This window comes from Diadema antillarum, unplaced genomic scaffold, assembly GCF_040938485.1.
Source record: "Diadema antillarum isolate AM-2024a unplaced genomic scaffold, OU_Dant_1.0 seq00000850_RagTag, whole genome shotgun sequence".
Taxonomy (NCBI): domain Eukaryota; kingdom Metazoa; phylum Echinodermata; class Echinoidea; order Diadematoida; family Diadematidae; genus Diadema; species Diadema antillarum.
The window spans coordinates 289,832-578,189 of NW_027271723.1; the positions used below are offsets into that span (position 1 = coordinate 289,832).

At 39.0% G+C, this 288,358-nt stretch overlaps 10 protein-coding genes and 1 long non-coding RNA gene across 13 annotated transcripts; 3 read left to right on the forward strand and 8 right to left on the reverse strand.

Moving 5' to 3' along the window:
* Positions 1–4,954: 4,954 nt before the first annotated feature.
* Positions 4,955–12,472, forward strand: LOC139740365 (selenoprotein F-like). The gene is made up of 6 exons (XM_071650959.1): positions 4,955–5,009; positions 6,359–6,481; positions 7,955–8,131; positions 8,676–8,739; positions 9,417–9,466; positions 10,528–12,472. Exons 2-6 carry the CDS (start codon positions 6,434–6,436, stop codon positions 10,651–10,653), a joined length of 465 nt encoding a protein of 154 aa, XP_071507060.1. The 5' UTR covers positions 4,955–5,009; positions 6,359–6,433; the 3' UTR covers positions 10,654–12,472.
* Positions 12,473–16,927: 4,455 nt separating this feature from the next.
* On the reverse strand, positions 16,928–25,467 carry LOC139740381 (4-trimethylaminobutyraldehyde dehydrogenase-like). The gene is made up of 9 exons (XM_071650974.1): positions 25,233–25,467; positions 24,652–24,797; positions 23,415–23,544; positions 21,385–21,591; positions 20,383–20,507; positions 20,095–20,235; positions 19,078–19,266; positions 17,905–18,134; positions 16,928–17,135 (listed from the first exon to the last, which is right to left on the reverse strand). The coding sequence occupies exons 1-9, from the start codon at positions 25,405–25,407 to the stop codon at positions 16,928–16,930; spliced, it is 1,551 nt and encodes a 516-aa protein (XP_071507075.1). The 5' UTR covers positions 25,408–25,467.
* Positions 25,468–29,275: 3,808 nt separating this feature from the next.
* Positions 29,276–37,790, forward strand: LOC139740383 (aqualysin-1-like). Its single transcript, XM_071650975.1, has 8 exons — positions 29,276–29,383; positions 29,684–29,806; positions 30,213–30,336; positions 30,732–30,841; positions 31,272–31,410; positions 31,972–32,156; positions 32,769–32,940; positions 37,684–37,790. Exons 1-8 carry the CDS (start codon positions 29,276–29,278, stop codon positions 37,788–37,790), a joined length of 1,068 nt encoding a protein of 355 aa, XP_071507076.1.
* A 1,588-nt stretch (positions 37,791–39,378) lies between these two features.
* On the reverse strand, positions 39,379–46,409 carry LOC139740384 (large ribosomal subunit protein eL28-like). 2 transcript variants are annotated; one of them, XM_071650977.1, is made up of 6 exons: positions 46,387–46,409; positions 43,256–43,344; positions 41,993–42,052; positions 41,453–41,519; positions 40,699–40,814; positions 39,379–39,589 (listed from the first exon to the last, which is right to left on the reverse strand). In XM_071650977.1, the coding sequence occupies exons 2-6, from the start codon at positions 43,337–43,339 to the stop codon at positions 39,497–39,499; spliced, it is 420 nt and encodes a 139-aa protein (XP_071507078.1). In that variant the 5' UTR covers positions 43,340–43,344; positions 46,387–46,409; the 3' UTR covers positions 39,379–39,496. The 2 variants fall into 2 exon arrangements, with proteins under 2 accessions (XP_071507078.1, XP_071507077.1); XM_071650976.1 differs by lacking the exon at positions 46,387–46,409 and having other exon boundaries at positions 43,256–43,363.
* A 7,613-nt stretch (positions 46,410–54,022) lies between these two features.
* Positions 54,023–98,857, forward strand: LOC139740366 (protein FAM78B-like). The gene is made up of 2 exons (XM_071650960.1): positions 54,023–54,513; positions 94,698–98,857. Exons 1-2 carry the CDS (start codon positions 54,251–54,253, stop codon positions 95,230–95,232), a joined length of 798 nt encoding a protein of 265 aa, XP_071507061.1. The 5' UTR covers positions 54,023–54,250; the 3' UTR covers positions 95,233–98,857.
* An 11,125-nt stretch (positions 98,858–109,982) lies between these two features.
* On the reverse strand, positions 109,983–167,216 carry LOC139740372 (uncharacterized). Its single transcript, XM_071650964.1, has 36 exons — positions 167,040–167,216; positions 166,252–166,384; positions 165,229–165,300; positions 164,036–164,184; positions 163,105–163,303; positions 160,135–160,263; positions 158,896–158,993; positions 158,208–158,305; positions 157,339–157,532; positions 155,585–155,728; positions 154,104–154,430; positions 153,754–153,882; positions 151,534–152,147; positions 151,206–151,355; positions 150,361–150,629; positions 148,748–148,915; positions 147,864–148,024; positions 147,065–147,259; positions 145,317–145,675; positions 144,225–144,394; positions 142,817–142,916; positions 141,923–142,162; positions 140,539–140,740; positions 139,578–139,712; positions 136,656–136,813; positions 132,239–133,409; positions 131,730–131,822; positions 131,141–131,248; positions 130,142–130,207; positions 129,151–129,249; positions 127,968–128,154; positions 125,265–125,305; positions 125,151–125,232; positions 120,038–120,134; positions 112,121–112,156; positions 109,983–111,274 (listed from the first exon to the last, which is right to left on the reverse strand). Exons 1-36 carry the CDS (start codon positions 167,076–167,078, stop codon positions 110,972–110,974), a joined length of 6,915 nt encoding a protein of 2,304 aa, XP_071507065.1. The 5' UTR covers positions 167,079–167,216; the 3' UTR covers positions 109,983–110,971.
* A 5,315-nt stretch (positions 167,217–172,531) lies between these two features.
* On the reverse strand, positions 172,532–177,909 carry LOC139740367 (uncharacterized). Of its 2 annotated transcripts, none has more exons than XR_011711558.1 (4): positions 177,646–177,909; positions 175,769–176,156; positions 174,136–174,273; positions 172,532–173,549 (listed from the first exon to the last, which is right to left on the reverse strand). It is a non-coding gene; the product is annotated as an uncharacterized lncRNA (long non-coding RNA). The 2 variants fall into 2 exon arrangements; XR_011711559.1 differs by having other exon boundaries at positions 177,597–177,909.
* A 12,809-nt stretch (positions 177,910–190,718) lies between these two features.
* On the reverse strand, positions 190,719–196,969 carry LOC139740385 (uncharacterized). The gene is made up of 2 exons (XM_071650979.1): positions 196,918–196,969; positions 190,719–193,618 (listed from the first exon to the last, which is right to left on the reverse strand). The coding sequence occupies exon 2, from the start codon at positions 193,559–193,561 to the stop codon at positions 192,092–192,094; it is 1,470 nt and encodes a 489-aa protein (XP_071507080.1). The 5' UTR covers positions 193,562–193,618; positions 196,918–196,969; the 3' UTR covers positions 190,719–192,091.
* LOC139740373 (uncharacterized) lies at positions 196,035–201,712 on the reverse strand. Its single transcript, XM_071650965.1, has 4 exons — positions 201,694–201,712; positions 199,523–201,218; positions 198,469–199,045; positions 196,035–196,175 (listed from the first exon to the last, which is right to left on the reverse strand). The coding sequence occupies exons 1-4, from the start codon at positions 201,710–201,712 to the stop codon at positions 196,035–196,037; spliced, it is 2,433 nt and encodes an 810-aa protein (XP_071507066.1).
* Positions 201,713–206,060: 4,348 nt separating this feature from the next.
* On the reverse strand, positions 206,061–223,165 carry LOC139740368 (protein SET-like). The gene is made up of 7 exons (XM_071650961.1): positions 223,060–223,165; positions 220,897–221,093; positions 215,549–215,671; positions 213,903–214,016; positions 212,085–212,255; positions 210,177–210,362; positions 206,061–209,023 (listed from the first exon to the last, which is right to left on the reverse strand). The coding sequence occupies exons 1-7, from the start codon at positions 223,130–223,132 to the stop codon at positions 208,931–208,933; spliced, it is 957 nt and encodes a 318-aa protein (XP_071507062.1). The 5' UTR covers positions 223,133–223,165; the 3' UTR covers positions 206,061–208,930.
* A 13,567-nt stretch (positions 223,166–236,732) lies between these two features.
* On the reverse strand, positions 236,733–279,704 carry LOC139740369 (uncharacterized). Its single transcript, XM_071650962.1, has 4 exons — positions 276,700–279,704; positions 254,952–255,180; positions 253,938–254,172; positions 236,733–239,104 (listed from the first exon to the last, which is right to left on the reverse strand). The coding sequence occupies exons 1-3, from the start codon at positions 279,301–279,303 to the stop codon at positions 253,979–253,981; spliced, it is 3,027 nt and encodes a 1,008-aa protein (XP_071507063.1). The 5' UTR covers positions 279,304–279,704; the 3' UTR covers positions 236,733–239,104; positions 253,938–253,978.
* Between the last annotated feature and the right edge of the window lie 8,654 nt (positions 279,705–288,358).

Genomic DNA, 288,358 nt, shown 5'->3' on the forward strand with positions numbered 1-288,358 from the left:
CAGACATTTAATGAATACTTGCTCTCCCAGGTCAGCCTAACCGGTTAGTACTGGAGTAGTCGAAAGAGAAGGCCAAAAACTCACGTTATCCGTGGATCCTTTGTGGCTTTGGTGGATCCGTGATATCTTCGAACCCTACATAAACGCGTACACGGACGATGTACGCGCGAGATCTTTTACCGCATCGCGCAGCATACACATGCAATCAGCAAAGCATATTGCCATCGTAAATGTAGCATGCATGCTGGCGCTACATATACATCGCGCGCATTGAACAGTTTACATATCGATATCAGTTTTCTCAGCGCATGCTCTGAATCCGTACGCGAGTTGTTCCGTTGCGCGCGCGCTCTTCGAACTTCATGCACTTTGCGATGCAATGGGTCATGCGTGTGTGAAGGTATGATTAATACTCGAAAAAATTTCGTTAATCCGGGAAAAAAAAAGGTTAGTTCGTTTATCCGAATATCAAATTGTGCTATTCCAAAGGTTCGTTAATCCAAAAATGAAATAAGGTTCGTAATTATTCCTAAGGTTCGCTACACCGAAAATGAAATAAGGTTCGTTATTCCAAATGTTTGTTAATCCGAAAATGAACAAAGGTTCGTTATCCCGAAGGTTTGTTCATCCGAAAATGAAATCACAGTCTTATTTCCAAAGGTTCATTAATATGAATATGCAGCAAGGTTCGTTAATCCGAAAAAAAAAAAGATATTAGCTTAGGTTGTTAATCTGTGGAAAAGAACAGCTCATCCTGATGATGATGTGGAAGAGGGGGGAGGGTGGCATACGGTTCCAGGAGAAAATAAGCCCCACTTCATCATTCATCGATTAAAAAAAAAAAAAAAAAAAATGTATGAAGTATGTTTTCCGCAATCCAAGTTGGAATCCAAGTAGCCGCCATTATTCCTGAAACTAGGCTCTCCATAACTTTCAACCATTAGTAACCCAAATACAAAATGTAAATGTCTAGGCCTAAATATATGTTTTGAACCATGAATAACTCAATAAGATACATATTAAGAGTTGTTGAAGCACGCCAGTATCGCAATCCAAGATGGCGTCCAAAATGGCCGCGCCATTTCCTTTTTTCCTCACAACTTTACAAGTAGCTATTTCACCTGCACACACTTTAAATGTCGAAATATACGTTTTGAGTCACAAGGAACCAAATACTTATTCAGAGATACTGAAACACACAATGTTAAGCGCTTTTACTAAAGGCACTCTCAGACTAATCGAAAATGGAGTCCAAAATGGCTTCCATTTCCTGTTTTTCTCAAAACCCTGCAACTAAGTAACCCCGGAATACGCACTTAAGTCTTTAAGTAAATATTTTGAGACATAAGGAACACTCCCCCCCCCCCCCCCCAAAAAAAAAAAAAAAAAAAAAAAAAAAACTTATTCAGAGATCACGAAACACGTAAGAGGCTGTGGATCCCGAATATACAATCATTATTGTCTAATGATATATTCAACCTGGGGGAGGGGGGCATTTTGTCCGACAAAGTTGTCGGACAAATTTGCTCCCAGCCAATCAGATGCAAGGATTTCAGCAGCTTGTAACAGTTTGTCAGAAAAATATCCGACCAACCTGCTTCATGAAATGCCCCCTGAAGGGTTATATGCACTTCATCGTTGAATTGCAATCATAAAAATGCAAAACGTCCCTCGCACAGCCCTTTTCCACGCGAGACTTTGCATAGTTTTGAGATTGACTAATTTCCGAATAATATGTCATTAAAAACTGTACACCACTTACAATATGCAAAAGTTCCCTCATATTTGAGGGTAATATATGCAATTCCTGACCCTTCACTCTAAAAATATCCGGGTCAGAACTGACCCGGAAAGGATCCGTTGGTGTCACACTCCATTCCGGGTAAAAAATGACTTGGAATTTGGTCATGAAGACCCGGAATGGGGTCACCCTGACCCAATTCATGACTCTAAAGGGGGTCATATCTGACCTCATTCCTGACCTTTTCCGGCTCAGTGTTGACCCGGATGTTTTTAGAGCGTTCCGCCGCTCAGTTCCACGAGATAACTTATTGTTATTATTGATTAACAATTTCAAAATATTCCATCAATGTGTAAGTGATGTTATCATTTTCATTTCAATTCAAATGTGAAAGCTCCCTCGTGTTGGAGGGTTTGGGGAAACTGAGACTTTATGAATTATATACTCTTTGAGGATGGACAATTTTCTCAATATAACACCAAGGGTGCACCAGGCCGTTTAAAGGCGACCATAAAAAATGCAAGAAATCCCTCCAGTGGAAAGGGGTTTCCCCTCCCACATCCTCCACCAGCACATTGCCTTGAATATAGTCTATATTCTAAATACCTACATTTTTTATGAAAACAAAAATCTCCCTCTTGTGGGAGGGTTAATCAACTCCTACACCTCCCCCGGTAATTTCCATAAATAAAGGACCTAATTGTATTTTCTTACTTTTATGATGAAAATAGATATCAAATATTTCGCCAAAAGAGTGGGTTAAATATCTGAATTTCAAGTTGGAAAATGCCAAAATTTCAACCCTGTGAAGGAGTATTCTCCTCCCACACTCCCCGACACTATCCTGAATATTTTTCCAACTTTTTTAAATAGAAAAGAAATATCGAATATTACACCAAAAGGGTGCACCAGATCTCTGAACTTCAAGTCGAAATTAAAAAATCTCCCTCGTGCGGGAAGGGCAACCCTATACCACCATGGAAAAAAAAATCGAATATTCTATTAACTAATAGGGCGCATCAGATGTCTGAATATCAAGTCTGAAAATAAAATGCAAAATCCCCCTAATGGGGGGGGGGGGGGATCCCCCTTCCACACCCTCCCGTTGCCCGTTTCCCTGAATACAGTATACTTCGTTATACTTTTCTTACTCTTGATGGAAACAATTCAATATCTTACCAACGTGTGCACTTACAAAATTATGTTTCATCTTCAAGTCTAAAAAAAAAAAAAAAAACCCAAAAAACTCCCTCGTATGGGAGGTGAGTAATTCCTCCTCCATGTGCCAATAAATATGAGTGCTATTCTCTGATTTCTATCTATCTAATCTACATGACATGAATAAATTCAATTACTATATATTTTTATAAGTGGAGCAAAAGGCTGCACCAGAGAAATTCATTGTCGTGTGATAAATTACACATTATTTTGTAGCACATAAGACATTGATTTTGAACATGTATGTAAAGATACCAAAAATAATTGTTTTTCCTTCCTCAGTGGTAATTGACAGTTAATTAAAAAGTTTGTGAATATTTTCCGGATGAAAAATCACATGTTAATCGTATATACTGTCAGGTATTTACAGAATTGTGAGATAAATTTGTCATTGCCGGCCATTTTGTTCGCTATATTTTGCATTTTAGGAAGAGCTTAAACTGTGTTCTCCATTCTTCAAAACATAATTTAGACGTTTAGGTTACCTGGTTGAAAGTTTATAAGAATTTCAGGAAATGGCGGCACTTTTGATGCCATCTTGGATTATGGTATTGTGCGCATCAACGTATTTTCATATGCATTGAATTCTTCATGTTTCAAAACAGTTATTCAAACACTTATAAGTAAATTTTGTATCGAAAATGCCTGGTTAAAATGTTATAAGAATCTCAGGAAATGGCAGTCACTTTGGACGCCATCTTGGATTACGGTATAGCTTGTGTGCATCATCATCTCTTTTAAGTTATGTATTTTATTGAGTTCTGCATCCTTAAAAACATAGTATATTTAGACATTTAAATTTTCTATTTGGGTTACCTGGTTGAAAAGTTATGCGAATTTCAGGCCCAATGGCGGCCATTTCGGACGCCATCTTGGATTGGTACTTGTGTGCATCAATATCTTTTATTTTGTTGAGTTCTTGAGTTATACGAATTTCAGGAATAATGGCGACCATTTTGGACGCCTTCTTGAATTGCGGAAAACGCTCATGGAGGATTTATGAGGACTTTTAGTATGTAAATTATTGAAGACATATTTCTGGACCTATCCTGGAAAAAAAGAACATCAGCTTGTTACCAGAAATGTCCATGTTTAAGCCTATACCCTAATGCTCTTGGACTATTTAAAAAGGGCCGATCGCGGGAAAGAATTTAGGGGGAATTAAGATGTTTGCCCCCTCCCACGTATCCCTATATAAGCGAGGAAGCTTACGTTTTAGCGATTTGCTGGGCAATTGTTTTTGTTGTTGTTTTGTTTTTAATGGCCTGTATCACTCAGAATTGAGTACATTGTATTTACGCCATCAGGTTCTTTTTTATTTCACTTTTTCTCTCTTTTTTCTTCTTCTTTTTTTTTTTTTTTTTGTCAAATTGATGTACGTGTTTCATCACTTTCCTCACAGAATTTAGTAAAAAAATTGCTGGCCTTTGTTTGGTCGGCTATTTGGTCCCCTGATTGTTTGCTGATAAGATACCTGGCAACAGCTGGTGCATAGGGTAAGATAGGCCTCTATACGTATTTTCGGCGGAATACATGCACAATGTATGTGGAAAATTATCCTTTTCTGTTTTTTTTTTTTTTCGGTTACCTTTTGAGCACGTACGCAAATGTGGTACATGCATGTAGTTTTCTGCACCGGAAATTTTACAATTTATAACTTTTTACTCGAGTACGTGTGAGGATTCCTCAAATTTTCACTGATGTGTTCTGGTAATATCGCTGCTTCCACTCAATCCACGATGTACTAACTTCAAGTTTCCTGTAATTCCCAACTGCAAAGAAGAAAAGAAAAGAAAAGAAAAGAAAAGTCGAGCTGGTACACACAGAGTAGATCCTGCTGCGAGCTGTTATGCACCTTCGGAAAGCTGACGTGGTGTTTGGAGTGTGCGTGCGTGTACTCAGTTGTGTGTGTGTACGTGTATGTATATGTGTACGTATGTGTACGGTGTGTGAATCGTGTGTGTATGTGATGTACATTGTGTGATATGTATGAACGTGGAAGAACGCTAATAAACCAAAACGGCGGGTACGTATGAAGACCTGAAAATTGGTAAGCTAACAAACATTAATTTCATTGTCATTATGATTATGATGTTTTAGATATGAAGGTGTGAAAGGGAAAGGATACTCTTAGATTTCTTACTAAATGGCAGTTCCTTATGGTGAGATCTGTAAATGGGAAACGCTTCAGGGACAGGGAAACGATCAATGCAATGGAATAATGCCATTGTAGTCCCACACCTATAATTACGTGTGGGGATTAACTCCAGCTCCAGTGGCAAAATGAGAAGGCCAGCCAGTGCATTCGTATTAATTAATGTGTTACAGTTAGGTAAATAACACGAATATAAACCATGGCATAATCGTGAATAGGCCCCACCGCAGGGCGCATGCATCCGAAGAGATATTCGGAAGAAATATAAAGAATATAGACCTAGGTCTAGATCTATTTCAACCCCAACTTTTTTTGTCTTCTTTTTTTTGTGTGTGTGTGTATCAATTCCCAAAGAGAATTAATTCCTTGTAACAGAGTTAGAATAATTTTACCTAATATTCTCAAGAATGTTAAATGAAAGATGATCTATACTTGTGAAATAACAAAGCAAAGACTGCTCTAAGTTTGATTTATTGGTTTTATGACTTTGTGCTTATGTTTTTCTTTGTTTTTAATGCGTGCAGTAATATAATGAGGAAATTGGCAGCCCCACAGACCTCGTTATTTAAACGGGGTTTCACTGTACATTGTAGTAGTAACCTAAACTCCACAGTCTATTCTATCTACCTGGAGTATTAATAGAAAGTGATGTACATGCCTGAGTGCATCAGTAGGAATTGTGCATGTAAGGCAACTACAACTATGGATTTTTTTTTTTTTTTAATCATGACCATCAATCAATCATTTACACATGACAATTAAAGTAGCAGGATGCATGGCGAGCCAAGTGTGCAGACGCTTGTTAAACTTAGTGTGCAAACTTGCTTTAAGTGCGTGATACCATGTTTACAGTCGCCATTGTCCGTGATCGCTGTGATGATTTGATATTGAATGTGTAGCAAGAGAAAATCACAGTTCTTGACCAATGACATCATAGAATTGTCTTCACCCATTCTATGGTAGAGACTGGAACAAAACTTTGCCCTTAATATCATGAATGACACAGCAACATACAGTACTTTGGCATGTTACACCATGGAAAATCTGCATCTTATATTGGGAATGTCAGTTCGCAAACAATAAATGAGCATTTAAATGATCAAGTGTGTGCAATATACACTGTATGTCTCATCTCAGTGGCAAATGAAACAGCTGTATGCTTGTTTGTTTGCTTGCTTTTAGTTACATCTTAGATATTTTTCTTAGACAGAAAAAAAATATCTTTATGATTTGTATTCCATTAGGTTAATTGAATTTGCTGTGTGACATCTTCATCAAGTGCACCTACAGCTGTAGGTGGCAAAGTATTCACCACCAACATGGTGGACCTGTGGTTGTTCCTGGCCCTCTTCCTCCTCATCTTCCAGGTCAGTTGACTAATCGTTGAAATATACCATTCCAAAGAAATTATAGTGATCAATCCAGAGTTAAAGGAAAAAAGTAGAGAAAATGAAATCTGCATTGAATTAAGCAGCACTGGAACATTGTGAAGTAATGCTGCATCACGAGCAGTTTTTATTGATTTGTCCTTTAGAATGCAGAGCTTTTTAAAAACCATGATCTCACAGAGATTATTGTGCAATTTTTGTCAGTTGTGATTAAAAGCGAGTAATGTTTAGATCTTCACATGCACAATATGTCTTTAATTCAAATTGTGAATGATCAAGTACAATGTATGTCACTTGTACAGAAATCACTGGTGATAAGGAAGGCATACAAATTGTACAATACAAAATGCATTCATGACATTAAAGGTCCTGTTTACCACGGGGAGCAGTGATTAAAAAATGTTCAAGATATCACATTTGATGCATATGTGTGGTCAGTTGTGTAACAAAACATCCTAACATATAAGAATTTTGCAATAAAACCTAAAATAAAAGGAGATATCATTCTTTTTCTCAATAAACTGTAACTGTAGACGGGTTAGTCTTGAAACATTTTTATTATAAACCATTGTCCACATTTTGTATATTTAACACTACAGTGCACTCCCGTTACAACGAACACGGTTATAACGAAATTTCGTTATAACGAAGTAAATCTTCTGGTCCCAAAATTATCACCATTAAAGTCTATGGTAGAAAATTCGCTTATAACAAACACGGTTATAGCGAAATTTCCGTTATAACGAAGTCTTTTCCGAGCGCCACCAACAAAGAAAAACAAAAGAAATGTGCTCCGTTATAACGAAATGCGAATTGCTTTCCAAAATACGTAGCGGAACAAGCATTTATAGCATCTCTGCATGGGTGAACACTTCACACCACTGTGTGTTTGCTCCTTGTGTCACGCACTGTTTCTAAGGGGAACTTGCGTTTATTATTGTAATACAGTTATCCCATCACATTTCGCATAGCTTTCCAGTGTATGATGAGTATTCAGTAAACATGCTATGATATATATACTTGGTTCCCTGTTTTCGTTATATGATTATATTGTATTTGTTCGGTTATAACGAAATTTCGTTATAACGAAAGAAAACTGCCGGTCCCGAGCATTTCGTTATAACGGGAGTGCACTGTACTTAAAATTGATTATACTAGGTCAAATTTTTGCATTGGTTGTTCCTATCCCTAAATCACATTTTAGAACCATTTTGAAGCACTAATGCTGGGTTTTTATTTCATCTGCAATGGTAAATTATGCCTTTAATAGTCAGATGAATATTGTCATTGCTGTCGATACAGGGTTGCTGATGAATGGTGATCTACATTCACAAGCTGTGCAAAAGAAAATCTCAGAAACTCCTAGTCTTCAAGAAAGTTTGTGTGTTGATAACTTGATTTTTTTTTCCACTGTTTTGTGTTTCTTTGCCCTCTTGTTGCTAATGGCAACAGATCTCGAGGACGACAGGGAGCCAGGGGCAACTGTCACCAGATTTCTGTCTCTCCAGGGGCTTTTCCTCCAACCTGCTGTGCAGCTCTTGTGACACCCTCAAGGATTTCAAGCTGGAGTGTCTGGTAGGGGAGTGCAAGGACTGCTGCCAGCAGGACACAGAAGACACAGCAGTGGTGGTATGCTTTACCCACACTCTTTTTTCACAACTTTTCCATTACAGAGATTGGAATGGTCATAATATGACCAAGTTGTTTTCTGTTTCTAGGTCCACATCAGTCACACCCTACAGTGGACTCCCTTTATATAAAAAGTCCTTGGGACAGGCAGTTTTTTTCCATTGTATCGCAGTATCATTATAAGCAAACATATAAACAATAAAAAACATAGAGCCGATGATGTTACGGCCTGAATTTTTATTTCGTTGAAAGCAGAATTTCGTTAGGTTATAATGGGAGTGCACTGTATCTGTGCTGACAATTGACAGTCTTTCATTAAGTGACACTGGTTTATAATTGGTCAAAACCTACCTGGTGAATGATTCATTAGATTTCAATACATGCATTGAAATGTTTTGCCTCTGCGTAATTCTTTTGTGGAATACAGTAATGGTGGGAAAATAACTGTCCACTATGCACTGCATAATGATGTCAGTGACATACACTTGTATGTCGTCCCATCTGTGTAATTTGTTGTCTATTCATTTCTCCCTGGTCACTGCAGTCCTTCAAGCATGCCCACTTGGAAGTATGTGGATGAAAATTGGGTCGGTTTCCACAAATTCAAGGTAAGAATGGAACCATATGATACAGCAAGTAACAGCAACTGACAGGCAGCCTTTGACCTTCTAATGTTGAGGGAGAAAATAGATTATTATGATATCTTATTTGTGAATTCATTTTTTATTTTATTTTTTTGGGTAGTTGTTCTATTCTATTTACCCATTACCTACTACATTATTGTACATGCTATAAGGATTAGAACCAACACTTGCTGTCAGGTGAAAGCTCGGTGGTGTAGTGGAGATGACACCTGTCCGGTGATCAGGAGGTCGTAGGTTAGAATCCTGCTCGAGTATGTACGCCATGATTTTTTATCATGGCTACTACTAAAACACTGATCAATTCAGTGGTTATTTATGTCGATGTAGGACAATTTGTCAATCAGTTGCATAACATGATCTTCGTTCTCCAGAAGCAATGAGAAATGAAGTTGTGCTTGTTCTTCATGAAATCACAAATAATGTAAGTGATGTATGAATGTATAAGTGTGTTCAATTACAAGCAAACTTGAGTATAAAAACCCATTCTGTCACCCAGTGTCGTTCACTACAAAGCCCCTTTATAGCTGCCTTTATTTCATGATTTTTTTTTTTAAATTAAGTTAGTGTAAGTGGATTGTTTTTCCTTTTCTTTGCACACAATCATTACTTACCTCCTTTTTTTCTCTCTTATTTTTTTGCAGCCTTTGTGAAGAGTGAGAGACCAAAGAAGTTTCCAAACCTCAAGATCAAGGTACGGTGACACACACAGAAATGTTGATCATTATTTTATCATTCAAATTTGGAAATGCTAGCATCAAACACACACTGATAGAGTAAGAAATGGAGTCATGAAGTAGTTGAACATTAGTGATGATTTCTCTCCTTTTCTCTTTTCTACCTTTGGAAATTACTCAATGCATACACTTAATTGAAATATATGTACATAAACTGGGTACATACATTGTATACACATGTACATGTGTTACTGCACAAGAATTCTGTAGGGAAAGATTTGGGCCATAGGGATAAAGGTGAAGTGAAAATGTTATAATGTCACTATTTTCCCCATATTTTTAATGTAGCTCAAATATTGTGAAAATTAGATATTACCAGTAATTACCCATTGTTATTATTTGAGGAAAGTTGTGGACAATGGGGTCAAAGGTTAGATAAAAATGCTGAAATTCTCGGATACTTGCACTTTGAAACAATTCACCCATCTAACTGAATCTTGGTTCAAGGAATATGTATCAACACTCAACACATGTGAGGTTGTGCCATCAAACTTTAAAACATGATATTTTAATTATTTGCCAATCTCGTGAAACTGTCATCTCATATTGTCATGATGTACTACAGAACTATTGGGAGAATAATGCGAGATGATGGAGGCATGCCAGCCACCATAGCAACATTTCATGTTTTATATGGGTGATCAAATGAGCATGACACTGCTGTGGGCAGTGCTCTACTGTAATTCTGTGCAGTCTGCAATACAGTGCACTCCTGTTATAATGAACACGGTTATCCATGTAACAAATTCCAGTTACAAAGAATTATAAATTCAGGCGGCAACATTATCCATTATATATACCTTTATCGTTTAATTGTTCGGTTATAATGGATAACGAAGGAAGACTGCCCGTCCTGAGGACTTCATTACAACAGGAGTCCCCTGTACAAATTGTTGTTGTTTTGTTTGTTTGTTTTTTGTTGTTGTTTTTTGTGTGTTTTCCCTATATGGTACTACATTCATCTTGTGAGATTGATTTAGAGTGTGAATCTCGATGTCCTTTTTTGCTTTCTTTGCAGTATGTGCGAGGTGCTGATCCCGTCCTGAAGTTCCTGGACGAGGACAAGAATGTGGTCGAGACTCTGAACATTGAAAAGTGGAACACCGACTCCGTTGAAGAATTCCTTCAGGAAAAACTTGCATAGATGGCTTCCGAGAAACACACTCGCAGAGATGTCGCGCTAGTACATTGCAGCTGGATTTTTTTTTAAAGAAGTGAGATGCAGTTCAGAAAATGAAATTCCATGTATGACTTGCTCCAAGCCCTCTTTTTATAAAAATATTTCATATCTGTTTCTGACCCATAATCAAGATGTTTCTGTCACAATTTCTGTGTGCAAGAAAATCAAGAAGCAGATTGTTGACTGATATGATGACGACTTTTTAAGTCCCTTACAAACAGCCCTATAGATTTTTATATATCAGCACATGGTTAACAAAAGCTGATGGTTAGACTGTCTTGAAGACCTTTTTTTTTTGTATCCAAAAAAGCAAAAAAAAAGCTGATTCCCTCTGTGCTAAAAAAGGGCAAAGATTATTTCTGGATGTCGTTTTCAGGTCGTGGATGTCCTTACTCATATGCAGTTCATACATGTACATTCCAAGTAGTATTGTCTTCCTCCATTTAGATTTTGGATAGAAAAAGCAATGTACCAGTGTGACATCTTTCATGTTGGAGGAATCTGTGCTCTCAGTAACTATCGTTTCTGCCAACTACTGTGTGGTCTATTAATTCTAAGATGAGCTTTTGTCAGTTGCACTCTTATTTTGTTCTAGCTAGAACTTCCCCAGAACTTCCCCAACGTGCGTGGGCTGCTGCACATTACAGAGAAAATATTGCAATATTCAGTAATCTTTGCATGAAAAAAAAGAAGATATTCTTCTTTTTTGAGTGTGAAGTGGAAAATAGACCTGGTGAGAGCCTCACAGAAACATTTTGTCCACACACATGCATGAGAAGCACGCGCACTCACACTTTTCAAATTGGTGATACATGTACGATAGTTACTGGCAGTAAGGTCAGGCTGTGCCACACTGGATGAAAACAGTGCAAGAAACCGGACGGTGTGCACTGTTGGATGAATTATGTGTGGTGCAGCTTGCTACATCCTACAACAATGCGAGTAATTTACTGAAGAGATAGTATTATTCCCATTTCACTATTTATTTTCAACTCTCTTTTTTTCCTTCTTCTTCTTCTTCACTGCACAAAAGAATATGATTTGTGACGCTAATTTGTAATTCATTCATTGTCATTAGCCATTTAAAGTTATCAGTGTAGAGTACCGGTATACTGTTTTATTATGAGCATTCCTCCAAAACAAACCCAGAATTAGTGCCTCTCATCTGAGTGCCATATCAAGTTAACATCATTCTTAATTTGCAAGTTACTTTTGTATTAGAATGCCACCAGATAATACTCATTTGACAATATTGTCCCTTTGGCACTAATTGTTTTTTGGCACCTTTTAAAAATCATACACGACTGTCAGAAATGTCACACAGTAAGTGAGCATAGTTATTAATACATGTACAATGTTTTTACAGACCGAGTGTCATGTTTTAGTCATAGTACATTTCTGAAATATAGATAATTTATGTCAAAATTCTTACAATGCACTTTGTTGAATTCTTCTTTTCCCCAACATTTAAAAAAAGAATCAAAATTCAAAAACACCTTCTTGACACACAGACGCAAACACACATGTAAACAGATGTTGTACACAAACTGTAAAGGTGCAATGTAAAGCAAGAACCACTGACCAGTAGATAACAAAGGTAATCGATGATTAAAAGTGATGTGGTCAAAAGATGCCATGCACATTGAGTGAGGGAGGCTGTTATTCTTATTTCTGATTTGTTGTGATTTTGTCCAGTAAGCAGCTCAGCATTGTTATTTTTGAAAACATAATGCAAATGTGTAATATGTATTAATTCCCTCAACACTGTTCATGTGATGTCAAGAGAAATTGAGAAGATAAAATACGTTTTAATGAATATTGTGCTTTTTGTCTGTTTAGTTATTTCTAGTCATGCCATTGTGTGTTCATGTGATATTACAAAGTGTGAAGATCACAATACACGATACCAATGTACGCTGCATTTTCTCAGTGTGCAGTGTATGTAAATGAAGTACATGTATGTTTGTGTTTATATTTCATGTCAAAAAGAAAATTTTTTGAAGATCTGAGGGCCGGCCAGGGTGATGACATCATCAATCCATCCTATTTGTATGCGTAATGGTGACCAGTATCAACATTATTGAGTAAATCTATACATTGAAATTCCATACTTTACCATGAAGAAAATTTTTGCTTACATGAAACTTGTGAATTTCGTGAGGAGCCAAGATTGCACACGAAAGCTTTGTACCGTATGTCCCCCCCCCCCCAAAAAAAAAAAAAAAAAAAAAAAAAAAATACAACGGGACCCTCTGCATTGGTAACTTTAGAAATACAGTGTAGTGAATCAATCCACATGCAATTTCAGGGTGTCAAACTATAACTTCTTACCCACATCTTACTGAAAACCCCATTCGATTTGCTTCAGTGTTCAAAGAGAAATGAGTAGTTTTGTAGAGGATGTCAGGAATCCCTTCCCTCTAGGTTCTATCTATTGTGTTCACACATTATGCAATTCCAAGAGCATCTAAGTACTAAATGTGGAAGAATCAGACACATGACATGCTTTACAAAGATCTATATTTCTCTGTGACTCCTTAACCAAACTGAATGGAGTTTTCAGCAAAATATGGCTAAGATGTTATATTTTGAGACCCTGAAGTAGCATTCAGACAGTTAAATCATACTGGAAGTTTTCAGTGCGAAAATCCGGCTGTAATTTTTTTTTTTTTGTGGACATACTGTATTTGCGCAATGCACTGAATGACAGTCTTGCCCCATGAAAAAGGCTGGCTGCTCCAATTTGCAAAAGTTTCATACTGCGTATGTTTCTGGCTTTACAGTACATGTATTTTGTGTCCAGGTCTATTTTTAAAAAAAGTCATCTTGAATATTGAATAATACTGTACATGTATTATGATTTGAAGTGGTGCTTCCCCTCCATTCCCCTAATACATGTACTGTACATTGTAAAGGTACATTCGAAGGAAGAAACACATTACAATGTAATGCATCAATATGATTTTCCGATGCTAGTCATTTATTGATCTTCAAGTATAAATATACACAGTATATAAACATAAGAACGAAGGAACACATTACAATGTACTGCATACAATGTATATAATTTTCCCATGCTTGTCAAATTATTGATCTTCAAGTATTTTGTCAAAAGTGAAATGGCTAAGGGGTAGGGTCTTCAATTTGGACATCCCTAAGCTCCAGGATTGATTCTTTTGTAGAAATCTTTAGAGCAAAGTACAATTTGCAGCAATAGTGAAAATATCTTCCCTTACAACATAACATCCAACACTCTGTTTCTCAGATGAAATCCTTTTCAGTAAAAATGCACCTGTGTACTTTCATTGCCCACATCACAACTGTTTTTCATACCTATTGCTAAAAAAAAACAACACATACAATGACGAAAACATGACCATAATAATATGTATGTAAAAATTATGACACTTTAATCTACATATACATCTTTTCACCATACTTCTCTCATTAGTTCCATTCATTCACATGTATAACATATGAAATACCCGGTATATAGATAACATTATTTGGACCTATAAGCTTGCTATAAAGGCTACCTCATACATTGCATGCTCTATTTCGCATCCTTTATCAATTTAAAAAAAAAAATCACACACTGGATCAAAGCTGGCTGAAATAGTTTGGTTTTGTGGCATCTTCAGCTGCAAGAAAATTAAAGTCATGTCATCACAATCACAGCCTCAATCAGCAATGTCACACAAACAGATCAAAACTTGCAAAATTGTTTGATTTTGCAGCATCCTCCGCTGCGTTCAAAGTGCAGCATAGAGATATATCATCACCAATCTTTGCACAATATCAGAATGGAAAACACTGAACCCTAGCAATACAATGATATCAAAAGTGTGTAATGGTGCATAAAATTATCACTTTGATACAAAATCTAATACAGATAATGTATCATACAATACAGCTAACATGAAATTCTACAGAGCAAGGCTATCATAATTATCTCGCATATATGACCTCCCAATTCTATGGCTACAAGTGGAAAGCCAACAAATTTTACAGTAGATGAAGGGCCATGGACAGTAACACAAACGTAAGGCAATTACACTGTGATTGAATCACAAATAATTATAATAATTACAAAATATAATTTCATACAGGCAACTGTCGTTGTAGCAAAGTCCTTGGGACCGGCAGGTTTTCTTTGGTTATATGGAAATTTCATTACAGCTGAACAAATAAAGTTTATAAGATATGTATAGTCATTCTGGGACCTGAATTTTTGTCATGAAATTTTGTTGTAACTATGTTTGTTATATAGGGAGTACAAAACTTCAATACTGTAAAAGTGGTAATTGTCATGGTGCTGAATTTTTCGTACATTTTGCGCAACCAGAACCTAGCACGAAAATAAATACACAAAAATGTTTGCTTGTCATATGTTCCAGTAGTTGAGGTCCAAACTTGTCTTAAACGGCCAAGCACGAAAAATTACTCATATGAAAATATCCATATTTACAGTAAACAGAGAGCCAGCAAATTTGAAAAAAGAAACAAGAGAATAATGTATAAGATTTTCTGAAATAAATTTTTCTTTCTAAAAAAAAAACACAGATGAAATGGTTCAAGAGCAAACTCTTGTCATCAAGCAATAGGTTCCATCATAATGGCTGCTTTTTCCTCTCTTACAGCTATGCTAATACCATATCACCAGGGGAATACTGTACGTGCTTATCTTTTCCGCGTACAGATACTTTCACAAATGAGGTCATCAACATTTTCGCGAGTTTTTTGCGAATTGACACCACGCCTATTGTAAGTGCACTATTACCCTATAGGGCATGGCGACATTTTCGCGTGTTGCTAAATTCGCGGTCCAACAGTGATTCACAAAATTTGCAAAAATAACAGCTTATACAGTACTATGGAGGGAAATCTTCTTTGTCATGATAGATAGTACTGCTTTTTGATTTTCTTTTTGTTTAATGTACACGTATATGTACATCTCTTTGTGGCTTACAATTTTCAATCAGAGCAAAAGAAACATTTCACTCACATTGATTGTGTACTGTTAACATAAAAACTAAATGAGCAATAACAATAATGATAATCATTATCATAAAATTATAACCATAAGGTATATTTGTATAGTGCAGGTGCTATTATGTATACTCTTCTGCACTGCAATAGATTTCTGTCTGCTTGATAGCTGTTTAAATTACACATGTATATATACCCAAAACAGCTTAAAAAAACAAATCCAAAATCGTTGAAATTTATATATTCATACAAAAATGTAAACTTTCACATAGAGATGTACGAAACAGGCTCAATAGACTCAAAGATAACTGATGATTCAAAGATAATAAGGAATGTTCAAAGCAGATTCACTGTGCATCTTCAAAAAATACACAAAGTTTTATGGCACTAAACTGTTTAATTCAAGAGAGTTGTGTGACATTTAGCGCACTTCATATTACACATACAAGATCTTGTGACCGGAGAATGAGTAATCAGCATGAACACACGAGCTGTATCCATATGCCGAGATCACTTTAGTGCCAGCAAAGAAGAATGAAAGAAAGGAAAAGGGGGGGGGCAGGAATTCTAGCATATAACTTATTGCTAAGACAGTATAGCAGGATATTCTATGTCTCAGTGAAAAACTGTTTTCATATGAGTACTAATATGTACAAATTTTATCAGTAAAAATTTCAACCACGCCCAAATAGGTGATAGATTAATGACGAGTCAGATGAACTGCTGCAATTCAAATGATTATAATCTTTTTCCAGTTTGTTACATTTCCATCAAATTTTCACTCACTTTCCCTTTTTTTTCTTCTTCTCTCTGTTGTTGTTGTTGTTTCATAATTCTTTGATTTAAAAATAACTTCCTCCCTGGGGAACACTTTCTTTCATTCTGGTCTTGAAAGAGCATTTGGTTTTATATTTCAGCAGCATTTGAAATTGAAAAGTTTGTCATTTCTATCAAAACTTCTACAGAGACATATGAAATGCAGTCATCAAACCTTAGCCCATCTTCCAGGCTTGAGCCCTCTTTTCCCCCATTGTGTATTGCATCATTGTTCAGGATATTCACTCTCAAACAGATCCTTCTTAGGCAAATTACAATGCATTAGGGACCTGGACACGACTGTCAGTATTGGAGACGATGACCTTTTTTGCAGACTCGCCCCTTTATCGAAAACCACAAGGCACAGCTGAGGGGAAAATTGGCAAGCAGTCTGGAGGCAAGGCTAATTTTAAGATTAGAAGTCACACATTCTTCACACAGGGCATTCAACATCGCCTAACTCAACATAGATAGTCTTCATCTGTGTGTAGTAGTCTACAGTTGCGAGTCCATTCTCTCTACCCAGCCCCGACTGCTTGTAACCACCAAAGGGCACGCCGGGGGCCAGGTTGTTGTAGTTGTTGATCCAGCAGTTGCCAGCTTGGAGTCTTGCTGCTACACGATGTGCTCTCTGGAGGTCTCTGCAAATCAGGTGGAAAACAAAAATTTGCATTGCACACAATGTCAATCACATATCAATCAGGGTATCAACACATAGGCAACTGCTGCTCTTTAGATTTCTCTGCAAATTAGGTGCAAAACAAAAACCTGTCTCGTATACGATGTCAATCATATTTAGTCACAACATCAGCACTCTTCAGCCTTTGGTATTGCAAAAATTGTTGCATCTCAAAGCAAAGCATCTCTATAATAGTTGTAGCAGTAACTACTTTCCTTTGATGAGAGGAGGTTTTCTCACTTATCTCTTCTTCTTTTTTTTAAATAACAAACTATGAAGGGACAAATTTCAGAGACTTTAGACATCAGGTATTATTTGCTAGACATTAACAGTAGTGAGAACAATGTAAGAAACTGGCATGCACAAACTATAACAGCTTCAGAGCACAGGAGACCTGATCTATGTCGACATCACTCAAACAAGTTCCCCGCTTAAAAGTAAATCCTGTAAAACCAGAAACGTTCGCGGCATGACACTTTTGAGAATAGGAGCAGATGACGTTTTTCCCGGCATGAAACTTTTGCAAATTGCCACTGGCATTCAATGCATTGTGTAGACAAACACTTTTGTGTGCATTTTACTTTCATGAATGTTGACTCCTTGCAAAATTCATGAAAGTTTCATGCAAGTGAAAAATTCTGGTTTTACAGTAGAAGATATTGTATGGCACACTGATTAGATGACATCTAGGTTATATGTGATCTGACATGAGTCAAAATTTTCCTTCCCACCTGGTGAACAGCCCACAAGCCAGTCCGAGCTTGGTGTCGTTGGCTCTCTCTATTGCCTCTTCCTCAGTGTCAAAGGTCAAGATGGTTGCCACGGGACCAAAGACTTCCTCCTGTGCAATCACCATGTCGTCGGTGACGTCATCCAAGATGGTGGGCGCAACGTAGAAACCACCAGCCAGGGCGGGGTCTTCCGGGACCGCACGCTCACCTCCACATAGGACTGTGGCTCCCTGAGGACAAAGAGAGAAAAGGAGACACCAGAAAACATGATGTGAGGGCATCATGTTGTCAAAAAATATAACAACAACAACCTGAAGTAGGAATTTCCCCCAAATGTGCTGCATATGCTACATACTTTGCAGCGTTAATTTGTATTTTTGTGAATTTCATGAGTCATCCCATGTTTGTAATATCAACAATTAGTGAAAAGTATTGCTTCCTCATGCCTGCTGTAACCTTACTGATTGTTCTGTTTTGTGCTTTTTAATCTGGGTAATTCCACAATAATTACACTCAAGACTGTTCCACGTAACAAAAACAGCCAACCTCATTATAAGAATGGCCCTGGATGAAGAAGTTCTCATGTGCCAGGCAAAATATGTGTATTGTTATAGATACATGTGCATTGTACTATCATTTCTGGGCACTTCATTGTTCCGCAGAGGAATATGTAAATAAAGAGTTCGACAAGATGACCGACATCGACCAAACACCTTAGTCCGCAGAAACACTGCCGAACTCCCGGACGTGCCCCCAATTTGCTACGGAGGTGTTAACTTGGCCTAACGAACCATCATAACCACCAAAAATACCCAGACTCTCAAACAAGGAGTTTGGTCGATGTCGGTCATCTTGTCGAACTCTTTATTTACATATCCCTCCGCGGAAAAATAAAGTGCCCAGAAATTGACAGTACAATGCACATGTATCTATAACAGTATACATTTAATTTGAAAATGCCTACACTTGTTCCCCATGTGAAAACATCTACATACAATAACTATTCCTACTCACAGGCACTCACACAAGCCACTACACACACACACACACACACACACACACACACATATACACATACACACTCACACTCTCACACACACACAAAAGCAAATGCATCACTTACACTATGATTTCAGCTATTACCTTTCAGTGAACTTTTCAGAGAATATTTACCTCCTTTATGGCTCCCTTAATGTACCCCATGATCTTCTCCTGGTGCTCCCTCGAGATGACGGCTCCGACTGTTGTGTCTTCCAGGAGAGGGTTGCCAAGCTTCATCCTCTTGGTTCGGTCCAAGAAGCGCTCTACGAAGGCATCCTTGATGCTGCGGTGGACAAACACCCTGGTCGCATTGCTGCATACCTATACAATGATGCATAGACAGTTAAAGTTTTCTGTTTGTGTATTTCTACAATTCACAAACCCTTCATAAATTAATGTCATGTACATTACTACTAGTATATGCAATGTCTTGTTAAAGCCATAAGTAAGGTGGGAAAAACAGATAAAGAGAAGCAGACATTCACTAAAAACGAAAGTGATGCAACAAAGTTCATTTCACTCTACTAATAACATGCAAGAATATGGTGCATAATAATCTAAGAGATGCTCTATGCAATCTTCCATCTTCCATAACCTCAGACTGAGTTTTTCTGTGTACCTTGAAAAATCTTGAAATGATTATTAGCATAGTACGGCAAACAATTTGCTGAATATCTTTTCTGATATATTAATCGACACAGACTATGAGTTGAGTAAACAACACAAAATGAGAAAACTTCTGCGGTGCAAGTTTGCATTCAAAGTGGATAAAAGATAAGAAACCAATGGAGTATTATGTTCAATGTGTTCTACAACTATGTGATTTTGATTAGATGATCGATATCATCCCCTCACAAGTACTCATTGTTGACCGTCTGCTCATGAAAATATACAAATACCCAACACACAAACTCAATCTGCTCATAAAATTGTACAAAGACTCAACACTCATACTCAACACAGGGATGATGGACAAGTTTGACTGAGCTACTCACATCCTGTTACATCAGCTTCTCTCAAATAGTATAGTAGTGGAGATAAGGAATAGAAGCTTTAAAGTAGAAACTGCTTGTACGGGCCAATTGAATAAAAATAAGCATTTTGTCATGGCCACTGGTTACCATGAACTATTTAGCCACTGATTCTTACCTCCCCCTGTGAGAGAAAGTTGGCCATCACAGCACCCTTGGCAGCATTGTCTAGGTCAGCATCACTGAAGATCAGAAGAGGAGACTTGCCCCCAAGTTCAAGGGTCAGGTGTTTGACATCATCGGCACAAGTCTTCATGATCTGAAAACACAACATAAAACCGAGTGGTTGGAGCTATTACAGCATGCACACTCCTCGACTGCAAAGGGATATCACAACAGGAAATGTCAACCATTATGCTCAGAGACCAATTTAAGAAATCTGAGAAGAATTAAAAAAATATCTCACCAACTTGCCGGTTGGTACACTGCCGGTAAATGAGACCTTGCTGACCCCAGGGTGAGAGGTCAAAAGGTGACCAGTTTCACCTTGGCCCTGGATAACATTGAAAACTCCTTTGGGCAAGCCACAATCTAAACAGAAAGAGAGAGTGAGAGAGAGTACTTCTAAAAATTTGCCTACCATTAAAGTACTTGGCTTTAAAAAATGATTATATATGAATAAATGAATGAATAAATGAATGAATGAATGAATGAATGAATGAATGAATGAATGAATAAATGAATGAATGAATGAATGAATGAATGAATGAATGAAAGAATGAATGAATGGAAGGAAAAATGAAGGAAAATGAATATGGATGATTAAATTGAAATGGATGATGACTGAATGGAGAAAGAATAGATAAATGAATGCATGAAAGAATAAATGAAGGAAGGAATGTACAAATAATGAAATGAATTCATCACTGAACTAGATTTAAGCACTCTGAGAGCGCAGGCCTCCACCAAGCAGCTCATTTCCACCACTGATCTTGTTCTTCCGTATAGATCAGTGATTTCTTCCCACATGTATGCATGCTGAAAATCGCCCAGTTTCCATCCCAATATAGAAATCTTTTGTTACGTCATCAATGCCAGCTGCGCGGCGCACCACGCCCTGGACCAGAAACTAGAGCACACTCTCAAGTGCGCATATGAAAACCTCAAAAATACGCAGTTTGAACTCCCAAGTTCACTGACCCTACCTGCAAAAATATCGAAAATCTGTCATAAAATCCATAAAAATTCCCGGATCACTACCAAAATTTGATAATCTGTTCCTTGTGTCATTCTCAGCCTTTCCTATAAGTTTCATCCAAAGCTGTTTACAACTTTTTGAGCTATTTTGCACACGGACAAACAAACAAACAAACAGTAACAAAAACATAACCTCCTCCCTTGGCAGAGGTAATGAATAGCTGGATAGACACATTAAGACTACATTTCAGGGCTGCATATGTAGACTGACCACTGTAGATCTCAGCAAGGAGCAGTGCTGTAGCTGGAGTGAACTGAGAAGGTTTGAAGACCATGGTGTTCCCACAGGCCAGGGCGGGGGCCGACTTCCAGCCCGCCATCTGGATGGGGTAGTTCCACGCCCCGATCCCCGCACACACTCCCAGGGGCTCCCGTCGCGTGTAGGCGTAGGATCCCCCGGGGCAGGATATGTGATGACCTATCACAGCACCGCAGGAAACGGGGCAGATAATGAAGGATTGGTTGCTCTCCAATAATTCAACACCAAATTAGTGCATATCATGTTGGTTACGTAAGTATTTTGATAATCTTTGACAGCCAGATAAACTCTACTTTGACACAAGGAAGCAAGGACAAAAGCACTTTCTCTTGCACATGAGCAAAATAAATGTGTTATTGAGACTAGCAACAGGGCAAGTACAGCTAATGCATCTAAAACAAGTTGTTAAGATTTATCCATAGTGCTTCAGATCTACTAGTTCTCCATAAATCCAACACCTTCAGTTTATTCACTTTTACTCTGTCCCACTTAAAGTTCTCTTCCACCTTTGATGTACATATCATTTTATTTGTAGGCATTACTAAAGCAGTTAATTATTAGACTGCGTGTGTCTACTCTGTATCTTAAAAGAAAACATGAATAGATAAATGCTAAATGACAATCAATGCTACAAACTCTTGACTCATACCAGCAACTCCCATTGTAACAAAGTCTTCGGGACCAGCAGTTTTCTTCAGTTACATCAAAATTTCCATTATAATTGTAGGGACATTTGCACCACAGACTTTAGTGACAATAGTTTTGGGATCTGAATTTCTACTTCGTTATAACAAAATTTTGTTTACTTGTACCAGGAGCACCCTGTATATCTCTTGGGTGGAAATTGTTTTTGCTCTAAACTCATCATTCCCTCATCTGATTTGCACAATGCATTATGACTCATTGATCATAATTTCGTAAAAACATGTGAAACCTTGCTTTTATATCCAAATTTGATGAAAATGCTACCATTTTTGTCTGTCTGATACAAAGAGATTTTCTCCAGTGACTGCTAGAGTGCGGACTCATCATACGCCCTGTGCTATTGCTTTGTGAGCACACGGGGAGCACTGGATGACGAGGCGGTAGGCTCACCCCTCGTACTAACACGCTAGCAAACGAGCAACCGAGGAGCAGCCAAATCAAGAAGTGTGTACCGGTACTCGCGTAAAAGTTCAGAAGTTCGCGTAATACGCCCTGTAGAAATGTTACTTAATCCACAAAGTCCGCCATTACTAAGTGGGTACAATGGCAGCCCCAGTGAAATCACTGACACCAATTGTAGAGTCCACCCTCTAGTGGTGGGGAGGAGAAAAATCTCTTTGGTCTGATATATCTGTATGTAATACCAAAAACTTGAACATGGGATGAAAGGAGGAACTTTAATGTCTACTCAACTGCTACAGTATACCATTATAGACATGATGGAAATTTCACTAATTCTCAATTTATCTCCCAAGGTTTAATTACTCCAGACCTGTTCTTGGTATATAACAAACACTGATACATTTTTGTGTGTCCTCCTCATGGAATGAGTTCTGTCTGTGCCCAAATATTTGAGAAAATATGAATTGGTGATATCTTTAACAAAACAAATGGAGATCTGCTCAACAACTCAAACACACAGAGTTGCCAAATTGTATCACTTTTAAACTTTTACAGATCATAAGTTTAAAGGGGGAGTTTGATTCCCCCCCCCCCCCCAGGTTTTCACCAACTTACTCCTCTGGTTTAATTCCGTTTTCATAGAAAGCAACATAATGTCAAGATGAATCTTCCCTGTAACCCATTGAGGACGAGTCCAGAGTATACTCTGGCAAGTGTCTATGGGAAATACATGTTGTAGCAAAATCAGTGCGTCCTCAATGGCTAATGTAGTAATCTTCAAAAGGACCTTTTCAGAGCATGAACTTCAACAAAATCAGACACATGCAGGTCTACCAGCAAAGGGGTCATGGAGATAGCTTCACATGGGGACTCACCAGTCAAAGATGGAGCTAATCCGGCGTAAAAATCGATGGCATCGATGGCTGAGTGAATATCGAATCTGGCCTCCCAGATGGCTTTACCATTGTTGGTCGACTCTAGCCTGGCAAAATCTTCTAGGTTATCCTGCAGTGCACAAGGAACACAAGGAAGACCAACAGGAAAAAAATAATCCAGCTGAAGCTATTAAAGGACAAGTCCACCTTCATATACATTAGGATTGAGAGAATGCAGCAATATTAGTAGAACACATTGATCAGTGAAAGTTTGAGGAAAATCGGACAATCTGTTCAAAAGTTATGAATATTTTAAGTATCTGCGCAGTCACTGCTGGATGAGAAGATTACTACAGTGTATGATTTTACATGCGTACAACTATATAAGGAAAATAAAAAGAGAATTTTACAAAACTTTACTTTTTGAATGAAGTGCACATTTCTTCGACTTGCTACCGACGTATGTTATGGGTAATATTATTCCCCCTGCCTTCTGAAAGAGAGAAGTCGAGTGTTCTTTTGTTATGCGAGAAAAATGGAAATTTCTTTAATTTTCTTTATTCTTTCTTTATATCATTGTACGCATGTGACATCACAAGCTTACTTAGTCATCCAGCCATGACTGAGCAGAAACTTCAAAAATTCATAACTTTTGAACGGATTGTCCGATTTTCCTCAAACTCTCACTGATGTGTTCTACTAATATTGCTGCATTCACTCAACCCACATGTCTATGAAGGTGAACTTGTCCTTTAAGTGGATGCACAGATCAAGTTTCAAAAATGATTCTTTCTTTCCTCCTCCTTCTTCCTCTTCTTCTTCTAGGGCTCATTTACAGTCACCCACTTTTCTGTTTATACTGGCATTTCAGACACATTCAGACACAAAGATGTATGCATATACATCAGTCAAAACTGATGAAGAAATATTCCAAGAGAATTCGATGTCATCCTATTGTAGCAGGGTCCCTTTGGGAATCACAGAGCCTCACATATAATGCAATCATATGTGTAATATTAGACTAGGATCAAATTGAGTACTCATAATAAAAAACTGAGTCTTTTCAATGTTCACTAAAATTTCAGTCCAAACTGATAATAGCCACCGTGACTGGCAATATGATTTGATATCTAGAGTATCGCGATATCCTGTGCCATTTTCACTACATAGCTACGTTTAACTTCATCATACTGTTACAGAGTCTCTACAGATCGATGGTTGAATTGCTTGGCCCTACCCTCATTTTCTGAGCAGCGCGCTGCATCGTCCGCGCTCTCTCAATGGCAGGAGTCTCCGACCACACCCCGAAGGCGTCTTGTGCCGCAGCCACTGCCCTGTCAACATCCTCCTTCCCTGAGCTGGGACTTTCACAGAGCAACCGACCTGTTGGAGTGGAAACAGACGTTAAGAAACCATCACAGATAACATACATGAATTAAAGGGAAATTCCATTCTCACATTGTGCTGCTTTTGTAAGAAAAAAGACAAATCAGATGGTATTTAATTTAGAGTCTAGAGAAAAAGAAACGTTTTTCTAAGAGAAATTATGTTTGATGTGTCCTCCTCAGCTATTGAAAACAAAGAAGTAACAATTAACGTTAACATTCATTTAATGCCATGGCATTTAGTGTTACACTTGAGAATGGCAAGAGGCAAATGATCATCAAAATTTAACGTGAAATAGTGGAGAGATGTGAGACATCAATCAAAAGTAAAAAAATACTTTTTGCAACGAATCAATAAAAATCGTAACAGAATCTGATTGATACGCCGAAAGAAATCTGATCACAGCGCTGAGCACTTCTGGCCCGAGAGTACCTGTTGATGGCTCCAGCACGCTGAAGTCCTGGCTGCGCTGATCGCCGGTGGGCCGTACCCTTTCGCCGCCGATAAAATTTAGCGGCTGATCCCAGAATGTGCTGGATAAACATCGCGACGTTTTGACGAAACGACTTTGCGTAAGCAAAAGTCGATGAGTAGTGTAAGGAAGCATTGTAAGTAGGGCCCAGATAATGATATATTGCACTAAATATGACGATCAAAGTAAGAAGAGCGCGTGGAAAGCCTGCGCGATTGTGTACCACATCCTCGCTGGATGAATTTTTAGGATATGGCTGCACCGCGTACGCACGCTGTGTAGTACATACGGTACATCGCTAGCTAGCTATGCATATGGTTACGTTCCCCACATGGATATGCATCGATGGGATCCGACGGCAGGCAGGCCAGTAACTTTTCGGTGATCGGCAGTCGGAGTTTGAGGGGGCGAAGGCTCCCTTTTGTACAAAGTCAAAGCAAAGGCCATCGTCGGGATGTTTACCTTTCCCCGTGTCGATCGTTCATTTACATCCGATACAGAGGTCAGACCTTCTTGTCCCATGATGGCACCCTCCACTTCGTTTCAAAGTTCATTTTCACCATCAGTGATTTTTTTATAGGAGCAAAAATATGCAGGGCTACAAGCATCCATTTTACCCCCTATACGAGGACATTAATTAATCCGAATGTGCCAATACTGAGAGTAACTAATACAGTATATCCTTTGACAAAGCGGCTGCCTAGAGCAATGACAACAGAACAATCAGAACTACAGTGTACCATGATATCATATTGTAGCGCCACTATCAAGAACACTGTCATTTCTCCTCACTTTTAGAACTCGTCACCTCCATCATTGAAATCGTTTTGCCCATTCTCTTCTCGTTTTTGGACTCGAGATCACATCTGCTCGTGGTTTGACCATGGTCTAATGATCTCTAGAGTGGGTTATGGGTGCGGTGGGAGATCAGTGGGTTTGACCAAGGAGGTATTAGCACAAGATTATTAGCACCTCCTTGGTTTGACCAAGGAGGTACTAGGCGAGCTAGTACCTCCTTGGTTTGACTCAAAGAATGCTTTTACGCCACGGTTCGACTGTTTCGAGACGATGCATGTTCGTCGTTTCACCACAAGTCACGCCTTGCGTTACCATAGCTACGCGAGAGGGACATTACTATTGACCAATCACTTTCTTTCTTGCGCTAAAACTCTCGAAGAAGTTTCCTTCGCCTTTTACAACTTCCCATTGAACATTCATGTGGACTCGGTCATTCATTCTCGTGCTATATTTACACACTTCTTGATAAACTTCGACACGAAAGCACGCAGTCCCGGACGCAGATCTATACTATATCAATTAACCGTCAATTATTCGCTGATTATCGCGAAGTATAGGGCCTACACATGTCATCTCGATCTCTCTCGTTCACTACAATCCCATCTTCAATGCCAGCTTCTCCACTCATTGAATCACAGCATGCCAATTTCATACACAGGAATTGTGCTGTGTTAGTTACTATACGTAAATGTGTCATCTCTGCCCTCGGGGAAGAACTTAGATCTGAGGACCACTTCTTTATCGCATGGACCCCATAAAAGCGCACTGGTCGCAGTCCCGAAGTGATATCGATATGATTATGTGAACATTGTGCACTTCTCGCCAAAACCTTATCCTCCCCATCCCTTCAATATTACAGGGGCGTCAATGGGAGGGGGGGGGGAAGCAGGTGGAGATGTTCCTCCAATAAACAAAGTTGGTGAGGAGAGCAAGCATTATATTGCCCCCCCCCCCCATTTCCAGAAATGAGCAAAAATATATATACATTGTACATGTATTGTGTTACAGGTATAGACTGCTAAAACATGAATGGCAAATTGAGCAAGCGTTGCATAGGCCGATAGCTAATAAAACTTATGAAATATTTAATAATTGTCCAAATATTCCATCGAAAGAGTGCACCAGATCGTGTTTAATAAAAAAAAAAAATCAATAGCTCCCTCATGTTGGAGGAACCCCCCTCTCTCGCTCCCTCGCATACGGTAATAATTCTTCAAGTTTTGTCCTCCCCCCATTATGCATCCAAAAAAATGATAGATGCCCCTTTTACAATATCAAAACCTTTATTTCACGTCTTGTTGTTGAGAAGCTATGCAGACAGGGATATATAAACTATAATGAACACAAGTGTTTACTTACCTTTTTTCTTTTTTCTTTTTAGATGTCCTTAAAACAGCTGTGAGCAAGCATTCATGTCAAGCGCGTCAGCTCGAGACCTGTCGCAGAGGCTCGACTGTCGCTGAATTAGTCTCGCGTGAAGACCTCTGCTCGCTGCTCTTGCAATTACTAACATAGAGAGGGCATTTGACAAAGGCTACGTTGGGGTGGAAGATGGTGCTTATCTCTATTATGATAATGTGTTCATCAAAATGTGACAGATCCAGGTCAAATGAGATAGTAAAACATCTGTAGATTGATCATGGTAGCCTTCATAATATCAGTAACCTATGAGTTTCGGCACTATTGATGCCGACCATACCGGTTTTCTTGACATGCAAATCTTATGCCTGCCTTGATCTATCTAGGCCAGTTTAATGGTTCATGATAATTCAGATACAGCTCTTCTGACAGACCAACTCAGTCGTACTGAGATGTATATTGGACCATCTCTGCAGAAAAGAACACAGTGTTCCATTAAGGTGTGTTCGCGATCCCATTGTTAAAACGGTCCCACTGTGTTTCATATTGTGTTTTTTTCTGCAGGAACAGTCTGACAGTCTGTATCATTACTAACTGTTTGCTGCTTGTATCATTGTGATTGTGAACATTTACATAGGCAAGCTCTCTACATGGTTATGGAAAAACAAAAGTAATATATAATTTCGAACACACACGTAAACCCCTCTCTTCACAATCTTGTATATCGTTATTCGCCTTTTATAGCAAAATACGACGAGAAATTCGAGAGGTGTTTCCATTGACAAATTATTCTTCTTTAGCCTATGATGGCAACTGGAAGGTATAACTCTTTATTGATTTTTTAGTGATCAGAAAATGACAACGTGCATATTTTGTGACTTACTGAAATCATAAAATTATGTACGATTCATGCCGAAACACGATCCACAGTTGAATGAAGCATAATGACCCTGCATGAATCTATATGTAATTCATCAAATTATGAGTAGTATTTACTGAATATGCACATATCATAATATCATCTTCTGCATGATATTGTGGGAGTTTAAACAGCTTGTCTTGTCATGTGATATGCGTGCAATACAAATTGAGTAAACAGCTTTATCTAAGGTTTAGTTGAACATTGATGCGTCGCATATTGTATCTCTCAAAGCGCATTAAATAATGAGTGTTGGACGAGCGCACAATTCCTACGACGCATTTTATAGATATTCCTGTGAAAAGGCGTCCAAATTATCTTATTACACTTATATTTTGCAAAATCGACCGGTGCTTTTCATAAACGGTGAGTCTTTGTGCAAACATTTTGGAAACTCTTCATACACTGATAGTGCAGTAGTCAGTTTTGCTCAATATTCATTCAAGGTTTCCTAAGTGGGCATCGCCACCAAACTCAATCTCCGTTCACTAAGAAGGCAAAACTCTTGTAGAAAAACGCTAAATAATCCATGAAGAAAGTGCCTATCATACTAACGAGTCTTCGGAATTGAGCACCTTGATTGGTTTTCGGATTAACGAACCTTCGGAATAACGAACCTTATTTCATTTTCGGATTAACGAACTTTCGGAATAACGAACCTTACATCATTTTTGGATTGACGAACCTTCGGAATTACTAACGTTCGGAATAAAGAACCTTACATCGTTTTCGGATTAACGAACTAGAAGAATAACGAACCTTCGGATTAAAGAACCTTATTTCATTTTGGATACAGGAACTTTCTGAGATACGAAACCCCTTCTCCCCCCCCCCCCTCCCCTATATGCATTTTCGGATCAACGAACCTTCGAAATAACGAACTGCAAACAGCACATAATTATTCTGTGACCTCTCTCGTATAGCAAGATGCGTGCTTTTCTCGCTCTCCTTCTCGTGGCTGCTGCCACAGCCGAGTTGGCTCCGCTACTCAAGCACTCGGAACCCATCCCGGGCAAGTACATCATCAAACTCAAGGTCAGTCTCATAGAGAGTCTCGTTATTGCTATACGTTCTGTATTAATGCATCATACATGTACCTTGATAACATATAACAAACATTCTCAAATTTTGTATGCACCCTTACCACTGGTTTCTGTTTCTGAAATGACAAGCAATGATTTGAAGGGAGCATGGTGTCCACCTCCTCCTTGTACAAAAACTTAAAAAGAAAATAACTATCATAGGCCCTTTCAGGGTAATTCATTGTTAAACTTTTTTTTTTCCATTTGCATCAATATTATGATTGTGTCTTTCATAAAATACATCCCACTTCAGGACGAGTACGATATCGACGAAATCGCTTCCGCTGTCAGTCTTACTGGTGGTCGTGTTGGAAACAAGTTCCGTCGCGTCCTGCGAGGATTCGCCGCGGATCTGTCCGACAGGGTTCTTGATGTCGTAAGTGTGAAAAGAGACTCGTAGAAAACCAAGCGCTGTATAAGACTTCTATTCATGTGTACGTGCCAGTTGTACAAACCTTTTCTTTCTTATGTTAATGCTGATAAGATTGTACTTTGTCGAATGAATTTATGTTTTGTTGTGTTTGATTCGCGAACTGCAATAAAAGAATTAACCAAGAACATGATGACCATCGGCAGTGGTTTCGGACCCCCTTTCTTCATGTCTCCTCCCATCCTTTCCCTCCCCGCCCCAATCCATGCACCCAACTTCCCCTAGATCCCTCCCCAACTCTCCTGGTCCCTCTATACGCTCTTCCGTCCACTCCCTCCAGAGTCCCTGGAGAAGCAATAATATAGGGCCTCAGTAGTGGTTCTCGACTTCTTGTTGCTGTACACCCTGACAGGTCCGCAGCCTTGAAGCCGTTGAATATGTGGAGCAGGAAGGCGTTTACAGCGCTCAGGTGACCTGGGGTCTGGATCGTATCGACCAGAGGGATCTACCCCTTGATAACTACTATGGACCGAGGGGTAGGCAAGATTTGAAAGGCATTCGTCTTCTGTGAGAAAATAGAGTTGAAGCGAAACGAAAATCAGACATGACATAGTTATGTTATCCATCAAACCAGAAGCGTATTAGGCAAGTATAGTTATGTGAGAGCGAAAAGTGTGAATGAAACGAAACTCAGACATATCCATTGACCAAAACATGAGGAAACCAAATAAACACACCATCCCGCAGGGCCTAACGATAGATTCCCCAAACAATTTTCAAATCTTGCATGATCAAAAACTTCATAATTTCCTGTAATAAAAAGGAATGAAATCTGATTGTGATGAGCAATGATGGCCTATCATAGGAGAGGATCTGCATTAGACATTAGAAAGTTTAGGCACGTGCTGATTTTTCAATGATCTCGTATAAGGTACCGGAAGTGGCTACACTGTCTGGGTGATCGACACCGGAGTTCGCGACACCCATGAAGAATTTTCAGGCCGTGCTCAGCAGGTGGTGAACTATGCTGGAGGTGAAAACGTAAGTCTTCATGTAAAACAACAACAACCCTGAAAGAGTATGAATGTTCATTCTACTTCTGCACTTCCTGGCCAGGTCAGTTTTGTATTGTTTCTATTGATGTTGAGCATCCGTAATCAATCCATAGTAATACATGTATTGGTCTTTGCATCATTAAGTGGCAAAGTCATTTTCTTTAACAAGTCCGTGTAATCCACATCAAATTTTGCAAGATAACAAGCTGTTGGCATTGGTGGATAGCAGTAAAGATACACTCCATACCACACATCTTTGAAACTGGTATCGAGATAACGTTTGGCGAATTTTCCTTTTGTATTCCAAAAAGGGTATATCATGACAAAGTTTGAATGAACACCGTAAACCAATGATTCTATAACTGTTTGCTACACCAATTCTTTTTTTTGCTACACCTTCACTCCTTTTCTTACAGGAAGACTGCAACGGCCACGGCACCCACTGTGCTGGTATCGTGGGATCGGACTCCTACGGGGTGGCTACGGAGGTTCAGATCAGGGGTGTCAAGACCCTCAACTGCTTTGGGAGCGGTAGCACTGGCGGCATTTTAAGCGGTATCATATCGGCTTTCAAATACCAATTTTCATCAGTTTTAAGTTGACTACAAATCAAACTCCGGATGTCCTAAAAAAACAAACAAAACCAAAACGAAATGAAAAGACACACACATACATCAGACGCGATATTATTAATTGTTATCAGGCCTTTGTCTGCTCATAAACCATAAACGAGATCATGTGCAAAACAACACATGCCAATTTTTGAAGGCTTCCGTGACAATAGAAAGTTGGGTGGTAGAAGGCCTAACGGTAACGGGATAAGAAAATACTTCCTGAGTGTATCCTTGAAGGCCTGCTCCCCGTAGAGGCGTATGATGAAATCTTTGAAGTCTTCCGTGGCGGTCGAGAGTATATAGGCCCCTTTTCAGGGTCACATATACCCAAGAAAGAATATGTGGTGCACCATTAAGCCTTCTACTACCCAACAGATGCCAATATAAAGAAAGAATAGAGTGTACGTGGCATCGGAGTCGGGCTAAAGTTCAGTCCGGCTCAAGTCCTCTGGAGTCCCCTGTCCTCGTATAAAATGTACATTTCTTCTTGGTTTAATTACAGGATGCGAGTACGTCATAGCCAATGCTGATGGTAACTCCATCGCGTCCATGTCTGTGGGTGGAGGAGCATCCACTTCTCTCGACGACGCTGTCTCGGCCATGATTGCAGCGGGTATCCCAACCGCCGTTTCAGCTGGCGGTAGCAATGCAGATGCGTGCAACTATTCTCCAGCTCGCGTCTCAGCGGTAAGGAGTCGTTAAAGTGTTCGAGAAGCGACCCACACACCATTACATGTATAAGTCAAAGTGGATTAGGGTCAGTTCGATCCAGCAGTTCAAGCACCCTAGTTCAACGGTGCTTCACACTATTCTAGCATATATAACGCATATTCAATTATTAGAACCGTTTCTGTCACAGATCAACATTATGAATGGCCCGCTAAGAATCTGTGATAGAGCTTGAAAGTGTTGGCCAAATTTCTATTTCTGTTACGTTGTCACACAATATTTTGAGCGGTTTAAACTGTACATTCTAAGATATGAAACATGAATAATATTTCATGAAATTGCAAATAAAGTTTAAGCTAGCCCAAGTTATTACAATTCCCGACCTCACGGAAAAGATTTGCGTAACATAAAGCGAGAAGAATGCCACTGATCCTTTCTACATGTATTTCGAAAACCTACCGAAACTAGCCGAACATGCCTGATATTTTGTGACGTCAGTGAATGAACTCAGCATGCATGTACCACGTCATGGGTTTATGGACAGTGTGTGCGAGGCTGTGGGGCTTTCGGTGTCCATCGGCACCGAAGCACACAAAGGGATAATGACATAAAACTATGTGTTGTGCACAGGCCATCACCGTTGGCGCCACAGACAGCTCCGATACTCGCTCATCCTCCTCCAACTACGGCTCCTGCCTCGACATCTTCGCCCCTGGTGTCAGCATCACTTCCACGTGGTACACCAGCGACACGGCCATCGCGACTTTGAGCGGAACCTCCATGGCATGTCCACACGTCGCAGGTACGAAGATACACTATCATTCGAGTTCTGTCATAATCAGTATGATCAATACCTGTGATGGACATCAATTTTCTTTATAATCAGTTCTCAGAATTCATTCAAATTACTTAACTTTGTTTAACCCGTTGAGGGTGAGTCCCTAGTATACTCGGGCAGGTGTCTATGGGAAATGTGTGTTACAGCAATATCAGCCCGTCCTCAACGGGTTAATGACCTTCCCATTGTGTCATATTTACCCATTATACAATCACATGTGACTTGTGAGAAATGTATCATATGGTGCAATCGTGTCATATTGGCAATACATTATCTAAAAGGTAACGTTACAATTCTATAACAGTTTTGTTCCTGAAATTGCACAAATAATACGAAGTTATAGAGGTATGCCTGCTTGAAAATGTATTAAATACAATGTACTAAAAAAGCACAAAAGCATGAAAATTCCAAGTGACCAGTTTTCCCAGACTCAAAATTTCCTACCATCAGGAGTGCATATTAAATGTATCATTTTTTTAAAAAAGATAATACTCATAATGAAGGCATATTATTACCATAGAAGCGCCTTGTCTTCTTTTATAATCATTGTTATTTCATATTACGCATACGAATTTACCTCACCAACGTTAAGTGTAGGAGGATTCCATTTACTTTTGTAGACATAAATTTAGCGAGACTATATGATGTAACATTTGTTCTATTGTATAACGTAAAAATGTATCAGTATCATTATTGTTATTATCAACGCACATGCACTGCACACCCCCACACATGCACACACTCACATTTACATTCACGCACAGACATTGCAACGTACTACACAAAATACATGGCCCCAGAACAACCATTCTCAACTTTGCACTCAAATCCTCATGACTCATAACAACGATCATCCTGACCAGGGTATCATATGTAATCACAGTAAATACTACACTATTTCGGATTTCAATAATATGTTCAAATCTTCCCTTGATTCCACTGCAAGTCATGTTAATAATTCCCGTAGTAATTCCACAAATAGGAATGATGACACTAATTATAACCCCATTAAAGATTTTAGCTTATTCCACTGGAATGCTAGAAGCTTAAACAAAAATTTTGATTCATTTGAATTACTTCTTCTTTCTTTACAAAATTTTCCCTTTTCCGCAATCGGTATAACTGAAACTTGGCTAGGGCACACGTCTCCAAATTTGTTTAGCCTTGATAGATATAAAATATTTCGCTCTGATCGTAAGAGAGGTAGAGGGGGAGGGGTAGCCCTATATATATATAACGAATTGCGAGTAAAAATAAGAACTGATATTGATATTGAAGGTTGTGAAAGCCTGTTTGTGGAAATCATTAATGATAAAATGAAAAATAAGATAATTGGTGTTATATACAGGCCACCAAATTATAAAACCGAAATGTTTTTAGAAAATTTTGATGAATGCCTCAACACGATTACACAAGAAAATAAGGAAATTTATATTATGGGCGACTATAATATTGACATGACGAAAATAGATACTTTAGCGGTAAAATTAAAAACTATTCTTTTTTCATATGCTTTCCATTCCCATATTGATAACCCAACAAGAATATCCCAAACATCTAAAACCTTGTTGGATAATATTTTTTCTAATAACTTTTCTGTAAATAAATTCATTAATGGTATTTTATATTATGATATATCTGATCATTTACCGATATTCATTATTCTTCGTTATTCTGAAAACGTCAAAAGTATTTCAAAACCCAGGCCGATAATGTACAGAAAAGAATCAGACGAGAATATTGAATTACTTAATCTTGATTTAGTGAAGGAAGAATGGCAAGAAGTGTATCTTCAAAATAACGCCGATAAAGCTTATGATATTTTCCTAGATAAACTTTTATATTATTATCGAAAAAACATTCCTTTAGTTAAGAAAAAAACACGCAGAAAGAACAAACATCCCTGGATTACAAAGGGAATCATCAATTCAATAAAAACCCGTAATAAATTGTATAAACTGGCGATTACTACCCACAATACAAAACATTTTACAGATTACAAAAAGTATAGAAATATACTCAGTAATTTGATTCGTATTTCTCGTAAAATGTATTATTCTGATAAGTTTGATAATCAAAAGGATAACGTAAATGGTTTATGGGAAACTATATATGAAATAACAGGTAAAAATAATAAGGAAACATCGTCCGTTTTTTATAATGACAACAAAGAACTCATAAACCCTGATGAAATATCTGATGCTTTTAACTCATACTTCGTAAATATTGGCCCCCAATTAGCTTCAAAAATAAAAAACAAACATGTTCATTCAAACTTTACTGAATTTCTTCCACCAAACTGCGACAAATCCTTTTTCTTTACCCCAACAGATGAGGAAGAAATACTGGAGATTGTTAACAGATTAAAGCCAAGTAGATCTAGTGGCCATGATGAAATAAGTGTTTATATACTGAAGAAAATCATCAAACAAATAACCACACCTTTATCTTACATTTTCAATCTTTCACTGTCTTCTGGAATATGCCCAAACTCATTAAAAATTGCGAAAGTAGTTCCAATTTTCAAAAGAAAAGACGACCCTTCTCTTTTAACAAATTATAGACCAATATCGTTATTACCTAGTATTTCTAAAATTCTGGAAAAAATTATTCATAAACGCCTGTACATTTTTCTTCATGTAAATGACCTACTTATACCTAATCAGTTTGGATTTAGAAAGGGCCATTCCACCGATTTAGCTATAATTCAATTGTTAGATAAGATTACTGAATCTTTTGCAAATAAAAAACATTTTATAGGAATTTTCATGGATTTATCAAAGGCTTTTGATACCATAGATCATGATATATTAATTTACAAATTAAAAAGATATGGTATTCGTGGTTTAGCACTTTCTTGGATTATTGATTATTTATCCAACAGAAAGCAATATGTATTATTTAAGTCATCTAAATCTCCGAATTTTAATATTGTATGTGGTGTTCCCCAGGGATCAATTCTTGGCCCCCTACTGTTCCTTGTATATATTAATGATATAATAAATACATCAAAAACTCTTAAATTTATACTTTTTGCGGATGATACTAATATTTTTTACTCCCATGAGAACCTTGAAACACTGTTTAATACTCTGAACACGGAAATAGACAAAGTCTCCCGATGGTTTATATGTAATAAATTATCCCTTAATGTCTCTAAAACAAATTTTATACGTTTCAAACCTACTGCTTCACAGAACATTAACAGCAGTTATAATATCAATATTGATGGATTATCTTTAACTGAAGTAAGATTTACTAAATTCTTAGGAATCACAATTGACTCGAGTTTAACTTGGAACGATCACATTCATAATATCCACACGTCTGTCTCAAGAACTGTAGGAATTTTATATCGACTGAAAAACTTCATTTCTCAAAATTCCCTGACTATTCTATACAATGCATTGATCTTACCACATATCACATACTGCAATATCGCTTGGGGAAACTGTGGCTCAACTAAAATTAATCCAATTTTTACTCTCCAAAAACGTGCTGTACGTTTGATTACCAATTCCCGTTACTTATCCCCATCCAATCCCCTATTTCGTCAACTAAAAACATTGAAAATTGAGGATCTTCACACCTTTCAAACTGCTGTTTTTATGTATAAATATACATTTAATTGTCTTCCAAAAATTTTTGATGGCTTCTTCACTCCAAATTTCACCGTTCATTCATATCCAACACGTCAGTCGTCCGATTACCATCTCGAAAACCCCAGAATCATTTTAGCTCAAAAATCATTAAAGCACAATGGACCAGATATTTGGAATTCTTTACCCCCTAATTTAAAACAACGTACGTCGTTGAACATTTTCAAACGAGAACTAAAAAACATCCTCATAATCCAGTATACTTCTGACACATAAATATTCATACCACCTGGTCAACAAACACCCTAAACAATGAGTTCACGGCCATAACTGAAGTAACATTCACCTCATCACACTGATACACAAAATAACACTCAACGTACAAACCAAGATTCATCCCAACACAATGCACACCGCACTGCACCGCACGCCCTTCGCACAATTACTTCCCACTCAGTGAGTGGCAAGATTTTCTTTATGTATCTCTTCGTTGAGCCCATTGCACAATTACCCCCCACTCAGTGAGTGGCAAGATTTTCTTTATGTATCTCTTTACCTGGGGCCATCATCCTCGTCAAGCTTAGCTTATGATGATGGTCCCCTGCATTTCATTTTTATCATTTCCTATTGCTTCCTTTCATATATGATATTCGTTCTTGAAAAAAAAAGAAAAAGAAAATGTATGTAAGATCCAAACGTTACGAATATTAGCTGTGTAAATGACTATGTAAGTATTTTGTTGATTTGTTGATTTGTATTGATTTTGAAATGCAGAAATAAAAACTGAACTGAACTGAACTGAACTGAACATAATACATGTATTCAAAACTTGTGTATGATCGAGTGTCTTTTTATGATTATATAAACGTCATTATAAAGAGCAGTCGAAGTTGTTCATTTTCGTCCAATTGAGCAAGCACAATCATTATGTTACAGTGTCTATATAAGGCATTGCAGCACAATTAAAACGAACTGTATTGTAAATCTACAGCACTGAGTCAATTGATGCAATCTAATACGTTTCATTATTATTCTGACTTGTCCCTCTCTCTTTCCACATCATGCTAAGGAAAACAAGATCTTGTTTCTTCTGTTGATTTGTTTACAGGTGCTATCGCCCTCTATGGCAAGAGTACTGAAGCCATGTTAGCCAATGCATCAAATGACAAGATCTCCGATGTTGGAGAATCTGTCAATAAACTGCTCTACGTTTAGAGTGACATTTTTTTTCCTCTGTCAGTGCAGAAGGGAAAAAGGGGAAAAATCATAAAAAGTAACATTGGTCCTCCCATAAACCACAGATATTAAGACATTGACAATTACTAGCGTGTGTAAGTTCAAGGCACATTTCGTTCAAAAGATTTAAAAAGATATCAAAGACCAAAGTTGACATAGGTTGGACGTGTACAACATGTATATACTTCTTTTGTCTTGTGTGATACAAGTGTGTTGATAGGTGTGTTGTCCGAGTGCATCATTATTGTATGTCAAGACAAGCTTGCTAATTGCAGTGTACAGCAGTTAAGTAAAACTGTTCAATGTTTTGACACTACCCAAGTGTTTTCTGCCTTATGCAACGATGGATATTACTGCACTGAAAACACTGTTTGTATTCCAGTTGATGGGAGTACTGTTACATTAGATGCAAACACAACAAAATGTGACAATTAGAATGTGACCATACCAACAGAGACACCACGGTTTCTCTGACACAATTTGTGAGACACAGGTAGTGAGACAAGGCTTATGTTCATCTGAAGCACAACAAAATCAGAAATGGAAGTCATGATTTATGTAATTTGATTTGAAGAAGTTTTGCCGCTAGAGTAGGCGTGATACATTAATAAACACACATTTCCCCGAGTATTGGTGGTTGATCGTGGAATTTTGACTCATCTGTTCCCTTCACTCCTTTTGACTACTACATTGTAGTATTATGTGTTGTAATATTGTTGTGTGGTGTGTATGTTTGACAATGCAAAAGTATAAATAAGTGTATTTGCCTTTGCACTGTCCTTGTGCAAAATCCCAGTGTGAATGCTTGCAAAGCACAAAGAGTAAAACACACATCATACACGAATTGCGAACAGACCCAAGTCAATTGATTTCACCATCGATTGAATAAATAAAGGAGAGTGGAGACATTCACTCACATTGAAGCATGTACACACACACACACACACTTGTTCATACACTTGGGTACACAGAACTTCTTTCTGTTCTGCCGAGTTTGCGCTGTCCTTTTTGCATCATAGAGTAGCAAATGGCCTTATTGGCAAATACATCGTAATATTTGATACACGTATATATAAACATTATGTAAGCAGACATATACGGTACATGTGAAGTTAGCAAAAAGTACCTGGTAATACATGCTACCATAATGTATATCATGGCTGAATTTGTCTCTTCTTATTCTGAAGGAGTGTGTATAAAATATACTGTAATAGGATTAAAATTTAATTGATCATTGCACTCCCAAATTTCACGTTTGCAATCAATTCCATGTCTTTCCACTGCCAACAGCACATTCATCAAAAGCTGAAGGGTAATCATGCTACTGTCAACTTGGTGTAAGCATCATTATTTTCTCCCTACCAAAGCCCCCCCCCCCCCCCCCCCCACCACACACACACACACACACACACACACACACGCCATAATCTACACATGACTTGATGCACATTGTCACTGCACTTCAAAGAGTAAATTCCTGGACCACCTTGATGCGATTATACAGATCTGAATTTCACAAGTTAAGCACAGGTAACAACAAATAAAACAAGAAAAATCTGTGGGAGGATTTGCATTTGCTGCATGTACAGACAGACAATCATTTATTGAGCATGGTGGATGAGCAACATGACGTCATGAGAGTTCACAAATCACGACCAGTCGCCCGAAAAGAGGGGAGACGGAGCTTATGTTCTCCTGTTCTTGGCGGAGCGCTTCTTCTGAACGGTCGTGACCGGCCTCTGACTCCTGATGATGGCACTGGCTCGGCGGAGAGCGGCCTGGAAGGAGAGAAGGATTACAATTCATGACACAAACAATTAATTCATCTCTTGTCACACATACAACAATTTGACAGTACTCTTATGATCTTTACGTATGGAGCTGGGTTATTTAGAAAATGTTTTGACTGTATTATCACAGAAAATATTCAACATTTGAAATGACTCCCGTCTCTTCTTTTGATAGTTCCTCACAGTCACTCAAGTACCATGGTCTTCAAACCATAGTTCAATTTACTAATTCAGATCTAAGTCCTAAGGTTCAGGGAATCATAAAGAATGTACAAACCTTTACTCAATTAACAGTCTTGATATGAATATCTCCCTTACAATATTGACTGGAATATAAATGTTTGGCCTCTGACTGTAACCTTCCTGTAATGACAAATTCTGATTAGTTTGTCTATGTATGCTCGCATAGGGCTCAGAATCATCTGCTGTTTTGTGGCATCACCAAGTTACAAAGGACCAAGATCTAAAAAAAGACGAACAAACATAATGCAAATGCAAAGAATGACACAAACCTAGGTCACGTGCCTTTGATTTTTTATTATTATGAGTATTTTTTTTCTTTTTAAAAGCACCAGTAGTTCTCAGTTTGACATTTCCATCCATGCAAGGATATCATTAAGGAGCATTATAATGAAAACTGCTTTTTGAGAAAAAATTGTAATCTGCACGCATTTCAGAAAAAGTGGTGTTTGCTCAGACACTTCTTTCCTTGATATAACATCATGTTATCATTGTTTTGTGACACAGTGATTCATTGTATGTCCCAATATAGCATTTTTGTTTAAAGAAATATGATAGGCATTTGTTTTGGTGAATATCATATATGACATAGAAAAATAAATATCCCAGGGGGAGAAAAAGAAAATTGACATCTTGGCCCTGTTACATAAAAAGATGTAATCAAACATCAGTCAGAAAGTCAAACATAAGTCAGGTATCAGCCAATCAGAATTGAGTACTGGGAGACTTACATGTATGTTTAATTTTCTGATTCATATTTGATCTCAAATTTTATGATACAGGGCCCTGCATGCATAGCACTGAAGTCAGGGGCAAGGATTTCATTCATTTGGCAGTGTAGATTAGCAAAGTCTCACCATCTTCAGGTCCTTGCGGTATCCCTTCTTCAGGGTACGGCGGATGGCGGTCAAGGTGCGGCGGGAGTCCTTCTTCATCTCCACGCGATTGTACATCTTGGCGGGCTTGTTCATTGCTGTCAAATGGCAAACATGGGGCATGTATTAAAAATGTAAATCATGTTTAAATTCTAACCAAAACACCCCCCAACATATAAAACATAACTCCTCCAGTAATATGCTTCACTAATACTCCCCTTGCTTTCAAGATGTCAAGAACTCTCTGTCAATAAAAAGAGAAGACATCATATCTGGATAGCTCCCTACTGTATCACATTGTTTCATTTACCTTGCCTGATTTACTAAAACAATATTAATGAAGATGAAACTTTAAAAGCAAACAAACAAACAAACAAACAAACAGCATAACACGTTCTTGCTAATTACATTAGTTTCAAGAGTGCCAAGAGCTTCATTAAACTCTGCTCAGAGGCTTTCTTATGCATCACCTTCAGTAGGTATTACTGGGAGCACATTTACAGTTTTAATAAAAAATAGTCATATACACATAAAACACATAAAACGATTATGCTAATACATTGACATTTTTTTTTTTAAATTGACAACTTAGGAAATTATTAATGCAGTCAATCAGTATCTCTCCTAGACATTCAATTCAAACAGCACACATGCAGAATGGCTTTCAATTGTCACCTCTTATTCAACAATACATATGACGTATAAGTTCTGATGATGAGTGCTTTGATCCACTCACCTCCCTTGATCCGCTTGGTGACAAGAACAACACCCTTGCCATCAGCAGCAGCCTCAACGCCGACAGTCTATGCAGGATATTGAAATAAGATATTAGACAATCCATGGTACACAGCATTGCTATGATGTACAAAGCAGACATGTTACAGGCTTAAAGTCCTCGAGACCAGCAGTTTCCTTTCGTTACATTAAAATGTTGTTATAGCCGAACAAATCAATCATATTACAGATATGTAAATATTAATTTTGGTACCTGAATGTTCATTTCATTGTAGCAAAATTTTGTGATAACAGGTATTGACAAATATATATCTAGGCAGATCACAATGCCCCCTTTTTCAAACATAAGTAGAGCCACTATGCAAATTGATGTAGAATAATCAAATCACGTACATAATGAAATGATTGTATTGTGAACACATAAGCTCAATGACACATCCTGAATAAAACAACACCATAATTATACTTCATAAAAAAGTAAACAAAAATAACTGAACTTGTTCATAAAATCCAGAAAAAAAAAAATGATAAATTCACAAACCTTCTTGTGAATGAGACCATTGTACTTGAAGGAGTTCCTGTTCTTCAAGTTGTTTGGCTCCTGTTGACAAAGACAAGATGCATAAAGCATGACATGAATGGGATTTACGATAAAAAGAGAAACTTATCCTTTCCCCTCGCCTGTGATGTTCACTTGCTGTGTCCTACAAGGAGGTCATTTCTTGTTACCGGAAGGGTACAGAAGTGACAGTCTCTGGAAGAACTTACAAACATTCACAAGCCAGCCTGATCTCAGATACAGCAAGTTGCTCACTATTAAACCTATGAATGAAATTCAGTGGTAGCTGTCGACAAAGACAAGCAACACACATAATGTAAAAGATCAAAGATAAGATACAGCAGCCAGATCCCTTGCTTGTAACATGCTCTGATCACTTGCAGCATCTCACGGCAAGTCATTTTCTTGTCACTTGAAGAGAGAGAGCTAAAAAACATTCTCCAGTCATGAAACATTTTGTTTCCTAGCATATACACTTCCATCTCTCATACATCACACATTTTCAATATCAAACTAATCAAATAAAAGTCAGCCAATTGAAAATGAAAAGCTCTAAATATCATACAACTCACAAACTATTCTGTCCATAACTATGATATTGTGTAAATGCAAAATGAACTTTAAGTTTAAATACATAAGGTAACTAATTATCTTCTTGTAATAAACATAGTCTACTTTATGAGACAAAGCACTACCTATTCACAATCTAATGGTTCATAATTCTAATCCATTGGGATTCATAAATAAGCATTGTGTATTAACATCAGCATAAGCAATACTCCAAATAAATGGTGTAAATTAACACATTTTTCATTTCAGTTCAAACATTTCCTTAAAACTTATGCAGAATCAATTGTAGACAGCAAAAAGATCACGTAAGTCAAGTTAAGATCAATATGAGTCACAATAATAACACATAGTGAAACATCATAGATCACTCAGGAACAATTGCTTAACACCCACAAGATTGGGAAAACTTAAGGTTCTAATTCACAAATCTAGTTCATATTTAGCCCGTGGATTACTCACATTTTGTCTGTGCGTAAAAGTGTGTGACAGATCACGTATTAAATATTAACTGATATCCAGTAATGAAAATGCGCTGATACATGCATGTGAAAGGTACACACACCTTGTGCTGTTTTGTCACTAATCCATGGCCTAAACCTATACCATGGAGATTAATTTAATCAACTACTGTAATGTGAATTCAGACCCAAAAAGTAAAACGTGTGATGTACTCACCGTGCTGAGCACAACACCGCCACCCTTCCTCAGGAAGCAGGAGTTGTCACGAAGAATCAGCCACTGGAGATCAGCAGATGCCATCCTGTCTGAGATAGAATGATACATAGCACAAACTTGAATTTACTTGCATATATGAATATACAACGGACTCTCACTCTGGTAACAAACCTCTTTGGGGTAGAACCAGTGAAATGTGCAAGTTGTACTAAAACAAGACATTTAGCAGTAAATCACAGAGTAACTTTTGGGGATGAAACTTACAGTGCCTGGTGTGATGGGGGGTTGGGTTTCCGGACACTTAAGTTCGCGCGTGAAAATTTACCTATTCTACATAGAATATGCACCCTTCTTTACCTCAAAGACTTGATATAGACTCCTCATATATGGTAGGTGTCCAACCTACCGACCGGGTCCATAACGACCGGCCGCGCATTATAATGGCATTGCGCGTACAGAAAGAAAATGTACGCATGGGACTACGCGCAACGGTGTTCGATTCTTCACTGGGCTACGCTACCGAGTAAAATGTGGCGAAAACAACTAAGTATTCCCTCTAAATTACCGAAATTTAGCAAAATCGAGTAAGGTTTATCGTGTAACTACATATACTAGGCCTACCTTTGCTGACTCGTTGTTAGATGTAGAGTATCCTTCCGTAATAAATTTGACGATTTTGACCGCAAAATTGTCACCGCAGCTTGTACGATCGTGCACACACGTTACACATATACATGACATAAACATTTTGTCGCCCGCTACGACCGTACGAGTTGATGCAGAAACGAGAAATGAATGTGAAACAACAAACCGACTCATCTAATTTATTTCAATTACGATGAAAAGTTTCCTAATGAAAATCAAGTCAAATTCATCAAACAGTCCTTCAAAAGTAATATCGAAGGATTCAAAATATATTCAAATATTATTGGGGAAAAAATGACAGCTAGAAGAAAACAGCGGCCTGTCGAAAAAACGCATTTAAGTGCCCTTTATTCGCATTGTCAGGGTGGTCGGTTGAAATGAGCAGGGCAACTGAGTGCGGAAAAAATGACACCCCACGCGTTCGAAGCCGCCATCTAAGAGCGCGTACCTCAGATCGCATTTTCAGTGCGCGCTTGTGAATCCGGAGTATTTTCTCCACACGTGAGTAAAATTTCAGTCAAATTGTGAGATTCTTCACGTTTCTATTGATAGAAAAACGTTAGGTGTCCGGTATTATGAACACCCAACCATACTAGAAAACATACTCTGAAAACGGCGTGAGAATTAACCTGCTAAATCGTTGGATTTTCCCCTTCAAAGTGACCCCATGTACAAATGTATCAAAGAGAGTTGTGCACGCCTTGATTTTGTACGGGAAATACATGGGGACCGGGAGCGAAGGTGCACACGGTGTTTACATTCTCGCCGTACGATCGACGCTAATGAACATTTGATCGAACTGGCCTAATGACATATGTGTTTATAAATGACTCGTAACATCTTGTGAGACTTTCACTGCGTTATTTTCATTCCAGACGCACTTACACGCACTTAAAATACGCGTCCGGTCCCACAACCTGTCCGGACACACAACGCTTGGTCATACCTGGTACGTTGTTATAATGAGATTCCAATCCCCATGCGTTTGTACAGTGCACTCCCATCATAATGGCTAAAACTTGGTTAAAATGAAATTTTAGCTCCAAAAGGAATTAGCTATATCTTTATATAATTCATACGTTTGGCTATGAAAAAAAGCAAAAACACAAAACAAAAAAAATCTGCCGCTCCCACAGACTTTGTTATGGACAGTCGGACAGTCCCTGAGTCACCTATTTTACTGGAGAAAACACAAGTTTTTGAGCAAGACCCTGCACACATAATTTTACAACTTTACATGCACCATTCTACACTTCCTCTTTTTGCCAAGCTTTTGGAATAAATGACTCCTCATAGTAACACCATCCAAGCCCACACACTGGTAATCACATTAAGACTGGGTACACAGCTGTGGATACATAGTGAAAATAAGCTTGGTGCAGACAGTATATTGTATAAATGACTGGCTGCTAATTTGTAAGGCACACATAATGCAGCAGCAGAGTTGAATTAGATTAACAAAAATATATAGAATAGTCCACCAAGCACTTGCTCAGTATTTTTACAGGCAACTGAATTGTTCCTTCATTTTTTATGTTACAATGAGACATAATTCTGTACCCAAACAATGCGCACATGCCCATGCTATCACACAAGTCTTTTGCAAGTCAAAGTTTTTAACATTGCATTAATTGCTAGTCGTATGTTATGGCATGATGGCAGTCTAATCTACTTCATCACACCAGTATAGCAGTAAGCGCTCGCTAGCTACGAGTACAAACATTCATTAATACCCCAGTCAGAATATCCAACCACAAACATGGCACTCGTCTCCCCAAAATCCGATCCGTATCCCCCCCCCCCCCAAAAAAAAAAAAAAATGTCAAGGTCTGGTGGCGATTGCATTGATACATCTGCATTCTGAATTAGATGGCAAAACATTGCACACGAAAACAGGGAATTTAGACCTTCCCAACCCAGTGCAAAAGTACAGGCACCAGTTGGTATTTCTGCTATTTACCAAATGGCACAATTCTCGACACAACTTGTGCATCGTTTTCATTACAACGCAACAACCCGTTTTTGGCTAAAATCACTGGATTATAATCAGGACAGCGGCCATAAGCCTACGGCCATTGATAGGCACCACACGAACACCACCACACACATTACACACGCAGGAGGTTGCGCGAAGCAGGGAGGTGGAAGAGAGAGATCTCTTCCACCTCCCAGCGCGAAGTGAGCAATCCCATGGCAATGCAATGTAATACTGTAGGCTCCGTGGCCGTGAGAAGTGATAAGTGTACCAGTACAGCATGCATTGCATTGCCACCATTCACGCAGTGTCGTGGATACGATGTGTCAATGGTCATCTCATTGGGCTCAAAATCACATTGTTGGGTCATTTTGCGTTTGTTTCAAAACTGTAATCAAGACACACAAACTCTATACTTATTTCAACGTATCGAATAACAAGTTCATTACAGGACTCATTGGTTTTATCCCCCAAATTACAGATTTTCTCGCAAATGAATTGTCACATGTACCTTCCTTCTGTACGTGGGACTGGGGAAAAGACCGATTGGCAGTGTGCGTAATAATATCTTAGTGAAGCTCGGCTTACTAAATGTCAGGTTATGAGTATAAACCAATACAGTGTTTTAAAAAAAGGAATATCCTATAATTGATATCAAATCATGTTGATTTGAATACTGAATGTTTCACGTCTTTAACCAAACTACTGAGTAAATGGATTAAATGGAGAACTATATTTGAAGCGTAGTAATATAGGCCGGTGCACCACATTCAACTGCAATCAGCAAAAGCTGGCGCTGTTCAATCTGTGCAAAACAGGCTCTGTTTCATAAAGCTGTTCGTAAAGTTACGAACAACTTTACGAGCGGCTGGTGATCAGTTCTGGGGGTGTTTCATCAACGTTTGTCAGCGCTGACAACTTGAATCACCATAGTAACAGTCAGTGACCAGAGCATCTCAGCCAATCAAAACCAAGGATTTTGCTGAAATTGTCAGCGCTGACAAACGTTGATGAAACACCCCCCCCCCCCCCCCCCCCCGATGTGCTATACTTATCAGAATTTCCATAATTTAGCACAAGAACTGGGGGGCATTTCATCAACGAGTTCGTCGGAGTTTTCACCGACAAATTTGCTATCAGCCAATCAGACGCAAGGATTTCATTAGCTTTTAGCAGTTGTCAGTGTAAATCCTTGCGTCTGATTGGCTGATAGCAAATTTGTCGGTGAAAACCTCCGACGAACTCGTTGATGAAACGCCCCCCTGATCACCAGTCACTCGTAAGTCGTTCGTAACTTTACGAGCAGCTTTATGAAACACCCCCCCCCCCCAATTTTGCGCAGAGAAGTCTCCGTATTATTTTGTTTGTAAATGCGAAGGCAATACTCCAATGACTTTCAATATAAGCCGTTTTAATTTTGATAAAGTGCATACACCTGTACCAGTAAAATTCAGAGAGAGAGAGAGAGCAGGAGAGATGCAAAGAGAGCCCTATCCCCGGGCGCGTTTTTTTTTAAGACGGCACAGATTGGGGCATGGCGCGTGTTAAACCTATGGGAAAAACGTTGGGTTAGGGTTTTTGGTTATGGTTAAGGTTAGGGTTAGGGTTAGGGTTGGGGTTAGGGTTAGGGTTAGGGTTAGGGTTAGGGTTTGATGGTTAGGGTTAGGATTAGGATTAGGGTTAGGTTTAGGGATAGGGTCCCCGATAGATTTTTAGTTTCCCCAATCTGTGCCGTCTAAAAAAAACACGCTCCCCGGGCCCTATGTGGAAAATAATATTGCTCTACCGTTGTGCTGGCTGCGCACGCCGAAAATAAACTGCATGTACAAACGTGTAATTTCAAGGGTTTTGCAGATATTCAAGGCCTTCTGAAATGACCGCATGTACAGAAGTGTTTTTCATGGCGTTATGTCAGTACATTTAGCAGTTCGTTGACCCTTCCTGTATTTGTTGATAACTACGTCATATAAAAACATTGTCGCGTGTGAGCGCACAATGCGCGTCGTTTATAATGACGTCACCTAGCAATGCGCGAGCAATTAAAATCATGTGTGTATGTTGACAAGGCTTGACATACTTAGTAGCTCTTTGATAAGTACTTTTGTTGGAAACCAAATGAATCTGTTGAAAGTTGGTGTTACGATGCAGACGAAAACTGGAAGGGGGAGGAGAAAGAAGTATTTTTATCGAAAGAACTGAAACAAAGAAAAAAGGCAAAGATGACGAGCAGAAAAGAACCCTTTTCTCGTTTTCTGAAGCGCAAGAAAACTTCGAAAAGTCACAAAGGTATGTTTATTTTCTACATAACGCAACGAAAGGATTAACGTAAGATATGACTTTTAGTTGATATCACCAATTTGTTTGTCACCTCTCTCATTATTTAGATCTATCCATTAGATCTAGATCTGAATTAGATCCATTATGCATTACGTCTGTCTATCGACCGTACAGAATTCTTTGCTCCATCTCTGCAAAAACGATTTTTATACTGTCAAAAAATTATACCAGCATACTGAGACTTATATTTGATTTAAAAAAAAAAACACTTCTAAATGCGATTTGTAGCAGTCAATAATGATGCTTCTCCTTGTAGAAAAGAAAAATGGTTCACATACCGGTACTATACTTCAGACGCCTCTCGATTTTTTGTATGCTACTGTTAGAATTCGAAATGGCCGATTTCAGTTACACATGATGCGGAACGCTGGATTAAAAAAAAAAAAAAAAAAAAAAAAAAAAAAAAACCAAATCTTTTTTTAGAACATGCGCAGATTTCGATATTCATCTCATTGTAGTAAATTGCAATTCATTGATTCATTAGCAGTTGTGCCGCTGCTACTATCATTGAATGCCACGAGATACGATACACCACGCAGCCACATACAGACCCTCCTTCAGCATTCCAGGCAGGGACGGATCCAGGAATTCCCTTTTTATTTCTTTTGTTTTAACCAAAAATAAAGGGGGCGCACCCCGTGCGCCCCCTCTGGATCCGCCACTGCAACGTTTTTAATTACTAGCTGAAATTGCTTCTCTTTCGATTGCCAAGTAGAACTACATGCATTATTTTTTCCGCACAGTGCATATTGAAAATTGTTTCACTTTCGCTATCTCCCAGCACCTATTGCAATGTATCGCTATACTGTAAGTTTTCAATTAAAACAAGTTCTCTTTACAAATTTACATGTCGTTGGTTTATCTGTCACTGAAGAAAGAGAGATTTACGTTTATATATTATTTCATTATGGAGAAATGAAATAAATTTGAACTTGAACTTGAGCTTGAGGTCGCTAATTGTGAGCAATGATGTGGAAAATCTATATTTCTCTGTTATACCCGATAAAATCACTACCAAATTCTTTACAGAATTGTGTGTTCACCTACAACTCTCCGAACTCTTGTAACTGTTTTAATTTTTGTTTTGCTTTAGATGGGAGACTGTGTGAATTGTCTATAGAATTGTCCCTGCGTATTATGTACAATATTTTGTCTGGTTGCTGTAAAGGAAGAAAAGAAACCGAGACTTGTTTGATATGTGCCGAAGCTCCTCTTTAACAGATGGTTTTGTATAGGCCAGCAAATTGATTGATTTGATTGATTTGATTGATTCTCGATTACAAAGAAGTTCAGTTGATCCTTTTCAGTGCAAAAGTGTCTACCTCGAAACGATTTTCTGTGTGATTCGCTAAGCTTGTCATAGTACATGCATGCATGTCATTTGTTATATAGCAGTTGTGAAATGGTTGAAAGGAAAGCATAAACTGAAGCTTAAAATCTAACTCATTGTTTCAGTTCATTAAACCTTTTCAAACGGAGCGCAGTAACTAAATTTTACTTGAAGGAAAATGAGCTTGCTGTAATCTTCATTGTGGTGGCAAATTTTTGAACGTTTACTATTTTTCCTCCTCACAAAGAGCAAAAAAATCGTGCAAGGCTATTCTTTATGAATGTTTTATTATAAAAAATTATACGATTATAATAATGGAAATAATAATAATAATAATCATCATCATCATCATCATAATCATAGGGTATGATAGAAAATATGAAGTAACAGTAAATAACGATGATAATAACAATGCGATAATGATTACTATATTTCAAAAATTATCATTCTTCAAAATTATCGTTCTTGTTATCACAACTTCAATAACCTTCATTAGTTTCTTTAGAGTTGCTTTTATATTGCATAGTTACAATATAATCATTATCATTACCGTAACTTTCGATGATTCCTTGAATTCATATAGTATTTCATTGAAATCGATACCAAACAAAACAACTAAAGACTTTATTCCCGCGCTTACTTGATGCCTCGGTGGAGACAGGAGAAAAAAACAATCCTTCTCGGCTCAGAATGTCATGTCGCCATCTAGCGACTGACATGATCAAAGGTAAAAACGCTCTCGATCGTCCCGAGATCAATCTGTACTAAATTTTTTTTACCCATGATGATGACGCTAACCATTGACTATTTAATAGGTGTAATAGTGATAGTGATAGTGACGGTGATAGTAATAGCAATAGTAATGGTATACAGCTGTAGTTATAGTAATAGCAGTAGTAGTAATACTAATAACAGTAATAGCAATAGCAATATAGTAATAGTAAGACTGATATTGATAGTAATAGTAATAATAATAATAATGCTACTACTACTAATAATAATGATAATAACAATGTCACAGAAATTGTAATGATAGTATATGATTAATAAACAATGATAAAACAATGATTATCTTGGTCACAATAACTATCAGGTGTGAGGTGTATTGATGGTGTTTTCATTATCGTTATTGCATTTACTATATGTTAACTATTGTCATTTTGTCATCGTTTCATTTGAAATCAGATCGCTATGATTATCTTACATTGTTCTCATCATAGTTTATATCGTCATCACTGAAATCATTACCATCATGAAGCTATGGATTACTAGTTTGTTTGTAGTATAGTTGTTGTTTTTTGTGTGTGTTACCATTTGTTATCACGATTTTCATGTTGTGATCTTCGTTTTTTCATCGTTCCACGCAATCGCATTGAATTTGAAGTGATTAAACTGTGTGATTGATATAAGTGTCTCTAGGGGTATGGAAGTCGCCTTTCATCCCGACGAGTCGGTCCTTCTCTCAGTGCGCTCCACCCCATCAATATGGAGAGAGTTCTCAGGAAATCCCTTGGCCGGGCATTCCACTCGATTCATTTCCATGTCTTCACTTTCCTCACGTGGCACACCAGCGTGTTTCAGTTCGATGATTACGTCATGTGGATAGAAAATGTGTGCCTCCATCTGCGATTTTTTGCTGATATCTCACGTCTACAACCACTCTCGCACACACGTAGATAAATGATTGATAAAATAAAATAAATTAATAAATAAAATGAAATGAAATAAATAAATAAATAAATAAATAAATAACAGATAAATAAACAAATAAGAAATACATGTAATTAATAACGAAATAAACAAACATGAAAATTATGAATGACTGAATGATTGAATTGACAAATATATAAATTACTTGCTCAATGATAGAATAATAGATAACTTGATATATACGATACAAAATATACTAATATCAGCCAAGGTATGGAGCTGAATACAGTCATTCTTGATTAGTGACCTTTGAACTCAGGATATTTCTGTAAACTAAACATCCGCGTGAGCAATTGTCACGTTGTGTTATCGTTACGCATTTCTTGTCTGCTACACATTGTCATGCATGTTTGCATTTGTGAAAACCTCTCCCCACTGTCCTCGGAAGTACGAAAACAATCTACGTATAGGCACAATATATTTGTTCGATGATGAATAGAGCGTGAAGTATACTTCTTTGATTACATGGCTTGTAGCAGACGCATGAACGACTTCGCAAGACAGTGCGTGCAATATTGAAGACATGAGCGAAAAATAGTGATTGCGTATCTGGCTGTAAGCGAGGGAGGGGTACTATAGGTTTGGGGCAAGGGGGATGTTTCAAAACTGGAGTTTGAGCAGTTCGAAAGACAAAGATGCCCGTACTTTCAGTAAATAATGATTTAAGAATAGGGGAATCTAGCGACATGTCATGCCCTTATAAGCCATCATCCCATCCCAGCAACAAATTCATGGCGTTGCTCTCGGGGTTGTCATAGAAACGGATAACTCTAGTACATTGTATAAAGAAAGGTCGTGCTGTGAGAGGAGGGGTCCCTCTATTCAGAGCGGTGGAAACTTGGTCCGCGTCATCCGATCCAGGGACTGGTATGCAGACAGAAGTTTCGAGTGTGTGGAGAACTCTCCCCGAACACACCAACACAAAAATAAATTCGATTCTGATTAATTCTGACAGATTCGACGCTGGTTTGGGCTGACGTGACTGCTTCGATCTCCTCGCAAATTACTTTTTATTCAGTCCTTCAAATTATGCAGCACGATGATTTTTACTTCTATATACACATACCTATATTTTATTGTTGTTGTCTGAAGTTTCGAGAGAGGTAGTAAGAACCTCCCACCCCCCCTCCCACACCCACTCCCACCCCAATGATTCAATAAATCACATGTGATGTTCGCTGTTTCGGGTGGGCGGCTGAAATAATCTGTCATCATACAGTTTGTCACCAACTGTCTGTCTTCCCGATACCTGGTCAGTTGTGATAGCGACGATTCCTGTCACGCATGAGTGAGCTCGGAGGGGGGAGATCTTCTACAGCAAATCGCTTTGTCGTTGTCGTAGGTGTGTTAACACATCTCCACCTGAACCACGCTGTCTGCATTGTATTCTCATACATGCCTCCGCCCCCGTACGGATGAACGATTCCATTGATACATTTCAACGACTGTATAGGCACGCTCTCCATTACCTGCCGCTTCACCCACGACACAGCTGGTATTGTGCTCTGTAGACCAACAGCTCACATGCCAACAGTCTGTATTTACCAGATGAGACAGCTTTCGCTCTGGTTACGGAAGGTATAACCTCCGATCCCGTGTGTACGTCGCCACTCTGCTTTATACCACTGGTATATCCTACGAGGTGGCGCGTATCTCCGTACATCTTCCGCTCGCTGCCGGAATTCCATCGAAACTCGATCGCCCGTACGGCTGTGGCTGTGGTAGAAACATGCTGGTAGTGTCATCCCGTTTGTAGTGTTGGTCTTACGAGCGACAAGCTGTTTTTATCCTCCATTGTCGGTTGCTTACATTCTGGACCGTGTGACAATCTGCACCGAATGTGGCCCAAATTCTACAAATGACGAAATCTGGAGGCCTTGGTATTTCTGCTTTGGCTAGCATCACGTGTAGTACAGTTTGCCTGAAACTTTTCGTCGGTGTCCGGAGCCATCGGTTGCTACACAAACACACACGCCGAGCCGTGGTGTCTGTCAGCTGGGCGTAGTTGGAGTGGTAGTAACCCGGTATATTTCGTGTGTCAAAATATCACAGCCTGGCCCAGCTATGTTCTTTGTACACAGCTGCCTAGAATTGGTTGGTTCTGCCAGCTCAGTGCTTCAGCAAGTCCACCTGATTACTGCTTCCTCAGTCGAAATCAGCTCACAGAGCTAGCCAGGCACTATGTACCAAGTGGAAATGAAGCGAGCGGAAGTCTCTCATAGTCAGTCTATCGGTGGGGCCGTGATACTCATAGCTGGGGCAGACTTGCTTATCGCGTTGTGCAGTAAGTCAGCCTCTCTCGCAGCAGCCGAGTCGCGTTGCGAGCGCCCAGCAGCGACAAACTTTGATACACAAGCCGGGCAAGTTGTTGGCCAAGTTGTAAAAGTACGCCCAAACTTAGTGCTGTGGGATATATTCGCGCTCAGAAGTGGTAGGGACACATTTTTAACAGCTTGTTTACTCCAAAGTCTTTCTTTGTCCCCGGATAATCACATAAAACTCCTCTGGATTCATATTTTGCTACTTTGTTTCGTTTGGATCTGTTCAACTTCTTCTTCATCTTTAAGGGAGAGAGAGTGGGGAGTTTGCGCCCAGCCAGTCACGAACACAAGGACCTGGTGCCCCTCGCAGTCGAAGCCCCATCTCCACTCCGTCTTCGAGCAGATCAACTGGGATCGAAGACGACGCCAACTACCAGCAGTACTTTGGACACCACCGACAACCGGCAACCTACGCCCAGGACTTCCACAGGCAATATTCACGGGGCGGACGAAGTCATTACCCGTCCCCGACCAGCAACAACCCGGCACTAGATCGCGACTCTTCCTCTCCCAAAGTTTTAGCAGGAGGTGGCCCGACCACAGCCTCCGGAGCACCTTGCGGATACCCGTTGTCGTCCCCAACAACCTCACGACGGAGCCGACCAGCACCGACCACCTTTCCCGCGACTCCCTCCCGACCTCACTACCTCCACCTCCCCGACACACCGACCAGCCCCATGGGGTGTATATTATCCAAACGGAATAAGAACCACGGCCTCGAAGGCGATATCAAAGTCACTGACCTCCATGCCCGCATCGATCCCCAGCCGACCACGCTCATAGAGACTTCGCCCACGGTGCTGAAATACCAGACGCCTCACTTTCGGGCGTCAGCAAAAGTTCGCTTTCCTCCAGTTAGCTCCAGTGACACGTGGGAGGTGGGATGGGTACAGGGCTGCAGCAATATGGATTTCTTTATTACCTATGGAGACCTAGGAGTGTAAGTATTGCATAACACTTACCCCATTCTATTTGTATCAATGTATGCATGTGTGATGATGAGGATATTCTATAGTAGTAGTAGTAGTGGAAGAAGTGATGATGATAATAATAACAATAATAAAAATCAGTAAGATTTTTTCATTTTTATTGTTATTACCGTTATTATAATTGTCACTCTCATTATAATTGTCGATATTATTGATTATTATAATTTTTATTATTGTTTTTATTGTACACTGCCTCTGTGTGTGTGTGTGTGTGTGTGTGTGTGTGTTATGCAGGGAAACATAACATGCATATCCTGGAAAGTATTGAACTTTAAACCTCCGTCACAATAATGTATATTAGCTATTTAAAGGTGCATATTTTTAACACATCTCCTCCTCTTTGAGGTATTAAACGCCAAAGTTGACCGAATGAAAACCTCCAAAATCACAAGTTCCGTGCAGGAACGGAGACAGGAATTGTGATTATAGTATACCAGAATACAGTGTATGTTTGGCAAATTGAAACTAGGATTTGAAGTGTCAAAAAGCCAAGATGTCTTAAAACCTTGATTTCAAGTTGAAGACGTTAAGAGAAGAAGGTAACTACAACCTAAAGGTAAAGCTTCTGCTAAACTTTCTGTTCAAACACGGAATACGATATATTTGCGAGGCATGCCAAACATATCTTCCGAGAATTCAACCCTTCTTCTAACTAAGGGGACGCCAAAGAAAAAAAAAGTACCAAAAATCTCATTTCTTTCAAATATCCTCATAAAGCGTTTCTTCTTCCAATGAAGATCTTACGTATAATGTGAGACTGAATTGTTCCTCGTTTATATACCGACACATGAAAAGTCTGAATCCTCCAATATCAATCCAATGTTTGGCAATTGAGAGTGTTTGGCTGTGATATGAGAGGTTAAACAGGAAATACAACGAGTTGATTTTCAGGAAAGGTGTCATTTTCAGTTTGCGCGTCCCCCCCCCCCCCCCCCCCGCTCTCTGAGGGTATAGTATAAAGCGCAGCGTGTTGTATTTAAATGTATACAGTCCATGCGAAAAGACTCTTTCATTCATTTCTTTGTGCAAAGCGGAGTGACGTATACAGCAGAGAGAGGGAGAGAGAAGGAGAGAGGAAAAGAAAGTATTAACATGGCAGCCGGCCTATGCAGAGCACGGGATGTGCCGAATTTCCTCCCGAATTTACCCGACACAGTTTAGAGGATATGAATATCACTGGCAGGTCACTCGAGAAAATGTGACCTTTATACATTCACTTCCGGTGTTGGATGATGTGTGAAGATTTGACTCTGTGATTAGGAGTTGATTTCACGAGATTAGCCGGTGAACGGTGTGTATCGGTATGCATGTCATGCACTGAAAACTGCGCCAACTCATGTAGAACACCTCGTGCAATGAAGTGATAACAGTTCATTGGACATAATACTTTTTGCTAGCGAAATAATTTGCATTAAATTCATTCAGATGTCACATTTTTTTTCCTGTACTAGTCTTTAAACAACTAACGTTATCTTTTCCAGAGATTTAGCTTACTATGGCCATTTCTTGCTTGTCCGAGCTAGAAATGTATACGATAGAAAGTAATTCTTGTATACTTCGATGTTATTGACCGCGGTATTAAAGGGGATACACTATACAGACTGTTTAATATCAGGTACCGCTGCTGTACCGTGAAAATGTACCGTAAGTTTGGATGTTGGCCGCGCTTTTCTTCTTTGAATTCCAGAAATCGGCGATGAAGAACACTCGTAATGTTTTGTGCCTCTTGATTTTGGAGGGCAAATCAAGTATTCCAGCGCGCTTGTCTTTATTGCCTCGCCATGCCAATATAATATTTCGAGACCCCCGTGAGTGCCAGTCAATATTGCACATGGTACACTGTATGTTCTCAATATATGTCACCTTGACTATTAAATGTCAGCTGTAGACATCTTGTCAAAGCTAAGACTATGCCATGTCTTGCTATACATTTCCTACATAACGGAGAGGGGGGAAAGCGTTGTGAGTCATCGCAAGGAGAGTGTGTATTGGATAGTGTTAACACTGAAATGGAGAACCCGGAAAAGAAGTGAAAAGTTTCGTGCATTGAAAAGAAAATAAAACAACACGAAACCAAGCCATATTTGTCATGGTTGTGTCAACAGGTTCCGTCCTCATGATAACACGCAATTATTGAAGGCACCGTGAATTGACAAATCGCTATCTTAGGCGTTTAAAGTAAATCAGTCATGCTATATACAGTGGAATCATTTCTGTAGACCACGTGTAGGGTTCGAGCTCTGCTGTGAAATCTTTGCCCAGCATCAAAGCACTAAATTTCACAACGCTCCGCTTAGTGCAGATGTAAGGGCATTTTTATTGTTTGATGCTTATGTATAGCAGAATTGTGCTGCAGGCAATGATTTCTTTTCAGTGAAGTTGGCGCACGGCAAGTATATGGCAAGGTGCATTATAGCTGCTGTCGTCTGAATACTGGAATTTGTCAGGAAGTGTTATCAAAAGTTGCATTGATTACTAGTAATATACATATCTATGTGTACATACATGTATTTATATATCTTTATATTCATATAAATATACTTATTTTATGTTTATATATTTATATATTTACTATTTTCATACACATTCTCAATGTTTGTATGTTGAGTTCTATTCTATCACATGGAGTAATTTGAAAAAAGGGATACTATTTGGATGTGTTATAATACCCAGCTGAATTCTATAATAAAGGCGCTGATATACCTTATTGCAAAGATCCTTGAGAACAAGGGAGCTGTAGAATCTTCATGGCTCTTGTGAACGCCGAGTACTTGTATCAAGTTATGGGATACTCAGTACCTTGAGTTACCAATACTTGACGGGGTCAGAAAGGACGTACATTTAGTAGAATTCGGTGTGTGTCTGCTGTTTAAGTATCGCTTTCCACTCATCGATAAATCAGTGGTACAATGTCCACGAAAGGTCATTGCACTTATAACACTGAGGATCCAACACATATTACCTTTACTGCACGGTTTTGCTCATGGACTCGAAGTTACAGCAAATTTATGTATTGTGGGTAATTCGTACTCTCTGTAAAACAGAAATAAAGGCTAGGTGGGGAGATGTGGTTTTAGTTTTGAGCTATAATCCATGATTCATTCAGAATGAGCCTTGTATGTCACACGTCATAATTATGTTTGTATACCGCATTTGGCAGACATCAACTCAGCTTACACTATATCGACGCCTTTAGAGTCTGACCTTAGAAGTTATAAGTCTGCTGTACTATCATGATGGCACCAAAGATCATAGTGCAAGAACAGTTACTTTGTTCTCCACCAAATTTCAAGGAGAGTCGGTATTAGCATACAATTCATGTCAGTGATCACTGAAGACCAGTAAACGCGTCCTTCATATTTTCGTCAACAAATAACGGAGTATTCCCGTAAATATCATTTCAGATCTGCAGGTCTAACTCCTGAATAAATAGGCTACATGCTAATATAAATTAACGTCCTGAGAAACATCCCTAATCAAGCATCAAATCGGGGAAATTTCATTCAAAAAACAGAAAGAACAAATATTACCAGCTTGATAATCGCTAAGTAGCTGTTCTTCATGAGGGCAGTATTATTGGGGGGGGGGGGACCTTTCCTCATTTAAGAGGGTTGGACACGTCTCTTTCAAATTCTTGTGGAATTTGTTTCGGCGTATAATAAATTCAGAAACCAAGTGCAGTCTCTGAAGCTGTGAAATTTTTTTCTTCTCTCGAGGATCTCTGAGCAGAGTCTAGGAAAAAAACAGCAGCAACAAAAACGAACTAACAAATAAAACAAAACAAAATGCAAACTTCAGGACTGAACTTCTGAAGTAATCACGGATATACACGAATAGACATTGAATTACTAGCTTTTTGTATTTGATAGAAACTTTCGGTTTTCAAATCTGAATACGTGTGTCTCTGGAGAAGATCTGCACTGAACCCATTTAAAGCGAAATAATGATCTATATAATATTGAACCCTCTCGCGTACCGTCATTAAGGTTTCATATTATTTCAAGTCACACTATGGGCCCTATATTAAAATGCGCCCTGCGACTTCCGATCGAGATTTTATGTATAGTCACCGTGGTTGTCTGAAGTCAGACCAAACACAGAGCCTCAGCCACGTAACAAAAGAGTTAAAATCAACAAGACCCGTGAGGCCGAAGGTTGGTTTGTTGTGGCGTTTACTATAATCATCAAGGTCATGGTTGGCTGTTTGCTCAAGCACTCTGAAAGATATAGAGGCAAATATTACTCTTTTTTCATATTGTCGAAAATCGACACGTTCTGCTTCGCACCAAAAATTTCAGACAAACAGAATGCAATATACGCTCGCTGCAGTAAAATCGTATGCATGTAGAAATGTGTTGCTGGTTGACTTTACTTGCCATCACATTAGTTATGTAAAGGTCACACGCGCATTAATCATCAATGTTATGTGATATATTTTCTTGTGGCTACTAGTATACAACAACCCAATGTGTGTCTACATTTAGATGTACATTTTACACGCAAAATGCGAGCGCTCGCACTTTATTGCCTTACACTGCCTCACACTGCCTCGTTGACTGGTCATGGATTGTGGAAAAGACCAAAATATTTTGCAAACGGTTCCCCTTTTTGATTCACTGCACGCCGTTGTTGCCATCGGCTTCGATTGAATTGTGTATATGAGATTAAAACCTAAAATGACATTAAAGATGACCCGAATATCACTCATTAGATATAGGGAGTCCCATCATACAGTCGTATATCCGTTTTGATAGCTGTCATTAAAATATTAATGATTTGGCTATATTATTTTAATTAATGTCTTTGCAAATAATTATGTGCATTTCCTTTTGCATGCTGTTTATATTGTCGAAATGCTCGACTGGTATATTACACGACCTCCAAGCAGTAATAAGAGCCCTGTGTTCCTATTATGACTGTCAATACGCGAAATGATGATCCGATTTAGAGATTTAGAAGCATGAAGGGTAAACCCCGCCATGTTGTTGTTGTTGTTGTTGTTGTTGTTGTTGTTGTTGTTGTTTTTTTTTTTTTTGGGGGGGGGGGGGTGGGTGGGGCTGTTCACACCGCGTATACGTTCCAGCATAATCTGTCCCTGCGTGTACTACTGCCAACAGTGATTTAGTTACAAGTAGTAGTAACCCGTGTGGATATCATAATTCAGTAGAAATGACGTCGACAGGGTAGACTAGGCGATGATGCATGAGGTGATGAGTATTGACCTTAGATATTTAAAGGACAAGTCCACCTTCATAGACATATGGGTTGAGTGAATGCAACAATACTAGCAGAACACATCACTGAGAGTTTGAGGAAAATCGGACAATCCGTTCAAAAGTTATGAATTTTTGAAGTTTCTGCTCAGTCACGGCTAGATGAGGAGACTACTATAGCTTGTGATTTCCCATGTGTACAACGATATAGAGAAAGTATAAAGAAAAATCAACATGAATTATTTTCACTTTTTCTCGCATAACAAAAGAACACTTGACTTCTCTCTTTCAGAAGGCAGGGGGAATGATATTGCCCTTACATACATCAGTAACAAGTTGAAGAAATTTGCTCTTTGTTTCAAAAAGTAAAGTTTTGTGAAATTCTCTTTTTATTTTTCCTATATCGTTGTACGCATGTGACATCATACACTGTAGTAGTCTTCTCATTCCGCAGTGATTGCGCAGATACTTTAAAAATTCATAACTTTTGAACGGATTGTTTGATTTTCCTCACGCTCTCACTGATGTGTACTTATATTGCTACATTCACTCAACCCACATGTCTATGAAGGTGGACTTGTCCTTTAATCATGACCAGTGCAGACCAGAATATTTCTGTCTGCACATAATAGAAGGGAATTGTTCTCTCAACATCAACTATCTGGAAGGAAAAGACAAAATACAAAACCCCAAAACGAATATTAATAGCGAAGAAACACAAAACCTCATAGTAAAACGAAGACACGCGATCGTGTATGTATCCGTGTTGGTATTGTATGTAGTCCAAGTCCAGTTATAATTTCATCGAACTGTTGCCAAGTGGTATGGCCATATTATGGATTGAATGTCCAGATCTGTATTTTTAATGAAGTTTCATGATATACACGTAGCTACTTGCATTATACGTCGTACTCGAGAACTCTCCGCTCATCGCCACGTAACTGTAGAAGTATATACCTCCACCCCGTCCCCACCCTCAAAAAGAGAACGCCAACAAACAACAATAAAGCAATGAGCGGAAGTAAGAACGAAAATTTAAAAGTCACGCAAACAATGACATGGCCCGATTTTAAATGAATAGGACAGTCGTGCGATCTATATACATTGCAGATAAGTTACTAGAATAGTAACATACTCTGTATCTATACCCAGCAACCACATTCGCACGATAAGAAAGAAAATTAAGAATGAACAACATGACGTGATATGGTCGATAAATGGTATCAAGCACTGTCTGTGTTCCATTGCACGTAATGTTTTGCCAGTTATACCTGCTCATGGTACAGGAGAAGATATAGTGTTGAATGATATAGGCCTAATGTATAATACAATTTTCAAAAGTGTACGTCATGGTTGCTTTGACAACACTTCACCTTGTTCGTATAATACAATAAATTTCCACCTGTTCGAGTAATTTTGTGACCCTCCGGAGAACATTTTCCTCTTCCGAGAAAGTCCATTAACATTCATTTGAAATTCAGCGGAAAAAAGCCCTCTAAAAACAAACAAACCCGCCATTGATAAATTTAGCATAACAATGGGGCACAGAAAAGGTTATGACTTATTAAATAGACTATCATTATGCAGAAGTGAGTGTTTGATAATCGGTTACGTTCCACCAGGCAGGTGAGCCTCCCTGGTTCCACCATGGCCATGATCGCTGCGAGTTGGTTGTCTTTGCCAACTTCCTGTGACTTCGCGCTGAAATACAACGCAAAACAACAGATTACTAGTTATGGTCATAAGGCTTCGATGCCTTGACAAAGGCCCAGCTTTTCTCCTTTGTGTATATCTTGAGTGCAACCACGTGCGTGATGTGTGTGTGTGTGTGTGTGTGTGTGTGTGTTTACAGATCTAGAAAGAAATCCAAATTTACTGACGATTGGTGATTATTGAAGGCAAAGGAGAAGTTCTCAAGTGACGTCACAGTCTCAAAACCTGAATAATAATAATAATAATAATAAATAGTGATAATGATAATGATAATAAAGTACAGTGGCTTCTCGCAGAGATGGCTGTTGGACTCAGTGTCAATGACGCATGCTGCCATGACATCCTTATCCTACAAATAAACCAAGCTTAAAGATATTTGTTCTTTAATTTCATCGTTCTGTTACTTTTCGTCTCAGGTTTTGCTCACTATAGGAACCTATACCTTGAGCTATGCGTCCTCGCCTTAATATAGGGAGGGTAAAAGGTTAGTGTTCATCGCAGACATCCCAAAAGAAATCCTTACATATTGTCCCACTTTATTCCCGAGAGCTCTGCAAACAAGGGAAAACACATCTATACAGTGATTCGATACAAGCTCAGTCAGTGATCACACTCTGATAGTTCGGACTTTCTCGGGATATTGTTGCCGTGCCCAGAAATGACTCGACAAAATCACACTACGTGACTTGTTTCTATAGTGGTTTGTGTTTATTGTAAGTGTCGAATGAAGATCTGCTATACAGCAAAAGGGTAAGTTGGTATACCTGGATGTGTTGCAGAAAGTCCAACGGAAATCCCACTCACGACTTGGCCACTTTTCCTCTTACATTCGAAAAGTCCACGACTTGCGTGTCAATAAATAAGCTCACGAGTGTAAGATTACGGTTTTCCCTCGTCGTATTTTTTTTAATTCCAGAAATGATAATCGCGTGCAGAATTACAAAGCGAAATCATCATCACACACGATTGTTATCGTTTCGTGTTTATCGTCTGTTTCCTTTTCGGTGTTGCCTGTTAAAACAACAACAAAGTAGAGGATTTAAAGGTACTGTTTACCATTGGAAGCAGTGATTTCAAATTGTTTCGAGATATCACATTTTGATGCATATGTGAAGGTCAAGTGTATGACACAACATCCTACAATATACAAATTTTGCAATAAAGCCTCAAGAATAAGGAGATATCATTATTTTTCTCAATAAACCATAACTGTAGACGGTTTAGTCTAGAAATATTTTTATTATAACCATTGTTAACATTTTTGCATATTTAACTATACTTAATGTTGATTATACACTGCAAAAAGTCCGGTGTTAAATAGTGAACACCGAGCTGGTATTAAATTTTCGGTGCTCATTTATGGTGTTAAATTAACACCTCCGGGTGTCTTTTCCAAATTTTCCAACTGTTCTTTGAAGAGTTTCTTAGTAACTGCACTTCTTGTTGATTTTTAATTTAAACAAGACGATCAAGAATTTTACATTAAAATACTAGATTTTTGAAAAAATGTGAAATTAAATTTACACCAAAGTAACACCAGCTGGTGTGGTCTCTTATTGAAGCTGGACGGGTGTTAGACCATTGATATTAACACCAACAAATATCAAATCAACACCGTGTGGTGTCATTTTTGAATTAACACCAGTACAGTGTCAAAATAACACCAGGTACAGTGTCAAATTAACACCACGAAGTGTCAGGTGAACACTTTTCAACACCATCACAGTGCATTTTTAACACCTGTGGGTGTGGTCCTTTATTGAAGTTTGATCGGTGTTAGATTTAACACCCGTGGTGTTAAATATAACACCGATGTTTTTACAGTGTGCTGATTAACTTTTTTTACACAGGTTGTTTCTAGCCCTAACTCACATTTCAGAACTATTTTGAAGCACCAAAGCTGGGATTTTTGTTTCATCTGCAAATGGTAAACAATGCCTTTAATAATTTTCGCGCTGATATTCCTCACATAAAGATACTGTGTTCTGTGTTTAGTCTGGTTTTGCATGCTAAATGTGGATTTATTATGCGTGACTCGATAATTCAAATAGATAAAGCTCTGAGGTTTCCATCACTTCTCCCTGGCGTTATAGCACTCTCAAATCCACAAATTCTTTCCCTTTATTTTTGATTGAGACTCTTCGTTTTCTTAGGACGTGTAATGACGCAGAATATTGCACAGAAGATTTTAAGTGCAAATATAAAGTCATGATGATGAGGTATAACACATCACCGATCCGCTAGGTTTGCATGGTGATTTTATAATAGTTATGTGATAAAGGTCATAACTCTTGTGCATTATACTAAGTATATAGTTGGACTCTTCCTGTCATATGTGTGTGTGTGTGTGTGTGTGTGTGCGTGTGTGTGCGTGTGCGTGTGCGTGTGTGTGTGTGGGGGGGGGGTGAGGGATGTGATATGTGTGTGTATAGTGTAATGTGACAAACCAAATCGAAATTGACATTTTGTAATGGAGTATATCCGTCTGCTCAAGGAAACCACAAATGAGCCTGCACAACTACAATATTCAAACTTAATTATTAGACTCACTATTCGTTTTCATCACGTATGAACACTGTGATGAGCAACGTTTGGCTCTTTTGTTTTTTGCACTACATGTGAAGTCACGTATTAGAGTTTGAATAAGAGAAGTGTTCATGTTGGCGGGAAATTTACTTTGGAAGTATAAGCATGATCATGCGTCATTGGATGACCCTCGCAATCCATTTTATTCATTTTCATTTCAATTTGATTTCAACGCGGTGATAAAAAGGAATTTGTTGTTGTTGTTATTTTAAAGGAAGAAAGAAGAGATATCAGCGCGAAAATCATTAAAGGCATTGTTTACCATTTGCAGATGAAACAAAAACCCCAGCTTTAGTGCTTCAAAATAGTTCTGAAAGAGAAGAAAGAAGAGAAAAGAAGGAATTTGCTCTGCCAGTGACTGTTTGATTATTCTGCAAGTCCGTGTCGATAATATGACAGTAGAAACACGGCGCAATAGATTCAAAGTGGACAAAATGGAAAAGGAAATCACACGGAGAAAATAAAGGTGTCACGGAACAATTTTAGAGAATACAACCATACGGACAAAAGACAGAAAACAACATTGGTTCTCATCGTTCAGCATTATAAGCTTTCTGGCCTTGATAATTGTTGTACATGCATGTGTGATTAATGTGGGACTATACAACAGTGTACCGTTGTTTTAATTTAATGAACCATGAATTATTGAAACCCGTATGAAGTTATTCCACTCTTTACTTCCTCTGAATTGTAAAGTTTTTGCGTTTGGAGTTAGTTTAGAATTGATGCATAGCTCAAATTTCAACACGGTACGTCCAAAGTTGCTTGGAAATAACTGACGGGAGACTTGGGGGAAATTCCACGAGTGCATTGTCTCGAATATCAGTGAACTTTTCACATTTCTTACACGTCGAAAGGGCAAAGTCTTAGAATTCGCGAATACGCTGTCTTTGTGAAATTGATGGGTATCAGTAGCATGTAACTGTTGTGATAGTTTGATAATGTCGATCTTGGTAGCTATTATAGAAAAAATCCCGACATGAAGTGACGCAAAAAAGGTGCTCTGACAAAAGATACACGTGTGGGAAAAACTGATTCATTAAAAGTGGATGTACACGATGAATAACGATAAAGAGCTATACCATTCTACACGTTCAATACCAAATACTTTGCTGTTTGATTGAGAAAAAACCCTGCTTAATGAGTAAATGTAAAAACTAGCGAATCTGTACAAACATTAATTTTGATTAAACGATACCATTAGGCCCCTATATAACTGTGTATCCATAGGTAGACTTAGGCATGCATTCAAGGCCATGGACCACTGTGTCCCAGTGCGTTTGTGTACGTGTTTCGATATCGTTAGAAAGTGTTTTTGAAAGTTCGATAATTAGACATTTTGAGTGCAAATCCAGCAAGAGATGACAGCAAACGTCGTTAAAATGATGCGAAGACAGAAGTTACGTTCAGACGGTAGGCCCTAACCTCGAGGTTAGGAAACCTCGAGGTTTAGCTCTTGCCCCCTAACTACGACGTGTGTCCACACGACGAATCGTAACCTCGAGGTTACGAAACTTCGAGGTTAAGCTTCTGCCCCCCGTTTTTTAGCGTCGGAGAAGAATATAGAATACAGTAGCGAGTTCGACATGTTCAGTTTCAGAGATCAAGCGCATGGGAAGAAAAGATGATGTTGTTGTGTCGTGCGTCATAGGTTTTTCATGTGTAGTGTATTTGTGGTGTACGTTTGGGAGGTTGACCCGGAAGCAGAGGGAAATTGTGGGGGGGGGGGGGGGGCTGGAGTTTACGGCGAGGTCACTCTTAACTTCGAGTTCGTTGTTTTTTGTGTCCACACGGTGCTAACTAAGTGGGGACCCCCCGCGGCTCGTGGTTAGAGCGCTAACCATAAGATTTCTCGTGGCTCGAAACATCGAGCAAACCTCGAGGTTTGCTAACTACGAGTGCGTCTTCACGGTCCCTAACTACAAGCTCTAACCTCGAAGTTTCCTAACTTCGAGGTTAAGGGCTCCCGTCTGAACGTAACTATTGAAAATCTGCATTGCTTGGACTTCTGTTCTGTTCTGTACAAACTGTATATAGGCCTAGGCCAGATTTCCCTCTGTGTAAAGTGAAAAAGCAGGCCTTCTCTAGCTCCGTGCCTCAGTCTTACGCCATAGGAGCAGTGTTTAGTCAGGGAGGTGGTTTAGTAAAGCAGTGTATAGTTCCTACAGTAAATCATTGGCAAGGGATGACTGTGTACACGCCTTTGTGATCCAGTCTCTAGTCACTTATCGTTTTAGCAGGTTCCGCTGTCTAGTCCACCTCTCTTTTCTATCTCCCTTCCCCCTTTCTCTCTCTCTCTCTCGCTTTCCTTTTTTTCTATTTTCCTCTCCTTATATCTTTGTCTTGCTTCCTGATTAGCAGAACGTCTGTTGGCGAACGTAGTGCTGTTGATGAGTCAGCCAACGGCCTCACATCTTTCCCCAGTATCCGTGCACCCCTTATTATCCCGAACTAATTGGAAAGGGGGGGGGGGGGGCAGCACATACCCCCTCAATGTAGCACCTGTTAATGTTCACTTCGGGCTAAAATTAATTTGAATGTTAGTGCATGCCGAGGTGGAGGTATTTAGATGCAAATGCTCACACTGGTTTCGTGAATGAATCCGGGTATTAGTTTACAGTATGTAATTGTAATCATACAGACATTAATATTACACGCCATTTCCACTCAGAAAAAGAGTGCTCAAAGCGCACGAGGAGGATTTTGACCAAACATGACAAAGATCGATAAAATGAAAGTGGCATTAATGATAACAAGAACGGTGACGACGATGGTAAAGTAGTGATAGAATAGTATGATAGTTACAATGTTGATAATAGGCATAATAATGATGATAATGATGATGATGATGATAATAATAATAATAATGATAATGATAATAATAAAATAATAATAATAATAATGATAATAATAGTAATGATAATAATAATAATGACAATAATGAAAATAATAATAATAATGATAATAATAATAATAATAAAATGACCTAAGAATGATAGTTATGATGATCATCGTCATCATAATCATAGTCATGATAATGTGATCATGATTAACAGTAATAATAACCTCCCTTGGCGGAGGTAATATTTGATAAGAATGAAGAAGGATTATGGATATCATAACCGTACCATGCAGACAATGTAATAGAATGATAGCGAACAGACAATATAGATAATAATGTTAACGACATGTACCGGTATACACTTGTGGTTGACATAGATCAGCAGAAAACATCGATAATATAATGATGACATTTATTTTGCTGTGAACTTGTAAAGTGCAGTGCAAACGCTTATCATTGCTAAAAACAAGATTAGCACTTCAGGAGGTTACAGTGCAGATTTAATCATACGTCATCGGGTATTATACAGATTGGATAGAAGCAAACCAACTTCCATGTATTTCGTTATTCATGTAATTACAGTTAGTATTACAACGTCAAGTTTAGGGTGTAATTGCTCTACTTGACACGTGGGATACTAGCATAGAATTCAACATGAAGGACCGTGCAGCCAAAATTGCCGCAAGTATAAGGTGCACGGGTATATGACGATCTAAGACGGTCAGACCTTCATGCCTGATGTTCTATGAACATAATGATTATGATTCTCCCCATACTATTGGAAATCGTGTGTCCAAGTGGCGAAGAGTGTGCAAAGGCCTCAAGTGATTACGTAATAACACCCCTCTCCCCTCTCTCTCCTCCCCGAAGCGTGCATGGGTGTGAGGGAGAATTCTTATAAGAGAAATCAGACCTACAAAAACAAGTGAACCGAAGCAGACGAACTGAAGTGCATGGGCAGACGATGTGAAGTGGGCATTATGTCTTAGTCTGTAAACTATAATAACATAAAGTGACTTGTGTTCTCTGAATTATTGTATGGCCGGAAGTACTACCTATACAATTATGATTATTATGATGAAACCAAATAGAGCAAGGGCATGGCATAAAATGCCACGTACGATGTAAATTGTAAACGACTGTTAACTAGCGTCTCCAACCCACGCTGCAATCTGCTGTTATGATGACTATCTTTTTGTATTCCACAATCTTCTCTTCTCATATATCAATTCGAAAGCACTTAATTGTGTCTGCAGTGTAGGCTGTAGATAATCTTCATGTACTAATTTTGCGCTTCTAAAAAGAGTCATCCGTGAAGTGTAGCTCGTACATCGCCGCGTTACTTTACAACGTCTGGTGCGCGCGTCTGGTGAGCGTGCCCCTTTAAACGGGTCGTCCTGTTCGCCTGTGAACACCATTTACGCGATTTCCTGTTGTCATGGCACTGCCTTGATTTTCTGACTTGTAGAACAGATGACTCGCTCACAACGCATATCCTTTCGCCGGAGTGTCACAACAAAGTTGGCGGCTTTTTTATCTTTACACGCAGCGAAACGTAACCTTTATTTTTTGTACACCATACGTTGGAATGTTGTCGAAAAAACAACAGCAAACAAACAACAAACCCAGAAATGCTGAGTGATATAATAATGGCTTTTATATTTATTGTTTTGCTCTCGATTACATTCATTCCTTTCTCAGATATTTGTTCAAAGTGCAATTTATGCACTGTTGAATTAACATTCATGCCTATATAGGGGCCTGTTTAAATTTTGTCGTTTTCATGTGTAATAATGGAGTTGATCCAAGCCAACAATATATCATTATCCTCTTCGAATTTGAATCACCCGATCGGGGGGGGGGGGGGCGCTCTTGAGGCAGTCATTCTGTTGATTTTTGTTCATTAATGTTTGAATGAATTTACAAATGAAACGTACGCATGGTATATTGTCTTGATGACAAATTTGATTATGGTGTGCAGTTTGTAAATGATTAGCGTGTTCATCAGCGTCAGTGATCAAGTGTGTCACTGCTATGGGGCTAAATGGTTATGACTGAAAACATATCAGTTTCATTTCGCGAAACATATATATATATATATATATATTTTTGCTGTTGTTGTTGGATAGGATGGTGGTGGGGTGTTGGCTCGAAAAGAAACTATCATATATAGTAACTCGTTCCTAGTAGGGCTTGACTATCAGGAAAACATAATGTTTCATATTTCAAAACCGGAAAATTGAATTTTAGCCATTTTTTTTTGTGTGTACACGATCAATGGTAAAACGTGAGTCGCAGACATCATCAGCTCACTGATTTACATATTCATGTAAACTATTCAAGAACTATATTGTACACTTTCATTACACTCTTACTCTCATCCGATTTTGATCAAATTTTCATTTTCGTGCTTCTCTTATTTTACTCCTTCTTTTCAGACCCACTTTTAACCTCTTGAATTTCCCTTTAAGTCAAGTGCGATATGTTAAAGGTGAATTTCTCCCTAAAATATGGATTCATTGAATGGAGGAGTAGTTGTACGCACCAATGAAGTCCGAGGAAAATTGGACAAATCCCTCCCAAAGTGATTGATTTTTTAAAGCTTTATCTAAATCTATCAGCCGTCATCTCTTGATAAGGAGACTATACAACTTGTGATGTCACAGTACGCCTAGGACGTTGCTATCTGTAAAGAGAATTTCACATATTTGCTATTTTCCCGCATAATGAACGTACCTCTTTCAGAAGACAGCTGGATAATAGTACACTGTATACCATTAATACAAGATGAAGAACTATATCCTTTCGTTAAAGAGAAAATACACTTACATTTTGTGTAATTCTCTTTATAGTTCTTCTTTAAAAGAAGGTTTTAGATAGCGGGCATCGAAGAAAGGAGAGAAGTTAAGGGGTGCAGGCCCAAGAGGCTAAGTTTGAGAATCATGCTTGCGGATACGAGCGGTGCTCGTCCAAGTAATAACGTTCACTGTATTAAATACTGTGAATGTTTTGTGCTTAAATGGGAATTTTACTCCAATCCATTTGTAAGCTTCTTTGAATGTAGTATATGAAATATAGAACCAAACAACCATTAAGTATACAGCTGGGTCGAGAGGGACATGGTGGGTAAAAACATCTTGTCCGAGGACGTAAAGCACCGGGCAGGAATCGAACTCGAGTCCTCGGATGTGGGAGTCGGGGGTCTTATCCACTAAGCCACAGCGCCCCCACTTTTGCCATTGATGAATGCTGTGAAAGAGATCATTTTCAAAGTTTCACAACCTGGCTGAATATGATGTGGAATTTGTTTCTATCCTGCATAATAATACAATGACCTCTGATATTACCTAGCTATTGTTTGATTTTTACTCGTTTTATGAGACAAAGTAGAGCGCGTCGAGGAGTTTTCTTTTGAGGTATAGGGTTGTGACGTGAGAGATGTCTGCTACCAGTTGAGAGCAGCATTGTGTGCTGGCACTGGGAGGGACGCTTTCGAGACATAAGTGATCATTTGCGTTCATTGTGCCTCTTCGTAAACTCAATTCAAGGGTACTTAAAATATAATGATAGTCATCATCCGATACTTCTCTCAGTGATTCATCGGGACATCGTTTTCACAATGATAGTTGAGAATAATGATAATGATAAAAAAGAAACAACAATAGCCATATTTTAATTCCGATCACAACTTTGGTATACATTGTATTTCCAAAGTCTCGTGGCATCGAATTTGGTTCTGTTTTCATTCTGTATAATCCGTTTATGCGCGTTTAGATTTGTCCGGAATAAATATGATGTGTCAATTCCCCGTATCGTCAAACATGTCTTGTAATGATCTGCCTTAAGTTTATTTAGAACTGAAGGAAGGAAATGCAGAGAATCTATCTCTCTTTGCGCTCGTTTCCTGCATAATCTGCGCGTCGTTTTACGATATCGAAACCTGTGTGTATGCCTCATCCCAATATCGGCATCCATCCCAAGAAATCAGATATGTTCACGAAGTGTCGTGTTCACCTTAAATTACGTACGAGGATATTCTTGATTTCAAATCGGCGAGCTTTTGACAACATTATGTACTTCAATAATTGCTTTGAATAGTTGGGTTATTCGTTGAGTGCTTAAGAAATTGTTTAAAATCACCACCAAGGATAAAAAGGAGATAGTTGTCACGCAATCAGACGACACTCGAGTTAACAGGTTAAGTGTAAGGTTGTCAAGGATGTCGTCTGCAAGGAATCATTGTTTTTTTTATTCAAGTGCAATTCAACACTTTGTTCAAGTTGGCTTCAATAAGGCACGGTGTGAAATCGGACGAACCGAATGGTAGAGGCGACACTAAAAATGGGATAAAATAAGACAGCTGCATTATGTGCAATGTAAGAGTTTGCTATGTTTTCACCCGTCAAGAAAATTAGTCGTACTCAATGATTATTCTAAACAGAAGAGGCAATAAATCAATGACATCACAAGACTCTCATTAAACTGCACACGAATCTTTTTATCTTTTTTTTTTTTTGGTGGGGGTGGGGGGGGGGGGGGGTGGGGGGAGCGGTTGGAACATCAACATGAAAATAATGAGACTAAGGTGGAAAATATAATGATGCATATAGTGTATGGTACAAATATATGGTATAAATTTTGTAATATATGATATCTCATGTGTAATATATGCTATATATGGAATTATTTATGACATAAATAAAATATTATGATATAATATGATAAATAATTGAAAACATATTCGTTGCATCGGCCAGTAGACAGTTTGATGGTATTATTTATGCATATTATTATTTGTTTCAGAAACGTTGCCCGTAGGCAATGTTCGAGCGTGATGGAGCGTCACCTGAGGTTGCCTCGCAACCAATTCATACAGAATCGATTCCGCCTATAACTTGTTAATCCATGCAGTATATGTGGGCTGCTTGCATAATTATGTATACAACGTATTCGAATTGAACATAATTATTTATGCCGTTAAAACTCAAAATGGTTCCCAGCATCGGAAAGTTTCATCAAGGCTTGCCCGAAATGGCAGCAACCCATGCATGTAAAGTAGATTCCAAGCGTGCTAGATATACATTGCATGTGTACCATTGTATTCCTCCAACCAGAAAGCTTCTTCAAGACTTGCCCGAAATAGCAGCAACCATACCGTAATGCATGCAAACTCGATTCCAAGCGCACAAAAGGAATGTGTATAGCAGGGAAAGTTGGATGGAGTATTAAAACTCGCTGCTTGAATCAATCAAGAGAAACAATTCATAGATTTGAAGACTGTATAGAGTAGATTGTCCTGTTTGTTCCTTTTCTTTTCTCTCATGGAGAATGAAAACGCCTGAGCGATCGAGAGAGGGGTAATGCCCATTCCCTCCTCTTTGTTTAAAGCAGACGACTGATTGGCAAAATCTGGTCAATCCTGAGCGGAATGTATCACTCTTTGCTTCACTATGTCTGCGATGCTATGATCCCTCGGATGTTGTGAGCAATGTAGGCCTACCAGTCAAGCTCATTATGCAAATGAGGCATCCCATTCAATATCGTGGGCATGAATCATAATTCTGTCCGATTTGTGTGCGGATGAGTAATGACAAGAAATTTAATGGTGTAGATAAGTCATTTGTCATTGCGTGTTCGTGCGTGCGCGCATTTTCAGTGTTTATACTATTTTATAGGGAGTATTTTTGCACCAGATTATATGCCGTGATTTCCTTTTAGTTCTTTACCGGTTTCCCCCTTATCGTAGAAGTAGATGCGAAACATACATGGTCAGATGGATTCCAGAAATGTAAATACATGTATTCTACAAACTGCTTTGTTTAGACGTGATGTGGATATTCCTATCGGTGAACGATCTTCAAGAGCCTCGCATGACGTTATTGTCAGTTCGATGGTTCGTGCGTAGCGGTGTGAACACACCTATTATCTGCGTGTACATGCTCACTCCACGACAGCACGTTTAGGCCGCTGCGATATTTACTTCCACCATAATTTAGCATTGACGTGCACTCATTATTATGTCCCATCTGACACCTTGATGTGTAGAGTTTGCATGTGTTCAAGCATGGTTCGTAAAAGTTGGTTGAGTGGCGAAATTGCACATAGTACATATCTGTCAGCCTATGATGATGCTATGCTGATAGTACCAGCATGAATGGCTCATCAGATATGTTTATCTTTAGTAACAACCGACTGACGTTACATGACAACGAATCAGCAGATGTAGACCAGAATACTTAGTGAAGGGAGAAGATTAACGTGTAACCTTTTCCGAGTTGATTGATTGTCCATGAACTTATAGGCCTACAGAAATTCTTAAGTGAAACGGTGGATCTGACCTTAGATTATCATGCATTTGTCTGAAAATCAAAATAAACTTCGGAACTGTATTGTCATATCAACATCGGCCGCCGTATGATATTCCCACGGTACTAGGTCGTTTCGTACTTCTTTAAGCGTCATGTTGTCTTTAGTGATGTGTTGCGCATGCGCAGTATCAACAAACTAATTGATGAATGATTAATATGTGGATACATTTTACAGTCACAAAATTGACACCCGGCTGTTCGTAGTTGTAAGATGATAGATTCATATACTTTTAACTTCGATTTAAGTAGTTTGTTTTGTTTTATTTTTGTTGGGGGAGTACGTTGGCACAAATATGTATTTTTATCAATGAGAAACTTAGTTTTGACCATGTGGTGTAGAGTATTCCCATGTATTGTCTATTACGCTCTTACTCGTGTGCGGTTTTAGTGTATATAATGAAGCCCCCGAAAAAGAGATTTGTTACACATGCAAAGTTTCGTCTCCAGTCTCCTTATCGTAACGATATCATCGATACCGTATATTTATCGTATAACGTATCAAAATAAATGATTTGAGAAAAAAAATGTAACGATACATGGCGTCCATGAAAATAGAGAAAAAATGTTGTAGAGGACTGACTAATATGGTTTTTGTTCTGCAGGCGCGGGCGTCAATATAAAGGCATCGTGTTGCATGTTTAATGTGCGCTTTATAATCAGGTCGATGTTTGCTGGGATCGAAGAGCGCAGTGGACCCCCATACAGTGTAGCTGACTTGTTGGACAGGAAACCACTAGTTTTCAGCACTACTATTTATAGCAAGCTCCTACGTGAGTCGATTCTAAACCGGATAGCTGACTGCCGTAGAGTTCGACATGTGTGTCTCATATACAAGGCGCACACTCTCGACCCTCTTTAGGTGGGTAATAGCTAAGCTTTTGGTACTATACTAGTATCTTTCCCCTTTGAAATCGCATGCCCTTTGAGTGACAAAAATAGTTGTACTCAGTGCCCTATGATGAGAAATGTTCTTTCTCAATCTTGTAATATTATATTATACAGCAGTAAAAATAACGATCAGGATGAGGATGTTATGATGATGATATAAATAATCATGCAGAGCTGCCAAAACACGAATGCACAAACAAGTATACATTATGTATTTATGTAATATAGATAGTCGATATAATATTTTAATCTTTATTGTCCATTTGGAAATTCTTTTTGGTGCAAGACTTACTCATACATACGTGAAACGTAAAACAAAAATGTTATCACAACCAGAAGACATTTCCTCATAAATAAAATTTTAATGTGAGTACAACAATAAGCATCTACACGCACACATAGATGGTTATCTTTTATTTTGTCCTTAAAATCTTTGTTTATCATACGTAAAATATTTAAAGTTCTATATTTTCTATATATGTTATTGGTTCTAACTGAGTGAGATTCGCCTATTATCTAGACTTTGTGGAGATTGCCCTTTCAACATTCATTCGAGGCGTTGATATTATCAATCATTTTGGCATTTGGAACGAGTGAATACGCATGAAAAAGATGATTTTGCAACTTTCACACTTATAAATGAAACTACGACTTTCTGTTTTCTCTTTATCCTGCCTATTACATTATTTTTTTTCACCAGTCTTTCACTTCCGGCATTTGTCTTTCCATTCATTATCCGAAGTTATATCCGTCTTTCTTGAAAACGGGAAATTGTTCATACCGTCAATTTGCATTCCTTTCTGGAGACTGATTAAGTAAAAGGATTTAAGGATGATAGTAACAATAAAAGTGGCAAAGAATAAACAAACAAACAAACACATTAATAATTAGATACATAAGTAAAAAAGGAATAAGTAAATCAATGAACACACCATTGTGTCTTTTCTTTGTTTTATCAGCGCAACGTTTGTCTCTTCAAATATTTTAGAATTTGATTTTTTTTTTTTTTTGGGGGGGGGGGAGGGGTGGTGGTGAAAAACTCTTGTTTTAGTGCGCTTTGAAACTCCCTCGAACTGCTTGGATGCTGCTTGCAAAGGAAGTGTGTATTCACCCTGCAGTAATGTCTAGGATTTCAGTGTCTGCATGACGTTTCTCCGAATGGTTGAATCCTCGGCATATTATGCCTGATGGAGCAGACTGCAGCATTTAAACTACAAACATCCTCGTTGCATTTTATAGTCTCTTTCAAGACGTTATCTGATGTGACAGTACCAGTGTGTCTGCGTATGATTGCAAGTCAGTCTTCTTCTTCAAGACTTTGCTATCTTTATCGTAGAAGAGAAATTGTGGTGTAAGTGTAACACTATCCATCCCGATGATTGCCTTTTAGTCTTCTTGGTCTATCTGTCTCCTCGAAGACTGTGTTTACTAGAAGGAGAACTGCTTTGAGCGTAACATTACCATCCTCTCTGATTGCCCCTTAGTCTCCTTCAAGACTCTTTTTTTTTCCTACGGGAAGAGAAACTGCGTTGACTGTAACATTACCTGTCTCTCTGATTGCTTTTAGTCTCCTTCAAGACTTGGGTAATTAGAAGGCTATTGCGCTGAATGTCAGATTACTCCGTCTGTGTGATTGCCCTGTAGTCTCCCTGAGATTCATGTTACTTTAAAGGGATGGTACAGTTTCGGTTGAGATGGGGCTACAGGTTTCCAACGTTTTTTATGATTATTTTCTTTTTAGATAATGAGAAACCTGTTATGAAATATGAAAGAGCATATAATTCTGAAATGAATTCAGTTTGTGTGATAAAAATTAATTTTGAAATGGCAGAGATATCCAAAAACAAAGCAATCCTAATAAAAGGTGGGTCCCATGCTTATATTAGGATTGCTTTGTGTCACTTTGTTTTTGGATATCCTAGCCATTCCAAAACCAATTTTCATCATGAACCTGCATTTCTTTTATAGAATTGTGTGCTCTTTACCATTTCATAAGGCGTTTTCTAAGTATCTTGCAAAAAATGTAGTGGCTGAATCCTCACCTCAACAAATAGCATATCATCCCTTTAAGATGAGATTATTATATCTCATGCATGTTGAATATGGATAATTATAATAGTAACTTCCTACGTGTAAAAGGAGTTTACACAGAGAGAGAGAGAGAGGGGGGGGGGAGATTCCACGTGTCTATGAACCAACTGTTTCAGAGCCTCAGATATAAATCAGGGTTGTTGGAAATGCATGGTTCGGTTTATTGCATCAGCCACTAATGAATAAATATTTTAGCTAATTCCCCTGATGAAACGTTGTGAATGCCAAAGATCGTCTCCTTTGATAAAAGGTCGAAATGTTGAAGCCGAATTCTCTTTTAGTTTTAACTTCTGTTCCCGGAAAGTTGATCGGCAGTAGGGATTTACTACAGATAATACATTAATCATGATTAATATGGAGAAATGTTCCACGGACTGTAATAGTTGTGTTTTTAACTTCCTGCAAGAAGCGAACTTCAAATTTGCAGTCAATTCATCAACCACTTCAAGATGATTTCGCCGGCGAGCATCTATTTGAAATGGGCAGATTATAGTCATTCGAGCTCTTAAGCAGCTCACGTTGCATGGAATTAATGTTTGATGACATTAGAGTTAGTGACAATATCATCTGTACGAGGTATCATTTGCTACGAGATACATGTATTTGTAATTCAGCCATACAACATTGTGTGCTTGACTGAAACAGCCAGTTTCGTTCCATGACAAACCCTCCCCCCCCCCCCGCGCAACACATAATGCAGTTAATTTGTCATGTCCTTATGGACATTCCCTCCCATTCTTCTGTGGACATTATACTCCTTGGAGTAATGCGGCCGATAATGAAGACAAGGCATCGTAATGATATCACGTACAAAGTACTTACATTTCATGTCGACATGGACTGAGATGCAGTAGTTGGATTTGTTTTCGAAGATGGCTTCTGTAGATATTGCGGATATTGTGCTGGAAAAAAAGAGAAGACGAAGGAGAAAGAGGAGGAGGAGGAGGAAGAGGAAGGAAGGAAGAAAGAGAAGAAGAAGCAGAAGAAGAAGAGACGATAATCGTTCGATTCCATGCAGGCAATTGCTTTTTGCTTGACTTGGGGACTTCACGAATTATAATTGCCTTATTTAAACAAGGACACACACACATGCACACAGACAGACAGGCATGCAGACATACATACACACAAACAGACAGACAGACAGACAGACACACACACACACACACACACACAACTCCGGAACATATCCGTGATACTCTCTTCTTTGAATAATTCTAGTCTTACAAAGCACTGAAAAAAATTAAACCCCAAACGCAGTTCTTAATTATTTCTTCTTCTTCTTCTTCTTCTTCTTCTTCTTCTTCTTCTTCTTCTTCTTCTTCTTCTTCGTCTTCTTCTTCTTCGGTACGTGTAAAACTGCTATCTGCTGACGCAATATGTTTCATTTGTAATATCCGGATGTCTGTATTTTCTATAACAAACCGGGTTTCCTTGTATGGAAAATAGTACCAGTAGTTTTGAAGCAATGACAAGAACACACAGTGATGCTGATCATTATACAACAATCCATGCTGGCAGCAATTAGTTTAGCAATTTATCCCTTGCTATTGCACATTAAAACGCGATAGTGGTCAGCCTGAATGTCAGCACTAGATTGGTATAGCCAGTGAACGAAATTAAGATTACCCATAATCCCTGTGAAAATATATTACAGAGAGGGAGATAATATGAAAGAAAGGGAGAGAAGTGGAGGGGGGGGGGTAGAGAGGTAGAGGGAGAGCGCAACTTTAACTCTGACTTTAAAGTGTAGCGTCAGTGAAAGGACTATTACATGTGGTGAAAGTTGTAAAGTGAAATCTGACAAAAAGTGGAGACATTGTCTATATCTTGTTTATATTTCTAGTTGTTTCTTTAATATATAAAGTAGTGATAGAAGGAACATAATCTCGTGAGTTATTGTGAGATTGTGATGCCATCCCCTCACAAGTAGCTTTGCCCACAGGCCTGCTCATGAATTTTCATTGGATTTTCTTCTTCTTTTGCTGAATAGATTAATACGGAAGAAATCAGATAACGTCTTCAAAGAGTGATGGAGGTATAATAATGATCCAAAAACGGTAACCTTTAAGATGGGAGGAAGTAATGGGGTGAGGATATTGCTGCTAGATTATTGAATAGTTATTATTCATGATGATGATGCGCTGTGAATATACTTTGACATGTAGTTCATGATGTGACCTTTAATACACATATGATTATGCACATTTGGCACCTAATGTAACGAGACCTTGACGTATTAATTGTATGTTATAATAAAACCCTCCGTATCGTAATGTTCTTAGAATACTAGTATACAATTATACAATTATGTGCAGACGGGAAGTGACGGAATTGTACGTGGAAAACCAAGTAGCCTACCGGTACTTGCTTGTTAACCAACAGTATGTAATACATGTATAACCCTGTTGTAGTAGTGAATGGAATGAAAAGTGGTCTTGAACATTCCTCTCTGTGCTTAGTCTTTGAATAAGGCGTCTGCCCGATGGGTTAATGTTGTTTGTTTGTCTCGTCCCATGGTACCGCTTTGGCCGGAAATCTAATGCTGCGATATGTAGTCAGTTAATGACAGGTCATTTCATGATCTTTTCTTAAAAGAACTACGAGATTATGTTGGCTAGTCCGTCGGGGCGCGATGACGTCACAATGTGTGGTTGTCATGGCACCTTTTACCCGTTTGTGTACCCCCGAGTCGATTCGAGGTGCTGACCTATTCTTGGCTCATCAACGTGATTATCGTTCAGGGCCTCTGTATTGTGCGTGTCAATGTGTGATTGTACAGCCTGTATTTGTGTTGTCTGCTCGGAAGTATGTGTGTGGGGGTTAATAATACATAATGTATGTTGTGTGTGTGTGTGTGTGTGTGTGTGTGTGTAATCATGTACTGAGCTTGACCGCTAAGTGTATGGCAACACTGACCGATGCATTCACCACATACTCTCTCTCCCTCTCTCACACACACACACACACACACACACACACATAATTGCAGACCGACACCAACTTCCCCTGTTGTATATGCAATAGTATAGCTCCAATGTTATTCAACCTTATCATCTCCCATACCCCCTCCCTCATCCACAACGGCGCCATTCTATACTGTATAAGACGTTCATGTCTTCCTTAGATCATCTTGCTGCATGAAAGATTATGTCTTCTGGCGATAAGCGCGCAGTGTTGTGGATAATGATCGAAACTTCTAAAAACTTCTTAAGAACATCTCTGTTATACTAGTACTCGGCGTAATGCTTTATACGTTGTCGAAATCTGCAAAAATCGTCATTGATCGTTTCCTTTGTTTTGTTTTGTTTGTTTGTTTGTTTGTTTGTTTGTTTTGGCCATTAGCGTGACAGATGCTCCCTGCTAGCACGCACTGCTTGCCCATGCACACTGCTTGCCACGCGCAAGCAAAGCTTACTGCGGGGCCTGTTTGATTTAATTCGACACTTGGGCCTGATCGCGCAAGAAAGAAATACTAGTTTATAGTGTATATCAAGTCCTGTGTGAACCCCTTTGCTCTCTTCTTTGCCTTTAAGGCATCCACGCCACTCATATGAAAACCTCCTCTTGTCATTCATGTCCGGTTTCCTCTGACCGGAAACCTGGACATTACAGGGTACAACTGCCCAACAAATTCGATTGTGACGTCAGCTTGTGTAGTGGGACATGCAATATTAGAGCTTCACGGTGTTTTGAAGATACCAATACCGTACATTTCTACAGGGTAAAAACGAGTGCTCTTGGGAGCCACTTGCACATACAGTACATCGTTATTGCATAACGGTTCAAAGGCTTTATGAAGCTGCCATTTTCCGCTGTGTGTCCACACCGCAGTCTGGTGCAGTGTCTGGCTTGAGTAGATTAGGCGGGAAATGGTGCGCAGACGACTGTTACGAAGCCGTAATGTCATTAAGGAGTCAAAAGTGATGACACATCGACGTACATGAATTTAGCGTCACATCTTCGGATACGTCAGAAAGCCTCCACCAGCATCAATTGCAGCATCTTCATCTCGTAAATCCCTAAAATTTTAGCGCGCGCTCTCTCTCTCATCACTCGCTCCCTCTTCCTTCTCTCCTTCTTTCTCCATCTTCGTCTCTTTCTTTCTTATTTTAGTTCATTCTCCCCGTGAAGAACCTAAGTGATGACACATTGATGCACATTAATTCTCGCCTCATTTGCTTTTGGATGCATTTAATCACATCTTGCATTCGTCTCTTCGTGCGTGCACGGTACATAAATCCTCACTTTATCGTATCATGTAATTTATCACACCAATGATTGTACATTGAATTGTCGCCATCAAGCCCTTGTGGCCTTAATCCCGATTTGTAATCCAGTGAATTAAATCAACTGACCAGCGAGAGTGGTACCAGTTTTATGGCAGTCATAGTGTGATCGAGCTGGAGAATGGAAATTGAAATATTGGGGTAGGACGCGCGTTAAATTGGAGTGACGCACTACCAAACGAGGAGGACCTCGCTTTTAATTACATTTGCAGCACCACCCTCGGCTTCGTCATTGTTCTTAGATTACTTCATGGAGATTTATCACGATTGCTCTACCTCTCTTCGAACGTACAGTAGGCTGTAGAAACAGCCACTGCATGCAGTGGACCTCGGACAAAGAGCTGTTCGCTTCGTACCTATAAGAAGTCTTGAATAAGACTATTTATACCCTCTCATATCGGTTCGTGCAACCCCCTTTACATCGCCCCAAAAGTCTTGAATGAGGCTATTTGTATACCCTCTCATGTCGGTTTGTGCAACCCCCTTTTACATCGCCCCAGACTGTCTGGACGCTGTAGGGAATTATGTGGCGAGCGGACTTGGAAATGTTACTGAGGGGATTCGTTATAAGCAGGATTAATGACTGATAAAAATGATGTAGCTTAGAAATGTTTCCACAGCTTGGACGCCAGAACTATCCGTGAGGAAAAAAAAAATTCCCCCTTTTCCAGTCCCTCGACCCCTCATCCGTCTGTCTGAACCCGATATATTCTTGTTCCTTCTCGGCTAACTCCAGCGTGTTGACAGAAAGATTCCTTTTAATGGCACAAACAGCCGATTCCAGCGCCTTGATAAGTGATCGCGGCCCGACCCCTTTCTGACCCTGCGTGCTAGGCGGTAATGTAACTCATGTTCTCGATCCTATAATTTCACTTAACCGTCGTAATGAGTCGCCGCTGAACCAAGTCACGAAAAAAATCCCCTATACTGTGATCTTCATTCCTTATACGATATATGAGTGTTCGCCTTCAAGATTGTACGATCATCATGTTTGATGTGGGAACTTTCGTGAGATACCATTACAGACCTATCATTGTCTGCTGACCAAACCATAGATGTATGGTGTTTTACTACAGTGCCATTCGAGTTTCTCGGTCCTTTCTATCGTTAGTATAGGAGTACCGTACTGCAATTAGCAGAAGTACTAGTAGTAGTGGTGATATTTGCAGTTACTACTAGTAGTTGTATGAGCAAGGAGCTACTTGATATGAGTAGGTCATCACAAAGCCGATTTACTTGTCATTAACGTTTGGGATCATAAATCATCCTCGTTGTTGAAGCGTTATAGTGTACAAGCAGAACTTGATGTATAGTTCAGACCCTGACAGCATGCTGCATGGTGTTCGATTTCTTGCTCGCCGTTTTGTTTGAAATGCTACGTCGTAGGAGCATGAAGGGGGTCCATTTCCAACACCATGCTCGTTAATCATGTTCAAGTGGATTCATTTCCGATTCCTGTATAGTCAACCGATAGTCGGAAGGTGCGCTTCCGCTAGCTCGTCCATCGCACGTGGTCCATGACGGTAGAACTTCGGTCATAGATCAGAGTGCCACCTTCCCGTATTGATTGATATTCATCCTTGCACTCCACTCGTATGTGTGTGTATGTGTTTTAATCATCTGTTATTCATTATGCGAAGTTAGATTCCGTCGGGGAAGCGTCATTCTTAATTGCATACACCCTATCTTCCCTCTCTTTCCTGTTGTTTCTTTGTCTCTTACTTTTCCACATCCGCCTCTTTTTTCTCTTTTTCTTCCTTTCTTCTTCCTTCCTTTTTTTTCTCACTTTTCTTCTCCTTCTTGTCCTCTTTATATCATTCCTTGATCGTCCTTTCAAAGTATCTTTTCGAAAAAAAAAGCCCATTATTAACAGGTATCCTTTAAAGGTCTATATTGATGATGTGATACATCCGAGGATGGTAATGTCCATGTGCATGCTCTGTGACGTCACTGAGATGTGATTTGCGAAATAATGTTATGCCGGGGAATAGTGTTTGGGAAAGAGCGCCGACAGTACCGGTAATATCTTTCCAACCCAGCACGTGCACCAGACACCGTATATGCAAGGAGGTGGTATATGCGAGAGTAATAAAAGATTATCACACCCTATGGATGATGCGTGTGTGGATATGTTGTCGGTTAAAGGACCCGAAAATGCATGCGGGACCATGGTAGTTTTGGTGTGTGTGTGTGTGTGTGTGTGTGTGTGTGTGTGTGTGTTTGGTGATCATGTGTGTAAAGTGTACTTGTATTATTTGATGGTTTGCTTAAATTGATGGGCTAATGTTAAAATTGAGTGGGGGGGGGGGGGGATGGAGGGGATGGGTGCAGTAAGGGAGCACTTTAAAGGTCCCGCGTGGAATCGATGATTCTGCGAAGGAAGTACTCACTATCGGCGAGCAGCTAGTAGGCCTACCTCCTTGATATAGTATCATTATGCCACATGGGAAGTATAATATTCTTCAAACCATCTAATTTGCATAATATTATGCAATTATTACGTGTATCACTGCTTTCGTTGAAATGTTAAGTCATTGAAATTCCATGAATTTATGTCCGATTTCTATTTCGAGAACTGTGCATTTTAATGACAGTTTTTCTGTCTTTTATATTTGATTTTTGTTATACGTATCAAAATCAACTTGTTTGGGGCATGGACTTACTAGGTCCATGTTTGGGGTCTTTTTCGTTCAAATCGAGTGTGATGCACTCAGTGTTTCATTTTTCTTTGATAATTTACAAAGCTGTGTAACCCATTCAATATGATCGGTACTGCCGTCTGAAAGCTCGATCACTCACTGTGTAGTCAGTTTATATGTACTCGAGTTTCAAGGTGTCCTATCATGTATGTGTTCCTGTTTCTATTTAGTTCCTCTATACCGTTCAGAAGAGAAGAGAATAACAAAACATCATATCGCCCCGAGGCCTTTGAATTTATGACACGGCCGGTAACTGTAGAAAGTATTTGTCTATCTGACCCTGGGCACCCAGAAATCGATCTCTCCCTTTGAAAGTTACTCGTTTTCACGTTCTGTCGTCGCCCAAGCGTATTGTGATCTGTATTGAATGATTTGAAGTCGTCTTTACAGCTGCCACCCTCCTTTTGGCAAGGTACCTCGACGGAAGATGACACTGGTGTTGCAATATCATGCATCAATACTCAAATTATATACCTCCAGAAGTGAAATGTGTCCGTATATTCCTTCATGCACCCATTTAAAGTGATTTTACTCAGAGAACTTTTGCGCGATTCGCCACAAGCTTGAAGGCAGGATGTCCAAATTTGATATAAACATACATCATGACTGTGGGTTTGATGTTTTCTTCTCATGTCGTCATAAATTACAATCCAATTATTTCATTTCCAAGAACAGTCTTCTAGATCACTGATTTAGTGAGGAAGGCTGCTGCAGCTTACGACATGCATCTGTCAAGTATCTCTTCGTCTTTTGATGTCATCTAAAGGTCAGCGAGCATGACTTCTTTAGAAAAGAAAAACAAATCATATATACCTGATTTTAAAAAAATGTATATTTACGGAGCCCTGATAGCTTTGAGAGATTAGTATGTGTTTCGCAACGTACTTACTGAGATGAAATTTATCGAGTCGTGAAAATCGCCGATGCAGAACTCCGTAAGATACGGCGGCAGGTGTTGTCTGAGGCATGCTGTATTAGCGGACGGCGTCAACGCTGTCCGCGTGGGGGCGCTCGTAAGAGTCTCCACTAAATCAGGAATAAGAGCCACGCAAACGCTCTCTAATATGACTCTATGCTTTTCCTTTCTTTTCTTGTCCTTTTTTTTTTGTCGGTGGTGAAGCAACTTGCGAGTAGATGATTAGTTTTTCACCCTAGACGTGGATGTTGATGGAGTGGGAGGATATTCTGAGCGATTCGCACTACAGCTCTGCGAGCTGGGTGAGACGTTGACACCATTTCCCATTTAGCTCCAGAGGAAAAAAAAAGTAATTTGCATAAGTTGAAAATGAATACAGAAAGGCGGATTTTCCGTAGGCGGTGGTGAGCAGTGTAAATGTCATTCTACCTTTCGGGCGACGAACTATTTTGGCCGTTGGTCCCAAGTGTCATGGCATCCATGTATGACCATCAAGTGAGCCATGCTATCACTGTATGTAGTGAGAAACAGAGACCCCGTTCATTAAACCTGTCCACTATCTGCATTCACCTATCGAGCATGTATCACATTCAGCTGGGGGGGGGGGGGGGGGGGGGGGGGGGGTTGAGCCAAGTGAGGTTAACGAATCATTGGAAACATAAGAAAAGGTCACTCATGATTATAATTGTGGTATTCTATGCGTCACTGCCTTTTCTTTCAGCCATTTAGATCACTTCAGAACAGTAGCCATGTCTAGCATTCTGTCAGGGAAGTAGGCTTGCGCCGTCAGGTGCGTTAATATGCCTGAGCTGCGACACAGTTGATTAATAGTCGTAATTACGCTGTTTGCTCAGTCTAAGTCAAGCCTTTGAAGTATACTTTTGATAGCAAACTCTGTACTTAAAAACCATGTACAAAATCAGCTCGCACAAGCCTTGCACGACATAGCAATAATTTACACATTATGAGAAATGGATATATCTATGTAGTATTAAAGTGTATACGCAATAGAATCAGGTATTTGTTGTAGGTTTATTGACAGGGTCTCTTTAGAAGAAACACACCCATGACCTTTGGTACATGAGTAAACCGTCATTTTGGGAGCGCGCGTTTACTAATGGAAGACAAGCGTGGGTGAGTTTATTTAATGAAGATAATGCAACAATACGTCTACTGACACTATTATCATGAATCAACAGGAAGGGCAATAGTTGCTGAGCCTACATCAGTTTCAAAGTTTAGCTCAATATCAAATAAGATACTGAATGACATTCGAAATGCCTTGTGGAACATGACGGGCCTAATGCTAGCCTAATCATGCTATTTTCAAAAGCGTAAATCATACAATCTCAATACTTTACCCCGGTTTTATCGTTTCTTGCAAAACTGAACACAAGCAATACGTGGTCAGTAGCTCGTGTAGTTTCTAGGTGTTGGTAACTCTGAACATTATCTGAACAGATTCAGACAAGTTCATTCGCCATATATTCTCCTCTTGCAGTCATTTTTACCTCACTGATACTCTACTAATGGGCACATCACATTTCGTTGCACTGCGTTATCATGACTATTGTATAGTACAGCCTCGAAGAAAATGTCATCTATAAGAGCATGTTGTAACGGGGTAACCAAGCGCGATGCATCAATAACAGCAAACCTTTTGTAGGCCCATGCAGCAATCGGTGCGAAACTTTATTACGCATGGCAGGTGTTATCTAGTGCCGTCAGGTCATTTCCGTACCGCCCTTCAATTTATTTATTCATGTCTTCTCTACAAGAACCTTGTCTCATTCGATAGCTCTAGCTTTCTGTGAAGCTTGGTCTCTCTTTCTGTGTTTTCTCCTCTCTTCTTCTCTCCATCTCCCTTCGTCCATCCCTTGTAAATAATAAAATTTGTAGTCGAATATATAAGTTGATTTATAATGTCGTAAGTTATTCGGTCAATCAATCGGCCAATAAATGAATGAATGAATGAATGAATCAATCAATCATTCAATCAATCAATCAATCAATCAATCATTCAATCAATCAATCAATCAAACAACCAGCCAATCAATCAATCAATCAATCAATCAATCAATCAATCAATCAATCAATCAATCAACCAATCAATCAATCAATCAATCAATCAATCAATCAATCAATCAATCAACCAATCAATCAATCAATTAATCAATCAATCAGTTCACATGATACTTCTCTGTCAATATGATATATTTTCCATTTGGTATGTATCTATTCTTCCTATCCATCCATCTATCTATCTAATTGTCTCTCTATTATCGCGCTATCTCTTTCTACCTTTATATCTACCTGTCCATTCGTCTACTTTTCTTTCAGTTCATTTATCAATCTATCCATCTCCGAAACTTTCTTTCCTGTCTTCCAACCTTTTCTTGCTGCCAAACTATTTTCACCTTTATCAATTCATTCATTGGTCTGTTATTGAGTTCCCAGCATTCTTTGCCATAACCTATCCGTGCATTCATGACTATGTGTTTATGTAAAATCTTTATTTTCATTTTACTTATTGTCTTCATCTACTAGTATTCTTACAATCGATGTAACATTCAAACGTTTTCTAAACCCTTTTCCAGCATAAAAAGAAATCCATCGGGGGCGCTGCCATTAAACGGCATTTTATTGAGGTCTCCTCCGAAGCGACTCAAATGCCAACCGAGCCCTCTTATAGTTAATAGACTCCGGTTTGTGATTTCATGTTGGCGTGATTGATGCTCAATTCCGTTAAATGCTTTGCTCAAATGCAGTACATTAATTTTGTCTACTGTTCTTCAGGCTCCCCAGCGCTTCTGTTGGAATGACCAGCGAGGTATAATATTAGTGCCTCCTTGGAATGACTAAAGCGCTACAAATTGAACTTTTCGAATTCTCAGTTTTTGGCCTTGATTTACATTAAGCAATAAAACTATTGTGATGGATGTAATGTTATATAAGTTGGTACGCTACACGGATGTACACAACGGATATCAACATGAAACTCATTCTCTCTCTATGTCCGGCGACCATTTACCGGGGATTTAAGTTTCACTATACTGGTTTGGACATTAAAAAAAAAAAGCTATTTCGCTGAATCTGCAAGCGTTTTGCAGATGATTATTTTTTTTTAAAGGGGTTAGTAGACTTAACATTTTCCACAAGCTTGATGGAAGGATGATGTAGTTCATTCTACGAATAATAAGCAACGCACTTACGCCAAAAAATGATATAATGCAGGTTTTGTATGAGTGAGCTCACCCACATTCACCTGCATAAATTATCATACCCATCGGGAAAAAAAAAGAATCATTTCACTTGTGACTGCTTATTGGAGAAATTCTACCGTTTAGGAACATATTGGTCCTTTATGAATTATACATGGTCAACGGTATTGCAAAATGGCACTTGTAGTCTTCGCTCTTTACGCATGTCACATTTATCCCAGAAATCTCGTTGTTTATTTTAATGCATGAGTGAATGCATTGATAAGATAACCCAATTAAGTCGAAAATTGTAATGTGCGTACATGAAATTTTGTTAGTGCGGGGTTCAAGCAGTTTGTTCCTACTCCAGACACACGCGATAACGAACAAACAACAACAACACCAAATAAAACAACTATAGCAACATTAACAACAGCAGTAACAACAAAAACAACAACAAACGACGTGTGTAGGACAACAGCCCTTTCGCCTCTGTATTATGAAATCAAAAGCTCAGTTTCTTTCATGCATCAGCTCCGTTGATAACATTTTTTTTACCACTATACAGACGAGGTTTCAACGTCTTTGATAGTCTATAGACGATTAGTGTTGTTGGGCTCTCCTTGGATCTCTTCATGTATTGTGTAAGACGAAGCACTCTTTGTGACATAATTCAAAATGGTAGAAGTGAGGATTTGGAAAGACGATTGCCTGTGTGTTCGAACAATAGCCCAGTGTACACTGTATTTTCTGTTCTTTTCGCGAGGGTTTAATTTTCGCGAATTTCTCAAATCACAGTAAACTTATATCGCGAATTTAACAACACGCGAATATGTTGTCAGGCGCTGTGTAGGGTAACAATGAATGTATAGATGCAGCGTCGGTGTCAATTCGCAAAAACAACATCTCGCGATAATGTTTGTGAACTAATTCGTGAAAATATCTGTACGCGAAAATAACAGCCTACAGACTATACAGAAGGTCATGAGAAGATTAGGCCGTCGAATGCAAAAGGCAGAGCGGTTGGAAGGAAGAGTCCGATGTAGAATAATTATGTGTACAACGGTAGTATCATGAATGGATGGAATAAGAATTGGTTTGTGAACTGTGGAGAGATATTGTCATAGCCGTCTCAAGGATAAGGGAGCAGAGAATAAACAAGACTGCGTATAGTGTCATTATTGCGCTGACCTTAGAGATTGAAACGACAGGTATGAACTGTTTCCAGGCACAGTTATGTTTAACATGACAGCAAGCTTCTATATTAAACTACCTTGTATAGGTAGTAATCTCCAATATGCACGGTAGCTATGTACCGGTACTTAGTGTATTGACGCCTGTTGTGGAGAGTTCAGAGTAAGAAGGATTTAGAGGATTCCGACTTCAGAGCACTGTAACTTATGGCTGCCATAACTGATAAGAGGGGGCTTCCAACGAAGAATATAATTTTAAGCACTTTCAGTGGGTTATGCAATGAGCCAGGTCCGTGTGTTGCTATACGTCAGTGCATAAATTATCCTTTTTTAGACACACTTGAATCGGGGAAGGAACATTGAAAGCATCAACTGTCTGAGTACTAACTCTGAGTAGAAATAAGCAGAATAAGTCAAGTGGTTTTTATTTATAGGACGACATTTCGATATTCACAATATCTCCGACTAATCACTTTCGAAAACTTGAAATGATCTTCTGCACATTTTGTCGTTATTTTGTTTGTCTGAAAGTGGTTGGGTTGGGAACATGGTGCTCGAAACCGGTGAAAAACCTTCCGGTAGTTGACTTGGTTGCCATCCATTCTTGGAATAAGACGACGGCTCTCTCTTATTTTTGCTTTCCTGTCGGGGCACTCAAATTTCAGATTTAAAGATTTCAATGGCCCAAACGGTCTACATGTGATTGTACCAGACAAAAAAAAAAAAAGTCGTCGAGCCCTGATGTATTCGTGGGCTTCTTCAGACGGTGAACCAACAGCTGACTTATAGTTTTGATATTTGCTATACCAAACGCTGGTAGCAATATTCAGTAATTCTGAAGTATATTTTAAGATAGTCAGGCAGATAGTCATTGGTACTTTCTGCTGCTCGTGCCCGAAGACTTGACCAGTCGATCCTCTGCTTGCTCCACCGACCTCTTGCAATGATACAGCTGGATGGCCTTCAACGTATAGGCTACATATTAACTGCCGCTGAACCAGATAGTTTCTATTTTATGATGATGATGATGAATAATAATAATAATAATAATAATAATAATAATAATAATAATAATAATAATAATAATAATAATGATAATAATGATAATAATAATAATAATAATAATAATAATAATAATAATAATAATATGATAGTAATAGGCCCTTATTATCATTATTATTATTACTACTACTACTACTGCTACTATTAGTACTACTACTATAATCATATCATCATTATTATCATAACTGCTACTAGTACTACTACTTCCTCTACTTCTGTATACTACTATTATCATTCCATGGCGCATTGCTTGCGGACGAATATGGACCAAAACTCCTTGATATGTGAAACGTTGAGTGGAAAACGAAATGGATGAGACAATGCAGATCCTGCATGCGTCTGTAGCAGCCATTGAGTTTTGAGTGCCTGGCGTCTCCGTTGCTATCGAATAAAAGTGGAGGAATATTAAGAGCCTACACTTTCGAGGTCTTTGGATGTCACCTTTGGAAGACTCTACATGCTTATCATTGCTACAATAAGGGTACAGTTTACCATTGGGAGCAGTGATTTAAAATATGTTAGAGATATCATATTGGATGGATGCATATTTATGTGTAGGCCAGTTGTATCATAAAACATCCTACCATACACACATTTCGTAGTAAAGCCTAAAACATAAAGAGTTATATGTAATACTATTTTCCCAATTAAACCATAGACTGTAGACGGTTGAGTCTGGAAACATTCTAACTATTGCTCACACTTTGTATATTATTTAACAATACTTAGCATTGATTGCACTGATTCAAATTGTTCCATTGGTTGTTTCTATCCCTAACTCACTTTCTACAACTATTTTGTAGCACTAGAGGTGGGTTTTTGTTTTCATCTGCAAATAGTAAATTGTGCCTTTAAGGAGACACTATGGATTATAGGCAATATTGACGGAGACAATAATCTGTGTCTGCTTAACGTTTTGAAGAATGGTAAAGCCCATTCAATCCATGCTTTACTTATTTTCCATACATTCCCTCCCATAAGCTGGACCCAGACTTATTATACTGTATTAGTATTTTACTTAGAGAGACACTAACATGCTTATTATTGCTACAAAGTTGTGTCTTCTTTACGTTTGCAATTTACATGTAGTCCATTCAATTCATGCTTATTATACTGCTGACAATGCTTAATACACATTTTCCATACACTATTGTCATTATCTATCTATCTATCTATCTATCTATCTATCTATCTATCTATCTATCTCTATCTATCTATCTATCTATCTATCTATCTATCTGTCTGTCTATCTATCTATCTATCTATCTATCTATCTATCTATCTATGGATATAAGTGGATTTAGATATAGATATTGGCATACGACATGAAGTAATTATACTCGCTGAGTTGTTGTTTCGATATATGAATAGCCCGTAATAGCGTATATACCTGTGCTGCAGTATAGAATAGTTCTTATATATGGTGTTGAACCTATCAAGTATACAGAGATATGATAATTTCTAGTATCTTTAAAACACGGCACCCCTCAAAACTGTCATGAGAAATATTCTTTTATCCCTGCCTTTTTAATCAGTGTAAAGTATAGATATGATATTGAAATGTTTGCGGAAGGACTGTTCTTTAATTATTGTTGGTCATTTATTTTCTGTTCTTGGTATATTTGCGTACATCTGTTGGATGTGCCCTATTTGAACTGAGCCCAAATATGCACTTCCTTTTTCGTCCGTGTTTCGCTTTTCAACTTCCTGCCCCGTTCCCAGTCACAGATTCGTTGCCATGGCAACGGTTCATGATAAAGTAATTTTCGTGCCGTGACTAAGCCCCGCAGAAGAACAAAGAAGCCGTGCCAAGGCACATTTTCTGAGCCGAGAATCGCAAACGAGCGGTTTCCGTAATTCATGGTAGCCTGAAACAAACAGTCATACATAGCCACTGGCAACATGGTGATAATTGTTTAAGAAGAAGTAGAACAATCATAATTATAATGATAAGGTTAATAATAATAAACTATTATTATTATTATTATTATTATTATTATTATTATTATTATTAACAATAATAATAATAAACAGAGTAGACCTACGCGTTTCTCTCGCAGCTCAAAAAAAAAAAAAAAAAAAAAAAAAACATCATCACGGTTTTTGCAAGGACCTTAGCAGCAGTCGTACCCCCTCCCTCCCTCCCTTGCTTCCCCCTCCGATTCCGTTGTCGGTGGTTTCTCGTACGAATTATTTATTTGTAATCAGAATGGGGCAGAGTTATGGTGACATTATGCAGTTGTGTTGATGCGAATTCGATTGGAAAAATCAATTGCAATACGATAAGACAAACGCCCGCTCCTCGCACGCGTTGCTTGCTGGTTGCAGTCGATTTAGCCTGGCGATTCAGACCCTATAGTTTCTTGGCTGAGAGGCAGTCGGCTATCCCCAGATTTAATTAGGTTATGCCTGACCCCGCGGTTATTATAAAAAAGGACTGGCGGGATCGCGACGTGCTGATAGAATTCAATTTACCAAAGGCCAGCCAGTAATCACCACCTTTCCCTCCGCTGCCCTCGAGAGAGAGATACCCCGTTCACACCCAGCATTTAATTAAGAGTATAACGTCTGTTATCTCAATGCCTTCTCCAGTGAAGTGTTGTGAAAGAGGCCTCCAAAAACGCCTCTGCACAGTAGAGACTGCGTGTATTCCATACAAGTGCCAAAGTACTCGTTCCCAAATAGATCTCGTCTTGACGATGTGCTGTGTAGCAGTCACTTTTTCCTTTGAAATGAAGATTATCATTTTTTTTTGGTGGTCTGCATGCAGCGTCGTCAACATAGATACGCAGCATTTTGTAATGTAACGTCTGTTCGTAAATACCTGAAGTTGCGAGTTTATAATTTGAAGCTGTAAGTTGCGACGATCGCGTTTTCACTTTGTCTGTAGTTTTGTCATTTCTGTGAAGCTTTAAATTAGTCTGCCCTACTTTGGCAAAAGGAAGCAAGTGACAAAAGTGACATTTCTCGTAAAAGAGCAAAATGTGTCTGTCATTTACACTGACGTCAATGGACTATCATGATGTCCTATCTAACATATCTCTCAGTAGGACGAGTGTTTCTGCATGAAATTTGGCCTGGAAGAAGAGCTCATTATGTGAATTATGAAAACATCAATAACTCAAATTCGGATGGTATGTCACTTGCTTTCTTTTGCCAAAGTAGGGCAGTAGTTTCCTCACTCTTTTTGTGGTCTCCTTCTCCAGATAGTGGTTTTGTTAATAATTAATAACATGGTTTTATTAATAATTTCTACAGGATTTTATCTTCTGCAGGTAGAACCAATATCCTGGTTTCGCATTTATGTGAAGACGATGCTAGTCATTGAACCAACCGGACGGCATGTATATAATATTATAAGCATTCATTTTGTCGGGCGCGGCACAGTGTTGAACCGTGGAGCTACATCGTTTCGTTGTAGCTCTATGGTTAAACCAGGAAGATGGGAAGAGATCTCTTCCAACCCCCCTGGTTGAACGCACAGCAAACCATCCAAAATGCGAGCAGTCACTGACCTCAAGCAACCTGCTACTTAAGACATGAAACTCATGTCCACATACATCCTTCTATCGGAGGTCGTGCTTTCTGTACACAATGGGTCATGTCTAAATGCAATGTATAAAGTTTGCATTTAACGCTGACTGCGAAACAGTATTTCTTGGTTTTGATAATAAGAACCACTTCCTATTTACAAAAAAAAAAAACACAACAACCCCAAAACCAATAACAAGACTTGAACTGCGAAATGAATTGACTGTTATTGTATTACAGCAATTACGTTAATAGGATATTCTTTGCCATCATGAATAGATGTATTTGATATACACTGTATCTCTCTCAACCATTCTGCGCGACCCACACCCACATCTACACCCACAAACACACAGTCATAATGAATATACAATAGTATTGTGCCTGTATGTGTGTGTGTGTGTGTGTGTGTGTGTGTGTGTGTGTGTGTGTGTGTGTGTGTATCTGAATGTACAAGCCCAAGCTTCATCAAGGTGGCATGTATAGTAACTATATACTTGGCATCAAACTAATATCACATGACGTTAAGATTTCTTTTTTAAAGAAATGTAAAAGGCCCCGTGATCATGTGATATATTTTGCTATAATGTATACGTGCGAACGAAAATCTGCCTATTGCTATTTGTGTTAAAAAAAACAAACAAACACACACAGACACACACAAAAAACAAAAAACAAAAAAAACACACGAATCTTGAATGAATGTAATTGTAGGACCTACTCGATTTTAAGTGCATTTTTGTTATTCCTTACCTGTGAGTGTGTTTTTTAAATAAAAATGTCGAGCACCAAAATTTTGTGAATAGTAAAAAAAAAAAAAAAAAAAAACACTTTTTTTTTTCCCGTAATATCGCACCAATGCAAGCTGTCTGGTCGACATGCAACCTGTCTGGACGTGCGTAAATCGATGCATCGCCAGAAATCGTGCAGTCCATATAACACCTCCAAGAGGCTGTACTCACTACACTATTATTACATGGCGTTGTGAAATTGGCATCGCTCATGCTGTCGCCTAGCAACGCCGAGATGCTGGAGAAAATAATGCAACGTAATGATTATGATTGCACAAGAAAAACAACAACAAACATGAGTGATTTCTTCACACATTAAATACCACTCATGGATCTTCTTTGTAATTAGGTCTTTTTCTTCACAGAAACTAAAAATAACAACAACGAAAGAAAGGACAAGAAGAGACAAAAGATGCATTTGTGTCTGTGAATCATGCATTAGCGATTTTAATTTGTGTATGTATGTGTGTGTGTGATCCCCACACTCCTTTATTATGTACGTAGATTGAGCATTTCATTAAGATAATTAGTTTCGCAAGTATAGTCTCTGCATCTGATTCCTTCTATAGCTGGGGGCAAACTGGTTTGTTAGTTAATTTGTTTGTTTGTTTGTTTCTGTCCGGATTGATCATTTAGCTGTTTTCATGATGAAGTATGTGTTTTCTGATTTGTAATTAATTTTATAGACAACAAGAAACGAGGATGTCATTGCTTTCAACGAGTTTGTGTTTATTTTCTCTTCTCCCTATCCAGATCGAGTTGGGAGATTCCCGCACTGAAGAGCAGCCAGCAGCGATTCGTTAGTGACTCTGATGGTAAACACTACCCCTGGTACGGGTGCACCACGGAAGTAGGTGTGATCGTAGGGCCAACAAACTGCTATACCGTCTGCCATCTGCGCATGAACGATAACTTTCACCCGTCGATCACGTGGGATATCCCGGTTCGGAACAGCCACGAGGTTAAGCTGACCAAACTCGCTCGCGACCAGAGTTTCACCGTCTGGCTCATCGCCAGCAACAAGACGACGGGCCAAAAGTTCGTGCTCCGCACGATAAAGTGGCGGATGCAGATCAACATCGCAGTCGACGGCCGACAGCCGCTGGGTCGGCGCGCGCACCTCATGGACCCCATCATCCAGGAGCAACCTCAGCTCCTGGAGCCGAACCAGAACGAGCTGCCACCTCCCGAAGCCCTGCGCGCACCAAACGCGAACAATGCGCAGACGTTAATATGGAGGCCGATGACTGGGCGCGAGGTTGTGATTGTGCCTCCTGTAAGCCAGTAACCAGGATAATATTGCAGAACAAAGTTGATACTGAAACGTCAACAGGTTGAAAAAAAGAAGTGTTATTTCACTGCTCGAAATATTTTTTGAAATGGGCAGAAAGCAATAATTAGGATACGTAAACCATCTGCAGCCTGGCCATTGCCTCGACTTTCATCAAATCCAACAGACCAAACGTTCCATCCAGTTTAAAAATGTTTCGATACTTTTTGGAAGCTCCATGCATGCAGAGACAGTACTTCACGTGAAAAGACAAACATCAAAATTACTTCGGACGCCCTCAACCTTCCAGTGGTTATGTGCAATCTAGCTTTCCAAGATATTTCACCCATTGTCTTTATTATGTTTGTTTCCATTTCTGAATGGTGTAAAAAAGAAAACAGTCAACTCGTATAATGTCGCATTTTCGTGAATTATCAGTGAAGTCGGTGCAAAGTAGGCGCCGGTGACCCGCATTTTCCTCAACTCTAGTGGATGATTCAACCTGAAGTGCCTTTCAAGCTATTTTTTTTAAAGGAACATTTTCTTCATGAATGTGTAAAAAAAAACAATAAAAAAATAGCATAATTGTCTTCAGACTGGCCTTATTTGGCCCCCATTGATTATGCAACTCGTGTACGTCACCGCCCATGTTGGACAAGTGCTCAGAATTGTAATGTCTTCCGGGTTCACATGGTATATTTGTCTGTTGAGAGAGAGAAGAGAGAGATGGAGAGAGAGAGAGAGAGTGTGTGTGTGTGTCTGTGTGTGTGTGTCTGTGTGTGTTGTGAGAGAGAGAGAGAGATAGATAGATAAATAGATAGATAGATATAGCGAGAGAAAGATAAAGTGGAGAGAGATAGAGCGATAGAAAAGGAAAGAAAGAACGACAAGAAAATTAAAGTGCCTTGCTATGTTATTTTTATGAAAATAATAATTCAGCGCGTACATAAATTGCGCGCTCCGTAACTTCTTCTCTTTGTTTTGTGTGTGTATAAACTGATATTAAAGCAACCGTTAACTCTGAAATGACGGGTTGAAGTGACAGAACCAAACTATACTGGTTGCTAATCAAATTTTGAAGTGTCGGAAAAAGTATTAAATTCAGCAGTATGTCACTGTCACTATTCTAATTGCCTCTACTAATCTTGCTCCGAAATTGTTACTTTTGACGCTACACGGAGGTGCGTCTACTTTGACACAAAATACAGAACGACTGATTGTCGCCACAATTGCATTCCAAGATTTACACCTCGTTTCCAAACTCAGTGGATTATGAAAATGCCCATGCAAGGTGATTTTTGTTTTTCTGCTCATGCGCAACTGTAAGTATTGATTCGTTGTAAAAATGCTGCGTGGTCTCTAAAATTGGTTCTCTTTCGCCAAGTTTTAATGTTTGTAGGATTGTGTACATGGGATGCTGCTGCTTAATAAAAATGGCGTGGTTTGGGGACTTGGACGTGTGATATTGAACATAAAATAAAAGTCTATGACGGAAGTATATTTAAATGCCAGAACAGGTCTTTCTATATAGACTTGTAATAGACACCGACAGTATACCAGTGGAATTGTGGCTGTGTGCGTGTTTTCAGCTGTTGGCCCATGAACATCATGTAAGATAGCCATTGTTGCGCTATATCATCAGGTGCGGATGAACGAATGGAAACGATTTAGACGATGATTTTCTGGTGGGACTTCTGCGGGGACCTCTGCCAACGCAAGACGTGAAGAATTCCAGTCTGTCTTCGCACAACATTGTAGTCTTGCTGCAACTGAATTTAAGAACTTCTCACTTTCAACTCGCCATGGCATTTTTTAAACCAAAGTCTGATAAGTCTGGGCACAAGGAACAGGCAACCCGTGGTGTTTGCTAGTCTGTGTTTTATCGGCACAATCAAAAGCGTCATACCGTTTCCCATGGTCAGTGGTATCATGCATAGTGCCAGCATTTTGAATGTTTTTGCAAAACAGCAACAAACAAACAAACAAACAAACAAACAAACACAACACATATTAAATGTTGTGATCTGACGTTTAGCTGCATGTGAAGGGACCGTCGTATTCTACTCAAATTTTCAAAAATGTGATGGATCAGGAAACGATGGCATAATCCATAAAGAGACAAGAGTCGTATGAATTAGAACTGCAGACGCGAATAGCCTTCATATATGGACACTCGTATGAAATGCGGTCTCTTTACAGCGGTCTTATTTTTTGGCCAAAATATTATGGATTGTTTTCTCGACGTTTCCAGGTTAAATCTGTATTGAAATTATGGTGCTGAATACTATTGATTTTATAATGAGAATAAGTCTGAGTGATATTTTATCATGTTTTTGTACGGAGTGTGTTCTATCTATGCAAACCATCCCAAGACAAGATGAATTTATGCAACATTTCCATGAACTAAATTTCAATAACATTGTATTACGTTGTGTCTTCCAGCTGATTTAGCCTTGTTAATAGAGTACCTTCTCCTTTATACCTTTATTTTCACTTACTATTATCGCTGTCAACACACCGGTCACTGAGTTCAGGACCAGATATGACCCGGATGTAAATGAAACGACTCGTAACGATGGGATATTGCTTGACCCCGGTGTAAGATCATAACCGTCATGAACTTTTTTTTTTTTCGAAATCATAACCCAAAACGATTTTAGAAATATGTTTAGGTCTTGCATAGGTAGACGAATGGAAGTCATCATCGATTCACTGGTAAATATAATTTATGTTAACTTTGCGAATTTAAACGACAAAGACCTTTGTATTTGATGATGGTATATCGCTGACAGGATTGTATGTGCGGGTTGTGTCAGTTTTCCATCGACATGTAAAAATGTCCAATAACTTAAGCATCTCTTCATAGTCTTCTCAATAGAACAAGAAACCCTCCTAATTTGGAACTCTTGCTCATTGAGATGCAATGCAATCCCCAGGGGAATGCCTTTCACGAGTATAATTCTCCCTGATTGCCCTTTGAAAACTCTGATGTTCATGTGGGCCTATTGGCAGGCCATCTTTTAGCGTTTTATACAGCAATGATGATTTCACCGTGAGCTCCAAGGTATTACTGTATGTGGTTATCTAAGTGACGTCATTATCGACTGATGAATATTCAACATCTGTCTGTGACTACGTTTGTGATGTCACGTGACGCATACCAGGTATAGGCATGGCGTGTAAATGCGAGTGCGATGATTGTGATAACAGAATGCTTCCGAACCTGATGGAGTACGATGAGCATTGCTTGATTGTAAGCTCAAATGCGTCAAGATTTGCCATGAGATGTTCGGGAATATTTTCCGAATTTCCTATGTCACGAATTCATAATCTTATTATGACGAAAGGCTGAAGATATGTCTGTGTGAAAGTCTGCATGTTTGTCGCCGATATTCCTCTCGGTTGACGCGTGGTGAGGTGGAACCTTGCCACTACTTGTATTGATATACAGCTGTCATTCCAACATTTGCGTCAGCCATTAATGGTAATATTGTATAATAATTGTAGTTGAAATGCCTTACTTATTTGTGCATTGTTTGTGCCACATGGAACCTCATAATCACTGGCAAGAAATTCATTTGTCTCGACCCAGTCTGTCTAATTAATGTTGCGCAATGGTAGTTCGGAATCTTTCCGACTTAGTCTTCAGGGGAATTGTGTGGAAGAATGCATTCTTGTTTAGTAGGGTAACGCTTGGTTTTGTGCATACACGTGACCTTTTTTTGAAGAAGGTCAGAAAAGTTAATCGTGTTTGCGACTAAACTATATAATAACAGCGAAGTAAAATATTCCGGAGTGGCTCGTAAACATTGTTTCAGTGTATAAGAGCAGTAAACTTTTTGATATTTGAATAATGGTTCGCATAAATTTTATGCGTATGGTTTCGGTCATTTTGATCCGTCGCCACGTACTTGCAATGTTAACACTTGACCCATTTCTGCCTATATAGACGCCGCTGTTTGTTTGTCTGTCTGTGTGTGTGTGTGTGTGTGTGTGTGTGTGTGTAGGTATGTGCGTGCTTCGATGAGATGAACATCGTATATTCTGTTTTCGTCGCTTCCAGGAAACAGACATTCGGACCGGTTATTTGGATTTGTGTCTAAGGAAGCAAGCCAGACCTCAAACAACACACTGATTTATTAGTGAATATCTACTTGACGCGAAGGACATGTCCCACTTTTTGAAAGAAATCGAGACCTTACTGTTTCATTCGTATTATAGGTCTATTAGTAAAAATTCATTGAGTGGGAGACAAAACCTCCAGTATATGACACTTGAGATTATGCTGACGGGCAAGTAGCAGACAATAATTCAGTGACTGTGCATTCAAAAGTTTCAAGTCCTGTCTGGTTTTCATTCCATAAGTGTGTACACACCAAGTATGCGTATGATGTGAATTTTCCAAATAGTCATGAAATGCAGTACATTCTATTCTCCATGATAATGGTGAATTTTGTACTGCCCACGCACGCAACACGCATACACACACACACACACACACACACACGCACATTTCCCCACTTTATTTTGTCGCTCCTTTCCATTCCTGACCAACTAAACGTTTACATAACAACCAAGGATAAGCCTGACTCATTTGAATGACACTCTGGGTGGATTTTGTTCTTAGTCTCAAAGCTACACAAATTTTTACATCCCCCAATTGCAAGCACAATCATTTTGTCAAAGGACATCAGAAAGTACGAAATTCTAGCTTCTGCGACGAATCCTATATGCTTTTTCTTTTCACGCCAAAATAATCCGCTACGCTCCCAGCCGAAGTTGACAAAAGCATATAGAAACTTATAAGTGCTGTTGTGTCGAAATAATGACATTAGAAAATGATTTCTGATTGATTCGTTGACTCTTCTGAAGGGAATTCTTGATGTGTAGACGCAAGTCTTGTTTCGTGAGTAGTGGATGAAGGGGGGGGGGGGAGAAAAATTTGTTGAAATTATGATAATGATCATGATTTTTGTTCAAAGCATGGAACTCGCCAACATTTTCCGACATTCCGTTTTGCATTTTGCTTTGGTAGATGGTAATGATTGTTTGCAAGTAAGCAGATCTTGAATGGACATAGGTATTTTTACTGTGAGATGTGTTATTTGATTAAACTTAAAAAAAAAAATATTTCATCATTCTATGCTCGTCGAACACCTTAAGCGCTTTGCGGTATACGCAGTGTTTCTGATATTTTTCAATGAAATTGTAATGCACAATGTCTCATTTTTCTTTCAGAGGCAAAATGGTGTACATTTACTGAAAGTTTGCTGAGACTTTTTCCCCCCTTTGAATGATAACTCTTTTTTTATGAATGTTCATACATTTGTGAATGATGTATTATAATTATTGTACAGTAGAAAAATCACTAGATATAGAAACCACCGTGCAATAAAATAACTTGGTGAACCCTAAATCTGTCTCTCCGTCGGTGTTGTAGTTTGTATGGCGTGCTATATAGGTGTATACAATGTATAGTGACGTTTGACGATTATTTTCTGAACACTTCTTTACTCTTTCTTCTGGCCTTTTTATTTACAATTTAAGATAAGAGACCACTACCATGACTACAAGGCATTCTTCAATCGGTGTTCTGTAAATGTTATTGTATAGCGGCCAGTAATCTCACATAGGGAGTGCCCATTTCGTATCGTATAACCAACAAATATACTGAACGATTCTTAAAGGACAAGTTCACCTTCATAGACATGTGGGTTGAGTGAATGCAGCAATATTAGTAGAACACATCAGTGAGAGTTTGAGCAAAATCGGACAATCCGTTCAAAAGTTATGAATATTTGAAGTTTCTGTTCAGTCACGGCTGGATGAAAAGACTACTATAGCTTGTGATGTCACATGAGTACAACGATATAAAGAAAGAATAAAGAAAATTCAACATATTTCCATTTTTCTCGCATAACAAAAGAACACTCGACTTCTCTCTTTCAGAAGGCAGGGGGAATAATATTACCCTTAACATACGTCAGTAGCAAGTCGAAGAAATGTGCACTTTATTCAAAAAGTAAAATTTTGTGAAATTCGCTTTTTATTTTCATTATATAGTTGTACGCATGTGACATCATACACTGTAGTAGTCTTCTCCTCCAGAAGTGACTGCGCAGATACTTCAAATATTCGTAGCTTTTGAACGGATTCCCCTATTTTCCTCAAACTTTCACTGATGTGTTCTACTAATATTGCTGCATTCTCTCAATCCTTATGTATATGAAGGTGGACTTGTCCTTTAAGGGTCTCGGTTAAACACGTCTTTACCAGTACACGTGTAGACAGAAAAGAAAGACAATACAGAATATAACAGAAAATGTTCAGAGCTATTTTCCGAAGGTGACGGTTCATTGTTCCTATAGGTCCAATATTCCGAGGGTTCGTTTATCCTATAATGGAATAAGGTTTGTTATTCCGAAGGTTTATTGATCAAAAAATGAAATAAAGTTCGGCATTCCGAAGGTTCGATAATCCGAAAATGAAATAAGGTTCGTTATTCCAAAGGCTCAATCATCCCAAAATGAAAAAAAGGGGGGTTCGTTGTTCCGAAGGTTTGTTAATCCGAAAACGAAATGAGGTTCGTATATCCAAAGGTTCGTACTTTTTACACACCTTTTTCTCATTTTCGGATTAGCAAACCTTACTTCATTTTCGGATTATAACGAACCTATACGGAACAACGAACCTTCGGAATAACGACACAAAATGATATTCGGATTAACAAACCCTATTTCATTTTCGGATTAACGAACATCCAGGTACAGTATGAGGAATTCGTGTGTTTTGGAATGACAAAGCATACGTCATTTTGGGGTTAACGAACCTTCGGGGAATAACGAACATTATCTTTTTCACCGCGTAATCTGCGAACGCGCGACATCGATTGTCTCTCAAACCGAAGAGATTCGAAGGGACAACTACAGCGCCTTTTGAGACGAAACGCCTATTGAATGCAGACGGCTCGTGGGAAAAATTTCATATTGAAAAGATAGGAAGAACCCCGTTTGCGTCCAGTTGGCTACTCTATGCTCATACATGTACAGGGGAAGGTCTGAATCAAACCAGAAGGTGCAAAATCAACAAAAAGAAAGAGAGAGCGCATGACATGTAAGAAGAATAATCTACTCGGATACACCCACCAGTACATTGTATTCACATTAATCACTCAAAACAAAAGAGTTAGCACACTACTTGATCATGCACAAAGTTGCAGGTAGTTGTATAAAATGTAGGGTCCCGTAAAGCACACATTATGCCGCTTTATCAGTTACTATATGCAAAACCGTTGTCGATAATGGATGTCTTAGACTATTTTTCACTGTTTGCAATAATCCTTTCCTGTCGGTTCTTCACTTGTGATTCGTCGTCACCAGCATTATTCATTGGAGAATTTAATGGCATCGTTGCAACAAAATGAGAACATTATTATAGGCTGTAGATCATTTGCCCAAATACTGAAATTGGGCCACCGTCCCGCAGGTTTTATTTATATCTACACGTGTCACGAGTAAAGCTGACGCCCATATTATTGTGTTTTCTTCACCTTTTAACTTGGCACGAGTTCATATTTTAGTCACGATCATTTATTGTGCTACTATACCACTATTGATAGCGTGCTATGGAAGCTTTATAAATACACGTACATAATACGTCATGTAAGCCTATATATATATATATATATATATATATATATATATATATATATATATATATATATATATATGTATGTGTGTGTGTGTGTGTGTGTGTGTGTGTGTGTGTGTGTGTGTGTGTCTGTGTCTGTGTCTGTGTCTGTGTCTGTGTCTGTGTGTGTCTGTGTATGTGTGAAAGTACGCTCTAAAACTGAAATGCCAAATCAACATTTTAAACATTGTCACTCCTTCAACCTTGTAAATGCTAGATTTAACACTCAAAATATTAGATTTACCATTTCTGAAATGGTAGTTCAACGTTGAGTGCTAAATCTCACAAAAAGTTGGAAGCGTTACAACATTCAAAATGTTGATTTACCATTTCTGAAATAGTAGTTCAACATTTTGAGTGTTATATCTAACATTTAACAAAATTTTGGAGGCGTTACAACATTCAAAATGTTGATTTACCATTTCATTCTCAGAGGAGATATAACTTTCGGTTTTGGTCAAAATGACCTCGCACAGTATAATCGTAAAGATGTTACGAAATCAGATCAAAATTGTAAACGTATAAACGAATCAAAGTAATACCTTATGTTGCATCTAATCGTATGATATGCATTTCTATCTTAGATATAGAATATTTTTTCTTGCTTGTCAGCCGACCTTTTTTTTTTTTCCTTTTCTTATCTGGAAGTGCCACCAAAAATGGGGCAGCAAATATGTCCTCCCCCCCCCCCCCGCCCCCATCATCAGAAACGAATTGGAAGTCCCTATTCCCAAAAAGACGGCCCCCTCACTTTGAAAAACGAAGCGCCGCCCATGCATTGTACATGAATTGTATATTGTGGTCTAATCAAGGAGCTGCAACTAGTGTTCAAAGAAACATACATTTATAACCATGCGATAATGTTATGTCCACTTGTACAATATAGTCCAGGGAATACAGTCGAGCGCAGGTTTGTGCTATACAGGGACACTGATCTGCGACGGACTTCGGTTACAACCCCCCCCCCCCCCCCATGATTACGTCAACTATTTGCCGTCAACATAGCACATGTAGCTTAAAAGTGTTGATCATGACTACAAAATGAGATTTTGATTTTGTTTTGATTTTCAGTAGGCCTCTATACTTCCGATTAAGGTTGCCCGCATGTTTCACCAGTCATTTCCGATACATCAGATTTCAACACGGAAAAACAAAACAACATCAAGAATATACTCACACTATATAAAATCTTTGTTTCGCCACGTAAAATGTGAAATCGAGTTGAGATTGGAACTATTAACACCGCGGAAAAGAAAGAGAGGAAGAGAGAGAGAGAGAGAGAGAGAGAGAGAGAGAGAGAGAATATGGATCATGTCGCAACTGTTTTGTTTGTGTCTTTGAGAGTGTTATGCAAATTGTGTTATTGCTCATCGTCGTGTCTTACGAATAAGTGTCTTTGAATTGTTTGCTAAACTACAATAGTTCTAGATAGGGAGTTTTGCCAGCAACGGGGTGACATGCATGTATTCCGTTAGCAACGGATACGTGTGTAGAAGAAGCGAACGAAAAAACAAGAAAATACGCTGCAATTTTTATTGTCTTTTGGTGTACGAGTTTTGCTTTTCGTTTCTGATACATGTATATTAATTATGTTGTATTTCATCCGCACAGACCTGCGGAAGAACAGTCTCCGGACTGAAGTATGTGCCGTGCTGAAATGAATACACGAATGAAAAGAAATGAAATTGAAAGATGAATAGTACGAAGGAAATGGGTTTCTCCTTTCCACCTCTGGGTCTAGTAGTAGTAGTAATAGTAGTAGTAGCAGTAGTAGTAGTAGTAGTAGTAGTAGTAGTAGTAGTAGTAGTAGTAGTAGTAATAGTAGTAGTAGTAGTAGTAGTAGTAGTAGCAGTAGTAGTAGTAGTAGTAGTAGTAATAGTAGTAGTAGTAGTAGTAGTAGTAGTAGTAGTAGTAGTAGCAGTAGTAGTAGTAGTAGTAGCAATAGTAGTAGTAGTAGTAGTAGTAGTAGTAGTAGTAGTAGTAGTAGTAGTAGTAGTAGTAGTAGTAGTGTAGGAAGAAGAGGAGGCCACGTAGTAGTGGTAGTAATATTCATTTTCGGCACAGAACAACGAAAAGCGGATTGATTTCCCATGTTCAGTTTTGTCAACATGACAATGCTGGTCCCTCATGGGATCCCTGTGCAGAGAATATAAGAACAAAGTAAAGGTAAGTAGTGGAACAAAATACACCTCAAAAGAAAACAAACAACAAAGTTAAAATAAACGAACAAAGAAATCACAATATATGACCGCTTCTTTTCCCTCGAAATTGAAATTGTTCACACATGTGTCCGGAGATCTTAATGTGACCGGTCATATTGTTTTGACAACACACAGAAACAATGGTTTGGTGTCGATTATAGCGAAACGGATATTGCGTATGTAGCGGTAGCGACTCGAACCGGGCGATTGATACGATAGAAGCGACTATAAGTATGACGTCATAAAGGCACACCACCACAATGATATCCTCATTCGTTAATAAATCCAATTATTTCTCGTTTGAGGGGGTTGCATGGGGTGCTACTACCAGTCATCGCGGTTTACCTGTTCTTTTCCATTTACCAAAGTGTAGCCTCACGATGCATTGTCCATGTGTTTGTAAATCCGTGTTATTGAAGCCAGCCCAAGTTTCCGCACGTGACCTTCCAAGAGTGTTAATTCGTGTTATTTTGAGACTGACTTCATAAAAACATAATATACCATGAAACGATATTGGATAAATTAGATTTTTTTTTTCCTAAATTTCTCAGAAACTTACAACTCTGTTAATAAGAATTTGATTTGATGTACAAAGCATACAGACAATTCTGCTGTATATAGGTTGATTTGCTATTGTCGCGTCGGCTTACTAGCATTCATTTATCAGTTAATTTATGCTGAAGAGGGATTAGAAGCAAGAGACACATATGCACTACACAAAACAAAACACACACACACATGTATATATATATATATATATATATATATATATATATATATATATATATATATACACACACACACACACATATATATATATATAATGTATATATATATATATATATCTACATACATACATAAACACATACACGCTTACATAATAATATTATTATATTTCCTTCTACAACACACAACTAAAGAAAGAGTCTACACAACTGTACACTGCTTGATTATTATGATTTAGGACATGTTATAACCATTTATGACACTATATAATGCGGAAGATTGCAATTTGTAAGTAAATACACATACAGTACCTCTTACACCTTGTACAGAAATGCATCTAAAAAGGCAGCAATACTGGACCAACTTTCAAAGTTTTCTCACTCATTTGGCAAATGTTCCTGTTCATGTAATAAGGCAAATTACAATTTGAAATAATTTCATATGCAACATTTCTCACTGCTCCAAAAACATGAACCTTCAAAACGGTCGAAATCATCACATCAGGTAGAATTCAAACAGAGTGTGCAAACAAGTACATTTCCGACAAAAAATTGCTCAAAATAAAACATAGAAAGTAGGAACATCCAGTACAAATCACCACTTTTTGCCATTATAGTTCGTGAGAGAAGTTTGTTCGCTGTGCCCTGCCATAATTTTCATTTGAAATGCTCATGATCATCATGCAACTCTTTGTCTAAGTGTGAGCGTCCAACTTCGCTTTGGCAAAGAAGTCATTGGACATTGGAAAATGTCATTATTACACATCATGCAGCTCATTCAGAGTAAGTCAGCCCAAGGCAACTTGAACAGACTGAATGTGGTCTCGCAGACCCGAGAAGGCGAACAAGATACTTGGCCAATTTGCCTTTAACAAACAGTGGGCAGAGTTGAAGCTTCTTAAATGCAGAAAATTTTGGCATCGTGTTCTGAATCAAGCAATGAAATAAAGAAAACTCAATTCTATCATTTTTTTTTCTTCAAAATATTCCTCTACCTTGATTGTTACTTCTAAACCCACTGTCCTGAAATCTACTTCGCAATCTCTAAGCAAGAGCTGTCGACATATACACATCAAAAATCTTGGAACGTTCTAAAAAGGTATCAGGGAAATACTCTAGTGCCTCATGCACCTCAACAAGTGATAACAATTTCCGAAACAGGAAAGCTTCTACATCATGTTCTTCTCAGAATAAGACACGAGAGTCAATTCTTAAGGGAGCCTTCCTCTTACAGAACAAGAGCTACTCGGCAGCTCTTGACTAGTTAGCCGTAAAGAGAGCAAGATGTGTCTGACAAACTCTATACAGAGTACATACAATGAGGACCTGATTATAAGAAGGACCTAAAATCCATGACGAAAACCTTGTTGTGAGAGGTTACTCATTACATCAAGGTACATAGACAAGAAAACACAGACAGTTGGGATCTGCAAAATCACACCTGTTATGAGTGGGTTTTGTTATATCTGACTTCCTTATACGGAGGTTCAACTGTATAACCAAGAGTAACAGTGGAGTCTTGTTAAAACAGACACTGGTATAGCAAACTCTGCGTATATCAAAGTAACACTTCTTACCCCAAGTTCAAATTTTCTTGTTATCTTTAATACTTTTTTTTTTTAAAGCCTGATACATTGTACAAATGACCACTTTTGATGAACAAAAGTGGTTTGACTACTGGAGTTTGTTATAAGGAGAGTCTACAGCACAAGCAATCACAGCTAAATGAACTTCATTTGATTACATACAAAATGTGAATAGTATAGAGAGTTGAAGCTGTAAAGTCTGTGCACCCCTTTTGTAACCCTGACAATGAGATTCCTTTCATAAGCTGGTATATATTGAAGACGTAGGTAATTAAGACCTTTCCTCAGAAAAATAAAAAAACTGGACACTTCTGTATCATGGAGGGAAAATACTGTAGAATTCCAGTGAATCTTTGTGGACCCCCTCCCACCTGGGATCCCCTCCCCCAGAAAGGTATTCTCTGTACAAATGAGAGCAGATTCTCCAGGGAAATGGGGATAGATTCCCATTTCTCTTAAAAACAAACCAACAAACCAACAAAACAAAACAAAACAAAACGCTGAGGTGTAATACCATCAGATTTCCTACACATTGAAGGAAGACATTATTCTTCAACCACGCAAAATTTTATGATGCTTACAAAAGGGGTACACGACCTCTAAAACTCCAAAGAACTCTTTTCTTGGGTCTAGTTTTAATGAAATGTTTCTCGCTCTGCTTGTGTGAATAAACTCTATTCATGAAAGTAAACATGGCGCAGAGTCTCCAACCATAAAGTCAAACACATGACCTTAAGTTGAATGTTTGTTTTTTGTTTTTTCTCATGGGGGATCAATAGTAAATTAATGTTTGGCATTTCACAAGACCTTACTTTTTCGACCACCCCTGTTTCAAATTCATTACATCGTAAAGCCCTTTGAGGCATGTAACACCGACTACAAAAAGCATTGTTTGTCTATTCAAAGAAGTGTTTCTCATCGAGGACAAACCATAGAAGTTCCGTCCATATAGGACAGGTCCAACAGACACTAACATGTACAGCTCCTTCCGTGGTGAATATATTATGATTATTTTCCTTCATCCTGTGGACAATACATGTACAGGCAAGATTCTGAAGAGGGGTCTTTCTGCGTTTCATGTGCGTGTGCATGCGTGTGCGTCTGAATGTTTCTAAATGTGCATGCACATTTACCCGAACATTCTTCTACATTTTTATTGCTTTGGAAAATGAATTGATGAGTCTATAAGCTAAGAATATCGACCGACATAGAGGCTGCATTGTAAATCAATTTATCTAGACTCTTAATGAGCCATTCAGATATTATTTACATACTTGTGATAACGTGTAAACACCAAATTTCTCATATATCTCATGACATATCGCGATGTATCGAAAGTTGAGTATTAATCTATCGGGTTACATCTCAAGCACTCAAAGCCCTGGTTGGTAAGTTTCATGAGGTTTTCAATTTGCGTCCGACATAGGAAGAGATGATGTAGCCTCCTTGCAAGACCTTTTCTTACAATACTTTATGAAAATCCAGCACAGCACTAAACATACCTGAAGTTCAACATAGCACTTCTAACTGTCTATTAAGTGGAATTTTCACACTGTGTTCAAGGTGGTTTTTGGATACCCACTGTGTGTTTTGAGAGCTGACTGACACAGAAACCCCAAAGCGTTGTCAAAGTCCCTAGCATGGAAAGGGTTGATGGTTAAAGTAACAGCAGAACAACAGAATGGTAGTGCTTTTACCACAATCAGATCCCCCCAAATATAAACAAATAAACAAACATAAATAATGATAAAAACCCCCCAAAGTCTTACTTAGACTGTTACAATTTCTGATATGTTGTGTAAAACACTGAAGCACACACACACACACTCAAATACCATGTGTACTGGAGGAGGTATAGCCGTCATCATCTAAACAGGCTTCTATAAAGATTACCGAAGTGATGATGTCACAGTCTTTGGTTATAGCTTGGGTCGGAACCATGTGAGCCGATGAACACTTGGACTAGCAGAGGTTGCTTAGAACCAGTTTCCATGGCAATGAATGGCTAAAACACCACACTTTGGTACTCAAGTGACCCATACATAAATCTTCACTAAAAACTTTTTTTTTTGACAGTCTTTTAATGACCTACCGATGATTTTCTAGGGAATAGGGTTGCTATTTTTGCCGTTGCTGTTTTTTTTTAATGATCTCTCTATACCATTCTGACGGTCTGATTTCACTTAGTTGAAGTCGAAATGAACATGGCATGAAATCAAATGTTTAAATAGTCTAAACAAGCACATCACATGATGATATCGATATTCTTCTCTCCCGATATTGTCGTGCACGTACCGAAACCTGTCGGCAGAAGATATGGTGTTAGTGTGCACTACCAGGCCATTTCCTCTTAGATGATTCTGCTCTTAAACACTTGTGTTGAAACTCTTCTTAAATTTTATACACAGAAGCAAATTTGTTCTCATTCAAATGAATTAAATTCTTGCATCAAGTTGTTTTTATTGCAAGTGAATGACAATTTGCTCCACATTGAAGTAACTAAGGACCAAATTAATCAGCTTTGAACACTGATTAATTTGGTGCTTGTCTATGTTCATGTGGGGCAATTTGTCAACCAGTTGCAATAAAAACAACCTGATGTAAGAATTTCATTCATTTGAATAAATACTCAGTAACCACAGCACGCTATACGGATGCGAACCAGCACTGGTTGTGGCGGTGGTCTAGTGGATCTAACAACAGTCCAGTGATGTCGTTGGTTCAAATCCGCCCCGCATTTGTGTGCCCATGATTTTTTATCATCGCTACTACTAAAACACTGATTAATTTGGTGTTTATTTACATTGATGTGGGGCAATTTGTCAATCAAATGCACATTTGTGACCCGCTGCAACAAAAGGATCCGAAAGTCGGGGGAGGACAATTTTCTGAAAATGACATGACATTATTACCTTACTCTTCCAATTTAATGTCATATATAACATGACTCATAAAAGTACTCAGTTTCGGAGATATCGATGCTTTTATTAGCGCATGTCGAGTGGTTTAGGATATCAGCGTTTCGAGTAAACCGCCTTCAAAGTTTTCCTTCCGACGCTATCATGATCAAGGGGAAGCAAGACAGTTTTCACCACTTGACAATGGAAGGTACACTCCTAGCAACCTCCGCGATGTTCATTCAAGCTTAGCGCCAGCAGTCTATGCACGACCAATCAGTAACCAGGATGCCACGCACTGACCAATGAGATCACGATCCCTTGTTGCTAGGGGCAGAGTCTAGCTGTGGTGCTAAATCCATATCTTCGGACACGTATCTGTTCTGTTGAAAGTCGGAAAATCATGGCCCAGAAAAACATTATTTTCTTGCCTTTCCTTTGATCATTTAGCTTCGAAATTTCAGCAGATGATAGAAGATACACCAGACTACAAAATTATGTTAAAAACAGAAATCCGAACGTTTTGACGGATTTTGATGATCTGACTTCAATCTCGATTTTCTCAGCTCACCCGTCAGCGACTTTAGGATCCTTTTGTTGTAGCAGGTCACATTTGTTCCTAGTTTTAGCAGATGACATTTGTATACAAAATACAATATTCATAATACGAAACCTTGGTTACATTGATAGCGATCATACAAGAATGATACAACTTCTTGTTCTGTAAATGGCCAGTCATAAACTGCCTCACGCAGCAGTGACAGGGTGCTGGTGCGGTTGGCTTTACTAGACTGATGTCCAGTCACTAAAAATAAATTCATCTCATGTAAACCAGACTCTGAGGCACAGTAATCATTGACAACGGTTAAAGCTATCCTCTGAGAAATGGAAAAAGAGCTGGTCGCCTGGCGCAGTCTTGCCTGGTTGCCCAACAAAGCTACGATACAGCTCCCTTTGTTGTCCTGAGTGTTAAAAAAAAAAAGAACAGAACAGAAACAGCAATAAAGTCAAAAGCAATTCTTATTCTATGCTGGTTGAGAAGACAATAATTGGTTGTTGTTTTCGTTGTTTCTTTATCCTATTATGGAGTAATTTCATGGGATGTAAATTCATTGCATGAAAAAAACAAACAAACAAACAAACAAACAAAACTTGGGTGCATGTGAAAAAGAAATCCATGTTTTTCTCTTCACCATCAAAGGAGGATTCAACATCTTTTGGAAAGAGCACAATATGCATTATATATTCCTGCCTGTTAACTTTATCACAAGTACTGCAACTGCGCACGCGATTATCTTCTAAAGATTCCGGTGAATCTGCAAGCATTACTACTTCCCTTGCCTATAGATAAAGTAACTAACTGCCATCCTTTCTAAAGTTCTTTTTTTTTTAGTAAACCAAAAACAGTAAACCAAAAACAGTGAAACAAAGACAGCTTTGCTCAGTGCTGTTTTAACAGGCATATGGTCACTGTAATACGGGCTATGCCCAGACATATGAAAGACTAGTCATCATGGTGAGAGTAATAAGTGACAAACCTGGCATTTACCAATCAGCAAGCATTATTACTATCATTATCATTATTATTATTATTATTATTATTATTATTATCATCATCATTATCATTATTATCATTATCATTATCATTATCATTATCATTATCATTATCATTATCATTATCATTATCATTATCATTATCATTATTATTATTATTATTATTATTATTATTATTATTATTATTATCACTACTATCATCTTGCTTGCTGTCATGGCAACTGGGCCCTGAAAGTGTTGACGGAGTTACTTACTAGCGATACTGAGTGAAGGAAGATCCACTTGGAAACCTGTACCATGATGAAAAAGAAGAAATGTGAAAATAAAATATCAATGATATGATAAAAACAGTCATGGAAAGACCAGTTTAATAATGTCAGACAGTTTCACATAATCCAGCAGTGGTTGAGCTACAATGACATATTCTACTTGAGTACTTAGTATATTTCAAGTACAGTACTGCATTTATTAATTGCCAGGACTGGGGTAATAATATATTCTCCCCAGTACTAAAATTTAATAGATATTAGAAAGAAGACACACTGCAAAATATGACCCCCTGACTAATCAATATATTTGCTTGCAAGTTTGAACAATTTTCTTCTGTGAGTTTTATAATCCGGTGGACAATTTTTGACTGGACACTTTCATACCTCGTTGCCAAATATGGATATTAATTGTTGGGATCACAGGAATAGTGCTGATATCACAAGGAATCTTTAGAATGAACGATTCTTTGTTGAATGCAGGGATGTCAGGAGGTACTAATGAGATAATTTCGAACTTTAGGAAATAACAGTTTGGGGAAATATTCATGAACTGTGAATGAGGGGTCACTCTCAAACAAATGTGCTATCCATCAGCATCCCAACCTCAGAAAGGGACCCTAAATGGCATTTTATGGTGAACCAAATTTACACCCCTATAAATGGCATCGCATCGGTCTGTAAAACAAAAATGGCATAACCAGGTGTGTCACATACCCTAAATGGCAATTGGCATAAAGGCACAGGGGCTATAACATAGAACAACTCATACATGCCACCTAGTAGCCATGTATCAAAGAAGGGACTGTGTTTAATGACAAGAACTCCCTTCCGAATCCGCCATGAGCCCATTTCGTACACCTCCTTTCCCACAATGCACGGCAGCTGCGGGTTGCCAGATACACATGCACACATGCACGCACACACATATACTTAAACAGACACAGAACCCCCCACATACACACATACGCATATATACATACAAACAGACAGCCTTCCATGACTGGTTACTACTGCACTGAGTTGCACGGTCAGAAGGGAAACAAATAATTAACAGATTAAAGGCCATTTCGAGGTTTGGGAATCCACGCCGGAGAATTGGTGCCAACTTTTAATGTATCATTCACTTCAAGGCCGACAAACTGTGAGACATTATAACATCTGTCAATGGCAAGTCTATGAATTACAGGAGCCATAAATGAAATTCATGACTTTCGAATGTGGGATACATTTCACACATGGAAAATAAAGGATTCGTCACAACAGTCAAACCTGCCACAGCGGACACCTATCTATACCAACCATCTGTCTGTGACGGCAACATTTTTTTTTCTATTTCCCTTAGGTGGCTGCTATACATAGATCTGACTGTATTATGCTCTCACACCAATACCTACAAATGAAAACATGAAGTGTATTGTGTGGGAGGCATTATTTTTCTTTCCAAAGTGAGCCTATCCATTTTTCCGTGCTCAAGTAGTCTGCATTCTTTAGAAAATCACTGATATTTACTGCAGCATGGCTGACCAAATTAATTTTTCAAACTGTTTCTCATAAAAGCAATTGCCGTTCCCCAAAGTTGCTCACTATGACCTAGCGTTGGCACACAGTACTGCTCATCTCAAAGTATGGCAAAGAAAGTGGGCACAGCCACGGAATCGAACAGTGCTTCTAAACTGCGTGTGATTCAATCATACCTTAAACTGGCCCTATGCACTTGAAGAATGCTAATGGAAGATTTGATTCATGCTTGGCATGGAGACACATGGCACGCTGCAAAACGAGTGAACCCTTTAGCGGCCCAACCACATACCCTGCCCCTCTCAAAAATAACTACATCACCCCTGGCTGCCTTCATGGGAAAGGGGGGGGGGGGTGGGTGAGATGGGGTAATGTGTCTTGGTGATGGCCTGTGTGGGTGCGAAATATAATTTGTGTCTTTGCCCAGTTCATTAATCATCGCTGCATCATCCCTGCCTGCAAGTTAATCCATGTAAATGCATGATCAACTAGAAAAGCACTCAGAAAGCGCAGACCTCCACCAAGCAGCTCATTTCCCTCCCCCCCCCTTGTGATTTCCAACTGCATACTGAAAATCAATCTTCCTCAAGAGTCAACATCATACAATATAGTACTACAGAGTGGTGGCAATGCTAAGCTATCTGGCTATTTATTGTGGGGTTTTATACACATATGCTGAAACTGTCCTATATCCCGATTACAAGAAAAAGAAAAAAATCCTCCAACAAAAAAAAAAAAACACCAAAAAAATGCCTGGATCCAGATGATGATCAGGATCGCTCCCCAAATTTAATCATGCACAGTATTCCCTGTGTCATTATCAACTTTTCCTGAAAAATTTAATCAAAATCTGTTCCTGGCTTTTTTAGGTTTTTTTTTTCCTTGCAAACAAACAAACAAACAAACAAACAAACAAAAAGACAGACAAACACACAAACCAATGCCCGCAAAAAACAGTGACCTCCTTGGGCGGAGGTAATAAATTCCAGTAATGGTGCAGAATATGCTGCCTCCTTTCAAAGAGTAGAAGCAGAGCTTGCAGGAAACCTCCATGCACCTAATCAGGGATCAAACGAATCCCAACACGCGAGAGGCTTGCCCATGAGACACTGCAAGGAATGGGCGTGACCCACAATTCCTTAATAGCTGTTTGATTGGCAGCTGTCACAGGTGAAGCAGATATATTGGTCAGTCCAGCATGTTGGGTCAAGAAACTGCATCATGTCCATGTAAGTGAGATATCTCCTTCATTTCACAATGAAGATCATTTTACATGTGTTTTAAGTTTCACAGTGTCACTATGAACTGTGATTTCTGCTATAGTGATACATGTTTAAAACAGCATTCTTACATGAATTTGCTGCACCACAAATTACTGTATAGGCTGTTATTTTCACGAGGGTTTAATTTTCACGAATTTCGCAAATCACTGCTGGACCGCGAATTTAACAACACACAAAAATGTCGCCCTGCGCTATAGGCTACCAGAGCACTTCCAAACCTCGGTGTTAATTCGCGAAAGCAACATCTCGCGAAAATGTCTGTGACCTGCTCTTTCGCGAAAATATCTGTGCGTGAAAATAACAGCTTATACCGTAACTTTCTTACCTTTGTTTACTACATGGACATCACATTTATATAGCAGGGCTGCACATTAACCCATTTTTGTCTACTGGTCCAACCTGTCTGTCAGACCAGTAGGTACCCAGTTTTTCCATTTTTTTTTTACTGGTCCATTCTTGAAAAAGGTTATTCGCCTGACAGTGATTTTCATCAGACCTGGACCATCGGACCAGTGCCAATGTGCAGCGTTGCATATAGATTGGTGATAAATTCTCTCCAGTATGAAATACCCATGATGCTCGAGCAGTAAAACTTTGTGGGATACTGTTACTTTCTAAAGTCATTACCGGCAGATATTTGCTTGGTTTTAATGAGGCTGGATTTGGAGTTCTAGAATGTCAGCAAAGTGTACCCAGCCCCTTGGACTGAGCCATATATCTGCAACCAGTTGACCACAAAATTATTGCCTGAAACTATCTCCTAGCTGATTTGACAGTAAAATGAGAATGCAACGAAACTAACAATTCCTGGCTGACAAGTAATGCATCACACATCTCGGCCTAGAGTACACCATGGAGCATCCCACTTCCTATTCAACTGCTAAAAATGCAGTACAGTGCACTCCAGTTATAGCAACCACAATTGTAACTAAATTTTGTAACAATCAATTAAAAATTCAGGTCCCACAATTACTATCTACAGAATATCTTGATAGACTTCATTTGTTCAGCCATAACAAAATTTCGATATATAAAGACAGAAAACTGCCTGTCTTGAGGAATCACCTGGTACACATGGTAAACACGTCTTTCAAAGCTCGCACGTCAAAATTTGGGATGTTTTCAAAGAGCATTCAGAAAGACATTTGTGTGCCAACGTGCATTTAAAAGTAGAGTAGATGCACACATCCTCAAATCAAGAGGCGTTTACACATTCTTCTGTCAGGATATGAATAATATGAAGAGTTCCTTCATGTAAAAATGATTACATACAACAAATTTCTGATCTTTCATCTGATTGTAACGCAGCTTCTACTTGATTCTCTTGGTCTGGTTTGACTCAAACGTCGACATGAATGCACTTTACCATTGCTTTGATGTAAATTCTTTCAACAAATCTATGATTGCTTTTCTTTCAAATGACCAATGGCTACATCATTGTAGAGGCATGACTTCTGCACACAAAAAAGTGACAGAAACTTAGAATTTACCTGCAAATCCAATAGGACACACCGCTTGACAATCATTCACAAAATGAAATACAAGCTACATGCGATGGGAATGGAATCGCAAGAAACACTTTCATTGTACTGTGGCATTTGGCGATTTGGGCAGGTTTGTGCTTTTGAGCAGAATATGCGAAGTTGGCACACTGTCGACTGAGTTGAATGTGCGAACATGGCACATAAAGAGTAAAAGAGTGCTTGGTGTATGACTAGAAATCATGGAAGATATGAGGTGAAACAAAATATGTCCTCACCACTGCGCACAGTCCTGAACATAGACCAAAGCAAGAGATTAGCTTTTTTCTGTCACAAAGATATGACATAGAAACTTGCAATAGAGCTAATTACATTTTGAAACAACTTTTGATTGTAACACTTCAACACAAGAAAGGCAATAAGAGGAAAGAAGCAATTGCCTACTCTCAAAGACATTAGCAATTAATATTTGACTTAAAGTCTCATCATCACCCCCCCCCCCCCCCCCCCCAACTGTCACTCAACGGAAACGGTATGGTGCCAGAAAGTTGCGATATCGTGATACATGTGGTTATCTTGCACATGATTAGTGACAGGTTCTGGCCATACATGTTACGTATTGCACAAAATCTCCCTAAATTGACACCTACTTTTTTATTTCAACCAAATTTTTAGACGTGATCCATACATCCAATTAAAAAACAAAAAACAAAAAACAGAGGGCATAGTTTCATGAAAGCCTAAAGTGTCAGCTACAACACATCAAAAGCTGGGAGAAACTGTCAAAAGCTATGCTGAGCCATTGCTCCAGGAACTATAAAGTCATATTAATTGATCTTTAATACCTCCTGCACCCTTAGGGGGCAGAGGCATCGCATTAAGGAAACAAAAGAGTTCAAAGAGAAGGCTTTCCATCAAAGAAATTTTCCAGAAAGATATATATATATTGAAAACACATGTGGTCCATGTTGTCCTCAGCAAAGCACCTAACATGTTGTTCTATGGTCATCTGATACTAGCTGGCTTAGTCACATGACTTGGACATCACTTGCTTGTGATACTACCGATAATCATTTGTATTGCACGTGAAGAGTCCCCAAACATCACATTTCTCACACATAAACATGCTGGCCATAATTTACATTTGTAACAAAGGTAGTTTGAATCAAGTCCATGATTAAAATTTAGTCATAGACTACCACACGTGCAAAAATAGGCATATGCTGCTCATGCGCATGTTTATCACTGGATGTCTAAATTGGTGTACATTGTTTGTTGTGCATTTTTGCGCAGTTGCAATTTGTGTAATCCATGGGCTACATGTGAATTACCTCAGTGAATTCTGGCCATTCTGCCTGTTCAGATCTCCTACAATGCCACAGTGAGTTCCACAATGCAAGAATAACACGCTTTGGTTTTATTCATAATGAGACAAGATATAATAATGTCATATGTATCACAAGATACATTCTACATGAAAGTGGCAGGCATTAAGATCACATGGCTATGAAAACAGATTTTTCTTTTTAATTTTTATCCGATACTGAGACCCAAGAGCCGCCTCCACCCACATAGCATCACAAGCATCACAGACAGAAATTAACATCATGCCACCTTGAATGAGGATGCATAATCACATTAAATGCAAAGTCTATAAAAAAATTGACCTTTGCTTATAAAAAAGGAAAAGAACAGAGAACAAGTTTGTTTCAATATATCCGGGGAATGTCTTTCGTACTTCATAACATATTCAGCCCGTTCGAATACACATTCCCATGTTTTGCCTCCATACTGTGGAAAATTTGCACTTCAGTCTCAACACACTCTTCGATACTGATGGATCACGAAAAAAAAAAAAATTAGCTGGAGGGAGGGGGGGGGGGTGGGGCTGGAAAGGAGAGACTTCTTCATTCGAGGACAAAGAAATGTGAAGTGAATGACAGACATAACGCAGTGTGCCAGGTGCATGAAGAAGCGGGGTGACTAATGCAGTCGATTCTAGCGCACAGAACGAGCCTCAACCACACCGATCCAACAATAGAAGTCCAGTCATCCATGTTACGTTAGAAGATCAGTTGTGACGCGTCTCGGTTTAAGGTAGAAATCCTTCTTCGCTGAAGAATTGCGCCCTACAGATGGGAGTGGCTCGATGTGACTGGACAAGAACATGTGTCTCACAGGTTCAGCTCAAAAGTTCCCTTGTGTGCATACCAGAACACTTAATTCTAGGCTAATTGTGGTATTCATTAACCCATTGAAGACGGACTGATTTTCCTCTATTATACACATTTCCCATTTACCCCAGCCTGAGGATACTCGGGACTAGTCCTCAATGGGATGAAATGATGGGGATATCCATCAGCACAATGGGGCACAAAAGACACTTTGGAACAGAAATAACAATAAAGAAATAATAATCACCAATTTTTCAAGCTCCATAGACTGGGCATCACTAAGACATGAATTTGGATATTTTACATGGCATCCACAGGGCAACTAAATGCTGAAACTCTAACAATAATGGGGCTGACAGGTTATACATCTCCTCCGAAGGAGCCGGAAATGAGGGTAAAGTGACTTGCTCTGGAGCACCACTGCTGTGTTGGTTAGGGGACTTGAATCAGGGACCTCGATATTGAGAGTCTGCAGTCTTGTCCACTGAGCCACATGAAATACTCTATCAGAGAAGCCCGCTGGAATACTAGCGTACCCTAAAGTCACTGCGAGACATGTTGTGTGGGGTATAGTCTCTAGTGTTTCAGATGATCTCCAATCCCATCCCAAGCTTGTTGGAATACACCCTGTAATCACTATTCACATGTTGTGTGGGGTATATCATAGTATCTTTTCCACACCCTACGTACTCCCATCCCACCCCAAGTTTGTGTAAATATACCCTGCAATCACTGCAAGATATGTAGTTTGGGTATACATAGTCTCTGTTCAAGCTCACACTCCCATCCCACCCAAGCTTGTTGGAATATGCCCTACAATCACTTTAAACGGATGGTACATTTCGGTTGTGATGGGGTTTCAGGTTCCCAGTGTTTTGCGATGATGACATTTTAAGATGAGAAACCTCTTATGAAGTATGAAAGAGCATATAATTCTATGAAGAATTCAAAGCTTATTTGTGGAAAATTAGTTTTGAATTGGCTGAGATATTCAAAACAAAACAATCCTAACAAAAGGTGGGACCCACCTTTGATTAGGAGCACTTTGTTTTACTTTGTTTTGGATATCTCTGCCATTTCAGCATGGATTTTCATCAAATAAACTTTGAATTCCTCTGGAATTGTATGCTTGTTAAAATTTAATAAAGTTGTTGAGTATCTCAAGAAAAGTTAAAAGCTGAATCCTCACCTCAGCCACTACTATACTATCCCTTTAAGACATGGAGTGTTGGGTGTAGATATTCTCTGTTCCGGACACCATTCCCATCCCACCCTACCCCCTACGCCAACAGGGTGGTGTCGGACCAAGCACTGATCCCACCAAAGGGAGGGGGTGAGGAGGAGGGGGGGGGGGGGGGGGGTGAGTAGGGGAATATGGGGGGGGGGGGGAGGAGGGGGAACCCCATCCAGTGAGAATGAGTCAAAGATAGATCATTAAGTACTCACCCAGAGCCTGATGAGCCACTGCCACCAAAGGCATTGCCGCTGCCGGACCCAAATCCACTGCCGCCGGTACCACCGCCAAAACCACCAAAACCACCGCCTGCACTCCGGGAAGGGTGCCAATTAAGGTAATGAAGAGAGAGAGAGAGAGTATATTCCATGAATACAAGTCTTTGCTACAATGTACATTGGCAAAGAGCCTTTTCATACAAAGTACATATGCACATACTCAGATACAGGAGAATGTAACAACATTCAAAGATGGAAAAGACAAAGTAATATACAGACATACATACATAAAAAAACACACACTAAGATCATATCATACAAGTCATATACACACAAGATAGACAGATAGATAGATAGTGAAGTCATTCCACAGTACAGAAAAGATAAATAGAGATAGATAGGTAGGTAGCTATGCACAGTTCACCGACAGATTGATAGACAATAAACACACAAACAGATTGAGAGACTAAATGTAACCAGCTACAACAAAAGGATCTGAAAGTCGGGGAAGGGCAATTTTCTAAAAATGGCATGACATTGTTCACTTACTCTTCTTCTTTAATTTCATATGTAGCACAACTCATATAAGTACTTGGTTGAGGAGATATCGATGACTTCATTAGCGCATGTCAAGTGGTTGTAGAGATCAGAGTTTCGAAAAAAAAACGCCTTCAAAGTTTTCGTTTCGACGCTATCATGATCAAGGGGACGCGAGACAGTTTTACTGTCCACGCACGACCAATCAGTAATCAGGATGCCACGTATTGACCAATAAGATCATTCCCTCGTTGCTAGGGGCGGGGTCTAGCTGCGGCGCTAAATCCAAATCTTTGGCATGATTCTGTTACGTTGAAGTAGGAAAATCATGGCCCAGAAAAACGCTGATTTCTTGCCTTTCCTTTGATCATTGAGCTTCAAAATTTCGGCAGATGATAGACAAAACATTAGACTACAAAACAATGCCCAATTTTGATAATGTGACTTCAACCTCGATTTTCTTGGCTCAACCGCTGCGACTTTAGGATCCTTTTGTTGTAGCGGGTCACAAATACCTTAAGTATTTGCTGTTACATGTGTCAAGGTCTCTTTTCTCATGAATTATACAGGATGTTTGATATCAACGACAATGGCAACATTCTAAAGTTTCATCACTAAATATAAATCCAATGTGTGCGGGCATTGCCATACAACCAGAATCTATCATCATTGCAACAACAACAAAAGGTGTATGGTGCAATGTCTTCACAATATGTGATGACAGTTTCACATTACTGGCAAAATATTGAAATGACAGGTTTGTCAGAAATATCTTGAATGTTCACTTTCCTTGAACTAGGTTTGCTATAATTGCCTAGGAGTGCAGGTACATGTATTTGGGGAATTGAGGATTTTTACTTGACTTCTGACCGACCCTTTTATAAGTTTATGCATTGAGCAATTTTCAAGGTATGAAGAAAGAGTGTAATTACAGTATAAAATATTTTTTTTTTTGCATTTAAATCTGGCCTTTGACCCTTGACCTTTGACCTTCTGGCTGGAAATTCCCCAGAAAATCTCCATTAGGTAATACATGTATATATCAAGTTTTAAAAATAATAATGCAAGCATTGCATATATACTAGTATATGAGGGAAATAGTAAAATTTTGAGGAGTTGACCTTAACCTTTGACCCCTTGACTATTGACCCATGACCCCTACATTCCCTAAATAATCCATGCCATGCAGTCAGTATATGCATATGTACCAAGTTCCATGAAGATACATTGAACCATTTGCAAGAAAGTAAAATTGTAACATTTTCACCTTACCTTTGACCTTTTGACCTTTGACCTTATGACATGAAACTCTCTCTGGAGAATCTTTTTGCAGTAGTAAATGTCTACACTAAGTTTGAAGAAAATACCTTCGGACATTGCATGGATATGGGGGAAATAGCAACATTTTTAGCATTTAACCATGACCTTTGCAAACTATGGGCTTCTTTATATTCATGTATATTTATGGGCCAAATAGGACAAAGTTACGGGAGCAAATTTTGCCAAATCTCAATAACTCATCAGTTCTGCATACCTTGCAACATGCTCAAATCCATGAAAAATAAATCTTTCAGCATGAGAGAATTTGAAATTGAAATTAACTGTTAACCATACAATCAAAATTACTTTAGGACCAGCCCTTCCTTGCTTCTTATTCTCTTGCTCTCCTCCCCACCCCCCCCCCACCCTTTCTTTGAGACTTTCTTGTTTTCTGCTTGACATTAAAAGGCATAATTGGTATCTTTTCCAGCAAATGTTTGCTGACATGGCTGACATGGCGAAAGGAAAAGTATGGAGTTCTTATAGCATTGAGTGCAAACCCCTTGGAGAGTAGAATGTTAATGACATTATTTCCTCATGTGACTGGTGTTGGGTGGTCATGACCAATGTCGCTAATCACTGAAAACACAAGAATCTTTAAAACTTCCTTTTTATTTCTGATTTGCAGGAAACTTTACCAACTTGTCTGATTTAATCATTGTTTTCTTATCTTCTATAATCAAACTCAACTTGCACATGGAGTGGATTCGCACTTTTGAATCATCTAAATTCTGAGTGAAAACACTGCGCACAAGTTTGTGGTGGATTGTAATGACACATGCAGTACCATATCTATGCTTGAAACATGTTCTGTCATAAATTCTGGGGGAAAAATGACAAAAATGTAGGTCGAAAAACAAAGAAATACATTAAAGAAAATCATAAAACAACACAATACATAAGAAATTCATTTTGATTCTATTTTTTTTTTCAAGTGCACAGAACAGCCAAAAAAGCCCGGTCTGGTTTGGGTTAATGAAGTGTTCAGCATTAAAAATCTGAGCTGCATGACTGCACATGCCTATCATGCTTTTGATTTTGTGTAATGTAATGCTGTGGAAAATTAGGGTTATCAATAGATTTAAAATGCTTACAAACATGACTATCTGGGACTCAGACAACAGTTTTTCAATAGACCATTAAGTCTACAGTGTAGTAGCCTGACACTTGTTCATAGAGCCCCTGTTAGTATCATATATTATATATGATATATAATATATATTATTACCTATACAAGGGAGTTTTGCGAGGCAATTCCGGTTGTTATTTTGCAGGGTTAAAGGTCAGGAGTTGTTATTTTGCAGGGTTAAAGGTCAGCAGTCAATATGCTTTTCGCCACGTCGCTGCGTAACAGTAACAGTATGAGCAAACAGTGCAATCTTCCGGTTTGGGGAGGTGAGAAGAGAAAGAGTGGAATCTCTCTCCCCACCTCCCTTCTTTAAACTTAAACATTCCGATCGACCACGAAAAGAAAACATTCCAGGACGTCCAGGGTGTCAGTTACACGCACCGCAGAAGAACGCTGATAAATCAACTCATGCAAGGTCGACCACTTACAGCTGCAGCACTAGGCAATGACTAGTCCATTTGTGATCAGTAATTGCACAGTGACCATCAGTTTTACAACTCTCAAACTTTAAACAGAGAAGTAAAAATAAAGTGTAAGAACGTTCGGAAGTTTGAAGTTTGCCTGTTACAACTACATGTATCTTTGAAGTTGGAGTTGAATGATATACATTGATGAACAATTTTGCAATTATTCAACATGTTGATGGTCTACAGGTAGTCAAATGTGGCTTGATCTGTATCATAAGTGTGTATAGCCGTATTTACATATTTTCTTAATTTACCTAGGGGGATAGGTAATAATTATGATATTGACTGGCCTTTCTTTCGGGAGGTACCAGATAAATATTACCCGCACTGAAAACATATTGCCCTCGTCTTCGACTCGGGCAATATGCTTTCAGTTTGGGCAATATTTTCTGGTACCTCCCTCAGGGCCAGTCAATATTATATAAATATATAATATATAATATATAATATATAATATATAATGTATAATATATAATATATAATGTATAATGTATAATATATAATATATAACATATAATGTAAATTGTATAATGTATAATATATAATATATAATATAAAATATATATAATATATGGAATAAATCTGAACAGTTTAGTATGTTACACAGGCATGCCGGCCTCGTAAACAGCACTGCAGTAACCTAAGGGCAGGAAAGGTACAATTTTCCTGGAAAAAAATAGTATTTCCACCTTTCCAGCAATATACATATGTAGCAATACATTTTGGGGTGAACTGTATTTTCCATAAAACCTGCAGTATTTTTGACCACCCCCCCCCCCCCAAAAAAAAAAAAATAATAATAATAAGAGTAAGAAATGTTCGCATCTCTGGCTACAGTACTTTGGCATGCATTTGAACATTAAAATACAGCTCAGTGATTACAAATTTCTGTAACTGGGCTGCCACAATGTTGAACAGTGTCTTTAACATCAATTTGCCATCAAAACTTTCTGTTCTAAAGGGTTGTGGTCTTGACATTTCCTGCTTGATTTTGTAATGGTTTCTCGCTCGAGTGCCCTCCTCAAAACAGCCACATGATGGAAATAACTGATGATATTAATTTTTGCAAGCACATGCAAAATGGCAGCTGGCAAAAAAAAAAAAAAAAAAATGCTTTTAGCAATAGATGGGCTATGATGCGAGTGTCCATTTATGCCATCATGAAGCCTGGACACTGATGGTCAATCACATCCACTTGTGAACAGACAACCATCATAAAACACACGCACATATGCACACATACGCATCTATGGTGGAAACTGAGAACCTGTTTTACCCGTAAGGAATTTTACCACATAACCGAGGACCTGTTTTGTAAGTAGGACTCTTGTCAACCAAGGACTCATTCGTATATTACCATCCAACCGAGGACTTAATTACAATAATGCTAATTGAGGACCCACAAACATGTAACCCTACATATGCAAAAGCATGCAAAAGCAGACCGTTTGGAATGGTCTGCGTACCAAGGACGTCCTCTGTTCTCTATGTGTCCTTGGTTTAAATGTAAAGTTTGTGTGTGTGTCCTCCTTTTCCATCATGGGTAAATGTGCACACACACACACACACATACACACACACACACACACACACACACATTATACACACACACACATGCAGACATAAATACACATCTTAGGACGACTGGACTCACCTGAAGAGCTGGCTCCTCCAAAGCTGCCAAATACCGAGCCCTGCTGGCCAAACCCGGACCCCGACGCGGACCCCGCCCCGGACCCGGGCCCCGCCCCCGCCCCTGAGCCCGAACCCGCCAGGTTGCCGAAGGTCGGTGCGTTCTGGCTGGCAAAACTGGTGTGCAAAGCAAAGGGGGATGAAAGGGGAAAATTGCAGTAAGCCTTTACCGCCAACACAGGCAGTTTCTACAACAGTCATTCAAAAGATGGCAAATGACCTTTTTATGCCAAATTTTTAAGAAAAAAAATGAAGATTGAAATTTCAAACAATTTTTCTTTCTCAGGTTGATTGATTGTGCAGCAAAAAAGAAAAGAAAAAGGGTATATCAATAGTTGCTTTTCTAAAATTCAAATGGTCATACTGGTCATCATACATGTGTGACTTGGCTTAAAATTTCACTGTGCCAAACATTCTGTCATATATGCAGTCATTCCCTTTCTTCTGAACTCATCCCTCTTGGCGTACTTCCATGTTGAGTTTCAATAATCAAAACTTCATCAATACAAAACCATCAAGACAATAGTATGCTCCCATTAGCAGTCAACACGAAAGAGAAATATAATCCATTCATCACATGTGTAGACATACAACAACAACATAAAAAGTGTTTCGTTTGCATTTTTAAAACTTCCAGGTTCCTCGTAATAGCATCAGTGCCATGCAAAACCCTAGGCAGGACATGGCGACAGTCAGACATGTGAAGATGGAAATTCCCCTGAAGTTTTTCGTTTACAATCTACTTGAAGGGCGAAAGTTGGACCCCACTAAGTCACCAGGCACTCGTTGGCACTTACGGAGACTTCCTTCTCCCTTATGCTCATTCTATGAATGAGAAGAGAGAATTTTTCTTCAAAGGAAGAAACTCTGGTGAGGTAAAATGAGAGCATGAGCTGATTTTTGTTTATGTCTCATAAGTAGGGGTGTTACTTGACATATCAAATTACAGCCAGACCTGCAGGATCTTGTTTTGACACTGCTTGAAAAGGTTTCAGGCAGTCCAATATAAGAGGTGATCCTGTGGTCGGATCATTACAAAGACATCGACAACTCTGCACAGACTGTACCTCTGTACCTCGTATTACCTCCGCCAAGGGAGGAGGTGATGTTTTCGTTACCGTTGGTTTGTTTGTTTGTTTGTTTATTTGTTTGTTTGTTTATTTGTTTGTTTGTTAGTTAGTTAGTTAGTTAGTGAGTTAGTTTGTCCGTGTGAAAAATAACTCAAAAAGTAGTAACGGATTTGGATGAAACTTGCAGGAAAGGTTTAGATTGATACAAGTAACAGATTATTAAATTTTGGTAGTGATCCGAGAATTTTTGGGAAATTTATGAAGGATTTTTGATATTTTGGCAGGTAGGGTCAATAAACTTGGGAGTTCAGGCTGTGCGTATTTGAGACTTGCATGCGTGCACTAAAGTACGTGCTCTAGTTTCTTCTAGGGCAAGGCATGCTGTGCAGCTGAGGGTTTATGACGTAACAAAGGCTTCTATATTGGGAAATCGGGTGACTTTCAGCACACAATGCTATAAGTATGTATGGGTGGAAATCACTGATATCTCTATGGAAGAACAAGATCAAATGAGCTGCATGCTTGGCGGAGGTCTGCGCTCTCTCAGAGTGCTTCTCTAGTTTGACGCTAGTTAATGCATGGGCTCCTGCAATGCTGGGATAATAAAGACAATGATAATGGCACTGCCCTTGTGTGGGAGAGTAGTGCTGCAAGTGCAATTACACATTACGTTCAAGTTGGTTTTAACCCTAATCAGGCCCGGCTTTTTGGCTATGCTATCTTTTTTTCTTTTCTTTTTAAGTACATTGTTAGGAATGCTACAAAGAATATCTACATTAAAAATTAGGATTCTAGGAACTTTATTTTCTGATTTGGAGCAAAATGTATGACTGACGTATATATCAGCATTAGTAGTATATGAAGTACATATAATGAAAACGGCAATTTCTTTCTTTTTTCTCTTTTTTTTTAGCTTCGTAGACTGCGTCACAGGTAATGCATGTGCCAATATCCATGGTGATTGATCTCAGGGGACATTGTTTCAACCCTCCCCACAATTCACTCACAATGAAGCGTAAGCTCTCGTGCTCTTTTTTCACTGAGTCCTAGTTCAGTTCTATCACATAGCCAGTCGACATTGTTATGAAAGAGATTGTGGTGATAGGTGGACAGTTATCGATAGTTTCACCGATCCATGATTTCCGACTCTACCATGTCTCTAAAAAGCATGAGATTTCAAGATATCAGACAAATGAGGACTGCTACAATAAGACACCAATGAGGAAGTGGGGGCGAGAAAATTGAACTCTATGTACATGGGAAACAGGTACACCATGGGCTAATTCCATCAGATCTTGCCACATCTTGTGTTTCAATAGCACCAACATAAACACACACACACACATTAATATTTTTAGGACGGTGAGTTGGCTTTGTCGGCAGCACGTCTGCCTCCGACCCAAGCGACACAGGTTCGAACCCGAGTCTGGACTAAGCAATGTTGTGTGTAAGCAAGAGGCAAAACACTCTGTCCCTCGGATAGGACATGAAATGGAGGTCCTGCGTGTGAGAGTCACATCTCATGCAGGTAAAAGATCTTGCTTCACTCATTCATCGCAAAGAGCAGGGTGTGTAACCCGGTGAAGTGGTCCCGCCTCACATCCAACTGGACCCCATGGAAAACCAGCTTAGCATAGCTGAATATGGGCTATCCAGCCATCTTCTCAGATGGAAAATGAACAAACAAATGAACAAACAAACAAACAAACCTCCCAAAACCAGATGATGCTGCCCCACTAGAGCTGGCACCAAAGATGGAAGAGGAGCTGGAACTGGGGCTCTGGGGACTCCCAAAGGCTGTCTGTCCTAGTGGGTTGGAAAAGGTTGCCCCGCTCCCAAAGCTCAGACCCCCACTCTGACCTGGCGATCCAAAGCCTAGTCCTCCACTTCCAAATCCTTCAAAGTTAAAACAAATAAACAAATAAATAAATAAATAAATAAATGAATAAATGCACCAAAAATAACATCGATTTTAAAGGGATGGTACAGTATAGGTGGAGATGGGAATTGGGCTTTTTAACTTTTTGCGAGATACCAAAAAAAATACTAATAAAATAGTACAGAGCATACCGTTTTAAGAGGAATTCAAATTCTATTTGATGAAAATCGGGTTTGGAATGACTGAAACATCCAAAAACAAAGTAAAACAAAGCGATCGTAATAAAGTGTGGGTCCCACACTTTATTAGAATCGCTCTTTTTTGGATATCTCAGCCAGTTCAAAACCAATTTTCATAAAATAAACGTTGAATTCCTCATAGACTTACATGCTCTTTCATATTTCATAAGAGGCTTCTCATTATCTCACCAAAAAATGTCAGAAACCTGAAATTAGGTCTCAACCAAAACTATATGATCCCTTTAATATTGCATCTATGAAAAGTTATACTGTAAAAGTGGATATTTTCTCGCGATAATTTTTTTTTTTTTTTTGCGCTTGGCTGGGTAAGATGAGTTTCGTCTGTTTTTAATTTTGCGAAATCAAGACATCTTCTTCTGAAACATGTGACAAGCAAAAATATTTGTGAGCTTTTAATTTTGCGCTAGTTTCTGTTTGCGTGAAATGCGCGGAAATTTCAACACCGCAAAAATTCCACTTTTACAGTGCTTAAATATGCAAATTTTGGCAACGAATATGTCATAAGGTAGATTATTGCCAACTGATGTACCAATACATAGAAAGCTTATTTCATCTGAAATCTATACAAACAGTATATTGAAGAGAATGTTGTGGGTTTTGCAATTACACTTGCGTTGAAAAGATATCCAGGTGCAACATGATGAATGCATTTACACATAAGAATGAGATTCATTTTTTTTTTTCCATCTGCTCTGTAGAAGTTCCATTGCTGATTGAAAGAGAATACCATACTGCATTCAGGGTAGCACATACCTTGAGGGGCCTGTCCAAAACTGCTGGGCTGGCCAAATCCTCCAAATCCAGCTCTGCCCACACCACTACTTGTTGTGAAGCCAGGGCTACTGCCAAACCCTGTCAAACAAAACAGATGAAGAGCAATGACAACATTCATTTAACCCTTTTTGTGATACAGACTTTGGACAGTGTGTGCAACACTTACGTTTTTTTTTTTTTTTGTGCCAATAAGCACTCAAGGTACACAAAAGGTTAACATCATGAAACTCCACCTCCATTCTGTATGCAGAGTGCAACAACTTCATCATGGGTTTAATGCTGCTGGAAAAACAAAAAAGAGTGTATCTGGGGACATAATTTGCCATCACAAAGTTACACCAAAATTACATGTTAACATCACATGAATACTCATTAACCTTTCAAAAATTTTGCTCTCGATTTTGCTGTGTCCTGTCTTTTGCAAAGCCATGATACATGAGAGTAACTGGGTTCACCATCATAGAAATTACAAAGAGGATACATACAAGTTTGGAACCTGAACAAATACAGCTAGATAATTATCCCCATATGACAACCACCCACAGAGTTTGGGGGGATCCCAAATCATTCTGACATTTTGTTTCTTGACTTTTATTTTTTGTTGTTGTTAGATTGGCAGATGCAGTAAATGTCAAACCAGCTCAGTTCTTTTCTTGAGACACCAACTCTGACATCCGCACCAGAGATTGTGCATCCAACCTTTACTCATCATGTGATTGTGATGTTAGTAATTATAACAGCTACGGCAGCAAAGACAGATAATCCCAGAGTAGAAAGAAAAAATCAATGAAAAGAATAACCACAGGTGATCATCATCATTACATGATAACAGCAACAAAATTCAGAAAGCTATAACCAGTTAGAAAAAAAAAATGAGGTTGTCGGTTTTCATATAGAGTCCAGTGAATGCATCTTGGTGAAGGGAAGCATTATTGACAGCTAGGAAACAGTAAGATGGGACTCTTTATACCTGCAGCAGCCGAAGATGTGGGACTTCCAAAGGGCTTTGGTGTTGACGATCCAAAGATGCTACCCTCTGATGAAACAACAGAATAGCAGACAAGCGGGTGAATTTATGGGAGAGCAAAATGAAGGACACGTCAAATGCACCATACAATAAAGACATGCAAGAGATCGTAAAAGGGTAATATCACACGTTACTTGATTAGAACACTTGTAGAATTACAAAAAAGGACATAGAATAAAAATCATGTGCAATTCCATGCATCGCGGGGCAAAATTCTGACAGAATGATAACCTTGAAGACAAAGCGGTTACTATGAAGTCATTTGAGAAACAATGATCGCAAGCTCAGTTAGTATGGTTGCCAGTTCGACAACTTTACCCACACATCATTGCACATGTCAACAACAATGGCATAAGATTCGTAGGGGCACCGGCAATATGAAAACAGTACCATGACATCAAAAAAATATTGTATTCATGTATCACATCTAAAAAGAATTTAAGGGTCGCGAGGTGACTCAAGGCGGTAGCCTGCCTGCCTCGCAACCAAATGGCTTGGGTTCAATGCCCCAGTGAGTCTCACTGAGCAAAGATGATGTATGCTATCATGTTGTCATGTCTAGTAACTTTAATAGGTAAAACACTCTGACCCTCAGATAGGACATAAAATGGAGGTCCCATTTGCGAGCAAGTCACAGCTCATGCATATGTACAAGATTCCGATTCATTCATTCATTCATTCATTCATTCTTTGCAAAGAGCAGGGTGCATTTCTGCCCCCCAAAATACACACTGTACATATCAATGGTCCATGTGGAACACCAGCAGCACTATAAGAGTGCAACTGAACATGGGTTATCCAGCCATCTTGTCTTGTCCAGATAAAAATTTGATTTTAATCGATTATAAGTTTTCTTACCACACAGGCTGCCACAGGCTTACCATAGAAATCAACTATATAATCAATTATAACCCTTCATAAAGCAGGGCCCTCATAACTTACCTGTGGTTGCAGGCGAGCCGAACCCCGATGATGAAGACGTAGCGACACTGAACGGATTGGTCTTCGCTGCTTCTGGGTTAGGTTTGCCACCGAGGCCACTGAAGAAACCTACCAGATACAGAAAAGAAGGGAAGCAGAATCTATTACAGGTGGGAGCTGAAGTCAAGGCTAGTTTACAAATAGTTGAGTATGTTGGCAGGTAGTAATTGTTGGTCTCCATGTCTTTAAAACCAATGGAAAGCATACAAAAAGTTGAAGACATTTATAGGCCTGACTCTACACAAAGACATTTATGACATGTACAATTTAATGCACAGATATTCTTATCTAGAAGTCTCCAACATCCTTAACTACAATACAACATGGGTGTCGTGCATGCCAAATTTTGTCACGATTGCGCCACTGATGGCAGAGATCTCGGGTGGGGGGTGGGGGTGGGGGGGGGGAAATCAGCCAATCAGCGAGCCTTTCATATTTCTCTGTAAGAACATGAACTGTTATTTCATTTATTAGGGAGACTCCTGTATATTCAGAGAGACTTGGCAGCTCTTCACTGAAAGGACAGCACAAGAGGTTAACCAGTACCTACCCCCACTTCCCCCGGTGCCTCCAAACAGTCCTCCTGATGACGACGATGCAGCTGGGCCAGCTGATTTCGCTAGCTGACCAAACGAGGGTGTACCTAGAAATGCAGGATTTGAAATAAAGACAAAGAATGAGCATTACACCACTCATACAATACAGAGTATTGATGGTTTGATTAATGCCTCTACGCCCTGTCTATTATGATATGGCCACAAAGTGAGAAAAATAATAATGTTTAAAAGCAACAAAACTTTTGATATGAATTGAAATTACAGGTTTACATTTTTTTCTAAATGTGTTGCGGTCATGTGGAGCCAAACTGATATCACGATGCAGAGTCTGACACACTCTATGAAATTGTGAGCTTTTAGCAATCTTAATGTCACCTACGGAAAATCGATTAGCTGCTTGTTTGGTAGGAAATCGTTATTCTGTGTGGCAAACAAATGTTTTTCCTTTCAAGATGCTATATAACTCTAACCACTAATACTGACTTGTTTGTGCAGTACTCACTCGACTGGGCAGCACCAAAGACAGGCACGGTGCTGCTGGATGATGATGGTGCAGCTGAGGAGGAGGAGGAGGAGCCAAACCCGGCCCCGAATAGAGTCCCTCCCGCCCCCTCACCACCAGGCCCAAGGGTGGATGCACCCCCAAACGTGAATCCCCCACCCTTCTGGGTCCCTTGGCCAAAGAGACCTCCACTTGATGATGATGATGATGACACAGGTGTGGCTGCCTTCTGTCCGAAAATCCCCGAGGACTGACCGAAAGAAGCGCTGGGGGCACTGGACGTCGAGGTGGTGGTAGCCGTTGTCGCTTGTCCAAAGACGCCAAAGATAGAGGATGTTGCTGTGGTTGTTGGAGCAGAGGTTACTGCACTGGATGTTGAGGTGGTCGTAGCTGTTGTCGCTTGTCCAAAGCTGCCAAAGACAGAGGTTGTTCCCGTGGTTGTTGGTGGAGCAGTGGTTGCGGCACTGGATGTTGATGTGGTGGTAGCTGTTGCTGTTTGTCCAAAGATACCAAAGACGGGTTTTGTTGCCGCGGTTGCGGATTGGGCAGATGTTGCAGCGGTAGAGGAAGAAGCCTGAGTTCCAAACAAACTACCCGAAGATGCCAGCTTCGCAAACGAGAAACCACCTGACAAAGTAGATGATGGTTGGGTGGACTGGCCAGAAGTTGGCACAGAGGGCTCTGTCTTGGCTGCCTCCTTTGGAGTGCTATCCTTCGAAGATGACAACGCCCCCGACGAGGTTGCGCCCCCAAACGAGAGGGGAGCTGCAGCTGTCGGAGCACCGCCGGGGGCAACTCCAAACAAGGTGCGTGCCGCTGATCCGGCAGTAGTCAAAGTAGACGACGATGAAGAGGAGGAAGAAGACGAAGAAGAAGACGCGTCTTTCGGGAGAGTGATCCCACTCGATGCACCCTTTGCGGATTGCTGTGGCAGGCCGTTCCCGTCCCTGGAGGCGGAGGGCTCCCCCTTCCCAACAACAGACGGAGGCTTGTCCAGCATGGCCCCAAGCAGGCCGGGCGCTGCGGGGGGAGTCTTGACACCCAGACCTGCCTCATCTACTGCAGCGACTGGTTTGGTGACCACCGCTGTTGCGGCGGCTGGTTTGGCAGCAGCTTGGGGTATCCCAGTACCACTCTCATCTCTCCCTACTGCACTAGACGATGCTTGCTCCTGAAGACGAGAGAAAGACAACAAACATGACAACATGCGATGATGAACTTTGATTCTGGCCTCGACAACTTCAACACATCCAGTCAATATACTATAAAACCAGAAATTTTTAAGTGCATGAAAATTTTGCAAAGGAGCTAAGATTCGTAGAAGTAAAATGCAAGCATATGAGTATTTGTCTACACAATGCATTGAATGCTGGCCAGTGGCAATTCGCAAAAATCTAATGTCGCCCAAAAGGCCATCACCTTCAATTGACAAAAGTTTTATGCCACGAATGTTTCTGGTTTTACAATACTTCCTTGCCCATGCCTATGCAGGTATACCCTATTCTTGGGTCATACCAGTCCTACACTTCGGCCAATCATAAATCTAAATAGAACGTCACTCTGGCTACTTGTATGCCTCCGCCATATCTTATTATTCTCCCAACAGGTCTACAGCATACATACTTATTGCCAATGTGAGACAACATCCTCACACAAGTGACAAATAATCATTATCTCGTAATTTATACACCAATTTTCAAGTCAAATCTTTGAGCTTTCAAAATATGGAAAACGGGTATAATTGTAGCATTTTTACTTGACTTTTGACCCCATGGCCATAAATTTTCCGACATAATCACTGTGTGCTAATGCATAATTGCAAAAAATTGTAAATACAATGTTGAATTACACTGATACGAGTATACAGGCTGTAAATTCACTCATTCAATAATTTCTCGGGTATGGAGAAAAATATTGTAATTTCAGCATGAAATAGTGTACTTTTAGCATTTTAACCTGACCTTTGATCCTTGACCTTTGACCTCATGACCTAGAACTTCCCATGAGAATTATTGTTAGGCAATACATGTACATGTATCAAGTTTCATGAAGATACTTTGAGTCATTTCGGAGATATGAACAAAAAAAGGAAAATGTGAACATTTTCACTTGACCTTTGACCCCATGGCTGCAAACTTTCTCTTGAAAGAATCTTTATCTGCTTATACCAACATACACTAAGTTTCATGAAAATACCTTCAGGCATTGGAAAGATATGGGGGAAATAGTAAAATTTTTAGAATATATTGGATGACCTTGACATTTGATCTTTGACCTTAGGTGCATGGGCCCAAAAGTTGATAGGCCCAGCTTCGTCAACTCAAACATACATACTCCTAGTATTATTATGATAACTCAAGCAGTGCTTAAGTTACGCTTTCGACAAAATGGATTACGGATGAAAAGACAGATGGACGGGAGGACGGATGGATGGATGGACAGACAACCTGAAAACATAATGCTTCCCTTGACACTTCATGGCGGAGGCATAAAAAAAACAACTCTGATCTGATCTTTGCATTACATTGCAAAGATGAGGAACACTTAATCAAGAAAAAAACAACTAAAATCTGTAAAATGCATCAAACCTTCACTTTTTTGTGTGTGTAAATGATTCCTGCACAAACAGCAATAAGGCACATCACTGGTTTATGCATTGATACTATTCACTTTAGTCCACAATGCCCTTACAGGTTCATGTTCAGTGATAAACAACAGTGAAAAAAAAAAGAAAACTCTACAGATTGTATGTACTGTACACTAAAATAGATTATAAGAAGCATTGCACCTCAGGGCTGATGTCGCTTTTAATCTGACGTTAGTTCAGTTGCTTTGAGGAGTGAATAGAGGTTACAATTAAGGTGAATTATGACATCCCACTGACACTAGCAAAGCTGAATTGAAGACTGAAGTTAACCATCCAAATGCTCAGCACATGTGGGGGACATAAATGAGTGATGTATACATAAACAAGATTCTCAAACTCTCCACCATCACTTGAACTCGCAGAGGACTGTCAAAATGGTAGATTCAGGGGGAAATACAACACAGTTCTTCAGGCAAAGAATGCCCTTGATATAAAGGCTAATGTATGATGCATGAATGCATAATTTCATACTTCATATGAGCCAAGCTTGCCTATAGTATTGATGAATTTCATTGTCTTCAGTCACATTCTTGTGGTGGAAACATACAGTGGTTATAATTTATGACAACTAGAAAAGCACTCGGAGAGCGCACACCTCCACCAAGCCTGCAACTCATTTCCACCCATACACATACATGCATGCAATTTTCTAATAGAGAAGCCTTTTGTTTACATCATCAGCTTTGTGCGCCCAAGCAGAGCATGCGATTCAGTGCGCTTATGTAAACCTCCAGTACACGCAGCTTGACCTTCCAAGTTTGTTGACCTTACATGCCAAAAGCTAAAAATCCTTCAAAAATCCATAAAAATTCCTGGATCAGTACCAAAATTTAATCATCTGTTACTTGCGGTCATTGACTTTTCTTGCATGTTTTATTCAAATCCGTTTGCAACTTTCTGAGTTATTTTGCAAACAGACAAACCAATGCCGATGATCACTTAACCTCCTCCTTCCTTGGCGGAGGTAATCATGATAACTAATATTATGAAGTGCAAATACACCCAACTTTCCATATGATTATGGTAAGAAAACATACAAAAGATTGCTTTTACATTAATGCACACAAATTAGAGCTCACTACATGATTAACATAATCATAATTTTCATAATTTTTTCGACCTTTTACTCCACTGTCTGTCACTGCAACGTACATATACATCATATACATATATATATATATATACACATATAATACATATGAAGCCTTCTGTATGTAATGACAAAAGCTAATAGGGAAACAAAGGGGAGAGAAAGCAAGAGAGAGAGAGAGAGAGAAAGACAAAGAGAAAAGGAAATAAGAAAGCGGCCTAAAATGCCATTCTGCTGGGCCTGAAGCAAGCAAAATTCACAATATGCCTTCCATTGGCATGATGCAGCAAAGCCCAATATAGTCAGACATGGTGAGATTGTAAACACTGTGGGGGGGGGGGGGGGGGGGGGGAAAGACTCTTCTAGTCTGCTAATTATGAGAAATTCTATCCCTAACAGCACCCAAGAGAAGCCATCTGCACTCGCGGGGAAGAAGCTAAAATCTGTGTTTATGCACAGTGACTGATACAGTCTGTGCACAAGGATATGTCCCAATATGACATATATATATACATACACATTATGGACACAACATATGCATCCATATGAGAGAGAGTATTAGCTAACAGAAGAGTGACAAAGCAGCAGGCTGTTTCCTTGATGACATAGAAATAAAATGGATGAGGATATTTACCAACGGCACACAGCACATTTGCATAAATCACGTCTGGACTGCTCACCTTTGTGGCTGAGGAGGAGGAGGAGGAGGAGGAGGTTGGCGCGGCAACAGTCACTGTCTGCGGAGCTGTCGTCGTGGCCACGGTAGACCTGGCAGGGGGTGCTAGATGAGGCTTGGAGGAAACCGTGGTGCTAGCAGTGGAAGTTGCTGATGCATTTGCTGAAAACATGCAAGATCACAGGAATGAGAAGCACACTTTGATAGGCTGAGGACTTTAAATGCTTATAAAAGAGAAGAAAAAAAAACACAGACAACTAAGATCTGGCATTCTTCTCCATACTATCATATGACAAACAAGAACAAAATTCTCCTTAGCATTGCTTCTTGCCAAAAATCATCATTTTCACAGAAGATAGGAAAAGCCATACTTGACAATTGCTAAAGTCTGAGTGGCACATCCTGTGTCAGGGGGAAGCAGCAAAGTTTGGAAGGATATTTTTTTTTTTTGTTCCGCCGTATAACGGTGCGCTCCCAACATAAAGAACATTGTTATTATGAAATTTCATTACAAGAAATCATAAATTCAGGCCCCAAAATTATTTTCCGTATGTCTTTATACATTTCATTTGTTCCGCTGTAACAAAATGTTGATATAAGGAAAGAAAACTGCCAGTCTCGATGACTTGTCATAACGGGAATTACATGCACTTCACTTCAGGAGTCGTCACCACCTTCCTTTCAAATCTATAGGGAAATTGGATCCTGATACTATGCTGCTTTGTATGAAACAAAAACAAAGAAATTAGAGTAGTATATATCAGCAATTCTTTGTTTTCTTTTTTTTTTTGGGGGGGGGGGAAGGGGGAAATGGACACAATATATTTTCTCAAATATTTGGGCACAGGCAGAACTTATCTGCTGAGGAAGACAAGCAAAATCATATTATCTCTTATCATATTCCAAGAAGAGGTATGAAGAAAATTTTTCTTGGGAGAAAAATGTAAAAATTGGTGAATTTTTGCACACAAACAAATTGGAGAGCTGGTCAACATCTAGATCACACAAACCTACCTCTTTGTCTTACTCTCTAAGCACTGATCATAACTTCTTTTGTGTGCAATATCTTTGCTCCAAAATTCAAACGGATCAACTTCTCTAATTTTTCTGTTTTCACATCAAGCAACATCATATCAGGATGGAATTCCCCTTTAAAACTGGATATAATCTGCTCCTCAAAAATCCAGCGTTACTCCGAAAAAGAAATAGAGACTGAGAGACGGGAAAAAATGCAGCCTTGGACAGGTCACATGTGAGACATCCAACCTGAACAAGCAGAGCAATGTATGCACGTATGAATTAACATCTTAAACATCTCAAGAGAAGCTCGCTGCTTGGTTGACTACTCATCGCATCAGATTTCAGATTTAGGATTTTTGGATTTCATACTGTAAAACCAGAAATATTTGCGGCACGAAATTTTTCCCAAATTTGAGCTGATGGCCCTTTTATTTTTGCAATATGAAATTTTCGCGAATTGCCACTGGCATTCAATAAAGAATAGTGTAGACAAGAACTTTTGTGTGCACTTTTAATTTCGCAAATCTTGACTACTTTGCGACATTCATGAAAATTTCATGCACACTAAGATCTCTGGTTTTACAGTATTTCATACTTTTGCTAGTGAGAGTGCAAATGCCATTGGGCAGTTTCAGATACTGTAAAAGGAGGAATGTTCGCATGCATTTTAATTTCGTGAGAGCCAAAATTCGCAAAATTAAAATGCACATGAAAGTTCTTGTGTAAACTACATACGCATTGAATGTTAGAGGCAACTCCAAAATTTTTTTGAAAATTTCATGCCGCGAAAATATAATGTTTTACAGTAGTGTGTTTAGACATCACTAATTATGTACATCTTTCCTACAAGCTCTTCATGGAGCTCACAGTTTTTTTTAGTTTTGCAGTTTCATGCCTTTGGCTCAGGCCATGCCTTTGAACATCAGAATCACAGTTTAAAAAAGGGTGAATGGTCTTTATATTTGTGAAATTAAACACTCAGCACTATACTTAACTTGGCTTTGCCACATCTCTTGCCTTGAGCAAAATCTTGGACCATCACACTCATGACCACTCACTATAAGTGAATATTGATGTTGAGAACCAGCAAAGGGTTAACAAATTGATGATGCTGTTTTCTGGTATCTGGTGATGTAGAGCACACAGGATGAGGAACATGGACAACCTACCCCCCCCCCCCCCCCTCTACAATTGTGACCCGCTATAACAAAAGGATCCTCAAGTCGCTGACGGCCAATCTGAGAAAATCGAGTTTGAAGTCACATCATCAAATTTGGTCAAAACAATCCGATTTTTGTTTTTGGCATAATTTTGGAGTGTAATGTTTTACCCATCATCTGCCGAAATTTCGAAGCTAAATGATGAAAGGAAAGGCAAGAAATTAGCATTTTTCTGGGCCATGATTTTCCGACTTTCAATGTAAGAGAAACGTGTCCGAAGATTTGGATTTAGCGCCGCAGCTAGACTCTGCCCCTAGCAACGAGGGAGTGATCTTATTGGTCAGTGCGTGGCATCCTGATTGCCGATTGGTCATGCGTAGACCGCTGGCACTAAGCTTGACTGAACATGGTGGAGGTCGCTAGGAGCGTGCCTTCTATTGTCAAGCGGTGAAAACTGTCTCGCCTCCCCATGGCCATGATAGCGTCGGAAGGACAACTTTGAAGGCGTTTTTCTCGAAACTCTGATTTCCTCAACCACTTGACATGCGCTGATAAAATCATCGATATCTCGGCAACCGACTACTTTTATGAGTCACGCTATATATGAAATTAAAGTAGAAGAGGACAGGAATAACATCATGCCATTTTCAGAAAATTGTCCTCCCCCGACTTTCGGATCCTTTTGTTGTAGCGGGTCACAATTTACTATCTCCAATCTCTCCCCTCTCTCTCATACACTCGCTCACCTCCAAAGAAGTAGCCCCCTGGTGCATTGGCAGCTGCAGCACCTGCGGCGGCGGGCTTGGCTGAGTTTCCGCTGAAATCAAAGACTGGGGGAGGATTCTGGGATCCACTGGCAGAAGGTTGGTCAACCTTGTTACCTACTTGGGTATGACAGGAGAGCATTTAATCATACCAATAGTGGGGACTGCCACTGTAAAAGTGGAAATCTTAATGCGATTGATACATAGCGCTCCAGCAGATAAGACAAATTTTGCTACTTTTAAATGCCACTGACTATCAACACGCTACATATAACAGTTTTGATACTTGTGGACAAAACTTTAGGGCATAACGTATTCCCACAATTTGGTTTTTGCACCAATGCCACAGACTGCAAGATGTGCAAGAATTTTGATGCTGCAAATTGTTTTTTGTTTTATTGTACTAAGATTGTTACCGCTCCCACCACTGGGCATGCTAACAATACAAGAGCAATTCTCAGTGGCAGCTAAATCATACTCAGCAACTTCACAAAAGTGAATGAAACACTCGGGCACTGCTTGAAGAGACAAGCCAGTAAGTCTTGTGAGTCTACCAAATGATGCATTAAAAGAAGTGACACAGGCTTTATATATATCATCATATCACCAAACAAACCTACTCACTCACAGACATTATTTTCTTTTTTTTAATACAGCACTTACTGTCAACAATGATTTTTATCATAGTTTCATATCTACACAACATCCAAGACTGCTAGCCTGTAGGACCATGCACCTTCAATTTTTCAACCTCGAAATATTGTCAAAGAGTGCCTTTAATGAAACTTGATAGTTCCATTTTGCAATTACATGGCTGTTTTATGTTGGATGGCAGCAAAAGGCCTGTGCCTGTACACATCACCTACTGGGCAGCTTTCTGTATGCAATCCCACACCCGCTACTCCTGAGTTGTCAGAATGGAAAGTGACCTTTGACCCATTACCTGATGCAGAAGCAGAAGCTGCTGCAGCCGCAGAGGCTAGAGCTGAGCTGAAGGCAAAGCCAACCGGTTGACTGGCCGGGGCGGAGACGGAAGGCACCGTGGTACGAGAGCCGAAGGAAAAGCTTCCAGGCGTTGCCATGGCAGCAGAGTTTGTCGGCATGCTGGGAGGCTTGGTTGAGAAAGAGAATCCAAGAGGCTTCTCCTGGATTGAGAATTTAACAAAATCTTTCTTTCGGAGACTGTTACTCTGTTTATACAGGGCATTTAGAGTGCTCCAGGAGTATTCCTGAATTCTTCTGAACTCTGTATGAACAGACAATCGAGCCCTGGAGTGCCCTAAAGTTTTGCCCCTCTTGAGGCTAGACTCAGGAGTGCCCTTGAAGCACTCTAAACCGTTACCAATGTTTACAGCACTCTGGAAGTGGTATGCAGCGCGAGCTGTACATACAGTTTACATGTTAGGAGTTGCCGCGCACCCAAAGGTCACTAAGACATTTATGCCCCTCTCAGCCAAGTCGCATGTGGTCTTGGTGAGTGATGATTCTGTGCATGAACAGATTTAGAGGGGCATATTAAAGCTGAAGCGCTTCCAGAGTGCTCCTGGTCCCAGCTGTGTGTATAAATGGGGTATCTACCTTTGTCAGAGCACAGAAAAAACTCTAATAGACTCCCGCTCTCAATCAAGCATGTATCATCAATTAACAACTTCAAAAATTTTCTGAAAACTCATCTGTTCCACAAAAGTTTTCCAAAGCCATGTTTGTGGTAACACTTCTTTGGTAGAGCAAGCTGGCTTTCAAGATGCCTCCTGTTTGTTGTGATTTAGTTTAAGTCATTTCCAGTTCTTTTTTTTCTTCACTTCCATTGCATTGCCAGATTTTCAGTGCAGATAAAATTTATGCCATAATCAGCTTCTCTATCTAACTATTACTAATCACAAAGCATATCGTCGCTGGGGCGATAAGACCTCGTATCTACAAAATGTCAAATGTTCAGGAGAGCCAAAAAACATGGCGGCCAAAGCACTGTGGCGAATGGGATAGCCTTTCCTTTGACATGCCGTGGTGGCTTCATTTTTGGAGTAAGACAGTTGGGATTTGGACAGGACATCACTTAACCCATTATTTGACCATTAATTAAAAAAAAACTCATTTTTACCAAAATTGCAGATACAAGGTCTTATCACCCCAGTGACGATATCATACTTGACGTATTTACTATATATCTACAGAAACTGTGTGATATAAATTCACTGAGCAATATCAATTCACAATCATTATTATCAATTTATATGGCATTTGTATTGGATGAGAAAGAGGCAGGAGTGAAACACGTGAACAAGAAGAACATCATAAGGCAGGGGACCCCTCCACTCATCAAGTACCTTGGTTGCGTCACTGGGAGTAGACGAGGCGCCTGCAGGAGGCTGGGAGGCCTTACTGGAGGTGGACGGGCCAGCAACGCTACTGCTGCTGCTGCTGCTACTGATTGGCTTGGCAGGCAAAGATGCGGTTGTCATGGCAACAGATGGTGCTGCGGACGAGGCTGTGGCTGAAGCAGCAGGTGGAGATTGGGGCTGTGCCTTTCGGTTGGTAGGAGATGTTGGCAGTGAATCACCAGATGCCTGCATGAATACAAAATTCATAAGTCTGAAGTTATCAGAGAACCATAAAGCTTCTTTTTTTTTGGGGGGGGGGGGGGCATGCCTATTATTAAAAGCATATGACATGCAAATTGTTCAATATCTAACTAATACTTTATTTGTAACCAAGACATTATGGATACATTTGTCTCAGACTTTACACTACATCCTGTCCACAACAGAGCTCAAATATGTCACTAAAAAGTTGGTAGCAAGTCAAGAGAATGTGTACTTTTCATTGAAAATCAAATTTTGAGGAATTAGCTTTATATTTTTTTTTTAATATCGTTTTCCATACATGACATCCCAAACTAGTAGTCTTTTCCTCCAGCGATGGCTACACTCAAACTTTAAAAATTCGTAACTTTTTAATGGATTGTCTGTTTATTTCCAAACTGTCACTCAGGTGTTCTACTACTACTGCTGCATTCATCTATCCACACTAAATAAACTAAAGTAGTATGTGTGCAAAAATAAATTCATTCAGCTAGGAAGCAGCTGTACAGCAAAAATGCTTTCATGTTATTTACAGCAGGGTGATGGAGATAAAAGCCTAATCGTAGCTGAAAATGAAGCCTATAGAATCCAAGACGAAGAATGAACCAAGTGGGATGTGTTTTCTCTAAATAAACTCACACTGGCCACCGTCCCTGGCTGAGGGGGCTTGACTCCACTGGCCCGAGCCATCTCCGCTATCACCTGGGTGACCACTTTGGCTGTGCCGGCATCCACCGTACTGAGAACACAAAGAACATCGGCATCAGTTCACGACATACTGCTTGTTAGGTGACACCCTTAACCCTATTTTAACTGGGCTATTTGAGACCAAGTTTTTAGTGGGGGGGTCAATTTGACCCCCCCCCCCCCCCTTCAGATCTCGGCCGCCGATCGCGCGATCGCCGCAAAATTCTGCCTGAACATAGAGCCGGATGTCAACTACAAGATTACATGGTCATACAAAAGAAAAATTTTGATTTTCTATTTTTAGTAAATTAATTATGCAAATTTACGCATGAAATCATATTTTCACCTATAACTCCATTAAAAAGACTGAATGATTGCTAAATTTTTGTGTAAGAGTTCCTCAAGACACATTGAACAATTTTCTTGTGAAAAAAATAGCACAATCAAAATCAGTTTCTTTTGTTTTTTATTGTTTTGTTAATTTCTTATGTATTTCATTGTTTTTTTGACCTTTTGTTTTCTATTGTTTTTAGGCCAAAATTTGTTGCAGGCACTTTTTAAAGCTTATCTACATTAAAAGTGATTAATTTCAATGGTTAAAAGTTGAAATAATCTAATTTATATCAATTTCACCAAAAAACACAATATGCATTGGATTTGCAAACGATATCATGAATTTCAGCTGTTTTCGGGTTGACATGCATACGCAAAACATTACCTAACTTCAGAACGGTGTACCCGGATATCGCAAATCTGGTCTCGAAATATGCGGGAGACTTCAAAGAAAACAGTCATGAAACGACGCGGCAAAATCTTTGAACGTTGCGGAATCGCGGCGCGAAATGTCGAGGGGGGTCAAATTGACCCCCCCCCCCCAGTTAGAATAGGGTTAATGGCTCTTAACTACAATAAATAGCCTGACAAGATATTGTGAAGGAGTGAATGAAGATATATTCAAAAGTGTCAATGCTACAGAGGAAGTTCAGCTCACACAGATGCCCCATTCAGACATGGGAGTTATGAATTTTTGCATCACGATGTGAAAATTGATTTCATTTGCCACCATCCACACACTGTGAAAAAAAAAAAAGAAAACATGGCTGAAAGAAAGTGGTGATCGTTCTGTCAACAACTTATAAGTGCCCCATTATCCTGGGTTGCAAATCTTCATTAAATATCCATTTTGGAGATGGATAAAAAAAATAATAAAATAAGTATACTCTCTTGAAGGGCAATTTAGAGTTTGAAGTTGACATGGTACTGTGGCTATTACATCACATGTAAAGAGAGAGTGATAATGAATGAAAGTTTTGTGTGTCTGGGTATGAAAGGTGCACATTCACTGTCCAGCGTTACCCACCTCGCAACAGGTGCAAAAGTAACCGGTGGAGGCATGGTCTCCTTCATGGTGTCCAGGTTCTTCACGTTGACTACCGGCGGACTGGGCTTCTCCACCGGTGTGTTCCCCGCCTTGATGGCGTTGGCCCGGCTCAGGGCTGCCACACCCGCCTGCTGTCCAGGGGAGGTAGCCTGCAACCAATGTCACGATCAATTGTTCATTTCACTGCATGCACGATACTTTCATCATTTATCATCCACCCTCAAGTATGCGCACCTATAAACATGGAATAATATTCTCGCTATTTGGTAAGCATTTTTTTTTTACGACTGCTATACATGATGTCATTTGTGAGGAAATTTAATTACACAGAATTGTATACCACTTTGTTCAAGTCTATCGACTAGAAATGATATCTAACTTCAGGAAGGGAAATTATTCCCTGATGTAATTATCAAGGTCTACTCATTACAGTGCAGTGCATACCATGTTAAATTAGGCTTTAATGAATAAAAGTAAAACAAGATGAACAGAATTGTACGGGTTCCACAAAACTTAAGACCAAAATACAAAAAAGCTGTAGAAGTATACAGTCTTTAATGTTTTCACAAAGCAGTGATTGTAGCTGCAACGACATACTAAAATTGTCAGGTGTTAATGTCATCATTAATGTCATCATTAAGCCCTCAATTGAACAAAACACAAATCTTCACTAATATTTTGAACATCAAATTCATTAATGTAAAGTTACTAAACATGCAAAATGCTTATTAATGCTTTTCAGACTGCTATGTCTGTGTGCATTACTTAAAATTTACTTCTTTTGTTTCTTACACTCTCACTTTCTTCCATAACTTCTTGTGAATATCGGATATACTTTTCATGTTACTATTAATGTGCATATGTTTGACTATATTTGATTCATTGTGCCTTTGTTTGTAAATACTCGGTTTGTGTAAATGTTCATGGCCTTGCTGAAAACCAGTTAACAGCTGAAGCAAGCTTTTTTTTTATTTACTCACGATAGAACACAAACAAATTATGCTCATAATATCCAAAGTTACCACAAAATTGCTTCAAGAAAAAGAAGAAAAACAGAAAAACAAGTCTGACCTTTGTGCTTGGTGCTGTCATTCCCCAGGCCACTGTGCCGGACCCTGTGTGGGTGAAGCTTGACGTCTTAGGGGGCACTGCAGGCCCTTGGGAAACTAGGGGTCTACTCTCAACACCTGTATCACCACTACCGCCGCCAGCACCGACACCTGCTGTCCCTAAAGCCCCCTGGGGCGCTGCTGGCACGCTGGTGAACCCCCTTGCCTGGGGCAGAGGGGTGGAGGTCTGCTTGGGCCTCACCACTGGGCCTTGTGGGCTCCTGTCGGTAGGGTGCGATGACGAGGACTGTGGGGCGGCGCTGGAAGACGGCTTGGGCTGATGCGGGGGCGGAACCACGGGGACTGTCTGGGTACGAGCAGCTGTGAGGATGAGATGACGAAGGATAGAGTGACCACCCCGTTCCACTTCGATGCATATGAGCATCCTATCATATAAATTTGTGAAGTTATTTCCAATATAGTCCCTCCGATGCATATCTCTGCTGGCAAATCGATTCTCATTTATGAGTAATTCAGGACATGGGGCAATTTTCAGAGCAAAAATAATGCTATGAGATGAAGTGAATACACTGCAAAATGGGCTTTGTGGAAGTTTTTAAAGTTATTTCCGATATAGTCCCTCCAATGCATATCTCTGCTGGCAAATCTATCCTCATTTATGAGTAATGCAGGACATGGGGCAATTTTCAGAGCGAAAATAATGCTATGAGATGAAGTGAATACACTGCGAAATGGGCTTTGTGGAAGTTTTTTAAGTGTATCACTCTACAATCGAAGCTTTATTCACTTCATGCTACATTGCTCCCATGACAGTACAGTTCGTACACTGAAGTTGTATTAAGTCTAGTTCAGCAGTGTTGTCTGTAATCATCATGCCATCCCTTCTAATAAGAGGCAAAACACTCTCTCCCTGGATAGGACATTACTGTAAAAGTGGTTTCTTTCGCGTACAGATACTTTAGCGGTTTCCGTCGGTGCCGACTTTTTTGTGTGTGTTTAAATTCGCGGTCGGCAAAATCTTTAAATTCACAGTCGGCAAAACTGTTTTATTTTGCACATAAAAACCCTAACTATTATCCAATTATTCTTTTATTTATCAAATAGAAATTGAAATTAAATGCACGCTTACCTGAAATCCAGTCGCTCGAGTACTTTATAACATGCTTGTACCTACATTACGCGGTATTGCTGTGTGTGTTGACTATCAATACACTCAATGCGCGGAATCTTCGTGTGTGCATGTGCGCAATAGCGTTGTAACAAGCGGCGAGTTCAAAACATTTTCGCGTGATGTTAAATTCGCGGATCAACCTCAAAACGCGAAAATAAAACCACCGCGAAAGAAACCACTTTTACAGTAAATGGAGGTCCCGTGTGTGAGTTAGTGATGAGCAGGGTGCTATCCCAGTGCAGTGGTCAACCTATCCCTCCACACAAAAATAAAGTTTGCAAGAATCTTCAAGACTGAAGAAGGCAGGCTGAACCAGACAAAGAAGTGGAAGAAAGCAGCTGGGGTTCATATGGGTGAATAGAAATCTGCACCTAAAAGCTCAAGAGCCCAGGTAAGAACAGAGCACGCTGTTGTCAGGGATGATATTGAGATTTGTTGAAAAAATTGGAAATCAAAATTTTCAAGTGATTTTGATACATGAAAAAAAGCAAAATGTGTATAGAAAAAAAATCTGAAATCAGATTTAAATCTATAGAATATCATGCCTGTGTTGTAAAAGTCGTAAAGGTCTTGCTTACCTTGAGCTGGAGGGACAGGAGCGGAGTCCCTGAGGTCAGTGCGGGGGGCGTGATGCAATGGATGCCTCCCCGCATCAGCTGGGCCGACGTCGTACGGAGGACTCTCACTAGAGGGGAAGCGGAGTCTCTCACGCGGCAGTGAAAAATCTGTGATGTCCGTCAGATCGGCAATGCTGGAGGAGCTCACAAGAGCCGCTGAAACCGAAAATCATTATCATTTCTTCTTTAACCAGTTTCATACTTGTGACTCTGTACTGAAAAAAAAAACAACAACTTCTACACATTTAAAAAGATTACATTTTTTTTTACATTGCCATGAGCAAGAGACTACAAAACTACATAGGCAACCAGTTCTACATACTTCCCATAAGAAAAAAAAAATACATTTCTGCACATTGTTTCGAGCTAAAGGCTATATAACTACACAGGCATCCAATGAGGTCTAGAACAGCTCTTGCAACCCATTCATACAGCCGCCTCTTGACATGAATTAATCTTTTGAGGCATACTCATGCCATGCATCTTTATGAAATGAAACGCAGATTTGGGGGGGGGGGGAAATCCATGAGTATTGTTCAAAGTGAGGAAAACATACAAATTTCATACTGTAAACTGGGGCAGGTGTCAATCTATGGAAGATGTATGTTATAGCAAAAATCAGCTCGTCCTTAACTCGTTGAGGACGAGTCCCAAGTATACTCGGGCAATTGTCTGTGGAAAACGCGTGTTGTGGTAGAATCAGCCCGTCCTTAATGGGTTAATTGGTTTAAAATAAAACAAAGACCCACAAGAGTCCTACCTCTGGGGGCTGATCTGATTGGGGTGGACTGCCTCTGAGACAGGATGTCACGAAGAATGGCTTGCTTCTTGGCCGAGATAGGCGTGCCTCCGGGCTTGGGCGGAGACTGAACTTTGACCTCAGCTAACCGAGAAGCCAGGGCTTCTGGGTCACTTCCCATTCTGAGATGACCACAAAAAAAAAAGGGGGGAGGTTGATATGTTCACTGTTAGGTCCCATATTTCTGATGCAATACAAGTTATGTCTTCATGTGATGTCAAAACCTTCAGCAAATGCAGAAATATTAGTAGGAAACAGTTGTGAAGTTACAGGCAAATTAGACAATCCATTCAAAAGTTGGGAATTTTTGTTTTTAAGTTTTGTTTAAATCTACGTGTTGTCATACCTGGGTATTACACGCAAGTACAATAATTTTGTGATGTCATAGTACATTTGTATATACATTTCTGCATACATTGATTCCACATGCATATTTTCAAGAAAATTGACCTTTAATTTTCGACATATCACTGCTTTCCTATATTCAGTTTTACCTAAAGCCAAACAAATAGGGCACTCCTAATACAGTTTTGAATTCAAAATGCCATTTCGCATTGCATTCAAATGAATCATACTGACTACCACTTTCCTGGATTCACTATTCCAAGTAATTGATAACGATGCAGATAGCATGTGCTGAAGCTTTTATTTTAATAAGGGGTGGGAGAGACATTACTTTCTATACGTTCATCAAAAATGATACAATCAGAAACGGATTGCAACACTGGCGTGAAATAACTCTTCCCCTGAACAACATTACAAAAAGAGCATATCAAGCATGTCAAATGAGTGAGTTCCCTCAGGTCGACCTTAACACAAATGACATCACAGGTGGAAGGACTCACTTGATTTTAGGGGAGGGCAGGGCACTGAACGAGGAGGGGATGTCGTAGCGGCGAGCTTTGGTCAGCTGCTTTCTCAGATCGATCAGCTTGTTGCGCTGCGTGGACAAAATGTTGACGTGGTTCCCCACTGTCTGGTAGATGGCATCCATTGTTGGGGTGACAATTTTTCTGCACAAAAACGACAACGCCATAAACACACGTTTAATCGTAAATGTTTAAAGGACAAGTTCACCTTCATAAACATAAGGATTGAGAGAATGCAACAATATTAGTAGAACACATCAGTGAAAGTTTGAGGAAAATCGGACAATCGATGCAAAAGTTATGAATTTTTAAAATTTTTGTGTTGAAACCGCTGGATGAGGAGACTACTACAGCTTGTGAGTCATATGCGTACAACGGTATAAAGAAAATGTAAAGAAAATTCAACATATTTTCACTTTTTTCGCATAATAAAAGAGCACTTGACTTGACTCTTTCTAAAGGCAGGGGGAATAATATTATCCATAACATTTGTCGGTAACGAGTCGGGGGAATGTGTACTTTTTGCAAAAGATGAAATTTTGTGAAATTCTCTTTATATTTTCCTTATATTGTTGTACGCATGTGACATCTAAGTTATTCACACACTGCAGTAGTCTTCTCATCCAGCGGTTACTGCACAAAAACTTCAAAAATTCATAACTTTTGAACAGATTGTCCAATTTTCCTCAAACTTTCAATGATGTGTTGTACTAATATTGCTACATTCTCTCAATCCTTATGTTAATGAAGGTGAACTTGTCCTTTAAGAATAGCATACAATCGCAGACTCATTTTCCCTCTGGACTACAGGCTTTATGTTTCCCCATTACTGTAAAACAAAATATTTTAGCGGCATGAAATTTTCGCAAATTGGAGCCGATAAGAGTTTTTCACAGGAAGAAATTTTTGCGAGTTGCCTCTAACATTCAATGCATACACTGTAGACAAGAATTTTCGTGTGCACTTTAATTTCGCAAATCTTGGTTCTTGCAAAATTTGCGAAATTAAAATGCACGCTTACATTCCTCGTTTTACAGTATATGTCTCCGAAATTTTTACAATGCAACGCTTATCAAGATATTCTCTTCATTATAATCACCCTTTAGTCTAACCATGTCAAGAAACAGTAAATTATTGTATCACAAATAGAATTCTTTCAAAAGGAGTAAAAGAGTGAAAAAAAAAATCAAACTGCACCTCATCTATGACTGTTTCTGAAATATCACATTTCATACGGCAACGTGTTAATGTCAAATTTAATGACGAGAAGAGTGTACCGGAGAAACAAGAATTATGATGCTCTCCTTAAATCATACTGACATACTGTCATTAAAACTCACATAGGTCTTCAATTGCTGAGCAAGTGGACTTATGAGAAAGACACAGAAAACATGGAATATGTGTAGAAGTTTCAAACATGACAACTATTGGGAAAATAATCACACTCAAGTATTTTTGGAAACATTAAAAGTTCGTTCACAAACTAATACTCTCATCCACAAACTTATAAATAGACAGAGTACACTGAAAGTGACTGGGCATGTGAGCTTTAATCTTTTTCAGTACAATTCGATGGGATGGTTTAAAACCTTGACCGACGAGCCCCTAGTCCCTGGCTGATGTTGTCCCACTCCATGTCCAGGCGAGCGTTGGCGTCCCTGCTCCCTTTCTCCAGATTGTGGTAGAGGGAGCGGATTTCCTGGAGCTGCCTAGCTGTCTGGGGGTCCAGTCCCCGGGACCGCAGCAGCTGCAGGTAGCGGGGGTCCCGGCTCCTCTGCCTGCGGATGCGGCTCTCCTCCAGGAGGGCGAAGGCGTTGAGGAGCTTGGCCTTCAGTCCGTGGACGTCCTCGTTCTGGGACTGAGCACGGAGAGGGGATTAGAGGTATGGGGCGGGGGAAAGGAAGAGTGGGGAGGGAGACGGAAGGGGAGGGGGTGGGGTTGGGAAAGGAGAAGAGCTGTCACATTCAAAACCTCAGAGTGGACTTGTGGTGGCACAGAGGCTTCCTTAAGAATATTCCACAACATGTTCAACTTGACTTTAGTGAAAAGAGTAAACTCAGTCACAAAAAATAGCAGAATTGCGCTAGAAAATCAGACATGAATTAAGAAAGTTATGGAGTTCTAAAACATCATGTTTTCATAAGTCCAGATGGAATGGCAGACCGACCAGCTGACCAACCAACCGACCAACTAACAGACCAGCCACACAGTTCCTATAACCTCATACACATTTGTGTGGGTGGAGGTATAAAGATGTCCCCTCCACCCCCCCCCCCCCCCAGAAAAAAAAAAAAAAATAAATAAATAAATAAAGCCAAGGTAACAGATTACCAGCTCAATTTCCATCACTTTTGAATTCTCAGCTTATAAAGGTAAATTACTTTTTTTTTTCTTTCTTTGACACCGGGAATACAATGAGAAGTTAATTTCTCACCTTAGTACAATCCAGCACTTCTACTTTGAATTCAGCAAGGTCGTCGACCCCTTTGCAGATGTTTGCACGGTCACTGGTTGATCCTACCATGTGGCTGCCAGTAGAAGCCCTTGCTTTCAGCTCTGTAAGTTCCTTAATGAAGAGCTCAATCTATTGACAAAACAAACACAGAAATATACAAAAGAATTACCTGAAGCTCCTATTGAAGAGCTCCTATTGGAGTTACCATCTTCGTTGGGTTAGGGATCCATTTTAATATTGGCGCACTGGAACATACAAACAGTAGAGGAAGCTCTAGGCTTGCGTCACACAAGACAATCAGACTCACCTCTTCGCGGATGTTTGAGATCAGGGCAGCATCAACTGGCTTGGCACTTGCTATGGGGGTAGAAGCTGCGGAGATGCCCTTGGAGCTGATCCCAGCTCTAGTGGCAGTGGGTGTTTGCTGGCTGGCAGGGCTCGCTGCGGGAGACTGTGGTGCTACCTGATGTACCAAGGGTTCACTTGCTGCCTTGGCTGCAGGGTAAGAGGGTGGGGCAGGCTGTGCCGGAGGTGCCAATTTCTGGAGTGGTGCTGCAGCAGCGGCTGGTGCCACTGCATTGGGAGGGCCCTGGGCTGACAGCCGGGAGAAACTCGGCATGGCAGTGGCCATGGGGGCCATAGCATTAGGTGGCCCCGATGGTACGACTGATGGGGCACCGGGGGCCACCGCGTTAGGGGGACCTTTGAAGGCGGCACTCTGCTGTACCAGGGCTGCCACGCCGGGTGGCTGGGTAGCTTTGGCAGCGGGAGGAGGCTGGGCTGGAGTGACCTGCTTGGCTCCCTGGGGCATGGCTGGTGGCTGAGATACAGTTGTGGTGACCGTTGCACTGGCCACTGGCTTGGACAGTGCTATAAATGCATTGCCTGGAGGGGCTGCTGAAGAGCCAGCAGCTGAGGCACCTGTTGGATATGTCAATTTGCAAGTCAAATACCACATATTCCAAAAAAAAATTACAGTGGGAACCTCCGCAATGATAACTTTAAAACTAGTGAATTAATCCAAACACAACTTCAGGGTTTGAAACTATATTTTATTACCCACATCTTACAGAAAACCCCATCCGATTTGCTTCAGTGGTCAAAGAGAAATGAGGATTTTTGTAGAGTTTTAATATGTCAGGAATCCCTTCCCTCCAAGTTCTGCCCATTGTGTTCACACATTAATATGCAGTTTCAAGAGCAAGCAATTGCTATATTTGGAAGAATCAGACCCATGACATGCAGCAAAATGATCCACGTTTCTCTGTGACCGCTTAGTCAAATTTAATGGGGTTTTCTGCAAAATATAGGTAAATTGTTACAATTTTAGACCCTGAAATAGCATTTGGACAGTTTAATCATATTGGAAGATATCAGTGCGAAAATCTGATTGTAATTTGTAGGGGGACATACATACTGTAGAACTGTATTTTAAAACTCCTATTGTGTAGAATGCAACAAACTCATACACCATGGCTTGCCAATACTCACACATCAAATTTAGGAACGTTCTGAGGAGAAATCACAGAGATACTCACACCTCACATGTCTCTCAAAGGAGGAATATCATTTCACAACCAGGAATGCATTAACATTACTTTGTTAGGTAATGGAAAAGGTAAATGGCAAGTTCTCAAGAACCCCATGCAGGATACCGAGACTTGGCAGCACTGGAAAAATTATCAATAGTCTCTCGTGTCATAATCCCACCACTTCTTAGAAATAGTGGTATTAAGTTCATAAATAACATTAATTGGTAGCATTTTAAGATATTTAAGATATTTTTATAAATATTATGGGAAGACGTAAGTGCATATAATATACACAATAACTTCAAAATGACATAGAATTAACGTAGGAATTATCTTAGAAAAGGTAAAATGTTAGAAACACACCACCAACCACTCATTGTCATCTGCAACACCACTGACACTATCTGGTAAGACACACTAAATCAAAGTTCAAGAGACGCTCATAAAAGCAGTGTCAAGAAAAAGGGAAAAGTATCAATGCCTCAAACTTAATTTGAATGCAGATAGACAATTTCTTGCTATGTTTACCTAATTAAATTGAACAGTTGATGTGCATACGTGTATGCTTGTTCATGCGTTCCGAATTATGGGGCTCTGACACTATGGAAAATGACAGAAATATAAATGCGATGAGGTTTCAACCCTATGTTTAAAACTGCTGATCACAAATCATGCAAATGACCAACTTTGCGGCAAACGAAGACAATACTTCTTTACGAACACTTTGCCACTGTATCAAACACTTGCAAAGCAGGGCTTGTCATTAGTGGTGGCCCAATGGCCCCGGGCCACTAAAAGTCGGCATAGGGCCACCAAATCTATCTTTTGGTGGCCAATCTTGTAACTAAGATTAAAAATGGATTGTTACTTTTGCTTTTGTTTCGGGCCACTACATATCTTTTCAGGCCACTAAAATTCCAGATTTAAAGATTTTAGTGGCCCAAGCAGGCCAACAGACACAAAAATTAGTGTCGAGCCTTGCAAAATGTTCTTACCTTTGAAGCTGAAACCGGCAGAGGTTTGGCCTATCTGGGGCGTGGCTGCAGGACCAGATAACCCTCCTTTGAAGCCACTCACTTGGGCGGGGCCACTCTGGGCTGACGTGAAGCTAAAGCCACCTGATCCTGCAGATGAAAATGGAGAAACTTGAGAGGTTTGCTGTGTTTAGGGGAGTCTTGTGGTTTCACTAAACATTCTCCTGGAAAATCCTCTGGATTGAGGAACGTCCACAAGACAAACTGAACAGCAGTTACACAATAATTGCATGGTATGTAATTCAATCATTTTTCAAACACATAAGAACAATAAAATGCAATTTACAATTAAGAAAGCACTCTTTGCCTACCAAATGTTGATGACTGGTTGCTTCCAAATGACGGCGTTGACGATGCCGATGCCGATGGGACCACTGCAGAAGATGGCGGCATGAATTGGAATGCCTGGGACTGGCCCGCAGCCATGGATGGGGACCCAAATTGAAAGGCCTGGGTTGCAGCTTGGGACCCAAAGGAGAACGGTCCTGCTGCACCACCAGAGGAGCCGAAAGCGACAGGGGGCGCAGCTGAAGGGGGCTGGGTAGTGTTTGGGGGCCTCCCCACCGCCTGGGTGGGCCCAGCGGCTACCTGCTGAGTGGGGATCACCTTTGGCTGAGAAGTTGTAGCTGGGCCTGCTCCTATCAAATATCAAATATCGTAGATTAATGGGGGAAAAACATGGTTTGTTGGAAACCGGAAGCTATTAGTTTAATAAAAAGTCACTGAAAGTATCACATTTATGCTCCTAAATTCAAAGAGATGTCAACAACCAGTGCAACTGCATTTTAACAGCATGGTACACTTTTGTTGAACAAATGGAAAATCTTGCATTTATATACAAAACTAATAATTGTCAACTGCATTATCATATACAACCCTCACCTGAGAATATGAAGTTGAAAAGACCATAGATTTTGTCATGACCCTTTCTTTTATATCTTTCCTCTTTGAGAGGACTGAATAGTGTAATCTAATCCACACTCTCATCCCATATTGGGGGAAAAAACAACAACAAAAACACACACACATATCCGATCAACTCTTTTAAACAGCATGGAATCAATTGAAATGCATAATCCACACATATATTCCAAGAGTGAGGGTGGTATTCTGAAATCCTTCTTAGGAAGAAATTTCTTCCTAAGTCAGGATTTTTTCTAAGTGCTATTCTGAAAATCTTCCTACGTTTCTTCCTAAGTATCTTCTTAAGTTTTTTCCTAAACTTAGGGAGAGACTTAGGAAGATATGCAAGTGAGGATGAGATATGCAAATTTCTGACTTAGGAAGAAGTTGGTATTCTACAATGCACTTAGAAAAGAATTTTAGGAAGATGTTGAGGAAAGCCCCATCCTTGTCCTAAGTACGTTGTTAAGATACAGCAAGCTGCAAAACATTGTGACAGACGCTCGTCATTCACTGCGTGCAACATGTACTTTTACGCGCGAAATGGGCATGAGAAAGGGTACATGCCGCACTCACATGTATTCAACCCTACATCATAATAATATGCAATTGTCATTGGTTGGTGCCTTACGATACGGCATTTTGTATTGGCAAAAGAAAGGACGTGGGCAAGTTCCTAGGAAGAAATTTCAGAATACCAATTCTGTCTTTCCTAGACACTTCCTAAGTCTCTGACTTAGGAAGAAACTTAGGAAGATTTTCAGAATACCACCCCAGGTGATTTTAATGGCAATATCATCAACAATGCTCTCACATGTTGCAGAAGGGGGAAAAATGTGTGTGGTCTTCCTTACTGAAAACACAACAACAAACAAACCGACCCTCTCACCTGTCACAACTGGTCCTGTTGGAAATGGTTGCAGCGGCTTAGTGTTGCCCTCCTTGTCCTCTAAGTTGACCACATAGAAAGGGCACAGGAGACCCTCGGTGGACAATACCATTACAATGGGTGCGGGTGGCAGAGTGTGAGTCTCTGAGAGGGACAAACATTTGGTTTAATTCATCGGACCATCATCTAATCTGGGCTTCATCTCGGCATATATCCGAATCCAATTGTGCAATACTCAGAAATAAGAACATGATGGCACAACTTTGAATGCCACACACTGTGCACATGGTGTTGAGTTTACCATATTACAACTACACAAAGTGCTGCAATAAATTTTCAAATTTTCTCCCTCTGTCAACCAGACTACATGATGGTTAAAATCTGGGTAGCCATATCTCTTTTTATTTTGCGAGTCACAGCTCATGCATGTAAACTCATGGTACCCATATCTCTTTTTATTTTGCGTCATTTCACTTATAATACCCTATAATGTAAAGATCTATTTTTGCTCATCGATAATCTGAAGCCACTAATATGGATGCTATGGCCTGGAACAGTAAGTACATGCCATAGATTTGCACACCAAACACACATGCCTGAACAAACTTAAAGGGTAATGTACATCTTGTATACCTGCATTCAAACCATTACCATAGGACTGACATACAAGCCCTGAAGGATGGGGTATTGCTAAAGAATACTACTGTGCAAGCTGTTACTTTCGTGAGGGTTTAATTTTGGCAAATTCTGCAAATCACAGTTGCATCGGGAATTTAACAACATGCGAAAATGTCACCATGCACTAGGGTAATATTGCATTTAAGACAGCATTGGTGTCAATTCGCGGAACAATATCTGTTAAAAGTGTCTGTGACATCATTTGCAAAAACATCTGTACACGAAAATAACAGCTTAAACAGTATGCACACGCAAAAAAATGTAGACAGAATGGAATCAAGAGGCATCTGAGCTCTTGATTTCAGCAGAATCTTTGTCAGTGGCAAAATGATATACACAGAAAGGGAACATACGCTTGTATGGACTCATGACACAACATTTGCTCCTATGGCAATTGCTCCAGTCTTATTTTCTCTAAGGACATTAGGGTTAGGGTTAGGGTCGTGATAGGGTTTTAGATTTAGTTTGATGTGAGAATTAGGATTAGGGTTGGGGTTATGTTCGTGGGTAGAATTCATGTTTGGCTTTAGCACGCAGATATTTCATGGGAGCAAATCATCACAGGAACAAATGTCAAGGAACCCATATGGGCCAATCACTGTCACTCTCACTATTCTGTGTCCCAGGCCGATCCTAGTAGGTGCATGTTGTGTAGTTGTGTGTCTGTGGTGCATGTAAGTGCATATTTGCTTTCTGTATTCGTCATTTTGCCTCCGCTGAAGATTCTGCTTGGATTGATATCTAAATCCCCTTTTGACTCAATCTTACTCCATTGGCTTGCTTGTATTGGATAAGCAGTTTTCGGCGGCTTTTTTTTTCTGCCAAAAGTGTAGACAGGTGTAGGGCAAGTGTAGACACGTGTAGGGTTAGTGTAGATCAGTGTAGGGTAAGTGTAGACATGTGTAGGGTTAGTGTAGATCAGTGTAGGGTAAGTGTAGACAAGTGTAGAATAAGTGTAGATAAGTGAAGGGTTAGTGCAGATCAGTGTAGGTTAAGTGTAGACAAGTGTACGGTTAGTGTAGATCAGTGTAGGGTAAGTGTAGGCAAGTGTAGGGTTAACGTAGTGGGCAACTCACGGATGGTGACATTGACTTGCGAGGTGTAGTCCACTGCCATTCCCATGGGCATGGTGTCTTCGTGGTCACAGAGGGGCATCTCCACTCGGGCGTCGTCGTGTAGCGTCCAGATTTCCCACAATTCCTTGTTCTCCTGCTGCCGTCCCAGCACAACGCCCTCGATGGAGTTACTGGAGCATGCTATTGTAAAGGCCCTGCAGAGGAATCAAGAGTCAAGTCTGTTTAACCCATTGAAGACCAGCTGATTTTGCTACAACGTACATTTCCCATAGACACTTACCCGAATATACTTGGAACTCGTCCTCAACAGATTAAATGGAAATTCCAGATCGATTGAAAATTTGTATGAAAAGAAAGAGTACAATCTTATGAGCATAACAGTGAAATTTTATCAAATCGGGGAAAAAAATTACAGGGGTTATGAAATTGTACAATTTCGCTAATATTTTGCAAAACAGCTATTTTTTTTTTCTGCTATAAAAGTGTAAAACATCATGTTATTCCTGGCTGAATAAATTTAAAATGATGATCAGTCACACACATTAGGATTTGAGACTGGGGCACAACTGCATATTGAACAAAAAAAAGAAGAAGAAGAAAAGTCCAAGATTTTGTGTAATCAATTAATCACTCCACCACAAACAAAGATATACATGTATCAGTAGAGCTAAACAAGGACACATTAGCAGAGCTACTTGCTGCCCTCTCTGCCTCTAAAAAATATGTAACAATGAAATGATGTAGATATATAACATAATTTTCAAACATGATCTTCCAATGCTAGCAGTCAGGTGACACAATCTGAGTCACATGACACAATTTGATTTACATGACGCATGGAATGGACTACAATGGGACACCAGTCTTACCATTTATCCATGTAGTGCATGTAATAGTAGGCAGCCCTCTCCTCACAGCTCCCAAAACATATGTCCTCAAAGTTGACGTAAGTGACCGGTCTCTCTTTCTGCAAGGGATGAACACAACATCACTTCCTGGAGGTGACTGCAAGGCAGCTGCAGGCATGTGAGGGGTCTTCAAAGACCCCTCACAAAACATAGCATCGCCTGAAGAATGGAACTTTTGTTTATAACTGAAGTCTAGAATGACAATATCTGATTTGTTTGTTTTTATGTGCTTGATAATGTTCACGATGTAGTGGTTTTTTTTAAGAGTTGTGGCCCAAAATGTACTAGTAGTCAGATCAGTATCTCATTTTTCATGATTATGCTGGACATGGTGTGGAAAGTAGCACTGATCTCTGAGGTGTGTTGGGCAAAGTATGAATTTGATGGCAATACAATGGCAAAACAGGTCATACGGACACAACTTATGTTTAAATCTCTCCATCCTATCACAGAAAATATGCAAAGTATATCGCTCAAAGACAATAATATGGTAACTACTATTCTCCAGCAAAAAGAAATGAAATATTTGTACACGAGGAGTTCACCTTAAAAATTTGTGACAGTGTCAATACAACCCCACTTCATCCCAAAACTTTACTATCCCAAACTCCTCTTCTCTCCTCATGGCCCACATCTAGTTATGACTTACCGGTGCGTGCACCACAGCAACATTCGGCTGCAGTGACTCCTCTGCGTCGATGTAAGCCACAATGAACATGTATGTTGAGAGCCACTGGATGTCCACAACTAGAGAGATAAAAAGTCAGAGTTTTAGTTTCATTGGTACGCCCACGCTGGAGTGTCTAGCACATCAGCATAAATTAGTGCTACAGCTTTCAAATGCTTGCAAATAGTCGAAAGAAATAGGGTAAGCAATATCAGCTCCTTTTTATTCGAGTACTCTTCATCATTTTAGGAAAAACATATAATGCCTCCAGAACCTCTTAGAATGAAGGCACAAATATATCACTACCGAGCCCTATCAATACAGATTTCAACAGAAAGCCTAGCCAGGGCAAACTTAAAATCAGAGTCTTCTGTTAGCTAATGCTGCTAAAAACATTACAGTGAATGAAATAAGATCAATAGAACAAGGTTGATGAGAGGGACAGATTACAAAAGAAAAGTTGGGAGGGGGAGCACATAAAAGAATGTAGAATGTAACAAGTCATACAATATATCAAAAGAATCTGCCCAAGGTCAGGATTTAATCTGAGTTCTTTTTTTTTTTTATTACTCTGTCCAAATCCAACTTTTCAGACTTTCTGCCATTCAAATGCACTGAAACGTTCACAGTTCAAATCACTTCAGAGTTCTTTTCATAAGTGTCAGATTTTTTTCAGACATTTGTCTACAAGTACTTTCACACCCCTACCATTTCCAGATAGCACACACAACAAGTTGGAGAGCTACTAAAAATTTGTAAAGACTTGTCACCAGGATGTCACAAACATAAATTCTCTTCAAGGGATCTTATAGTTCTGTTTGAGACCCAACTTCAGGTTTTACATTATTTGGTGAGATAATGAGAAGCCCCTAATGAAATGTGAAAGAGCATGTAATTCCACGAGGAATTCAACATTTATTTCATGAGAATTGATTTTGAAATGGCTGAGATATCAAAAACAGAGTGATCCTAATAAAAGGTTGGTCCCACCTTTTTTTAAACAATTGCTTTCTTTTAATTTGTTTTTGAATGTCTCAGCCAATTCAAGACCGATTTTCATCAGATAAACTCTTAGAATGGTGATGTTCAGTATTATTTCATAACTGGTTTCTTGGTATCTCGCAAAAAGTTAAAAGCCCAATCCTGATCTCCAGCAATATGATACCATCCCTTTAATTGACATAATGGTGAAAAAACAAAAACAAACTGCAGGACACAAACCTTTAACCGCTTCTTGAGTGAAGTCCGGTGCTTTGATTGCTTTTTTCAGTTCCATGGCATGGTTAAACTGCTTCAGCTCTCCCTGGGCAGTTCCCACCACAACCTGTTTACCCTTGGGACTCCAACACACTGCCAAGACAGGAAAAAAAAAAGGTGTTAATCCAGTGAACAACTGAGGTAATCACGTAGTTTCAAGCTTCATGAATATGTGGCGGAAGAATGGTAACCAATCAAATGATTGGAAAGCTTCAAGTGATCTGAGTTTCTATGCAACATCATGTGCCGATAATTAAGCTTGATTTTGTGTGTCAACATGTCACTTGTATGACTACAAGTTCATGTGAGTAAAGCACAGAGTACAAAATAACTGCATGCTTTCATTTTTTTATCAGGTGTAAGTAACACAGATAATAAAGAAATGGACAAAAAATAAACACTGCAAAATATCTCATGTTAACAGCATTGTTTAGAGCTTAAATCAATGAGGCAATGACAAATATTGCCAACACAGCTGTCATTACACTCAACAAATGACAGATCAGGCAAAATTTGGGACCCTTGAGTAACAACTGGTTTTCTCACTCCAGCCATCCAAAGAAAATTTGCTGATTTTCACAAGAGACAACATTATGTCTCTCCATATTCCAGAATAATGATTACAGATATGTTTTCTACATTATCAACATGCGGAGGGTCTGGGTAAATATTTGTTTACTACCGGTAAGTTCATTTACTAAACAAAGAAACAGACATAGAGATAGTATCTGGTATGCAAAAAACATACACTTGCTTCAAGAAAACATACCCTGGTACATACAATGTAATTTGCCACACTTCAAAACTCATATAATCTGTAGCACTGAAAAAAAAGACAGAGAGAAGGGCAGAACGAGAGTATGAGCATAGCTTGGTAATTCCACACACACACACAAAACCAGCAACCAACCAACCAACCAAACAAACAAACAAACATACACATCGCACAAAGGTGCGTCATGGAAACCGATCATCTGCTGATATTTCATTGTCTTTCATTCAGGAAATATTGAAACTAATTAGGATTTCATTAAAATCAAGTGGTTCATCAAAGTTTGTGTGTCCCTTTTGGAAACCTGAAAACTAGATTCCTGTCATAAGCTGGTATGTTGTAGAGGCAGGCAATTCAAATCTTTCCTCAGAATGATAAAACTGCAAACTTCTTTATGATGGAGGGAGAAACAATATTATAAATTTCAAGTGAACTTATTTGGACTCAGAAAAAATTCCAACTGTTATTCTTGGTACAAGAGGGGAGCGTATTCTCACATGACATGGCGTTAATTTTTCATTTTCTTTTTTAAAAACTCTCGAGGTGTATAACCTTAACCCTAACCAGGCCGGGCTTTTTTGGGTGTTCTGTGGCCGGGGAGGGGTTGATTCAACCCTCCCCCTCGAGATCTCGGCCGTCGATCGCGCAATCGCCATGAAATTTGGCACGTGCATTACTTGTGGCGTAATCTACCAAGCTATACAAAAAGAAATGGAAATTTTCGTCATAATAATTAATTATGCTAATATATGCATGAAATCATACATTTTGCTCTAAATCAGAAATTAAAGCTCGTAGAATCCTAATTCTTGGTGAAAACATTCTTTGTAGCATTCCTAACAATGTACTTGAAAAAAAAATTTGGTATCAAAATCAATTTCTTATGTATTTTATTGTTTTATGAATTTCTTATGTATTTCCCTGTTTTTTCGACCTTTTGTTTTATCATTTTTTTTCCGCAAAATTTATGACAGAACCTATATCAAGCATAATTATGCTAAAATTAATTAGTTTCAGCCTATAAAAGTGAAAATAATCATATCTTTATGAATAAGAAGAGAAAACTCAATTTGCATAGACTTTACACACAAAATCACGTTTTTGAGCCATTATCGGTCTGACAGGCATGTATAAAAAATTATGCAGCGTCGTAACGGTATGCACAATTTTCGCGAAAAGGGTGTCAAAAGATGCGCGAGACTTGAAAGTAAAAAGTCAGCGAACGGCGCGGTCAAAAAATTTCGCGCAGCGGAGTAGTCGCGAAAAATGCCGAGGGGGTTGATTCAACCCCCCCCCCCCCCCCCGGCCTTTTTAGGGTTAAGGTTTCATACATGATGTTGGGAGACATTAATACAATATGGACTGGCCTTGAGGGGGATACGACATTTATTGCCTGAACTGTGAGGGCGATCAATGTCGCATCCCCAGAAAGTAGAAAGTCCATATCATTATTATTACCCATTTCAGGCATCTTGAGCAGTAAAACAAATTACAATATAAACTTTTTACAACTTCCCAATTCACGGTAACAATAATCCCACTCGGCGCCAGCTCAAGCAGTACATCGCACTGCGCGCTACATCCCTGTAAACAGCTCAGATACGCGGCACGCGTATAACAGCCAACTTACACAGGCGCAGGGATCGTCCTCTATTCTTATGTGTTAACCTATGGGAATTTGCCCTCTGTCACGAAACTCGGGTATGCGGCGCACATAGAAACAGCCAGCTCACACAGTAACAGCGATCGTCCTTTGGTTTTCCGCGTTAACCTATGGAATTTGCCCTTTGTCGCGAATCCACTTTGCAAGAAACTGTCAGCAGCAGCAAATTTTCCTCACTGGGAACTCAAGTGCCCGGATGCTATATTCCCCTCTTTTTAACACGCAAATCCCATAGGCATTTGCCAAAGCAGGGAATATGATAAATTCACCCCTCTTCTCCCTGCTGGTGCGTAATCCCGGGCGTAATAAGAGGGGAATACAATTTCATAGAACCACAGTTCAGATGCCTGATACAGGTAATAATATCTTCTTACCATGCCAGATTTTGTATGATATTTGCAAAAGGGACATACAACCTTTAAGGGTCCTGCATTATCACCACAATATGAAAAGATGACAAAGATTGAAAGAGATATTGTTTACAGTGCTCCAAACGTACGTGCAGTGGCTGCAACATCGGCTGGAAGTCTTGCCACAGCTTTCAGGGCATTCCCGGAGAAGTCCCACAATGTAACATTGCCATCGGACAGACATGTGACCACCAGGCGCTCAAAGGCCGGGTTCCACAGGAGGTCAACCAGCTGGACGTCGGGGCTGGAGCAGACAACCACTGACGCCAACGGCGTCGGGTTGACACCCTAGACAGACATCGAAAGTGAAAAGCAATAGAAATGGTGCTGTCTAGACAAGAACACATAAAACAACATATACCTACAATAGAATCTAGAAGAGTTTGTGCACTATTTACCAAGAGGTTTTGCACAAACACTCAGTATGCATGAATCTAGGGTGACTGCTTGTGGTACATTGCACACGACACACAACACCTGTGGATTTGAACATTGAGTGCAGCCCATTGTTAGTGAACTATGAATTTTGTTATCAGTGATCACATTAGCACTGTGTGAGCACAACTCTCAGTTAGGAGCTAATTTGCCCATCCTTCATGATAGCATGACCGTGTGAACATGGCTAATCATAAACCTCATCATCATTATTTGATCAACATCACAACCTTCATCATTATCATCATAATCACTACATAACATGAGCTATCACACCTACAGTTTGTACATCAACCAGTCATTTTCCATCTACATTGACCTACATACTAAATAAAATGGCCTGGATCTACAGCTGTGGCATTACTGAATTTGGTTCTTTCCCTTAGCTTTTGGCAACAAGCATCTCAAAATTTATGCACAGCATGAGATAATATAAACCGACTTACATCTTTGCTCCTCATTCACGCCAACAGATGAGAGATCTCACTTTATAAATTCAGAAAAGATACCAATAATTATAATCAGTGAACTAAACTCAGTTAATGACATGTTCGTTACCATTCTTCTGGCCACTGAGGGACATACCTTCTTTGTGACTGTCCTGACATCGTATAAATTGAGGTTGATCTGGTTGTCATGGTGATAGCAGACGGAGAGTATCAACTCCTGGCTGTTGAGGGCAATGTGAAGGGGTCTGCAGCCTAGACTAATGCTGGTGAAGTTGTAGTCACTCACTACATTGCACAAGGAGAGTTAAAGGTATTGTTTACCATTGAGAGTGCTCAGTGATTTTGAAAAAGATTGAGTTACCACATTTGATGCATATGTGTAGGTCAGCTGTATCACAAAACATCCTACCATGTAAAAATTTTGCAATAAAGCCAAAAAATTAAGGAGATATCACTATTTTTCTCAATAAATCATAACTGTAGATAGTTATTCTAGAAACAATTTAATCAAAACTATTTTTCACATTTTTAATATTTAGCATTTAACATTTTTACATTGGTTGTTTCTATCCCTAACTCACATTTTAGAACCATTTTGAAGCACTAAAATGGGTTTTTGTTTCGTCTGCAAATGGTGAATAACGCTACTACCAATACACATAATTTGAAACACAAACAAATTACACTTGCATCTGGTGCAGCCAATAAACAGACAAAATGAACTTCCTGTGAGCACAATGTAAACTCAAAAGAGGAAGAAGAATGAACAGTTGGAATGCTGTTAACATTAAAACCTGAAGTTATCATTATTTTAAATGGGGTTTTAGCACAGTCAAGAAGGCCTGGCCTGATCAGGGCGACATAGCAACAATGCTGCATAAGATGCAAACTTGGCCACACTGAAACAGGATCATAATTTTAGTTCATGTAATTTCTTCCCTCTAAAAAATATACATGTTCATTTCATTTCTTTTAATGGTTTTTCTTTTTTCTTTTCTTTTCTTTTCTTTTCTTTTCTTTTGTTTCTTTGTTAATGTTTATCTCATTCATTTTTTTTTGCTTTTTCAGACAATACAATCATTCCAAGATTTTAACATTTTATTCATGAGGGAAATACCATTATACGTAGTGTGAGACCAAGGGCCAAATGTTGCCACAATGACAAAATCATTTTAGCAACCCTAGCCATGATGGCCATACAGCTAACTACAATCCACTGAATAAAGACTGCAGGCAGCAATCTCTGAAACAATTTTTCCAGCTGTGTTGCTCTTTCTAAGTCACTCATTTGACCTCTCTGCTTAGTAGTAATCCATCATGCACACTCACCAACCGCACCAGTAGTGTCTTTGTTGGCTTCATTCAGTCTCCCGAGTTCAGAAGTCTGCAATATCTTCACTCCTGTAGGAATTTAAGAGGTGTACCAAAGAGTCACTAAACAGCACATTGTGATGTAATTGCTATTACTTCCTACGTGATAGCAAACTCACAAGATTTTGTTTAATGTTGGAGGACAGAGTTGTTACTACCGCTTAAAATAGTCAGTCACTTCCAGTTGCAAACTTGAGGTAAATTTTTTGCCATTTTACATTTTAATGATCGACTCACACTGTGACACATTAGCGGTTTGGTTTTAACATGTCATAATGACTGACTGTTGTAGCTGTATCTCGGACACTCCCGATGTCTGCTGAATTTCTGATTCTAATTGGTATTACTGTCAACGTCATTACAATAAATGCAGGTCTGACGCACAGAAACAAAAACAACTGAAAGAAATAGATGGCTTGGGCAAGATGCCAAAAGGTTTAAAAGAAAGTTATCTTCGATATTGGTCATTAAGAATTTGCTCAGGGAAGTTTGGGGACTGCCCTGGAATGCTGAGAATTATGTATAACGGTAGTCATTAGAGGAATGGTTAGTTCAAGGAGAAAAAAATTGATTCACCACTGGCTCAAAACAACTTTGAGTTTGGCTGACATTTTTACTTCTCTGGTCTTAATCCAATACTTCAGGTAATGTCACAATTGCTGCTTCTTCCTATACCACTCTCTAAAATGTAATACCTCCATGATGACAATCATTATCACTACAATTCTCATCATTACCACCGTCATGATAACACAGAAATTATCAAAACCCTGATTAACCTTCTATCATGACAATATTAAACACAATACAAGCACATTACTTTTATCGCAAATATTTTCATGTCTTGAATTGGTCTCTCATCTGTATTCTTTGTTTTGATAATGCTTTTACTGTGGTCAATAAAATTCAAAATCAATCAAACTTATGACAGCTATCATTGTTTAACACCGACACGAGTAAACCCTCACACCAATTCATTACCTGTGTCTGAACCGACGAAAGAGTAGCCATACTTGTTTGAGACTGCTACCAAGTGTAGTCGCTCAGGAGGAGTAAGCGACTCCGGCACCTGGTCAAAGATTTTCAGGCGACACAGCTGCTGGAAACGAAGAGACTGGAAAGCCAAACAGTCTGATGATGAATATTAACCCGCTGAAGACTAGTCTCAAGTATACTTGGGCATGTGTCAATTAAAATCAGCTACTTCGTAGTTCTCAATGGCTTAAGGTGGATTTTGTCTTTCAAAATATAAAATAATATGTCCACTTATGAAATACACATACAACATTTACTTTGATCCAAATTGAACTGAATATCTAATATGAAAACTATCTGCACTGGTCAAGTCAAAATACTTTTTAAAATCTGCATCTATATTTCAGCGTAAAACTCACCTTGATAGTGTTCGTAATGTTCATTACGATAATGCAAACTAACTTTGCATCATCTGGGTCCCATTTCACAAAAGATGAGTTAGGATAGCAACTCTTGCTAGGATAGCTACTTCTTATAGCAACATCCAATCAGGAAGCTGAATTCTTCTCATTACCGTGACACTTGCCATTTCAGCAAGAGATGCTATTGCTATCATAGCAACTTTTCTATAAAATAGGGTCTAGCTTTCCTCAAAACAATATCACTGATTTGGGTATTCTCCACTGTTTCACACACATCCCCAAGTACAGTTTTCATGAAATATTTTGCATGCCTGATGACATAGTTTTTTGGGGGAAATGGAAGATGCTACACTTGTTTGAATGAATACTTACAGCCACTTCTCTTTCAGGTGGTCCAGCTTCATCTCCCATCTTTCCTTCTGCCAGAAAGCTTCAAACCTTCTGAACTAGACTGGACCTTGAATCAAATGTAGACCATGGGCTTGATCCAGGCCTATTTGGCAACAAGAAAATATGTCATGTTTACATACAAAGAAAAAGTAATGAATAAAGTATACAATGATAAACTTCATGACCACATGCCTACACTGTACAAAAAAGTGACTCAACGCTCTTCATAGATATGGTATTCAAAAATAACACAGTACATGGTCATAGCCAGGTGCAGCACTAGTCTAAAGCCAGAGATCACAATATGATTGTTCAATAGTTGCTTAGAAACTTTGGTAGCTTTCCAATATTTAACCCATTCCTTACAGGAACCTGGTATACACGGCTCCTGTGGTGTCAACTCGGGTTCCCAAAATGTAGACACGAGTGTCTACATTCGAGGCCTAAAATTCATGTTTGTTTGTGTTGATGCTGACCAGAAAAATGACTTTGATCACAAGACTGTTTCCTCTATCAATATCTGTTCTGTCTTTTTTCCAACATATTATTGTGCTTGTCTTGCTATAAAATTTGTATGAAGACATACATAGCAATCAAGATTTTGACTTGACTGGATATGTGCGCCCGTTTAGTGTCAGGTATATGAATTAGACATTCATTTAGCATAGATGCCAGTCTATTAATAATAATAATAATAATAATAATAATAATAATAATAATAATAATAATAATAATAATAATAATAATAATAATAATAATAATAATAATAATAATAATAATGATAATAATAATAATGATAATAATAATAATAATAATAATAATGATAATAATAATAATAATAATGATAATAATACAGGGTACTTATAATGCGCCAATTCCACATAACTAACGTGCTCAAGGCGCAGGAGAAAAATGAGTCATGAAGTACAAACATCATTACACAAACATGCACATGAAAATGAATGAAACAATAATGATGATGAAAAAAAAAATCATAATACCAAGGTACACAATTCTACTGGAAAGCAGTTATGAAAAAATGAGTCTTAAAGGGACTGGGGATGAGTGTTCGGTTGTGCAAAACATGCGAAAGAGAAGGTGCTTTGGGTATAAAATGAAAGGTAGATATGTAACTTAACATGTGTGAAAATATCTTGGAAATCGGAATCTTCTCAAATGTTTTAAAAAGCGAAAAACAAAACATACTTTTCTGGAAAAAGACCCTTCGATACGATGGCGATACGTATTTGAATTGCGGAATACTGCTTGTTGACTGCGAACATCAAGCCAACTTACAGCGAAATCAAGCCAACATGCCGAGTGAGCTGCGGAACTACTAGTAGTTATACGTAGAGCAATTGTGGCTAGCTCTACGGCTGGCTGTGCTATGGGCGCGGCGAGCGCTGGCCGCACTTCACTTGCCATAACTCGCATCATCATACACAGTGACCAGTGCTAGTGCTTCTAAGCTCGAGCTGCTGTACGATCTTGCGTGTTTTCATTTGATGAGAGCGCTAACCTAAAATCAAAGGACTCCTCCTTTTCAGATTCACATGTCCTTCTTCCAAGATATTATGAGAGCTAGTTCTATCGTCAGAAGACTCGGTAGGCTACGTATCCTAAAAGCCATCAAACTCCATTTATTACAAGATTCTTCGTTGAGAAGTACCGAAAGCGGGATAGGTGAATGCGGTAAAGTAATACGTAGCCCGACCAGACGCCGGGCGGGCCTATATGTACAGCGACTGGGCTGTGCGTGTACGTACATAGAAACTTTTCCGGGTAAGGACGGACACAGCCGGCCCAGCGCTAGGTCGGTACCATGTACGCAGTAACTGCCGTGCTTCGCACGGCGTCTGGTCGGGCTACGTAGAAAAAAAAAAAAATCAACGAAATCTCAATTTTCAATAATTTACAATTCATGTAATTATTACATGAAACACAAACGGGTTGTGTTATTACATGTACATGCAATTCAATGCAATCTTCATGGCAAACCCATTTTTTTTTTCTTCAAAGATTTGAAACACAAGTACCGAGTAGGCCAGAGAATTCGAAGTATCCGGTACAATGTTATATCTAAACTTGCATTGGAACTAACTAATAGTTCATTTTTATTACCAGTACAACTTGTCATGTATTTGTAATTTCATGTGACTTTAATAGTTGTAACATTTATTTGTGGATGATTTTCTTCACAATTGACACATGCACATACTAGGTTAGAAAGTTGGTCATTGGTATGGCTTAGGCCTTACCTATTTTCTGTATAAATAGGGTTAATTGGAATTATTTCACAGATACACACAAAAATGTTGGGAATCAGATCATTTTCAGTCTTCTAGACTGAATAATGTGACACCTGTAATAGTCTAATAACCAATCCAACAATTTCTGAGGCTATCTTATACATTTTCTTATTTATCGTATGTACAATGCAACCATGCATGATGCAATGTCTTGTTCACCTATACAAGGAGAAAATCAAGACACAAGGAATAATCTGTTCAAGTCAATTATTTCCACATAGGTCAACAACATTCACTCAGTTTTATCTAGAACCCTGATTGGGTTTTTATCATCAGAACACATTTTTTTCTCATTGGTAAATTGACGCTTAACAATTAGGCCTGTATACACAGGTAATATCTTGTTGTGATATTTCAGTGAATTTAAATCTAACACATTACTTATGTAGGGCTAGGGTTCACTTAGCTCTCTAGCACTCATCACACTAAAAGCAAACTAGGGCAGCACACATGTGTTACTTGGAAGGAGTCCCCTGGCTAACTAACTTGTAGCCAGTTTATTCTTCACATAATTTGGCATGGGTTTACATGTAAATGTGGGTTGTTACATAAATATGCATACACAAAATCAACATAACAAAACATGCAAATAAAGAAACAAAGGTTAAAACTAAATATTCATAATAATATGTAAATGATGTGCAGGCTTGGGTGATTTAGGCATGATTTCAGTATTACAGGGAACAATGGGTGAGAAGTGAAAGAGTGGAAAATGTCATGTGATATGTGGTGTGTCTGTGATACAATTGTAGGTGGGGTGTGTGGATGCATGTGGATGTGAATACCGGTACTACTGTATGTGTGGGTTGACGTATTTATGTGTAGAGGGGTGGTACCTGTAATAAAAGAAGGGGGGATACACTTATAATAAAAGGTTCAAAATAAATCCCTACACTTACGTTATACTACCATGCATAAATACAAATTTCATGTGCACATATAAATTGCATGTGTACATGGGACCTACATTAGAAGTTGTGTGTACCAGGGTACACTGACCTTACATTTTCTTTTATCTTTGCATGTATATTTGCATTTGGTGTTGCATCATGAGCACAGGTTCTAATTGCAAATGTGCTACATGTATTTAGAAACTGCTCTCACAGTAATGTGATGTGATATACAATGTAGAGATAACAAATGTGTGCTGGCTACTTGCATGTAGGCCTATATCTTTTAAATATAAAATGTCATAATAGAAATAATTGTAAAGCAAAGATTGCCAATTGACACAGGTAAGGTAATCATTTGCAGAAAAAAAAAAGAAAAAAGAAACTGCGCAGCATTCTGTCATTAGTCAATTTGGGCATCTACACATTATACTCCTATCATATTGAACAATTATGATAATAATACTATAACATGTAAATTAAAAGAACCTTACAAATGCAACCACTTTCAAATAACTTGTACATTTGCAGGGAAAAAATATTGAAGTGAAAGTCCAAGAATCAATGTCACAGGGTTAATGACTTCAAGTACAAAGAACACTATACTATTTCAGTGTGGAGACCTTCTACATATTGCATTGTCAAAACACAATTGGTTTAGGGTTTGAGCATATACAATTATATCAGAACATCATGTAGGGACCTACCAAAATGTATATTACAATGTATTTTTATATCTATGTGAATGAAAACTGAACATCTTGTTTGAAGCACTTCCAACACATTTGTTTATCAAAATTCATACTTTTTTTTTTTGGCCACAAAATATAGATGCAATGAATATTACAAGGGCACAAACTCCATTTACCACAAAAATATTGTCCTCATAATAATGTGATTTGATAGAGTTATCACAAAATTTTGTGCTGAAAAAGTGTCTTCCAAAATGCTGATGGACAATGCTACTGTGTAGGACCTGCTGTGCCACTTGAATGTAACACATGGCATGATATCAGTGATCACATAAATGATGAGGATAATAATCATTATGAAGATGATGATAGTAATAAAAAATTAGCAACAACAACAATAGTAGTAGTAGTAATAATAATAATAGTTAGAGCAATAATGAAATGTGTGAAAGGCCCTTCAGTGATGTACACTGTTGTGCATGACAGCCCTGCTTAAGTTCACTTTAAAACACTGATGCAATATTTTATCGTAACGGAGTAATTGTAGTTTTTCACCTCTGAAACACCTGGGAAACACAGGGGGAAAAAAGACCAAATGAAAAACAAGAGACCCGCGGGTCACGCGCTCACCTGAGTATCGCAATTTCACCTTCCATGCATTCTTGCACACTCTTACCTGAGAACATTGGAAACTTTAGGTCTGCATATGGATCCCTCTCCCCCCCCCCCCCCCCCCTCAACTCGGGGGGGGGGGGGTAGGGGGGGGGAGGGGGCAGGCAGTCCTGGATCTGAATCTGCAATTAACAAACTTGGAACTAAAGTCATCAATGTTCAAACTCATGGTATTAACTTTGCTTTATCATTTCTGGTTCTAGAGCAGAAGATTTTAAATATTCCTCAATGTGGGGGGGGGGGGGGGGGGTGGGCCCCCTAGGGGGCCCCCAAGAGGGACATGGTGCCCATTTGAAGGAATTGAGATTCTATCCCCCTAGGGATGCTACCTGCTAAGTTTGGTCAAAATTCATCTTGAGGTTTTCAAGAAGAAGATGAACATGTACAATTCAGGCTCCATTACAAGTGTTGGACTTCTCCCCAGCCCTCTCCTGGGTCCTAAGGGCGTGGGGGGGGGGGGGGGGGGGGGGGGGGGGAATGAATCCGCCAACCCCATGAAAAAAACTTGAAACTACAGTCATCAATGTACTAACTCATAGTTTCATCTAAGCCCTATCATTTCTGGTTCTAGAGAAGATTTTTAAAGGTTCCTTAATTTTAGGGGGTTTGGCCCCCTAGGGACCCCCAGGTGGGCAATGGTGCCCATTTGAACAAATTGAGATCCTATCCCCCTAGGGATGCTACCTACCAAGTTTGGTGAAAATCAGATATGGCGATCTCAAAGTGAAGATGAAAATGTACAATTTAGGCCCCATTACGACTCCTCCCCACCCCCCTCCCCTGGGTCCCAAGGGGGGCACCCCTGATTCCCCCATGAACAAACTTGAAACTACAGTCATCAATGTACTTACTCATAGTATCAATTAAGCCCTATCACTTCTAGAGAAGAAGATTTTTAAAGATTCCTTAATTTTAGGGTGTTTGGGCCCCCCTGGGGCCCCCCAGGTGGGCCATGGTGCCCATTTGAACAAATTGAGATCCTATCCCCCTAGGGATGCTACCTGCCAAGTTTGGTGAAAATCGGTCATGGGGTTCTCGAGAAGAAGATGAAAATGTAAAAAGTTTACGCACGACGGACGCCGGACGAAGAGCGATCGCAATAGCTCACTTGAGCCTTCGGCTCAGGTGAGCTAAAAAAGGACAAAACACTTTGTGCCTGGATATTGCAGCCCTTTCAGTTTCCAGTAACAGTTTAACGCACATGCAGTTTAGGAGTTTACAGGATTTATTTTCCCTACTTGCTACATGGGGCAAGAACAAATTTTCCAGGCAATCAATTCACTGTTTCATTCTGATTCACACATTTGAGTACTAACATGTTTGTTGTTACCTCACAGGAAAGACAGAAATAGAGAGTTCAGAGATATAAATGTAGTGTCATATCAGTTATCACTGCCATCACATGAATGTAGTCTATGATTGGAATTGATGTTATTCATGTTCAATGTGCATTTATCAGAATCCCCAACAATCCTGGTACAAAGGTGCAGCTTTTTCATTACTAACATGTCTTTTGCTATAATACACAATGAAGGCATAAATTGACAGTAGGCCTACAGGAAGAACTGGTGTCAGAGCTATTATCATTGCCATCACTTGGATGCACTCAACATAATTATGATATTGAAGTCATCCAAGTTCAGTTTTCAAACATTTGCCAGCCACAAAGAAGAACATGAGAGGGGATGTCACTGGCTTCATGGAGCTAAGTAGTTGGGAGGGCTGGTTCTGATTGATGAGAGGGGATGTCACTGGATTCACTGAGCTTGGTGGCAGAGAGGGCTGGTTTCCACTGGCGAGATGGATGTCACAGGTCTCACCGAGCTGCGTAGCCTAGAAGAGGCAGTCTTATTTGGCGAGAGGGGGTGTCACTGGCTTCAACAACCTGGATATCTGTGATGGCACTTGGATGTGATGCTAGCTGTTCCACTGCAATAGAGGCCAACAAGCACATTCTATTGATCTCTCATCTAATGACTGAATGTTGGTAATAAAGTAACTACTACACATTTACAATGAAAAATTATTTTACTACTCATATAGACTCAATTAACTATTCAGTAATACACATAGTAAATATTCTCTTTAAAGACTATCATTCAAGCAATGACAAGTTTAGTACTGATGAAAGCAATTATGTTATATGCTGAAAGTCCAATGAAAATAGCTCATTTTATTTATGATATTTACATAAAAATTCCCTAATATGCATGCCAAAGGGACGTCTTCATCATCTACTGTAAAAGTGGAAATTTCTTGCGGTGTTGGTTGAAATTTTCACGCATTTCGCGTAAGCCGAAACTAGCGCGAAAATAAAAGCATGCAAATATTTTTGCTCGCCATTTGTTCAAGTAGTTGATGTCTTGATTCCGCGGAACTATAAACATGCGAAGCTCTTCTTACCCCGCCGACCGCAAAAAATTAGTCGCGCTAAAATATCCACTTTTACAGTAACCTGTTATCTCCTTACATCTGCCCAGGCTCTGATAAAATCAATATCTGTCAGCACTCTCACCAGGTTTTGATCCACTTCAATTTGACCCAAGTCCTTTCCTCAGAGTAGCATTTTCCTCCACAACTAATTGGAGAAGGCAACGGCATTCATGAACTTGTCCTTTTTCCATTTCACAGGGGCATCTGGACTGGAGTTCATCTGTATATCAGACACAATGAAAGGCATTAACACGGACTTACAATTAGGATAGTCCCGTTAGTTCTTTACCAATCTGTAAATTTAGTCACAGAACTTGCTATCCCATGTATTTCAGTGTAGAGTCTACCAGGTAGCTTTATCTTGTAGTGCTCACATACATGCAACAGAGAAAACTCCATGAAATATGTTAGAAATAGACTGTCTACTGTAGAACTTAAATAGCAAAAAGGAAAATAAGACCTACAGAGACCCTAGCCAAAGTTTTGATGAGTTGACACTGCACATGACGTCGGGATGACCTCAGCCTCTCATTGTGCATCTGGGTAATTCTGTGAAGTTGGGGCACGAAGTGTGACATTTTAGCATAACTCAATACTAATTATGCTATACATGTATTGTTTATAGGCTTTGCAGTTGTATTGAGACCATACATTTTCCTGGAAATTTTGTGCCATTCCGACTCAATTTTGATGAAATTATTAAAACGATATGTAATGGTGTCCTGTAGCATCGTGATAGTAAACATTTGGTCCTAAAAGACAAATTAAGGCAATTAGCTTGACCCAAATTTGATATAATATGCATAATTACTAGATTAGTCAGATAGCTAAATATCTTAACTCTCCTTTCCACAGTTTTACACAAAAAAGGACACCGCATAGCATCGTGATACATTTTGTAATTTTCTTTTAAAATTGAAACTGTGTACAGGAAATTTGAGATATTTAGCTATCTTATTCATACCTTGTAAATATGCATATTGCATCAAATTTTGGTCAAGCTCATTGCCATAATTTGTCTCTTTGGACCAAATTTTAAAATATCACGATGCTACGTGGACACGTCACGATGCTCCAGGACACAGTGTTACATATTGTTTAATAACTTCATTAAAATTGAGTCTGAATGGCACAAAATTTCCAGGAAAATGTGTGGCCTCAATGCAAATGTAAAGCCTACAAACAATAAATGTATAGCATAATTGATATTGAGTTATGCTGACATGTATTTTGTCAATATCACGATGCTACATACATGGACACTGCCCCAACTTCATGGAATTACCCATCTACAAAGTAGGCCCTATTTATTTATATGTTGTGTATACAACCTCATATCGGGCCTATGATGTCTTTCAATCCAGCCACATGCAAGGGATTTGGGGGTCTGTATAATTCCACATACAATCATATAGTAGGCCTATATGTGGCTGCAACGTACAAACTATGTAACTTGTAACCCTAAAAGTAATGATCAAGACAACCATAATCTTATTAACCACTACCACAGTTTTGGGTTTAAAAAAAAAATGTTATAAGTTAAATTACAGCAAGAATAAGAACAGCATCGTTTGAGAACACAGAGTTATCTATTCAATTTATTGATGTTTTGTGTACTAAATATCAACATTAACTTTCATTTGCAGGTTCAAAACAGTTGTTGGATCTAGGTGTATTAAAATAGTACCAGGTAATTAAAGTTAGTTTGTACAAACCTTTTGTACCAACGGAAGGGCTGGTCTCAATGGGCAAGAGGGGATGTCACTGGCTTCATCAAGCTGGGAGGGCTGGTCTCGACTGATGAGAGGGGACATCACTGGCTTCACCAAGCCGGGTATACGCTAGCTGGTCGAAACTGACGAGAGGGAATGTCACTGGCTTCATCAAGCTGGTTAGCTAGGAGGGCTGGTCTCAATTGATGAGAGGGGATGTCACTGGCTTCACCGAGCTGGGTAGCTGGTCAAAACTGACGAGAGGGAATTTCACTGGCTTCATCAAGCTGGGTAGCTGGGAGGGCTGGTCTCAACTGACCAGAGGGGCTGTCACTGGCTTCACTGAGCTGCCTAGTCAGGATGGTCCTTGAATGCGATGCTGGCTGTTGCTCTACAAAAGATACCCACAATAATATCTGACAGACCTTTCTCAACAATTAGCACCTACTGTGCTACAAAGCATACACCATTAACCACTACACTATAGAGACTGAGTGAACTGCGCTACAATGCATATACGCCATTAGCCACTTATGTATGTACGCACAATAGATACACTTCAATCAACATTTTTGCAATGCCATGTGTACCGGAGACAATAACAAGGTACTGGTACCAATACCAAACATGTGAATTCACGTTTTTGGTCCGATCATAGCTGTGATGACAACATATACACAGTTGAGTCTCCACAAAGTATTTTGTAAAAACCGAGAGTTACCAGATTCGCTGACACTTTCATTCATTCAGTGTCGTTTCGTAAAATTGGATTTCTCGCCTATCGCCAATTTGTAACAAACGTCAGTTCTGATGAGTGTCGTAACTTTCTTATTTCGACATTTTGAGACCCATAATTTGACATGAAGGTAGAATAGGGCAACATAATCCAGAATACGGTAAAATAGGAATTCGCGTATTTACATGCAAAACACAAATAGCGTGCCATTTCTTACTGTGAACAGCGATTTATGTGTAATAGAGAAGCACATTTCAAAAAGGAGAAATGTTGAGCCAAATTTGGGATGTCATTCATAGGCAAAACAATTTCCATGTTAACTTATGGTAACTATACACAGCCCAGTTGCTGTACGTAGGTACATAGCGACAGGATTCGCACAGCGTAACGTACTTACAGCGTCTACCACTCCTAGTCCGAGGCCCTTTTTCTCTGCCATTATAGCTGTAGCCCGACCACACGCTGTAAGTACACTGTGCGAATCCTGTCGCTACGTACGTACAGCGACTGGGCTGTGTATACAAGTGTAGTTACCATAACTGGAAATTTTTTTGCCTATGAATGACATCCCAAATTTGGCTCAACATTTCTCCTTTTTGAAATGTGCTTCTCTATTAATTACACATAAATCGCTGATCACATTAAGAAATGGCACACTAATAAAGTGTTTTGCATGTAGATAATACGCGAATTCCTATTTTACCATATACTGGATTATGTTGCCCTATTCTACTTTCATGTCATTAAATTATGGGTCTCAAAATACATAGGTCTAAGATACCTACCATACCTCAATCGCATTCTGAATACACCTTTTTGTGAATCTGCATGTAGCCTTTCTCCACATATGTGAGTATTAAAAATCTCAGGCAAACTCTGATAGGCCTACAAGTATATCTTTTAGTTTAACTAGTTAATAGAAAAATGTTAGGGTGTGGCATAGGACACCTAACAAAATTACTAATCTAGGCCTACTATCAGTATTACTAAATAGTAGGCCAATAGTGTGTGTAGATCCTCTAAGTGACATCTCTATCAATTAATGTTACACTAACAACACTAAACACTGTAACAGTTGTTATAGGTCCTACTCACACTGAACTAGTATGACTATGAGGTCTTCCGAGTTTCACAAATTTATTACCGATCCAGCCGAAGTGAAATGACATCTCTGTCGTTCAGCCCCTTATCTTCTAGTGTCTTGAGGGGAATTGGGACTCTACATTTTATTTTTCTGTCACCATCTCCATACTCTGTCACTGGTTTTCATGGTCTTCCTCTTCTTGGAGACAGATCTCTCGCTCTCCACCTGCGGCTCCATTGTTTCGAATAGTGTGGATGGTATTTATACGCAGCCAGCAGATCAGAGTTCAAGCGGACCCGTGCCAGCTACAAGCTGCCGGGCGGATCCCGGGAAATGCACCGATTAAACGCTCGCTAGCCAGTGAACAGGCACCCGGGTTTCGCCTCGCAATAGGGGCGATATCTTGGGCTTGCTTTTCGCCGAGGAGAAGGCAATACATTAACGCTGTGCCAAAATCGGACAAAAGAGGGAGGCAAAAACAACACTTGAACGGAGAGCCTCTAAGCCGACCCCCCGTGATTTTGACAAGCGTTACATGTAACGCTCTTCAAAAAATCATAGATATCTTCATAATGCCGTATTTTTCATCGATTCTTTTTCATTGCTTAGTCCTTTCATAGACATTGGTCCTTGTTTTTGCCTGTTTCACTTCATGAAATAGCACTTTTGCATTTTGGGTTCCAACACTCATCCCCAGTCCCTTTAAGGGCAACTTTAAAGGAGTCAACATTCGAAATCTAATGGATAGCTTGAGGCAACTGATTCCACAGGTTAGGTCCAGTACACAGTGTATGTGCAAATGACCAATCCCCCCTCGATTTCTTCGTTTTTGGAACAACACGCAATCTACAATCGGATGATCTTAAACATCTGGGAGGATTATAGAATGTCAGCGAATTAACATTGTACTCTGGGGCAGATCCATGTATGCAATGAAAACAAACAATAATAATGCGAGATTCAACAGGTAACCAATGCAATGAGGACAAAACAGGGGTAATGTGAGTATATATCTTCTGGTAAGGGTAACAGTGCGAGCTGCCAAATTTTGCAATTTTTGTAACCATGAAAGTCGAGATTGTGGTACATGTAGCTGAAACGGGAGTGCATTACCAAAGTCAAGTCTGGACGATATAAGAGCATGAACTATTTTTTTCTGTGGCTGAACGAGTTAAATACTTGCGAATAATGCCTAAATTGCGTAACTGATACCTCACAGATTTACAGACAGCAGAGATCTGAACAGACAGCAGAGATCTGAACAGACATGGATATTATTGCTGGTGAAATAGGGCACTTTTAAAGGTGCCTGAATTTTTTTTTTTCCTTCTCAATGTACATGAATAGCATGCTATTCACTCAGGGCACTCCCACAATGGAGACAGCAGAGTGCCCCAGGGTTAGGACAATGATACTAGCATCAGCAGACCTAACTGCGAAACACAGCCCGAACGCCGATACCCATATCCTCATCAATACACCCCCCGAAACAGCTACAAAACCGTTGAATATCTCCAGTTATCCTGTAGGACTACATTATAACACAACTTTTACGTTTCACTCACATGAAATTGATTGCTCGGACTTATGGTGTAATAATCAAAAGCAAGCCATCGCACCATGTCCATGAGGCAAAATCAATTTATTTGAATTTCTAACGGCAAGCCCGACAATTGCTGCACCAATTCAAAATAACGCTATCAATGGCTTTGCCTGACATGACCAGATGTGCTCTGCAAGGAGCACGGCGTGTGGATTGAAAGTGTCCCATCAAATTGTACCACCGCACCACAGTCAACTGATTGCATGACCTTTTAAAAGTGCAGCAATAATCCTTCATGGGCCAGGTCATTTTAGCCGTTTCTATGTGGTTACCATGCTGAGAAAAGTGATGTAAACATTTGTGATAGTGACAAGTATGCAGATGAAGCAATAGGGAATCTAATTCTTTGTTTTCGATAAGTTATGCTTGTACAGTAACCAAACGTTAGCTAAATTGTCATTACTCATTGATTGTGAAGACACTAGACCAATGTCAGTATCGGAATAACACCAATAAATATGTTTATGTAGGTCTGAGTTATTAGACATAAGGTAATAAATTCAAAATCCAATGCCATCGTAGTGAGTAGGCAGGTGTTTTGACCGTGAGTGGTCCTACAACATAACAGCCCTGTCGCGACTTGCTGTGCAGCAGTGACAGGGCTGTTCGTTATCATTCATGGGGGGTAGTTATCATTCTTCTTCTTCTTCTGCTTTGATACTGTCCAACACCTTTACAGCAGGGGCCAACTGGACAGGTGGTGCGGTGGTGTTTATAGTGCAGAGAGAGAAGCTTAGAAGTTAGAAACTAGTTGCTTTGCTCTTGGATGTTGCTGTTTTAAAGGAGTCCTTGTTTGTGATGCCGGTGACTGTCGGTGGGAATGCGTTCCAATCTGTGATAGTTTTTGGAATGAATGAGTACTTAAATAAATAACAGTTTTTGTTTGTAGCGACTGGGATATGGTTCTAAGTGTAGAACAACTACCGGCAACTAAGTTGTAGACGATGACTTCTGGGCCCCATTTCATAAAAGATGTACGGTACCGGTATATTGTTAGGATAGTAACTCTTACTGGAATGGCAACTTCCACTAGCAACTGTCAATCAGGAAGCTGGATTCTTGTCATTACCATGACAATTGCCATTCCAGTATGAGTTGCTATCATATCAACTTTTTATGAAATGGGGTCCTGGAGAACACTTCGGACCAGATGCAGGGCTTTTCGAACTGGGAATCGTGGGATGGATAGGTGACCCGGCAAGCGCTTCACGGAATGGGGTGATGCATCCTGCGTCGGTGTTGCAGCGGTTCCCAGCCCAGCTCACGCTTCATTAGTTACAGTTACACTACTGTATCGCTTTGCTCTGCTCTGTTTTGCACAGCATTGAATTTAAATTGACTGTTAGGAGAACCATCAAAGTAAAAACTGTTAAGGTTAGTGTTACGAGGCTCCCCCAAACAAATTGTTCGCATGTTCTGTCTAACCGTTACAAAAGATCATGGTATGAACTTTATATAAATTTAGATCTACAAAAGAAAGGATTTCATTTCAGTTCATGACACAGAAATAGGGATCAGTAACGTTAGACCTCTCCTCACCCTCACTCGGGATCAGGTCAACTAACACGCACGTCATTAATCAGTAGGGTCTAACGTTAAATAAAAAATGCTAAAAATAGGGTCTACTCTAACGAACATTAACGACAACGTTAGTTGTTTATGATTTATAACTATTGTTACTCATGTAACGTTACTCGGTCGTTATCAGTTCGGGAAACCCACTCACAAGGGGGGCCCCTCCTTATAAGTAACCCGTCCCCCTTATAAGTAACCCCGTCCCCCTTATAAGTAACCCCCGGGGCACCCCTTATAAGGAGTCTCCACGCTTTTTTGCAATGCAACGCGAAAATGAAAGGACTGCGGCAATTCGCTTGATTATGTCCATAAAGCTTCACAAGTTTCCTAGTTACTCACGAAATTTGAGCAAAATCGGTTTGAGGCATCATATCTAAAATCATGGATTTAAATGCGATGTCAAACGACCCATGCGAATGCTGAAATGCGAGCGATTACTGGCGTGAGTGTCGCCAGGCGCGGCGGCGCGGCAATGCTTGAGTGCAGACGTGGCGACTGAGTACGAGTTAGCGATTACTGGCGTGAGTGTCGCCAGGCGCGGCGGCGCGGCAATGCTTGAGTGCAGACGTGGCGACTGAGTACGAGTTCGTACTCAGTCGCCACGTCTGCACTCAAGCATTGCCGCGCCGCCGCGCCTGGCGACACTCACGCCAGTAATCGCTCGCATTTCAGCATTCGCATGGGTCGTTTGACATCGCATTTAAATCCATGATTTTAGATATGATGCCTCAAACCGATTTTGCTCAAATTTCGTGAGTAACTAGGAAACTTGTGAAGCTTTATGGACATAATCAAGCGAATTGCCGCAGTCCTTTCATTTTCGCGTTGCATTGCAAAAAAGCGTGGAGACTCCTTATAAGGGGTGCCCCGGGGGTTACTTATAAGGGGGACGGGGTTACTTATAAGGGGGACGGGTTACTTATAAGGAGGGGCCCCCCTTGTGAGTGGGTTTCCCGAACTGTTATAGACATATGATAGATGGGGGCATTTCATGAAGCATTTTGGTCGGATATTTTTCTGACAAACTGTTACAAGCCACTGAAATCCTTGCATCTGATTGGCCGAGAGCAAATCTGTCCGACAACTTTGTCAGATAAAATAAGAATAATAAGATCACATTCACAGACAACTTTGTTTCATTTTGCTGGATATCTTAATCTAACGATGTTAGACCCTCGCCTATGTAAATAAATTTTAACATCCGATCCGATGAACATTTTTATTTATACTTACCTGACTGACTCTGGATCTCGTTATCTGCAATACTGTTAAACAGGTGAACTGTTTTCTCGTGCCTCCAAAGGCACAGCTTTGGGCACACTGCACTGGCCACTGAAAGTGATGGAAACATGGGACCGAAACGTCGGATGTACGTGAAGGTTTAGCCAGTCTGATCGAGTACAATGCAGCCTCATGCGGAAAGTGCAAGGCCCACGATTACGAGCAACCTACAAATTATGTACATGAGTGTGTACATTTGTACCTGCCGCACGGCCAAATGTGCGCGCAAAGATCGAGAGCTAGCTCATGAGCTAGCTGGCGGCAAACGGCAAGCTATGGTGCATGCTGTAGCGCACGCGCGTGGTACACATTTTGTGCTAATATTGAGGACGGTTTTGATAAATGCGCGCTGGCGAGATAAATAAAGGGCGGGGGAAGTCCCCGTTTGCACTGCACAAGGTATACTGCATGCTTCATTCGTATCCAAAAGAAGTTTTATTATTATTGTATAATTCTCTAATTTTGCTTTATTTGAATTATTGTATACAAATCTGGGCAAACTGTAGTGAACAAAATATGTCAAGGCTTTTAAAATTACAAAAGAAAGCAATCAGAATTGTATCTCATGGCGATTACCGTGCTCATACAATGCCAATATTTGATCGTTTGAAAATTCTTAATATTTATGATATGTATCAAAGTGCAATATTTATGTTTTCATGTTCTCATAATATGCTTCCAGGGCCCTGTTGCATAAAACCCTTACCGCTGGACTTACCGCTCCTTTCTAGCGGTAAGAGTCTTCAAATTAGCGGTAAATTTTATAATCCTTGATGCTGATTGGCTGTGATGCCTAATTTTGACGGTAGTTACCATTGAAATTCAACGGTATATATCCAACGGGCCCCTGGAGTATTAACTAATTACTTTAAGCTCAATAGCCAGGTGCATACATGTATAACAAGAAACTTTTTTAATTATCACTTGCCATTTGTAAGATTAAGCTCTTATCAAAAGTCAATATTTTGTAATGGACCGAAAATATGGAATGAGTTACCAGAGGAAATAAAGTCAAGTCAGACTTTTACGATTTTTAAAACCCATCTTAAGCAGTACTTGAGTGACAGACAATCTTTAGAATAAATGTATCATAGAAAATATCTTTAATAAGACTATACATACACTTTTTGTTTAATGTGTTTGTGTCTGTTTTTTTTTGTGCTGCTGTTTGTAACTTTGTAATTTATATATTCGTTTGGTACATATTAAAGGACTTGGCTTCATATAAGGCACCGCCTTCCTGTCAAGTTCCTACTGCTTCATGATTTCTTTGTTGACGTTTATATCTTGTATCCGTTGCAGTCATATCAGTTACTTTATACAAATTTGACGACATGAATTTGAATGTAATGTATTTGTACTTATATGTAGTGTATTTTCTCTGTTTGTTTGTATGGTTTTTATGGAGTATTGAATAAATAAATCCAAATCCAATTCATACATCTTGACTCGTATCAAAGATCCTTGGATCTTTGCTCATACAAGTATACCAGTGTATAGTAGTTGTGCCTTCAGTTAAACAACAGTACCCCGAAGGTACATTTTGCTACCTGCATGATTTGGAAATTATCCTTTTCTTTCCCTCGTCAATTCTCGTACCTTCCTATTTTGTGGGAACAAAAGTATATTGTTTGATTTCTCCCAGAAAGTAGGCCTATACAGTTGGCATTCTGATCAATGCGATTAAAGACCATGATGTATTACTGCATAATTGTGTGTAGTTGATATTCATTGCTAACATGTAATAATTAAAATCTCGGTCATCACACAGTAGCATACATTTGTGAACATCTAATGTGTAGGTGTCTTAACCCTTCTCACTCACAAAGAAAGACACACACACACACAAACACTCCCACATAAACAGTCCAACACACAAACACACACAATCCATTTCACACACTCAGATCGTCATCTCTTCATGGCATTCTGGGCACTGTTTCGTGGAAGTTGTCGGCCCCGACAAGTTAGGTAAAATCCTTGGTTTTCACTGGCCGAAAAGACCTGGTCACACTGACCGTTACTATGGTAATTGTCAAAGACTGGACAACCTGTTGGGGCTGACAACTTTCATGAAATGGTGTCATGCAGTTCTGTAAAACATGTCTTTCACAATGGCATAGGGGTATAACAAGCAGCTGTTCAAAGAAGACCAGGGTACTGTTTCATGAAAGTTGTCAGCACTGACAATAACGATAGTAACAGTCGGTGACCACAGCATCTCAGCCAATCAAAATCAAGGATTTTGCTGAAATTGTCAGAGACTGACAACTTGTCAGAGCTGACTAAATTGATGAAACACCACCAGATTACACTCCCTCAGAGATCTAATCGTAGATGCAAGATATGTCACTGCTATGGCGACTGGTATGCCTCCGCCATAATGCATGATTCTCCTAATAGGTCCAGATAGTACATGTGGACAATGTGTGATTACATTTTCACAAAATTAGCAAAATATTAAAACGACAAGTTTGTCATAAATGTGTTAAATATTCACCTTCTTTGACCTAGGTTTAATTGGATGAATAGGAGAGCCTGTATTTGGGAGTTAAGGACTTTAACTTGACTTTGACCCATTCATATGTTTATGCATTGAGTTATTTTCAAGTGCGGAAAAAAAGTGCAATTTCTGTATTGAATATTAAATTGTTACCATTTTCATCTGGCCTTTGACCCTAAAATTCATGAAATAATCACTGTCAGGCAGAACATGCATAAATATGCAGAACGTTCAAGACAACTTGAGCCACTTCCGAGATATGGAGGAAGAGCGTAGTTCAGCACTTTCACTTGATCTTTGACCTTTTGACCTTTGAGGCAAAAACAAAAGAAAAAAAAACTTTCCAAAGAATCTCTATTAGGTTATGCATGCATACACCAAGTGTAAAAAAAATTAATAATCTTGCCAGCATTGCATAAACAGGACGGAAATAGTAAAATTTTGAAGTGTTTCCCTTGACCTTTGACCCCTGACCTTTGACCCCATGAACCCTAAATCTTCTAGATAATCACTGCCAGTCAGTACATGTATATATACTATGTTCCATGAAGATACCTTGAACAATTTCCAAGGTACAGAGAAAAAAGGTGAAGTTTTAATATTTCTACTTGACCTTTTGACCTTTGATCTCATGACCCAAACTTTCACAAGAGAATCTTAATTGGGTAATACATGTATACAGTAAGTTTCAAGAAAATATCTTCAGGCACTGCATAGATATGGTGGAAATAGTGAAATTTTATGTATTTGACCTTGACCTTTTGACCTTTGACCTTGAGCATGTGCACCCAAAAGTTGACAGGCACAACTTCACCCCCTAATACACATACATGCCAAGTTTCATTAGGATACCTCAAAAGGTTTTGATAGTTACCTTGTCCACAAAATTCATTACGGACGGACGGAAGAACGGACGGACGGACGGACGGACGGACGGACGGAGGACGGACAACCCGAAAACATAATGCCTCCGGCACCACTTCGTGGCGGAGGCATAAAAAACAAAACAAAACAAACTAGAAATGTCGCTATGGCGACTGGTATGCCTCCGCCATAATGTATGGTTCTCCTAATACGTCTATAGTACAATGCCTTGACAATGTGTGATGACAGTTTCACATGATTAGCAAAATATCAAAATGACGGGTTTGTCACCAATGTGCTGCATGTTCACTGTACTTGAACTAGGTTGAATTGGATAAATGGCTATATTGTTTAAGAGTGCAGGTATTTGGGGATTTGAGAATTTTTACTTGACTTTTGACCCTTTTATAAGTTTAAAGAAGAAGTGAAAGTTAGCGCTTTCACTTGACCTTTGACCTTTTGGCAAGAAACTTTCAAGAGAATCTCTATTGGGTAATACATGCAGCACACTAAGTTTCAAGAAAAATCCTGCAGGCATCGCATAGATAAGAGGGAAATAGTGAAATTTTGAGGAGTTGACCCTGACCTTTGACCCATGACCCCTAAATTCCCTAGATAATCACTGCCAGTCAGTACATGCATATGTACTAAGTTCCATGAAGATACCTTGAACCATTTGTGAGATATGGAGAAAAAAGTGAAATTGTAACATTTTAACTTGACCTTTGACCTCAAGACCTGATACTCTCTTTGGAGAATCTTTATTTGGTAGTTAATATATACCCTACCTTTCAAGAAAATATCTTTATGCATTGCATAGATATGGGGGAAATAGTGAAATTTTGAGCATTTGACCTTGACCTTTTGACCTTTTAGCATGTATGCCCTAAATTTGATAGGCTCAACTTTGCCCACTCATACATAATATACATGCCAAGTTTCATTACGATACCTCTAACAGTTTTTTGGATGCGCTGTCCACAAAATCGATTACGGACAAACGGACGGACAACCCGAAAACATAATGCCTCCGACAACACTTCGTGGCGGAGGCATAAAAACACATTTGTGCTTTCTTAATTCTAGACATTAGGACATCATGTTCTATGGAAGACTTTGCCCAGACTTAAATACTATTTTTTTTTCCTGAAAACAGAACTGGAGGGAGGGAGTGGAATAGTTCCATTAGCATCACCACAACATGACCGAGGCAATTTTTTTTTTTTTTTTTTTTTTTTACCTTTAGCGGAATTCTCCCCAAATTTTGTGGATTGGTTGAATGCAGCAAAGAAGTCAAATACATCACCAAAGTTTGAGGAAAATCGCATAAGCTGTTCAAAAATCAGAGTCACTTTCCCTGAATCTTCTATACAAGCATTAACTAACACACTCTTCCCACAACCTCCCACCTGGTAGGCTCTCAAGAATGTGAAGAAATCGACCATACATTAAGAAACAGCTGAACTTTATTTGGTGATTTTTATCCAAAATTCAATGCTTACATTATCAAACATTGCCAATTTTTTACATTGTTTCAGCAACACTGATCCTTTGTGAAAACCGCTCTCCAAAACTGTAAATACTACATGTACAACATATTCATGAGTGCAATACACAAAATGGACAGGCAATGAACAGCAACATTAGTACAGCAGTGTACATGAATATGTGTAGTGAATTATACAAATTAATTCACATTTAGGATAAATATATTTCAGTTTAAAATCTAAAAAAGGAACATGCAGAATGATCTGCAATAGCTTCAGCTTAAAAAACAAAACCCAACAAACCTTAGTGCTCAAATAAAACCATCTTGCACTGCACAGTGGGATTATCTTTACCCACTTTCATATCTAAAGTTGCAGGTCACCATAAAATCTTCATTTATGTCATATCAAATTATAATTTTCAATTAGAATGTGCCACTTTAACTTTATGTATATAAGTGCACGGCTAACATTTTTCAACATACATGTACAAAATGAACTTACATATGTATTCATTTAATAAGGCATTAATTTATGGAATGAATGCTCTTTCGCCATCTCATATCGCATATGAATTCCCAATGTACAAAGAAGGACCGTTCCATATGCAGTCACCACTGTTAAATAGGGATACGGTAAATAGGAACTTTGCTCGCACAAGACAAACATGTAGCCACGTTAAGTCAACTTTTTGTACTCAACGTAATATACATGTGGGAATGATTGCTGAAGGATGTATTACTCCAGAGTTGTTCCAACTAAGCAGAGGATACTGTACATAGGCAACTGTTTAGGTAGCACCAAAATTGATGAAAATAATTGGAAACTGCATGCCAACATAATTGGTGGATAACGTTTCCCGAAGTTCCATGTAGATTCCCCTAAAGTATCTACGAGTAAGTGCATGTCACAGTATAGCATTGTCACATAGGCCTATTATGAGGCATCACAAAAACATTACATGTAAGTCATTGCTCAAAGAGATGGGTCAAGATATGAAAGGTACAGTGTAACTTTAATTGGCTATTGTACACACTAGTCAACTCCCAAGAAGCCCATCCTGACAGGACGGTGGAAAACCCACTAACTTGACTAACTAGCTCTTTTTCCAGGAGGCATACCCATTGTCACCTTTGTCAACCGAAGGCTGGCGAAACTTTTGCCAAGGACCCTGTTTCGAAACTTGATAAGGCTTCCAGCCAGCTTGATCGACCTTGTTTGACTTCTGCGTGTTCACGGGAATTATATCATGTATGGCTATGAACGTAACTTGGGTCTTTTCATTTCCATCGACTCAGCCGATTATTTGGCATACACTTTGTATGTGCTGTTGACGTATGCAGAGTCAACTGTATAATTTAGATGTTATGTTATCATAGAATCATATCAGTCTTAATCTTACATTTTAGCATCCATCTGAATATACTTGCAACCTGCTTCATGCATTCACTACAATCTTACGTTGAGTGAAAAAATGTGTCACAAACACGAGTATGTCAGTGTGTACTGGGAACAAAGGCCATCTACATGGAATTTATCTCCCTTGGGTAAACATTTAAAGGGAAATTCCATCCTGATACTATGCTGATTTGTATTCAGTATGCAAACCAAAAATTCCCCAATTTTGATTATTCCCCAGAGAATAAATTTTCTTTGAGACCAGTTCTTAGCATATCTTAGCCCATTGAAGACTACTTCCGAGTATACTCAGGCAGGCGTCTTTGGGGAATGCGTGTTCTAGCAAAATCAGCCTGTCCTCCACGGGTTAAGGTCTATTGTAATTCATTTTGGCATGTCCTCAGCTTGGGTAAGTTATATCTGTGCCCAAATATTTCAGAAAAATTAACATAAGTGAAAAACTAACATATTGTGCTGAACAGGGCCTCATGGAAGACAACCTATATACTGGCAAAGGGTCTTATTGCATACAACAACAAAATAACTAAATAAGGAGAAACACAAATATGTATATCAAGTGAACAAACAAACAAATTTCCCAAATGTGGAAAATATATTATGGAGATTAGTTGGCATTAATCAACCATCATGTATACATTAATTTACTGTAAAAGTGGAAATTTTCGCAGTGTTGAAATTTTGGCACATTTCGCGCAACCAGAAACTAACACGAAAATAAAAGCACATGGAATATTTTTGCTAGCCATATGTTCCAGTAGTTGATGTCTTGATTCCTCGGAATTAAAAACATGTGAAACTGATCTCACCTAGCTGAGCGCAAGAGAATTGTTGCGCGAAAATATCCACTTTTACAGTACGGTACCTTGATATCAACAACATTACAACATCAGTACCTACATGTACATACACTGTGAACTTGTGCTGGTTTATGATTTGTTTCATCAAAAGTATTGTATTCGGCCCATGATCTGCACACTATGCAAAGTTAGGCAATCATATAAAGTGACATGTGCGTTTGCAGTGCATAACTATACTAGAGCTTTGATATGCATATATCACATATCAGCATAGTTACTTCAATGAAACTTTGACTACTATACTTGCAATGAAGGAGAGAAACACTTTTTGTTTATCAGTTGACCAACTGCTTCTCCATGTACAATATTAAAAAAAATTATGGTAAATGAAAACCAATATATTTATATGATATTGGATGGCCTTGAGATTAATACAAGGAAATATTGGACGAGCTATGCACAAATATTGGACGAGTCGAAGACGAGTCCAATATTTTGCTTAGCGAGTCCAATATTTCCTTGTATTAATCGAAAATAGGACATTCAATATCATCATTATTATCCTACAGAGGATTTTAGCAAAGAATGTTTTCACTTAGGCCTACCCTTTCTGTCTCCGACTCCGAGTGCTGTTCCTACTGTGTAGTGATCCTGACATGGGGTATGGTACATGTACCGGTACACTCTTCAGTGCAAGTTAATCCACTTCAGTCTCTGATAAAACAGTGATCTATTATCCAAGGTAGCCGTCATGTTACTGTTAGACCGATATCTAGCTAATTTAGACCAGAATTAGATGTATTTGTATCCGAGATCTGAGAAACAATTCACGTCACATCTACCGTAGATCGTGAAAGATCGAATTACTACTACCACAACTAGTCCTACTGTGCTGTATATAACGTACTTGTACACACGTACACGTACGTAAATGTACAGTAACTGTAATATGCATATCGCGCATGCAAATGCAAGCGCAGCGGCGCCGGCCGGCCGGCTACATTATATCGCGCGCGGGCTATCTAGCAGTGCAGTAACGCTGAGCATGCAGAGCTGCAGATCAATCGTCGCCTTGCGCCTGCATGCACAAAAAAAAATGCAACTTGTTTTCATCAAACCTAAATTTAACTTCCTGTTATGAAAGTGATATTATGAAAAATTGTGTAAAAAACAATTTCAACTAATTGATATATGAAATTTGTTTGTATAAACACAGAATTTTAGAAGAAACGATATTCTAGTTAATTCATGATTGACCAATCACAGACGTTTTTACTTCATATTTCAGGTCATCTCGTATATATCTCAACCAATCACGGTGCAGTTTATAAAAAACTTTGGGGAATCCCCTCTTGCCCTCCAATATTTTAAATATTGGTCGCCTCGGCCAAAATTATTGGTCGAGTACAACAAACCTTCTATGTGGGTCGGAGGTTATGAGGTGCGTCAACAAAATAACACTTGTATTTGGGCTCTAAAAATCCTCTGTATGGATAATAATGTTAAATCAACGAAGATCTAGTTTGTCCATGTCACAATGGTACCAATAGCAAAAAAGTTAAAAGTCAAAGCTGATGTGTATTAACATCTAAGACTGCTTCATTCTTAATTCACAACATGCTCAAGGTAACTTGACAGATATATTGGAGAAAATTTGACATATAAAGTAAAAGCAGACAAAGAAAGTGGTGAAAGTTTCATCCTAATCCAACATTAAGTCAGAAAGGTACCGTATGTTATATCACAGTTTTGCAGGTTTTTTAAAGAAAAAAACAAGAGCTTTGGTGAGGTGACAATGAATAACGCATACTGTATTAAGTCTCTCGCTGGCTTGTGCACAAAATACTATGAAAATCATATTTTGTTCCATACTGACCAGTGAAGTACATAATAATCCATTCCCAAACGAACAATAATATTGTAACAAAACAAGCCTTGGGGCAAAGGATAGAATTTTTAAACTCTGTTACAAAGTTCTTTTTTCGTCTTTCCTGTATATCATTGTGAGCCTTGTTACGCTACAGTATGACATCATCTCACCTACTTTGCGTAGATGATGTTACTATTTGTCACTGTTTCGTGAAAACAAACAAAACTAAAAGTTTGCATAACTCTCTGAAAATACGCTTGAATTTTTGATGACACAAATACAACTTTCTTTGTTTACATTTTCTTCATTCAGTAAAGCGATTGAGACAGTTGCACATAACAAGTACCTATTTACATAAGATAAAGGCTTGGCCTTATGAAATATAAACATATAAATACACCTGTACCACTGACATTAAAAACAGTTTAAGCAGACTTCCTTTCAGGACAAATTTGCCAGCAAATGTGACTGCTTCAAATTCTATGTTTTATGATACTATTAATAATTACATGACAAATTTGCAGTACTGAATACAAACTTAATTACCTGTAGACATTCCATGGCATGACTGGCTTAAAATACATCACAAAAGTAGCAAAGGCAAAACTTCTTTGGTCAAAAAGGAAAAAAGAAAAAACAACATAACACTTCATGATAGAAATGCAAGACTACTGCAATAAAAGTCATGACATACATTATGTACATGTGTACATATTGATACACTTCACGATGGGAAAGGGCAATGATCACAAACTTGATATTGATACCAGTACCAGTACCATTAAACTGAACTTCTTGTCACTAACATATGAGTTAATAACTTCGTGCAAGGTTTTTGCTTCTCAATACATATCAACTGGGTGGGTTAAATGGCATGCAAAATGGGCAAATAATGAAACCTTGTGAGAGAAAGGTGGTATCACATAAAACAAAGTTACATCGATTAGTAATGTCATTATGATGTAAACATACATATCTGAAAGATGTATTTTGATTTTGGACATACTGGTGCAAACATATTTCATAAAATGAATTTCAAACTTTGACTGACAGCAAGGAAAAATATGGAAACTTAGCAATGTAGGCTGAATCTGATGTGGAAAAAGATCAGCTATAAACTTCCAAGATAGAACCGATTCTAACTCTGCAAAGTGGACAGATTCTTTGCTGTCTCGCATGACTGCTGACGATGGTCTCTGCACAGTTCCGACAGGCACAGAGATGTCGGCAGGGGAGGAACAGGGTGTCCTTAGCGGTATCCTGGCAGACGACGCACAGTTGTCGATCCTGCTCCTCGTTCAATCTGTGCTTGAGGTCGCTCATCAGGCGTTCGATGGAATCCCCTTTCTCCATATCGCCTACCGGGCTGGATGCTCGCCGACGGAGAGAGTAACCCCTGCGCCCGTTCCTGCTAGGTCCAGGTCCATCACCGTCCCCACCCTCGGCACCTCGAACGTTATTTGGGACATTCTCATTGATGCCAGGATAGCCCTCCCCACCAGCCTGCCTTGCCTCTCCTGCTTGTTGCCGCTGGTTCTGGGCATCCTGATCGGGACCTCGCAATTCTTCCCCTGGGTTGGCAGCTTGCTGCGAGCCAGACTGCACTAGGTTTGTGACCAGCCGGGCCAGATCTCGGATGGAATTCTGGATGTTCCTCTCGTGTTGGACGTTGAGGTAGACTGTGACTAACGCCAGGAAGGTGAAACACAGTCCCAGTGCAATCAAAGCATACCAATTCTTGAACACAAACACCTCCATGACAGAATATGTTGACAGTATGTCATCACAGACAAGGTTAACATTCTGCACAAATCCTCTAAATAGCCTCAAGGGGAATGTCACAATCTGATCCACAGTGTCCAGAATGTCATACCAAGCTCTGGTAACATGTTCACTAATCAAGTGTATTAAGAACAAAATCTCTTGAACTACATACTCTGAGAATTCAGCACACTGATAGAACAATTTCTTTCCTATCATTATTGGATAGTTGATACCAGCAATGGTATACTCAGTGGCTGTGTTAAGAAAATTCAGGAGATAATCTTCCAGGCTGGCTTTACTCCTGTACAGGGTCTCTGTAGTGTTCGTCAGCATGTCAACACTGAGAGAAATGACGTGATCGACAAGTGAATTCATGAATTTTCCAATCTGGGACATGCCCACCAATGCAGAGTCCACTGCGTGTGACCAGAAATTTGTGATGGATGTGAGAATGGCACAACCAAATGCAATGGAAGATTCATAGACAGTCAGCAAGCACAGCATCGTACTGGTTACACATGCTTCAACTGCACTGCATGCCGCACTCCAGGTGATATTTGCCAAGTAACGGCTGAGACTAACAGTTCTTGAGGGCAACTGCCCAAGAAACCAGACCGCTTCTATTGTGAGGTGGCCTGCAGCCACCATGCCATCGGTCATCAAGCTCCATAACTGGATGCACCCTCTGAACACTGCAGTTACAAGTCTGTAGTTGAACTCAAGGATGTAGACGACACCACAGATGAGGCGCGTGCACAGCCAGAGCACAGCATCGATATACGACAGGAGAACCGTGAAAGAATTGGCCATCATGTATGCAATCTAAGGACTTTGTTGTCTCAGCTCTCAGGCAGTCTTGAGCATTTCCATCTGTTGAAAAAAAAAACATGAGAAAATCGGTAAGCTGCAGGTACATCACTCGAACCAGCTGAAAATCAATATGGAATATGTGTGAAGGCAGGCCTTCTACATTAATCAAAAAGAGAAACTGATGTGTTACCCAAAAATAATGCTTTTATATACAAATCATAATTACTTTTACAGCAAATTCAGATATCAAGTGGTGATTGATTATTTTGTCAACATCATGACGCAGTTACCCCACATGCGCACTTGTAAGTCAACTACGCATTGACCAGCTGTCGATGGATACGTTCACAGCCCAATGCAAAACTACTGTAAAACGAGGAATTTTCGCGTGCATTTTAATTTCGCGAATTTTCGCGTGCATTTTAATTTCGCGAGCGCCAAAATTCGCGAAATTAAAATGCACGCGAAAGCTTTTGTCTACACTACATACATTGAATGCCAGTAGCAATTCGCAAAAATTTCATGCCACGAAAAAGGCTGTCGGCTCCAATTCGCGAAAATTTCATGCCGCCAATATATCATGTTTTACAGTATACACAGCCCTCAACTCGCTGAAAAGGTTCATCTGATTGGAAAATCAACTGGATGAGCGTTCGTTTTATCACAATCAATGGAAATTACCTTTACTTGATAAGACTTTCGCCTGCTGGCTCTGCAGGCTTCTTCAGATCGAGCGTTGTGAGAAGGACTTCCCACGAGCCGACGTAGCTGGCGCACGCCGATCTGAGAGACAATACTCACTTTCCTCAATATACGATCCCGTTCTCTCAGATCGGCGTGCGCCAGCTACACGTACGTCAGCTCGTGGGAAGTCCTTCTCACAACGCTCAAACTGAAGAAGCCTGCAGAGCCAGCAGGCGAAAGTCTGATCAGGTAAAGGTAATTTCCATTGATTGTGATAAAATGAACACAAGGTACACAAGTGTCCGTGCCGGCGCACTGAGACACCATGCTTCGCACAGCATCTGGTCCGGCTAATGAATGCATTCCTCTTTTACACAAAGAAGTTGAACATCGCCCAAGTCAATGTGAATGTGTTTCCTCAGCTCAGATCTAGTCAAGATCGACCAAGAAGGAGTTGACTGTATTTCACTGAAAAGAGTAGACTAGAGTAAAACACCCCGTTTGCGGCAGGCTTTGTACAGGGTGCCCATTTGAAATTTCATCAATGAATAAAACAGCCCCTGCCGCAAATAGGTAAAGCCTAATCAGGTGTCACTTCCCATAACAGTAACACTTGTGAGTAACTCCTGAGTCCTGCTTGTGTTCTAAAGTGGGACAAAGCACACACGATGTTCATTAGCTGTTTTATTGATGAATGAAAGTGCCCCTGCCAGAAATAGGCAATCTGCCGCAAACTGGGTTGATTACTCTATTACATCATCTAGATCTCCTTCTAGTCAAGCAAAAATTAGTGGTGTTGTTTTTCATTTTTTATATTCTGGTAGTGGTGATGTGTACTGATAGACCTACACTACAGACGAGTAACCTACTGACTTAAAATGATAGACTCAGGAAAGAATGACAATTTACACTTCCAGTACTGCTGAAGGCTTAGAAAGAGTGCAGAAAGCAGCTGCTCGCTTTGTCACCTGCGACTACAAAAGATCCACCTCAGCTTCAGGGCTTATCTCCAATCTGGGAAGGGATCAACTGCACATAGGCCTACGTCGTCTCCATGCACAGAGCACCATGTTCATAGATCATCAGCTGGTCAACATCCATCTTCCTCATTTCATAACCCAAGCTCCATACATCAGCAGAAGAGATCATACTCAAGCTCACCGTCCCCAAGCAACAATCTACAAATTATCTTTTTATCCCCGAACCACTCACATCTGGAACCAGTTGCCAACCATGGCAGCTTACTGCCTCAACAGTAACCCCGGCATGGGGCACTGTTAACCAATAGTATGGTAAAGGGTACCACCTATTTGGTAGGGTACCTTGACATCGACACCCTGCGTATCATGGCTGTTTGCGTATAGAACGAAAAGGTACGCATGGGATTAAGTGCCAATAGCTAAGAAAACAATAGAAACGAAGAAACGAAAATCAAACTCATAAACAAACTAACAAGCCAAACTAAACACGTTTCAATTACACATCCACTCAGTAACGACGCATGACTGTGAAATTCACGTGTATTAGGGCCTACCTATGGAGGGAGGGGGTGCCAATCGTGAGATACCCTACACTGTAGCTTTTAAGCCACTGGCCACGCAAAGAATATGGATCGCATGCACTAAAATGGCGTTATTTTACAATGGAGATTCAGAATTCACAGGACGTTCACCATATTTAAAACTGCAGTATTTATGGCATATTTGAGGTAAAAATTAGGTGAATTTTTTTGAATACTTTTGGAATAAACAAGCTAAAGTTTACAGATCTAGGGTGACGATAGGTGGTACCCTCAATCATACGTGTTGGGGCCGGTCGCTGGTGCGGTTATACCCCAACAGTACCGGGCAGTAGTGTTACGTGTAGCTGCCTTCCAGGAGGATAGGATGCCCTTCCTGTCATCAGAGCCGGAGAGCTCGAGGAGGGCTGAAACCTACTGGGTTCCATGTTGCTGTAAATCTTACAGAATTTTTAGTGTGCACAGTTATCACTATTTTTATTGTAAATATGCTATAGAGCAGGCCTTACTATAAAATGTTGACTGCACCATCACCTACTGTCACAGCAAATCCCAAACCACCATCCCACTAACATAGTTACATACTTATTACTGTTAGTGTAACAGACCAGTGTCTAGTCGTACTACAGTAAAATTTAATTTACTACACTGTCACTAGCACTGCAAGCTCACAGCCCCAGTTTAGTTCGGAAAGAGCTGCTTCAGGGATTATCTCATCAAGTGTCAAGGTCTATGCTCTAATTTTATACTCTAAAGTGCAGTGTTTTCTTGCCAGTTGTACTTTGTAGATTCTGCCTTCTACAACCTAGTAAATATTTAGGAATAATAGTCAGTCCCATTTCCCCTTCCCGTTCAATATAAAAAGGCACAACATCACGACATGAATAAAAACACCTTTTATCTGGAGACATGGTTCGCCATATCAAAAGCCGTAGTACGTAGGGCCTAATGTTAGATCTACCCCAATGATATATTAATATTATTATTAAATTAAAACATGGTTTTGAACTTCTGTATTTATGGGCATGTCAGAACATGAAGCCTTCCAAACCAACTCACTCTGCACTGACCACTGCCTGCCATGGCCATCATGGCATTCGTAGTCTAAATTCATCAAAAGGTCTAGAGATCCAATAATCGAATAGTAAATACTTACAAATGTTATATACCGTAGTGTGTTCAGCATGGAAGGCAGATCATCTATTAGACGCTTTGAATTTGCTGGTAAAGAGTGAGGATCCACTGACGCACATAAGCTAGCACTGAGCTGTAGCAGTTGCCTCTCTCGTGTAGCTAGCTCGCTTTAGCTCCGATTTACAGCTCAACAGGTCAGACAAGGCGAAGAAGGATTGGGTGATCGCAGGGGAAGTGGTTTGTCCAGGGCCGCTGTAACGTGTGTACCATCATACCCGTCCTCATGAATGAGTTATATAGCCAAAGATTTATAGCGCGTTCGACAGAGCGTGCGCGTGCGATATAAACGTACTGACTGCATGATACGTACGCTCAAACCGTCTATTCAATGTGCGTGCGTGACTGTCTGATGCAATGATAAATTCGTACAGTAGATCACAGATCTTTGATGAAATAAAAACAAAAACGGAAAGGGATTCCTATTAAAATGTATCTAAACACAATAAAAGTGAACATAAGAGTGGGGATCACAAAAGTATAAAGATACAAAGGAATCTGAATTTAGATATATAATTATGCTCCATGATGCAACTAAAGCATTCAAAGATGCATCATTTCTTTCCTGTTTTACACATACAAATTTAGGGTATTTTCTTATAATAATTTTCAAAATAACTTGACACTGGCTTGCGTTTCCCCACCTAATATAATGCTACTAATTACAGAGGCTGGGGAAAATATGCAAACACTTGTTACAGCATATTTCTTCATCAAATAATCTATATAGGCCTAACCTTCACAAGATCTGAATTACTGTACTGTACGTTGATGTAGGGCAATTTGTCAATCTGTTGCAAGTGACATAAGTATTCCAACCTGGTTGGCTTAGACTGGTCAAAAATGGTGTTCTTTTTACTGAAAAAAAAAGAATGATGACCTACATCAAAACACTAGTTGAAACAATACCTTCTCAGAAATTTTCCCTAAATTTCTTTTATTAACAGCAGACTTTGGGGTAATATGCATAAAGTGTACATATGTATATATATATATGTATATATATATATATATATATATATATATATATACATATATACACACACGCTTGGTGATTGTATCCTACTATGAAAAGTGCTCGATATCCTTAAAGGAAGAGCTTTAGACAGAAGTAATGAAACAAGTTCACACGGTTGACTGCAGGTTCATCCGTATAAAATAAGATGAACCTGCATCTGGATCTGGATGTGTACAGTGCAGGACCGTTGTGGTATAGTGCACCGGAGAGAGAGAGGGCTGATGAAGATTACTGGTACTGAAGAAACTGGTCCCCGACTGCAGTCTTGAAGATTGCTACTGTTTGGGAAGTTGCTATGGTGTCTGGGAGATGATTCCAGTCCACCGTTGTCTTAACAAAAAAAGAGTTCTTATACTGATCTGTATTTGAACTTTCAACAACAAAACACTTACTATGATTTGTGACTTGCCTTTCTACTAGGTTGTCTGCCTCAAACCCAGTAAATTTCTTTGCTTTGATTTGTCTATTTGGTCGTATAGGTCTGAGAAAATCATTTACAGGGAGGGCTGGTACCAACCCCCCGACCACTTTGAAGTAGGAAGATAGCCTTGCACATCTCCGCCTCGATGCTAATGTGTGAAGGTCAAGATTGGTCAGCATCTGCGTCATACTTCCCGGGTCTCTCGACTGGTAGTCTCCAGTGATGAAACGGGCTCCTCTTCGTTGGATTTTTTCGAGGGAGTCTATGTCCTTCATGAAGTATGGATCCCATACTATGGCGCCGTATTCCATGATGGATCCGACGAGTGCTGTGTAAGCTGTTCTCTTGCAGTTCTTTGGACAGAACCCCAGATTACGCCTCAGAAGTGCAAGTACTGCATTTGCTTTGCGAGCTGTCTTGGCAACATGTGGGCTCCAACTCAGCTTCTCATTTAGAGTAACTCCGAGGTAAGGGTGTTCAGATACCTGCTTTAGGATCTGATCCTGTAGCCTGTAAAAGTGGGTGGACTTTGAGTTGATGCTCAGTATCTTACATTTACTGGTGTTGAATGTCATGCCCCATGTTTCAGCCCACTTCCCCAGGTTGATGAGGTCGTTTTGGAGTATCTGGTGATCTCTTTGCGATCCGATCTCCCTATATAGTAGGCAGTCATCAGCAAATAAGCGTACTTGTGATTTGACGCAGGATGGAAGGTCATTTACGTGACAGAGAAAAAGCAATGGGCCGAGGACTGTGCCTTGTGGGACGCCAGATGTAACAGGCACTGCCGCAGACTGGTGTCCATCCACTACTACAGACATTTCCCTGGTAGTGAGGAATGTTTGCAGCCAACTATGTAGGGGGCCTTTGATCCCATATTCAGTAAGTTTGTGTAGTAGCTTGTTGTGTGGGACTGTATCGAAGGCCTTCGAAAAATCAAGTATGGCAACATCTACTTGCTTCCTTTTGTTGTAGGCTGTCATAAAATCATGGACAGTAGTTAACAGTTGAGTTTCGGTAGAGTGACCTGATCTGAACCCATGATTTAGAGATGTTAAGATATTGTGTGTCTCCAAATGGTCCATCATATGCTTGCAAATGATGTGCTCGAGGAGTTTGCAGATTACTGACGTGAGTGAGACTGGTCTGTAGTTTTCTGCCAAGTGTATGTCTCCATTTTTGTAGACAGGTGTGATATTTGCCTTTACCCAGTCAGGGGGTAAGGTGCCTTTTAATACAGACAGTTGGAATATCTCGGTCAATCCCGGAGCTAAGTCTTTGGAGCATTCTTTTAGGATGATGTTTGGGATGTTATCTGGGCCGACTGCTTTAGAGATGTTGATACCAGCTAAAAGCTTTTCAACTCCTTCCACAGTAACAGTTAGAGGTTCGATTTGGTGTTTGCAACTCTTGGTAGTGGGTAGGTCACTACTTGCTTTCTTGAAGACTGACTCAAACTGCTTCACAAGAATCTGGGCTTTATCCTTGCTGTCATGTAGGAGTTTCCCATCTTTTTTGAGTGGTGGAAGTCCTGTCCTGTCTTGCCGCTTGGCTTTGACGTATCTCCAGAAGGGCTTGGAGTTGTTGTTGTCAAGCCCTGTGATAATGGAAGTGTTGACATATTCCTCTTCTGCTATGCGAAATGCTCTCTTGCATTTCCGTTGGAAGTCTTTGAATTTGCCCCAGTCGTTGCTTCTCTTTGCCTGCTTATACAGTCGGGCCTTTCGACGTACCATACGTTTCAGTTTGTGGTTGAACCAAGGGAGGGACTTTCTCCTCTTTGTTGTTCTTGAGGGGACACTTTCATCAATGATGTGAGAGAGTGAAGTTTTGAAGGTGGTCCATAATGAGCATATATCATCCCCCTGTTTCTTTCTTTCTAGTATGATGGTGGAGAGGTGAGAAGCTTCAGAATGAATTTTCTTCCAGTCTGCTTTGGAGAAGACATAGAGACGTCTGGCATTTTGTGTGGTGAGTTGAGGTAAGATACAGAAGTCGGTCACCACCATCGCATGATCACTGATTCCAGGGATACTTGTGGAAGTTTTCACCAAAGATGGATTATTGGTGAGGACCAGGTCCAAAATGTTCTCTAACCTGGTGGGCTGATCATGGATTTGTGTCAGTCCATAGTCAGTGGCGATGTCAATGAGAGCTTGTTGTACCTCCCTATCCGGTGCTCCTTTCCTCACTGTCAGATGCTCCCAGTCTATGTCGGGGCAGTTGAAATCCCCCGCTAGCACTATATGCTTCTCCTTGGGCTGGGACAGCAATTTTTGCAGTGAATCTCCTAATTTGCGGATGCTGTCCAAGTGTCTATGTGGCATGTAGAAGGATGCAATGTAGAGGTCCCTGCTCCCTTGAATCTTGGCTTTGGTCCAAACTACTTCGCATTCCGTCGTAAGTGACGGCTGGCTTTCAGATGTCATGTCCTTTCTAACACCAACGAAGACCCCACCACCGGTGGTCTCTCTGTCGTTTCGATAAAAGGCATGCGTTGGTGGAAAAACTTCGCTTGATTTGATGGCATTGTGTTCGGGATCCTTGCCAGGCTTGATTCCAGACAACCATGACTCCGTACCACATATGATATCTGGTTTCACATATTCAATTGCTGCTTTAAACTGTGAGTGGTTTCCTTTCACACTACAGCAGTTCACTGTGAGGAGTCGGAGATTGGTCTTATTTCTTGGTCTTGTGGTATGAAGGCTGCACGAGTTACTGGATGATCTGCTACCAGATGATGATGTTGTAGAGGAGTTATCAATACTGGTGGCTGCTTGATCTTGCATCCGAGGACTGCTGGTGTAAGTGGGGCTGAAGGGATCTTGTGATGAAAAAGAGTCCACAGATGTGAAGGACAATGGGTAGAACGTGTTTGAGGTTTGCAGTTCGAAACTGTTGAAGGTAAAACTGTCCACACTAAGGCAGTTGCACTTGTAGCAGTGCCAAACTACACTGTCACGTCCAAGGTGTGATATATCCCTGCTGCTGATTTCTTCACAAGAAAGGTGATACCAAAGGCTACAGTTAGTGCAACAAACAGCATTTTGTGACCAAGTGACTGGTTTACTGCAGTATCCGCAGGGGTAAATAGCGCTACCAAGTGGCCCAGGATTCATCTGGATATCCCCTGCCAGTAAGATAAGTAGTACATAGATAGAAAGATGCTTCTTAGAACGTGGCATGCGGGCTGGTCTAGTTGATGTGGCCTGGATATTACTGCATGGAGACCTGGTAGGTTTACAGTTAAAACATTCCTGTAGAGTCTTGATTGTAGATCTATGTAACTTCCAGCTTACCATGGTAATGGCTGCACATGATGGCGAATGTGATGTATCATGCGATGGTGAAGAGATGGTGTATCCTATGCAGAAGACAAGCATCCATACTGCAACTAGAGCCGGTTGTGTGTGTGGCAATGTGGTCGCCATCTTGAATTCGGTGAGTGGTCGGGGGGAGGCAAAAAGCCCTTTAAAAACTAGCAAGTCATGATTACAAATTTACTATCAGAGAAGAAAAATATATAATAATACTTATGACTGCAGAAATATCAAAAATACAAATCAAAATCAGAAGATTAAGACGGATAGTTACTGCACTGGATCAGAGCTCCCAGAAATCACGTCCGTCTGCCGCGGGTGCGCCCTCTCTCTCCATATATCTCTGCATATATATTTATATTTAGAGAGAGAGGGACAGAGTCTGTATATATGACTCTACATCTAAGTTTTGTTTTGTTTTGTTTTGTTTTGTTTTGTTCTGTTTTTTGTTTTGTTTTGTTTTGTTTTGCTATGACAATTAACCTGGCATACAAAAACACAGTTTGGTGCCGGTAACTTTTTTTTTTTTTCACATTCCCTACATGGCTGAAATTTGGAAAGGATCTTTGGTAAGACTCTTAGCACAAAGAGGGTCTCTAACCAAGGAGGTTCAAGAGATCGAGCCACAACAGTCTTATTCCCTTTGATTTCATGTTTGCTGTCGCCACTCAAAAGTATTTGAAGTAGGGCCTATGTGACAAATTAAAACTGCACCACAGATATGAAGACACATGATTCATGTCTCACTGCACAATGACCAGTCGCTCTCTAAGGAAGATACATCCTTATGAAGGTAATTACTTTTCACCATCCCTTCTCACAAAAGATAAGTGGTACCCGGTACACACTTGAACAGGCAAGGAGAGGTGCAAATAAAAAGTGCGCAAAGATTGATGAAATTAAATTTGTTAAAAATGCTTGACTTTTCATGACTTGACACTGTAATCTGACATAAATGTAGAAAGAGCTATTTGTGTCCGTGCGTCACAGAACCAACAAAGAGTCATATGCATTGATTTTATGTCAGGATTCAGATAAGTGAAATGGGTCAACCTAGCCAATTTTGAGTTTTTCTTATTTTCTGAAAGAGCAAATCTTCTTCTATATTATGCCAACCATGTATGGAATCATAAAACGCATAGGAAATTGTGTTTTTAACAGGATCTCTTGAACACTTTTTTTCTTGCACAGTAGTGTGATTAGGTGGGTCTTAAAGAACCTCCTTTTACGTCTTACAAAATCCTGTACACACTCTTTACTTTCAACTCTACTAACTTTAGAAAGGATGATACTACTGCCTTGAAAGGTGGTATTAACCATGGACAGAATGTGTTGATAAAGCATGCTCAATTTCAGCTTAGTCCAAGAATCCCTTCATTGTTGTTGCTCCAGTGGTTTACATCCTGTTTTTTGTCCCTTTCATCACAGCAGCTAGCACAGCTTGGTAAAGATTAAGCTTTTGAATAGACCCTGTACTTCAGAGCCTCTTTCCTCAGTTTCCAGAGTGTGTGCTTTCTTTCAAATAGTCGGATAGGTTAGGAGAGTCCATTTAAACTGAGTGATACATAATTTTTTAGATTAAAGTCTGCTCTTTAAAATGTACTCTTGCCTATAAGTCCCTATCTGGCGACGTTTTGTCGGTTTTGGCTTGAAGTGGGTATATACAACAAAAATATCTGGTTCTCATAAATAACACATTTTTCAAACTTGCCCATCCTATCCTGTTGTGTAGCATAATTTTTGTCATTTATATTACACAATTCTCTACATGTTTGAAAGTGTTGGGTCTCTTCAGGCATAGCACACAAACGTGAACATGGGGATGGCACTGATCTTTGCAGGGTTGGTCACCTGTGCATTATTGTATTTGATGTCTCAGACTGGGAAATAGCTGAAGGAAAAAGACAGACAGACAGACAGACAGACAGACAGACAGACAGACTGACACACCCACACACAAATAATCACTCTTAATGACAAGGTTCCAATGATTTTGTCAGTAGGGACAAACCACTTGTCTTTGACCATCACTCTCACGCAGCATATTAAAGGACAAGTTCACCTTCATAGACATGTGGATTGAATGAAAGCAGCAATATTAATAGAACACATCAGCACGAATTTGAGGAAAATCGGACAATCCGTTTAAAAGTCATGAATTTTTAAAGTTTCTGCTCAGTCACTGCTGGATGAGAAGACCACTACAGCTTGCAATGTCACATGTGTACAACGATATACAGAAAATATGAAGAAAATTCAACATACAGTATTTTCACTTTTCTTGCATAATAAAAGAACACTTGACTTCCCTCTTTCAGAAGGCAAGGGAGAGTAACATTCCCCTGAACATACGTCAGTGATGAGTCGAGGAAATGTGCATTTTTTTCAGAGTAAAATTTTGAGAAATTCTCTTTATATTTTCTTTGTAGCGTTGTACGCATGTGGCATCATACACTGTAGTAGTCTTCTCATCCAGGAGTGACTGTGCAGGTACTTTAAAAATTCATGACTTTTGAACTGATTGTCCAATTTCCCCAAAACTTTCACTAATGTGTTCCACTAATACCGCTGCATTCACTCAATCCACATGTACATGAATGAGGACTTGTCCTTTAATGGGGGTGGGGTGGGACATGAATTTTGCTTTGTATCCAATGTGTACTCACAATCACAAGTTGGGGGCTTACTGCTTAATGTATCCAACTGCAATGAAATGTTTGTTTAAGGGTCAATCTAAGATGTATGCAATAAAAGATGCATCAGACATAATAGCATACCAAATGTTCCACAGACGAATATATATCACTTGTAATTCTCACTATCCCATATAATTTGAAGATTTTCTTAGCAACTGTTGTGTTGGGAAAAGACATATCAACTGTTAATTTTGAAAATGCATTTCTGTTGTGAAGTGACTATGATCTTTATTCATGATAAAAAAAAAGGGGTTAAAAAAAAAGATCTAGATGTGATTACCACACATACGCTCTACCCGGTGTCTGCTGCACTGTAACAATGCATTACCAGCAGTGCACAAGTGAACCCAAGAAGTGTGACCCTACTTGACCCCCGAATGCTGCACGCGGGTGCATTAGATTTGCATGTAGCATACTGACCCAACCGCTTGCAACTGAATGTTTTCATTTATATGCGATAGGGAGAATAACATGGATAGACAGACAGACAAACAGATTAACAGGTAAACAGATTAATACAGACACACAGGCAAGCATGTAGACTGAAATTACAGACACTCCATATCACAACGCACACTCACCAGATTCATTTCCACATACACATGTACAAGGTGCGTCAGAAAAATTCCAGGACTTGTGCCATAAAAGATTTATTTCACACCCAAACTTTAGAATAAGAGGTTTCACCTTCAAAGTAATTTATCTGGAGTATTTAACTGTGATCTTAGCTCTCAGCAGCAATCAGATTTTCTTCTACAAAGTTTTATATACACATCCTCCGTTTCAGGTCAGAGCAACGAACAAACTTGAAGTTTCTGGTATGGTTGGGGGAAACTCTTTCAGAAGCGCTAAGATTGCTGAGCAACAGCGAGTGTACGGAGATGAGACGTTGTCATGCACACATGTTTTTGAGTGGTGCAAGAGGTTTAAAGAAGGACAAGAGGATGTGGAAGATTGCTTCAGCAATCTCAGCCCTTCTGACAGAGATTTTCCCCAACTGTACCAGAAACTTCAAGTTTGACTGTTGCTCCAGGGTTCATACTCTTTCTCATGAATTAAATTCCATGACTTTCCATGACCATTTTAGCCAGAATTCCATGACCTTTCCATGACTTTTACACAATTCTTTTTTTAACACATTAAACTGAAAATTTGATCTCATCAAAGCGAAGCAAAGGGAATACATACACATCTCACACAAACAACAGATAAACTTCCATAATTTTTGCAATTCCATGACTTTCCATGACCTTTTGATGAAAATATCAGTTTTTCATGACTTTCAAGGCCTGGAAAAGAACTAGGCCAAATTCCATGACTTTCCAGGTTTTCCATGACCCGTGTGAACCCTGTTATGTGCTCATTGCTGAACAACCTGAAACAGAGGATGCGTATTACGTAGACAAAAATCTGATAGCTGCAGACAGCTTAGATTACAGTTACATACTTTAGATAATTTACTTTGAAGGTGAAACCTCTTAGTTTAAAATTTGGGTTTGAAATTAATTTTCTGTGACGGCAGTCATGAAACTTTTCTGACACACCTCGTACTTGTGAAATTGAAACACACACACACACACACCCACACCCATGAATAACCAGTGACTACAACAAACTGGATTTTCATACACTTTGGGTTTTTTTGTTGGATGGAATTCTAAGTGAAATTTAATTTGAAACAAGAATGTGAGTGTTGGGGAAAAATGGAACCAGTTAACTTTTTGTTTTCCCTTAAAAATAAGTGCAAATACTACAAGGACCAAATATTAACCAACATACACAAACTGTTTTAGCAGAATTCTGTACATGACCTGTGTTCTTGCACCACGAAAGCTTCTCTCATTTTCACTTAGTAACCTTTGCTTTATGTGACAGCTGCTTCTCTGAACAAAGTGAACACAGATAGGGATCGAAAATTTGTACACGGGAACTTGTAGAGTTCTTCCAAGAGCAAACGCCAGAAATTCACAGACAAATCATCATGTCCCATTTTCAATGGTGGCGCACGGACACGGCACAGCGACGACAGTGCAATCATGTTAATTGTGATATTTACAATAAACGTTAGTATCTACTAAGAACTCAAGATGCGACGCAAATATGCATTTTTTCTTCCTTACAAAATTTTTTTGTTGCTGTATCTAGCAAATCATTTCACAATATTCATCAAATCCAATTCATTATTTTGAGCTTCCTTTAATCAAAAGGCTTGATCCTGCCAACGGACGTGAAATTTCAAGAATGATAAAGACAATATGAATGTGGATAAAAGGTGTCATTGACATATGCGTATGATGTGAAGCCTAGTCTCAGGTTAATGTGGATGCAATCAAAAAGAGGTGAAGGGATTTTGTTGTCACTGAGCCAGCGATTACGGAAAGCATACCTTGGAGAAAACATCCTAGCTTTGGTCAGTAAATAACCAATTTCGCAAGTCTTCCAAATTGCATCACGAGTAACGATCAGAATCCAACCTTTTTTTTATAGATGTGTCTGTACAGGTCAGTCAACTCTCAAAAGAAAAAAAAAAAGGGTCGGTAATGTACAATTGTTACACTGAATACTAACAGAAGCATAAAACAGAATCACACAGCGATGCCCACGATTAGACTGTAACAGTTAAAACGTAGTAAGACTAAATTTTTTGCTTTTTTTTAAAGTGGTCCACTTAATGTATTCATAGAAACGGCTATTCACTGCATCATTCCGTACCCATTACATTGAATTTGATTTACAGGATTCCATCAACAATCTGGATCTTATGGGAAATACACAGGTAGCAATATATAATAATAAAAATGAGCAACACAAATGAAAGTACAAAACTATATCATTCTTAGAGACTATCTGAAAGCTGGCATGACTAAAGTACACTAAAGCGTACTTAGAGAAACATCCATTATGAGAAATGCAAGATTTGTACATATTTGTTGTCTCTTTGTACAAAAAGCTGAAAATTATACCAAGCTACTTGAAGAAAAATGCATCTGATTCCATTGATGACATGAATATGCCTTCTCTATCAACTTCAAAGGTCGCAATGCTAAAATATGACCTTTTCCAATATCGGCACATACCATTCAAGGATTATCCCCATTTTGAAAAGCAAGCGCCACTTTCAATGAAGCCAAATGCTCAATTGTGGTCTGCAAACAAAGTATGAACAGTGAAACTGATGAATGTTGTAGTTTTGTTTTTTCGCGTTTTCTCAATCAAGGTCAATGCTCTCTTGCTACAATGCACACAGTTTATCATCCTACGGCTACATACATACACAGAATTGGTTTGAATATCTTGCCTCAATTCTGTAAAAATGTGATGGCACTTCCAAATTTCATTCATGTACATCTGTTTAACTAGATTGGGTAATGCAATATCACTGGAGGCCACAACTTGTCTCGTTTCAAATTGTCTAGCATCCTTCCAATCTCTGTTTTTTAGGCGGTTTAACCCCTTTTTCTACCAAAAGAACAAAAAAAAAAAGAAAAAAAAGGAATAAATGTAATGCACAAATAAAATTTAATAAATCGCTGTCGAGATTAACAATATTTAGTCTACACAGACAATTACGACTTACCTACAAAAGTGATCTATACAATCCAACATGCAGTACTTCATCAACTTAAATATCACAAATTTGTATAGAGCAACAACACAGCTGCTGGCTCTTGTGTACACCATGCTGTCTGGTCATTCTTCTCGTTTATGATACAAAAAGAGACAAATTTGATGCGAGAGCAGCCCTGCACATGGGGCAAAAAATGCACATCAAGTACAATTTTCTTCATTTAAAAAAAAAAAAGGAAAAAAGAGGGACTTCACAAATGCACAAAATATTCAACAACACTTTCATGTTTTCAAATCCTTAATTCAAATTCACAATGAATTATATGAAACAAGAAAATCAAATAGTTTCCTCAGCTTGCACTGAAGGTTGAAGAACTGCTGGATATCTTTGGAACAAATTTACAACAAAAGGGTTGAGGTCAATATCGATAGTCTTATGAAATATTCAGCGATTCCAGTAAATTCCATCCCATTCCAGGCAAGTCTACAGCTTTTTAGCTCGCATGGACGATTCAACTTTCAAACTTTGATGATGAATGACTGTTGTGATCTGGGAAACCGACAGTTACAACCATCCAATGGAACAAGCTGATGCGACTCCTTGCGCGTGCAAAGTATCTGCGTATTGGGGAACGGCTACAAAAGGAAAACTTCTACGGGGGCTGACCAGGACTTGTTAACGAGGTAATTTTTGTGTCTTAGTTTCCTGGCTTACAATCCCGACAAAGGACAAGAATGACCACATAAAACTCACAGAAGGTCCAGACCTTTAGAATTGTTTTTTTTTTTTTTTGCTATTGTAATCTTTACAATTATATAAAAATGAAATGAAGACCCCAGAGAAGGAAAAAAAAGAAGAAAAAAGAATGGAAACAGTCAGAAAAATTTTATACAATACAGCTTCTGTTGAGACATCAACCATACGATGACAAATAGCTACAAACACAGGCTGCCTAGGCCCCCTCCTCCTCTCCTCCGTCATCATCATCCCCTTCCACCTCCTCCACCCCTTCGCCTTCGATGTCCTCATCATCATCGTCATCGTCCTACAAACAAAAGAAAGCGCATCGCATATTAACACGGGGTTCTGCACACTACACAAAGAAAATGACAGCACACACAGTGAAGAGCTTCTTGACCCCTAACTTTTAAACCCCCTAGACTTTCTTCCTCTGAATTGCAGTGGCTACAGCTTTCATGATTATCTTTCATTACTTTTGCACATACTTTGATGAAGCATTTCTTTGAGACTTGACATGTGGTTCAAGTGTCAGACTGCCACAAACATTATGTCCATCAAAACATGCATGTCACACATTATCTTGCATAATGCTATGGCAAAGCAATGCTTATCCCCATTGCCAATAACTATTCATGCTTTAATTCACATATACAAATTCATGTATTTTACTGAACATACCACATTTTCACAAGTATATTTTGCAAATTGTGAACCACACATGAAATGGGGGGGGGGGGGATTACATGTATTCCTTTTCAGCAAAAAAGTTGCCCACAGCACATTTGGGTTATGGGAGGCAGCAATTTAGTATATAACAGGCCCTTACATTCTCAAAAATAAGAAACAACTCAAAATATAATGAGATAACATTGGTATTGAGATTTTATTACACAGTTCACATCTATTGAACATTTCACGCAAACAAACAAGTTGTTCCACGAAATATTAGCTATCAAACATCTAAAGAATCTGGAACAAGTACTAGTGTCAACCCCTATTTACAGTTCAAAGGGTTCTGTAAGCTCTATTTTACTTACTACATGTATGTACTACAGTGCCCTCCCGTTATAACGAACAAGGTTATAACGAAATTTCGGTTACCACAAAGTCAAAATTCAGACTGCAACATTATCCGCTCTATGGTTTTTAATTGTTTACGAGTTCGGTTACAACGAAATTTCGATATAACGAAAGAAAACTGCCGGTCCCAACGACTTCTTTATGACTGGAGTCCACTGCATATTACATTTATCACCTCAATGTTTTGTAAGTGTGACTGATGTGTGAATACCCTTTGAAACTGACGATAAAATGGTGCACTACAAATATCAATGCTGAGTTATTCACAGTAACTATGAAGAGTTTAAATGCAAAATCCAATATATCCACTTCTATTATCTTAAATTTTCCACAATTAGCAAAAAAGAAGGAAAAAAAAATCAACTAAAGACATTCACCTCCTCATCATCATCTTCTCCTTCGATGTCCTCCTCGTCGAGTCCACTTCCATCCAAGTCCTCCTCCCCCTCTAGGTCGTCTTCATCGAGGTCCTCATCATCCTCCCCGTCGTCATACTCATCAAGGGCCTCGAGGTCACCGCTGCCCATGATGTCACTCGTGCCTTCATCTTCTGCAGGCGGGACCTACGCCAATTAATTTCGCAACTGATTCAGTAACTGTGGCTTAATCAAACTCATGTAATCTTCTTTGCACTAAAATGTACTATGTGTGATGACCTGAAGTGTTAACATTAAGAGCACTTTATGTGTCACTTCTTAAGTTTCTTTTTTTTTCTCCATCTGATTTCATATACATTGATATGACACCCCATAACGTTTTTGAAAAACATCTCAACACTCCTGTAAAAACATACAAAAGGGGAGAGGTTATATTTGTTTAAAGAATATCAAATATACCAGCTCCCGGATAAACATGACAAGCTACACATAATAAGCTAGTTCAGAGTTAGCTTATGGGCTCATTGGTCCGAATGACCTTTCTTTTATTTTTCAGTCGGTTAGGGGTATTTCACTCCTTTTTGAGCGTAAGCTAATGCATAATGCGCAAGCTTTAAGTAACAAGTATTATGGAATTCATTGAACCTGTCCACACAAAGAATGAACTTGCCTAGACCAGATGACCAGAATGATCCATCAAGTAACACTTGGGAAAGCTTCCATTTCATTATTTTGCACTGAATGTATTAACAATCTCTTTCTATTGATATTGCCAAATACCACTTTTGGTATCAGTTGGATTTGCTGGCAAGCAGCATTTAGAAGAATTACATGAATAATCATTACATCACAGATGCTTACCCCAGTGAGTTTAAAAACCAACATGCTTGTTGCTACAAATGACCTTTCTCCTGCTCATGCGCAAAGCGGAACTGCGCACTGGCTTTTTAGAAATGAGTATGTCATAGTTTGAGGATTCAAAAAAGTAGACAGGACATACAAACTGGTTTATGTTCACTGCAAACAGAGAAACAATGGAGAATGCCTAACCATATTTTGGGTTTTACAGGACAAGTCTGCACAAATACATCTTCAAATTTCAGTAGAGGATTGTACTTGATAATATTTCCATTTGAAAACAAATTCAAATAGAATGATTTTCATATTCAGATTTTGTCTTCTCAGATCCCCTTTCTCTTGAGTGTCCCAACTTTATGCAAAGCTGATGGCAGGAGGGGGGGGGGGGGTGTCCATTTGTGATGGACAGAAAGTAGCAGAGAGCAATGTCTGACTGAAAACTGACAAGTCAGCATGGAAAACCATAACACAATGTTAAATAACTGATAATCGCACGACAGCATTAAGTCTCATTTCCAAAGGTAATTTGGAGGTCAGAGTGGTGATTGTAGGGTTACCTCAATTTTTGTCGAGTCTTGGGGTTACCATAACTTGCAAAATTAGCATGCTGATGCCTAGAGGATTCATTTCTTTCTTTCCTTTTTCTCTCATGTCTTAAAAAGACAACACTGGCACTAAAGAATCACTGTATAGTGACCACTTCACCGTACAGCCCTTGACATTTCAGAATGATTTCAGACTGTACTCTGAATTAAATTGTGAGGTCATGGTGTCAATACATTATTTCAATGTCTTATCAAACATCACACCTCAGATTTATCTAAACTATATTCTGTCAAGCGATTTTGAACAATCACTGCAAGAACTTGGCTACAGTCAACCAGTTAGGAACACATTTGTCCTGTCATGTTAATTGCAATAGTTATCGCCGCTTACCACAAAAGTTGAATATGAAATTGTATACAAGTGACAAACAAAAGGAATACAGGCAGACTCTGCCGGCAATGCCATTACACAGAATAAACACAAATCATCTACATTCTTCCATACCAGGAAATATTGTAAGGGGTTGGGCCAGATGTCATCCTTGAGGACCTCTCCGAGTTCATCCGCTCCCGCTTCCGACTGCTCCGTGAACCAGCAGAAGAAGCTCTCGTTGTCGGCGTGCGCCCTCTTGCGCCCGTCCTTGAGGTTGCCCGACAAATTCCTCTTGGTCAGATCCTATAACATGGGTGGTGGAGATTAATCAGACTCTTTGTTTCTTGCCACAGTATGGTAGAATTAAAGAATGGTAGAGAATACAATACAAGGGAATACAATGCACCTCACAATGGTACAGTAGAATATATCTTATTATGCAGAACTACAAATGAAAAGATGCTATAAATATTGAGCGCTGACTAAACGAATCACACAATTATAAAAATGTTTTTCACCTTCCCTATATTCAATCATATGAGCAATAGTTCTTCAATATCCTGTTTAGAAACAGTCGTGACACTACAGGAAACAGCAAACAAAAAACAACATTGCATTCTTGTAACATCACAATAACATTAAAGGACAAGTTCACCTTCATAAACATAAGGATTGAGAGAATGCAACAATATTAGTAGAACACATCAGTGCAAGTTTGAGGAAAATTGGACAATCGATGCAAAAGTTATGAATTTTTAAATTTTTTGTGTTGGAACCGCTGGATGAGGAGACTACTACAGCTTGTGAGTCATATGCGTACAACAGTATAAAGAAAATGTAAAGAAAATTCAACATATTTTCACTTTTTTCGCATAATAAAAGAGCACTTGACTTGCCTCTTTCTAAAGGCAGGCGGAATAATATTACCCATAACATTTGTCGGTAACAAGTCGGACGAATGTGTACTTTTTTCAAAACATGAAATTTTGTGAAATTCTCTTTATATTTTCCTTATATTGTTGTACGCATGTGACATCTAAGTTATTCACACACTGCAGTAGTCTTCTCATCCAGCAGTTACTGCACAAAAACTTCAAAAATTCATAACTTTTGAACGGATTGTCCGATTTTCCTCAAACTTTCAATGATGTGTTCTACCAATATTGTTGCATTCTGTCAATCCTTATGTATATGAAGGTGGACTTGTCCTTTAATCTGTTTCATATTAAAAAAAATGTCATGAGACTAAAAATAATCAATGTCCCATCATATTGACTTGTGCAACCCACTATACATGCAGATGAAAATGGGGAGTACAAGTATGTGAGGTTTCTTTCTTATATAGCTATGTACATACATGTAAGCCAAGGAAGCACTGCTGCGAATACTGTGAGCAGAACCTCCCTTTAGAAAGCACTCATACACAACACCTGCAACCCTCCAAGTACTTGATTAGAAGCCAAGTTACAAGGCCACATATAAACTAAAAATACATCCACTGTTCATAGGTATCATGTCTAAGTAATGTTTGCCCACAGCTGCCAGGCTGCAAGAGAAAACATATGGAAAGGCTCATCATTGTCAGTATCCCTCAATCCGAAGGGTTGTCAATGTGAAAAGACACTTGAAAGTACAAGGACTGATTCTTGTCACTGGAGATAGCACTCCTCATTTCTGAAATTCTGTTTTGATCCACCCCCCCCCCCCAAGCCATGCCATGTAATGGAGATAAGAAATTAATTTGTGGTGCAGCAAATCCATGAAAGATTTCTGATTTAAACATGCATCACTAAAGCAGGGGGCAAAGTTCAAAATGACACAGCAATACTTAAACCCCAACTGACATGATCTTCACTGTGAAATTGAAAAGTTGGTGTCTCCGTTTCGTGGACATCATGCAATTTGTTGATCCAACCCTATGGACTGACCCATAGATGAAGTCACACTTACCTTGTTGGGTTTCCACCTGATGGACGTTGCATTTGATTTGGGGTCCCCTGTCTCGTTTAAGTGGAACTCTTTGCTTATTACATCATTCTCGAAGTATGGGTTTGGCCTGAAGTACTGCAAAAGACAAAATTTAAACAAAGAACTACTCAGAAAACACAGAGTAAGCACGTAAATGACAAGAACAATGTATCAACATTTTCCCTTTAAAAAGCAGAATTACTATATTCACCAATGACATTTGGCTGGGCAGATAAAGTGATGACAATGTAGCAGAATAAAAAAGAAGGAAAATGGCAGTGGTGTTCCACCACAATCTGCAGTTAAAAATGAAAATACATAATTCAGTGGTACTAAGTTGTCATGTACTTATGAACTGAAAGATGCTACCATATATACAAATGATTAAGAAATTGCATCAGCAAGTTGGAATTACGGTGTATGGCTAAAGAATGACAGTTTATCTGAATTAGAGTGACCTTTTACATTTACACTGGACCTTATACCATCTATATTCATTGAAATGATTTTTACTGCTATCCTCCAAACATTATTCACTACTTCACATTCCACAATAAAATTACAGCTGAAAATTGCAAGTTTCAGCCGAAGCACATTGACTTTTCATCTTTGACCAGGAAGCAATTATGCCAAAAATACAATCAGTGCATCTTTACCCCACTTAGCATACCTGGACCAGCCCTCAAGAAAATCCATTTAGTGTTTGGTTTTGCAGTTTTCTTTGAATTCAACAAGATGTGGGATGGACAGATAGACAATCCCCAAAACATCATCCCTTGGCACATTTCAGGCCAGATGCATAAAAACTAGAAAAGCACTCAGAGAGCGCGGACCTCCACCGAGCAGCTCATATCCACCCACACACACATGGTGAAAATCACCCCATTTCCCTATGATAAAGAAGTCTTTCTAGTGTCTCATACCTCATTAGCCTCCTGCTGCGCCTCGAGCGCGCGCTCATTGCACGCATGCACACCTCAAATACGCGCAGCTTGAACTCCCTCGTTTGTTGGCCCTATTTGCCAATGACAATCCTTCAAAAAAAAATTGGTCCGGATCACTACCAAATTAAAACACCTATCCCTTATTATGATCAACTCTTCCTGTATGTATCATCCAAATCCCTTCACAATTTTCAGACTTATTTTTTTTTGCAAAAACACAAACAGACAGACAAACCAACGCTGGCATTAACATATTACCTCCTTGGCGGAGGAAATAAGAAAAGTTATAATAACAACCAGAGCATTTGATCTATAGATGGAGCTGTGCGACTATAGCGCTCACCTGAGCATGGCATTTTCACCTTTTTGACATTATTAGACATTACTAACTTTATAACTTATAATACATATTATACCGCAGGACAATGTGCCCTTTAGAATGTCATCCCTTTTCCTTACAATTCTTGAGTCACAAAATAAAATAGCCAAACAGAACTTGCATGTGCCTATTACATCTGCATATGACACATTAGTACCAAATAGACTTGTCCCAGTTTCACAACAAATATTTGTCATATCAAAGAATACAATACAGGTCTTTCTGGTGCATGCACACACAAATGAATACCTTTCTTTTATAAAGATGAACAAAAATGATATGAACAAAGTGAATTGAGTACTTACAAAGTTAATTCTGTAACCTGATTTGATGTCGTCAAACTCTTTAACCTCAACTTTGGTGAGGTACTGTAGTGCTTCTTCATCTTCTTCGTCTAAGAGCATTGATAATTGAGGGTGATGTGTGAACTGGGATGAACAAGAGTGGAGTCAAGGAATAGCTGCTTCCGGACAAGCATAACAAGCGTAATTCTGGACAAGCATAATTCACAAGTATGAGGGCAAATGTATCATCAGGATTAATCATCTGTGTGGTCAGAAATAAAGTGCAAATAAACAACAACAATAAACAACAACGAACAAAAAACAAACAAAAAAAGAAAAATATTTTGCACATCTGTGGAGATCATTTGCAGGTCTGGACCCCATTCAAAAGTCACTTCGCGGGTACGCGGTTTCGAAGTTACGCAACATTATGTAAGTGCATGTCAAACTGTAAATTACTCAAAAACGTGATTTTGTGTACAAAACCAATGCAAATCAGGTTTCTATCTGAAATTCGTAACTGTATCATTATTTTTATTTTTAGTGATTAAAAACAATTAATCTTATGTTTCTTATGATTGAAATAGTGTTGCAAATGATTTGCAATGAAAAAACAATAAAAAACAAAAAGTAAAAAACAAAGAAATACATAAGAAATTGTAAAAACAATAAAATACATAAGAAATTTTATTTTTTTTTTTACCTAAATTAAATCAGAATTCACCAAAGAGTCCTCAAGCAAAAAATTTTGAAGTTTGGGGGCTTTATTTAATGATTTCCAGCCAAATTCTAATTTTATGCATAAATTAACATAATTCACATAAAATAAAACAAAGCAATTTATTGAAATTTAACAACACAGCCCTATAGATTGCGTCATGAGTGACGTGTGAGCCAATTTTTGTAACGAACGCGCGTATCGCGGCTGAGATCATAGGGGGGGGGCCATCATGCCCCCCCCCCCCCCCCCCAAGACTTTAAGCGCACAAAATAGCCCAGGTAAGTTTGGGTTAATTTGGGGGGATTGGGGGGGGGGGCAGGAGCATGGTGCCCATTTTAACAAATTGAGATCCTTACCCCCTAGGGATGCTACCTGCCAAGTTTGGTGAACATCCATCCTGAGGTTTTCAAAAAGAAGATGAAAATGTACAATTTAGGTCTCAATTTGGACCTCCCCACCCCTGCTCGCAAGGGGGCACCCCTTGATCTGCTATCAAACAAACTCGAAACTACAGTCATTAATGTACTAACTCATAGTATTAACTTAGCTCTATCACTTCTGATTCTACAGAAGATTTTTAAAGATTCCTTAATTTTGGGAAGTTTGGGTCCCTTGGGGCCCTCCAGGTGGGACATGGTGCCCATTTGAACAAATTAAGATCCTATACCCCTAGGGATGCTACCTGCCAAGTTTGGTGAAAATGGGTCATGGGGTTCTCAAGAAGAAGATGAAAATGTACAATCAAGGCCCCATTAGTGCCCCTCCCCACCCCCTCCCTGGGTCCCAAGTGGGGCACCCCTGATTCAGCCTTGAACAAACTTGAAACTACAGTCATCAATGTACTAACTCATAGTGTTAACTTAACTCTCTTTTTTTGGGGGGGGGGGGGGTTGGGCACCCCTGGGGGCCCCCTGGGTGGGGCCTGGTGCCCATTTTAACGAATTGAGATCCCAACCCCCTAGGGATACTACCTGTCAAGTTTGGTGAAAATTGGTCTTGGGGTTTTCAAGAAGAAGATAGAAATGTAAAAAGTTTACGCACAACGCACGCCGGACGAAGAGCGATCGCAATAGCTCACTTCAGGCTCAGGTGAGCTAACAAGAGACCTGGGGGGTCTCGAGTTCACCTGAGTCTCGCAAGTTCACCTTCCATGTATTCTCGCTCACTATTGCCTGAGGACATGGCAAACTTGGGGGCATGGAACAGCTTTGAGGGCCTCCATGGGGCCATGGTGTCCATTTGTATTATTCTTTCACACTGGTCAAAATAACTGCCCAGGGAACTTAGAAAATTTGACTATGCAGTTTCAAAAAAAGGAAAAGAAGATAAAAATGTAAAATTTGGCCCCCCAAGTCAGTCCAGGCTTGACCCCTGAATCAAAAAATGAGACCCAGGGGTCTCACAGTTACCAGAGTCTCGCAAGTTCACCTTCCACACATTCATGCAGATTCCCTGTGAACATTGCATACTTGAGGGGCAGGGGGCAGCTTTGAGAGCTGGGGCATTATGCCCATTTGCATATTCCATCACACTAGTAAAAATACCTGCCAAGTACACTGTACTTAGAAAGTTTAACTATGCAGTTAAAAAAGAAAGACTTAAAGCTTTCATCACTTTTGATTTTAGATAGAATATTTTTGAATATCAATTAATTTGGGAGATTTGGGCCCCCTGGAGCCCTAAGGGGAGTACGGTGCCCAGGTGAACAATTTGAGATCCTATTCCCCTAGAAAAGCTACTGCCAAGTTTGGTGAAAATCCATCATGTTGTTTTCAGAAGATGATGAAAATGTACATGCTAGGCCTGCATTTGGACCCCCCCTCCCCTACTCCCCTCCCACCAGGCTCCAAGGGGAGTGGGGGCATCCATGGATCTGCAATCAACAAACAGTCATCAATGTACTAACTCATGGTAATAACTTTGCTTTATCACTTCTGGTTCTAGAGATAGAAGACTTTTAAATGTTCCTTACTTGGGGGGCTTGGGCCCCCTAGGGTCCCCCATGGGGAGCATAGTGCCCAGTTGAACAAATTGAGATCCTAACCCCCTAGGCATGCTACCTGTCAAATTTGGTGAAAATCCATCAAGGAGTTTTCAAGACGATGAACATGTACAATCCAAGTCCCCATTTAGACCCCCCCCCCCCCCCAATTCTGAATTCTTGAGCACAAAATTCTTGAGCACAAAATTCTGAAAATAAAAGAGTTGTATTTGTTTCAACTTGGTCAATTTATGTTTAATTACAACTGCAATCATCTACCCAAAATATTTTATTCTTTATTTCACCGTAACAGCCACGTACATAATTATCCCACTAGACAATCTAAAGAATTTCATCTTCCCTTAGTTAGAACTGTACACACTCAAAATACATTTGTTTATACCGGACCCAGATTTTGGAATAGCTTAGATAATGATCTAAAAGAATCTGTGAAGTTAATTACATTTAAGTATAAACTCAAAAAATATTTGTTTTCTAAATATACCAGTTAATTCTGTTCAATGAAAAAACCTGTCATGTTTCACTTTTCCTTGAGATTTTGTAGTGTGTCCACAGACCTTTTCCATCCCTCTCCTTTTCCTTCTCTTTTCTTCCCTGCTCCTTTTTCCTCGTTCTTCGTTGTCCAGTATCTGTCTGAGTGCATTTCCTCAAACTCTGTTATTTCTGTGTATTGTGTTATTGTTGTTGTTGTCGTCGTTCTGTTTTTTGTGGCCGATTGCATATCTTCCTTTCCGTTCAATTTTCCTGGCACACCTGGCCCCATAGTGTCTGTGCCACAAATGTGATATGTTATATAGTTTATATGTTTGCATCCTAAAATCCTAGTAAGTATTGTTCATAGTATCAACATCATTATATCAATAAGTAAAATGTACAATAGTATATAGAAGAATTTAAAATGAATATGTCTTATTGGTATAACAAATTGGTGCTGTTGTTGTTTTGTTCCAGTGTTCCACGTTCTACAAGCGTGGCTTTTTTAGTGGAACACTGTTTTCCATCATTGTGATTATTTACTATTTTTGTTGCCATGACAAAGTGCATTGTTTTTTTTTTTTACGACATCATTCGTGTATAATATACTTTATATTGTATTGAAAAAATCCTTTATCGGACGAGTGTAAGAGAAATGAAAAAAAAAGTATCACTTTGGATTATGTCAACTTTTTCTTTTCTTTTCTTTGTGATGATGGACTGAATTTCTTTCCGCTCCTCTACTTCAACCCGTTCTCTTCGTTCTTCCTCCACTCTCCAACTATCACATGGTCCCCGCACCTGCACCCGCTATGGTGATAGGGCTTTTTCTGTTATTTCCCCGTCTCTCTGGAATAAACTTCCTCTCCATATTCGTAATGCTGATAACGTTGATAAGTTCAAGTCATCGTTGAAAACTTATCTGTTTACTCAACTTTAATTATGTTGTTTTGCTGTTGTATGTTATATCATAATTTGTATATTTACATAATGCTGTATTTTATTTTAATGTCATACTTCTTTCTTTTTTTTTCCGGATCAATGCGCTTAGAAACATCAGTATTAAGCGCTATATAAATGTTATTCATTATCATTATCATTATAAATAAACTATTGAATTGAATTGAATTGAACTGAATTCTGCCATGATGAAGCTTGAAACAACAGTCATCAATGAACTAATTCATAGTATTAACTTCGCTTTATCACTTCTGGTTCTTGAAAAGATTTTTAAAGATTACTTTTTTTTTTGGGGGGGGGGGGGGGGGGGGGGGGGTTTGGGGCCCCTAGGGGCTCCCGAGGTGAGGCATGGTACCCATTTGAATGAAGTGAGATCCTATCTCCCTAGGGATGCAACCTGCCAAGTTTGGTGAAAATTCATCATGGGGTTTTCAAGAAGATGAAAATGTACAATTTAGGCCCCTAGTTGGACCCCTTCTTTCTCAAAAAGTGAGTGAACAAATTGGAAAGTTTTGTATTGCACTATGGTGAAAGTCTTCAAGAGAGCCGGTGTTTATTTGTTATAAGACAAATCATATTTCATGATGAATAAAACTGCAAGACCCAAAGAAGATATCAAAGGTCATCATGTTTCAAAGTAAAATCTACCAGAACACCAGTAAATTCACTGACAAACTATCAGATGGAACCACTAACATTACATTCACATGTGAATTCCCGGCAGACACGGTTGTACACATCTGGCCAACCCCCTACACAAAATGAGCTGATCCAACACTGCTCCAAGGCCAACCCTAGTTTCTATCTCTATTTTCATAAGCACTTTGACTTGAAAATGGGCAGGATATTTCATGTTGTGCTTTACATCCAACTTCCTTTGTAACGAGTCAAGTCCAGTTTTTATATCAAATAAGGTATTAAAAGAATATCATCTCCAATAGAGATATACAATTGCTTGTTCGTATGTAAAAAGGCATGTTTCCACTTTCAGCTCAATTTTTAGTCAATGTCTTCATTTCTTATGTTATAATAACGCATTTATAACAATCACTAAGTATGTTTAGCTGAGTACAAAACTGTAGCATCCAGCATTGTAGTATTAAAAAGCTACTCACAAACTGAATCAGAGGGGTTGTTTTGTTTGTCTTTCATTTATTTATTTTTTTTTCGGGGGGGGGGGGGGGGGGTGGAGGGAGAATAGAAAAAGGATACTGTCGTTGACCAAAAGTGTGGGATCTTCTCGATGAGCTTGGCCCTCTTCTCAAAGAAGGGTTGCCTCAATGTGTTGTACTTCTGTTCCACCTTAAGGATCTCCTCACTCGCCATCTCATTCAGGTTGTCAATCTCATTCTGTACATTGTCGATCTCCTCAATGGCCTGCTGGTTCTCCTTGTCCGGGTACTCCCCAGCTACACAGAAGATACAAACAGGGAAGACACTGGACATTAAAACACTGCCTGGCACAAAGGTAAATGCTCAATCACAAATCTTGTGAAGTTATCAACCACATCAAAATGCACAATTCAGCATACCTCAACAGTCTTAAAGGCTCTCAGCAGTAAAAATAATTTTTAAGTATTTCAGAGCTGACACAGTACATTCAGAGGCAGGAAGCTCCATTTGATTCAGTGCATTCATGTTACACTGAACATGTTTGAAACAAAAGTCTGTTACAACCAAGTAAAAAATTCAGGTCCCAAAATTGTTACATGTATTGGCCTCTCTCTTTAATCACTTTATCTCTTCAATAAAATGAAGGAAAATTATCAGTCCCAAGGACTTTGTTAGAAGACAAGTTGCCTGTACTGGGATATAGTCCTCTAGACCTCTTCTTAAAGGTTGCAGCGGGCAGTTTCATTCATTGATGAAACTGCCCAATCTGGTGTGAGAGTACTGTAGCTTCCTGTAACACATACAAGTTAACTCCTGCTTTTGTTCAATGTACAGGACACTGATAGAGGGCACCATATGCCATAGTCCAGTTTGTGTCAGATGGTGCATCATATCAGACATGCATTCACCGTATGCGCGCAATCTGCTGGAGCTGGCGCGCGTACTGCCTTGTGCTGCAAACCAGACCACCCCATGCCACACAGAGGGATGACCACACACTGACTGGTCACTCTTGACCGTGCATATCACCAATGAGCTTTATGGAAAAAGTTGCATTTGTCTAAGTCGTACAATTAGTGATCAAAGCATTTCTTCCAACTCTTCCGGAGAGGCGGGAAGATTTTTTAATGTTTAACTGCCACCAACAGTGATAAGCCATCTATTGAAATATCTCATCTGCAGTAATAAAACTATGATGCTGATGTTCATTACAACATAATATTGCACTTATTCTTTCCAGGGACATGACAAAGTATTTGTGTGGTGTGATGTGTGATGTAGTCAAATCATGATAGCCATCATGATAATCATTGCAGAGCTGTTTTCGGAAGACAAACTTGCTGAAAACCAACTTAACAAATGCATTACATATATCTAATTCAAAAAAAGAATCACCTCCCAAATAAATATCAAATTGATAACTATAGTAAAATCTCTCATGTGGACTTACGCATACAATCACAAATATCATGTGGTTGAGAGTCTACAAAACTGATGAACCCAACAACCAACCATCAACAAATGGGGGGGGGGGGGGGGGGGGGTTGTCTGACTGAAGTGCTGTGATCAGAGCTCTGCAGTACCAGTGACACGATGTGTTACTGTTACGAGTTAAGCTGGCTGCTCCCTTGGTGAGTGGGCAAGATAAACAGTCTGCACCACGCCATTCCTACGACAATGTGTTACAAAGCACAGTATAAATAGCTAGCTGGATCTGGGGCAAACTCCTACCAGTGGTAAATGCAAGTTTAATCAGACAAGCGGGGAACGATTAGGCTTCAGTAAATGAAAGAATAATACTTGAGCACCACCACACATTCTTCATTTTGACCTGAAAAAGTCAGCTATGAATAAAGTCTACACTTTACAGGATATATTGTCATTAATGAACCATTTGAGACATTAAACTGTGTGTGAATGCACAGCATATTTCGCAGCGCAATAGCTTCATAAACGACAAAGTGATCTGACAAACCGTGTCCACAAATCAGCATTGAACTAAATGGGTCTGAACTGCATTTGCGCACCTCCACCACCACAGCACACTCCACAGTTCATCCATATATCCACCACACAAATACAGATTACAGTGCGCGTCATTTGTATACACGGCATATCAATGCATGTACACAATGGAGAACCATGCTTCGCAGCTCCATCACGACAAAGTAGAGTGTCTCCTATGCTAACGCAAGCATCCGAATCCGTGCCTTTCCACTGGCACGTCTGAAATATTGTATAAATTTAGTCTAGTATACTCACGTTCTGATTCCTGTGCATTCTGACCGTTCTTCGTCACTTCTTCTTTCCTGACTTTTGCTGGTGGAGACGACATTTTGTCTTCACGAGGTTACGCTCAGAGGTGACTGAGTCTGCGCAGTGCTGTTCGAGGCAGTTCAATCATTTGCTCACGCTACATTCAGCGGTGACCTCCGTTGATTTCTAGGCCATTCACATAACTTCGTGGAAGCAGCGAAATGAGGACAGCGACGATATTCGCGAACCGCGTGCAAACCATGCTTCTGACAAAAGGCTCCATACTGAACACACGCGGGAACCCGGCCGCATTCAACTCTGACCTTGCAGTTGCACACTTACGGGCAAAATGTATCGCCATAGCAGAGAGCTCGGGCCATCCATTTTCAGCGCACGCAAGTAGTAGCGCTCCTAATGCGACCAATGAAATTCATTCAATGAGCACTCTTGCAGCGGGGCGGTGTGATTGTGAAGAAGTGGAGGAAGAAGAATGATAAAAAACACGAAATTAATAAAATAAAAGAACATCAAGTGACAAATTGGTGAGAAAGGATTGAAGATAGATATCTTATAAGTCTGTGTATTCATTACTCTTTCGAATCCTAACATTTAAAAAAAAATGCTATGCCTGCTTGCCGATTAGATAGCTCTCAGCGAAAGAAGATAATTATTTTCATTTCAAAAATACATGTATGATTTCCTCGTATGACAATTATGCCTAACATTCAAATACTTACTGATTTTAGCGGAATTTGCATGAATAGCTAGCTCTTTGATCGGCAATAAGTATGCAAGAGTTCAGTCATGTTACATGGAAATTGTTTTATTAAGTATGATTAAAATGGTACCGGTAGGCCCTTCCTATATACTACGCTGTATTGGCCACAATGCACTCGGCTGACGAGAATCAAAGTCATTTTAAGCCTAATATTGCTTGCAATAAGACGTCAAGTCAGGTATAATACTACTAGTATTCTAAACTTTGACTGGCTGCCAACGGGGTGAGAATGAAATGGTGTGTATAGACAGATATTGCTTTGTATTGTCATCATAACATATGTTATATTTTCCCCTCGAGACATATTCTGTTTGGATAATCCCCTTGTGAAAATATAACTCCGGCGGAGATGTCTCAAAGTGTTTAGGCCTATACTACTTCTCTCAAAAGTCAATACCTGCATGTCTGATATGATGCCATCTCATGTACCGTAGTATATAATAAAATGTAATGTAATGCAATAATATATAATATGATATAAAAGAATGTAATGTAATATATAATATGATATGATATTTTCCACACAATGCATATTGAAAATTATTTCACTGTTTTATACTTTACAAACTATTTTAATGTATCCTTACTATACTGTAAGTTTTTAATAATTGTTTTCTTTGTATAGATTTATGTGCATCATTTTTGTCACAGAAGAAAGTGCGATTTATGTTTATATATTATTTCATTGTGAAAAAACGAAATAAATTCGAACTGAACTGAACTGAACTAAACTGAATATAATAAAATATAATATAATATAATGTAATGTAATATAATATAATATAATACAATATAATATAATATGATATAATAAAATGTAATATAATATAATATAATATAATACACTACAATATAAGATGATAAAATATGGCATTATCGTATCATAATATATTATGTCATATTATATTACACCATATCATACGCCTATATCATGTTATTATGATATCACATAATTCAATTTCACATATCGTCAAAATCATATACATGATAGGTCCAGCATAAAACATTGCAATGGTTGTCCTTATTTTTTCTCTCCGATTCTGGCTGAAGAGACACTGTTGCTACACTGTTTCCCTGCAATTGTCACTTATCATCCAGGGTCCTATAATCTTCTTTTTTTTTAATAGTTGTGACGCAGACACGCTTCCGATGGCTAGCGATTTCCAGCTCATAGTGCCCGCCCACACATTTTTGAATGAGATGATCTACGATCGACCGACCACAGCTATTTTGTCTGTAAATCTATGATTACGATGTATCCGGTCGATAAAAAATGAAGACGCACATCTGCATTTCTCAGGCTCGCTTTCTATAAATTAATTGCGATTGCAATATCGGGAAAATGTGTTGATAATCCCTGAAGCAGACCCATCAGCAGTTACCAATCAGGGAAAAAAAAAGAGTGCCGAAAATTTGCTGGGATCTACGTATTTCACAGAACTACCTAATAATGGTCTTGGGTAACACGTTTGATTTGTTTGATTATATCCCGTCATAACTGGAGATCAATCATGATATTTTTATTGCGCCAATATACTTCAATGATTACATACAATAATCGACAAATAAGGATCATGTGAATAATGATTTGCTATCTCTGATCTGATTATTATACCTCTCCAAAATAATGATAATAACCGCACGATATGATCTATCATCAATTATATTTGCATTCTATATTGTGACAATCTCCATTGTTGTAGAGTTCACACCAGTGGAATTACACCAAACTTAAAGCACTCATAACTTTTAAACTGATCGTCCAATTATTCCTGAAACACTCGGGGAATGTTTCATTATTACACTGTATCTTTATTTGGCTGAATCTACATGCATGTGTGGGGAAAATTCCCCGTTTTATAGTTGAAAATCCAAAGTTAAAGACCACTCCATGAAGTTCACGTCGACTGATATATAGTAAGTCGAATAAGATCAAGCAAAGTTACGTGAAGTTGTATGAATATTAAAAAATAAAAAAGTTATTTTTTTGTTCATGAAACGATTGTTCCGGAACAATTATCATACTTAAAAGATGAGGAATTAAACAAAGCTTCGGTGTACATGATCCCATGACCCTCTAGAGTACACAGTTTTAGTTAATCCTTTCTGTGCCATGCACGTTGGACAGTGTGTACAATGCTATGGGGTTTCTGTGCCAATTAGCACTCACAGCACACAAAGGGTTAAAGGAAAATGAAACCCAAATATATACCAGTATAAAGTACGTGGATTTAGGGAATGCAGCAATAGAATGCAACGTATTATAGTAAAACACACAAGCGAAGTTTACTCTCTAAAAAAATCGAGTGAAAATATTCACTCTTAAAGGAGTGAATTTAAAAAAAAGAGTGAATTTGGAGTGAAATTGGAGTGAATTGTGAGTGAAAATGTTCATTTTCACTCGTTTTAGAGTGACCTCAGGGATCACTCCAAAATCTTCGAGTGATCCTTGAGGTCACTCCAAATTGAGTGAAAATGAACATTTTCACTCGAAATTCACTCCAAATTCACTCTAAATTCACTCTTTTTTGAATTCACTCCTTTAAGAGTAAATATTTTCACTCGATTGTTTTTAGAGAGTAAGGAAAATCGGACAATACGTTCAAAAGTTATTATAATTTCTTAAAGTTTTGGTGCAGCAATTGCTGGGTGAGAAGACTACAACAATTTGTGACGTCACATGTGGAAAATAATGCAAAAAAAATATATAAAACTTCAACATATCCTTACTTTTCTGGCATAAATGAAAGAGTACTTGATTTGTCTCTTTCAGAAAGCAGCAGGAACATGAGCACCCTTAACATGAGGTCAGAAGAAGTCGAGGGGAATGTATGTATACTTTGCATGTAAAAAATTGAATTTCGTAAAATCATTCTCATTGTGCAACTGCACCTGCGTTTTTTCTGTCGTTGTACATAATGTGACGTCACGAACTTTAGTAGGGCCTACAGTAGTCTTCTTATCTAGAGACGACGGTACTGCGGAATTTCTAAAATTTATAGTTTCATTGATGTGTTCATTTGTTATAACTGTATTCGCTCAATTTACATAGATATTTGGATTTTATCCCCTTCTATATTTTGAAATCATATACCTTTAATTTCCTCAATGATTCAATGTTCAACTATTCAATCATCGTAAATTCACGGTAAAAGATGACACTTGATAAAGACTCCATCTTTTTATTATTCATTTACTTTTTTGTGCAAAGTGAATAGAAGAGCTGAACGGAAATCGATGGACAGCGTGTTTATCTTATCTCATTATTTTGCGCATTTGGCTGTTTGTTACTGATGGCATTCTTTTGTGAAAACGGTAAGACTTCAGAATTCTACAGCTTTCTTTTATTTCGCAGCCAATTCTAACGAAACTTTTTATGTCCTGTTCAGTGGATTTGCTTAACATAATACTGGCAAAAAGACAATTATTTCAAAAGACTTGAAAGAGGAAAAAAGAAAGAAAAGAAAGAAAGAGATTGACCAGCGCGATTCATTCCCAAGCGTACAAAAAAATAAACGATCCAAAATCATTCTTCAAAATGCTGGTCTAGATTTTGTCATTCGAGCAACGTTGATCTGGCGTTAAATAAGTCATAAAAGAACAGCTGGTTATTAAGTCACTAAAGTGAACCTTGATGTGGTGGGAACGTGATAATGAGAATCGAGTTGTTTCTTTGTTTTGTTGTTGTTGTTTGTTTGTTTGTTTGATTTTTTGGGGGGCTTTTTTTTGTTTTGTTTTGTTTGTTTGTTTGTTTGTTTGTTTGTTTTTTTTTTTTGGGGGGGGGGGGGGAGTTCACAACACTATAGTTCAATGTTTATCCTTGTGGGTGATGTTCGTTATTCCGAAGCTTCATCAATCCAAAAATGAAATAAAGTTCGTCATTTACATTCCGAAAATGAAAAACCGTGCATCAATCCGAATATTGTGGCGTTGTTCCGAAGGTTCATTAATCGGAAAATGAAAATGAGGTTTGTTATTTCGGAGAATAGAAATTACGAACCTCACCCGTTTTCGGATTAACAAACCTTTGGAATAACAAACCTTTTTTTTGGGGGGGGGGGGTGGGGGGGGGGGGGAGGTGGTTCATTTCGGATGAAAGAGCCTTCGGAAAATAAAACTTTCGGAATAACGAACCTTCGGAATTACGAACTATAAACATTTCAAATGTCATCCACGTTAAACGCACATCTCTTATGGTTCATTAATTATTATCCTCTGTTGTTAATGACTTTGCATTCAATTCTTTTTCAGTGAAAGAGACTCGCCGATCTCTAAACAAAAGGAGAGAAGCAGCGAAACGAAGTGTTTCAAGCAGGAAGCTGTAGGAAATAAAATGCACATTCTTTGAAAACAGTACAGTACAGGGCAAAGGAAAATTACAATACAATGACGGATTATTTCTTCATTTGTTTATGCCACCTTTTTTAAAGCATATTAATTCCATGCTGCATTCAGTTATCAGCACCAGTCTTTAAAATATTTCCCCAACCATTCATTACTAATCGAAGACTATTATTCAGGTCGTTATTTTATTGACGTTCAGGCTTCGGTCGATTCGGGCCCTGGTCGACTTGGAGATATTGCGCCCTCTAGTGTTCATGTAGTGAACCCGCTTTTTCTACGTGTGTTTTTTCCCCTCCCTCCCCCTGGTATTTCTACTCACAATCTGTTGAACAACAATGAAATAATTATCATGTCCTTGAAATCACCCAGGCATGAAATGACGTCATTGAAACTTCGGTTTCACATGCTTTTTAAAGGCAGGTATATCGGATGTAATCACTGTCATTTCAAAGGTTTACCTATTTTTAACAGATTTACCCACAAACACCCGCATAATGAAGAGAGGAAAGGGGCCTACTAGAACACACATCCAAACAATAATACATAATTTTGTAAGTATACACACACAAACATTTATCATTATTTATATACATTAGTACCTCATTAAAGTGAGGTCAGATAGAGAGATTGTTCATACAATGAGGCAATTTTGTATAGGTCCAATTCCTTCCATTTTTTTTTTACCCTGATAATGTATAAAGATGAAATTTAAGGGGTCCAAGCAAATTGTCATAACAAAGTTCCCTTGTGAATATTTGTAAATGCATGTAATGTTTGCATCTGTCTATTTATTTATCTATCTAGCTATCTGTATATGAAGGATTTGTTTGCAAAAACCGATAAGTCCATTTTTGAAGATTTTGAAGTACGATCCCTGTCATAAAGTACAAAATAATACCTTTTAAATGATATATTGGTCACTTCATAGCAGGTATATTTTTTAAGTTATGGTCAAAAGAAGCAAAAATTTTCTCATTATTCTCTTTATTTTTCTTGACCTTTAATCGCAAATATCTCCATTTGGCAAATATGGACTTATCGGTTTTTGCAAACAAACTCTTCATATATAATTTATACGCTGTTATTTTCGTGTACAGATATATTCGCGAATGAGGTCACAGACATTTTTGCGAGATGTTGTTTTTGCGAATTGGCACAGAGGCCTTCATAAGTGCACTACTACTGTCCTGTGCATGTGGTGACATTTTTGTGTGTTGTTGAATTCGCGGTCCAACTGTGACTCGCAAAATTCACAAAAATAACAGCTTATACAGTCCATGTATTAAATATGAAGTGTTTTATTTCAAAATGAGCTAAGTGGCATTTTTAAACATTTCAAAGTCCATAGTCAGATAGAGCAAAATTAAACCTTTCCAGACACCTCAATTGTGACATTACAAGGAGTACTCCAGAAGTAATGATTAATAATATCCTTTTCTTTTTTTCTTTGTTTTTAGCTTCAATCACAAATATCTCAACAGGAATGGAGTTAGCTCGTTTTGCGATAAAACTCTTCATGATATAATTATATCTGTATCTATATCTATTTCTTTGTTAATATATATATATATATATATAGACACACACACTTAATGTATATAATGACTTAGTTGACTTAGTATTTCCTTCTCTTTGAATGTACCCACGTGTCTGCTGTGAGAATCAACATACCTTGGTACCTGGTCCTGATTGTATGCATAACTATCAAAGGTTACAGGTTTTGATCGGCAGATCAAGACTATTTCAACTTCGATTCAGCTCCTGAACACAGAGTACGAAATCTCCCACAAAACTTTTAAAACAATGCCATCATTATAAACAAGATATATTTGTCGTGCGAAAATGGATCGAGAGCTTTCTTGTCAACGCCCTCCAGTTTTTCATATGCATTTTGAAGAGGTTTGGTCACAAAACAGGATCAGTGTCATTTTCAAACTTTTAAGGGTAAGTCAATAATCAGATAGAGCAAAACAAAACCTTTCCAATGAAACCTCACTTGTTGCACCAGGGATATTCTTGGCATATAGCAGATATTCTTGAAGAATGATTAAAAAAAATTCCATATCTTCATATTATTTTCTTGGCTTTTTTAATGATACATGTATCTATTGCAAATATCTAAAATCGAAAAGAATGGAGTTAACTCCTTCTGTGAATAAACTTAATTTGTGTGACAGTCTCATATCATTACTTTCTGCATTTATGTCGGAAATGTCATCTTGCACAATTTCCACACTGTATCAAAATTATATAATATCATAATATAGTATATACATATATATATACATATATATATATATATATATATATATATATATATATATACATATATATATATACATACATATACATATATATATATAGATTTTAACCTGTCTATAGCGGCCAAAAACCCGATGGAGCCGTAGCCGAGCCGATAATTCAGCGTGTTTTTCTGCTTTTTAGCCGTGCCAGTCATTCCCGGGCAACGTTCAGTGATTGCCAAAGCTGCATTCATCACTCATTCAGTCACAGTAATGCACTAGTGTTAAGCTTTCTTCACGATTATGCACATGCTACATGTACTGTGCACCAATTTCATAAACACCGGCATTGTGTTATGCATGATACACACGTGTGCATACGTACACACAATATGATATGTACATTGTATGTAAGTATTTATAGATGTATACAATGATGATACATGCATGTAAGCAATGCACACAAAGTTGGATTACCTGTCTATAGCGGCCACCTGTCTATAACGGCCACTTTTTACGTATCCCTTGGGTGGCCGCTATAGACAGGTTTGACTGTATATATATATATATATATGAACAGTTTTAAGGACAATCAAGAAATAATGACATATTGTAAAGTTTCCTTTATGCAATAATTTTATTGAAATACACATCCAGCATAAATGTACACTATATAAACCAGCCAATATACATCATACACTCTATTCATCCATATCTTCAATCCCTTCACCTGATAAAACAGTATTCAAAAAGATCTACTCAGAGATAGATAGAGAGACAGAGAGAGGAAAAAACTGCTCAAAGGTATTCATCGAATAACCATCATGGCAGATTAATATCCACAACTGTGATTTAATAAATAATTATAAAATAAAGGCATTTGTCTAATGTGCAGAAGTGAATCAAATACGGGTACACTTTGAGTGAGGGTACAGACGTACACAGCAGGCTCTGTGAAAGGTTATATGAATCATTGTTTTCAGTGAGTGGACAAACCTTATGACCATTCTGTTCATCAGAGAATAAACAGAACAGTCAGATTGGTACAGATCAAATTACATGTGGCCGGAAGAAGACGGACAGTGCTGCAGTGTGATCATTGATCTAAACACATACATCATAATGCTGCTACTTCGAGCATGTGTTTCCGCCCCGTAGAGTTCAACCTCAACAAACTGTACACGAATGAGAGGAGGCAGCCACTGTTCAGATTTGGATATGAACATTTGCTAAGAACAGTTTGATTATGTGTACATTACAAAGATCATCTTTCGAAGTCATGCTCTGTTCCAAAGCCTTACTTTCACGGATCATGAAATGTGACCATCGCATTAATATGTGATAGCCCAAGCACGCAGAGAATAAACACCTCGATCTATATTCTGAACGATGCGCACAAGTACCTGACATAGGAATAGGTTTAGACTTTGTTTTGCACAATAGATGTTGAAAGATTGCTACCCCCAATATGCTTTGGATGTGTTCCTGGATAAGTGGTTGAAAATAATAGCCAGCTCGTTAACAGACAAGAGTCCTACAATCTCAGCACTCATCTCCTGGGGCACTCATTGTATTTATCTGACCACCACTAATCAGTATAACTTTTGGTATCGGCATGAGCTGCACTCCAAAGCAAGTAAGTGCGTTTGCGGACATCTTGGAGATTTGCAAATGTTTCTCACTATTGAACTCACAAGTTTCATTCCTATTGTTCTCGGTGGATGACAGATCCTTGTAGCACCTCCCCAAAGCAGTTTAATCTTTACCCCTTGAAGAGCAATAATTACAAGCTGTGTTTGAGTTGACTTTCAATTAGTCCGTAGGATACCAGTTGACGAACAGAGCCAAACATGTAGCAAAGAAAGCTATGAAATTTTAACATTTCACATGTTCTCACAAAACTACATACCATACGCAAATTTCATGTGATGGTGTAATTATGTCACACATCCACCATGTGTATGTAAATTGTCACTAAATCTCCTTCTTCCACATGAAATGAAAACAAAGTTGCATTAGTCTCATCAAGTTATTCTTGTCATGTAATAAGCATAGAGTGATAAAACAAAAAGTTTGTAGTTAATACATCAAGTCCTATCATGATCTATTCATTTTTTTTTCTTTTTTTGGTGTGCGTGTGTGCGTGTGTGGTTTGTTTGTATGCACCTTCCGTTTGTTTGCCAATTAAGAGAATCTAGATATTTCAATTTTAGGATAAATGAACCTTCAAAATAACGCAACAAATGTTTGGATTAATGAACCCTATTCAATTTTTGGATTAACAAACAGTTAGGTATAAGGAATTTGTGTGTTTCGGAATAACGAACCTTATTTTATTCTCTCATTAATGATTCTTGGAAATGACGAACTTAACCCACTGAAAACATGGGAAGCTTTAAAATTCCATAACTTTTGTATGCTATTTCTGATTCTCAAGAAATTTCTATCATGTTGTGAAACTGATTTTTGACTGTTTATATACACGTATAAAGTTAATGTGCACACTGTGCGGAATTACATTTTCTGCTTGACATCCCATAAATCAGGAGATATTGATGACCACAAACAACTAATCATAAAAAGACACTGTTTACTATCATAAAGTACTGTTATGAAGCACATGTCCGTTGCTAGATGATGGGACACACACACAAATGCGCTTAGTTGCTTGTTGTAGAGTTCAGGCATCCATGAAACTGGTCTGTTGAGACTGATATGGATTTAAAAAGATGGGTCAAAAAGCCCACTGATACTGCAAGTACTCAATCTGCATGTTAAATCTGTGTATGTCAAGCCCTAACTGTTGGTTTTCAGCAACCATACGAGTGAAGTCACCCTTTAGAGTGCGTAATTCAATCTCTTGCACACAAACATTCATAGCTTACAGAATATATAGAGAGGTACATCCACATAAGTACGGAATATCATAGCATACTTTGGGTGAATAGGAATCATATTTTGCCAATCTAAGAAAGGAATATAAATTAGAATAAGTAGCATGATGTATTTCATAAATATTCATTCATACAAAGATTTAAATATGCACATAAAAAGGTACATATTGACAATATAACAATGGTGAAAGACTGTTATGATTATTTTTTTTTTGCTCATAAATTAAAATCAGTTTTCGATGGCTGATACGAATTTGAACAAAAGATTAAATAAACTCTGCATACAGTGGGGGAAATAAAATATTATACACAGTACAAACATCTAAATTAAAAGGAGCTAAAAAAAGAAAAGTAAGCACGAGAGAAAGAAATCAAAGCAAATGTACAGGCAACAGTGTTAATACACTGTAAGACTAACTGCACAAAATCATCTTTATAAATTCATCTGGATATATTTACACTATAAAATATGAGAACATAAATAGTTTATACTTAAAAAAAATGCTTGTAAAAGAAATTCAATCTAGTTTTTTCTGAAGGCTAGGCAGCTTCATCAACTCACAATTCTACAAGCAGTTTAGTCATTCTCTTGGAAGATATGATATACACATTGTAAGTGAGTGAACGATAAGAAATGCAGTATGGAATAATTAGTGTACTATGCATGACCTTGTTACCATCTGACGTAGAGCTACAACACATTGTAGCTCCATGATTTGACACAGGCATATGATATGCAGACACACACGTTTGAAGCATCTCCACTGGAACAGTTCTCATACTCAATAATTACTGTATCTTGGTGCATCACAAATTCAAGTAATCTGACATTACAGACGGACTGGGAGAATGTGTACAAATACTTTTGATATACAGTAGACCTCGCCTAAGTCGACATCGCATAAGCCGACAACTTGCTTAAGTCGACACAATAAAAAAGTCCCGATTTTTGCCTTTGTTATTCCTTGAAAATTTCCTCGTTTTAGTCGACATTTATAAGTCGACAACTCGCGTAAGTCGACCTGATTTTTCAGTGCCAACTGAGCTGAAATACGTGTTAATTCCCTCGTCTAAGTCGACATAATTTTTCGCTCAAAATCTTATCGCCATTTTCTGAAAAAGAATTGTTTTCCCGCTCCGATTCGCTGCGTTTCTACTCGGTAATTCGCTAGTGTACGGCGCGGTAGCGTTCGCGCCATGCGTCCATTGTCTTGTATGCCAGAATATAGAAAGGACATACACTCATTTACACTGGAGCATTGCATGTAGTACCCAAGACAGTTCACTTTACCCCTTTTCTCCCTCTCGTTTTTCTCAAAACGCACAAATTTTGTACACTTGCACTGTATATGTCCCAGTAGGTATTCATTATCCGAACATGAAATAGGTGTTTTTGTATTATTTGTATATTCTAACGTTGATTATTCCGAAGCGGTATTAAAACCAGGGCCCTTTCTAAAAAGATTTATTACAATGCAACTAATAATGCAACTCAAAAAATCAAATGCAGGTGTATCAAATCACACGCAACTTTTGCATTTAAACGCAAGTGCGTTGCTGAAAAGACTTGCGTTTGATAATCATATGAAACTAGAAAATGAACCTGAAACTCAATTGCGTTTAAACACAATTCTAACAATCAAATGCAAGTCAATCAAATCACACGCAACGATGTATTTAAACACAAGAGCGTTGCAGAGAAGACTTGCGGTTTTTATACGAAACTAGAAACTGCATTTAAATACATCTCTATACATCTACGGAAGTGCGTTATTGTTGAAAAGACTTGCATTACTTTTTTTCATTTCGTAAGCAAAATTAGAAATTAAACGCAACTCTGAAAATCAAATGCAAGTCCATCAAATCACATGGAACGCTGAAAAGACTTGCGTTTGATAACCACACGAAACTAGAAAATTGTATCACACGGAACGCTGAAAGACTTGCGTTTGATAATCATACGATACTAGAAAATTGTAGGGAACGTTTTTTTTTTAACTCAATTGCGTTTAAAGGCAACTCTAAAAATCAAATGCAAGTCCAACAAATCACGTAACGCTGTATTTAAACGTATATGAGCGTTGCAGAGAAGACTTGCGGTTTTTGCACGAAACTATAAGAAATTGCGTTTAAACGCATCTCTAAACATCTACGGAAGTGTGTTATTGTTTAAAACACTTATCGTAAGCAAAATTAAAAATTAAACGCAATTCTGAAAATCAAACACAAGTCCATCAAATCACACAGAACGCTGAAAAGACTTACGTTTGATAATCACACAAAACTGGAAAATTGTATGAAATTTAAACTTAATCGCGTTTAAACGCAACTCTTAAAATCAAATGCAAGTCCGTCAAATCACAAGCAACGCTGTATTTAAAACGCAAGAGCGTTGCAGAAAAGACTTGCGGTTCTTGTCCGAAACTAGAAACTGCATTTAAATGCATAAAAATGTACGGAAGTGCGTTATTGTTGAAAAGGCTCGCATTATTTTTCTATTTCGTAACGGAACTTAGTCTGCACTTGCAGGGGAAAGACATCGCAACATTTACACGTTTCAAACTACCGAAACGCATGCTGCTTCACAATGTCAATGAAAAAAATGACAACGAATTATTGTTAAAGTTCGCTATAATGCCGAAGTTTTAAATCTCAGTCCAAAGTTAAATTAGTCCGACAATGGTAAGAGGTTTGTTTTTGCGAAGGTTATAGTAGTCCGAAAGATGTTGTTTTCGGATGAACAAACTTTTCTTCTTCTTTTTATTTCAGACGGGCCCGCGCCGTATAGAGCGGTTATGTTGCGAATCGGAGCGCGAGAACAATTCATTTTCAGAGTATGGCAATACAAATTTAAGCAGAACAAATATGGCGACTTAGGGAAGGAAAATCACACATATATCAACTCGGTCGGCACTGAAAAATAATCTCGACAGAATCATGCGAAATCACACGCATATCTTCCCAGCAACGCACTTGAATTTAAATCGCAAAGTTTAATGCAATTTTGGGGGATTTGCCTTTGATATTTCAAATCAAGTTTAAAACGTTAAGTGTCTACAAACGGGCCTAGGTTTCCGATCCCGCTCTCTAGTCTCTGAAAATCTCTCTAGAGATTTGGGAATTGTGCGTTGTCGTTACTAACCCGCGCAAGATTTATGCATGAACTAAAACATTATTGTTGCTCATGTCAGTAGGCATGTTTTGGCGGCAAAAGGAAAGATATGGGTACCGATCCGCATCGTGATCCAAATCTTACTACATGTATGTACAGGGGAAATTAATTTTCATTTATAAGTCGACAAAATGTCAACTTACGCGTAAGTCGACATTCGCGTAAGTCGACGTGTTTTGCTCAGTCCCGATTATGTCGACTTACTCGAGGTTGACTGTACATTCATGTCACAAGATCTCGCAGCCCTTCAACAATGGAAAGAATCATTAGATTGCGCATACGAGAACGCAAACCTCAACATACACGCAAGCATACAATAATGCAATTGCATTTCATGCTCTCAGTTGCGAATGCCCCAGAGAGATGCACGTTATTCTCTGTTGTCGTATATGGTAACAGGTCACATATAACATTTGGTACTTAAAAGTACACTTCCTCTTTCAAGTCCCGTCAAAGTATGATGAATCAATAAAATATCAGACATTTCATTATTTTTAAAAAAAGAATTGATTATCACAGCTAAGTACAAAAATGCAGAGAAACCTGCCAATTATATTGCTCCACCTCAGCTCAGCTGGGAATAACTTTTCAAAAGTAAACACACAGTGTATAAAAATAAAGGCAAAGTTGAATCAATGTCCCAATCACCCTCATGTTGAAAACAGCAACAACATATTGCAAACACTCAGAATACAAAAATAGTGTCTGAAGACGAAATGACCGACTGCCACTGAACCCTCGAGAACCAATTTCAAAACCATCTCGCTAAAGGGCACTAATGACAACTGGCAATTGGACGAAATTACTACCATAATGATTGAGTGCATCTACCCCTTCCTACGAAGACTTTGGAAATGGGCAAGCATGACTTTTTTTTTTCACCTAACATGATCACAACCACACGACGACCTAAGTCATATCTTGAATTATGCTAAGCAATGCTTTGACTATCATTCTTTGGCCTTATTACGTCTTATGTGCACCAAGGGATGGTTTAATCAGCATGTTATTTACACAGCAGTTCAGCTCACAATTCTTCAACAGCCTCACAGAATACATTTTTCCCTTTCTATGATAAATTTCTACATGAAGCTCTAAATTGAACTGAAATGAAATACGTGTATATTTAGTAAATCATTAGAGCTGTTATGGTCGCTGCTGATTATTCCTTTGAAGTATAAGAAAAATATCATATTCTCTGGAAAAAAAAAAAGAATGTATGGTTATGTTGTTGAAAAAAGTGGTGCAATATATTATGAGCTATCAAAAGAACTGATGTTAAAAAGCTACATGTAAGATTCCTATGGTCTTGGTAACTCCACTATCAATCAATATTCATGAATTCAAACTCCAGACGTTTCGAGTAATTCTATCGGTTTTCAGCTAAAAATCGATCCTTGGTCAAGAATATGCCTGCAGGCGTTGTACGTCATAACCTGCTACCAATGCTAGGTGGTCAACAGAGGGCGCTGTAGTTTTGCCGCCCGAAAAGCATGTTTTCAGCTAAAATTTCACAAGCCCAATGTTGAAAGTACAGTTTCATGACACAGGGAGTGTTCATCCACAGGAAAAAAAAAAACAAAAAATCCCTTCCTTATCACTACAGGCCAATTTGAAATGTTTTCACATGCTATCAAAATATTAACTCAAAGGGCAAAGGTCATCTTCGAGATAGTTGAAGTGTCTGTCCAGTATCACAGGATTGCAACTGTTTCGCAGGCAATTGGTTCTTGCACGACATAACGATGTAAGTAACATCCTTATCATTTATGACCATGATAATATTCAGCATTAAAATAAGTGCCAATGTTTATTTACAGAGTCTCCGTGAACACACAAGACACACTCACACCCACATACAGAGCGACACAGCACGATAAATTTCATTCAAACATTAATCACCTTCCTTATAATTATATGTACAGATCTTCATTCGTTGATATGTGCTATATATACAGAACTTTCCTCTTTTTTTTTTTGCATGATAAAAAGGCATAAGTACTATGACCCCTATGTTTGTGGCTTTACGGGATACCATGAATAACATTATCATAAATACGTAAAACTGATAGTACTTTCTGACTCAGTTTAAGCTTTCATACAAATCAAAGAAGGCACAAAACAACACACACTGGAATAAAATGTGCTGAAACAGACTTGATTCATTAAAAATGACAAGAACAGGTACAATATGTAAGTGAAACGTGTAATAATCAAGCTACTTGTTGTATAGTCTTGAGCTATGGGATGGACTTATATAGAAAAACATTCTTTTTTTTTTTCCTGTGAAACAAAGAACCTCGGTTTCAAAAGTATTTTAACACCCAATGGACTACAACTATCTCTGGTGTTTACAGCAACAATTGGACCCACTACTACATAGTATTCGTCCATTTTGACTGCGACAGGTAACTTTCACATTTGGTCTGTCCCTTTATCCTTTATCCTTTCTTTAATGGGAGGTCACAGTTCACAGTTGGAGGTCACAGGTCGCAGGTCACAGGTCGCAGGTCACATGAAAATGAAGCTGGCATGGTCACCATCTTTGTTGCCATCTGATCAGAAAGGCTCCTTGCCCATGCTGTTGGTGCATACCAAACTTTGGGGTGACACATCTTGCCTGGAAATGAAAATAGAAAGAAAACAAAATCAATTTATTAGATGAGAAATGGATGAATGCTTATGGATTTTATATTGCCACTAAAAAGACAACAGTGACTCACGGAGCCTGCTTGTAAAAGTAGAAGGGTTGATGTGAGGTGGGTGGGTACTGGAAGGCATGTTGATATCTATAATAATTATATAATGATAATAATAATAATAATAATAATAATAATAATAATAATAATAATAATAATAATAAGAAGAATTAGAATAATAATAAGAATAACAACAACAACAACAACAACAACAATAATAATAATAATAATAATAATAATAATAATAATAATAATAATAATAATTAAAGTACATTCATATTGAGCCGTATCTATCATTAGGGATACTCTCGGTGCATGAGAGCCAGTAAGAGGAAGAGTTTTAAAGACCATTCAACATGGGAATTCCATGGAGCGGGAAGGCTGGCCCAGCTTGGATGCATATGAGAATCCCTGTAATGAATTGTGTGCAGCTTTATCACTCATCTCTACGTCAGTAAACACACAGCCAAAGAATCTCGAATGAAGTCGACCATTACCTTTGAGCATGCGCTTTGAAGCACATATTCGCCTACTGGTGCTATTCGCCGTTTTCGAATGTACACCAGTGGGCAGCAATGACATCGAGCCACTCATGACGCCCAACACTACCAGTCCTGTACACAGATATTCCAATACTATGCCTCCAAAAGACATACAATTATTATGTTAGTCATGCTGAGATGAAGTACAAATCATAACAATAATACTGATACTGGATACTGGAGATGAGTTGCCCTGGGAATTCAGAGAGGTTTTTTCAGCAAATCCATCTCTAATCATGACCAAAAGACTCTCTGAGGATATTGAGTGGAGGGAACAATTAACATGCTAAATCTAACAAACATCGTAATAAAGAAACAACCCCAGTGACTACACTGAGCCTGTGTTAAGATTGCTTCAGCCAGCAGATTGTGGCTGAGGAACATGTGAAAAAAATTATAATCCGTGTGAGTCACACAGTAATGTGTAAATGTTTGTTCAGATTTTGGAATGTTTTACCACTAATCATACGTGTAAAAACTATTAGGCCTATATCATTCCACGAATGAAGATGACAAAAATATATATCTTCATTAAACAGTCCCTGCTACTATAATATCCTAGTGCTTTTATTCTGCATTTGAAAATTTAGCCTTTTTTCTGTTATGATACCAGTGACTCAAATTAAGGGTGTGATGCCATTAGGAATTCCAGTATTGCTGACTCTGGTGTGACGCATAACTTCATCCTTACAAAAACATTACTGCTACCATGACCAGGACAAGAATTGATATAAAAAAAAATAAAAATTACACTTGTTGCTGGCCTAGAAGAAAGAATAACATGGGAACGTGCCCCACAAAAGTTTGGCCCCGCAATGTTGGCCTTCGGAGGCGAGATTTTGGTGGGTGCACACTCTGCGCACTCGCCAAAATCAATTTGTACGAGGAGAATTGTCATTAGACAATCTCACACCTCCCTATGTGTGTGTGTTGGAACGTGGAACGCCCACCAACGTTATCTTTGTTTTTGTTGGTGGTGGAGGCAGTCGTGTCCCCGTGGACCTGTGGACCTGTGGACCTGTCCACTAAGATATCAAGATCTGGTTGATAGTTTCTGGTATGCATCTCCATAGAATGCTGTGAAATGCACAAAGCAAGAAAATCACTTTGACTGACTTCTGTGAAGGAGTTAATACTCGGTGTATAATTGCTTAATACTGTGAAGTGGGACTGATGAAAATGAAGATGAGCATCAGATCTCGTGTACTTCAATCATTTTATCACGCTCCTGTCTCATCAGAAAGGAGCGAGATGAGACAAGAATTTATGTACCCCATTGTGGCAGAAAAATGTGTATTTCCCTTAACCATTTTTCTTTTTTCACCACAAAGTATGATTTGTAAACTTTGCAGAAGCAACAGAACATTAAGAAATGCAATGTTCACAGGTTCTCACTTTATTCTCTTATCCCTCCCCCTTCACTGGAATCACCTCCACTCCCTTACCCGTTGACGTGCATATAATCCATGCCCTATGGAGCAATGTAGCTAGGGAGCCACTTAGCACACATGCTAGATGAATACCACCACATTAACATTCAGTCCACGATGGGTACCCTTCTATACAGCTGAAGAGGAGGAGCATGGCCAATAATGCAGCTTGTTCATAGACACAACTGCCTCAGACTTTCTTGTTTAAGCCATTAGCAACTGAAACGCCTAACACCACCCGTCTTATTACTCTCCATAACGCCTTAAAACCGTCCATCCTTTTTTTTTTAGTTTTATACTTTACAATTTTTTTTTCATATAGAATGTTAATTGAAAGGTGAGCTATTTTACATTATTTACAAAGTTGTCCAAATAAGAGCAATATTGCTCTACCTTCCAGGGAACCATAGGCCATTATGAACAGAATCTTCACTTGCTAAAGGGTTGAAATCCTGATGCAACATCCACTGGACACCCAAGTCCCTTTTCCACATTGGGGTGACATGCGTCATAATGACAGCTCAAACTGCTACACAAAGTTGTTCCACGAATCATATTGCACTCTTCTTAACAGGTGTATTCATATTTTTGGAGAGAGGAGGTTCGTTGAAAATTGATGATTTTTTTTTTTTTTTTTTTTTAGGGGGGGGGGGGGAGGGGATGACATTTGCAGAATTGCCTTTCAGCCTTTTGAGCAGTTTTGGTTACCTAGCAACTGTAATGTGAAATCCAAATTGAACTGTCGTTCTAATGGCTGACTGTTGCAAATATTGCTGATGACACTTTGCCGGTCTGGAGGTAGAAACATGTAGGGATGCAGCTATGGGTATACATGCGTGTAAGGCTAGTAAAAGACATTCCTGATCTAACTAACATTATGGTATTTCGACAGGAAAATACCAATGTTTTTGTACATATGAGTTTTGATATCACTTTCAATATGATCTCAAAAGAATGCAAGCTTACTTTAATTTGGATTAAGCAGACATACACACAGAGCATGCCATATAGACAATTATATCTTGAGGCTATGAGGAAGAAACAGGAAAAATACCAATGTTTTTGTACATATGAGTTTTGATATCACTTTCAATATGATCTCAAAAGCATGTAAGCTTACTTTAATTTGGATTAAGCAGACATACACACAGAGCATGCCATATAGACAATTACTTCTTGAGGCTATGAGGAAGTTTTACTTCAAATTGACTCATGCAACCCTGATACTAGCAGCCTCCTTGAAGCCGATTTATCGGTTATGATTCGCCGGCATGACGCGCATAAGACATGAGACTTGTACATTTTAGTACCCAATGAGCCATATTCCCAAATTAGCAGCGAGTGCCAGTGCAAACAGCGTTTGACATGTCGTATTTGTTTTGGGAGCCAGAGAGATGGCCTGTGTGGACTGTGCACCCCCATTTGTGAATACTTGAGAAGGGAGAGAATGTCAACACCAGGAAATGTACAGGAGTAATTGTTGCTTCTTTTTTTTTTTCTTTTGCTATTTTACTTCTTGGTCAAAGGTCACGACTGAATCTGTGGTACATCAGGATTTGACGATGCATCTAAAGTAACAGGCAGTGTATGACATTCCTGTATTTCAGTTTTAATATATTCGATGCTTCGATCTCTGCTTCTGATTTAAGGTTTTTGAATTTCGTTTAAAATGTTTCAGTTTTTAAAGAGTTTGAGGTACTGTGATGAAGCAATCATCAATATTAATATGCACATTATTAATAGGACTAGGAATGTAACACAAAAACACTGCATCTTTGGAATCAAACTATTTGAAAATATATTACCCATTATTAAATAAAGACATCGACTGATCTTGAAGTACAGTCGTCAAATACTTTTTATTTCGTGATGATTGTTATCTGACTTTTTATTGTACAATACGCACATGCCCACACAGACACCACTTACACACAGACTTGAAACCAGTACCACAATATACATTTTGCATACTCATAGTATATTCATGCTTTCACCACCAAGTAACAATCAAATAATACTTCACTGTAAAGTGGGAAATTTTCACACATCTGTAATTATTGTTTATACAGATTTAAATGACCTCTATATGAAAGGCAGTTAAAGGACAAGTTCACCTTCATAGACATGTGGGTTGAGTGAATGCAGCAATATCAGTAGAACACATCAGTGAGAGTTTGAGCAAAATCAGACAATCCGTTAAAAAGTTATGAATTTGTGAAGTTTCTGCTCAGTCACAACTGGAAGAAAAGACTACTATAGCTTGTGATGTCACATGAGTACAACGATATAAAGAAAGAATAAAGAAAATTCAACATATTTCCATTTTTCTCGCATAACAAAAGAACACTCGACTTCTCTCTTTCAGAAGGCAGGGGGAATAATATTACCCTTAACATACATCAGCAGCAAGTCGAAGAAATGTGCGCTTTATTAAAAAAGTAAAGTTTTGTGAAATTCTCTTTTTATTTTCCTTATATAATTGTACGCATGTGACATCATACACTGTAGTAGTCTTCTCTTCCAGCAGTGACTGCGCAGATACTTAAAATATTCTAACTTTTGAACGGATTGTCCAATTTTGCCCAAACTTTCACTGATGTGTTCTACTAATATTGCTGCATTCTCTCAATCCATATGTACATGAAGGTGGACTTGTCCTTTAAGATCATATCTCCCAGTCTTCACATTCACTTCACTCCACATTCAAGCACTTCAGAGAGGCATCACTGTACATTTACCCCTGTCTGACCAGGGAGGTGGAAAGTCTCTTCCCACCTCCCTGGTCAGACAGATTTATCCTACTGGAAGACCCATGACTCATACTTAAGGGTATCTATGGATTTCAGTCACGAAACAAGCTTCTGGGACACCCCACTCATAGTAAAAGCACATCCTCAATCTTCTGTACAGTCAACCATGGGGGGGGGGGGGGGGGGCGGGGTGGCAAGACACAGTATGTACATGGTACATGCTAGACAAATATAGACACATGCTGCAATCATAATGCTACGCATTAAAGGGTAACATGAATGAATTAAAGAGAAATTTGCAAATAATTTCTAGAAATTTCTGTAGTGACATGCTGTTGGCTGGGTCAGATAAAATCACTCCAACAAAAAGGGAGTGTTAAACAATGATCACCAACCGTGTATAATGTCCAATTTTCCAATCATGCATGTATGGAGTTAGCATGAACACATTCATAGATGTTTTTCATCATGTGCGGTATCTTTTTTTTCCCCACAACAGAAGAAGACACCTGCATTTGTAATATAGCAATCACCATCTCCACGCAATAGCCCTGGTATCTAGGAGATTGAAGAGATCGCAACATCCATTATTTTGATAAATTGACGAGTCCTTCCCCTCCGATACTTATCATTGGTACATGCAGTGCCACAAGGACAGTGGGATCAGAGTAAACCTGGGAGGGTAGACTTTCTCAACCCCTTATCCAGACAGAGAGTGTCACTGGGCGGCTCATCAGCGATGATTGGTTTTCATAATAGGGGCATTAATGAACGAGGAAGTGTCAAATTTCAACATGGTGTTGATGAGTTATGACAGTGGGGTGCTCTACTCATTGGATCAAATTAGACGGGAGAGACAAAATAACACACAGGCTGGATGAGGGTCCTGACAGATGAGACAAGTTTACGAGCGTGTTCAAATTCCACGCTTACAGCTGTATCTTCACGATGCCGGTTGCTCATAGCAACCAGAAAAATTGCTCATGGCTTTCCCAACATAGCACAGACTAATGAAGCATGCAAACTGGATTCATGTCCTGTGACACTTTTCACAGCTTACTGCACTGCCAAATCCTCCAGGGAAATTCTTCATAAATGCAAATATGCTACCTACTTGTCCTAAATCCCAACCCCTGCAGTTACTTGGTATTCAATTGGTCCTGAAGAATGCACCTCACAATGAGAAACACTCGTCAGAAGCACCTGTGCTCTGTTTACATTCCATGCACACTCACATCTAAGACCAAATAGCACAGAAAGTCACATTCAAATATGCTGCGGCACATTGTGCCATACGCTTGAATGACTGAATGAACTGCGGTATAATGGCTTAGGCCGGTTTTCACACCGGTCATAAGACGCAAGTGCAATGCTGAATTACAATTATGATTAAAAGTACGATTAGAATTATCATCCATACACACAACCGAGGCAGGCTTCGCAGATTCTTTGGTTTTGAATCTCAGAGCAAGGAGAGGAGGTGTGGTTTCTTTCTGAGTTCCCATCAATCCAGCACTCTTGAGCTTTAAGTAATGCCCTCTTTGACTGCAGTGCGGGGATTTGAGGAGCGCGATTTTTTAGTGAAAGTGGTTGAAAGGTCACAGTAACCTCTACCTCCCAAAACACGATTTGGAAGTCAATCTGTGCACACGACCGTTTCATTCCGTAATTCTGGAGAATTGCGACTGGAAAATATCCCCCAACCATCATTAGAATCACACTTGGAATTACGATATAAACCACCCTCTGCAATTTCAGTTTGTATATATGTAAACATGGCCAAAATGCATCATTTGAATTATGATTCTAGCGATGCGTCATTAAGAGTCATGATTCAAATAATGCACCCTTGGTGCGTGTGAGAACAGCCTTAGAATCTTGTTAATGTCAAATTTCAGTGGGTTTGCTACACTATATCTACAACTCCAATGCTGGCAGTGCCTCAAGGTTTCAGGGAAATTCACCATTAAAAGAATTGCAGGATTTAGATAGAGTTCATGTGGCAAACAAGCAAAGTGGATTTTGACCGATTACCTGGTGACTCTCGCCACACTGCATGACTGCAGTACATGGCAGCGGCTACAATGCACCAAGTTCACAAATTATTAGTGCTAATGGGAAAAGCTGACAGTCAGAGAACAGTTTCTGGGCAACTGGTATGTCTTTTAAACCTTGAAAATGTAATGTCTGTTTACCATTGGGTCCTATCTTCTCATCAGAATTTCCAAGTGGATTCACAGAATTGTGCAAGGAAGCGTGAAATACTGATTGCCTTTTTGACTGGGGTGAAAAAAAAAGAAAAAAAAAAGAGGTGCAAATCATAGTGGAATATAAATGAAGTATACGATGACTCACATGTACAATGTAACAGGAAGCACAGAATAAGGCATGTGTAATAAAATTATTACATCATTCTCTGCACTGGTGTAATTCAACACAGTCAAAGTATTTTCCTGGAGTCTACTTGACTTGATTTCCTACATGTATGTGACGTGATCAGTAGGAGCATAAGCCATCATCACTAGACTTATTCAAAGACAGCAAAGGCGAACAACCCTACAGTGATTCATGATTTAACTAAATCAGTGATCTGCCATAGCAATCTCATACACACCTTTGCAAAGAGTGCAAATGAGAATGCATGCCAAAGATAAACCTACTTTGTTTAATAGCATGCTATTGACTACATGTGTATTTACCCCTTTCACAAAACCCACCAAAACTTGTTTGTGATCTTTACCAGAATCTGTTCATTTCCTTTGATTAAATCTTGTCAAACACTCATCAAATGTGAATTAAGCTATTGCATGACCTCTACTTGTAAGTTCCAGAAATGGCAAACATGTAATAAATTAAAAAATTTACTACTTATAAATCTGTTTTCCACATCTTCTGTCAAATGCAAATGAAAAGGAATTCTTTTACAAACATATATCCCATACATGCTAACAGAGACTGTAATTTGCTACACGTAGCTGTTGGTGTACAATGAAAAGTTACAGGTACAATGTACACTGTATTTGTAAACCCTGCCATGACAAAACAATAATTTCACAAGTCCCTTCAATATTTTTTGACTGGTATTTCATATCAACCACATTGCATCCCTTCTCTTCTGCAAGTTCATGGTCTTATCATTGATTATCTGTAAACATACATTGTACACTTATTGTTTTTATCTCATTGCCAAATGTCTTCTTGAGTAGAGGGAACCCAAATTCAAACCTTCAACAGCATAAAGATTTGAGAGCTTAAGAGAGACAACTTTACAAACGGATGTGTAAAGGCAAGCAAAATATATGTCTGTATAACTGTTCACTTGAAAATAGTAGATGAAAGACCACATATCATGACACATATGGCACGGATAAATTCATCAAAATGTTTAATGCCAGTAAGACTGTGGCAGTTGTAAATTTCCAATGGGCATTACAAACAGGTACCCTTCCACCCACTACACACAACAACGATTTGCTTCATCACTGAGCTCTTTGTATGCCCATATGCTTTGTGCGCAGGTAGTACAGTCGCCACTGTTTAATCGGGACCTGTGTAAATACGAATGCCACTCTTGTGGAGATACTCTCACAGAAACATTTCAAATGCAGCATGAAATGTCATCTGTAACAGGACACTTATTTTCTCTGATAATCATTCAAAAAAGAAAACAACTTTGCATAAAGTTTCATTCTGAAGAAAGAATGAAATTGAATAAATGAATGAGCGATGATGTCTCTGTTTTTTGTTCTAACTTGGGTTGGAATCAAGTGCGAGCATGGTTAGCATCATAAGTGCTCACAGACCAAGCCACATGAGGTTATTCAGAACCAGTTTCCATGGTAGTAAGTGGCTATGAAATCGCACTTTGATACTCTACAGGGACAGTGGCTTGGTAGAATATTTGACCATTAAAGCGGTGGCGACTGTGTACTAGATGACGGATGCTGCAGCATTTATGAGTGCTTGCAAACTGTGCATATTTGAAGTTCTTCCATCTAATTAGCCTCTAAAGTGGTACATTATAACTGACTCTCACGGTCACGTTGAATTTTCCATCGTCTACGTGACAATTCCTGGGGGTTGTTTTCAGGGGAGACCCAGATATTTGGCCACATGGAGATTAATTATTACCATAGATAAGAATCCATTAGTTCCGTGACTGGGTTCATACAGAGGATGTGCACTGACTAGCAAATGCATTTCATATTTCTGTATCAAATGGTCTCCAGGAATGACATCCGCCCGAAGAATGAATGTCATGGCATTACAATTGAGTACGTTAGCCCAGTTTTTTGGTTGATGACTAACTATATCTGGGAATATTTTCAAGCACTGAGTGGAACACATAGCTTTTAACTTTTGCTCGAGTGAAATGAACATCTTTCATAATAAATTTGTCTCATGAATGACTTATCAGGGGCGGATCCAGGGAGGACCGCAACCGGCGCACGCCCCCCCTTTATTTTTTGTTGAAACAAAAGAAATAAAAAGAAAAAATGGGGGAGGGGTGCGTGCGCCCCCATTTAATTTTGTAAACGCGCCCCCTCTTTACGGAATTCCTGGATCCGCCACTGCTTATCTATGTTAAATTGCATATTGTTACTCTTGACTTTTAAAAAAAAAAAAGGTCTGAAGACATCACTCCACCACTGGCTGCCTATTAACCATCCCATCAACTTTTTGGTTATTCTTCTTGGCAGATATTTCACCAGCTTACCCATAATGTATACCTTACAAAAGCTCACTATTACCTCTGCCAAGGTTATGTTTTTGCCGCCATTGGTTTGTTTGTTTGTCTGGTTGTCCATTTACCAAATAACTCAAAATGTTAGGAGCGGATTTGGATGATATTTTTTAGGATGATGGTTGATAACAACACAAGGAACAGATAATCACATTTTGGTGGTGATCGAGAACACGGTCTGGATCCAGGAATTTGTTGAATTTTTGGATGGATTCTTTATAATTGGAAGGATTCTTTATCATTGGTAGGGTCCATCATGAACGCAAGATGGCACACTTGTTTTTGTGACTCTCAGAGCCATTGCACTGTAGACTAAAAGTACGGTGAAGGCCACTATGGCTGGTCGGCAGTGAGGGTCTGTTTTGATGGTCAAGGAATCTAGTAATACAGATGGTATGAATGTAGGACCATAACAAACATAGGGTGAAAATCACAATGTGGATGGAGATGAGCTGCATGGCAGAGGTTTTGTGCTCTCTGCATGCTTTTTATCAGTTCTCAATCATTTCTCAACAAGAAATGGCTGGAGTAATCAATGTGTTGGAGAAGTTTGATAAAGTCTTGGGGAGGAACTAGCGTAGCATTCAAAACATCAATTTTAGGATTACCTAATATACACAGGCAATGTAGACTGAGGGGAGGTGTTCAAGACATAACTGCGTGTATACTGGAGCAATGGTCGTGTGTGGGGTGGGTGGGGGCGTCTTGAGTACCCCAAATGAAAAAGATGCCATCCTCATTAAGCCCTGTACTGCAACGGATCATTGAGTCAAAGCGATGACTCATGAACCCCTTGGAAGAGAGAGAGATGCCGATTCTGAGGAGACATGAAATTACAACACCCCTCCAGGAGCTTCCCCATCCCAATATTATTATGCCTGCAACACATTCCATCTACCCGATACTATATCATTCTGTTTGCTGTAAGTATGTCTGCCGCGTTGCTCATGCTGTCATACGATATCATGTCAAGTTAGCTATGTGATATGAAAATCAAAGGGAAACTATCTACATCTGCACCAGTAGTTTGAAAAAAAACTAAGGATTCTGTCCTTACCAGCTTAAAGGTCAAGATAGTCATTTAGTGCCTAACAAATATAAATAGCAAAAATATACAGGCTATTTCCAATGACTATTAAATATCTGCTGGTAATGTTCACAAAGTCATTAGGAATAATACTTCCGACTTGTAAAAATATGTGTACTTGTATATCCTCCCCCATAAAAAGAACAAAAAGAACCAATTATAAACAAACAAACAGGGAAATATAATACATCAATAGCATCTTGGCTTTTCACTGTCACGCAATGATATAAGGCACGAGACTGTAAGATTATAGCGCTGATATTGTTTGTGATGAGAGGGGGGTATGCACATGACTGCCAGAGCCTTTAATAGGTATGACTCATGGTGTATTGGTTTAGGGTAACATTAAGGCGGTACGAAGAAGCTTTAGGAGAATATCTAGAACTGACAGCTACTGCAAGATCTGTCAGGAATAGTGCAGCTTTAATAACAATGATGATCATTCTTTTATTGGTCCATGGCATTAGATTTAAAAACTGGTCCTGTAAAGCTTCTAAAAATGAGCTGACACCATGACTCATATTGCTGGAATCTTGAAGCATGGATTTTCTACAGTTCTGCAAAGCATGCAGGGAAAGAGACAGGGTGTGTTTTAAAAGTGCATGGAAGAAAAGAATTCATATATTCTTCTTTTCCTTTGTAAAGGGAACAATGTCAGTGTCAATCTTAAAGGAACTACAACATCTGAATCTTTGTTGTTGTAAAATGTGAAGGGGGGTGGGGTGGTCAATGATAACTAATGCACAATTTTGATACAAGTTGAGAGGTACTGTAAAACAAGGAATGTTCCCATGTTCTTTAATTTCGCAAATTTTGGGAGAACCAGGTTTTGCGAAATTAGACTGCAAGCTAAAGATCTTGTCTACAATATTCGCATTAAATGATAGAGGCAACTCGCAAAAATTTCATGATGCGAATACGGACGTCGGCTCCCATTCGGAAAAATATCATGTTTTACAGTAGTCAATTCCGGTGACACTCAGTTCAGACATGCAGTTACATTTGGCAAAGCTTTTCTCAGAAAAAAAGAATCATCTTTCCTCTGTAGTCAGCACTTACAAAGAGATGTGCACGATGTGTGTGTGTGTGTGGTTGCCTTAAAGCCGATAAGACACTTATCAGTCTACCCAGTATGAGTCAACAATGGATTCGTCCTGCAAGTCTCATGAGCAAATAGAAATGACACAACCCCCCAGTTAATAACTGACAGATCACATTGATAGCGTCTAGACTCGTGCTACATAATTGGACAAGGCTGACCATGCAATTTTACATGGGTTGAAATAGACATTGAGGGATAATGGTTACGGTGGGACATATATCTAAGAGGAGTACAGATGAATGCATGGGGAACTATTGTAATACGCATCTTGTAAAATGTATCATTATGAACAAGTAGTGAATAAATGGTAGCCTGATAGATTGGTAATGCTCTCGATACTAATGATTTCATCTTCAAAATTTATCTAAACGATCAAGAACAGAATGGTATCTCTGCAGACCCAAGTTATCCCTTTAATGTTTCAATATTGTAATGCTCCAAAGGCAATTGATAAATTAACTCTTCCTCATGAAAAAAACAGCAGCTCTCATATCTACAATATGAAATGGTCATGAACTAGGTACAGTATAAAAACGAACAAATTCATAGAACTGTTAATCACGAATCTACACGGAACACCCCATATCACTAAAACAGCATTGCACAATTTTTTGTTCTTCTTTTTTTTTTTAGCACAGTTTGCCTCCCATATAATGGGCAGATCTAAAATCAATAATCACAACAATGAACTTTTGTCGCCGCTGTGCCTGTGTCTGTTTTGCATCTGATCGAGCGAGGGTGGACTCACGCCTGTTTGATCAAGCTGGCTAGTGGGGGAGCACGAAGGTCAACTCTGCAGAGAACGTCATTCTCCCGGCAGCCGTTATTGTGCAATTTGTGTGCATGTGAGGAGGAAATCTGTATTGAAGACTGTGCATTTTACTAGGCAGAGAGAGAGACTTGATTTTCTTGTCAATAATATCTGTGCGAATATCTTCTCACGCCATCAATACATGAATGGGGTGCAAACGTGAGCTAATGAGACTGCTGTGAAGCAAAAAAGCACGGAAGACCACCGATCGGTTCTAGAGGCATACACTGTACCTGTCTTTGCCACATTCGTAATGAAATGCAGTGCCATGGGTGTGTAGTTTCATATGTGGTGCTCATAGGAGCGCTTCCATATTCACATGTGGTACACCCCTCACAACTCATTATCTAATTTGCCTCCCTGATAGGAATCATTTAACCACGTATCGCATACTGTTATGCCAGAACACGTGAGTACGACAGCCATACTGAATGTACCAGTAAGCAGTTCTTCTAGTCATATTTGACTGTATCTCACATGGATGATGCAAAATATCACATAAATTCACTAAATTATGCCCACTTCATAACCTTTCAATTTTCCTTTTCGCTATAAAGTGATCAAGAAAAAAGAGCCATCATACAATTTACAACAAATACATAATTGAATTTGATAATTAGGGATACATCAGTGATGGATGTTATAATTCCTCCCCCACTCCTTTCTTAATAATGTTATGTCATGATTATGAGCGCACTCCTACTATAAAATTTATCTGAGAACATTCAAATACACTTTGATACCATGCGAAGCAATTAGTAGGCTAATTCACTATCTCCATGCTCTTGCAAGTATTTCAAAGATTTTGCTATCACATTCAATCAACATTCACTCAATGTTATGCCTACTATCCCAAACCTCCTCATTGCACATCCAGGGAATTTTTGCATTAAACAACAACTTTTTTTTCCCCTTTTTTTTAAACTCCAAATATGAGTGGAAGATGCCTGTTTCAATGCAAGATAGTGTAAAGAGGATCTCAGGAAAGTTTCCATCTCTCTATTACAATCAAATATATACAAAGAGGCCGTTTCCTTCCTAATTCACTGCCCATGTTCGAAAACCATGAATATCACCAGTCAGCCATGTGTCAGTGAATATGGGCATTTGGAAGCATAAGCCCATGGGTAACGGTCGACTCCAATCTAGATTCTTCACCTGTGTATATGTACTTATATAGAAATCAGTGATAAAGCTGTACACATTCCTTTTAAAAGGGCTGTACAGTACTGGTTGAGGTGGGGATTCATGTTTTTTACATTCCTAAGTGAGATAATGAGAAACCTAAATGAAAGAAAGATATTATTCAGAGGGGTGAAGGCTCAAGTTTGAGTTTCTTCAGTTTGTCTCCCTCTACAAACTGACATGTTTGTTCATTTACAGATCAGCAGTTGCGACCTCAACAAATTCTCATTTGTAGAGGGAGACAAACTGAAGAAACTCAAACCTGAATGAGAAACCTCTTATGAAATATGAAAGAGCATGTAATTTTAAGAAGGATTCAACGTTTATTTGACGAGAATTGGTTTTCAAATGGCTGAGATATCCAAAAAAAATGATAATAATAAAAGACTACAGGCCACGCCTTTTATTAGGATCTCTTTGATTCACATTGTTTTTGGATATCTCAGCCATTTCAAAACCAATTTTCATCAAGTAAACTTTTGATACTCCTTAGAATTGCATGCTCATTGACATCTCATAGAGAGGTTTCTGAATATCTCGCAAAATGTTAAAAGCTAAATCCTCACCTCGACCAGAACTGTACACACCCTTTTTAAAGGGATCGTACAGTTCTGGTTGAGACCTAATTTCAGGTTTCTAACATTTTTAGGTGAGATAATGAGAAATCTCTTATGAAATAAAAAAGAGCATGTAATTCTATGAGGAATTCAACGTTTATTTGATAAAAATTGGTTTTGAAATGGCTGAGATATCCAAAAAAGAACGATTCTAATAAAGTGTGGGACCCACACTTTGTAACGATCGCTTTGTTTTACTTTGTTTTTGGATGTTTCAGTCATTCCAAACCCGATTTTCATCAAATAAACTTTGAATTCCTCTTAAAATGGTATGCTCTGTGCTATATCATAAGTGTTTTCTTGGTATCTCGCAAAAATTTAAAAGCCCAATTCTCATCTCCACCAATACTGTACTATCCCTTTAATACAGGGATTCTCGAATATATCTGAACCAGGCAAGCCTTCCCACTCTATGGGGTCCCCATGCTAGTGGGTCTTTTCAAAATGTCTAGGGAAGAGTTTCAATGTTTTAAATAGCACACCCACCTTGTTGGCATCAGGCTCCTTCCACTTTGTTCCGGCCATCATCAAAAGAGCAGTGCCGCTGTCCCTGCCGTTGAGAAGATGTCACCGTCCACGAGGGGTCGGGAATCGCTCTCGGGTTCCGCCTCTGGCTCCGGTTGCGGGGCGGGCTTGGGTGGCTCCTTGGGCTCCTCCGGACGGCCACGCCCCAGCAGCAGGTCAGTGGCTGACAACGTGGATGCTGCATAGTTGTGAAAACCTGTACAAAGACATAAATGATATATAAATATATAGTGGAGTGTCTCCGATTGAGGTGACTCCTCCCCTTCTCCCATAGATGACATCTTTGTCATCTTGTTACCGTTATTGAGTGCTGTTATTCACCAGTCGTAAACTGGGAGTGAAAATGAAATAAGAAAATTAAACAGTGTCCTTGACACGACCACATTGGACAGGAAAAGCAAGCATACAGAATCTTTAAAGGGGATGGCTAGTAACTGATCAGTGGGAATCAGTGGGAATGCTGAGGGATGATTGCTCCACTCCTTGTGGGATTCATTTAAGAGTACATTATATATCTATTCTTGTGTGAAAATTATTTGCTTCAGAATGGTCTCATATTCAAGTAATGTGCAGTTTAATGTTTCCAGGTAAGCGTCCCTGGTCAGTGACGGGGCATTAATCTGCACATTACTTGAATATGAGACCGTTCTGAAGCAAATAATTTTCACACAACAGTAGATATATAATGTACTCTTAAATGAATCCCACAAGGAGTGGAACAATCATCCCTCAGCATTCCCACTGATTCCCACTGATCGGTTACTAGCCATCCCCTTTAAGAGATGTGCCTTGCAGGATCCACCCCAGGTTTTAGTCCCACACAAATAATGTTTGTCTCATGACAAAATAGGGTGACCATCTTGAATGACATCATGAAGCATACTCCAGTAATATCTGACACATCATATGAAACAAGACAAAAAATAAGATACAATTTAATAGAGATATTTACAAAAAAAAATGTGGTGTGTGTACCTCCTGATTTGACGGCCGTGTTATTTTTCAGGCCAGAAGTGCTGTCCTCGTCATCGCTCTCATCGGAGATGGTGCCATTGTTGAGTCCGTTGTTCATGGTCGGCGATGTCCTCTTAGCCTCCTCTTCCTTGGTCTCATCCTTGGTTTGGTTTTCATTGTAGTCCTTGATGAAGGCCTCCTCTGACAGGTACTCAAACACGTCCTCCTCCTTGGAATCAAATTTGACTTGCTGCAGGCGACAAGAGGAAAAATGCAACGAGAAATAGGCATTTAGAATCTTTAAAAGGTGTCAACACTTGACGAAGACAATAGGTAAAAGGGTAATGAAAATGATGATGACAAAAATAATGATACTGATAATAATCAATCGATCAGACAGAGACAATGCAGAGTATGAAAATGGTCATGAAAATAATGATGATGATGATATTGATAATAATAATCATCAGCATACTGATAATAATAAAACAGTAACAACAATATCAATTATCATCAATCATGCATAACACCTACTGAGCACCTGTTACATTATTTACAGAAATATCAGAACAGATTGTTCACAGAAAGCTAACACCAAATTTATAAGATCATTTCAACAAAGCATGGGTGAAAGCAACAAAACCAATCAACTACAAAAAGAATACTTTATTATAAAGTACCAGTACTGTACCAAAAAAAAAATACAAACACAATAAAGACATACAATATAAATAGCAATTTACAAGGCTTCAACAGTTTAGGCCTATCAAACTGTGCCGAGACTGATTCTGACGAACAGGGATTTTCATGGGACAGACTAGCATAGAAGTGTCATGTGTATGAGACAATTCTTTGCTACAGTGCATGGTCACAACAGAAAGTCTTGGCGAGCGGCCCTGCCTGGAGTTAGCTGACGATGAGAGCATGATGCAGATCAACATCAAATGATGCTCAACATGAATTACATACAGTCTCATAAACTTACTATTAATATTGGATGCACTGAATTCAGGCTGAAGCATAGTTTATGGGAGCTCAAAAAACAACACAAACATGACTGACAATTTTATGAATATTGAAAATAAGAATGCACTGCTAATATGAGACTAAGAGGTATTATAAGAATTTGATACTTGTGCAGAATATAAAAACTTCATGATATTTTGATTGCAAGTGTCATGCACAGTATGACTTTTAATGGAAAACAAAAATTAGCACTGACAAATGCAATTTATGGTTACATCTATACACTCTTTATATGTTTAATTTGCATAATTTATCTTTTGCTTTCCCCTTTAGCTCTAATCAAGCATGTAGATCAATAAATCAATCCCTTTCTCTCTTTTTTCATTTAAAAGGTTACTGCAAAGTTCATTGACCCATGTGAGTCCAATGACCATATGGCCCTAACTATTTGACAGAGACACACACACACACAAGGAGCAATGCTGAACTCGTTATACACACAAAGGGATACTACTTGTACGAACTTCCATTTAGGCATGCCCTTCACTGCAAAAACCTTTCATATGACATGTAGAAGAGTGATATAAATTTATATGCAGACACCATATGTCACCACACAACTTTTCTATTGAAGTTTTAGTTCCTGGTGCTTGGCATAAAACCATGTGTGCACACGTCATATGACTTCAATACCCATGTCCCTCTTAACCCTGCTCTTCTCTTTTCTTTATCGCTCTTGAGCTTTGAACCTGTTAATTGTGTAAAACAAACCACAGCATTCGCTTTGTGTTTATCTGATTCCTTGCAACTACATTTGTAATCACCATAAAACACAATTTTGCCAACACATTTCTGAGGCTTTCCATTGTGAGCAATGGTAAACTGCTACCTTTATGATTACCCGTCTAAATCTAAAGTAAACATTCTGTTTAGCAGCAACTATGCTGAATATGAATGATGCATTACCACACTAGCATTACTTACTCAATGCATTTAATTCACTTTATACATTTATTTAGCGATAAAATCATTCAGAAATACAGTACATAAAATGTTCACAAGGTGAAATAGGTACAATTCATTGAAAGCTGGATGCTTTTTGAAATAGAAAGTATCCTTGAAGGTCACTGAATAGAAATCAAACCATAAATGTATTAAAATCATAATGCAACTAAGTTTGTATGTTTGCATTCATCTCTCAGATTTATATATCTCTGCTGAATATATGTTGCAGGAATACAACTATTATTTCTCCTTGAATATTTCATCCTTGAAGAATATAACAGTCAAGGAGATATATCCTTTTGTTTAAAAGATACATAGACGTACTAGGCTGACATAAAATTTTATAAAAAAGAACAGTTTCGGAAGTACTATAGGCATCAGGTCACAAGGGAAATATGATAAATCTTATTTGAAATGGTCAGAAAAATGTTAATTTTGCTGTCACACCCCAATCTGTGAGACTCCAGGGCAGAATTGAGAGAATATCATGGTAATTTGCTAAAAACTACAAAGGCTGGAGAGCGATATGAACATCCACACTGACTGGTGGGCCGGACTTGATTTGTGACTGATCCAAACTGGAGGTATGCAATGTGAAATGATGTCGTTCGATGTCCCCTTTCATTTTTATACACATACATTGTACATGCTCTGAAAGAAAAGCAAAGTTTGGAGTTTTCTCATCATCCATGGGGTTTCCCACAACTAAACTGTATAGTTACTCAACAATGGTAAGCATTCTACCCCTCCTACCCCCCCCCCCAAAAAAAAAAGAGAGAAAAAAAATAAGACTGAGCAAATAACAAGACCTTATAAGCACCTTATGGGTGGAGGCATACAATTGTAAAAAGGAAGAAACTGAGTTTATACATGCATACGTGGCAAGCGAAGCTTCTACATGTACTTCCTTTGTATCAGCTCATATCAAGTCAATTTGCATCCTTCATAGACTTTCATTTTGTGATAAAACCACCACGGGCTTCATAGTCTTCCCATAGTCAATGAATGGGTTTAAATTAATTCATATTTCCTATTAGGTCGGATAAATTCTGTGTGGTAGCTACAATGTACACATCTCTTAGAATCAGCTTCATCATCCCCATGAGAATAGTACGATGATGATGATGACACTGCGCTAATGTAATGATGTTGATGATCAAAAAGATTAAAAGTATGGATGATGATGATGACGATAACAGTGATCTTATAATACCGGCAATGATAATGATAAATGGTAATATGTCTACACGTAGTTATACTCATTACTCATAACTATACTCATCACTATACACAGCCAGTTGCTGTACTTCGCACGGCGTCTGGTCGGGCTACAGTACATTACTCATTGCCACATATAATCATACAATATGTGCCTCTTTGTCTGAAAAGAGGGGGTCTACATTACTCTCTACATGATCCTGTGATACCATATTCTCATTCAGTGTCTGCAAAATCGAAACAGTGCTTGATGAAAGGATCTGATACAATGCCTCATTTACACAGTATGATGCAAATGTACAATGAGTTCAAATCTAACAACGGGACACAGCAAAGATTGGACGGGGGGGGGGGGGGGGGGGGGGGGGGTGGGGGGACCTGACATGTGAGTAAGAATGGGAAAATACCCCAATACCCCCGCATTTCTTCCTCTTTGTGACGTTGTGAATATCTATATGGATCATGGAAGTGGGAACTGTAAGGGCACAAAAGTTGGACTGCTACAAACACAGTATTCTGTACAGGAAGTGACATGGTTGGAATTTCATAGACATATCTGTTCTATTTGCATTTATACTTCTTTAAGCATAAATGTACACCGTGTACAGGTACACATGTGCATTCAGCGGAAATCATTCTGACGTCTAAACAAAAAATATTCAAGGAAAAAAGTTTGCGGGGAGGTGTAGGAACAATGCAAAGTTTATGATGTCAGCAATCAACAGTAGCAAGGTACTTCCCCACCACAAACTTGATGCATGCTTGCTGCTGCAATCCGTACACAACCAAACTTACTAACTTGAATGGAAAATTTCCGACACCATTTCAACCAATGCACAGGTTTTTTTTTTTTTTTTTTTTTTTTTTTTTTTTTCAAAAACGACAATAAGCTCTGGTGAACTTTGCTAGCTACCCTATGGATCTGCACGGATAGTGTTACCTAATTACCGTCTATAACGCTGTTGGGTGAATGCCACTTGACAAGTATATGAGGCCATCTTCATTTGAAGATGATCGAAAGTCTGTAAGTAGCTCCGTGTGGGAACCAGAATCTAAACATACAAACTGTGTTGACTCTCTTTGTCTGTCTGTCTGTCTGTCTGTCTCTCTCTCTCTCTCCACATCTTTTGTACACATTGGATTTACCTATTAATTGGTACATTTGTCTGCAATAAATGCTAATATCTACTGTCCAGGCTCTGTCATTTGTCTTTTTTTTAATGTGTATTTCTCAATGCTGTAATCCCACAATAACAATTTCTGAATGACCTAGGATGACTTGGTATTTGAAAACATTCAATACCGCCAATTTACAGTTAAACACAATATTTTCTCAGCATGAATTTTCATAAATTGGAGCCGACGGCCAGTTTTGTGGCATGAAATTTCACGAGTTGCCTCTAACATTCAATGCATATAGTGTAGACAAGAACTTTTGTGTGCATTTTAAATCCGAAAAATTAAAATGCATGTGAACATTCCTCGTTTTACAGTGTAGTGCTGTGTCTCCAATTTCAGGAAGTGTGTAGAACAACTACCCACTTACGTGTCCCTGAATCTCTCTTAACATAACTTTCAGTCACTTAAGTGAAATATTGATGACGTCCATTAAATGTCATACACCTGTATATTTGACAATGAGTCAAAATGTACCAGCTTTGTGAGTCATCTTTTTCAAACTGTGATATTGAAATTTGTTTAGATATCGAAAACAGTACTTGTTCTAAATACGGGATGCTGCATTTAAGTGACATATACAGATCAAAAACTTACAAGATATGTTTAAATATCCATCTGGTCACGCCATTTGAAGTGAGTTGCTCAATTACCTGTACATATATACATGTGTAAATAGCTTCAGCCAGTCTTGAAATTTTGCTAAAAATACAGAATGTTAATTTCCTGCATGGCAGTTTGTTTTTGAATGACAGTAATGAAAAGACATATGGAAAGTGGATGAAATACCCGTAATTCAACGAACAATACGAAAGCTGTGATCCCTTGAGTGTGCACAAGGCCTCCCTTGAAGACACTCTAACATGTCTCAGTTTTTGACACTGGCTTCACTTTATTACAATTAAAAAATTTCCTTGGAATTTCTGAACTTGTCATTGCACCAATTTGAATTTGATGATTTCTTACTGATTCTGCTCCCAACTAACAGATATACCAGTTCTGTAATCATTTTCAGGATTGCAGAAAAAACAAATGGTGATTTGAGCAACTAGAAAATGTCAGAGTCATACGACCCATTTCAAAATGGCCGACTTAGGATGCTCCTGAGACGCCATACCAGATGATTCACCACCATTCCTTCAGCCACATTAAAGCTTCTTACTTACTTGTCAGATTTCACTCAATTCTAAAATTGATCTGCCGCCTTTGCCTTTGTGAGTATAATTGCGTGTCTACAAAAAAATATCTGTCTCACCCAGGGCAAAATCACCTTCGTCAGTCAAATGGAAGAGACGCTCCTACTTTTTTTGCCATAGTGGGTATCTGGAGGAGGTTGTCTCGAGGCCCAGAGTGGATACTAAGGCATAGCTCTGAAGATTAATTCACTTCCTGTTCTCACTGGATGGTGACTAGATGCTCGTTGCACAACCAACTACATTTGTAACTCTACAGCACAAAATTCTCAATGACTACTTTTGGAAGCAGGCTCTGTCAACTTTCAGTGCTTTCAATTTCACTTCAATCTAATTTCGCATTAAAAAAAACAAAACAAGCAAGTACAACAATGGGATACAGAATAGATGTGTAAGGTAACACTTTGGGAAGCAGACTGCTTCTCTATCAAGGAGTACTCTTTCTGTACACAATAGTTACGTTCAGACGGGAGCCCTTAACCTTGAAGTTAGGAAACTTCGAGGTTTGAGCTTGTAGTTAGGGACCGTGAAGACGCACTCGTAGTTAGCAAACCTCAAGGTTTGCTCGATGTTTTGAGCCACGAGAAATCTTATGGTTAGCGCTCTAACCACGAGCCGCGGGGGGTCCCCACTCGTAGTTAAGCACCATGTGGACACAAAAAACAACGAACTCGAAGTTAAGAGTGACCTTGCCGTAAACTCCATCCCCCACAATTTCCCTCTGCTTCAGGGTCAACCTCCCAAACGTACACCACAAATACACTACACGTGAAAAACCTATGACGCACGACACAACAACATCATCTTTTCTTCCCATGCGCTTGATCTCTGAAACTGAACACGTCGAACTCGCTACTGTATTCTATATTCTTCTCCGACGCTAAAAAAATGTTTTCGACGAATATCTTCACAAAGGCATAAAGTCATCAGTGCAGTGCTATCTCTGCATACCATGACAGAAAAAAAGAGTACCTGTAAGCGAGTCCGACAGGGTTGGACTAAAGAATAAATAGACGTCTTGTTGGCAGTGTGGGACCCACTCGTAGTTACGGGGGGGGGGGGGGGGGGGGCAGAAGCTTAACCTTGAGGTTAAGATTCGTCGTGTGGACACACGTCGTAGTTAGGGGGCAAGAGCTAAACCTCGAGGTTAGGGCCCGCCGTCTGAACGTAACTAATAGAATTACAATTGACATATGATAGGGAAGCTGAAACAATAGTGGAGATCTGTGTTGAAAGGCTATCCTTAAAGTGTAGTTTGTTTCTTTTTAATAAAATTGAAATTTAAGTGATATGAAATTGTATCTTCACTTGTAGAGCTTTTTTTTGTGTGTGCATACATGTACATGTATCTATAAAAGGAGGCTAGAATCGTGTGCGTTTCTGATCTTATTTGACTTTTCAAATCATCTCTTCTTGGTCAATCCTGGTTGGGAGGTGTTTCCTATTAAATCGTGTGAGACTTGATTTTGGGTGCACATTTGGACATTTTTCATCAAGCCAAATATATCACATGTTCATTGTAAGCTCTTTAGAAAGGGTATTTGCATGTGCCTATCATGGAGGATGCCAACCTTTTAAACAATACTGCAATATTCCAAGGGCTGGTGCATTTGAAGGGAAAATGTACTGTTTTCTTAATTTTTCTGCAATGGATGTATAGTATATGGTGTACCATTTGTTTTCTTTTGTTTTGTTTTTTGTTTTTGTTTTTGTTTTTGTTTTTGTTTTGTTTTGTTTTGTTTTTTTTGGGGGGAACACATTATTTTCCATGAAACCTGTGCACAGTATTTTTGGCAAAAAGTGGTACAAAATACAACAAACAGAATATGGTATTGTTTTTATCATAAATTCTCAATGCATATATGCATTCCCATTACATATGAGTTGCCAATATATGAACTGATATGCCACTAAGTTTTCGCTGCACATAACACAGGAAATGTTGTTTACAGTTTTCACACTTGGCGAGGGGACACATTTCAGCATCTGAAATGCCGGAAACACTTAGAGATGATTGGAAATGCGCTCCACAAAACACTATGCACATAAATAAACACACACGAGAAATATTCTTGCTGCATGCCAGAAAATGGACTGAGACCGAGACTTGGAGCTATGCGGGGGACATTGCTAGTCGGGTAGTTTCTGGGCCAAGCCTCAGGGGATCGGAGGACCAGGACCCAGTCATGTGCAAATGTCTGACAAAGCCATGCCATTGTCATTCACTCCCAGGAAATCACTGCCATTTGAAGATTTGTACCGGTGTTTCCTGGACCCACGCACACATGCTCCGACAGTCCCAATAGAAGACTTGTCAAAGGGAATCCAATGACTCCCCAATGGGCTTGTTCTGTTCAGCCAATTAATTTTCGCCACTTCCTCCTATTAAAGGGGGGTTAACTCTCTCTAGTAAAAATGAGCACAGAAAGGGGGCAGTCACTGTTTATTCATGCACTTGCATGTAAAACTTATGACACTCTAACTCATTACTGATCTTGAAAGTCACGAGTCGCATGTTAATATTTATTTGTTTGGTGATTTGATAAGGAGTCCATAACTATCTACGAACAATTGTAGTCTTTCTTTGTTCACTGGTTGTAATTCGAGGGGGAATTTGTGAGGAAGAACAGGAAGTGTGTAGGAGCTCTACTAACTGGATTCCAACACAAAATTCCTCATGTAGTCATTGAGTCAGTGATCATACAGACCTTTTAATAGAACAGTGCTTAATATTCAAGCAACAAATAAAACATTTTGTGTGCATGAAAAACCTGGAATGTTTTGCATAGTAAATAACGCATACGAAATTTCAATTATACATAACTGAGGTATCTAACATAACTTTTTTTTTTTTCCATGACACATGATGACAGATTTTTTTTTTTCAACTCTGAACCGGCTTTTATACAGAAATCGGTTTCATTTTTCATGTGCACATTTTTCAATGACCAAATTCTGTGTCGAGATAATTTACAAGTTTGACACAGAATGTGCAACATACTGTATTAAACCTCCTTCTCCACTCAGACTGTGTTTCCTTTAGTTTAAATCACCAAATTCTGTCTCAAGAGGATTGAAAAATTTGACACTGCAGACTTGGCCATGCTTTTTACACTTTTCGTCGTGCTGTCAATCGTTGTCGTAATTTCCTTAACACCTTGGCCGTACAGGAAGTTGTTGAACAGTATTGCATCCTCTCCTGAAACCACACACTGATTGTCTGGCTGCTGTATACAGTATAACAAGGATGAAGTGAAATCAGGGGAAGTGTCACTTTACAAAGTGCTGAAATGGAACCTCTGTGTACAAAGTGGGCAATATGTCACACTGTTGATACAAATATTGTAAAAACAGATGAATGCAAAGGTTGTTGCACAAATGTTGCTTCCTTTTTAAAGAAAAGTGCATCTTTCAACTCCCCTCATCGCTGGTTTTCCACGTTGTCATCTATCCTCTTCATTCTCACCTTGAATCTACATCACACACTGCTATCATACCAAGGAGGTACTAGCATACTGTGCATCGTACACACTCTCTTCCCAGAGGAATGCAAGGTAATTTATATAAAAAGACCCTTCACTCTGTGCCCCATACACTGTGCATGTTCACCACGCCTGCAGGTGTATTGGAACTTAGCAAACAGGTGCAGACCCTGAACCAAGGGGACAGTTCATACAGGGTACTTTGTATTTCAGGGGCCAACATCAGGCTACCTATAAAATCACTGTTACACTGTACTACGTACCGTATTTCAAAGGCATAGTGGAGTACCAATTTTTACCAGATATTACATACTACATTGTTGTATAAGTGCCAGTCTGTAATTATTTCATTTATGCTCTTACAGAAATACACAAATGATTCACCTTTACTACTTCCAGTTATGAAATAATATTACTTTATTACCAATCCAGAAACAAAATATGTTGATTGGTGTAACGCTACCAGGTTATTTGACAAGTGGCAACCCCCCCCCCCCCACCTCCAGCAAACAAAATGACACCTGCCTCCATGCCACTTGCTAAAAAAAAAAAAAAAAAAAAAAAAATTGTAACTTGAGCTCTACACTGTAAACTGATATGAAAACAGCTTACCACTGTATTGTGTTGGTCTTTATTACTCTACTGCCAAAATAACACAAGACTAAAATTCCATCCATACCCTTTAAATTCACGAATGAAAACCTACCAATACAAGCAGTGTGATTACTGTATTTGCGCACAATTTCATTTGACAAAAAAAAAAAAAAAATCTGAAAGTATCCAGGCTGAAAGAATTACTATGAAAACAACATCGCACAAGTTCTTTTCATAATTTGCACAAACATCGGCGTTCAGATTTCTTCACACTTTACCACGATAAACAGATGCAGAACGCCTTTTTTTTTTTTTTTTTTAGAATGTGTATGCAGACAAATGCAGTTGAATACTCCATCATGCTCACTCAACTGGTATTATATGTGACAGATTTTCTCTCCCATTGCCTGTGTATTCATGATTCCTTACCACTTGCCTGATACAATGACCGAGAGAGAAGTCTCTCACGCGGCGTTACATAAAAGAAAGCCACATGGATGGAAACCGATGAAAAACGTTTGAACCCCTTTCACGCTCAGAGAAACCTTTTCTTTCTCCAGATTTTGGAGGTTTGCCATCTTCCAATCATGTAGCCAGCAGTCCAAAGAAGTATTACTGCTCCTTGTACCTCACAGCAAGAGCGATGAAACTCAAGGTTAAGTGGGAGCAGAGAGAAAGAACGAAACTGGCGAGTTCTTGGGGTACGGAGGATTACTGCAATTTTGTTCTTTCTCATGCAGAATTGTTCTTTTGAAACTCAGTTGGGAGACCTTACAGCAAACCTCTTTGTTATTATTTCACTTGTTTGTTATGGAAGAAATGCACATCCCCTCCTCCCACCATCCCCCCCCCCCAAAAAAAAAAAAAAAAAAATACCAGGCTTATATTGAGGAAGACTTGAAAACTAAAGGTATACTGAATAGTTTGCAGGTCTGGGTACATACACTTAATGTATTTTCACTCAAGTCTATTGTATAATTCCAATGTCCTTTTTTCACACTAACCTAATCCATATTTAGGGCCTACTAATATGTGTACATAACTTTTGAAAAATCCCTTAGTACGGTTGAAAATCCCAGATGCACTTCAAGTACATATCTGATCAAAACTGATGATATGGTGCTGTTTGTAGATACTCAAAAGTGGGTTGTGGATTTGAGAAAGAAATAAAGTGAACTTTGATGTGACAGCCCCTGTATGCCTCAATGTGCTACCATGTTGTTGCTGATGATGAAGATGATGGCTCCTTGTATGATATAGAGCGGGTATCTGCTTTTGAGGAGCATTCATGGCGCTTGATCTCGAATATGTCTCAACTTCAACTTCACTGTTGCTCTGTATGGTATGGTTTCAAGATTTCTAACCTGTCATACTGAAGGCTGTAAAATGTACCTCCCCCTCAAAACAAAACAAATCAAGACATTTTTAGAAACCAGACCAGCATATCAAGACCATTTTTTTCACTCTAGATAAACTCTATTTCGCAGGAGCAAGACTTTTCAGAAGTTTCAACAATGGAAAGCAGTTTTCTATTCAACTGAATGGCCTACAGGGCTATTTCAAAGGGCACAGTGATACAAAAATAGTAAAGAAAATGCTATACTTATCTATGTTATGAATTGTCATATCACAGACCTAGAAAAAATAATGCCTCCTGCACCCTTCGGGCGGAGGCATGAAAAGAGGATATTGCTTCACTGTTTGTTAATTAAGTCTTCAAATATTTTGACTTCATCCACCCTATCAGGTCACCCAGACAACACTCAGATAACATACTGCATTAATATTGCAGACATCAGCATTTGGTGAAATGCTGTAAATCGTAATGATTTGATTTCCTCAAATGATCATATCTCAGGCACATCTCTTCCTGTTCATAGAGACAAAGGGTTGACATTGAACATGCTAACAGAACAAACTGCATGGAACACCCAATTATAAAACAAAACAACCAAAGCACTATCACTTGACGTACAACTGTATGTTACTACCAGGTGCACCCAACATTGTTGGATGATGACAAAGATGGTTCAATCATAAACTGATCATTCTCAGACCGACTCTCTTGAATTCTCTTGCAAAGTACAAGGTTGAAGTGTACGTGCTTGGCATCTTGACATAATATCCTTCAGACACAATCGGAAGAGCATGGTGAATGCCTGAATAACCACATTAAAGGACATGTTCACCATCATAGACATTTGAGTTTAGTGAATGCAGCAGTATTAGCAGAACACATCCGTAAGAGTTTGAGGAAAATCGGACAATCCGTTAAAAAGTTATGAATTTTTAAAGTTTCTGCTTACTCAAGGCTGGATGAGAAAACTACTATAGCTTGTGATGTCACATGAGTACAACCATACAAAGAAAGATTAAAGAAAATTCAACATATTTTCACTTTTCTCGCACAACAAAAGAACACTTGACTTCTCTCTTTCAGAAGGCAGGGGGTATGATATTACCCATAACATATGTCAGTAACAAGTCGAAGAAATGTGCACTCTTTTCAAAAAGTAAAGTTTTGTGAAATTCTTTTTATTTTCTTTATGTCGTTGTGCGCATATGACATCATACACTGTAGTAGTAGTCTTCTCATCCAGCAGTGACTGTGCAGATACTTAAAATATTTGTAACTTTTGAACGGATTGTCCGATCTGTCCCAAACTTTCACTAATGTGTTCCTCTAATATTGCTGCATTCACTCAACCCACATGTCGTCCTGTATGAAGATGAACTTGTCCATTAAGACCAGTACAAGCTTCCATGAATTGATTTAACATTTTGCCAGGCGAAGCACAGGTATGTCAAGACAGAAAAGTATTTTCATGACTGGTGTACTGCACGATTGCACATCTGTATATTACACAAGACAGGTACACATATACTGTGATGTCACAATGAAATATCAAAGTGTATTTGTTTTTGTTTTGGGCTTCTTGTAGCGGAACATTGGCATGCGCCTCCCTTTGTATTATGATTAATCCAAACAACAGAGAATTTTTTCAATAGTGTCCCTATTATATGCGTGGCAGTTCGGGGATGCAACTCTGAACCTGGTTTACAGCACACAACTCTGGAATGTTAAGAATGGAAAGTCTCTCACTATTTTTTGGTGGCTCAATTGATTGAACACTGCTTGTGCGACTGCCGTATGACAATAGAAAAGCACCAGCCCATGCAGGGCCACCATTCTGGGAGAGGGTGGAGGGATTTGGGTTTTAAATAGAGAATGGAGGACTCCATTTACTGCCTTCGATCATACTGTATGAATTGTACATGTGGGTAATACACATGTATGTACAGTAGTGAGGAATATAATTCTTTTCTCTTCAAACTGCAGCCTGGGAATGAAGTCTAATCTCCTTGAAATGTGGATAGGTGTCAACGTTCCCACAGTACATGATAACACCAGACTACAGAGAGACAATATTCACCATGCAGACCAGGTGATTAGTGAGGACTAATTAGTAACCAAGGAAATACAATGTACATGACACATACATTGTATAACCAGGAATGCTCATCAGGGATGTTGGCGCATGGATGTGTAGGTGGATATTTTATAAAATGTTTTGCACAAGACAAAAGTATCATGTATAAACCACATAATCTATGCACTAAAATAGTTGAAGTTGGGCAGTTTGAGTTTTAGATGGCTTAAAAGTCATCTTTTTCAAATTATGTCCAGGACATTACTCATCATCAAGAGACAATTTAAAACAAAAAAAGTGTAAAATGAGCCCCTTGTGAGGGCAAATCCATCAAGTATATATTAAAGAAACCACATTTTTTTAAAGATTGTAATGAATATCTTTATTATCATTCTATCATTTAAATCTATCTATCTATTACCATTAATTATTAAAGAGGAATGAAACCAATATTATCTGTTGTACAGCAAGATATTTGACATGAAATTTTTCGCAAACTGGAGCCGATGGCCTTTTTTGCGGCATGAAATTTTTTTGAATTTTCACTGGCATTCCATGTGTATAGTGTGCATTGTAGACACAGACTTTTGTGTGTATTTCTGATTTTACAGTTATACCTTTTATAATATTAAAGTACACATTCCCTTGACTACTTGCTGACATATATCCAGATGTTAAAGGTAATGTCATTCCCCCTGCTTTCTGAAAGAGGTTTAATAGTCAAGTGCTCTTTTCATTATGCTGGAAAAGTGAAATAATGTTGTCTTTATATATCCTTCTTCATCATATGTGACGTCACAAACTGTACTTAAGTTTTCTCATGCAGGGATGGCAGCACCAAGATTTTAAAAATTCAGAACTTTTGAATGGATTGTCAGATTTTCCTCAAACTTTCACTGATGTGTTTTAAATATTGTTGCATTCACTCAATCCAGTATTTGGATTTCATTCCCCTTTAATGCTTTATAAAGAGGCATTTAAAAACCCCTTCACATGAGCTCTTCATTAATACTATTGTTTCAGTTGGGTGTTTGCAAGCACCTCTAAATGGTCAAATCTGTAACTATTGTACATTGCCAATTATAATAAGACCCTCCCCCTCCCCCCCCCCCCCCCAATTGAGAAAATCTTGCATTTATTGCAAAAACTTTGCAAATAGTGACACAGCCCCACTGGTCTTGACCTTTCAAATACAGCATAGGATAAAATCAACAAACCATTTGAGGACAAATATTATATTAAAAGAATGAAATATTGGCATTGACCACTCAGCTCATAAATCCCTCCCCCCCCCCCAACACACACAACCACACACACACACACACACACACACACAAAGAGGAATGTAGTAGCAAAGAAAAAATACTGTGCTTCCAAATATAAAGGACATGGTCAGGTTAACCTTTTGAAAGAGAAAAAAACAACCAGGTATCATACGTCAGAGTGCAGCTTTCAGAATACAAAGTTACAACACAATGGCTCCCCATTGTACAGTGTATGCCACAGTTTCAGTCAAAAGTCTCTCCCTTTTTTTTTTTTCTTTCTTTCTTTTTTTAGTGCATACGTCATAAGAGAACTTTGATGCTCCCCCACAAACTAACTAGACAAAGCGCTGCATATTACATGACCTGTAGACAGTGTACATGTGAATTGGCAAAAGTAAATAGGTACTGTAGAACTTAGAAGTGGAAATTTTCGCGGTGTTGAAATTTTCACGCATTTCGCGCAACCAGAAGCTAGCGCGAATATAAAAGCACGCGAATATTTTTGCGTGCCATATGTTCCAGTAGCTGATGTCTTGATTCCACGGAATTGATAACACACGAAACTCTTCTTACCTGGCCAAGCACAAAATGTTAGTCGCGTGAAAATATCCACTTATTTTTACAGTACATTGTATCACTGATTACAGGAAAAGCAGTTTGTGCATTTTATATCATTTTCCAAGTGGACAGCCACTCAATTTTCAACTTGATTTCCACGGTATGACACAAATGGGTGATATAAACGGGGTATTTCCTTCTCATTTTAACTCCAGAGAACATAAAAATTGTACAAGGGTTTTTGTTTTTTTCCTGGTGGCGAAGTGTCCCATTCAAGCATCGTTCATGTCTATTATGATCATTCAATGACACCATGAGAAATCAGATATTCAATATTTGATAAGTTGATCAACTAAAGAAGAAACAAGAAAATATAGGATAAAAAACATAAATCTTTTCCTTTTCGTGCTGATCTAATTTCTCTTAGTACACTGAATAGATCTGTAAGTATAGCCTACATGCAAGAGATAAGAATTTTGAGTATATGAAGACAAACTGAACAATTAAAATACAGAACATTTGAAGACTGACAAGGAGGAAAAACTAGTTGAAGGAAACACGAAAAACTGTTTCTTTGTGCTGATCTGTTTTTTCGTCTGAAATTACAAAATGCATAGAGTGCTTAACAAGGCCACTTCCTAATGCTAATGAAGAGAAGGCCCAACCGGTCGCCTTGAAACACATTGATCTGTGTGTATGTGAACGGCCAGCTTTGTTATTGAAGGCATTGTGGCCGGGTTCGTGAGAAAGGGAACAGGGCTGACCAGTTGGGTGCCTTTTGAGAGGACCTTCGGCGAACAATGTCCGGACAATGAGGTGGAACTCTGTTTGTCCCCCCCCCCCCCCAATTTTGCAGCATGTGTTGGCAGCCAGTGAAGTGCATGCACAAGAGGATAGAGAACCGACTGATGTGAAATTCCAAAGTGTTTAACACAAAGTTGCCTTCGCAGATCTAAACACACAGTGAAAATACAGACACAACCACCCTGTTGCTTTGCTACTCGAGTTAGTGCCACAAGGAAAGTTATAGTCAGACTGTTGGAAGTATAGCACTCTTGGACAATTTCATGCAACATTCTCAGAGCGCAGACAGGAGGGGGACAGGCACATGAACTGTCTGCAAACAACAAAAGTCCCTTTCACAAAGTGCTATTGAGGGCAACAGAGGTGTCAAACACACACACTAGATGGGATACTTCTAGCATCTACTTCTGGTTTCTATTACAGCATATATGATGTACAAACAGAGCAAAACAAGGCCCTGGTGGTTGAATCTGTCAACAAGAATTCGGTCCTGGAGTGTTTGTACAGTAGATGACATCATTTTTATGAGACGCTCTTCTATCAACGCGAAGTTACTTTGCGTCCAAACCAACTGTTTGCAACACTTCAATGAGGTCCTTCCTTATAAATTGCGTAACCAATCAAATGCAGACCTTCAAAAAAAAATCACAAATTTTTCTTCTGTCTTAAGATAGCCCTATGGAGTCAGCATTGTAAACAGTCTGTAGAATTCAAGTAAAAAAAAAAAGCCTCTCAGTATTTGCCCTGCACAAGATAAATCCCCTAGTGATGGCATGTTAATGGCTAAACATACAGTGTAGACTTCAGGAATGAAGTCAGAGTAAAAATAACCTGTAGTATAAATGGGAACTCAGACTTGCAGTGGATAATCTTCTATACCTTTTGAGATGAACAGATTAACCCAGATCCACAGGGCTAACGAGAAAAAGTATCCTATGATATGTGACATTACCCACACAAGCACCGGTACAAAAAAAAATTTGTTAAATTGGACCCTTTGAATTTATCCCTACAGTAGCCTTTATAATAATAATGATAATTAAAAAAAAAAAAAAAACAGGAGAGGTACATCATATAGAGAGAGGATAAAAGGCAGATATTTAGAGTACAATGTATGCATTTTATGGGTTAAGAGCAGCACCACTGTTGATATAAATGATGATAACAGTTACAATGTATGTCACAACCAAGGCAACTGAGGACTTTGACCAAGTAAGGAATCCAATGAGAGGAACAAAAGAAATAGATCAGGAAAAATTTGCCAAATACAGCCATGAACAAGAAGAAGGGTGAAGTCATAATAGAAAGCGGTACAGAGTTCAATAGCATTGCAATCTGCATTATGAGCCACTAACCCAAATCACTGTTTAACTGCAATTTGATTTCAATGGAATTTTAACATTTTGATGGTTCTATTTGTTTGAATTTGTAACTTTCTGATTTTCTTTTCTTTTCTTGTCTTTTCGTTTCAGTTACAAATTTATCAGCACGATGGAATTTGTTTTCTGTGTACTAAATTCTCACAGAGAGTAATACTAGAATTTAAACCCTATTGCTTACTAATTCATTAGCATGGTAAAATTTGTTTGCATTACGTGTAGCTCTCAATAGTGACAGCATAATTCTCAACATTTTTGCATGCTAGAAATCCCTTTTTTTTTTGATGTCGGAAACAAAGCAAAAAATCATACAACTCAGTCAGCAAAAGTTTGCCAAAGTTCTGTAATTTCTGAAATTGAGCAACCACAATACAAAACAATGTCTTTAACCTACAAACGTATGACATATCTTTGCAGCTGGGTAACACATGACTACCAGACTAAAGCAAACTTCCACTAGTTTCCTACCTGGATGTACCGTAAATGCATGGTAGACATGAAGCTCAACCAAGTGAAAGCTGACTTGCATCAATACTGAGATCAATACAACCTGTCTGCACGCCATATGAATTTCTCATCATTCTACAAAGGCATTTCCCTCTCTGAAATGGTGCAATTGTTGGTCTGCCTATAGGTGCCAATGCTAGGCAGAAGCAGCTCACATGATCATTATAGTAGAGTCAAACCTGTGTAGAGTGGTCACTCACGGGGGATTCAAAGAGTGGCCGTTATAGACAGGGTCTTTAACATGACCTTTCTCCCCAGGGGGATTTCCATTAGAGGCTGCATATGACAGATGGCCACTAAGGCAGGTTTGACTGTACTTGTGGATGTGACACGCTCCTTGCTTAACGCTTTATAAATAATCTGATTTGATAAAATCAAGATATAAAAGTGATGTATACTACAACTTTTCACTGTGTCAAATGCACAATGAATTCAGTGCATGAAGCATCATGATGGTGTCCCATAACTCCAAAGTTATAAAATTCTTAAAATTTTGAAAAAAAAAAGAGAAGGGTTGATATCGTAAAATGCATACGCTGCAATGTAACCATTGTATCGCTTTATTTTTTGTCTTCATCAGCCTAACTAAGAAATTTGTCGAGTAAAAACCTTTCACCATCTACTATCAAGTGCTCTGATATTTTACTTGCCGAAAAGTGACTTCTGGTGCCAATGGCATTCTGTACATTAAAACATTCTTACAGTGTAATTCCCTTTCCTTTGAAATAACCTCGAGTCTACTGGACAGAGAATGGTAGTTCTATTCAAGACATCAGACAGGAGTTTACCTTCAGATACAAATCCTGGATTTCACGCTACAAGTTGCACCAGGAATTCCCTGAAAAACGACAGGAAACTTGCTGCTACACATCTACACTTCTATACATTACTTGACCTTGCCACTTCACACAACAAAATATGTACGGAAATTCCTGGCTTTAGTTTGAGCGGGTGGCAATAACATGCATCACCACTCATTTATGAATGATAATCTTTGTGACGTAAAATATGGGCTGATCGTTTATTACATGGTACTTGGTAAATACCAACAATGATTCATTTGGCTTCTTGTCCTTTTCATCACAATGCAAATGCGAAATAAACATGAATAGCAAACCTGTCAATTGTCAAAGTTATTTGTTTTGACACTCGGCAATCATTCTGGTAGCCCACAAAACAATGTATGACGAGGACATCAGAAGTACAATCCATGTACATTGTAGTTCAGCGTAACCACTGGGTACACTAACTAGAGAAGAATGCTTACAATAATTGACACCAGACATTTTTTTTTTGATTCATTATTATTTTTTTTAACTTTCATTTATTCATTTACCTTCTTTTTTTAACTTGTGTGCTAATAACATGTTTGCTGGTAAGGCGTAGATTGTGCCATTACGAACAATTGTATGTCAGTCTGCTAATGATGGGGTGAATGCAAAAAATTTCTATCTAGTTTGATCCCTTGACAATCAGGAACATGATTGAGCAAGAAAGTGGAACTTACACTGTACATACATAGATGTATAGTGCAGAATAAATTAAAGTGAGTATAGATGATGGTGAGTGAATATCTTGAAATATTATTGTTAATCAACACCATCATCATCATCAGTTATCTTTTTCTATTATGGCAAGCAGAGTGCCAATTTGGTGCTTTTCACCATTAATTTGAAAATCTTGGCATAAATTGAGACTTTGCAACATGAACATAACCTTCACGGACTATCTACAAACTCTCTGCATCAAGAAGTATCGAGTTTGCAACCCCACTGATTACTGAATACATACAGTAGGTTTGCATTCTTGAAGATCTCAACTTGTTTTGTTTTTATTTTTCATATCAAAAGAAATATTAGTTGCATTCTGTATTCAATTATGCTATAAGAATGAAGTTGGAAAGCCACTTTGCTTTTTCAGACAGTGGTCATATGTTACATACTATTTTAGATTTTCTGTGAATCACAACAATGCTGCATGTTACTGTCTGCATAGTGACAAGGATATTACCAGACATGTACACTATGTATGTGTGCACTGTATAAGTGTACAAAATATTTCTTGCATCATTTTGTATGAATGCAAACTATCAACTTCACATTTGTGTGTCCTCTACCAAATGCATTTTACTGCAATGGAAACTACACTGTATCAATCATATGGCCATATGAGAGTTTCTTCAAGACATGGAGAGATCAAGTCTGTCACGCTCACTCTTTTCCACCCCCCCCCCCCCCCCCTCCAACAGTGGCATTTATTTCCTCCTTCACAAACTGACACTGTCGCATAGTCTGGGAAATAAGATAAAGTATTTAAAGTACAAACTTAGGTCACATGTACACAATATGAGCACAATACATGTATTTAACATACCGGTATCATGCTGTTACAAAATGTGCTTAAAAATACAAGCAGGGACGACGTGTAATTAATCCAATTGTTCGACTTTGATATCACTTTGTGTCAGAGGCAGTTTTTTCTCCAAGGACAGGTGACCTCTCCTATAACAAGCAAATCCATACTACAGCATGCAGTATTCTAGTATCAGAAATACCCTTACTGGCTTTGATATTTAATTAAACATTTGCTCTGCTCAATTAGATCACAGACTTGTCATGCTTCAACATTTGAGATGCAAGCTTACTTAACAAGATAGGGTCTATCCCATTCCATTCAATCTTGTAGCCTGGATTTGAGACTGTGGGGCTTGCCTGGATTGTCTGACTAGTCTTGTCTGAAGGCTATGAGTTCCTTTCCTAACTAGTTCTTCTATATGCTACTGTTATGGTCAATATTGAAATATAAAATACAGGAATGGGAGGAATAACATGGTGTGTGTGTTGGGGGGGGGGGGGGGGGGGGGAGTGACTTCCCACAGCACTAGTTCTGTTTCAGAATTGTCCATGTCCTTTCCTTCTCCCAGGAAAAAAAGAAAGAAACAAAGAAACAAAGAAAAAGCAGGCGGACATATCATACAATTGTACAGGGGACTGAGTTGCATTTTGATGATTCAAGCAGAGTGCTTCAGACCTACAAAGATGTATAAAAACTGTTGTACATTATATGCCTATTTGTCTGGAGCACCTGGTATTCACTGTTGGGCAAGTAGAAAGAATGGATACTTGCATGTGATTGTATGGGATACTTGCTCACATTTACATAGTTTTGCAAACTGCAGCAACAGTTTGTAATACTCTACATTTTAATGACCCCCCCCCCCCCTCCATCAAAAAAGAAAAAGAAAAAGAAAAAGAAAAGAAATGTAAAAAAAAGTCATTTTTCAAGTGCTACTATTCTTCCTTCCTGCTATCAACTGAAGAAAAAAGACAGACATTAAAATAGATTAGAAAGTTGAATGAGAACTTAATGCTTCTTTTTGAAGGACATTGTACTGGTAAATGTTCTGCTCTTCCTTTCTCTCACACCTGATAAGACTTTCTTTCTTCTTTCCTGTGTTCCAGATTGAAAATACACTCAAGTAATACTTAAAGGGGATGGCTAGTAACCGATCAGTGGGAATCAGTGGGAATGCTGGAGGATGATTGTTCCAATCCTTGTGGGATTCATTTAGTATTACATTATATATCTATTGTTGTGTGAAAATTATTTGCTTCAGAATGGTCTCATATTCAAGTAATGTGCAGCTTAATGTTTCCAGGTTAGCGTGCCTGGTCAGTGACGGGGCAGTAATCTGCACATTACTTGAATATGAGACCTTTCTGAAGCAAATAATTTTCACACAACAGTAGATATATAATGTACTCTTAAATGAATCCCACAAGGATTGGAACAATCATCCCTCAGCATTCCCACTGATTCCCACTGATCGGTTACTAGCCATCCCCTTTAACAGTAATTTGGTATAACGTTATGTTGAGAGCAGTTGATTAGTTTGAATTTCACAGGCTCTATGTTATTTCTTTCTTTTTTGATGACGCTGTATTGGTATTGATGACAGATGTAATCTTAAATCATTCATAGCTGGTTAGAGAGTACCCAGGTGTGATGTCATAGACATTCATCACCATGGAAACTGGTTCTTAACTATCTGACCTGGCCAGAATATCTGTGAACACTAATTGCTAACTATGCTCACACATGGTTCCAACCCAAGCTATAACAAAAGACTGTGACATCATTACTTTGGTACTCTACAAGGATTGAAGAGAAAGGGGAATCCATGTGACTTACCTTTTTAGGACTCTTGCCCCCTTTCTTCAAGGCGGATGGTTTCCCAGATGGTGAGTTGTACCCAATCATGTCCACCTTCTCAAACTTCTTCACGTTCTTCTTCTTGTCCTCGCTTTTCGCCGCACCCCCTACGGCAATCAGGCGCGAAGGGTTCGCACTGCCCGCACTCGTCACCTTCTCCTTGGGCTTGTTGTCTTGCACCGCTATGACACTTATTCCACTCCCAGCATCTTTCGATTTCGTGGGACGGAGTTTGATACTACCAAAGGGGCTGGTAGTAACAACTCCAGAGTCTGAATCCCCTTTCCCTTTGTTCGAGTCTGATGAAGTACTGCTAGAGCTGGCTTTCCTCATATCTGATGGCTTGATGATATCCTTGACACCTTCATCCTTAGACTTGGAGCTAGTCTGTTGACTACCAAAGTTTCTAAACTGGTGTGGGTAAGGAATAGCATTTTGATCCCCCGTGGCAGGCGATGATTTATCTGATTTCTTCTCTTTGTCTCTCACTGCATCACTTGTCTTCTCTACAGTTTTTACACTCCTTGCCTGATTACCACTAGACGGCTTGGCCACTCCAGTACTATTGCCACTGTCTGTTTCTTCCCCTTTGAACTTTGTCTCTTCTTTAAAGCTCGTCTTTTCTCCTTTGAAGCTTGTATCTTCTCCTTTAAAGCTTGTCTGTTCTGCTACACCCACCGGTGATGGACCAGCATCTGCTATTAACTTACTCGCAGGCAGCTTTTCTTTTGATGTCACAACGGGGGCAGAGCTTTCCCTCTTGTTGGAGCTGGGAACGTCTTTCTGCTTCGACGATGGAACATATTTGGGGTCCCTAAAATTTTTCGGGTATTCAATTTCATTTTGGACTTCACTCTTTCGTACAGTTGACGGTGTAACATTTTCTGTCGGAGGTTTTCCATCGTCACCCTTGACGCTTGCTGTGCTTGCTGCGGAACCATTGACCGTTGCTGGTGCAACAGGTGCCCGCCTCTTTGAGGGCTGCTGTTCTCCTTGGCTCACCTCAGCGCTCCCCTTCTCAACTTCCTCTTTACTAGAATCTTTTAGTCTCCGACGTGGAGAAACAGGGGTTTCGAGCGTCAGCTCAATCACCTCGTCCTCATCCAGGATGGACGACGACCTCACCAGCTCTCCTTGGCGCTTCTGTAACGGACCCTCGTTGGTCAGACTAATGATTGCACTTGCAGAAAGATCGGATGAAGGCTTTTGTCGCTGGGGAGAGCCCTTCCCAGCACTTGGAAGACTTTTGCTTTCGCTGGACACTCTACTCTTGGTATTTTCCCTTTCTTTCTCTTTTGCTTTTGTCAATGCCTTCTCTTGCTTGTTGTCAATAAATGTCTTACTGTTTGTGTCATTCTTTTTCTGCTCTGCAACCTTAACTGATGTCTGTTCAGGACTTTGCTGACTGCTTGAGTTGGTTTGTTTTGACCCTCCTACTACAGCAGGAGTGACTGAAGGTATCTTTTCATTAGCGGACGTTGGCTGGGTCTGATTTGATTTGCTATCTGAAGGCTTTGCACTTCCACTAGAACTTCCAGAATTTTGTTGGGAAGCTTGACTCACCGATGGGGCCTGAGGTTTACTTGTCGCAGGGCTGCCAAACAAGGTTCGCAGCTCAGATATACTTGTCCTCTTTTGAGCATCTTTGCTCTGTTTTGACACACCACTGCTCACAGTTTCTGATGTCTTATGGCTTTCACTTTGTGCAGCGTCTGCTCTGGCTTTTGTGGTGTCTTTGATTGAACTGGTTGCTGAATCACTTACAACTTTTGTTGGAGCCTCAGGTTTAGATTTTGGCACATCACTCTGAAGATTTTCTTTTTGCTCAACACGTGCAGACTGTTTCACATTTCCATTGGTAGTACTGATCTGGGACTGCTTTCCTGTAGATGGTCCACTTTTGTTTGTCTTATTACTGGATTGTGGTACTGATGATACACTGTCTTTTGATGATATTGATGATGCAGGTGCTGCTGGTGCCACAGTCTTTTTACTTGTGCTTGTTGAGGCTGACTTGTCACCTGCTAATGCAACCCCAGAAACACTACCCCCAGATACATTTGATGCTATTACACTAATCTGTGATCCACCTTTAGGGGGAGGTGGGGCTCTCCTTTTCTTCCTCTCCAATTTCAGGAAAGGATTATCTTGGACAGGAGTGCAATGTTCCTCCGAAACACCACTAGGCTCGGCAGCCTTGCCTCCAGCAGATTTACGGGAGCTGTCGGTCTCGTCTTGGCCAACCTTTCCGTGGCTTGCCAATGACTCACTACCACCACTGCTTACACTTGGGGCGGAGCCGTTGGCGAGTGTCTGCGGCTGCTTACCCGCCGACGATTGCGAATCTTTCTGCGCCGGCGAGCCGGCAGATGAAGATAGGTTGACTTCATTAGCGACTTTGTTTTTGTCAATTATAATAACAGTTTTGGGTTGTTCGGCGTGCCTTTTCCATGGTGGTAAAGCGGCTAACCGGCGCTCCTCCTCCTCTCTCTGCCTCCGTTTTTCCTCCTCCTTCTTGCGTTGCTGCTTTTGCCGCAGAGCAATTCTCCACTGCGGCACCGACATTTTGTCAGTGAGAGTCATCAATAGCGGTTGTAGCACGATACGAGGAGCTGATAAAACAACATTTAGTAAGATGACGATATCATGCCTTCGCCCCTCTCCTTCCTCGCGAAAAAAAAAAAGAAGAAACAAAAAGTGCTTAGCCACCTATCTTCTGGTATCTTTATCGGCAACCACTGACTGTCCAACCCTCCTTCCCGTTCCGCACATCGGTTGCATACACGCTTCTTTGCCGCCGCCGGTGCCGGTATGTCGTGTGTGTGATGATGATGGCAGCGCGTTTGTTGTCTATCGCTACTCTAGCTAGACAGAGGTACAAATGTACGGAACTTCTGTGAAATACCGACTACGAACGATTGCAGTGTATTTAGCATTATGTGAACGCCACGTAAAATCGCATTGCATGGAGAGGAAGGATTATTGTATCCTTTGCACAGCCGTTCGTCGTCGTCAGGAGGCGTGACGACAAACCGTAGGTTTGTGTGTGTGCGTGTGTTGTGTGTATGAGTGTATGAATAAAGTGTCTGCTAATGTAGGGCAAAGGCCGAGTCGCACCGGTCGCACCATGGTCGCACCATGGTCGCACAGACGGATTCTCGCGCAGCAACCGTAGAAGCCCGTTGATTCACCCCGTAACCACTCGCTCGACAGAGCAGCTCCATTGATCGCTAGACAGAGAGGCCACAACCCAGTAGATTCAAACCACGATTCAAATACACAGATCGATTACCTCATTTTCGACGTTGAGGCGAACTGAAGATAGCCACTGAATCTTCGCATTCATGAGTATGGTGGCGCTCAAGCTTGCTACCTTGGTACATGTATACCTTTCCCTGAAAATGAACTTGCATCCCTCATCTCATAGTTTTAAAGAAAACTATGAGAAGAGGGATGCATGGTTTCAATCACTTTCTATGAAGAGCTTGCGAAAATGGGACAAACATCCTATAAAATGAACAAACCTGAGCACAGCAAAGACCTCGTCGCAATAGAATGGAATAAAAACAAGCATTGGGATTTGTTTTGCTAAATAAACATGAACATGAACCTAGAGATACGTCGATGATGCAGTATATCACCTTACAGTGGATTGTGAAAAAAAAAAGGGACTGTGGTCATAAAAAGATCATGTTTCGGTATAGTGTATTATGTATGTATAGCAAAGGCTAGTTCTGCTATTAAAAATAATACAATGACACAGCCAGTGGCGTATCTAGGGAAAACGGCGCCCGGGGCAAGCGCGAAAATTGCGCCCCTAATTTCTGAAAAAGACTAGTGTTCAACCCCAACTCCGATCCCGGTAGGGACTTTAAGCAAAGTCCACATGATATGCTTTTCAAGCCCTTAAAAGGGGTCTTTTGAGGGTGATTTAAATGTAATGAATTTTGATAAATTTTGGCGAGCGGGCGCAGCGAGCGAGCCGAAAATTTTTGTATTTCATCTGACAAAACATGGAATTCTTGTCATTTTTTGCTTATCAAATCTTACAATAACTAATCAAGATAGTGACGGCCTTATAGATAACGATTTATCTGTACCGAGAAACTGAGTACTTTAAAAAATATTCTAAATCAGGGGGGCATTTCATGAAGCATTTTGTCCGACAACTTGTCGGACAAAATTTGCTTTCAGCCAATCAGAAGCAAGGATTTCAGTAGCTTTTAATAGTTTGTCAGACGAGATATCTGACAAATTGCTTCATGAAATGCCCCCATGTACGCGCGAGTGAGCCGAAATTTGTATATTTCCGCGTCATCATCACGTTTTGTTCTTATCTCCTTTTCGTTTTGATAAATTTTGGCGAGCGAGCGCAGCGAGCGAGCCGAAAATTTTTGTATTTCAGCTTACAAAACATGGAACTCTTGTCAGTTTTTGCTTATTAAATCTTACAATTCTAATCAAGATATAGTGACGGCCTTATAGATAACGATTTTTACCAACAAACTGAAGACTTGAAAAAATACTCTAAATTAGTACGAGCAAGTGAACCGAAATTTGTATATTTCCGCGTCATCATCACGTTTTGTTCTTATCTCCTTTTTGTCCAGTTTTGATAAATTTTGGCGAGCGAGCGCAGCGAGCGAGCCGAAAATTTTTGTATTTCAGCTTACAAAACATCGAACTCTTGTCATTTTTTGCTTATTAAATCTTACAATTCTAATCAAGATATAGTGACGGCCTTATAGATAACGATTTTTACCAACAAACTGAGGACTTGAAGAAATACTCTAAATTAGTACGAGCGATTGAGCCGAAATTTGTATATTTCCACGTCATCATTACGTTTTGTTCTTATCTTGTTTGGTTTTTTTGGCGCCCCCCCCCCCGTATTTTCGAAACCGTTGGCGCCTTCTTTTGATCCAATTGGCGATCGCTTCAGAACGAAAGAAATTGCAGCCGCTGCTCCGTGAACATTTTGCCTGCTAAACATAAAATGACATGTGTGAACACAATAGACATTGTCATTTTGTCCGCACCATCATCACATTTTGTTCTCACCTTCTTCTTCTATGTAAAATTTAGAGAGCGAGCGCAGCGAGCGAGCCGAAAATTGTTGTATTTCAGCTTACTTAACATGGAAATCTTGTGTGAACACAATAAACATTGTCATTTTGTCCGAGTCATTATGTTTTGTTTTTATCTTTTTTTGATTTGGTTTTCTGCCCCCCACCCCCCACCATTCTTCCTCCCCTCCCCCTTCCGGTGAGTTGTTTCTTCTTCTTCTTTTTCTTCTTTCTTTTTTTTTCCTTTTTTCTTCCTTTTTTCTTTTTTTTCTTCTTTTTTTTTGCGCCCCCAAGGAGTGGCGCCCGGGGCACGTGCCCCCCTTGCCCCCCTAGATACGCCACTGGACACAGCAGATACTAGAAATAAATTGTATTCGTTTGTTGTTGTTTTTTAATTCTATCAGAACCTGTGTATGCACAATGGGATCGAGAGACGTATTGAGTTGAAAGCGTCATCATCTCATCTAATTTTAATAAATGTATTAGTATATGTGCCATATGGTGTTAAGCAATGCTGCTATTTCTGGAAAGCTGGTCAGAATTTTAAACCCGTGCATCTTGTTTTTTTTTTCCTTTTAGTTTTGTAGTGTCAAATGTTCTCAAAAATAATCATACTGTTTTTGTTCTTTTGATTTTAGAGTGCAGAGTATAGGCCTATACTTCATCACGAAGCTGCCTTTAAATACACTTCAATCCAATCTGCGCAGCTATACTGTGTCATTTCATAAACATTATTAGTTTCGATCAACCGAACTCCATGATTTACATGGCCACTTTAGGATTAATTGCTTGTATCATAGGGCAATATGAGACAATAATAACATGTCAAATATTGTGAGTATAAAAATAGAAAGATCTGATTAACTTATTCACATAGAGGTCTGAATGAGATAACATCTTTTTTCCGTCTCGATAAACTTTTTTTTTTTATTGCTGATTTTTTTTTTGCCTTCATTTTCGAGTGTTTTCAGTTAGTTAGAAAAAAATCGTTCAGACAGTAACTTTGTCATTATACGAGACTAACCTAGCTATCATAAGATTAATAGCGATGTAGTTTTTTTTTCTTTATCCCGTTTGTTGAATGCTTGAGAGTGTCGGAGTTTTTTAAGCAAAATTTTAATAATGATTTGTTAAAATCTTAATGAAAATTTTTTATCGAAATACAGTAATGCGGTGCTGTGCTTCATTACAGTCACTCAATGGAAATCGAGTTTGAATCTGGCTCCAGAACTTGGTATTTCCTATATAGTATTTCCATGCCAGTGATGACGGCGTGTAAGCTTATACAGAAGCCCATTATGTATACTCGAAAAATATAGACACTCATTTTAATAACTTTCATTTATATCAGTTTGGAGTCATACCATGCATTAAACAATGGCCAATTTTGTATACTGTTAGAAAACCTTGTTCTGAACGACTCTAGACAGACACACATTAGTATCAAAACAATTAAAAACATGAATGATCAATAGGGTATCGTGACGCAGCATTAAGCAAACCAGTGACGGATCCAGAGGGGACGCGCCCCCTCTTTATTTTTTGTAAGAACAAAAGAAATCAAAAGAAAAAAATGGGCGTGCGGCCCCCTTTAATTTTATAAAGGCGCCTCCCCCTTACTGAATTTCTGGATCCGCCCCTGCAAACAAACAAACAATCTGAGAAAGCACTCGTATTGATCACGAGGGTCATGATTATGTAACGTTATTTTTAATGAACTTTTCTGTTCGCACACACTTTGTCTCCGACAAGATTTTTTCTCAAAAGCATTTTTAAAAGAGTATACTATACCTTTAACCAAGTAGATAATAGTAGACTTGTTAAGGGGGTAAACGCTGCAGATCTTAGTACAAATGTCCTACTTGGCACAGATGTTCCCTATAGGGCAATTGAAAAATTTTCATCTAAAGAGACAATCTGTATCTATGCAAATAAGCCTTAATTTGCATAATTATGCAAAAATACATATAAAAGTTATTTAAAAATATATGCGCATCCAGCAGAAATACCTAATTTGGTTGAAGTATTCTATAGAGCAAATGGAAAAATTCCTGCAAAAATTGATTTCATACCTATGTAATTAAACATACAATTTGCATAATTATGCAAGTTATTGTGAAAAAATCTGCATTTTTTGAAAGAATTTCTAATCTATTAAGAACTGGATCTTGTAGTACAAAGTTTGAACCTGGGATGGATGTTCCTTGGGTCAAAAGCAAATGATTCATCTAAAGAGACAAACTGTCTCTATGCAAACAACCTGTTTTTTGCATAAAATGCATATCAATACTATACATAGATAATCAGAACAAACAAAAAGCAATCATGTGACAATATCTTAAATTGCTTTGAATCTGATATCCAAAAAGCTAATAGAATAAGACAATATTCTCGCAACAACACTCTTCAGTTACTTAAATTGTTTCTACATTATTCAATTAACTTAGGCATTTTATGCATAAATTATGTAAATAAGTATATACAAGACGTGAAATTTCGAAACATATTGATCTTTAAAAATCATTTTTACTATCAATTTTCCCTCATTGCGTTAATGCTTTGCAGGGTGGGAAAAATAGCAATTTATAGTGACATTCTTTAAATATGATTATGCAGCAGTATAGGGCCTACGTAGGAACAGCACTGATATATGCAAACCGGAACAATATTGCTTACAAAAGGATATTTTTTTTCCTTGTAAACAGTACACAACTGAGGTCATGGTTAGAAAATCATAAAAAAAACACCACCATTGTGAAAGTGTGAATTCTGATTTTCATTGTATTTTGTAGGCAATCAAGCGAATAAGAGGCTTTTTACATCAAACTGATTATAAACTTGTGCAAACTATGTGGATGCAAGGGTATCTGCACGCATTAAGAACGTACAAGCTTTAGTTAGAAACAAAGTCTGTTTCTGGGAACGCATATGCTAGGAAATTTATACACAATAACATTGTGATAAGGCAATAATTCATGCAAAAATTGTCATGTGAGTAATATAGGAGATGTTATATTTTAAGTCAAATAATCTTAGTCTCTGACTTAAATTCAGTCAATATCAACAATAAATCAAAGCAGAAATAATATGTTCATAGCCATAAAAGAGTAGATTAGATGGCCTTTACAATTACTAGAATATGATTTGTCAACAGATCGTCACATGCTACTGTTTGCGAGGATCGTAAATGTCATATTCTCCCCGGTTGTGATTGTTTTCCCTTGGGATAATGTAACCTCCTGACGGTCCAAAGAATGTCATATTCCACCACATACCAGCTAATACCTGTATAGATAATCATGACCTGCATGATCTTGAAGCTTTTTCCAAAAATAATTATGTTAACTGGTTTTGTGTAAAGATGTCAGAGGTTAAAATAAAAAAAAAAAAATATGCACAGGTAAAAATGTAAAGGGTAAGAATGTCAGAGGTTATACATGTGTGCATCAAAATTAAGTTTCAGGCGACCCATTATACATTAAATGCAATGACAGTGTTTACTATACCATGTCACTGAATTCCATGTCCTTTCCTACTTATCAAGAGGAAACAAAAACACTTGAGAGGGGAGGGCGTAACATTTTTTTTTTGATAATCAACGAGGGAATCACTGTCAGGTAGAATATGCACAAATATGTACTACGGTTCATGATACCTTGATTCACATTCAAGATATGGAAGAAAAAGTGAAATATAGCACTTTCATCAGAGCTTTGACCTTTTGGCAGGAAATTTCCCAGAGAATCTCCATTAGGTAATACATGTATATATCAAGTTTCAAGAAAAATCCTACAAGCATTGCAAAAATATGAGGGAAATAGTGAAATTTTGAGGGCCCAATTGACCTTGATCTTTGACCCCTGACCTTTGACAAATGACCCCTAAATTTCCTTAAAAATTCCTTCCAGTACCAAGTTCCATGAAGATACCTTGAACCATTTGCGAGATACGGAGAAAAAAAGTGAAATTAACATTTTTACCTGACCTTTGACAATTGACCTCTTGACCTGAAACTCTCTGGAGAATCTTATTTTGATAGTACATTTATGCAGTCACTAAGTTTCAATAAAATACCTACAGGCATCGCATAGATATGGGGGAAATAATGAAATTTTGAGCATTGACCTTGCACCTTTTGACCTTTGAGCTCTTGCCGTTATTACTTAAAAACTACCCAATTAATTGATCCATCATACGTCATCCGTGGACCAAGTTTGGTGAAATTTGCTTAATCCAGTCTTGAGTTATCGTGTAAACTGATACAATTTCTTAAGTCGACCTTGACCATTGACTTATGGTGCATTCGGCTATTAATATGCATAATGTGCTAATTAGGTGGTATTTGCATAAAGAAATAGTGTTTTGATGTTACAAACCATTTCCTTTTGACTAAAGGATAAGCATACTACTTTGGTAGTCTTTATCATAAAATGCACTTCTTAGACTGATGTGGGAAAAACTTTAAAAATTATGTTTTTTTAACTATACTTTCTTTAGTCATTATGTAAATTAGCTGATAATGATGGTTCAATTATTCAATTCTTTTCTCATTTTGTTGTTATAGAGTGTTTCAAACGGGTTATCTAGGATGAGATTTAAGGGGGTTTTCATTGTTTACAAATCAATTTGCATAACTTGCGTAATTATGCAATTGTATATATGTTTATTTACAAAGGTATTATGAAAGCAATTTTTGCAGGAATTGTTTCCGCATACTCTATAGCATACTTCTACCAAATTAGGTATTTCTGCTGGATGCACATATATTTTTAAATAATTTTCATATGTAGTTTTTGCATAAATTATGCAAATTAAGGCTTATTTGCATAGATACAGATTGTCTCTTTAGATGAAAAAATTCCAATTGTACCGAGGAACATACGTGCCAAGTAGGACATTTGTACTATAAAATGCAGCGATCGCCCCTTTTTTCGCCCTTAGCAAGCCTGCTATAACAAAGTGTACACTCTGGAAAGCAGGAGAATTTTATTTCTGCTGTTTTTTTTTTTTTTTTTCATAGAACGCAGCGTGCTCTATTGATGAGTACAAGACGTTAACAGTAGTGTAGGCCCTACATTCCACAACTTTGGAAATTTATTTGTAAGTCACCTTATAGAATTACCAACTTAAAAAGACCTGTGCTACCCACTAGCTATAATTAAGTTGTGTTCAGAAAGACCATGCTGCAATAGTGACCTTCAGGGGTAAGATGAATTTCAGTTGCATGGTAATGATTATTGATCACAACATAACTTTTACGATCCCGAGTCTCCGACACTGTACAAAACGGAGAAGAAATCACAAGCAATAGAAACAAACTAGGAAAACACATCCGTTTCTAAAATCGTCCCGCGACCCCTGCCCATGACTTATCAATGCACATCTGAAGCGTACCATTACGGACAATCTAACCTTATTAAAAGTAATACATTGAGAAATCGGTACTTTTTATTTGCTCTGAGCTGACGGTAAATGAAAAATCACACTTTTGAACCTTCTGTGATGAAGGTAAAGAATACAGAAATGACGTGCAGTTATTTTATGTACTAATGCATTTTCTGTACTAATGCTTAAGATCTGCCGTAGACGTTGGTAAATGCTGTACATTGAAACTGAAATAAAACCGGACCTCATCAGTTAAAAATTGCGCCCGAATAAAAACAGGCTGCTTATTGCGCGCCATGCTGATGATCTATGATCGACTCTAATGGATTGTCTGGTCGTCCGTTTTGCAATTGTTCTCAATGGACATGCGAATACTTCAGTCTGATCGAACTAGTTGCGATCCATAATCGATCTCTTTCAAACGATAGTTCGGCAGTGCGCTATGATAGTATCAGGCGTCATGGATTATGGAGTCTAAAACAAAACGAACATTCACTGCCATGCATGGTATGGACTGTTAGCTTCTTCTTCTTCTTCTTCTTCTTCTTCTTCTTCTTCTTCTTCTTCTTCTTCTTCTGATTAAGCCTGATGCCTCCTTCAACAGGCTGAAGATTCTTGCAGACTGTAAGCCTCTGGGATAATGCGGGGGGGGGGGGGGGATAATGACGTCACAGATGAGCATAAATAGCCTACTGCATCTATCGTGCTCTCTCTTGCTTCGGTTCTTGGTTCTACAAATGTATTTTGTCTGTACATCAGCCCTTTCATTAATTTTTCATCCGCAACATTCCTCGCAAAATTCTGTCAGTTTTGATGTAGCTCTAGAACAGAAGATAATTAGGCCTACATGTATGCCTACTGTATAGTGGTGCTGTAAGAGATAGGGTGACAAAAATTGTGATTTTGTTTGTTTGTTGTTGTTTTGTTTCGGAGTGTTGGGATGTTTAACACTCCGTAAAGTACGATTGTAAAATGACGTCACTCCTATGACGACATTTTGCAAGTAATATACTCAGTACTACACATAGAGTTGGATTATTACAGCTCTATGGTACTACATTTGTACACATACTAGTACATGTATTTGCAAAATGATGTCACAAAGCATTTCTGAAAGTGCGCAGCTTCGCACCATCCTCTGTGAAATGTAACTATTTTTAATAAACGATTGTACGTCACAAAGCAGT

Bases quoted from the DNA above. Each gene is read 5' to 3' on its own strand.
- LOC139740366 (XM_071650960.1), top strand. From the start codon at position 54,251: ATGGGGTGTATATTATCCAAACGGAATAAGAACCACGGCCTCGAAGGC. The intron at 54,514-94,697 runs GTAAGTATTGCA...CTCCCTATCCAG, and splicing joins ACCTATGGAGACCTAGGAGT to ATCGAGTTGGGAGATTCCCG.
- LOC139740372 (XM_071650964.1), bottom strand. From the start codon at position 167,078: ATGGGAGATGAAGCTGGACCACCTGAAAGAGAAGTGGCT. The intron at 157,533-158,207 runs GTAAGACTGGTG...ATTCCTCTGCAG, and splicing joins ATGCACTACATGGATAAATG to GGCCTTTACAATAGCATGCT. The intron at 111,275-112,120 runs GTAAGTAACTCC...TTTAACACTCAG, and splicing joins TCCTTCACTCAGTATCGCTA to GACAACAAAGGGAGCTGTAT.
- LOC139740384 (XM_071650976.1), bottom strand. From the start codon at position 43,363: ATGTATCATTCTATCTCAGACAGGATGGCATCTGCTGATCTCCAGTGG. The intron at 42,053-43,255 runs GTGAGTACATCA...CTTTGTCAACAG, and splicing joins GCGGTGTTGTGCTCAGCACG to GAGCCAAACAACTTGAAGAA. The intron at 41,520-41,992 runs GTTTGTGAATTT...TATCCTGCATAG, and splicing joins ATGGTCTCATTCACAAGAAG to ACTGTCGGCGTTGAGGCTGC.
- LOC139740383 (XM_071650975.1), top strand. From the start codon at position 29,276: ATGCGTGCTTTTCTCGCTCTCCTTCTCGTGGCTGCTGCCACAGCCGAG. The intron at 29,384-29,683 runs GTCAGTCTCATA...ATCCCACTTCAG, and splicing joins AGTACATCATCAAACTCAAG to GACGAGTACGATATCGACGA. The intron at 32,157-32,768 runs GTAAGGAGTCGT...TGTTGTGCACAG, and splicing joins CTCCAGCTCGCGTCTCAGCG to GCCATCACCGTTGGCGCCAC.
- LOC139740368 (XM_071650961.1), bottom strand. From the start codon at position 223,132: ATGTCGTCTCCACCAGCAAAAGTCAGGAAAGAAGAAGTGACGAAGAAC. The intron at 221,094-223,059 runs GTGAGTATACTA...TCTTCTGTGTAG, and splicing joins GAATGCACAGGAATCAGAAC to CTGGGGAGTACCCGGACAAG. The intron at 209,024-210,176 runs GTGAATGTCTTT...TTTTGTTTGTAG, and splicing joins GAGAAGATGATGATGAGGAG to GACGATGACGATGATGATGA.
- LOC139740369 (XM_071650962.1), bottom strand. From the start codon at position 279,303: ATGACTCTCACTGACAAAATGTCGGTGCCGCAGTGGAGAATTGCTCTG. The intron at 255,181-276,699 runs GTAAGTCACATG...TGTCGCCTGCAG, and splicing joins GGGGCAAGAGTCCTAAAAAG to CAAGTCAAATTTGATTCCAA. The intron at 254,173-254,951 runs GTACACACACCA...GTCTTTGTACAG, and splicing joins CACGGCCGTCAAATCAGGAG to GTTTTCACAACTATGCAGCA.
- LOC139740373 (XM_071650965.1), bottom strand. The intron at 199,046-199,522 runs GTCAGTAATCTG...CCTACTATATAG, and splicing joins TACAGACCAGTCTCACTCAC to GGAGATCGGATCGCAAAGAG. The intron at 196,176-198,468 runs GTAAATGATTTT...GGAACCCAGTAG, and splicing joins GGTTGGTACCAGCCCTCCCT to GTTTCAGCCCTCCTCGAGCT.
- LOC139740381 (XM_071650974.1), bottom strand. From the start codon at position 25,407: ATGCTTCCTTACACTACTCATCGACTTTTGCTTACGCAAAGTCGTTTC. The intron at 21,592-23,414 runs GTGAGTCCCCAT...GTGCTGTGATAG, and splicing joins ATTAGCTCCATCTTTGACTG to GTCATCACATATCCTGCCCC. The intron at 20,236-20,382 runs GTGAGATATTTT...TTGTGTTTTCAG, and splicing joins GTGTACCAACCGGCAAGTTG to ATCATGAAGACTTGTGCCGA.
- LOC139740385 (XM_071650979.1), bottom strand. From the start codon at position 193,561: ATGATGGCCAATTCTTTCACGGTTCTCCTGTCGTATATCGATGCTGTG.